The 230,975-nt window shown below is 45.9% G+C and overlaps 5 protein-coding genes and 1 non-coding gene across 33 annotated transcripts, besides 16 other annotated features; 2 read left to right on the plus strand and 4 right to left on the minus strand.

Annotated features, from left to right (window-relative positions):
- Nucleotides 1-19,476: 19,476 nt before the first annotated feature.
- On the minus strand, nt 19,477-19,562 carry MIR4478 (microRNA 4478). The gene has a single exon (NR_039690.1). It is a non-coding gene; the product is annotated as a microRNA 4478 (primary transcript).
- Nucleotides 24,538-25,304: an enhancer, noted in NCBI's record as "H3K4me1 hESC enhancer chr9:124887422-124888188 (GRCh37/hg19 assembly coordinates)". NCBI's record gives its function as "activates a minimal SCP1, AML or CMV promoter by ChIP-STARR-seq in naive H9 embryonic stem cells {active_cell/tissue: H9 hESC(naive)}" and the evidence as "EXISTENCE:reporter gene assay evidence [ECO:0000049][PMID:30033119]".
- Nucleotides 25,305-26,070: an enhancer, noted in NCBI's record as "H3K4me1 hESC enhancer chr9:124888189-124888954 (GRCh37/hg19 assembly coordinates)". NCBI's record gives its function as "activates a minimal SCP1, AML or CMV promoter by ChIP-STARR-seq in naive H9 embryonic stem cells {active_cell/tissue: H9 hESC(naive)}" and the evidence as "EXISTENCE:reporter gene assay evidence [ECO:0000049][PMID:30033119]".
- Nucleotides 26,071-26,837: an enhancer, noted in NCBI's record as "H3K4me1 hESC enhancer chr9:124888955-124889721 (GRCh37/hg19 assembly coordinates)". NCBI's record gives its function as "activates a minimal SCP1, AML or CMV promoter by ChIP-STARR-seq in naive and primed H9 embryonic stem cells {active_cell/tissue: H9 hESC(naive and primed)}" and the evidence as "EXISTENCE:reporter gene assay evidence [ECO:0000049][PMID:30033119]".
- Nucleotides 26,838-27,603: an enhancer, noted in NCBI's record as "H3K4me1 hESC enhancer chr9:124889722-124890487 (GRCh37/hg19 assembly coordinates)". NCBI's record gives its function as "activates a minimal SCP1, AML or CMV promoter by ChIP-STARR-seq in primed H9 embryonic stem cells {active_cell/tissue: H9 hESC(primed)}" and the evidence as "EXISTENCE:reporter gene assay evidence [ECO:0000049][PMID:30033119]".
- NDUFA8 (NADH:ubiquinone oxidoreductase subunit A8) lies at nt 31,861-59,174 on the minus strand. 2 transcript variants are annotated; one of them, NM_001318195.2, is made up of 4 exons: nt 59,022-59,174; nt 51,640-51,803; nt 47,507-47,672; nt 31,861-32,369 (listed from the first exon to the last, which is right to left on the minus strand). In NM_001318195.2, exons 1-4 carry the CDS (start codon nt 59,070-59,072, stop codon nt 32,364-32,366), a joined length of 387 nt encoding a protein of 128 aa, NP_001305124.1. In that variant the 5' UTR covers nt 59,073-59,174; the 3' UTR covers nt 31,861-32,363. The 2 variants fall into 2 exon arrangements, with proteins under 2 accessions (NP_001305124.1, NP_055037.1); NM_014222.3 differs by lacking the exon at nt 31,861-32,369 and adding an exon at nt 43,453-43,773.
- Nucleotides 33,179-33,718: an enhancer, noted in NCBI's record as "H3K4me1 hESC enhancer chr9:124896063-124896602 (GRCh37/hg19 assembly coordinates)". NCBI's record gives its function as "activates a minimal SCP1, AML or CMV promoter by ChIP-STARR-seq in primed H9 embryonic stem cells {active_cell/tissue: H9 hESC(primed)}" and the evidence as "EXISTENCE:reporter gene assay evidence [ECO:0000049][PMID:30033119]".
- Nucleotides 33,834-34,738: an enhancer, noted in NCBI's record as "NANOG-H3K27ac-H3K4me1 hESC enhancer chr9:124896718-124897622 (GRCh37/hg19 assembly coordinates)". NCBI's record gives its function as "activates a minimal SCP1, AML or CMV promoter by ChIP-STARR-seq in naive H9 embryonic stem cells {active_cell/tissue: H9 hESC(naive)}" and the evidence as "EXISTENCE:reporter gene assay evidence [ECO:0000049][PMID:30033119]".
- Nucleotides 59,085-59,379: an enhancer, noted in NCBI's record as "tiled region #3979; HepG2 Activating DNase unmatched - State 1:Tss, and K562 Activating DNase matched - State 1:Tss". NCBI's record gives its function as "activates a minimal TATA promoter and a strong SV40 promoter by Sharpr-MPRA in HepG2 and K562 cells {active_cell/tissue: HepG2 | K562}" and the evidence as "EXISTENCE:reporter gene assay evidence [ECO:0000049][PMID:27701403]".
- MORN5 (MORN repeat containing 5) lies at nt 59,303-99,478 on the plus strand. Of its 2 annotated transcripts, NM_198469.4 has the most exons (5): nt 59,303-59,414; nt 66,163-66,310; nt 69,040-69,151; nt 73,891-74,022; nt 99,280-99,478. In NM_198469.4, the coding sequence occupies exons 1-5, from the start codon at nt 59,368-59,370 to the stop codon at nt 99,324-99,326; spliced, it is 486 nt and encodes a 161-aa protein (NP_940871.2). In that variant the 5' UTR covers nt 59,303-59,367; the 3' UTR covers nt 99,327-99,478. The 2 variants fall into 2 exon arrangements, with proteins under 2 accessions (NP_940871.2, NP_001273757.1); NM_001286828.2 differs by lacking the exon at nt 69,040-69,151.
- Nucleotides 99,254-99,466: a silencer, noted in NCBI's record as "fragment chr9:124962138-124962350 (GRCh37/hg19 assembly coordinates)". NCBI's record gives its function as "represses an EF-1alpha promoter that drives an FKBP-Casp9 reporter gene in an ReSE screen in K562 erythroleukemia cells {active_cell/tissue: K562}" and the evidence as "EXISTENCE:reporter gene assay evidence [ECO:0000049][PMID:32094911]".
- LHX6 (LIM homeobox 6) lies at nt 101,977-128,352 on the minus strand. 9 transcript variants are annotated; one of them, NM_014368.5, is made up of 10 exons: nt 128,052-128,352; nt 126,804-126,875; nt 126,243-126,425; nt 125,771-125,892; nt 116,463-116,683; nt 113,678-113,778; nt 113,369-113,464; nt 113,001-113,175; nt 109,009-109,112; nt 101,977-104,175 (listed from the first exon to the last, which is right to left on the minus strand). In NM_014368.5, exons 1-10 carry the CDS (start codon nt 128,133-128,135, stop codon nt 104,155-104,157), a joined length of 1,179 nt encoding a protein of 392 aa, NP_055183.2. In that variant the 5' UTR covers nt 128,136-128,352; the 3' UTR covers nt 101,977-104,154. The 9 variants fall into 9 exon arrangements, with proteins under 9 accessions (NP_055183.2, NP_954629.2, NP_001229262.1 ...); NM_199160.4 differs by lacking the exon at nt 109,009-109,112; NM_001242333.2 differs by lacking the exons at nt 109,009-109,112; nt 128,052-128,352 and adding an exon at nt 127,702-127,828.
- Nucleotides 113,489-113,638: a silencer, noted in NCBI's record as "silent region_20240". NCBI's record gives its function as "represses an Ori minimal core promoter by ATAC-STARR-seq in GM12878 lymphoblastoid cells {active_cell/tissue: GM12878}" and the evidence as "EXISTENCE:reporter gene assay evidence [ECO:0000049][PMID:35858748]".
- Nucleotides 126,079-126,584: an enhancer, noted in NCBI's record as "H3K27ac-H3K4me1 hESC enhancer chr9:124988963-124989468 (GRCh37/hg19 assembly coordinates)". NCBI's record gives its function as "activates a minimal SCP1, AML or CMV promoter by ChIP-STARR-seq in naive H9 embryonic stem cells {active_cell/tissue: H9 hESC(naive)}" and the evidence as "EXISTENCE:reporter gene assay evidence [ECO:0000049][PMID:30033119]".
- Nucleotides 136,731-136,931: a silencer, noted in NCBI's record as "peak7328 fragment used in MPRA reporter construct". NCBI's record gives its function as "represses an SCP1 promoter by STARR-seq MPRAs in K562 erythroleukemia cells {active_cell/tissue: K562}" and the evidence as "EXISTENCE:reporter gene assay evidence [ECO:0000049][PMID:32103011]".
- Nucleotides 137,017-164,235, minus strand: RBM18 (RNA binding motif protein 18). 3 transcript variants are annotated; one of them, NR_027125.2, is made up of 7 exons: nt 164,110-164,235; nt 160,775-160,903; nt 151,242-151,368; nt 146,913-146,999; nt 144,651-144,736; nt 143,139-143,263; nt 137,017-141,438 (listed from the first exon to the last, which is right to left on the minus strand). NR_027125.2 is itself a non-coding variant. In NM_033117.4 (6 exons), the coding sequence occupies exons 2-6, from the start codon at nt 160,885-160,887 to the stop codon at nt 141,279-141,281; spliced, it is 573 nt and encodes a 190-aa protein (NP_149108.1). In that variant the 5' UTR covers nt 160,888-160,903; nt 164,110-164,235; the 3' UTR covers nt 137,017-141,278. The 3 variants fall into 3 exon arrangements, 1 of the variants encoding a protein (NP_149108.1); NR_027126.2 differs by lacking the exon at nt 143,139-143,263 and adding an exon at nt 153,669-153,762; NM_033117.4 differs by lacking the exon at nt 143,139-143,263.
- Nucleotides 163,417-164,388: an enhancer, noted in NCBI's record as "OCT4-NANOG-H3K27ac-H3K4me1 hESC enhancer chr9:125026301-125027272 (GRCh37/hg19 assembly coordinates)". NCBI's record gives its function as "activates a minimal SCP1, AML or CMV promoter by ChIP-STARR-seq in primed H9 embryonic stem cells {active_cell/tissue: H9 hESC(primed)}" and the evidence as "EXISTENCE:reporter gene assay evidence [ECO:0000049][PMID:30033119]".
- Nucleotides 163,417-165,359: a biological region, named in NCBI's record as "BRD4-independent group 4 enhancer GRCh37_chr9:125026651-125027850".
- Nucleotides 163,767-164,966: an enhancer, noted in NCBI's record as "BRD4-independent group 4 enhancer chr9:125026651-125027850 (GRCh37/hg19 assembly coordinates)". NCBI's record gives its function as "activates an origin of replication core promoter dependent on BRD2, P300/CBP, MED14 and CDK7 cofactors, and independent of BRD4, by STARR-seq in HCT116 cells {active_cell/tissue: HCT116}" and the evidence as "EXISTENCE:reporter gene assay evidence [ECO:0000049][PMID:35650434]".
- MRRF (mitochondrial ribosome recycling factor) lies at nt 164,277-230,732 on the plus strand. 16 transcript variants are annotated; one of them, XR_007061373.1, is made up of 10 exons: nt 164,277-164,333; nt 164,857-165,175; nt 170,259-170,470; nt 179,838-179,993; nt 184,564-184,682; nt 185,175-185,341; nt 185,434-185,561; nt 191,144-191,235; nt 205,183-205,272; nt 212,622-212,716. XR_007061373.1 is itself a non-coding variant. In XM_011519183.3 (8 exons), the coding sequence occupies exons 2-8, from the start codon at nt 165,141-165,143 to the stop codon at nt 222,010-222,012; spliced, it is 852 nt and encodes a 283-aa protein (XP_011517485.1). In that variant the 5' UTR covers nt 164,277-164,668; nt 164,857-165,140; the 3' UTR covers nt 222,013-230,732. The 16 variants fall into 16 exon arrangements, 12 of the variants coding, with proteins under 12 accessions (XP_011517485.1, NP_001333268.1, NP_001333270.1 ...); NR_144421.2 differs by lacking the exons at nt 164,857-165,175; nt 205,183-205,272 and adding an exon at nt 221,935-230,732 and having other exon boundaries at nt 212,622-212,781; XR_007061374.1 differs by lacking the exon at nt 164,857-165,175.
- Nucleotides 164,389-165,359: an enhancer, noted in NCBI's record as "NANOG-H3K27ac-H3K4me1 hESC enhancer chr9:125027273-125028243 (GRCh37/hg19 assembly coordinates)". NCBI's record gives its function as "activates a minimal SCP1, AML or CMV promoter by ChIP-STARR-seq in primed H9 embryonic stem cells {active_cell/tissue: H9 hESC(primed)}" and the evidence as "EXISTENCE:reporter gene assay evidence [ECO:0000049][PMID:30033119]".
- Nucleotides 164,535-164,694: an enhancer, noted in NCBI's record as "active region_28927". NCBI's record gives its function as "activates an Ori minimal core promoter by ATAC-STARR-seq in GM12878 lymphoblastoid cells {active_cell/tissue: GM12878}" and the evidence as "EXISTENCE:reporter gene assay evidence [ECO:0000049][PMID:35858748]".

Raw genomic sequence — 230,975 nt, forward strand, 5'->3', positions numbered from 1 at the left:
CCCCAGCACCCTGGAAGCCCCACCCTAGGGTAATTGCTTTCCTGACTTCTAATAGCATGGATTAGTTTTGTTTAAAATAAGATACATTTTAACTGATTCCAAGTTTTAAGAACCCACGTCATACATTATGTGCTTAGGTGGAGAGGCATAAGGCCAGAGGCTATTTTCAAACACAACAGCAGACAGTGGGACCCACAGTGACCAACAGCCCACTGGGGTGGGGCCCTGCTTCATGGCTTGCAAAATGCCATATGATATCTGTGCACCGAGTACCCCTTTCCACTTCTGCACACCCATGTGTCCATGCTGTGCGTGGAAGTCAAGGAGGGACGTCCCAGAAGAGGGGACAGGGACAAGAGCAGGGCGCCTGGCAGAACCGATCACTCAGGGAAAGGCCCTGACAGGTGAACTAGGGAACGTAAGGGGGTGCTGGGTGTGGGCAGGAGGGGTGTGGTAAAGACATGCAGAGGCTGGCAAGCTCAGGGTCAGAACAAGCCCCTTCACTGCCGGCACAGTGGCTCACACCTATAATCCCAGCACTTTGGGAGGCCGAGACAGGCAGATCACTTGAGGTCAGGAGTTCGAGACCAGCCTGGCCAACATGGCGAAATCCCATCTCTACTAAAAGTACAAAAATTAGCCAGCGTGGTGGTACATGTCTGTAGTCGCAGCTACTCAGTAGACTGAGGCATAAGACTTGCTTGAACCCAGAAGGCAGAGGTTGCAGTAAGTGGAGATCGTGCCACTGCATTCCAGCCTGGGTGACAGAGATCGTGCCACTGCACTCCAGCCTGGTGACAAAAACAAAACAAGCTCCTTCCCATAGCTTCAGGGGTCCCTAGGAGGGTTTTTAGCAGAGGACTGACTGGTCAGATTTCTATTTCAGAAATAAAGCTCTGCACGTTGAGAAATAAAAGTAAGTTAACATTTATTGTCCTAAACCCTTTACGTGGATTATTGAGTTTATGGCTCACAGCAACTAAGGAGGTAGACAGCAGTGGTCTCCCACTTTATAGATCAGGAAGCAGCACAAGGAAAGTAAGTGGGTGCCCAAAGTCACTCAGCTGGAAGTTCTGGAGCTCATATGCCAACCCGGGCCCAGAGCCTGACCCCTAACTTTATTCTACCTTGGAAGAGGGCTTGGGGGCAGAATCGGGGTGAGGAGACCAGTGAGGAGTCTACTGCAGTTAAGCAGCCCAGAGGTGGTGGGGGGCGGCTGTGGGAAGGGGACCGAGATAGGAGGGAACTGGGGCCCTTCCTGCTGCTCAGGCTCATCAGCATTGCCCTTTCCTCAGGCACCAGGAGCTTGGACTGGGCTCCCCTCTCACCAGCCAAATTTCAGAGACTCCCAGTTTCCTCCTCCTCCCTCCTCACTGTCCCCAAAAGACTCATCCTTCCAATGCTTTCACTTTGCCAAGGAAGAAGCTTAGGAGATGGCAGTAAGTCTGGGGTCCCACAGCCCTGGTCTGTACCCTGGGGCTCAACAACTTCATGAAAGGGTCTCTGGAAGCACTGGGGAGCCTGCCCCCTCTAGTTATTATCCTGAGGATGAGTGGAGGTGATCCTGGCTTCCTTCCCCCTGGGCCTCTTCCTCCAGGGCATCCCTGTCCCTGGGAGATTAGCTTGAAGCTGCCATCAGCCTCAAGGATAGCACCCCCTTGTCTTGGGGGGATGAATGGTCACTAGGAGACCTCCAGACTAGCAACACCTCCTGTGGAGCCCCTGCCCTGGGAAGCCTCCTGGAGAAGGCTGATGGAAGACAGAGGTATCTTTGGGCAGCCACACCTGGCACCTGGTGGACAGACATACCTGGAGGGGCAGGCCGGAGGGAGGTGAAGACAGCTTTAGGGAGAAATTGGAGCTGCAGATGGAGGCCTAATCTTGTCTGCTCTGAGAAAGAGCCCTAGGAAAGAAAGGAAGAGAGAGAGGAGTGGCGGGAGGGAAAGATGGAGGAAAGGAAGAAACTTACATTTGCTTAACACTTCCAGTATATTGGGAACTTGATATAAACAAACCTTCACAGCAAGATTATAAGCCTCTGTAGTGTAGAGCAGGAATCAGCAAACTTTTTCTGTAAGGACTATATAATAAATATCTTAGGCTTTGTAGGTTCTGTCACAACCACCCAAGTCTGCCATTATCATGAGAAACCAGCTACAGACACCATGTAAATGAATGAGCTAGCATGGCTGTGTTCCAAACTTTATTTACAAAAACAAGCAGGAGGCTGGGCACGGTGGCTCATGCCTGTAATCCCAGCACTCGGGGAGGCCGAGGTGGGAGGATCTCCTGAGATCAGGAGTTTGAGACCAGACTCACCAACATCGAGAAGCCCCATCTCTACTAAAAATACAAAATTAGCCGGGCATGGTGGCACATGCCTGTAATCCCAGCTACTTGGGAGGCTGAGGCAGGAGAATCACTTGAACTCGGGAGGCGGAGGTTGCGGTGAGCCAAGATCGCGCCATTGCACTGTAGCCTGGGTGACAAAAGCAAAACTCCATCTCAAATAAATAAATAAATAAATAAATAAAAATAAAAATAAGCAGGAAAGATCCTCCACATCATTCACCATCAAGGAAATGCAAATCAAAACCACAGTGAGATAGTGCTTCCCATCCACTAGGATAGTTAGAATCAAAAAGACAGTAAGTGTGAGGATGTAGAGAAACTGCAGCTCTCACACTGCTGGTGGAAATGCAAAATGGTGCTTTGTTAACAGTCTGGCAGTGCCTCAAATGGTTAAGCATACAGTTACCATACGACCCAGTGACTTCATTCCCAGGTGGAATGAAAACCCAAGAAAAGTGAAAACGTGTCCACACAAAAACGTGTACACAGATGTGCATAGCAGCACTATTTATAATAGCCCAAAAGTGGAAACAATCCAAATGTCATCAAGTGATAAATGGATAAATAAAAGGTGGTACATCCATTCAATAATATATTATTTAGCAATAAGAAGGAATGAAGTAGGCCGGGTGCAGTGGCTCACGTCTTTAATCCCAGCACTCTGGGAGGCCGAGTCAGGTGGATCACCTGAGGTCAGGAGTTCCAGACCAGCCTGGCCAACATGGTGAAACCCCATCTCTACCAAAAATAGAAAAATTAGCTGGGCATGGTGGTGCGCACCTATAGTCCCAGCTACTCCAGAAGGTGAGGCCGGAGAATCACTTGAACCCAGGGGTCAGAGGTTGCAGTGAGCCGAGATCACACCACTGCACTCCAGCTTGGACAAGAGAGCGAGACTCTGTCTCAAAAAAATAAAAATAAAAAGGAATGAAATAATAGATAATGTAAGAAATTTATCAGTATATAATGATACTAATTTCCAAATTGAACAGGTTTATTGTGTATCCAGCCCAGTGAATAGAATAGGCACATACCAAGCCATATCATGTTAAATTCTGATAGACTGAGAAGGATAAAATCCTAAATATATCCAGAGAAAGAAAGTAGGAGGGACAGTGAAAACACAAGGAATGGGAAACAGAATGACATGAGATTTCTCAACAACACAGAATCTAGAAGATAGTAGAGCAGTGCCTTCAAAATTATAAGTCAAAGTGATGGAGAATTCTATACCCAACCAAACTATCAAGTATGAAGCTAGAATAATATTTTCAGACATTCTAGGCCTCAAAAATTTATATTCCAAGTACACTTTTGAGGAACAACTGAGAATGTGCTCTCCCAAAATGAGGGAGTAAAACAAGAAAGAGGAAGACTTGGGATTCGGAAAGTAAGATTTATAGCAAACATGGAAATTGTTTTTAAAAAGGAATAAAGTACTGATACATGAACCTTGAAAACATTATGCTAAGTAAAAGGAAGTCAGACACATAAGACTATACATTGGATGATTCCATTCATATAAAAAGTCCAGAATAGACAAATCTACACAGAGAAGGTAGATTAGCGGTTTTCTAGGGTTGGGGGGCATGGGGAAAATGGAGAGTGATGGTTAAGAGGTACAGGGTTGGCCGGGCACGGTGGCTCATGCCTGTAATCCGAGCATTTTGGGAGGCCGAGGCAGGCAGATCATGAGGTCAGGAGATTGAGACCATCCTGGCCAACATGGTGAAACCCCATCTCTACTAAAAATACAAAAAAAAAAAAAAATTAGCTGGACGTGGGGGCACGCACCTGTAGTCCCAGCTACTCAAGAGGCTGAGGCAGGAGAATCGCTTGAACCCAGGAGGTAGAGGCTGCAGTGAGCCGAGATCGTACCACTGCACTCTAGCCTGGGCAACAGAGCGAGACTCTGTCTAAAAAAAAAAAAAAAAATGGAGGTAAAGGGTTTCCTTTTCAGGATGATGAAAATAGATCATGGTGGTGGATACACAGTCTTGACTATACTAAAAACCACAAATTGTATATTTTAAACACATGAATTGTATAGTATGTGAATTATATCTCAATAACACTGTTTAAAAAAAAAAACACGCACTGGGGCACATTTGGTCCATCCACCAAAGTTTGCTGACCCCCGATGTGGAGCAGTCAGACTGCCTGGGTTGGAATCTACGCTCTTCTTTACAACCCTGGGCAAGTTTTATAACTTCTCTGTCCCCTGCTTTCCTCGTCTAAAAAGTGGAGTGGGGCCGGGTGTGTGGTGGCTCATACCTATAATCCCAGCACTTTGGGAGGCCAAGGTGGGAGGTTCACTTGAACCCTGGGGTTCAAGACCAGCCTGGGCAATATAGGGAGGCCTCATCTTAAAAAAAATTGTTGTTAATAAAAATTAAAATTGTAGTGATAACAATAATACCTCAGAATGATGTTGTGCAAAGTTAGTGAGTTGAAATACAGATGGCGCCTGCACAAAAACGCTCTACAAATGCTGGTGATTACTATGGTTTCCATTTTAGAACTGAGGAAACTGAGGCTGAGACAAAGGAAGGCTTTTATTCAGCCACACAGTGAGTAAGTGACAGATTTGAAGTTCAAGCCTCAGTCTGTCCAGTGCTAAGTCTGTGTTTTTTCCATTCCACCACTGTATTATACAGTCACCTCCTGGCCATGTCCTAACCTCACTGAGAGACCGTGGCCTGGCCCTACACCCTCTGGCCTTTCATTTCTCCCATGCCAAATGAAGAGTTTGGCACAGATGCCCCTTGTATTAGTCTGTTTTCACACTGCTATAAAGAACTGCCCAAAGGCCAGGCGTGGTGGCTCACACCTGTAATCCCAGCACTTTGGGAGGCTGAGGCGGGTGGATCACGAGGTCAGGGGTTCGAGACCAGCCTGACCAACATGGTGAAATCCCATCTGTACTAAAAATACAAAAATTAGCTGGGTGCGGTGGCGGGCGCCTGTAATCCCAGCTACTCAGGAGGCTGAGGCAGGAGAATTGCTTGAACCCAGGAGGCGGAGGTTGCGATGAGCCGGGATCGCACCATTGCACTCCAGCCTGATGGACAGAGTGAGACTCCGTCTCAAAAAAAAAAAAAAAAAAAAAAAGGAACTGCCCAAGACTGAGTAATTTATAAAGGAAAGAGTTTTAATTGACTCACAGTTCAGCATGGCTGGGGACGCCTCGGGAAACTTACAATCATGGCGGAAGGCAGAGGGAAAGCAAGCACCTTCTTCATAAGGTGGCAGGAAGGAGAATGAACTCAGGAGGAACTACCAAATACTTATAAAACCATCAGATCTCTTGAGAACTCACTCACTATCATGAGAACAGCAAGGGAGAACTGCCCCCATGATTCAGTTATCTCCACTTGGTCTCTCCCTTGATACGTGGGGATTATGGGGATTACAATTCAAGATGAGATTTTCAGTGGGAACACAGCCAGACTGTATCACCCCTTAAGAGCTCTGTTATCTATACCGACATTTTACAAATCGGTAAAGAAGATGATAGGGAAATGTGGCGTCTTTGGCCAGGCTCCATGCACCAGGCATTCCTGTGCCATCACCACTAAGCCTAGGGGATGATTTCCTGTCTCCCTCACTGGACTCACGTGCCAGCCACTGGAAGAAGAGGAGATGCACCATACTCTATCTGCAGGTAACAAAATAAAGGCCAGGCTTGTGCAGCAGTAAGCTGGAAAGAAAATAACTGACAACACGATACCATCTTAGATTCTCCAAGGACTCTGTGAAGGCAGAGAATAAACATTACATTTCAAACAACTTTTCCTAAAAGGTCAAGAGAAATTGAAAGTAACCGCACTCTCCTAACAACAGCCTTCTCTCTTGGAGAGCTGTCAGGGTTTAAAAATATTTTACAAAGCAATCATCTGCATGCCATCAAGAGAGATGCCTCACTCAGGTCAAGAAGCAGGGGCTGTTGAAATGTGTCAGTGGAATTGTGCTAGGAAAAACCCACCACTGATAGCTCAATTCTAACCTAACTTTGGAAAGCAAGTTAAAAGTAAAAATAAAAATAAACAAAGGAAAATCAATCCAAGTGTTCCCAAGTGGCCCAATTTGAGAAGAAATCCTTTTCCTTCTCGGTTTAAGGGGCGAACCGGATGGACAAGATAAAGGTACATAATGCATGCTCCTGCACCAGTACCTGGCCTTCCAGGTGCCTCAGGCTCAACTGATGCTTCCTTCACTCTGGCCTTCTGTGCCAAGGCCTGTGCTGGGAGCTCCACACAGGGATGAGTAAGACAAGGCCCCCGGGGCCTGGTGATTTTCTCTGTCCACCGAGAGGCCAGGCGCATCCATAAATAACGGCAGAGCTTGAAGTGATATAATAGACAAACAGGGCAGTCAAGTTGGGCCTCTTAGCCAGGGTGACCTTTGAATGGGCATCTGCAGCAGGGAGAGCTCACCAGGCAGATGGGGAGGGGTGGGGAGGCTTTCTAGGCAGGGGGGCTGGCTCGTGCAAAGACAGAAGTGTGAATCAGCCTGGTGCAGGTGGCCAAAAAGAACAGTGTTATGTGGGACATCCATATAAAGCAGTGGATGGGGGAGGCTGCAGAGGCAGGCAGGGCCAGCGAGTGACACAGGGTCTTGCAAGCCTGGAGAGTGAGTGTGAGCAAAAGCCTGTGCTCAGCGGCAGGGCACTGCAGGTTTGGAAGCAGAGCGGGACAGGACTAGATCGAGCTTTTCCATATGTTTCTGGCTACTGAGTAGAGAAAGACTTGGAGGGAGGGAGTCTGGAGGCAGCTGGCCAGAGCCTGAACTAGGCATTCATTCATTCAACACATGTTCATGGAACATCCACTGCGTGCCAGGCACTGCTTCCAGTGTGGGGTAGTTTGGACTGTGGGGATGGACAGAAGGGCACAGACCTAGAGATGTGGGAAGTAAGGTGGGAGGTGAGGAAGGGGTGGAAGTCCAGGGGACTCTCTGGCTGTGGCTTGCCCAACTGATGGATGGATGGTGTTACTGGCTAAAATGAAACCAGAAGGAGAAGCAGGTTTGGGAGACAACAGTGAGCTCAGTCTTGGAGTGTTGGTTTGAGATGTCTGCGGAGCAGTGGAGACCTCTCCAGCCTACATTTGCTTCAGTGCTGTGTGACAATAGCCTGGATGTTGGAGTTGTCAGATATTGTCCCTGTCTTCAACTTTCCCTGGTCTATATTTCTGGAGCCAGAGAAGCTCCAGGGAAATGCCCAGGCGGAGTGGGGAAAACCTGTGGGAATTTGCTTGTTCAGAGGAGACAGGATGGGAGAGAGAGGAAGCCGGGTGTGGCTGAGGAATCTCGGGGAGGAGAGGATCTTTGACAGCCTGTATGCCTCCAAAGGAAGCCACGGAGCAAGGGAACAGACTGACCTTCCAGCTTCGATTTTCTGTCTGTAAATAGGATTGATAAAATTGTTGAGGATTAAACCAGACAGTTCAGGTAAAATTGTTAGCAAGAGACCAGGTCCATAACATCCGATCTCTAAGTGACTGATGTTTTTATTAGTTTGTTGGGCCCTGGATGCAGCTAGGGCCCAAGCCCAGAGGTTTGGGGATGCATATTCAGCTCAAGGCCAGGAAGAATCTTAAAAGGCCAGGTGTCCCGGGAGGGAGCGAGGAGAAAGGGGGAAGGAGTCAGGAAGGCCAGAGCAGATCAGCTGGGCACCCCCCATCCCCAGACCCCACCCCTGGTGAGGGCCTCAGGCTGCATGCTACCACCGATCCTCTCTTCCCCTGAATCTGGGAGCCAGGTACCTGTGCAGGGTGGGGCAGGGAGGTGGCAGGGTGTACTGGCCAGGAGGCAACAGAGGCCGGCAAGAGGAACACAGCTGGAGGGCACTGGCATGCGAGGGAGGAAGCCTGGTGAGGGGACAGCTTGGGCACCCCAGGGGTGAAGGCCCCGTGTTTGCACCAGGAGGAAGAGGTCCAGCGAGGAACTGCATAGCAACCAAGGCCTGTCCCACCTGGCCCTGCCTCAGGCAGGCTGCCCTCAGGCAGGGGGAATTGACTAATCCCCCAGCACCACCACCTTCAGGGATACCCAGTCCCAGAGTCCCAAAAAGATAGGCCAGGTCAGCAACAACCCACCACCACCACCTCAAAAATACAGCCTTTCCAAGAAAACCACCCCAAACCAGTTCAGGACACGTCCCCAACAAGTGAATAGAGACAGCTGGCCACTGGCTTCCTGGGCCTGGCTTTGGCCTGGTCCCCAGGGAAAGGTGCTTGAGGGCTGGGGTTTCTAACCAGCCCCATGCTATTGCCCACCTGTCACTCCCCATGGAGTGTGGGCGGGGCTTGCAGAGGAGCCCTCTGCACGGGGGATACCAGTGACATAGGGGCCTGTGTCTGCTAATGCCTCTCACTTTCTCCACTCCCCTGACCTCATCCCATTTCTGGTTCTAACATGAGGGTCAAATCTATTTGGAGGTCAAGGTGAGGCAGCAGGAGAGACCTTTCAGGTTCCTCCCAGCATCCCAGGCCTCTGTTGCATTCAGCAAGCACAGACTTGAGCCAGGCACTTGGACACAGACAAATCCTCTTGCCCACACTGACCCCCAAGCATCACACTTCCATTCTCCTGGGCTGCCTCCACCAATGTCTGCCTCTGGGAGTCTTATCCATCCTGCAAGGATGGGCTTCAAGGACACCACCTCCAGGAAGCCTACCCTGACTGCACCTCCTTTTCTCTCCCTATGTCTGCCTGAGCCACAATGATGCTCCCTCCTTTGAACTCCTGCATCCCTTTCTCTGACCCTGGTCTTAGGTTTATTCATGGCAGGACAGGCTCCCCCAAGAGGCCATGAGCTCTGAGAGCAGACCCAGTTTGAAGCAACAGGGGATGCTTTTTGAGCACCTCCTGGTCACCGGGTGCTGTGGTAGTGTGACGTGCTCCACCTCATTGACATTGACCCTTCGCTCAGTGCTGTGAGGTGGGCACTGAGACCATCGCCATTCTACCATAGAGAAACTAGGCCACTGCTTGACAAGCCAGTCATGGGAGCAGGGACTGTATCTGCCTCGCCCAGAGAAAATAAGAATGAGCGGGGCCCGGCCAGCTGTTCTGCAGCTCTGCCCAGTGCCATCTGCCCGGAACCCACTCTGCTGCCACCAGCTCTGCTCCACCTGCCCTTCCAAGCTTCAGCCTCTGTTTTCTGAAGGGCCCCTGGCCAGCTAGGAGCCTCCCTCCCAGGGCACGGTATAACCTGGGATTCCTCTCAGCTGGGGTCCTGGACGACTGGGTCTGGGGGTTTCAGGATCACCCGACCTGACCCGTGGCAGCCAAGGTGGCTGGCCAGGCTGCAACCCCCCCACCCCACATCTATGTATGCCCCGCTGCCCGGCCCTGGAGCTGCCACCTGCTTTCAATCTTCAAACGGCTTGTGCTTTGAGGACCCCAAGTTCAGTTGGTCACAACCCTGGCCCCCAGAAATACCTTAAGGTGGCCCATGGGCCCTGGATGATCTGCTCCCCCACCCTCTTCAAACCCCATCCTCACATTCCATTTCCCAGCCATTGCTCCAAGCACCACTTCCTCCCACATGCTGGCTTCTCTCCTCAAGGTCATGACACCCAAAGCTTCCTCTTCCTGGCCAACTCCATCATCCTCCCTGGCCAACTCCATCATCCTCCCTTGCCAACTCCATCATCCTCCCTGGCCAACTCCATCATCCTCCCTGGCCAACTCCATCATCCTCCCTTGCCAACTCCATCATCCTCCCTGGCCAACTCCATCATCCTCCAGGTCTCTGCTCCAAAGTCCCCTCCTCAGGGAGGCCAACCCTGAACCCCAGAGTAGATCTCCCAGCACCCTGGGCCTTCTTGTTGTCCTCATCACACTTGACATGGCATTTGAACAGCCTCCCACATTGGCATGAGAGTGAGCTCCATGAAACAGGGCACTGGTTCCTGCTCCGAGCCCAGCACAGTGCCTGACACACAGTAACCATGCTGAGGACAGGATGTTCAGGCTCCTGGGACACCTGGGAGGGAGGGAGAGAACACTTTTAAGTGAAGGTTGGAAAAAGCAGCCCACAGGACTGGCATCTGAGCTCATACCCAGGTGGGCAAGGCAGGAAGGGCATTCCTGACGAAGGGAGCAGCCTGGGCAAGGGGATGAGGGGGCCCCGTTGTGGTCCCCAGCAGGTGAGAGACCTGAGCCTTGGCTGGGTTCCACGACCTGCCCAAGCTGGCCCAGTTAGCAGCAGGGCCTGAGTTCAAATTCGGTCAGTCTGATTCCACAGGCTACATCTCCCACCCTGGCCCACCTGGCACCCTGGCCCACCGCCGGTGCCATCCTCTGGCTGCAGTCCATAGAATGACTCAGAGGAAAGTGCCTGAGCCCCCATGAAAAAAAAAAAAACGATATTCCAGGCTGAACCCCAGACCACAGCTGCCGAGGAAGCTGAACAGAATTCAGGGAGGGGGAACCTCTGGCCAGTGGGCTGTGGTCCAGGCCTGGCAAAGGGATTGGGGCCCCTGGGTGAGGGCCTCCTCTCTGCTTCCCCATCACAACCCTTCCCTACCCTCCCCCAGCCTCAGTTCTTTCACCTGTTAAATAGGACCAACCATGCCTACCTTGAGTAGTTTTTATCAAGGGAGGAAATGGAAATAAAACACAAAGTGTCCTGCAAATGTCAATTGCTGACACACACATTTTTATTATAATGACTGTTAGGAATACTATTGGTTTCTGATTCCCGCTTCGCATTGTGCTTTGATTGTCAGAGGCATTTCGGATTGTGGGGGAGACCCCTCTTGGCGGCAGCACCCCTAGGCCAGGGGCTACCCTGAGACAGACTCTATCATCCCTACCCTGTCCTTTCTGTCCCAGCCAAGCGGCCCCTCCCCTTGCCCAGGTTTTGGGGTCTCCATCCTTCTTGGCCAGTCCTCCACCCAGTCAACTCAGGAACCTTTGCTGGCTGCCCGCCATGGGCAGGGTTTTCTGCTGGACGAGCCAGAATACCAGGCCCTGTGGTCAGGGAGTTACTGGGAAAGACAGAGGACACCAGGAGAAGAGCCAGGGCCATGCTGGGGGAGGCACCGGGTGCCCAAACAGCACAGAGGCCCCAGTCCGGCCTGTCTCCTGGCCTGGTGTGGGTGGGAGCTGCCACTTGCCAGGGCCCTCCATCTCCCCTGTTCTGATCATCCGCAGCAGCTGTAATTCGGGGCTCAGTCTGGAGTTCTGGGTTGTCCCAGCCTGCTCTCTCTGGATCTTGGGGCCTTCATCACCTCCCCATCCTTCCCCTCCTCCCATCCTGACATGCAGGCTGCTCCTTTGGGGAACTCTCCAGGTGTTCTGCCTGAGGGAATCCCATTAGAACAGCCTTGGGGGAATTCAGTTCCCCTCAATAAACATTTACAAGCATAGTTAGAGTGCGTGTACTGAGAGTCAGCAAAAAGCAAACTTTGATCGTACCCACAGCTGCCCTGGGAGGGCAGAATTATTACTATCCCCAGTTAACAAATGAGGCATTCAACGTTCCATTCAGTCATTCATCTGTCCCCATGTGCTGGAGATGCAGCAGTGACCATGCACTCAGGACCACCGCCCAGAGGGAGCCCAGGGACCCTGAGTGAGTCATTCCTAAAGAGCAGACGAGAGGAAAGGGAACCCTGGGAAGGTGGACTTTGGGGAGGGTCGGAGACCTGGAGGACAAGGGGATGGTAGCCAGATAGAGGTGGGTCAGGATGGAGAAGCAGCACAAGCTAGCAATTTGCCCAACTCCAAGTGAGAGCCACAGCTGGAACTCACTAAGCTCCAGGCCCAGTGCTCTTCCCATAACGTCATGCTGCCATGCTGACCGCCTGTATGGCCATGCCCTGTCCTGGGCACAACATGCCATGAGTGTTACAGTGTGGACATGGCTATGAGAGCCCAGGGAGGGAAGTTTCCCTGGAAAGAGTGGGAAAGGTCTAGGAGTGTTACAGGAAAGGGGCCCCAATCCAGACCCCAAGAGAGGGTTCTTGGCTCTCACGCAAGAAAGAATTCAGGGAGGGTTCGTAAAGTGAAAGCAAGTCTATTAGGAAAGTAAAGGAATAAAGAATGACTACTCCAGAGATAGAGCAGCCCCAAGGGCTGCTGGTTGCCCATTTTTATGGTTATTTCTTGATGATATGCTAAACAAGGGGTGGATTATTCATGCCTCCCTTTTTTAGGCCATATTAGGTAACTTCCTGCCGTTGCCATGGCATTTGTAAACTGTCATGGCGCTGGTGGGAGTGTAGCAGTGAGGAGGACCAGAGGTCACTCTTGTTGCCATCTTGGTTTTGGTGGGTTTCAGCTGGCTTCTTTACTGCAAGCTCTTTTATCAGCAAGGTCTTTATGACCTGTATCTTGTGCCGACCTCCTATCTCATCCTGTAACTTAGAATGCCTTAATCATCTGGGAATACAGCCCAATAGGTCTCAGCCTCATTTCACGTAGCCCCTACTCAAGATGGAGTTGCTCTGGTTCAAACACCTCTGACAGGAGGGCTTCACAGAGGAGGTGACATGGAAGCCGGTCTTTGCAAGATGGGTAGGAGTTTGCCAGATAGAGGAGGGCTGTCCATGCTGAAGGAGTAGGGTATCCAAAAGCTCAGAGATGAGAATGTGATTTGCATTCTGGAGACCTCACTATGGGGAGATGAGTGAAGGAAGGGGGCCTAAGAAGTCAACTCTCAACCCCTGTGGCTCCATCAGGATGTGAAGGAATCAGGCAGAGGAAGGAAGAACTGGAATTGAGGAGAGCTAGGAGCCAGGCTCTGCCGCATGGGGAGGGGACCAGCTGCCAGTAATTGAGGCTCGTTGTTGGCTCCTCCATTCATTCCTGTCTCTCTCAGAAGCTGATTAGCAATTGTTCCTCCAGCTTCTTAAGAGGCCAGGGGATTGCAGGGAGGGAGGGGGCGCCTGGAGAAGCTGCCAGGCTTCCGTGGAAGGATCCAGGCACAATTTGGAAGGCACAGGAGGCCCCTCGACCTCAGACACCTACTCCTAACCCCTCCATGTTCCCCCCCTTTCCAACTAAACCTGGGAAATGGGAGAGGAGAAAAACACCTAAAAATACTGAGACAAACCAAAGCATTCTGAGGCAGAGGCATTTAAATCCATGGGGCAGTGGAGCAATAGAAAAAAAAAATCCTTGGATCACACCTGGCATGGTGGTTCATGCCTATAATCCCAGCACTTTGGGAGGGTGAGGTGGGTGAATTGTTTAAGCCCAGGAGTTCGAGACCAACCTGGGCAATATGGTGAAACCCCTTCTCTACAGAAAATAAAATTAGCCAGGCATGGTGATGTATGCCCGTAGTCCCAGCTACTTAGGAGGCTGAGATGGGAGGATCACATGAGCCTGGGAGGTCGAGGCTGCAGTGAGCCAAGATTGTGCCATTGCACTCCAGCCTGGGTGACAGAGCAAGACCTTGTCTTAAAAAAAAAAAAAAAAAAAAATCCCTGGATTGTCAGCCAGATGTGAGTTTGAGTTTTATCTCAGGATGAACTTGCTGTGTGGCCTCAGGTGAGCAGCCTAACCTCTCTGAGTCTCAAGTTCCTGACCAAGGTTATTTGGAAGGCTTAAGGAGACAAAGTTGGCATAGAGGTTAACAAACAGTAGGTGCTCAATAAATTTGCAGTTGAAAAGACAGGGCATTCAATGGATATCTCCATTTTCAAATCTCAGTGGGGCTGTCCTGGACAGAGAGGGTCCTGATGGGGAAGAGGTACCTAAGGAGGCACAGGCTAGCTCAGCACAACACAGAGAGGAGACAGCAGTCCCCGTCACCACCCACCAACATACTCCCGATGCAGAGGTCCCGGCAGGGTTAGCATCCTTGGCTGGAGGAGTGGCCAAACAGCAGCCCAGTCTCTGCCTCTCTCAGCAGAGTCTCCATCTGCATCCTTGTCTGCATCTCTGTCTGTGTATCTCTGTCTGTGTGCCTCTCCCTCTCTCTACGTCTCTTTCTGTCTTTGTGTCTTTCTGTCTCGGTGTGCTCTAGAATGTTTTGAGCAACTTGTCTTTCTCACTGTGTTGCCCAGTGTGTCTGTGTCTGTCTCTGTCTTTGTTTCCGCCTCAGATTCTGTTTCTCTCTTATTCTTTCTCTTCTCATTATTGTCACCTTCTGTTCAGCCAAAAAAGCAGAGACTGCCTGAGTCTAGTGATTGGAAAACCACCATTTTCTCCAAAATGTTCCAAACCCCTACCCCAGTCCTGGCCATGGTTCCTGGCCTCTGAAGTTTGGGGGAGGATGGACCCCTCGCCCCCTCTGCTGCAGAGGCCAGGTCTTGGTGAGAGCAGAGAGCACTCCATTCTGGATATGACCATTTTCTGCACAGCCACCATGTGCCTGATAGAGAAGCACTCTAGGCTCCTATCCTCCCCTGCTGCGGCCTTGAGTCGTACATCCTATGAACTCAGCTCCCCTCTTCCTGCCCTTGCCCTGGGTCAGGGTTCATCCTCCCAGCCCGATGTGCGGTGCCAGCCTCCTCGCTGCCCTGCTGGCCTGGGGCTGGTGCCTCCCACCCATCCTAGCCTGCTCCATCACAGGATGAGCTTCTGACCTGCTTATTCCTGCTCAAGAACCTCCTGTGGCTCCCACCTCCTTTAAAATAAGCCCACACTTGCTCACTGGAGCCTTCTTCAGCACCTGCCTCTCCAGCTGCCCACCTTCTGTGCAGCCATAATAGACTTCTGCTGCCCCAAACATGCTCCGCCCTCTCCTGGCTCTTGTCTCAGCATTTGCCGTTCCTTCCAGTTGGTGTTTCTGCTCCACTGCCACTTCTTGCCCCTCAAGCCAGCTCCAGTGGCCTCTCCTCAGGAAAACGTGAGTTGTTCTCAGCTCTGTGCTCCCCAAACCCTGGCTGTCCCCTTGCATAACCCCAGTCCCTCAGGCTTGCTTCCTGGTCTGTCTCCATCAGACTGTGAGCTCCCTGTTCCTGGGGCTGCACAGAGGAGGCACTCAGCGCTTGGACAGATAAGCCCACCGAACCCTGCGGGGTCTGTCTGCAGCCCTCCCACCAGCCAGCCCAGGACAGAAGCACCATGCCAGGCCAATTTTCCTCTGCCAGCTCTCTGGGGCTTGTGGCCCAGGCTGCTTACGGGAGGAAGGCATCTTCTCCCTGCCAGCTGTCCAACCAGTGACCCCAGGGCTACCATTTAGCCAGCAGCCCCTTCAGAGCCACTCACGCCCCACACAGAGGCCCTGAGTCAATGGGCCTGCGGGAAAAGCATCACTCTTGCTGTGCAAAGCTCTCTCCACATGACTGGGTTTGAGATACATGGTAGAGGGGGTGGGGTTTGCCAACAATGGGGTAGGTTACCTCATGCATTCCATGAATCTCTGCTTCCTGGTACCTGCTGGTCACTGTAGAAAGGGAAGGGGCTTTAGGGGAAGGTCTGGGGCAGGGTTCCAAAGCTGGGTTTCAATCTTGGCTGACCTTGGGTTGTGTGACCTTCTTTTGGAGCTCTGTTTCTCCATTGTCCCATGAGAACCGGATGGTCTCTCTGATGCTTGCAGCTCTGACATGCTGGGCTGTGAGACCTGGACTCCCCACAGTCTGCCCTCTGGTAACATCAATCCTAAATACCCACCTCCTGCCTCACCGAAGCCCCTGTGTGCAGAAGCGATGCGTGTGAGTGAGGACTTACGCTGAGGATTTGTGACTACCCCAGTCCTGGCCTTCCAGAAGCTGGCACTCAGCCCCAGACAGACAGTGCTGGCCTTGCCCAGGACTCACCCTGGAGGGAGATGACAAGGGCGGTAGAGTGCAAGGTTGGAGCCCCTAGCTTGGGTTCAAACCCTGATTATGTCACTTTTTGGTTGCGTTACCTTAGATCAGGGCTTCTCAACGTCAACACCAGGACATTCTGGGTTAGAAACATCTGTGCTGCAGGGGTGTCCCGTGCACGGGAGGGTATTCAGCAGCATCCCTGCAGCACCCCTGAGATGTGACAACCACAATGTCTCCAGACATTGACAAATGGCCCCCCAGGAGTACAATCACCCTTGTTGAGAACCACTGCCTTGGACAAGTCGCTTATTTTTCTTTGACCTCAGTTTCTCCATCAGTAAAATGGGAATTAATTGTGATAAGGACAAAAGCTAACTTGCAGTGTTTACTGAATGTGAGAAATTGTTCTAAGTGCTACACATGTTTTAAGTTTAAATTCATTGTATCATTGCTGCTGCCCTAAAGGTGGGTATTATTCTCCCCATATTCTGGGGAAGGAAATAAAGACACTCAGAAGCTGAGTAATTCTCCAAGGTCTGACAGCTAAGAAGGCTGCTGTATTAGTCCGTTCTCACGCTGCTATAAAGGACTGCCCGAGACCGGGTAATTTATAAAGGAAAGAGGTTTAATTGACTCACAGTTCAGCATGGCTGGGGAGGCCTCAGGAAACTTACAACGATGATGGAAGGGGAAGCAAACACATCCTTCTTCACATGATGGCAGGAAGGAGAAGTGCTGAGCACAAGGTGGGAAAGTCCCTCCCATCAGATCTCGTGAGAACTCACTCACTATCATGAGAACAGCATGAGGGTAACCACCCCCGTGATTAAATTACCTCCCACCGGGCCCCTCCCACAACATGTGGGGATTATGGGAACTACAATTCAAGATGAGATTTGGTGGGGACACACCCAAACCATATCAGCCGCCTAGCTCAAACCTTAGGCCCATAACCTTAATGGCTGGCCTCCAGGGCTTAAAAAGTTCAGGACTGAATGAGGCAATGCATGTAATGTGCACTGTATCTGGAATTATCTCAGTGCTCAATAAATGGTATTATTAGTCTCAACAAACCTCTGCAACCCAAATGTTGGCCCTTTATGCAGATACAACAGGTTGTATCTCCCGTTGTTTCTGGGTCAGCTAATGGTTATGGCAGTCAGGCACAGTGGCTGATGCCTGTAATCCCAGAGCTTTGGGAGGCCAAGGGTGGAGGACCACTTGAGGCCAGGAGTTCGAGACCAGCCTGGGCAACATAGTGAGACCCCTGTCTCAAAAAAAAAAAAAAAAAAAACCATGGCTATTGAATGACTAGTCTGTGCCAGTTATCACATTTAATCCCATGAGAAATTTCCCCGCCCAGGTTGCAGAGGAGAAAAGAATGACTGAGGGAGGGGAAGGGACTGGCCCAGAGTCACACTGCCAGGCACAAGGCCAGCACCAGGCCATGGGGCTGTCTGCTATAGCACGACCCTCAGCGGGACCTGGGTGCCCAATGTCAGGCTCTCTCTGCCTCTGCAAGAAATGTCAGGGAGAAGATGACCAAGTGGTATTGGACAGAATGGCAGTGATGCTGAGGAAGAAACCAAAGGTGAGGGCCCTCTCCCTTTGTATTAAACGAAACTTTCCAGGCTTAGGCCCTGCAGCCTGTACGGTGTCAAAAAACAATTGTCATAAGTTGTCGACACTTGGAAACATTTAAACTTATGAGGTTTCACATTAAAATCTGTATTACTGCCTTCCTTTACAAATCTGGAAGAAGGAATGCATCTGTATAGGTGGGTAAGAGCAGGGGCTCTGGAGTCAGACTACCTGGGTTCCAATCCTAACTCTGCCACTAGCTTGCTGTGTGTCCTTGGCTGAGTTACTTAACCTCTCTGTGCTCTGCTTCCTTCGTCTGCATAACGGGGATAATAACAGCACTTTCACCAAGATTGTCATGGAGATTAAATAAGAAAGTGCCTATACAGCACTTCTTTAGAACAGCACCAGGCACAAAAGAAGCATGCAAAATGTTAGCTGGTGTTATTTGTAACTTTTTTTTTTTTTTTGAGACAGGGTCTTTCTCTGTCACCCAGACTGGAGTGCAGTGGCACAATCATGGCTCACTGCAGCCTTGACCTCCTGAGCTCAAGTGATCCTCCTGCCTCAGCCTCCCAAGTAGCTGGAACTACAGGCTTGAGCCACCGTGCCTGGCCGTTTGTATCATTATTTACAGTGTTTAGTATTAGGCAGTGCTGCCCCTGGATTCTGTCCCAGGCAGAGCTGAGTAATAGCTGCCCCTTTAGATGAAGTGTGACCTCTTCCATTGTCCACAGCCCACAACCCCAGGGACCAAGGCTGAGGTCCTAAAAAAGCCAACACTGTGTAGGGGCCTGACTCCTGGCTGCTATGTGACTTTGGACAGTCACTCCCTCTGTCTGGGCCAGTGTCCTCACTTATAAACCAGAGGCACAGGGCCCTGAAAACATTATGCTAAGTGAAAGAAGCCAGACACGGAAGGCCACATAATGTCTAATTCCATTCCTACCAAATGCCCAGAATACGAAAATCCATGGAGACGAACAGTGAATTAGTGGTTGCAGAGGCTGACGGAATGGGGAGTGACATCTCATGGCCACAGGGTTTCTTGTGGGGTCACAAAAATGTTCTGGAGCGCCATAGTGGAACCGGTTGCACAACCTTATGAACACAGTCATGCGTTACTTAATGATGGGGATACGACCGGGCACAGTGGCTCATGCCTGTAATCCCAGCACTTTGGAAGGCCGAGGTGGGCGGATCACCTGAGGTCAGTAGTTCGAGATGAGCCTGGCCAACATAGCGAAACCCCATCTCTACTAAAAATACAAAAATTAGCTGGGTGTGGTGGCACGTGATTGTAATCCCAGCTGCTCAGGAAGCTGAGGCAGAAGAATTGTTTGAACCCGGGAGGCGGAGGTTGCAGTGAGCCGAGATCGTGCCACTGCACTCCAGCCTGGACGACAGAGTGAGACTCCATCTCAAAAAAAAAAAAAAAAAAAAGATGGGGATACATTCTGAGAAATGTGTCACCGGGCAATTTTGGTGGGCAAACTTACATGAACCTAGATGGTGTAGCCTACTGCACAACTAGGCCACATGGCATAGCCTATTGCTCCTACACTATAAACCTGTACAGCATGGTACTGTGCTGAATACTGTCAGCAATTGTAATGCAATGCTAAGTATGTGTGTATCTAAATATATCTGGATGGTTTCCCTGCAGGTAACAGCTGGCTCTGATGTCCTAAGGAGACCCCAGCGCCATGACAAACCCAGGGATCTCTGATTGCTCCCAGCCTGAGTCGCTTCATATCCTACATGGGAGGCTGAATCCACAATCCCTCCTGCAGACGTACCCTCTCCTCTCCCTTGTCCCTGCAGAGGCCAGGGCTGCAGGGGATGAGGCTCGCCCCTAGTACTGCATGACCCTGTCTACAGGTTTGGAGGCTCCTCAGCTCAGCCTCGGCCCCTGGGCTCTTGTCTTGCTAAGCCCAGAGACCCAGCTCCCACTGGGCTTGGTGGCTGCTTGAAGTGGATCATGCCTTGCACCTCCCCCTCCTCTCCAGAATCTTCTATGTGTGCCGAGACTCCCAGAACAGGAGACATTTGGCTACATCACCCAAGATGGTGCCCACTTTCCATTGCCATGGGTCTAAGAAAAGGTGAAGTTCCCTCCCCCAGCCCTTCCCTGCCTGCTGAGGGATAGGACATGTGTCCCCATTTGCAGTGGATGCAGGGAGGGCTGGAGAAATGCTCTGTGCTCTGAGTAAGGCATGTTCCCCTGTAAGTGTGCCCATGACAGCTTGTGTATGCATATGTGCATGTATGGATATGCATGTTTGTTGGCAGGGATCTGTGCACATTTGTAGGTCTGCCTTTCTACCCGTCTTGTGTTCTGGACTGTGCACATATCTGCCTTGACAGACTTATCAATGTTCACACACTGGCTACACCTGTACCTTGTCTATATGTGTGGCTGCGTGCGTGAGTCTGCTGGAGCTCAGCACTTGTGTGGCTGAGCTGTTTACACCTGTCTGAATATGAGGGGTGTGTTCACGTGTCCCCTGAACGCACACTAGTGCATGTGTCCCTTCTGTGTGTGTCAAGGCAGGCCGCACGGCCATGAGGACCATAGCCCAGGCCTTGGAAGTTTTCCACGAGCTTAGACTCCAGCACCCACTGCACATGGCAAATGGCACCAGTGACCTGCCGTGGAAGGCACAGATGCCAGAGGGCACCACTACTCCAGCAGGAGCAACACCAACAAGGCCAGCACCAGCCCCACCCATGGCCTCCAGAGATCCTGGAGCCTGGAGGGCCCAGACGAGCTGGCAGCTCCAGGCTCCAGGCTCCTCAAGGTCCCACAGACAGGCCAAAATCCAGACAGCGGGAAGGGACAGCACAAGCCGGAGCCTGGGGACCAGAGGCAGTTTGGGGGTGCTCCATGGGGCCACACCCCAAGCCTGCTCTACATATTCTTCTAGGGCTCCAGAAGTGGGGAAAACCACAGGTGGGGAAGGCTGCCCCACAGGTGTACAGGTACAGGTGTGAGGCTGACATAGGTGGGTGAAGGATCAGAATCAAGAAGAGGAGATACTTCCTGCCTGATGAGTCTCTAGCTGTCCCCTCCAGGGCGCAAAGCCCCAGCACCTCCTTCTCTCCTGTCTTTGGGGCACCCAGCCATGGCCCCAGCCCCTTGGGCTCCAGCAGCAGCAGCAGATACAGGAGGCTGAGGCTCAAGTGAGAGTGGCTAGAGGGCAAGTGAGCTGAGCAGGTGGAGGCCAGACCACCCTTTCCCATCCCAGCTGGCCCGGGCCACAGGTGCCACTCGATGAGGCCTCAGCTAAGCACCGAGACAGTTGCCCTCAGACAGCCCACGCCAGCCAGCTCCCTGCACCAACCGGAAGCTCCTGCGGCACCTGGCACCACCCGAGGCCCGCCTGGGAAAGAGAGGGCCTGAGAGCCAACTCAGCCTGGCACCCGGGAGGCGATGGTCTGGTGAGACTTGGGAAGCTGAAGGTCCTGCCCCAGGTGGAACTCAGAAAGATAAAGAAATGGCAGCTCAGAGATAGGAGGGGACTTGCATAGGCTGCCTGTCCAGGCAGCGGCCAAGCTCTTGTGACTGTAGAGTCCTTTATTACCCTTTCCCACTCCCAAGCCAAAATGCTGGTACCAGGACCCAACTGAGTCAGATCCATCTTCAGTTTCCCCTAGACACCCACCCAGTGGGCTCCAAGAGGCCAAATCCCGGGGACTGGACCCCTAGGACAAGTCGGTGACCCAGGGTTGCCTGCCCTTCTTTGCCCCAATACCAGGACTGCCCTGGGCCTATAACATGCTTTCCTGAATTCTGGATAGGTCTCCCTACCATAGCTCAGAGAGGGTTGCCCACTTGCCCAAGATCACACAGCCGGGGAGCTGGCACCGGACAACTGGCCCGTGGGTGTTCTCCTGTGTCACTGTCCTCGGCTGCCCTGGGCTGGCCCAGCTTCTGAGGGGAAGGGGCCCTCCACAGAGGTACTGTCTCCCCAGGCCACCTCTTGCTCCTGCCCTGGCTTCAGCTTCCCTGCCACCCACCAGCAGTGATCAACTAAAGCCACACTTTGTCAGACATGGAATGAGGCTCCAACCCTGACTCCTTGTCCCCAGCTGAGGCCACCAGCAGCCACCAGCACACCAGCCCCTCTGAAGATCTGATGGCGGCCCAGAGCCAGGAATCAACTGTCGTGACCCTCACATTGCCCCTCCCACCAACTGGCACCAAAGGACTGCAGACCCACAGGGCAGCACTGGGAGGCATCCCAGGATAGGGTGGGGCTGCCTCAGAGACCTGAGGACCAGCAGTGCTGAGGAGACTCTCATGCTCTTTCCCTCCTTGTCTCGATGAGCCCTGAGGCCCAAAGAGGGCACAGGTGCTGACATGTCCCAGAGAGGGCAAACAGTGGCAGGACAAGGAGCCTGCACAAAGAGCCAGAGCTCTGCCCTGGGGGCAGACAGAAGAGGCAGAGGCAGCCCCACCCCCACCCCAGTACTCCCCGTAAGAGGAAGCAGAGGCCACCTTCACAGACGGTCGCTGCAGGCAGGTTTAACCCAAGCTCATGGGATGGTCTGTCCTCACTCAGCTAACCTTGCACACGCCTGTAGGCCTCCTCGGGCTAGCATTCTGTGTTCTCACCACATGCTATACCTGTGCCATTGACCTTACTCACTTAACACACTTATTGTGGTCAGATGGGGGGTGTCACATTGAGCTGGGAAGGCGGTAAGGGGATGCAGAATGAAGGGGATCCCAACAGGGTCCAAGAGAATATGATGTCCAACTGCCCCATTTTGCGGAGAAAGAAACTGAGGCCCAGAGAGCCCAAGGACGCATCACAGATGAAAACAGCATCTGGAAGCCGACTCCTTACAGAAGCCTGAGCCCACGCAGGACCTGCTTTTATGCTGCCCCCTTGTGGTCAGAGGAGGGACTGCCACCCAGAGGCGCCCCCTGCCTTGAGTCCACTGAAATATTTGGTCTCCTTTTCTCCTTCTGAGGTCAGCTCGCCTCAACCCTACCCCAGGGTCTTACTCCCTCCTTGTTTGTAGGTCCGGAGGATCCTCAAGGGCAAAGGGCACCCGAGTGTCCCCACCAAAGGCTGGCCCCCTTGAGCAGAGATACGTGGAGAGGTGACCAGCTTTGCTTTACTGAGCCTGCCTGGCAGCCCCACAGCCATATCCGGGCCCCCTCTTCAGTCCTCATCTCCGTGCCTCCTCTTGTTTTCTACATGACTAATCATGTCCTCTTTCTTGGAACCCCCTCCTTCCTTGGCCCCAGTGATGCCACACTCTCCTGGGTTTCCTCCAGTCTTCCTGGGTGTTCCTTCTCTCTTTTGTGGGCATCTTGTTCCCCTCGGTCCCAGCCTGTTGGTGCCCCCTGAGCCTCTTGTTTTTGCCTGGATTTGGAGCTGGGCCACCTAGCCGGCAAGCAGGTAGACACCTCAGGGCACCATCAGACCAGGAGCATCAAACAAGGAAGATGAGGAGGAAAATGTGTTTCTGTGAACCCATGGATGTGATGATTGCAAACGTTTTTTGTTTTTATTTTTATTTTTGTTTTTTGAGATGGAGTCTCACTCTGTTGCTCAGGCTGGAGTGTAGTGGTGTGATCTCGGCTCACTGCAACCTCTCCCTCCCAGGTTCAAGCAATTCTCCTGCCTCAGCCCCCCGAGTAGCTAGAATTACAGGCATGCGCCACTATGCTCGGCTAACTTTTTGTATTTTTAGTACAGACGGGGTTTCACCATGTTGGCCAGGCTGGTCTCGAACTCTTGACCTCAGGTAATCTGCCCATCTTGGCCTCCCAAAATGCTGGGATTACAGGTGTGAGCCACCGTGCCAGTCCAAGAGTTTTGTAAGGCATGTAAGTGTTACATTTTATAATTTAATTTAGACTCCTTTTTGACTCATGGGGGTGAGGTGAACACCATATCTTTGGTGCTTAGGGCTTCCAAGGACCTTTCCTGGGTGGCCTCAGCTGTGCACTGCCTTCAACCACCTGTCAGTAACCTTCCAACTCCCAAGTGAATATCTCCAGGCCTGATTTCAACTGCCTCCTGGATACCTCTCCAGACATCCCCTTGGCTCTCAGGCTCTAGGCTGATACCTCTCCAGACATCCTCTCCAGACATCCCCTTGGCTCTCAGGCTCTCAGGCTCTCAGAGCCACATCAGACTCATCATCTCTCCCCCAGGCCCCTTTGTCAGCACTGATATGCCCCAAGGTAACTTCATCTTCCGGCTCCATGCCCACCATGGCCAATTCCTCACCAAAGCCTGGCGAGTCCATCTCCTTAATAGCTCTGGGATCTGCGTCGTTCTTGCCACCTCACTCCTGCCCCTGTCCTGGTCCAGGCCACCACATCCCTCCCGTCTGGCCCTCCTGCCTCCTTAGCTGGTGCTCACATGCCCATCTGACCAAGTCGCTTCTTAGCTGGTGCTCCTTAAGCTTCTCCTTAGCTGGTGCTCACATGCCCATCTGACCAAGTCGCTTCCCTGTCTGGGCCTGTCTCCAGATCCCTGTCCCCCAGAATAAAGCCCACACACCTAATACTGGCCTCGAAGACCTCCAAGGGGTGGCCTGGCCACCCTCCACAGCCTCATCTCCCGCCACCCAGGATCTCCCCTGCTGTTTGAGGTGCTGAGATGCTGTCAGAGTTTGATGACTGACAAACAAACCAAACAGGAGAGTGGCTGGGCTGGGGTGAAGTAGGAGAAGACTAGACATACCTCCCAGAGCTCTTCAAGCTGGTGATGACCTATGAAGTTGTCCACTCTGCCACTAAAGACCACCAATCTGCAAGTGGTCCCAGCCCAACTCGTACTCCTCCCATGATAAGGAGCTCCGCCCCCTCACCATCCCTGGACTGGTCCTTCTGTGAGCAAGTTCTGCTCACATGTTCTGCATTACATGCAGATTGGGGTAGGGAACTGGAACTCAAAAGACCCTCGACCCTAGGAACACAAATTCCTTTTCCTCCCTGAAATCCCATCCCTGGGAGTCCCAGTTCTCTGGGTCTGGGCCTGGGCACCCGCATCGTGGCTCAGCTGTGGTTCTAGGAAGCTAGCCAGAGCCTGACAGAGAGATTGCCAAGACAGCCGCCAGAGGGCAGTGCTGCCCCACACACGCCCAGGGGCCAGCCTGCCTTTGTGTCTCAGGCTGCGTGGGTCTTTCAAGGAGAGGCTGCGTGTCTATGTTTGTGTGTATGTGACTGTGGGAGTCTATTACTTTGTGTGTCTCTGGCGGCAGGGTTGGGGGTTGTCTAGGCCAGTTGGTATATGTGGTTGTCCATTTTTGCTCACGTCTGAATACCCCAATTTCCATCCCAGGAAGGGGTGCAGATGCCTGGTTACTCAGTGGGGCCCCAGGCAGGACGGGGAGGAGCACGGCCATCCTCTGAAGAGCCCTCGCCACCATCACCCCCACCATGAGCCTCCAGCCAGACTGGGCCTCAGGTACTTGTCAGTTAAGTCAATGACCCAGTGACAAGGACCAGTTAGTTGTCCTTGTCACTGTCTGGAACCAGGGCCAGTCCTGGTCTGTGGCGTCCAGGTGCTGCAAAGCCCCAGTCCCTCCCTCCCAGCCTCCTCTCCCCTCCTGCCCACCATCACCATACAACAAGGACAGGGAGACTATACCCCCATATCACAGTGGAGGTGTCCGTTTGATCAGCCTTGAGCTGGACACCAGAGCTTCCTGGTGACTCACCGGCAGCCCCCAGGCTGGTCAGGCCCGGGAGAAGGACGCCAGTGTACCCTGCCTGCTGCTGTACCTGCAGGACATGCCTGGACACCAGCGTGCTCTGGGAGGGAGCTGTCCTGTTGCCTGCGGTGGTGGGGACAGGGGAAGGCTGCTCTGAGCTGTACTTGGGATGCGTCTGGGAAGACAGGACGGGCGTGCCAGCAAGAGAACAGCATGTGCAGGGCAGGGAGGTGTGAGGGCGCAGCCTGGGCAGCCAAGGGGCCTGAGCCGCAGGATAAGTGGATCTGGTGGCATGCGGGAGGCGGCAGAGGCAGCGGGCAGGGAGGGGCCTCTCTCCCCAGCAGCTTGGTTGCGGGGACGAGCCAAGCCACCCCATGCTCACAGCCAAGGCAGGGGTCTTGAGACCCGCCTCATACCTCTGTGACCTCCAAGGAGCAGACGGTCCCCGTTACTGCCCCTGCTGTACCCAGGGACCCAGGAACGCAGGGAATGTGAAGCTGGAGGGGGAGGGACAGCGACTGACATTCTAGACCGGTGATGCACCCAGATAGAGGCCTAGAGCGAGGAGAGGAAGTGCGGGGCACAGAATAAGTAGAGAGAGAACAGAGGGAGAAAGAGACACCGGGAGGGGAAGGGAGACAGAGACGGGGAGTCGGAGGAGGGAGCGGAGAGAACCGAGGGAAGGGGTTGCCAGGAGGAGGGGTAGGGAGAACTTTCTTGGCCTCCCTGCTCGCGCCCTCCCGGGCAATCAGGCCGGCAGGAGGCAGGTGGTCCGGGGCAGACAATGGCGCGGAGGAGTGCGGAACCTGGGACTAAATTTGGCGTTGCCTTTGCAGGGCGCGGGGCGCCCGTTCATCTCGATGCAAAGGAGAGACGAAATGAATATGCAGCGCGGGCTGTAATTGGGCCGCCGCGGCCGCCGCCGCCGCCGCCGCACTATAATTTTCCAAACAGGATCTTGCAATCAGGGCCTTATTCATTAGCGCATAAACAATTTTGTTTCTCGGCACTCGAGCCTGTCAATCACGCGGAGAGGGAACATCTTGGCCGGAGGCGCGGGCCACCGTGCGCGCTCCCACGCGCGCCCCCTCGAGCGCCGCCAGGTGGCTTTGTGTCCGGGAGGCCCTTGGGTGCTGGGGTGGAGGGGGCCCGGGGCACGCTTCGGGGTCCACACCCCAGCCCGGCAGATGGGGGTGGGCGGCCTGAGAGAACACAGGTTTGGGGGCCCACCGCCCCGGCTTGCAATTCTGCTTCTGACCTCACCAGCTCTGCCCTTGGGCAACCCCCCTTCTCCTCCCCAGCCTCAGTTTGCCCTCTGTAAGATGTGCTCAGCGCACTCACCCCGCAGAACTAGAGGGGGCATCGGGTGGAATAATGGATGCTTTGGGTGCTGAGGCTGGGGGGTGGGGTGCTGAGGAGGGGGCCTTCTAGCTCCTTTTATTAAAGGAGGGGATCAGAGGCCCACAGAGAGCTTCTCATCCCATCACCACCCCCACCCCTCTAGGACGGCTCCTGCGACTCTGTCTAGGGAGGCCTCAGAGTGGTTCTCTAAGAGCTGGGCTGGGCACAGCCCTGGGCTCACCCACACGCTGGGGTGGGCACGCATGCGTGATCTCCCGTGCTGGCTCCCAGGAGGGCTGTGCACGCGGGGGCACCTATAACTCTACAAGCCCATGTGTGACTGTGCCACAGGCTTTGTGCCTATGTGTGTGTGTGGGGGCGGGGGCGCTGTGACTGTGTGTTCAGCTACTTGGCTGCTGGTGAGATCATGGAGCTGAGTGTGGCTGCCTAGCAGTAGCCAGGTGACAAGGACTGAAGGGGGCTGGTGAACAGAACTGTGGGGTCTTTGGGGCCCAGGTGACCTGGCAAGAACTGCAGAGAGGGCAGGAAGCCCTGAAGGGCTGTGTCTTTCAGGACAGATGACATCTCTGTCTTCTCCGCCTCCTCCCTGGCGACCCCTCCATCAGCCCCATGTCCCCAGCACAGTCATCCAGGGTGCCCAGGCTGGGGAGATAAGCAGCCTGGTTTTGCCCTACTGCCAGGCCTTGCAGTGGGGAGGGTTCACCTTCCCCACCTCTCTGACCCCACCCCCAGCCCCCTCAGTGCCTCCCTGACAGCACCAAGACTCAGCCCCATGCTCCCTCCATCAGGGAAGCCTAAAGGCCTCTGGAATTTCAGGGCCAAATGTTCTAATCAGCTCAGATTTACAGAGATCACAGCAGGTCAGAGCTGGATAGACCCATTGCATGGATGAAGAAACAGAGGCCTAGGACTGGAAACAGGAACGATACAGGCCTGGGACCCCCCCACCCCCAGCAAGTGGGGAGCAGAGCTAGGATCTGAACTCCTGTCTCTGGCCCCAAAGCAGGGGGCAAGGACCTGACTTCCCGAAGACACACACCGCCGACAAGCGTAAGCACCAGCAGACCACGGAGGCCTCCCGCAACCCGCCATGCCCCTCTCCTGCCCCCACCCCGGCATCCTCCTCCTCTGCTGTGCCCAACCCCTGCCCCCTCCACAGTCCCCACTCCACACAGAGACAAAGAATTTGAGGATGTGCTGGCAGCCAACTGACAGGCCATCAGTCTCTACCCAGACACCCTCTTCACAGTTCTAGCCCCAGCCCGGATGCCACCCCACCCGCTAGTCACCCCCAGCACCGGGCCAGGAAGGGAGGCGGCCCGGGAAGGGGCTGTGGGGGAAGGCACGGAGTCCGGAAGCCCAGAGGAACAGTCTTCAACCTGTGAATCCGGCCGCGCCTGGCCCTGCAGCCTCCCCGGCCCGGCAGCCTCCCTGCTCCTGCGTGTCCCAATGCATGATGCACAGCTGACCCCTGCCTGTGAGGGACCCAGGCCATCTGTGAGGCAGTTGCCATGAGTGACTCCTGGTGAACAGCCCATTGGCATCTCCAAGTGCTGGGCAGAGGCCAGAGGCAATGGCTTTGGACGAGGAGACCGAGGTTTAAAACCCAGCTCTGCCACTTTCTGGCTGGTTGACCTCAGGCAAGTCACCAGACTTCTCTGTGCCTCAGTTTCCTCATCTGGAAAGAAGAGCTATTTAACTCACTGGGCACCCAGTCGGTACTTGGTGCTTAGTAAACAATAGGATGAAGGAAAGGAAGGCACAGAGACCCTCCCACCTGCAGGCCAGACTTAAACCCAGACCCTAGACCCCAGAAACGTTCCAGAGCTTTCACGCATGAGGAACCCTTGCCAGGCCCCCACCTGCTGGAGGCAGCCGAGTCAGGGTTTCTAAGCGAAACTCACACGAGTTTGTCATTCTTGAAAAACAGTCCCTTTCCAAGCCCTATTTGACCTTTCCTTAATGGACCACTTGCTTTCAGGGCCCTCATCCTGGGAGGTAGGTTACTCCGCCCATGTAATGGAGACAGAACTGACCCCAGAGGGTCAAAGCCTCTTCCCCAAGGTTCTTCCTCAACTGGGAAGAAAAAGAGTCAGGACTTGAATCCACTCTTTCAAGTACTCCTGTTTCTGCTCCCATTCTTCTGCTGCCTTGGTGGGGATGGGCCTTCCAGTTGGGGACACCTGGGCTGCTCCGAGTCCAGCCTCCAGAGCTGCCAGGTCAGCAGTGTAACCAGTCACTCCACCTCCTGCAGGGTTGCTGGACTGTCATCTAGGAAGAAGATGGTCTAAATTCAAGTTCCTTAGGAAGTCTTGGTTCTGAGGCCCCCGGGGAGCATCAAAGCTCAAGCGGAGAGAAAACTGAGTGGGAGGGGGAGGAACCAGGTCTCTAAGGAGGTGTAGAGACCTAGAGACATGAGTTTCCTTGGGGACATCCCTCTGTAGATCTTACCTCATCCCCAACCTCCTCCCTCTTGGAGGCTTTACTTATATCTCAGTTATCTATGCAACATGGAGCAGGAGAAAGAGCTCAGAGGGTTACCAGCTACGTGACCTCCAGAAAGTCAGAACTTCTCTGAGCCTAAGCTTTCTCATCTATGAGAGAGGAATAGTATCCTAATAAGAACTACTACTCCACGCCAATGCACTAGCACCTAGCATAGCGCCCTGCACATAGTAAGTGTTCATTAAAAGTCTGTTGAGTGAGTGAGTGAGTGAACTGACAAAAGAGAAAGCAGAGGAAAAAGGCCTTCCATCGCCCATGTGGTTGCCTTCTCCCCAACTTCAACCTCAATCAGCTGGTACCCTGGAGGCCCCTCTGCAGACTCAGCCCCTCCCAGTGCCTCATTCCTGGTGGGTGGGACCCAGGGCCCAGGGCTGCCTTGTCCCATGCAGCAGCCACTGGCGCATGTGGCTACTGAGCACATGACATGTGGCAAGTCCAAACTGAGGTGTGCTGTAAGTGTAGGATACACAACAGTTTTTGAAGACATTGTACCCCCTAAAAAAGGAATGTAAAATATCTTATTTAATTTTTATATTGATAACAGGTTGAAATAATATTGTGGACATACGAGGTTCAGTAAAATATGTAGTTAAAACTCACTTCACCCATCTCTGTCTACTTTTGTAATGTGTTACTAGAAAATGTAAAATGACACGTGGCATGCCTCTGTGGCCTGTGCTACATTTCTATTAGACAGCAGAGGTCTGGAACACACTACAGACCCCAGCCCCCCACCCTCCGCCTTTCCTATCCTGGTCCTCTCTCTTCCCATCCAGATGGCAGGGCTGCCAGGCTGGAGCAGTGTGGTGTTTGGGAGAGGGATCCCCTGGACTGGAAGCAGGGACTGAGTTCCAGTCTCTCCCAGTGCACTCAGATCTAGTGCACAGGATGGGGCATCTGCCTCAGTTTCCCCTATCCTGCCCCCAGTTCTGCATCTGGCCTGGTCCTGCCCCATCCCTCCGCACCTCCTGAGACCTGGCCAGGCCATCCTTTATGCTTTTCTCTTGGATCCTGGAATCACCCCATGGTCTCATTCCTGAGCCAGAAAGGCACCTGCATAGGGCCACAGCCACCAACTCAGAAGTCCCTGGGGGCTCAGCCGTGTGTCCACCACTTCCACTTTACCCCAACCAGTCAATTCGCCTTCCACACCTCACTCTCCCCTAGCACTTCTCTCCTTCCCTTAGGCCACTCCTCTAGTCCAGGCCTCATCCATTCATTCAGCAGGTATCTACTGAGCCCCGGTGTACCAGGCACTCTTGTTGGTCCCTGATATGCTTCAGTGAACGAGGCAGGCAAACCCCTCAGCTCTCATGAGCTGGCATCCCAGTGAGGAAAACAGAGAATAAACAAGAAACTGAAGACAAGTATATGGTATGTGTTAGAAGGTGTAAATGCTAATGGGGAAACAGAATAGAGCTGGGTAGGGAAGATCAGCACCACACTGACCTCCTGCTTCTAGGCTGACCTCTGACCCATCCTCCGTGGGCTGCTGGAGGGATCTCAGGTCCAACCATGCTACTTCCCTGCTTCAAAGCCCTCACTGGCTCCCCAGTGCCTCCAGGTGAAGGTCCAAACTTCTCAGCCCGGTATGCAGAGCATCCCCATGATCTGGCCCTGCCAACCTCATCTTCCTGCCAGCAGCTCCCGGCATGCTCTCTAGCACCAGCCTGCCTTTCCCTCTGCCAAGAACACCCTTCTCACATTCCTATGTCAGTAGGCTTGTTCTCACCCTTAAAGGCTCCTCGCACTGTCGGGCAGGTTTGCGCCCACACATGTGGGTCTCCATGTCCTAGACCTGTGTGCATGCTGCAGCTACACGCCTGCCACTGCCACAGCTCTCACACGTGTGTGCACATTCTCTGTGAGCAGGCACGCCGCATTCCCTTGCGTGCTCCTGCTCCTCGGAGAGGCCCAGTCGGGGGCAGGGGCTGCCCAGGTATGTCTGACTTCCTAAAGCCTCAGCGGGAACAGGCGCTGCGATTCAGGAAGTCGCCATGGCAACCGCCGGGCCCTCCTGCCATCTCCTGCAATCAGCGCTGGGACCCGGCCACCCGCTGGGCTTCCTGGAGATTCGTTCCCTATGATTTGAGGCTGGGGGGAAGAGGCATGGGGGAATCTCTTAACCCCCTGGCCCCCACCCTTCCTACCCTGGTCCTCTCTCTTCCCATCCAGGATGGCAGGGCTGCCAGGCTGGAACGGTGTGGTGTTTGGGAGAGGGGCCCCCTGGACTGGAAGCAGGGACTGAGTTCCAGTCCCAAATAACAACTTGTGTGGCCTTGGATAGATCCCTTCCTCTCTCTGAGCCTCCGTTTCCTCACCCATGAGATGCCTCTCTTACAGGGTCTCTGTGGGGTCTGGGGCAATAATGTGGCATGTATTAGATATTCAGCTAATGCTGTCATGGAAACTGAAGGTCTGAAACAATCCATTGCTTTTACCGAGTTTTAGGGCGCTCTCCCATCTGTTAGTCTGCAACAGCCCTTGAGGTGAGCTTTTTCATGTCAATTTGACAGAAGAGCCTAAGGTCAGAGAGGTGGAGAGAAGGAGGTGGTGGGAGAAGGCTGGGGTTGCTGGGGAGCTCCACGGAAAAGACTGGGAAGGATGGTGCTTGGGATGGTTCTTTCTCTGCCAGCACACACAGGTGACCCTGCCTCCCTTCCACTTGCTGACAAGAATCTGGCCTTCATCTCAGGCTGGAGCTGGGGAGGTGGGGGCGCCTCCTAAATCCCAGGTCCCTCCTCAGTAGAAAGAGCCCTGGACTGGAGGCAGGAGGCCTGTGTTCCAATCCTGACTGGCTGTGTGACCTGGGGGAGGGGGACTGGGGCAAGGGGTCACTTGCTGTGTCTGAGCCCCCTAGATTAGAGGATAAGCCAGATGACCCTAAGGGTACATCCTGCTCGCATGGGCTGGGCTGTGGTTTCTAGTCTAGATCAAGACAAGCTTTTGGGACATTGCAATCCTGGGCTACGGTGACCTGTGAGTTTGCCCAATACCATGGCACAGACCTCTCCCACAGACAGATGGGCCTGGCTTCACGCATGCTCTTGGAGAGACTGGAAATAGAAGTGTCGTTGTTCTCCCAGCTCCACCAGGGCTTGAGTTTCTTCACCATGATGCTGCAGTGTCTATTTCTCCATCTCTCTCCAGTCCTTGGGAAAGTCACCCCTAGCGAGGGAAAAGGCACCACGTTTGCCACTAGCCTCGGGCCCCTTTCATGCCCATGGTTCCATCTAATCCTCACAACCACTCTGCAAAGTAGACCTTACTTCCTGCATTTCATGGGTGAGGAAATGAAGGCTCAGAGAATTGGAGTGACTTGCTCAAGGTCACACAGCTAATAAATAAGTGGCCGAGCTGGGAATTGAACCCAGGTCCCTCCGATCCCAGATGCCAGTAGAAAGACCATTCTTGATTTCTGCTTTACCTAATTGCCTGGTGCCCCTCTCAGTGACAGCTCTGCTACCTGGAACTCCTCTCTCTCCTCTTTCTGGGACCCCAGGTACTGTCCATGGCACTGCTTCCTCCTTATCCAGGCAGGAAAGGTGCTTAGACTCAGAAGTACAGAGGCAAAGAGCCCTTCGAGAGGACTCAGACCAGTCCCACTTGACCAGCTCTGCCTCCAGACAGATGAGGAAACTGAGGCCAGGCTTGAGACCTAGAATTAAAGGTGCAATCTCCTATCCAACCATGAGGCATGGTGGAAGGTGAATCTCACCCAACAGGATTCTAGGAGGCAGAGCCTCTCAGAAACAGGGGAATCAGTGGAGAACGCATCAGGGGATGCGTTCTATGGCAGGCAGGTCTGCTGGTCAGGGCTTGAAGTTTTGGAATGGACTGGCAGAGAGGAGAGGGAACAGGCCAGATCTGAGGGTGGGGGTTGGGTGGCTTGGCTGAGCTGAAGGGTCAGGCAGCCTTGGCCAGGCTCCCATCTCCAGCCCCAGGGCGAGCGCGTGAGGTGGAGCTGCGACATTCAAGCAGCTTCCTCCCCTTTGTTGGGAGTGATGTCGCCCATTTCCTGGATGTCCAAGAACCGGCTTCAAACAATAGCGCTGTCAGGAAGCCAGGAAGGGGCTGGTGCCCTGCGCCTGGTCCTACCCCATCCCTCCCCACCTCCTGAGACCCGGCCAGGCCATCCTTTATGCTTATCTCTTTGAGTCTGATGCCTCTGCCACCAGCCAGCTGTGTTTCTGCGGGCAGGCCACCTAACTTCTCTGGGCCTGAGCTCTCCATCTAAAACTTGGGGAACAGATTCTTACCTAGCAGAGCTGGCACATCGATCAAAGGAGGTGATAACAGTAGTAGGGCTGGTGGCCAACACACCACACGTAGATAACTCACGTGGAAACGCTTGGCACGTGGTAGGCTTGAAAAATGTGATTTGACAGTTTTCATGATTCAGAGTCAATTCACCTTTTCCAAATGCCTACTAAGTGTCAAGCATTTCCGCATGTGTTATCTCCGTATGGTAGGTTAAGACTTACGGTTTTGGAATCAGACAAAACTGGGTTTAAATCCCAGTTCTACCACTTACTATATATAGCTGTGTGACCCGCGATAATGAGATAACCTTTCCGAGCATCAGCTTCTTCATCCATAAAACGGGAATAACAGGAACGCCTATTTCATGAAGTCATCGTGAGAAATATGTGGGCCAATAAATGTAGAAAACTTGGTGCAGTGCTCGGCAAACAGCAAGTACCTAATAAGCGTCAGTAATTATCATTTCCACCATGGCCTTCTACAGGCCTATTTCATATCTTTGCTTACACAGCTCCCCTGCCTCTGAGCCCATCCTCTCTAAAAGTTGTGCAGGCATCCAACTCTGCACAACTTTTAATATTGAGTTGCAGCCACACAGGTAGTCCACAGTGAGGGAGTCAGAAGTCTAGGCTCAATCCTAATTTCACTACTATCTGAACCCTTCCGATCTTTGGGCCTCCGTTTCCCCATCTGTGAAGTAAAGGGAATTTATGGTTCTCTGGGGGTCTCACAATTCCGACACTCCATGAGTTAGTTCAGTCCTCTGACACCGGACCATTCCTGACACTGGACTTGGCAATGGGTCAGAGCCCTCACCCGGCACGAGAGGGCGACTGCCTGCTGACGTCACCAGCAGGCTGGAATCCTCCCCAAATGCGGAGAGCTGCACAACGGGTTCAAGCTGTGTCCAGGCTTGGAAGCTGGGTGGATGTTTTTGTCAAGAAACACGGTCTTTTCATTAATGCCATTGTCCACCAATTAGCCCAAGGCTGACTCAACAGGGGGCCCCCGTGCTGGGGGCCTCCATTCAGACAGCCTGTGGCTGGGGCTTTGTGTTCTGCCAGCCCCTCCCTCTTGCCTGGAAAAGCTCTCTGCCTGTCCACCTTGCCTCAAAACCCCCTGCTGGGGGCACTTGTCAGTCTGAGGGGTCCCATTGGCCGCACACCTAGTTGGTGCAAGGCAATGTATAGTCATCTTGTCACGGAATCTACAAAACCACCCCAGAAGGGCAGCACTGTTGTTATTCTCATTTCTCAAAGGAGAAAAATAAACTTCAGAGAAGTGAAGTGTGTTTCTCAAGTCTGACAGAAGACTCAACTGTCTCATGAGTCACCAGACAGAGTGGCTTTTTGGACCATAATATGCTTAGAGCTGCATGGCCTGGGCGAGACACTTCACTCTCCATATTCTCTCCTGTCTCTCCTCATGCTTCCATTACCAATCATCCAATTCACCAACTCGAAACTGATAACTAAGAGGGAAGCAAAGAGCCCGGGTTCTGCAGCCAAACAGCCATGGGTTATTTATTTATTTATTTAGAAACAGGATCTCGCTGTGCTGCCCAGGTTGCAGTGTAGTGGCGTGACCACAGCTCACTGCAGCCTTGAAGTCCTGGGCTCAAGGGATCCTCTCACCTCAGCCTCCCGAGTAGCTGGGACCACAGGCACGTGCTACCATGCCCAGCTAATTTTTTCATTTCTGGAGAGGTGGGGTTTCACCATGTTGCCCAGGCTGGTCTTGAGCTCCTGGGGTCAAGTGACCCTCCCACCTTGGCCTTCCGAAGTGCTGGGATTACAGGTGTGAGCCACCATGCCCGGCCTAGCCCTGGGTTTTAATTCTGCTTCTGCCAGAGATAAAATACACATAGTCCCTGCCTTGAGAAGCTCAAGTCAAGAAAGGGAGGTAAATAGAACAGTAAACAAATAATCGCCATGTAATTTGACATACAAGACAGCTGTACCTCATAGAAATTTCCCATGTCAATAGAGTCACTTTCGTCCTTTTCACAGCTGTTCGGGATCACATTGTGTGGCTCTATTGCAACTTATTTACTGTTCACTACTAATGAACAGAAGCTTTTTCTCTCTCTTTCTCTCTCTCTCTTCACTTTTTACAAGCAATGCCAAATGAACATCCTTGTACACAGCTTAACGTACTTGAATCAGTGCTTCTGTGGTATGAATGTTTACAGGTCAGGAATGGTACACACATTATATTTTGATAGATGTACCAAATTACCTTCCAAACATAATGTATCAATACAACAATTTATACTCCTCCCTGTAGCATAGGAGAGTATGCACTTTCCCACTTCTGGGTCAATACTCAATATTATCAACTTTTTACACATTTGCTGAACTAATTAAATGGCATCTTTTATGGTTTTACTTTGCATTATTCTAATTGCTGTTGAGGTTAAACATCTTTCACATGTTTATTGGCCATTCTGATGCTCTGTTCTGCAAACTGTCAGTTCATAGCGTTCGTAGATTTTTTTTTTTTTCTGAGACGGAGTCTCGCTCTGTCACCCAGGCTGGAGCGCAGTGGTGCAATCTCGGCTCATTGCAACCTTTGCCTCCCGGGTTCAAGTGATTCTCCTGCCTTAGCCTCCTGAGTAGCTGGGATTACAGGCGCCCACCAGCAAGCCTGGCTAATTTTTGTATTTTTAGTAGAGACAGGGTTTCACCATGTTGCCCAGGCTGGTCTCAAACTCCTGACCTCGTGATCCGCCCGTCTCAGCCTCCCAAAGTGCTGGGATTACAGGCGTGAGCCACCGCGCCCGGCTGCCTTTGCAGCTATTTGTATTTGGGTGTTTATCTCCCAACTTTCTGCTTCGGTTCTGTCAACTTTTTGATCCCACTCCTGCCCTTTAGGCTTCTGATGCTCAGGTCTCCTCCAAGGTCCCAAGCACTGCTCCCCACTCTTGTAGTTTAATCTTCCCGATCCATTCCTCCACACAATAGCACTAGCCACAGTTTCAGCCAGCCTGAATGCAGGAGGGCAGAAATTCAGATCGAATTTGGCCCAATCAAAAGGCAGTTCAAGTAGTGGATGATCTCCGAAAGGTTTCTCTTCTAACTTTTAAGATCAAAGCCCTCATAATAATCCTCTAAACAAACTCAGCCTCAAACGGCAACAAAGTTACATGAAACAATTTCTTTTCCTTTCCTTTTTTTTTTTTTTTTTTTTGAGACAGAGTCTCACTCTGTCTCACCCAAGCTGGAGAGCAGTGGAGTGATCTTCACTCATGCAGACTCTGCCTCTTGGGTTCAAGTGATTCTCCTGTCTCAGCCTCTGGGGTAGCTGGGATTACAGGTGTGCACCATCACACCCGGCTAATTTTGTATTTTTAGTAGAGATGGGGTTTCACCATGTTGGCCAGGCTAGTCTCAAACTCCTGAACTCAAGTGATCCACCTGCCCTGGCCTCCCAAAGTGCTGGGATTACAGGCGTGAGCCACCGCGCCTAGCCACATGATTTCTAATGAGGGAAGTGGTTGACAAAATCTTAGAATCTCTTCCATATCTTGTCCTTCAAATGTCAGTGTGGGTGATCTATTTAAAACAGAAGCCCAAAATGCTCTTCTCATTTTAATGAAATTCCCAGAATGAATTGCCCAGGTGATTAGGTCTATTTCAAGAAAACATGAAAACTCCACTGTCTCCCCCAGCAAGCTGGCTAATAGAGAAACTATGTTTCATATATTTCTTGACTTGGAAAAGAGCTTGGATACCTACTTGGTCCAACTCTTTATTTTACAGCTAAAGAAACTGGCTGAAAGGGGAAAGTGGCTTGCCAAGGCCACATAACAAGGTCACAGACGGAGCCCAGCATAGCAGCCCAGCTTGCTTTTCCTCTTTGCCCGGCTGCCCATCACAGTGATATGGAAGAAAAGATGCTAAAGGACTTTCTGGAAAGTTCTTTGGTATGAATTCACCACTAGGATCCTTGGAAACAACCACAGCAGCCCAAGGGTGCTGTGTGTTCAACAATCAAATAAATAAATAAAGCCTTTAAGTCAAACCACTGTCATATGACATAATACCTTAGTTTTGGAGAGCAAGGGAAAGGAACAGTATTATCATTTTCTTTCTAGCATCAACTCTTCCATCAGAGCAGCAGAATTGATTAAAACAAGGCTTCCAGAAAGGGTATGCCTGCTTAATTTGCATTCAACCCTCAAATTAAAGGAATACTGGCATGCAATTTATATTTCTTGCATGCAATTTATATTTCTTGCATGTAATTTATATTTCTTATTACCGCAGCCTAATTTGACCTTTTATGCAACCATCTCCCTTCAGTTCACAGACAGCATTTTTACTGAGACTGTGACACGGATTTCTGGGCTTCTTTTTTTTCCTTTTTGAGAAAACAAAAGCAAAAAGCTTGCAAGTCTCCCATCTTTTCCAATGGCGTTAATCATTAAGGTAAAATCCCGGGCCTCGTTTTGCATAGAAAATGCCCTGGTGTTTATTCTGTATAGACCTGATATACATTGAACGATTAACTAGGCTACTCTCTTTTGCAGAGGTGATGGCTGTGCTGCATTCATTCAACAAACAGTTATCAGGCACTATGTGTCGGCTGCTGTTACATGAAGGAGAAGATACAACTGCAAAGGAGATGCAGTTCTTGCTCTCAAGGAGTGTTATACAAGGCAGGTCATGCGCAGGGTGCTTCTAACACGGAGGAAGAGGTGATTCTCTTGCTGGGGGTGGGGATGTTGACAGCCGCTTCACAAAGGAGACAAAATGTGAGCTGAATCTCCAAGAAAGAGATCACCAAGAAGAGGTGGGGGGGGGGCCATCTGAGCAGAGGACACAGCAAGAGGAAAGGCACAGAGTGGGGCTCAACACGGATGGAGTGTTGGGGGACAGTAGTGGGAGATGAAGCTGGAGCGCTCTGAGTCACACTGTGAGGAGACTGACTGTCACACTGGGGAGGCTGGACTTTACCCAGCAGACTGCAGAGACACCTATGGCAGGAAACGTCCCTATGAGAATAAAGGTGGAAGTATTATAGATAGGCTGTGACCTGCATTAGGCTCTTCCACACAAAACCACATTCCAGGCAGACGAGTTTCCTCTCTGTTCCTGAAGCACAGCGAGCCCTGCCCTGCCTTGGGGTTTTGCTCCTGCCAAAAGGTTTGTTCCTGCAGACTGGGACACTCTTCCATCCACTCTTTCACTGGCTGGCTCCTTTTCACACTCCAGGAGGAAGCTCAAACTGCGCTTGCTCTGAGAGTCCTTCTGTGGCCTGTCTTCTTAAACGTTCCCTCACCCCCTAGCTAGTCACTATTATATTAACCCTGTTTGGTTCCTTCTCAGGATTTATCACAACCTGAAATCATCTTGTTTTTGAATTGCCTGTTTATTGCCTCCACCAATGGAATGGAAGTTCCATGAGGGAAGGGCCCTTGTCTTGTTCACTACCCATGTCTAGAAAGGCAGGCTGCAAAACCAACGTTGATTGAATGAATTAACTACTTAATGTGTTTCCAGAGTTCTAGCTGCAACTACACCCCCTTTTCTCCAACTGAACAAAGTATTTATGAGTATGAATGAGCAAGAGTGATAGTACTTATTACAGCGCCTGTATGTCCAAGCCACACACCACACCAATTTTTATTTTTTCATTTGGAGACAGATTCTCACTCTGTCACCCAGGCTGGAGTGCGGTGGCATGATCTCAGCTCAATGCAACCTCCACCTCCCAAGTTCAAATGATTGTCATGCCTCAACCTCCCCAGTAGCTGGGATTACAGGTACGTACCACTACGCCCAGCTAATTTTTGTATTTTTAGTAGAGAAGGGTTTCCTCATGTTGCCCAGGCTGGTCTCGAACTTCTGACCTCAGGTGATCTGCCTGCCTCAGCCTCCCAAAGTGCTGGGATTACAGGCGTGAGCCACCGCGCCCGGCCCCAGACCAATTAAATCCAAATCTCTGGGGGTGAGATCCAGACATCAGTATTTCGGGATCCCCTTGGGTGATTCCAATGTGTATCCAATGCTGAGATTCTAATACTTTTGAAGGACAAGCACACAGACAATCTTCATTTTGTTTCCCAGATCTACCAGTTTTCATACATGAAGCCTGGGACATCTTACTTAGCTACTCCCTAGTCTCTGGAATCTGTCTTATTTTTTAGAAGTAAATAAATTTGCAAATTTCAATATCTTACTTAAATTACTTGTGACACACATCACAAATAATCAAGACACATAAAGGCATCACAACCTCAAACTGAGACTTCCTAAATAGGAGAAGCAGCTTTTTAAAGCCCAAGTATGTCATGATCCATTTCAGGGCATAAAAAAAATCCTTTATTATATCCAAAGCATTTCAGCTAGGATTTGATATCTACAAAGATGGCAATGTAACCTCAAAGAGTTACTCGCATTTCTACCTACAAGTAATTTTTTGTTTGTGGTTTTACAGCACGTAAAGGGTTTGGAAGTCCTCTGGAAAGGTAAACTTCGTGTACAGTTAATCATTTCCTGGATGTTTGTCATATACTGGGCACTAGGATATAGAAATAGAAATAAGATAGAAGTCCAACTCTTGCAGCACTGAGAACAGGAGAGGTAAGACACAGCCAGGGTCACGACAGGTGTTACTCAAATACAGTCTTATAACAATGCTACCATTTATCAACCCTCTACTATGCATTTTGTGTGTGTAACTCACTATATACTCATAGCCATCCCAGAAGGCAGGTACTATTACTGTCATCTCCTTCCCCTTCTATTTTACAGATGAGGACTATAAGGTACAGAAAGGTTAAGTATCTTCTCTAGGGTCACACAGCCATTAAATGACCAGAGCCTGGATTCAAATCCAGACAGCCCAACTCTAGAGCCCTCATGCCCAACCATCATACTACATTGTGTCACGGGAACAAAGGGGCAGGAAAGACCATTTTTGGCTGTAGGAAGGGGATACTTCCTGGGAAAGACACCATTCGTGTTTGCCTTTAGAGATGGGTAGACTTTCAAGAGGCAGCTACGGGGAAGGACTGTTTCCTGGCAAGGGGATAGCATTCGTGAAGATCTAAAAATTCTTGATGAATAGCATGCTGTAGAGTATAGGCTACATAAGAAGAAGTAAGATAATGATGGGGAAATGGGCTAGGCTAGGGCCAGGTTATGGAGTGTCAGAATGCCAGTAAGGATTTGGGCTTTAGTTAGCAGCCATTCGTGAGCCCCTGAAGGCTTCTGAGTAGCAGAGGCACGTGGAGCAAACTTGAGGATGGACTGGAGAGGGAGATGGCAATGGGAGACCACTTAGGAAGTCATTTAATAATCCAGGCAAGGGGAACAAAAACAGCCTAGGAAAGTGACAGTGAGATAAAACAGGAAGTAGCAAATGAGAGCGATTACAGAAGAAACTCAACAGGACTTGATGTTGGATTGGAACTTGGAGTAAACCGAAGAGTCAAAGATGCATCTCAGGTTATTTGACACTGGGAGGATGGAGACACCATTAACTCAGATAGGGAAGACAGGAACAGGCTTGGCAGAGGAAAGGAGTCAGATAAATTTCCTTTGGGGATATAAGGAATTCATCTCATTATTCTCAAGCCAAACCACCAGGAAGATTTTCTATTATTTGAAGTCCTGTTCAGGAATCCTTCCCACTAACTGCTTTCCAATTGTTCTGTGACCTTTTACCTACTGAAATTGAGACAGGCACTTGTTGTGAGAGACTTAAGAAATTATTATATTTAATTACTTAGACTCTTCTGTCCTAGAAGGCTATGATGTCGTGTAATCCCATCGCGAGTACAGGAAAGCCAAAAGTCAGTTTCTTTGTTCAAGGAATTCAAAGCAAGGTGGGGAGGGGGGAGGCAAGAACTGCTGTCCAACTTGGGCAAAAGTTACATCCTAGAATTGAATTTGAAACCATTAACAGTTCAAGACGCGTTGCTCTGGTTCTAAAGAGGTGAATTAACATTTGGGGAGTGAACAGTGCTAGAAGTTGCAGCAGGTAAATTAGTCATAGATCCTTCTCAGAAAGACGGTATGGTTTATTCCCTCATTACCTGTGTGATCTATGGACCAGTGCCCTTAGCACCAAGAAACAGCTTATTAGAAATCTCAGGACCTACCGCAGACCTACTGAATCAAAATCATTTTACTAGGATCTCCATATACACCCATTTATTTTGAGAGTAGGGGCTTTGGAATCAGATGTATCTGGGTTTAAATCTCAGCTTAGCCACTTACTACTTACTAGCAGGTAGCCTCCTGTACTTGCTTCCTCATGTCTAAAATCAGTATGTCGTTCTACACCTTGGCTTCACATCGGAATAGGCTGGGAGTGCTTTCAAAAATTCCAAGCCCAGGCCACACTACACACCAATTACAACAGAATCTCTGCGGGTAGGATCCAAACATCAGGATTTAAAGGCCTCTCAGGTGATTCCAATGTGCACTCAAAGCTGAGAACCACGCATGGCTTTGAAGAATAGGAGTGTGGCCATTGGAACCAGACAATCTTTACTTGTATCCTGTATCTACCACTTCTTATATATGAGACTGGGGCTTCTTAACCTCTCGCTAAACTTTAACTTCCTTCATCTGTAAAATGAATATGACCTGTAGTACCTCGTTCAAAGGACTCTGGGCATTGAAGGAGGTGAAACATGTAAAGCACTTAGCACAGTGCACAATATTATTATTTATGCAAGGCCCAGCTTCCTTTGCAGAAGGAACCTAGGAAGCAACATGTGGGTTGAAGTATCATATAAACACCAATCTGCAGCCATGCTCATACCTTACCCACCAGAGGGGAATTCCAATTACTTGGCCACCAAAACGTTAGTGGGTTTTGCCTCAGCTATTGAAAAAAATGCAAAAAAAAGTCTTATTTTTCATTAGAGAATCTGAGGCAAAAGTTGGTTGGCAAGTAACTTTTGCAGAACACGTGGGGGTTCTGCTGGAAGCATCCAAAATGCTTCCGGATGTGGGGTCAGCACCAGGTGCAGAAGCGGCCATGGCAGATCACACAGTGCTTTTTCTTTGAACTGTCCTAGCACGTCAGGCAACAGACCCTGCACCTCATCTGCCTGGTGCCTCACAGCAATCTCCCCACTTAGAAAATCTAGAATGAGCTCGAAGGGCCTTTACAAAGACTCTTGTCCAACTGCTTTGCTTTTTAGAGTGCCGCAAAGAGGTAACCAAGGCCCAGGGAGCTGAGAAGACTTATGCGGGGTCATACGCAATTTAAAGCCATAACCAGAAGGCATAAAATGACCCAGTCAGATGTGGAGGAAACAGCCTAGTAGTGAAAAAAGAATTGAATGAAAGGGGAAAAAAGACATAATAGTGCTTTGAACCAAAGAGCTTTATAAACACTTGTGGCTTTAACCTGCCCAGGAGGTAGATAAGCATGTGCCCTTTAGTTTGTCCTCAAACTCAACCTCTTGCAAGAGGTTAAGGAACACACCCAAGGTTGGAATTGACACTCAGACCTCCAGACTTCCTGGCTTTGGAGCTGGAAGTTCAGCCTCCACCTCCCTTGTCTATCAGGAAAAACATCTGGGTTATAATGCTTGAGGATGGGATATCAAGGGGAAGTGGTGGAAGTTCGGTTCTTCAAGAAACTTTGAGCAAGACTGCATGAGACCCTGCTAGGGGCCCCTCCCATTCCGAGTCATGCCTCAAAGAAGTTTCTGCACTTCTATCCTGGAGGCTCCCCTTGTATGACCTTTAGAGAAATCTATTTGCCTAAGACGTTGGATGGAAGGAAAGAGAGCTGAGACTTCAAAATGTGTGAACACAGACACACCCCAAGGAGCTGCCTAAAGTAACAAAGCCTTTCCTTCACATGGCCACTTCTGCCTGTTCTAACAGGGATCCCCAGCCACATGAGCGAGTGCCTAAAGCAAAGCAAGAGGAACAGGCAGGACCACAAGAAGAAAAAAGCAAGGGGAAGTCATCTTTAAAGGCCAAAAGGTCACATAAAACATAATAAAATACAACCGTTTCCTTTAAAAATTTTAATGGACAGGAAATGGTATAGAATAACTGCCAAGTCACATAAGTTAACTTTTTTGTTAATGTTTGTGATCCCGGAAAGAACACACTATCAGTCGATGCAAACCGCATGGGCGTTTTCATCAGTCGTTGTCTGAGCACATGACCGAGTGTGGGCCACGGACCCATCTTTACTTGGTCCAGAAATAAAAGCGGCTGCCATGTGTGGCAGGCTGCAGATCTCCCTCGATCTCAGGGCTGGGATCCGGTCTTGGTCTTGAGTGATAGGGATTCTCCGGTAAAGGTCGATCTGTTTTCACTTTGGTGACCTGGGAAGGGTGAAGAGGGCAAAAGCAAAGTTGAAAGCTAGGGTGGAGGAATCTGTAACCATCAATGCGCCTCCTGGTGTCTCCTCATTGCTCCCGCTGCTACAACTGCTCCCCGACTTAAATTCCCAGCAAATCACATTCAGACGTATTTAATCATTGAACAAACACTCAGGAAAGCCTACTTTATGTCATTCCATGTGGTAGAAACTAGGGATACAGAAGGGAACAAGATACTGTCCTCAAGGGGATCACAGTCTAGTGAGGGAGAAAGCCAGGAATAACAACCAAGATTTCCAAATCACCCTGATGGCTAATGGCAATGATGGAGACAGGAACTGCCTCTATAGGAGCAAGGACTGTGCACATCTAACCCATCCTGAAGGCTGGGGGTCTGGAATATTTTTAAGGAGGTAAGACTTAGCTTAAAGTCTGAGCAGGAGCCAGTCAGAAAGGCAAGGGAGGAAAAGACATTCCAAGGAAAGACTACATATGAAGATAGGCAGGCATGTCTTCAGAATGGCTGAATCAAAGGCTGCATGAAGAATGGAGGGAGATGAAGCATCTCACCAAGAACTTATTGCTAGAAATGATGCTGAGCACATGATTCCATTCCATTTTCACTCTTAGGAGGTCATTCTGCAGGGGCTCACTGAGGCCACCTAGCTAATAGTGGAAGAAATTGTACACAAAGCCAGATATGCCTACTCCAAAGCTTGTGCTTCTTAATACCACACTACAGTGGTGGACAGGCCAGATGATAAAGGGTATTAAATGATATGCAAAGGTGTTTGCGTTTTAACCTGACGGTTAACAGGTGCCACTGAAGCACGGCAGTAACTAAATCCCATCTCTGTAGGCTGGGAAGTGTGAAAGCTAAAGTGGAGAGAGGCAAGACCCAAATTGGGGAGCTGAGCCAATAAGCCAGGAGAGTGGTGAAGTACTAAACTGCAACAGGGAGAGAGATAATTTACACTCACAGTATCCCCTGATGGTCACAAAAATCTCAACTGGAAAGCCAGCAGAAACTGCTGTCATTTTAAAGATAAAGAAATAGGCCCAGAGAAGTAAGAAGACATAAGGCCACAGCTGTCAGCAGTCTTCTGATTATTCTTCTACTGGGCTGAACTCTTAAGTCACCTCATGTAAAATGACCAGATTCATCTTCCTAGATGTATAAATTCAGAAACCTTTTATTGGGAACAGAGCTTTTGTGTATACAATCACCCAATTATTATTATAACCACCTTATGAGGCATTATTATCTCTAGTGCACAGATGAAGACCAGGGAGGTTGGCATGCCTAAGATAAGATACACACTAATGTCAGAGCTAAAGCTGGAACCTAAGTCTTCAAGTCTACTAGTTTCGTTTGTTTGCTTTTGAAAGTTATCCCACCGCCCTGTCATAAGTACAGATGGTTCCTAATGATCCACTAGTGGTTCCTTGGTATTTGCAGCTCCTTTAAGGAATTAAAGACATTTATGAAATTGGCTGGGCACAGTGGCTCATGCCTGTAATCCCCGCACTCTGGGAGGCTGAGGCAGGTGGATCACTTGAGGTCAGAGTTCAAGACCAGCCCAGGCAACATGGTGAAACCCCTTCTCTACTAAAAATACAAAATTTAGCTGGCCATGGTGGCGGGTGCCTGTAATCCCAGCTACTCAAGAGGCTGAGGCAGAATTGCTTGAACCCGGAAGGCACTGGTTGCAGTGAGCAGAGATCGTGGCACTGTACTCCAGCCTGGGTGACAGAGTGAGACTCCACTTCAAAAAGAAAAACAAAAAAAATGTTGCCCAGGCTAGTCCTGAACTCGTGAGCTCAAGCGATCCTCCTGCCTCAGCCTCCCAAAGTGCTAGAATTGCAGGTGTGAGCCATGGCACCTGATCGAGAAATACACTTTTGAAAAGAGTTAAGAGAATTTTTTTTTTATCTCACAGAGTTTTAAAAAATGTTAATACAAAGATTCAAGAATAAATATGCTTTCTTACTAGCATGACTTGTTATTTCTTCTTTCATAAGTCAGAAATGAGAAAAGGTAGTTTTATTTGTTACATGTATAAGTTCTACCACTTTCCAATCTAGAATTATCAACTATTTAAAATAATATGTTCAGTACATCAAAAAGTATCTGAAAATAATCAAGCCAGATATAAAAGACAAAAAAATTGCTAAGTTATTACTCATGACACCAAGCTTATAATCCAACCATTCACAGATGCTATACACAAAGAGAAGGGAACTAGACCGGGTATGGTGACCTGTAATCCCATCACACTGGGAGGCTAAGGTGGGAGGACTGCTTGAGCTCAGGATCTCAAGACCAGACTGGGTAATATAGCAAAATCCTGTCTCTACTAAAATACAAAAATTAGTTGGGCATGGTGGCCTGTGCCTGTAGTCCCAGCTACTTGGGAGGCTGAGGTGGGAGAATCACCTGTGCCCAGGAAGTCAAGGCTGCAGTGAGCTGTGATCGCACCACTGCATTCCAGCCTAGGAGAGAGAGTAAGACCTGAGTTTTTTCCTCCATGCCTTGCTACCTGTGCTGCTCCACAGGGAACAGAGGGAGCTGAGGCTGAAGAAGCAGGGATGGGTCAGATCATAAAGGGCCTGCATGCCATGTTATGGAGAAGATGCTTTATCTCACCAGCAATGGAGAGTCCCCGTACAGTTTTTAAAAACACAGTGACATAAGATTTGTTTTCCACACAGATCACTCTTCTTGTGGAGGTGTAATTTAATCCTCAATTCTTCAATTTCATCTAAAGCCCACATTGATCCACCCTCCTCTCCCAGAAATTCATGTACCCCAGGTTAAGAACTCCTGTCCAAGAATAAGATAACAGCAGCAGGAACAATGAGAGGATTAAAAAAAAAATTCCAGAAGATGCTAATCTAAAGGAAGTGATGACTGCATGGAATCAGTAGGGAATGAAGAATTCAGGTTTCTAGCTCTGATGTTTCAACAGATGGTGGTGTCAAAACTAAGATAGGAAATATAGGAGAAAGAGAAACACTTTTAAAAGTACAAGAATGTAGTTTTAAAAAAAAAATCTTAGATATGTTCCTGAAAAATGTGGCATAAGCCTGATCCTATTTCCCCAGTGAATTCCACAATAACCTCCACAATGTTTTCAACTGACAGTGTTTCACTAATACTTTATCTTTCTCTACTCCCTTCTGTTCTTTAATTAGCTAATTAACTAAAAACAAACCTGCACATGCTAGAAGGCCTAAAGAAATTTTTTTTTTTTTTTTTTTTTTTGAGACGGAGTCTCGCTCTGTTGCCCAGGTTGGAGTGGAGGTAGTGGCACAATCTCCATTCACTGCAAGCTCCACCTCCCGGGTTCACACCATTCTCCTGCCTCAGCCTCCCAAGTAGCTGGGACTACAGGCGCCCACCACCACACCCGGCTAATTTTTTGTATTTTTAGTAGAGACGGGGTTTTACCATGTTAGCGAGGATGGTCTCGATCTCCTGACCTCATGATTTGCCCACCTCGGCCTCCCAAAGTGATGGGATTACAGGCGTGAGCCACCACGCCCAGCCAGAAATATTTCTATTTTTAAAAATTCCTTTCTGGATTGTGTATAATCACTGCCTAATTAATATGTTTGGTAAATCTGGTAAGTTCTTACATCATATCTGTATTTACAGAGACCCTTTGCTGACCACCTCCTGCCTTTATCCCACCCCTGAATCAGAAAGTGAGACCTCCAGCAGAAGCCTTTTTACCTTTGACAGTTCTCCCAGGTCAGGCCGCACCCAGCCCAGTTTGTCCAGCACACACTCGTCAAACTTTGCCTGCTGTTTGCGACAGTGACGAAATAACTGCTGGCCAGTATAATCAATGCAAGTCCAATATTCTGTAAAAGGCTCTGCACAGTGACGTTTTATCTGCCTGGAAAAGAAAGCTGGGTTAGGGGCATCTCTTTGCAAAACAATGAAAAACAGAAAAGTGAGAAAAAAATAGGTACAGATCTCAAATACATAGCCTTGCTTTTTGAAAGGTATGTGAGTACATATTCTTATCTCACTTACAAGACAACTTCAGGATCCTCAAGTTGAGAACAAGTTAGTAAACAAAAAAGATTTCTGAGGTAGAAAACCTAATTTCTTTATATAGTAAGAAGAAAAGAGTGTAGCCTAATGCACGCCTATTTTACTCAGAGAGGAACTCCTTACTTGGGGCCTATTTATTCTTTTCTTTAGATCCAATTCCTCTAAGGGTATCAGCTTAGCAAATTTAGAAGAGGAGGAGGCATAATTAAATAATGGACATGCTGATAGAAGTCAAACGTGACAGACAATGGCAAAGGAAGAGACAGAATTATAAAAAGCAAATACACAAACTAACAAGCAGAAGATCCTGGGATCATTCAGTATAAAGACAAACTGTACTCCACTCCTCAAAAGCTCAAGGTCCTCATTTTATTTACGCATTGAACAAAAATAGATATTAATCCTTGCTATCAAGAACAAAGTTATATTATATTTGGTATTCTCTGCTAAGAAGCAGGGTAGCATATAATTCATTCTGTGGCCATCAAAAATGGCTAGAGAAAATTTAACTTCTGTGTATAAAAAGAATAAGTTTCAGTTTTTTGCAAAATCCTCCTTATCTTATCATTCAACCCTACTAGTATGCATGTTCAAGCAAGAATAAAATATCATCATTTTATGTAAAAGCCATACTTGAGGCAGTGAAATTCAGAACACCTCTTTCTCCCAATGAAATAATAATTTTATTATTTAAGTGCTTACCTGTCATACTCCAGAAATCTAGCTACACTCTCACATGAATCTTGTTTAACATGGATCAGGAAGGAAGGATCTCAGAGATGGCTTAAGGAAGTATACAGTGAAAAATCTGCTTTCCACCCTGCCCAATAAGCCACTCAGTTGCTCTCCTAGAGGTCCACCAATGTCACCAGCTTCTTAGGTTTCCCTTCCGGGTATACTAAGCATAACCTGCACCCACATAACTTCTACTCAAGAATCACTTTGGTAGAAAGCAACCATTTCCAATGGGAGTTTTATATTCCTCCAAAATGCAGCAGCAGCAGACGGGCTGCAAGCCACTACTCTAGTAGCATGGATCCCTGTTCTGGACCCTGTTACCCATACCTAACAATTATCTACTAATGCCTACAACCAGCAACTTCAGCAGTGAGAAATTCCTCTATGGATTCACCTTGGGAATTTGTGAAATCCAAACATTCCCCGCTTAAAATGTACTACCACTGGACCATGGAAAAAATGCTTTGCAAAAGTTCTCTTAGAAAATAAAAATTGTTTAGGCTGGATGCTGTGGCTCATGCCTGTAATCCCAGCACCTTGGGAGGCCAAGGTAGGCGGATCACTTGAGGCCAGGAGTTCAAGACCAGCCTGGCCAACATGGCGAAACCCCATCTCTACTAAACATACAAAAATTAGCCAGGCAGGTGGCACACACCCGTAATCCCAGCTACTCAGGTGGCTGAGGCACGAGAATCGCTTGAACCCAGGAGGCAGAGGTTGCAGCGAACAAAGATCACGCCACAGCACTACAGCCTGGGTGACAGAGTGAGACTCTGTCTCAAAAAAAAAAGAAAAATTGTTTAAATAAACACACACACAGACTCAATCTCGCTGGCAATCAAATCAATGCAAATTGAAACATCCAAAAATATTTGCACCTCCCAAATATTTAAATACTATGCATACCAGAATCCAGCGCTGAGGACAGCATAAATTGATCCAACATTTAAAAAACAAAAGCATTTGCTGGGCACGGTGGCTCACGCTTGTAATCCCAGCACTTTGGGAGGCCAAGGCAGGTGGATCACGAGATCAGGAGATTGAGACCATGGTGAAACCCCGTCTCTACTAAAAATACAAAAAATTAGCTGGGCGTGGTACTGGGTGCCCTATAGTCCTAGCTACTCGGGAGGCTGAGGCAGGAGAATGGCGCGAACCCGGGAGGCGGAGCTTGCAGTAAGCCAAGATCGTGCTACTGCACTCCAGCCTGGGCGACAGAGTGACACCCCATCACAAAAAAAAAAAAAAAAAAAAAAAAAAAGCAATACAGTTCAAGAGCCATAATGATGTTCAAAGCCCTTTATAGAGTAAACTCACTGTTAGGAAATTTATGCCAAGGAATTATTAACTGATGAAAATGATCTATACGCAAAGGTAATCACTGCAGATTTATCCAAAATAATCAAAAACTGAAATCAACAATGATGTTCAATAACAGGAATTGGTCAGGTACGTTATGGTTGGTTTATCCACTGATGGAATAATATATAACCATTAAGAATGATGATCACGGCCAGGTGCGGTGGCTCACACCTGCAATCCCAGCACTTTGGGAGGCCAAGGAGAGCGGATCACTTGAGGTCAGGAGTTCAAGACCAGCCTGGCCAACATGCTGAAACCCCATCTCTACCAAAAATACAAAAAAATTAGCCAGGCATAGTGGCGCAGGCCTGTAGACCCAGCTATTCAGGAGGCTGAGACATGTGACTCGCTTGAAGCCAGGAGGCAGAGGTTGCAGTGAGCCAAGATCACACCATTGCACTCCAGCCTGGGCAACAGAGTGAGACTCCGTCTCAAAAAAAAAAAAAAAAAAAAAAAAGATGATCATGAAGACTATATAGCAACTTCGAAGAGTGTTTCCAATAATATCAAGTGAAAAATGAATTTCTCAATGTATACATACTATGATTATAACCACAAAAATATCTTTGCATAGGGACAGAGACAGCAGAAGCAAGAAAGGAGGAAAGCAGCTACTGTGCTAAGGTATCTATTTTTTTTCTCTAACTTCATTGTAGTGGACATCGGTGGTTTCTGCCTAGCCAGCAGTCATTCCCCATTCTTCCGTAACATCCTTCTAATTTTCCTTTGGGAACAACCCCTCCCTGTCTCTCAGCAATGTGGTTTGGATGAAGCTAAGTCCACTCCCCATCTCAGGCCTGAGCAATCAGAGCTTTTTATCTCCTGAAGCACAAGTGATGCAATGATATGTATACGAAGTCCGCCAGCCAGGACAATTAGACTCAGTCCAGGAGCTTCTGCTCACTTCTGGATAAAGGGCACACTTTGTCTAGGTTTGCTAAGCAAGTATCAACAGAACAGCAACTCGAGTGGCTGGTGGCCATTTTTGGTACAGCAAGGTGAGAGTCTTTCCAAAATGAGGTCAACAGAGAAAACCAGAACTAAGAGATTGTGAAAAGAGGAGAGGCAAAAAGACATCAAGTAGTTGTGAAATTATTTAAGCCCTTGAATCCAGCCCTGCCTGATGCCAGGCCTATTTCTGGACTTCAGAGTTACAAGAGCCAATTTCCTTTGAGTTGACTTTCTCTCCTTTTAAATAGAGTGCTAATATGCTTGTTAAAACATTTTCCTACAATTACACAGCTTAGTTTTTTTTTACTTAAGTATCATGCACAATGACCTACGTAAAACCTAACTCCGCATACAGTTTTCTTTCCATCATACCTGTGTTCTGTAGTAATGACAACAACCTAGTGAATGCCTGCTTAAAAAGGACTGTGATAGGTTGTTTTACGTGCCTTTTCAAATTTTTCACAGCAAAAAGACTTTCCCCTTGCTGTAGCAAAAATGGTCACCAGTCACTTGCTTAGCAAACCTAGATAGGTATTATTTTACAATTTGGAAACTGAGATTCATGGAGATAAAAGAACTTGCCAGATAATAAAAACAAAACCAAAAATAATTATCATCCTTTGAATGTTTTACCTTGGTCTGATTTCAAAGCCTATGTACTTCCTAATAAAATCCAGATTATTAGCTGGCTGTTCACTTATTCATTTAAACCTTTATGCTTCAACCAAGTAGGCACTGATACCAAAGATTTTTACCTAAAGAAGTCCAAAGCACACTTGTTGACCAGTTTGCCTTCCTCTAAACACCGCCTCGGATCTTTCTCTTCCCAGCGGCAGAGCATAAACTCCTTGTTGGGCTTATCACATTGAGCTCCATAGTGATGGGCCGCAGCTTTAAGCACAGCAGAACTAATTTTCACCTAGGAAAGGAAAGATGGGACAAAGGCCACAGACTGTGAACCAGAATACCACTTTCTCAGCTTTACCTCATGCGGGTCAGAATAGAGAACACAAAAGTAGCACTGTTCTGACTTTACCAAGAAAATTAAACACTGTCATAATAATAATTTTTTTTTTTTTTTTTGAGACAGGGTTTCACTCCCATTCCCCAGGCTGGAGTGCAGTGGCGCGATCTCGGCTTACTGCAACTTCGGCCTCCGAGGCTCAAGCGATTCTGCTGCCTCAGCCTCCCAAGTAGCTGGGATTACAGGCATAAGCCACCTCGCCCAGCGATTCTTTAAAATCTATGGTGATTTAGAGAACGCAAAGCTCTTTCACATATATTATTTTCTTCACTTTTACAATAGTCTCATGAAGAGATTAATATTCCCATTTTAGAGCAGAAGAAATGGCACCCCTAATAGAATCTTTATTTATGGTAGAGAGAAAAGGGGTGTAGAGAAGGATGGAGTCTTCTGGGATGCAGGGAGAGGAACCAACTCTGGAGAGCTTTGCTGAGTTTCTGCTGCTGGAATAAAATTAATAGATATATAAGGCTGGGCACAGTGGCTCATACAGGTAATCCCAGCACTTTGGGAGGCCAAAGCAGGCAGATCACTTGAGGCCAGGAACTCAAGAACAGCCTGGCCAACATGGTGAAAGCTTGTCTTTAGTAAAGATACTAGAGATGTATCTGGGCGTGGTGGTGCACACCTGTAATCCCAGCTACTAGGGAGGTTGAGGCATGAGAATTGCTTGAACCCAGGAGGCAGAGGTTGCAGTGAGCCAAGATCATGCTACTGCACTCCAGCCGGGGTGACAGAGCAAGACTCTGTCTCAAAAAAAAAAAAAATTAAATTAAATTAAATTAAATTAAAGGATAAATAAAACTCCCAGAGGACTACGGAGTCACAGAAGATGAGGCTGGAAGAGATCACAAAGAGCATCTAGTCCATCTAGTAATAGTCCATCTAGTAATAGTCCATCTAGTAATAACTAATAATAAAGTACTAAAATCTGCAAATTTTTTAAAAATCAGAGCGTATCCAAGGTTGCCACCCCTTTAACTATGCCCACCAGTTTTGCTCAATAGTATTTTAGTGATATTTTCTTGAGAAGATACACAGTGTAGATATAGCCAGCTCAGAGAGAACTGCAAACTGTCCAGGGCCTACAAACAGCTGCTTAAGCAAGAGACCTGTGGTCCCTTTTCTGTACTACCTTTTCTTATACCAATACCACAATGTTTTAATTACTGTCACTGAAGATAACATTTTGTTATCTGGGAGAACCATCCTCCTCATTCTTCCTTTTCAAAACTTTTTTGGCTATTCTTTCAGATGAACACCTTCCCCCAATAATTTGCATTCAAATTGTATTAAATTTAGTTATATGTTAAATTAGGGAACAATGGGCAGTTTTTATAATACTGGGTGCCTGCTCAAACTTCACATCCTCAGAGAGCCTCTCTCTAATCATCTTATATAAGCTATCATCAGTGGTCACTCATGTGGTCTGGTCTTAGCATTCATGTGCTAAGTCTGATCAATTCTAGACATACTTGTTCTTTCCTCTCTGTAAGCACAGTTTCTGTGTTAAGCACCAATTACACTGGGGTCATTAACATCTTTCTCAATAATTTTAAGAGCCCCTGAGTGGTCTGTGTGTGACTAGAACATAAGCTCCCAGAGGGAAGGGATTTTGTTTTCAACAGAGATCCACTACTGTAAAGATATCAATTCTCCCCAAATTAAGCTATGGTAATTAAATATAATGTTGACTACGGTACACACCAAGCACCCAAAATAGTGTCTAGCACAAGTAGCTGTTGAGCACCCACTCTTTGCTAGAAAATGGGGATACAATAATTAGAAAACAGATATGAATACATCAATCACACCTTCTCATCCACAACACAGTATTTCTCTCCATTTATTCATATTCAAGTCATTCTTGTCCTTTGGTTAAAACTAGTTTCCTTCATTATAGGGACCTTGAACATTTCTTGTTTATTCCTCAGTATTTTAGCACTTTTGATACTATCTAAATAGGATAGTTTTTCTATTAGACTTTCAAACTGTTTACTGCTTGCTTGTATACTGTATTTTCTCTCCAGCCATCTTACTGAACTCTTGTTAGTTCTGACACAAAACTCAAGAAGATTAACAGAAAAACTGCCATTTACAAATAAAAACTGTCTCTTTCCCTTCTGCTACTTTATTTTTTTCTTCTTATTCTCATTTCCTATTTTATTGCTTTAACCAACCCCTTCAGGACAATACAGACGAAGAGCAATGACAGCAGACAACCTTCCCTTTTTCTAAAATTAAAAGCAAGTTTGGTATAATATTTGCTGTTGGTATCTGGAATATAGTTGTTTGGATATTCCTTGTTAAGAAAGCTTCTTTCTAATTCTAATTAGTTTTGCTTTACTGTTGTTTTCTATACCAGAAAAGACTAAAATTTTTAGGCTTCGTTTTCATTAATTTATAAATGTAACATAGAGCATTAACAGATTTTGTAAAACTGATCCAATGTATTTCTAGAATAAAATCTAGTCTGTCACAGTGTATTATGCTTTAATACTCTACTGAATTTGATTTGTAAAATTAAAAATTGTTGTGTGAGAACAGTCTGTAATTTTATTTTATTTTATTATTATTATTTTTTTGAGACCGAGTTTCGCTCTTGTCCAGGCTGGAGGGCAGTGGCGCAATCTCGGCTCACCGCAACCTCTGCCTCCCAGGTTCAAGTGATTCTCCTGCCTCAGCCTTCCTGAGTAGCTGGGATTACAGGCATGCGCCACCACACCCGGCTAATTTTGTATTTTTGGTAGAGACGGGGTTCCTCCATGTTGGTCAGGCTGGTCTCAAACTCCTGACCTCAGATGATCCTCCCGCCTCAGCCTCCCAAAGTGCTGGGATTATAGGCGTGGGCCACCACGCCCAGCTGTAATTTTATTTTTTATGCACTTTATGCAGCTAGGTTATTAATAAAAGGCAAGGAAAGATGACAAGAGTAATTAATCTATACACTATAGAAAGGAGAATAAAGTTATGACTATGTCTATTAATAGTGCAACTGTTATAATTATCAAAGATAAAGTTATGACATAAGTGAAATCTGCCATGATGACTCTAATAAATTTATGTTTAAAATCTGTAAAGTTTTCATATTAAAGTTTTTGAAAATAAAAGAATTTATTTAGGTAAACTGGCACACATTTGCTTGTTTTATTACCTATAAACAGCTAGGAGAATAAAAACTAACACTCAAACTTTTTTAAAAGCTTAATATATTTTAATAATTAAGTCAGTTATATTTACTTGTCATATGCCTTAAAAGAGCTTTAACTGGCTGATTCAATTATTCAAAGGCCCAAAACTATACGGCCCAAAAAGACTGACGCATTATTTATTTCCCTACAAATGTGGAAATCTTATCAAAATGAAGGTATACACATGTTGCTGAGCATATAAAACACCATCCCTGTCACAGGAAAATAAAGGAAGACATTGAGTCTGTTTCGTAATTAATGAAAAAGAGGGATGTGCTAGAGACAACACAGTGAGTCAGTGGCAACCCCAGAACTAGAACACAGAGATTGTGACCTCCAACCAGGCTTCTTCCCATTATATCACCATCACTGAGGTGGATGAGCCTGAGATGTCACCATATCCCCTCACCTGCTTCTTCACTGAGACTGATGAATTCCAACAGAAACAACATCCTTTCACAGCTGTTTACCATGAATACCGTCTCAAATTCATTCAGATCTCTTTGTCTCAAACAACACAGAATTTCAACATCCTTCTCATTTATTCTCACAACAGCCTCATTGCACAGCAGGGCTACACAGTCTGCAGGTGTGGAAACTGAGACAAAGTCACCATCTAGAGCCAATCAACCTTCTAGTCCTGTCCTTGTCTCCTTAAACTACGTCTGTACCTCTTTTTATAGTACTTTATTTATACCATGCCTTGAGTTTTCCTAAATTTATGTAAAACAGAGAATAGTACTTAATAGAACTGTTATGAAGATTAAATGAGTTAATATATATAAAAATAATAAGAACAGTGCCTATCACATCGAAAGCACACCATAAATATTAGCTATTTTTATTTTTACTCAAAATTATCAAATGTGTCCAAGGACTTTCCAGTCCAAAGCTTCTGACTGCTTTTTCAATGGGGATGTGTCATAACTCCTAAGCCAATGAGGTCCAAAATGTATTTAACTCGCTCTCCAAACGGGCTCCTTTTTCTGGCTTCACCAGTACTATTGCCACGCTGCAAATCTGACTTTGATTCTTCAACCTTCCCTACCTCCAATATCTAATCCATTGCTAAGTCTGATCAATTCTAGATATACTTGTTCTTTGCTCTCTGTAAGCACAGTCTCTGTAAGCACCAATTACACTGGGATCATTAACATCTTTCTCAATAATTTTAAGAGCCACTGAGACTAGTCTCCCTGCTTTTCTTTTTCTTTCTTCAATCCATTCTTCACACAGCTGCTACCGTGATCTCCCTAAATGACAATTCTTATTTTACTCTGCTATTATATTAGCAACCAAACTCTCATTCAGCCTTAACAGCAGAATAAAGCCTAAACTTCTTAACGGGTACTGAAAGGCTTCTGGACCCAAACTATCTTTCCACCCTTCTCACCACAACATTTCAAAAAGGGACTGACTATTTACTGTTCTCTCAAAACACTGAACTCCTTTTTGACTCTCTGCATTTTCCCATCTCCTTACTTTTGCTCAGACCCTACCCTCACTTAGAGGGGTCTTCTCTTCATCTCCGCCCATAAATGCCATTCTTCATATGCCATTTAGTCATGTCTTACATTATGTCCAAAAAGTGCTTTCTCTATTCCCTTTATAGTTTCAGAGAATTTTATAGCTGGGATCACCTCATCTTACAAATAACCATGTCTGCAAATGCTAAAATCAAGTAATCAAGGTGACCGGCAGGTAGGCCTAGAATTTAGATACAACTTCAAATCTTTTCCTAAACCACATCTTCCCCCTTTCATAGTATTTAATCACACCTTGTCTTGTATTTTAGTTATTTATGTAATTATTCGTATGTTCATTCAATTGTGTGAAGACTAAAGGCAAATGTATTTCAGATACATCAGTTGTATGAAGTAGAACTTCAGATGTTTGTTGAACCTAATAAAAATTGCAACAAGAAATACAGCAACTCAAGATTAACCCAGCTACATGGGGTGGGGGCAGGGGGGTGGTTCGCCGGGGGGAACAAAAGAGTGGGGGCCACATGGCAGCTCCCCTCTGCCACCTCAGAGTAAATGTCACTTTAATATAATAAAGTCCCTGAACATAGCTAATAATTTCTTCCTCTGAGGAAAATAACAGTTGCCACTCTCACAGGCATCTAAGATTAAATGAAGCATTGCAGGTAGAAGACTTAACATACGGCCAGGCGCGGTGGCTCACGCCTGTAATCCCAGCACTTTGGGAGGCCGAGGCAGGCAGATTACGAGGTCAGGAGATCGAAACCATCCTGGCTAACACGGTGAAACCCCGTCTCTACTAAAAATACACAATATTAGCCGGGTGTGGTGATGAGCGCCTGTAGTCGCAGTTACTCGGGAGGCTGAGGCAGCAGAATCGCTTGAACCCGGGAGGCGGAGGTTGCAGTGGGCCAATATCGCGCCACTGCACTCCAGCCTGGGCAACAGAGCGAGACTCTCAAAAACAACAAAACAAACAAACAAAACACTTAACATAGTGCCGGGTATATCATTGCTGGTACATCATTTCTAGTCTTGGCCTTCCTCTCCTTTAATATAGCCTGTTCTACTATCCAGCCCTGCCATGACACTCCTCTGCCTTAAAACCTTCCACTCTTCCCACCACCTCCCTTACTGGATCAAGTCCAAACTGTTTGGTCTGGCCTTGTAGAAGCTGCTTCCAAGTCCTATCTCAGCCCAAGTTGCCTCTCCAGGCTCAGCACCTGCTGCTTCCCACCACCACCACTAGGGTCACATCAAACTGTACTTGGCTCCCTAAACACACAAGTTCTGCTAGGCCGTCTCATTCTTGTGAGTTTTCACCCATAATATAGTGGAAAAGCATTGGTTTTAAAATCAGACTTGGGTTCACTTCCAGCTCTATTACTTACGAGCTCCGTGACCTTGGGCAAATCATTTCTACTCTCGGGGACTAATTCCTTATTTATAACGCTACGACCAATTGTGTGTGTGTGTGTATATATATATATATGACCAATTGTGTGTGTGTATATATATATGGTATATACATATATATATATACACCAATTGTGTATATATATATATGGTATATATATATACACACCAATTGTGTGTGTGTATATATATGTGTATGTGTGTGTATATATATATATATCCTACCTTATAGTGTTGCTGGGAGGATTCAATGAATTAATGCATGGAAAGTAATTAGCATCCTGCCTGGTATCTAGAAAGGACTTGATCATGTTAGCTATAATTAGTAGGGTATGTTTCTACTTCACTCCTCACAGCACTAACTACATTGTACTGTGACTGCCTCTTTATGTGTCTGTCTCCCTACTGGATTGTAAAGTCCATGAAAGCACGAAGTATATCTCTTCCAGCGTTATGTGTACACGTTAATTACTGAAATGATATCTCTTGAATAAACGAATGCTTTAAATGGGTCCTGTTACCAAACACCTTCCCAAGGCTGTGAGTAGATGCACGCTCCAATATTGTCTCATTTTCCCGCGGCTTCGTCACCCCACTCTATGCACTCTGCACCGGTGATACCACTTTAAGGTAGATGACCGTCTCCCTCGACTGTGAGCCCCTAGGGTTGTATACTCACCTCGCATGCAAGTTTGAGGATTAAGCGACATAAGCTAAGTAAAATGACTGGTTGGTGCTTAATAAAATGTATCACTATTATTCACGGAAGGAGAAATAGGTCGCTGTGGAGGGCGAAAGGGGGAGGATTCTAGAGCCACTGCAAGATGCGACAGGGTGGGGTAGAGAGGGGAGGCGACTCCCAAAGCTGCGGAGGGGACCTCCGGGGGTCGACCTGTATATGCGTTGGAGGACTGGGGAGGGGGGCCCGGGTCCCAGGATCCGCGGAGCCCAAGGGGGGCTAGGCCCAGGCCCGAGAAGCCGCAGCCCCATGTCTCCCTTGCCTGTCCTCCGGATAGCCTCACCTCATCTACTTTCAGCTCCTCTAGAGTGGGCAGCTCCACTATCCCCGGCATGACGGCTGCAGCCCCGACCCCGACGAGAAGCCCTCAGCCGCGTCGCCCCCGTCTCCTTGAACTCCCCTTTCGACCGCCGAGTGCCACACGGCGCCTGCGCATGCGCATCCGGCAACACGCAGGCGTATTGCCCTGCCCAACCACGAGCGAGGGAGCGTGCGCAATACCAAGAACTTTTCAGCCTCCAGCGGGGTGGGGCTTCGATTCGGCTCCGCCCACCCCTCCAGGTTGTCATAGTGATGCCGTATCCACTGAGACTCCGGATCCTAACAGCTGGAAGCTAAAAACAGGCGCCATGGAGTACACAGGGAGCAAATATATCGGGGAATATGTAGATGGGAGGTAAGGGGCTCATTTGATTCACTTACTATACCTTGAATAGCTGTGACTGGAAAAAGACGGCTTTTTGCTTCTGCGAAACACCTTGTGCCAGGCACTTTCACAAACTTGCCCGAGTAATTTTTTCAAGGACCATATCTAATAAGCAGCAAAGCTAAGATGCATTCATTCCATATATACTTATATGTGTGTGTGCATTGACTGTGTGTGTGTGCTATCTGCCAGTTTTAAACATAGGAATAAGAATATTTAAAATGTCAAGATCCTTGCTCTTATGGAGTTTATAATCCAGTTGGAGATGTATTGCCAATAAACAAATAAGTGATAAAATAATTACAGATAATGGTAAATGCTATAAAAACAAACACGAAGATTAGGGAAGAGAGACTGGCTAATCTGAATCTACACGGTCGCTTCCTTCCAGGAGGAGTTCACGATCTAGGGATTATTATAGAGGATTATATACACAAATCACTGTAGTGGACTAGTAGTAAAAAACAATTCAACAGTTTTTTTTTCTTTTCTTTTCCTTCCTTCCTTCCTTCCTTTTTTCCTTCCTTCCTTCCTTCCTACCTTCCTCTCTTTCTTTCTTTCTCTCTCGTTTTTGTTTTATTTTCAGACAAGATCTCGCTCTGTTGCCCTGGCTGGAGTGCAGTGGCCTGTTCACTGCTTACTGCAGCCTCAACCCCCTAGGCTCAAACAATCTTCCCACCTCAGCCTCCCAAGTAGCTGAGACTACCGGTGTGCACCACTACCCCCAGCAAATTTTTCAACGCCTTTTGTAGAGACGGCATCTTGCTATGTTGTCCAAGCTGGTCTCATACTCCTGGGCTCAAGTGATCCTCTTGCATGAGCCACCGTGCCCAGCAATTCAACAATGTTGAGTGGCTACCGAGTACCAGGCCCTGTAATTGACTCTGGGCACAATCCCTGTCTTCAGAAAGTTCATTCAAACATGATGCGACAAGTAGACATAACAGATAACTGCGATTCAGTGTGGTAAGAGCTGTAGTAGAGAGAAGCAGAGGAAACACAGAGGTGGCCACTCTTTTTTGCCAACCACCCTGGATGAAGAAAGTGGAATCTCTGTTTTTATAGCTGAGGAAACCAAGGCTGGACGATATGAAGTGGTTTGCTGAACCAGTGCTAGTTGTCGGGACTGTGAAGCACTCCCACCTTGGGGCTCTGTATTCACAAGTTGGTGGAATTCCAGGGCATTCTGAGTTAATAGGAAAGAGGGATCTGTGGTCTGGACAGGGATAGGAGATAGATTCCTAGAGAGGGTGGTAGGAATGCTATGGGATGCTATCTCTCTAATCATTACATCAATTTTGCAAGGAAGATGTTATTATCTTTCCAGGTAAGAAAGGTGACCCTTACAGGGCTTGAGACACTTATCCTACTCAGCAGGTAAGTGGCAGAGGTGCTTGGTGTGTACTCCCTCTCACTACTCAGTGAGATAGTTCAGGCTGACCTTGCAAATAAAGGAACAGAAGTTAGGAGAAGCAAAATGACTGGCCCACCATTATGGATACACAGCTAGGAAGTAACAGAGTCAGGATTTGAACCCAATCCTCTGTCCAAACCACATTCTTACTTTTCACAAGGCTCTGCTACAGTGAAGGTGGTAGAATTTTGGCAGATAGAGATGGGGTATTGGGCATTTTAGGCACAAAAAGTTGAGAAACTACATTAATTTTCGATGGGCTGTATATGGGTGAGAGAGAAACACACAGACAAGGTAAAAGACGGAAGGCTTTCAACCATTTGCCTTTGGCCTTCTGTGTATTTTCATTGGGTTTGTGTGCTGAATCAGCCATTTCCATGCTTTGGCCCTAGGAATTTGGGCTTTGCTTGAGGTTGTCTGGTACCTCTGTAACCACGATAGGGATTCCCAGACCTGAACAGGGCTTCCCAATTTCCCATAACTAGCAAGAAGTCAGCAGTTTTTCACTTGTTATACTTCTTTTCATAAGTTGGACATGTGTTGTTCTGTACTGATTTTGTATTTTTAACAACAGTTAACTAGAATTCTATTTGGGGCATCTCAAATTTCAGCATGTAATGAGAGGATGAGACAGGTCTGGGCTCAAGTCTGCCATTTGCTTGTTGTACACTTAATTAACCATCCATACCTCAGTTTCCTCATCTGTAAAATGGGAAAGCAATGCACATTCAGCAGCAGTGTTCCAAGGAATATGTAATGATCATATATGGATGTTATTTACAAATGGTAGATACTCAATCAATTTTTTTTAATTTAGGGAGGGGATATTTTCCTCTTGGAGTTTAAATGAATAGAGTAACCTCTCTATACAGTAGGAAGTTGATATTTAACGTTTGGTTTAAAAAGTTTATGTAGACTCTCCATGGCTGATAGGAACATCAAATGGTACGACTGCTTTGGAAAAGTTTGGCAGTTTCTTGAAAAGTTAAACAGCCATTCCACTTATAGGTATTTACCCCAGAAATGAAAGTGTATATATACACAAAGACATGTATACAAGTACTCATAGCAGCCTTATTTATAATAACCAAAACTAGAAACAAACCCAAATGTCATCAACAGGGGAATGAAGAAACTAATTGTGGTATATCCATTCATTGGAATACTACTCAGCAATAAAAAGGAGTGAACTATTGGTACACAGAACAACATGAATGAATCTCAAAAAATTATGTTAAGTGAAAGAAGCCAGACAAAAAAAGAGTAGATACTGTATGATTCCATTTATGTAAAATTCTAGAAAATGCAAATCTATGGTGACAGAAAGTAGATCAGTAGTCACCTAGAGATGAGGATTGTGGGCAGGGGCAAGGAGGAAGTATTACAGAAAGGCATGCAGAAACTTTTGTGGGGAGTAGATATTTTGTCTTGATTGTGATGATGTTTTCCCAGGTGATGTCAAAACGTGTCAAATTGTACACTTTAAACACGTGGCCTATTGTATGTCAATTACACTTCAATGTATCTACTTAAAAAAAAAACCTTAAAAGAGACATGATTTCCCTGTACCACGTGTGAATATTAAAAAAAAAAAGGTTAATGTAGTATCTGTCTGACCTCAATATTATGGTTTCTTTGGAGTAGTCGCACAATTGAGTTCTAGATAACTCCACTCCAAAGCACCACAAGGTAAGTGCCAGAAGAGACCTACAGACACAGGGGAGGAAGGGACGCCCATAGCATTTATGTAGTAACTACTGTGCTCTGGGTGGCTTTGCCTGCATCTTCTCTTCACAGGGACTCTTTGAGATAGATATCATTATCCTATTTTACAGATGGGAAAAGTAAGGCTCGGAGTAAACCTGCCCAAAGTCACCCAGTTAGCATTTGGCAGAGCAGGTATTAAAACCCAGGTCGATCAGACTGTAAAGCCCACAGGCTTCCTACAATAGAGCCCTGCTGCTGTGGCCCTTCAGAGGCCACATACAGTCGGAGCCGTCCTTAAAGGCTTCGTGGAAGAGATAGTATTTGAAATGGGCCTTGAAGGTTGGGTAGGATTTAGGTGGTTGGAGATGCAAGGTGAAGAATTCTTTTTCTAGAAGTTTTTAGGCAGAGGGAACAGCATGAGCAATAGCCCAGAGGGCACGTATGGAGTAGAGCTGGCAGTTCAGTTTGGCAGGAGAGTGGGTTGTGCCCAGAGGAGTTATGCAAAGGGAAGCTGGACAGGCGGTCTGTGCTCTGGCAAAGAAATTTCAATACCGTGCACAATTCTGGTGGTGGAGGAACCACTGATAGATCCTGGTAGGGCCAAGCATCAGGAAATAAAACTTATTTCATCTCTGTAACTCTCCTCATAATGCATATGTGTGGTAGAGACTCAGTAAATGTTGGCTGAATGAATGAATGAATGAATCATAGGTTTTGAGGGGTTTGTTTGAGACAGGGTCTCACTCTGGAGTGCTCTGGCTGGAGTGCAGTGGTGCAGTCTTGGCTCACAGCAATGTCCACCCCACCGGACTCAAGCGATCCTCCCACCTCAGCCTCCCCAGTAGCTGGGACCACAGATATGCGCCACCATGCCCAGCTAATTGATAGGTATTTGAGATCTGGTAATCATATCCTTATTATGGATTGAAGCCTTCACTATAAAGTGGTTTTTTTCTTCTTTTTAACTTACTTTGAATTTAGAAGGCAGGCTTTTCACCTTGAATGAATTTTTTAAAATGGAAGAGAAGGAGGGAGAAAGGAAGGGAAAGAGAGAGAGAGAGTGAAGGAGAAAAAGAAGAAGGGAGGAGAAGGAGAGAAGGAGGGACAGAGAGGAGGGAAGCAGGAAAAGTGAAGATGGGGAGATCAGCTCAGAGCTCACTGCAGTTGTCCCAGTAAGAGGCAGCAGAACCCTGGGCCAAGGCAGAAGCAGTGAAGCTGCAGGAAAGAGAAAAATGTAGGAGAGGTTTGGGGATTTTACTGCCAGGAGTTGGCAGCTGATTGGCTCCAGTCCCGTCCAGAGATGGCTTACAGCCCCAGCCCTGGGCCCAGCTCCTGGCCTTGAACCAGAGGATTCTGATACCATTCATGGAAATAGAGAACTCTAAGGAGGTGCTGCTTAGGGGAGGAGGAGATGAGTTCTGTTTTAGGCGAGTTGGAGATGTCTGTGAGAGGTCTGAACAGTGATGTCCAGTTCAAGGTAAGAAAAGGGGTGGGGTCTAACCTCAGAGAAGGGTGTAGAACTTGAATATGGAGATGGTGCTTAGAAATGATAGATGTGAGCTCAAGCAAAGAGTACAGGAGGGAAGGAGAAGAGGAATTCTCCCTTCCCCCCATGTCTTGCACTAGAATAAAAGTGAAATAGTTTTCAATTTCTTGTTCTATGCCGGGCATTCTGCTATAGTTTCACAACCATCGTCTCACTCAGTTATCTCAACAACTTTGTCATCCACTCTGTTCACTGACTACTCTTTCTGTTTCCTTCATTCTTTACTCAGGAGACGTTTATGAAGCACCTGCTTAATGGTTCTAGGAGCTGAGGATACCAAAGTCTTCCTTTAAAGAAGCTTTTCTTAAATACAGGAGATAAGATACCTAATTACAAAACAAGATAGAAAGTGTTACACATCCCGACAGAGGTATTAGCAAAAGCCTAAAGAAGGTCAGAGTTAGGAGAGGAGCCTTCAGCTTGTTAGGAGGAATGGAGAAGGAATGAATGAAAGCATATTTATTAAGCACTCACTATATATATGTCAGGCCCTTTACTAGGAAAATCGTTATATGTTACCTGGATTAATTGCAGCCATTTCACCCATAAAGAAACTGGTCAGCCCAGTGCAGTGGCTCACACCTGTAATCCCAACATTTTGGGAGGCTGAGGCAGGAGGATCATTTGAGCCCAGAAGTTCTAGATCAGCCTGGGCAACATAGGGAAACCCCGTCTCTACAAAAAAAAAAAAAAAAAAAAAAAAATTAAATAAGCCAGGCGTGGTGGGGCACACCTGTGGTTCCAACTACTTGGGAGGCTGAGGTGGGAGGATCACTTGAGTTCAGGGGATTGAGGCTGCATTGAGCCATGATCACACAGCTGTACTGCAGCCTGGGAGACAGAACAAGATCTGGTCTTGGGAAAAAAACAAAAAACAAAACAAAGAAGCTAGTCAACTGGTCAAGCTGGTGTCCCTGCCTTGTTCTCCTGTATGAGCCTGTCTTCCTCCTGCATAGCACTTATCACACATTGTATAATTACTCAATTTTGTCCCCCACTAGACTGTGAGCCCCCCGAGGACAGGGACCGCATCTGCCTTGATCACTGTTGAATCTGTGTTGTATTCAGCAAGTTGGACCATCAGCATAGTCCCTGACAAAATGTAGGTGCTCTGTAAATACCTGTTTGGAAGGAAAGAAGGAAGGGAAGGAAGGGAGGGAGGCACAAGCAAAGAGGTTTGGGAAAGTATCTGTATTAGTCTGTTCTCATGCTGCTGTAAGGACATAACCAAAGACTGGGTAATCTATAAAGGAAAGAGGCTTAATGGACTCACAGTTCCACATGGCTGGGAAGGCCTCACGATCATGGTGGACGCAAAGGGGGAGCAAGGGCACATCTTACATGGCAGCAGGCAAGAGAGCATGTTCAGGGGAATTGCCCTTTATAAAACCATCAGATCTCATGAGACTTATTCACTATCATGAGAACAGCATGGGAAAAACCCACCCCCATGATTCAGTTACCTCCCACTGAGTCCCTCCCATGACATGTGGGGATTATGGGAGCTACAATTCCCGATGAGATTTGGGTGGGGACACAGCCAAACAATATTAGTATCCAAGATTATATATATATATAATGGTGGTAAGCTTCAAACCCTTACTCCTGTCTCTAAATTTCATATTTTCCCTAATATTCCACTTGTGGCATAATAGGCAAGGATGGGTTGGTCATGGGGGACAGAGAAATCACAGAACTAGCTGCCAGAAAACCTGGGCTCTAGTGTCCACAGTTTTTACTGTGTGTGGTTTTGGGCACATCTCTACGCTCTCTGGGCCTACTAGGGGGGTTTATTTCAGGGAGCAGTGTGAACTCCAAGGTGAGAGTGAGCCTCTAGGTGAAGGGGAGAATGAACAGAGCAAACTCTATTCCCCTCTTTTCGTTTTTGAGCTTTTGAGGGAAACAAAACAAAAATTTTGTTTTCAGCAGAGTACTGCTGGGATGAGAAGGATGAGAATGCTGAGAACGGGGTTCCTGCTCACTCTGTTGCCTGCCAGCTCTGATCCTCCAGCTGTCACACAGGGCTCAGTGATTTCCCTGTGTCTTTACAGGATGGAGGGCAAAGCCAAGTACATCCTCCCTACCGAAACAATATATGTTGGGGAAATGAAGGATGGCATGTTTCACGGCGAGGGAACCCTGTACTTCCCCAGCGGAAGCCAATACGACGCCATTTGGGAAAACGGATTGGCCATAAAGGTGATCAGCTGGGGGGACGGATGCTGTGGAGGAGAGATCCTCACGCAAGAAGAGCCTCACCCTCTGGCACCCCATCCTCCCTGTCTGGTGCCCACCTTGTTCCATTCACTCTTCTCTTTGCTTCTCCCCCACTCCCCCCACTTTTTTTTTTTTTTTTTAGTCTCACTCTGTCACCAGGCTGGAGTGCAGTGGCACAATCTCGGCTCACTGCAACCTCCGCCTCCTGGGTTCAAGCGAGTCTCCTGCCTCAGCCTCCCGAGTAGCTGGGACTACGGGCGTGCACCACCATGCCCAGCTAATTTTTGTATTTTTAGTAGAGATTGGGTTTCACCATGTTTGCCAGGATGGTCTCAGTCTCTTGACCTTGTGATCCACCCGCCTTGGCCTCCCAAAGTGCTGGGATTACAGGTGCGCAGGTGTGAGCCACCGCACCTGACCTTTTTTTTTTTTTTTTTTTTTGAAAACGAGTCTCTGTCGCCCAGGCTGGAGTGCAGTGGTGTGATCTCAGCTCACCACAACCTCTGCCTCCTGGGTTCAAGCTATTCTCTTGCCTAGGCCTCCTGAGTAGCTGGGATTACAGGTATGTGCCACCATGCCCGGCTAATTTCTCCCTGCTTCTGGATCTCCCAGGGCTCTAGAATCCTCTCCCTCTAGATCTGGAAGGATCTGTGGAGAGGCCATGATGAGTTTGCATCTGTTACACCACTTACTGCCTGATCTTAGGCCCACGACTTCACCTCCCTGAGAGTTCTTCACCTATCAACTCGGGACAGTTAGTTGCATTAGTTATGTGTTGGTACTATAACAGGTTACCACAAATTTAGTCTGAAATCAGCACAAATGTATTATCTTACAGTTCTAGAGCTCAAAAGTCTGAAATAAGTCAGCAAGCCTGCATTCCATCCAGAGGCTCTACGGGAAAACCTGTTTCCTTGCCTTTTCCAGCTTCTAGAGGCTGCCTGCATTCCTTGGCTCATGGCCACGCATCACTCCGACCTCTGCTTTCATCATCACGTCACCCTTCGTCCCTCTGCTTTCATCGTCATCTCTTCTTCTCTCACCCTGACCTTACTATTTCCCTCTCATAGGAACCTTGCAATCATATTTGGCACACCCAGATAATCCAAATAATCTTCCCACTTCAGGATCCTTCATTTAATTGCATCTGCAAAATCCCTCTTGCCATGTAAAGTAGCATATTCACAGGTTGCAGCAGACAGGGACATCTTTGGGGGACCATTATTCAGCCTACCACAATAGTACAAGGCACCTCAATATATATATGTGAACACTTTGCTAAGTTCCCAGCACACAAGAGGCACTCAATAAATGTTAGCTCTTATTACCACCATCACTGCTACTATCATTATAACTTACCTAATCCAAGGATTCTTACCCCCTGGTATTTGTGAGTCATGAATAGAATTCAGGGAGTCACTGAAACCTCTTGATTTATATACAGAAGTTTCTGTGTAAAGGGGACTAAGTTTTTCTCCAGGAAAAGCATCTATAGCTTTCATCAGTTTCACTAAGAGCATCTTGGGGCCTGACTCATGACCTAAAAAAGGTTAAGAAAGGCTCCTTGTTTTATAGCTTGGAGAGTCTAAGCCCCAGGAAGGGGATGTGACTTTCCCGAGGTCACACAGTGAATTAATAGTATCATTGGAATTTCCACCCGTGTTTCCTGATGCCCAGGCCAATGCAATTTCTACATCCTGAGGCTTCCTTTAGCAGTAAGGCAGCAAAGGCAGAATGTATGTGTTTGGACAAAGGGCCGTGGCTGATGGCTCTGACCTTTCCAGCTATAATAATAATAAAAGAATAATAACATTTATTGAGTGCTTACTTTGTGTCAGTGTGTCAGTCAGGGTTCTTCAGAGACACAAAACCAATAGGATATATAGAGATGTATGGAAAGAGATTTATATTAGGGATTGGCTCACAAGATTATGGAGGCTAAGAAGCCTCCCAATCTTCCCTCTGCAACCTGGAGGCCCAGGAAAGCTGTTAGTGTAGTTCCAGTCCAAACCCAAGGGCCTCAACCAGGGGGATCAATGGTGTAAGTCCCAGTCAGAGTTCAAAGGCCTGAGAACCAGGAATGCTGATGTCCAAGGGCAAGGAAGATGGATGTCCCAGCACAAGCAGAGACAGGGAATTGGCGCTTCCTCTGCCTTTTTGTTCTATCCAGACCCTCAACGGATTGTATGGTGCCCACCCACTTTGGTGAGGGTGGAACTTCTTTGCTCAGCCCACCGATTAAAATGTGAATCCCTTCTAGAAACGCCCTCATGAACACACCCAGAAATGTTTTACCAGCTATCTGGGCATCCCTTTCACTTAACCCAGTCAAGGTGTCTCACAAAATCAACCATCACAGCCAGGCACTGTGCTAAATGCTTCACGTGTGCTATCTCATTGAATTTTCAATCAACCCTATTTTATGTACACTATCATTAACTTAATTTTACAAATGAGGAAATGAAGGGCCAGAGAGAGTGGGTCGTCTGCCCAAGTTCATCTGCCAAAGTGAGTTCACCCACTTTGAGCGGCAGGGACAGGGCTCGGCACTTATACCCATTCCCTCTTGTCGTCACAACCATAATAATTGTGATAGTTACCACTTCTTTACTGCAGCCATCAGAAAGGCCCCCACTTCCCTTGACATCTGAACCTCTTGGCCAAAAGCCTTCAGCTTCCTCAGATGCACGTGTGTGCTCCTTGTCTTCCAGGGCACATATACGTTCTCAGATGGGCTGCACTATGATGAGAAAAACTGGCATTACTGCGACGGCTATGATCGGAGGTTTTACACAGAGATCCTCAATGGCTTGAAGCCTGCAGGTACCCAGGCACCCACCCTTTCCTTCATACCCAAACTGAGAGGGAAACTAAGACAGTTTCGGATAAGTGGACTGTGTCCTACTAAAGTAACTTAAAGGGGAAGAGGAACTGAGCAGGCGTAGAAGAATGCAAAAGAGCCAGGTCCTGGAGCCAGGAAGGCCAGTCCTCATATCTCAGCTCCACTGTGCTAGCCAGAGGACCATGGGCAAGGGACTTTACCCACTGCGCCTCAGTTTCTCCCCTTCAAAATGGAGTCAATCAGCTGGGCGTGGTGACTATGCCTGTAATCCCAGCACTTTGGGAGGCCAAGGCGGGTGGATCACTTGAGGTCAGGACTTCCAGACCATCCTGGCCAACATGGTGAAACCCCGTCTCTTCTAAAAATACAAAAATTAGCCGGGTGTGGTGGCATGCCTGTAATCCCAGCTACTCAGGAGGCTGAGGCATGAGAATCGTTTGAACTCAGGAGGTGGAGTTTGCAGTGAGCTGACATCACACCACTGCACTCCAGCCTGGGCGACAGAGCGACACTCTGGTCTCAGAAAAAAAAAAAAAAAAATCAAAATGGGGTCAATAGCATCATCTACCTCCCAAGATTGTTGTAAATAAGATAATTCATGTCAGGTGTTTAGAACAGTGCCTTGAATGCATGTGGGTGCACGGTACATGTCAGCTGTTCTTATTCGTGGTACCTACTATAACACTAAAATTATGTAAATATTTTAAAAAGAAAGAGTTAAGGACGAAAGCAGTACTGACAGAGCATGTGCTTTGTGTATCAGGTGCTGGGGGAGGCTCTCTGTAATCCCTGTCTCCCTAATGTCCAGATGACCCTGCCCAGTCAGCCTTCCTAGTCCCATGTCACTCCAGGTTGAGGCTGTGGAGTTCAGACATGGTTCCCTGTGGCAGAGCTCACACTGGTAGCCCAGTCTTCCTCTCTGAGGTCCTCTTTATCATGCTACCTCCCTGCAAAAACCGTGTCTCATCATGGAGGGCTACATTTGGACTATAAGTCTGGATTCAGAGAGTGGCACCTTAAAATTTTGAGACGTGTTCCAGGTCAGGTGAGCCTCAAGACGAGGGGAGGAGAGGGATAGTATTAGGAGAAATACCTAATGTAGATGACAGGTTGATGGGTGCAGCAAACCACCATGGCACGTGTATACCTATGTAACAAACCTGCACATTCTGCACATGTACCCCAGAACTTAAAGTATAATAAAAAATAAATAAGTAATAAAAAAATAAAAAAAGAAAAGTGTAGTTTTTGGCACAGCAGAGATAATATATCCAAAATGACAGATGGGGAAACAACTCTGTATACTATAAAAACAATCCCAACTTAGCTTATGAGAGACCATGAGCTGTGGTTGACAGAGCATAGAGCCAGAAATTGTGGGTTTGAGTCCTAGCATTCTCTCTCTATAGCAGGATGAGCCTGCACAAGTCAACCTCCGTCAGGGCAGAAGCCTCCAGGAAGCACTCAGGCACTGGAGTCAGGCAGACCTGAGCTCAAACCCCCATCTCCTTCCCTTCCCAGCTTCATGACCTTGGGTCAGTTAGTTGACCGGGTGAGCCGCCTTCTCTCCCTTTGCCCTCCTGACACTTACTCTGCTATTTTCCTCCTATCCCCAGGCTTCTTTGCCACTGCCTCCTCAACATCCCCCCACCCCCAGTTATTCACGTTGAGGTTCCCGGGGCTCTCTGGCTTAGGCATTTTCTGTTTTCATTCTATATGCTCTTCCTGAACAAGTTGATACACTTCTAAGCCTTCAACTACCATCAGCTTCTAAATTGAAATCAGAATCCCTGAGCCTAAGATCCCTGCATCAAGCTTCCCTGACACCTGTATTGGTCGTTCTCAACTTGTTTGCACTGAATTCATTGTCACCCCCACCGTGATGGCTGCCTCACTGAATGTCATGCCCATCCACCTAGGTAAGCCTAATCCTCCCTTCCCCTGCCCCCTAAGTGCAATGGTCCTATGGATTTTACCTCTGAAATATAGACTTTATTTGTTTATTCAACAAATATTTATTGAGCACTTCCATGTGCCAGGCAGCATTCTCTTCATACTCTTTGCCACTGCCCTGTTCCAGCCCTCCATCATCTTTCCCCTTGATGACCTGACTCCGGAGATCCCCACTTGGCGCCCTTGAGGTCATTCTCCATTCTGCAGTCACTTCCATCTTTTTTTTTTTTTTTTTTTTTTTTTTGAGACAGAGTCTTGCTCTGTTGCCCAGGCTGGAGTGCAGTGGTATGATCATAGCTCACTGTAACTTTGAACTCCTGGGCTCAAGCGATCCTCCTGCCAAGTGATCTGGCCTCCTAAGTAGCTGGAACTACAGGAATGCGCCACCACTCCTGGTTAATTTTTTTTTTTTTTTTAAGTTTCTTGTAGAGATGGGTGTTGCCATGTTGCCCAGGCTCATCTAGAACTCCTGGCCTCAAGCAACCTTCCCTCCTTAACTTGGGATTACAGGCGTGAGCCACCATGCCCGGCCGCTTACATCTTTTAAAGTGTGAATCTGATTGCCTCCCTCCCGCCCCGCCCCTTGAGTGCTCCCTATACCCTCAAGATAAGGTTTCAAATTCTCAGAAACAGTGACATTCTCTGGCTCCTGCTCATGTCCCAGCCTCATCCTAGGCTACCCACCCTTCTCGGTTTTTCTCTCTCCCCTCTTGCGATACTTGCTTTCTTTCTGTTTCTCAAAGAGACCACACTTTTTCCTGCCATTCTCTCTGCCTGGAATACTTTAACCCTCTTACTTCACCCAAATAACTCCTTCCCGTACTTCAGTTCTCAGCTCAACGTCCTGAAGCTGGGAGCCCCTTCCCTGAATTCCCACACTAGGTAAGGTCTCCCTGTGGCATATCACAGCAGCCATGACCTCCTCCCAGGGCTTGGATCGTGAGTGTTCAGCTCGTCTTCCCAAGCTGTGAGCAACATGAGGGCAGGGCCCTAGCACATTGTCTGGCATACAGTGGGTACTCGTTAAAGAGTTATTGTCAAACAGGGATAATGATACTGACATCACAGTGCAGGGTGAAGTATGTGCTTAGGGGAGTTAAGGCAATGACATTAAGAAATATTTCCTAAGCTCCTACTGTATGTCAGACGCTGGCTGGACCCAGGGAGACCAGAGTTAAGAGGACATCATCTCTCCCTTCAAAGAGCTGCCAGTCTAGCTGCAGCTTGAGAACCTTGCAAATCACTCCTCCCGAATTAGTTATGATGGGAGGCCTGGACTTTGCCATGGGCTCTTCACCCCAATTAAGGCTGTAGGCAAAAAGCCCTCAGCCTTAAGCCTTAGCTCTCACACAATGGCTGGTTATGCTAAAGCTAAGCCTCTGCCAGTCTCGTGGTGGCATTTCCCGAACCTGCCTGGCTCTCCCCGAACATGCCTGGCTCTCCCCTACTTCTCCTGTGACCCTCAGAAGAGCAGCTTGATTCTAAGTAGCTACTTCCTTCCCTTGTCACTCCACACTTTGCCTCTTGGGGCTGGCATTGTTAGGGCAACTCGCCCTGCCTGCAAGGCAGGGTGAGGGTTAAAAGTGCCCCGCGACCTCTTCGAGCATCTGTGAGATGGGCATTGGCATGAGGCTTTGGTGAGAGAATGGCTGTAAAGTGCTTGACATGGAGTAAGTGCTCAGTAGTCATTAGCCAGTACATATGGGGTTAGGTTTAGGATCAGGGTCAGTGTCAGGGTTACGGTTAGGTATGTCATTAAGCAACACAAGAGTACCTACTGTGTGCAAGACACTGAGTTGTGGGCATGGTGCTGTGTGCTCAGTGGGCATCCAGCTCTCAGTCTAGAGAACAAGGAATTACAGGAACTATAGTTAGAAGGAACCTGAGAAGTTATTTATTCCAACCTCTCCCTTTACTTGAGCCATGGCGTTTCAAGATACACATACCTAGCGTGCATGACCTAAAAGGTGCACTCAATCTTCTTTCTCTCCCAGAGGTCTCAGTGTCCCTGGTCCTGTGGCTGCACCTAGGCTGTCTCCTCCCCTGATGTTGGCAGCTGAACATACAGGTTCCAGAGCTGGACTGCTTCCTAGCTGGATAACCTTGGGAAAGTTACTTTAACTTCTCTGAGCCTCAGTTTTCTTATCTGTAAAATGGAGCCACAGAGCTGCTCTCAGGATTAAATAAAAGAGGAGCACAATGCCTGGCACATAATAAACATTCAATGAGTGGCAGCCACCGTGGTAATTTTGGCAAGAGTCAAAGTTCTCCACCACCTGCCCCTTGTCCACCTGATCCATTTCTTTTCTGCTGTTCTCCTTCATACGTGCTCTGCTCTACAAGGTTTCCAGAGTGGGGCTTAAGGATCCATGCCTCTGGCCTCTGCCCACGCTTTGAATGCCACCCCTCTTCTGGATCTGATGCTCTCCTATCCATTTGCCAACTCTGACTTACCCTCAGGGTCTGTCTAACTTCAGAACCTGTGCCCTTTGTCATGGTATCCGAAGAAATGGAGGAGGATGGGGTCAAAGGAAGAAGAAGACAGAGGGTCTCGTTCCCAAGACCCTGTTCCCAAGAGCCATGTTCAGAAAGTTCCTTTGGGGCACCGTTTCTGCTGGGTTTGCTTCTTGCCCTGAGTAGGGGGTATTTAGTTCAACAGGGGAGCCAGATAGTCACATGAGCCACCAGCCACAAGTGGACCTTATGGGAACACTGGGTTTGGATTTGGCCTTCATGGTGAACTAATTGCCCATTATGTTCTTTCAAGGTATGGCTCAACTCACCAATATGGACCCACCTAGAAAAATCCCCAAGGGCTATTACGATTGTGGAGACGGCTTCTATAACCCAGTCACGAGGGTAGTCAAGGACTATAGGAACCGCTTTCTAAGAAACGCAGGTAGGTTTCTTCCGACACTGCAGCACGTTTTCTCTTCACCCACATATGAGTATGTGCATCTGTATGTACAAATGTATGCACACACTTGATGAGAAAGAAGCTTTTGCTGATAGAAGATGAAAGTTGATTACCTGGATGTTTTATTTTTTGGACTTCTCGTGGCTGGCAAATCTGTACATAGTCCTAGAGTGAGGTAAAAGCACATTCGTGGTCTAGCAGTGACGGCACATAAATGTCGCACTGAAAGGATTAAGGTACTTATTTTTGTATGCATTCCTTCGATTTTAATGGGCACCTACTATATGCTAGACACTGTGCTTGGTGTTGGGGGAAAAGCAGAGCAAAGCTGGACACAGCCCCCCTTCCTTGTGGAGCTTGCATTCTAAAAGTGGCAGAGAAGTACTATAAACAGTTAATTGTATCATGGAACAAACACAATGAAGGGAAAAACATGGTCCTGTGGGAAGGGAAAGTAGGGGCCCCAGAGAGGTGGGACGGATGCTGTGGGAGCACAAATAAGGGGTATCAAATCCCGAAGCGGTTAGTCAGAGAAGGTTTCAAGGAGGAAATGACTTCTAAGCTGAGACCTGAAGAATAACTGGGAGTTGACCACAAGGCCTGGGGAGAGGGTTTCCCAGCGAGAGGAAATGGCACAGGCAACGGCCTAGAGGGGAGTGATCCCTTGAGGTGCAAGAAGGTTGGTTCATCCTTTAGCCAGGGGAGTAGGTACCTTGGAGGATCCAGAACCTCAGTTTGGTGAGTCAACACAAGGCTGATCAGACTGAGAAGAACCCATTTACAGTGACCAAACTCACAGGAGATCAATACACAAATAATAGAACATTTTCCTTTAATGCAGTGATTCCTAAACTTATCCTTTTCTGAAGTCACACTCCCACTAGGAATATCAAAAGATACGGACCCTCTTGCCAGAAAAATGTCCAATGCATGCACACACACACACACGTGCACCCACACGCGCACATGCATACACACACACATTTTGCAGATAGTCTTAAGGGGTGAATGGTCCCTCTAAAGACCTAGGTCAAGAAACCTTGCTCTATAATGAGAAAGAAACTGCCAGGTAGACCAGAACATCTGTGCTGGTGAATGAGAGCATCCTCTCCCTATAGGGAAATTTACTCAGTAAGTCAGTGATGACCAGAAAGGTGCCTCATGGGGCTAGAATAAGAGCAAGGAGAGGCCGGGCGCGGTGGCTCATGCCTGTAATCCCAGCACTTTGGGAGGCCGAGGAGGGCGGATCATGAGGTCAGGAGATCGAGACCATCCTGGTTAACACGGTGAAACCCCGTCTCTACTAAAAATGCAAAAAATTAGCCGGGTGCGGTGGCGGGCGCCTGTAGTCCCACCTACTCAGGAGGCAGGATGAGACAGGAGAATGGCGTGAACCCGGGAGGCGGAGCTTGCAGTGAGCCGAGATCGCGCCACTGCACTCCAGCCTGGGCGACAGAGCAAGACTCCGTCTCAAAAAAAAAAAAAAAAAAAAGAGCAAGGAGAATTGTCAGCTGATCCTATGACTGGAATCCTGGAGCTAAGATGCCCGTAACCCACTGGATGCTACTGGAGGAACATGGCAAATGCTCACACTCCAAGTCCCCCAGCTCACATTTCTTCAATGACTTCCCTTTTCCATTTGCACAATGCACTACTATGTAGCACGCTAACTCTGCTGGGTGCTAATAGGTTTACCATGAAGTTTCTTGGTCAAATAAAATAAGGAGATGTTGCCCTAAACAATGCTAACCAGGCTTATTTACTGCAGAACTCCTCAGGGCCTTTAATATGCTAATAAACTTTGTACTTTTCCTTCATGACACTTATTTCAACATAATTAAATGTAATTATTTGCTTAATATCTGTCTCTCCCACTGGACTGTAGGATCCGTGTGAGAAGGAACTCTGCGTTATCTTGTATCAGTAAGTGTTCAGTTAGAAAAATGGAAAGAGGCAGGACGCCGTGGCTCATGCCTGTAATCCCAGCACTTTGGGATGCCAAGACAGGCAGATCACAAGGTCAGGAGTTCGAGACCGCCTGGCCAACATAGTGAAACCCCATCTCTACTAAAAATACAAAAAATTAGCTGGGCGTGGTGGTGGGTGCCTGTAATCCCAGCTACTCAGGAGGCTGAGGCAGGAGAATCACTTGAACCTGGGAGGCGGAGGTTGTAGTGAGCCAAGATAGCGCCACTCCACTCCAGCCCGGGTGATAGTGTGATTCTCCATCTCAAAAAATAAAAAGAAAAATGGAAAGAATTTAGTATCAGGAAATTGATGGCTACCAGGGAACTAGAAAAGCAAAGGAAGACATTGAGGTAACAGAGAAAGTAACTGCAGGATGCAGGTACCCCCTCAAGGACTGGGGACAATAGTAAGAGATTAGGTTGTGAGAACCTAGAAGGTCAACAGAGGGACCCCCCAGGACCTGCAACCCAGATCCCTGAGCAGAGACCAGCTGGGGCTTGCTCCTGGGAGCTCAGAGCAGGGCTTCTGCAGAGCTGGGACCCAGACCTCTGGCGGGGGAGCACTGCCAGTGGAGCCTCTGAAGAGAGAGATGAAGCTGATTCTAGGAGTGTGGAAAAAACTGGAAACTGGAAGTGAAATGACACTGCTGAGATGACACTGGCATGAACAACAAAGACAACAGAAAGGGGCGTATCTTTGTCTGCCTGACAGCCCCTAACAAGGAGCCGGCTGGCAAAACTAATGTAATTCAGACAGTTCCAGTCCCACCATTGCCAAGTTAAGTATGGAAGTCTCAGTTTGGAGCTGAGAGTCAGTAGCTTCTTTTTTTTCATTTTGAGATGGAGTTTCACTCTTGTTGCCCAGCTGGGAGTAAAATGACGCGATCTTGGCTCCCTGCAACCTCTGCCTCCCAGGTTCAAGTGATTCTTCTGCCTCAGCCTCCCAAGTAGCTGGGATTACAGGCACCTGCCACCATGCCCAGCTAATTTTTGTATTTTTAGTAGAGGCGGGGTTTTGCCATGTTGGCCGGGCTGGTCTTGAACTACTGACCTCAGGTGATCCATCCACCTCGGCCTCCCAAAGTGCTGGAATTACCTGACACTGCACCTAACCAGGTGTCAATAGCTTCTCACTGGCCCAGCCACCCCTTTTGTTGCTCAGCATCCACACACATTCTTCTACAGATATTAAGTCTTCTGTACAACATTAACAAATGTATATTTTTTTGTATAACAAGTTTCAATGCATCCTTCATATTAACACAAGGCCCTCTCCCCTTCTCCCACAGAGGGGAGATAGGAAGCCCCAACAGACACTGCACCCATCTTTTGAGTGAGGTTATTCCTTGGCAGTTCTGCCTGAAGAGTTTATAACCTACAAGCTCCTGCCAATAATCCTTCTATAAAATAACAAGGATAAAAGAGGAAACAAAAGAAAAAATTAGTTAATAAAAACAAATATGCTAGCCAGGCATGGTGGCTTGCGCCTGTAACCTCAGCTACTTGGGAAGCTGAGGCAGAAGGATCTCTTGAGCCCAGGAGTTTGAGGGCAACCTGGGCAACACAGCAAGACCTTATCTCTTAAAACAAAACAGACCGAGTGCAGTTGCTCCCACCTGTAAACCTAGCACTTTAGGAGGCAAAGGCAGGCGGATCACCTGAGGTCAGGATTTCAAGACCAGCCTGGCCAACATGGTGAAACCCCATCTCTACTAAAAATACAAAAATTAGCTGGGCATGGTGGTGCATGCCTGTAATCCCAGCTACTCAGGAGGCTGAGGCAGGAGAATTGCTTGAACCCAGGAGGCAGAGGTTGTGGTGAGCCGAGATCCGCCACTGCACTCCAGCCTGGGTGATACAGCGAGACCCCCTCTCAAAACAAAACAAAACAAAATGTGCATATAGATTAATAAATAGAAAGATAGATGACATAGATACAGATAGACATACACATACAAGCAAGGAGAAAAAACTGTATCACTACTATAGTTCTCTTTCTGTAACTGGTCACAAGGCTGTAGTTAATATTCATAAATTCCTTCTTCCATTATTCATCCCAGGTTCCATTTGCCTTGAGCCCACCCTTCCATTGTTCTGGCTTTTTACCAGTAGGGTGATCAAAACCTTCATTCCTGAAGGGTCCAAACCCTTAGTGGTCCTGCCTTTGTTGGTTATTTAGTTGGTTGGGTTAGTTTTTTATGAACTTTTACTGTGGTCAGTGGAAGTACCAAGAGGTGTCCTGGAGAACTGCTGGGTTCCATAGAGCGTTCCCTTTCTCCTAATGGATGGCAGCATTATCTTCTATATCCAGCCTTCTCTCAGGAGCCAGGAGAAACTGGTGGTAACACAGATCATAACAGCATAGAGTTGCTCCCAGAGAACTCAGTAGGGATTACTTTACCCTGGAGGCCAGTAAGCCAGGGAGGTTTCCTGGAAAAAGAAAGATCTACTCGGTAACCTAAAAAAGAACAGACGAATGCAGCAGGGTTGGTAAGAGTGTTAAAGGCAGAGGGGACAGCATGTGCAAAAGGATTACAGTTGGGAGAAGACATGTCATAAATAGGGAGCTCCAAGTAATTCAGGGGCATGAGCTAACAGTATGAAAGGAGACAAAGGGCAAGAGACGAAGCCCGAGAGATGGGCGGGGTGAGGACAAAGGTTATGGTTGTCTTTCACCCTAAGGCAGTGGGGAGCAAGGGAAGGCTTTAGGCAGGTAACATAGTAACTCATTTGTTCTTTAGAAAGACTTCTTTGATTACATATAGAGAAGAGGCCAAAGGAGATCAGATTAGGTAGGAGATCCTTCTGGTAAGATGATGGGAGAGAGGAGCATGTGAAGGGCATGGGCTCAGGGTGATGGGATAGGTGACCTGGGATCCTGGTCCTGGCCCCAGCTCTCAGGCTGCCTGCTGGATGACCCTGGGCCAATGCCTTCCCTCTCTGGGCCCCTTTCTCTTCATCTTTAAAATGAGAGAGTTGAACTGGATAATTTCTAGGGCCCTTCCAACCTTAAGTAAGAGTCTATGATGGAGGAGAAAGGTAGCCAAGGAGTATTTTGGTCCTGATATTATAGGACAGATGAAGTTTGGAGTGTCCTGAAAACCACTAAAAAGGAGTCTCTGTTTGTGGCCACCTAGTCATTACCCCTGACTCACCTCACCCTGTGAGGGACTGATTCAGGCTTCTGTCCCTCTTCTGTTTTCCCCAGGGACCTCTTTCTGCTGCATTCCAATCTACCCCCACAAACAGTGCTTCCTGTTGGCATCCTGAAGGCGCAGGCTGCTGGGCCTCTGGGCCTCAGATGGGTGACTGAGGCCATCCCAGAGTAAACACAGGGGCCTCAGCCACTGCTATTATGAAGCATATACCACCTGGGTGGGTCAGAGCTGGGAATGCTTATTGTACAGCAGGTCACGGGCTGGGCCACCAGCAGAAGAGTCACCTTTGCTGTGAGAATTTAAATCCATCCTTCTATGTATCAAAATTCTTTGAACATCTACTGTGTGCCAGGCTTTGGGGTTCAGGGCAGGCAACATATTCTCTCTAACTATAGCTCTCAAACCTTCGACCCGCAGTAAGGAATGTTTTACATCATGACCCAGGATACACACAGGTGCACACGTGTGATGTATGTATCTTTGTACATGCAACAATCTATGACATTTTCTTCTTTTTTTTTTTTTTTTTTTTTGAGACGGAGTCTCACTCTGTCACCTAGGCTGGAGTGCAGTGGTATGATCTTGGCTCACTGCAACCTCTGCCTCCCAGGTTCAAGTGATTCTCCTGTGTCAGCCTCCCGAGTAGCTGGGACTACAGGCACACACCACCACACCGAGCTAATTTCTGTATTTTTAGTAGAGATGGGGTTTCACCATGTTAGCTGGGCTGGTCTCGAACTCCTGACCTCAGGTGATCCGCCTGCCTCGGCTTCCCAAAGTGCTGGGATTATAGGCATGAGCCACTGCGCTCGGCCCGATATTTTCTATCCTATTTATTTTTTAAGATGCTGGTTGCTAGGCACTAAATTGATTTCACAACCTTTTCAAAGGTGGGACCAGCTGTTGGTGGACCATTGTTCTAGGCAGCCTTCCCTGACCATCTCTTCTGTCCTCCACTCCACTGCTTTGCCTGGGTTGGGCGTCCCTCCTCTGTGCTTTCCAAGCCTACCTCTTAGCACTTAGCCATGGACAGTAGAAGTATCTTTATTAGCCTATCTCCCCCACAAGTCTGGGAGCAGCTTGAGGGCAGGGACCACGTGACTACGTCTGATTCATCACTGTGTTCCCAGCATCTCACATGAGTCCCATGAGTTGGAGCTGATTAAATGTTTGTAAAAGACAAAGCATGCAGGCAGGCAGAGCACCTGCTCCTAGGTCCCTCGTATTGTTCAACTAATCACACCAAATTCAATACCTGGCACATGATAGACAACTTATGATTTTGAATAATAAAAACAATCCATTATATTTTTATGCACATCCAAGTTTTCAAAGCAGTTTAACATCTGTCAGAGGTCTTAACCCAGTGGCTCTCAGGACAAATCTGGTTGCAGTTTTTGTTTGGTTGGTCCAATTCTTGAAGCTGCTTGGGTTCGAGCACCTAGGTGGGGCCATGCACTGCCCAGATCCCTCCCACTCCCTTCTGTGTGACCCTAGCAGCATCAGTCATTTCTGGTACCCGCCTTAAAGCCTTTGAGCTCCGGGTCCTTCCATCTCAGACTTCTCATGCATCCAGTGAGCTGGGAATGGGCTCATCCTGAGATTGGGAAACTAGGTCTTGGAGCGATGAATGACAGACATGTGATAGTGAAGCTGGAACTCAAACCCACTCCCATCTTACCACAGCCCAGTGGTCTCTCCGCTACCCTCTACTGCTGCTTACATTGGGACCATAAAGCCTTAAATGATAGCAACTGTAGACAGTTATTACATATTCTAATCAATACTGCAAACACAAAACAAAAGAGAGACTGAGTTAGGATCTCTTGCCCCACAGAGGCTGGGGAGCTGAGAGAGGTGAGAGAGATGGCGTGGTGTGGTGGTTAAAAGCCTGGGGCCTGGAATCCATGCCTCAGGCTGGCCTCTAGTCCTAGATCTACCACTGACCAGCTCTGTGATCATGAATAGGTTACTTTTCCCCTTGGAGCCTCAGTCTCCTCATCTGTAAAAGGGGCATTGTGGTAGTACCTATTGGAGAAATTATGGTTAGAAAAAAAGATTAAGTATTCAAAATACATAGGACAGCACCTGGCCCAAGACAGGTGTCCTGTGACTGGTACTTGTGGCTGTTATCATTATGATGATTATTGACTCAGGCTGGAGAGAAAGAAGTGAGTTAGAGCCTGGGATTTGTTAAGCTTTCTCTAGGTGCCTGAGAGGAGTCTCTAGGGAGACAGATGTGCCTGGATATGCTGTCTTTCTGCCTCCTCAATGGTTTTGCTTGGAAAATGAGGTGCTGCTGAAACTTTGGGATCTGCAAATGCTTGATTATGGCATTCAGAGCCCCAGCCTAACTTTGAAGGTCTACCTTCCATCCTGCTGTCTCTTCTGCCCCATGTTCTAGTCAAACAGGACTAGCTGGCATTCATTGATAAACACAACCAGCACTTCCTACTGCCTATTCTCACCTCATGTATTGCCCCAGCACAGAATGCCTTTCCCTCTTTTCTCCGCCCATCTCAGTCCTCCTCATCTGTCAATGCTTAGCACATAACAGAAGGCCATGAAGTCTTTGCCTGCAACCCTCAAACAAGGGCATGTGGCTTTGCCTGTGCATCCACAGCTCAGCTGGGAAAGGAAAGCTTATTGTGGAGGATCCTTGCTAGGCTCTGTGCCAAGCACTTTAACAGCTTACCTTGGCCATGTGCAGTGGCTCACGCCTGTAATCCCAGCACTTCGGGAGGCTGAGGCTGGCAGATCACCTGAGGTCAGGAGTTCAAGACCAGCCTGGTCAACATGGTGAAACCCTGTCTCTACTGAAAATACAAAAATTAGCTGGGCATGGTGGCGCACACCTGTAGTCCCAGCTACTCGGGAGGCTGAGGCAGGAGAATTGCTTGAACCTGGGAGGCAGAGGCTGCAGTGAGCTGAGATCGTGCCACTGCACTCCAGCCTGGATGACAGAGCAAGACTCAGTCTCAAAAACCAACAAAAAAACAGCTTACCTCGCATGGTCTTCCCTGCCACCCCAAGTGGGTAATTTGCATGAGACACAGTTTGCAGTTTGCAATGAAGACACTTGGTCTCAGGTTAAAAACTTGCTCGTGTCACACAACTAGTGATACAGTCAGATTCAAGTCCCAATCTTCCCAAAGCCTGTCCTTTTCATTCTTCTTGCCAGCGTCATGGTTCTGGTTTATTCTGTATTCCTCTATCTCCTCTCTAGATAGGGGCATGTCTGATTTATAGTTGTTCCCCCACCAAGCACAGTTCCTGGCACCCAGTGGGAGCTCAGTAAGGTTCCCAAGTGAATGAAAAGGTCCATCTTAGAGCTTTAAGACAAAAACACCACAGTCCTCACAATCAGATGCTACTTCATTTGAAAAAGGGTCCTTTATACACTGTGAGCTAATAAAGAAGCATTTGGAGCTATTTGGGCAAATGGCCTTTACCATGATGGGAAACTGGTAGACTAACTCTAGCCCTTCCCCCTCCTACACGTCCCTGTCATTCCTCTTAGGAAGGATAAGCTAGAGCCTCGCTGGCAGTTTGTATGAGTATCTCTTTCATGGGGCTGTTGCTTGCCTCAGTGTTACTAGTAGTAATCATCTGCAAAATAACTGTACCACTAATCTTTACTCCCTCCTCCCAATTAATGATACCCCATGCGAGTGTCTCAGATGAAAGACACATTATTAATATTCAAAGAAAAAACCCTCGTAACCATTTTAACATATACAACTAACAATGAACTAAATTTGCTTTGTGGAAGACAGAGAGTGAGCATCCCAAATTAGTTTATGTAAAAGCTGAAATTCTTCCCCGAAAGGTCTCAGTACCATCCTCAAAGAATATCCTGATCATCAGAAATGCCGTCAAGATTCCCGCCAACATTATCCCCTTTGTTGTCTGAAATGTCGAATCAAGCACATCTGGCAAATGTCCTAGAGCTCACAAATCTTTCAAACAGCATATAATTCCCAATGGTTAAAGAGATAACGCCACCGCTTAATCGTGCTGCTCTTCAAAATAGCACCAACTTTCCTTCAGTCAGAAACAATGGCTTTGGCTTCTTAAAAATATCACACACCAGTGATTATTTGCAGAGAGGGCCCTTTTGCATTTGAACCTGTGGGTTCCAGACAGAATTTAAAATCAAAACCACAAGCCTCATTTGAATGCACACTCCATTAAATGGACAATGGGAATAAGGGGTGTGAATTGGGGTCTGAAAAGTAACCTGGCTTATGTGACTCGGCTGCCACCACCAGAATCATGAGGAAGATGGCGATGATGGTGGTGGTGAGAGCTAACCATGACTGAGCTTTTGCCATGCACCAGACCCTCAACCAAGGGGTAGGGAGTACTCATGTGGTCCCTGTTTGACAATGAGGAAACAGGCTCAGTGGGGTTAAGGAATTTCCCCAGGAAATTTGGCAGGAGCCCGAATTCACACTCAGGCTCGCCTGCCTCCCCAGGTTTCCCGCTTTCCATTTCTGGCCAGCTCCAAGATCATCTGTTGAAAAAGGCATGGGTGAAAAGCTCCCAGACATGATGTTTATCTGCTCCCCACCCAGCTTTAGAAAAGGGCGAAATTTAAGCCGCACAGTGAACACCTAGAGAAGAAAGATCACTTTTGTCTTCTAAATTTTCTCTGGTGTTTTTTAGACAGTTGAAAACTGGAAACATCCTCAGTGTCCAATAGGAGAGGACTGATTAAATAACATATAGTTTATTCTTACTACAGAATACAATGCAATCATTAAAAATGGCAGCGAAGAACTAGATCTACTGATATACAAAGGTATCCATATTTTATTTCAGGTGATAAAGCAGGATAATAATAATAGCCAGCATTTGCCAACTGCTTACTGTGTTCCAGGCACTGGTCTAAGCCCTTTACATATATTTTATTTTATTTCATTTTATTTAATCTCCACAGTAACCCTGCAAAGTCATTATCCTTGTTATTCCCACTTTACAGATGATGAAACTGAGGCAATGTGAAATGCCTGCCCAAAGTCAAACTGATAGCAAGTGGCAGAGCTGGAATTGGAAGCCAGGTCCAGCTGACTTCAAAGCTAAAGACAATGTTAGAGCTGACTTTGAATGAGAAGTTGGAGTTTACTAGTGCAAGAAAGAAAGAACCGAGGGCCTGCCTAGCAGCCCTATATTTTATAGAGATATAAAAAGTATACATCCAAAGAGTGTAAGGTTGCAGATGACTATTCCCAAGACAGTTCTCTGCCCACTTTCTTGCTCAAACTTTGGCCAATGAACAAGTCTTTCTTTTTTTTTTCTTTGAGACGGAGTCTCGCTCTTTCACTCAGGCTGGGGTGCAGTGGCACAATCTCGGCTCACTGCAAGCTCTGCCTCCTGGGTTCACGCCATTCTCCTGCCTCAGCCTCCCAAGTAGCTGGGACTACAGGCGCCCACCACCATGTTCAGATAATTTTTTGTATTTTTTTTTGAGACAGAGTCTTGCTCTGTCACCCAGGCTGGAGTGCAGTGGTGCGATCTCGGCTCACTGCAAGCTCCGCCTCCCGGGTTCACGCCATTCTCCTGCCTCAGCCTCCCGAGTAGCTGGGACTACAGGCGCCCACCACCATGCCTGGCTAATTTTTTTTTTTGTATTTTTAGTAGAGTCGGGGTTTCACCATGTAGCCAGGATGGTCTCGATCTCCTGACCTCGTGATCTGCCCTCCTTGGCCTCCCAAAGTGCTGGGATTACAGGCGTGAGCCACTGCAACTGGCCAATTTTTTGTATTTTTAGTAGAGATGGGGTTTCACCGTGTTAGCCAGGATGGTCTCGATCTCCTGACCTCGTGATCCGCCCGCCTCGGCCTCCCAAAGTGCTGGGATTACAGGCATGAGCCACTGCGCCTGGCCAATGAACAAGTGTTTCAGTGCCACTGACAAACCAAGACTCCCCTAATCTTGAAGCCACTGCCTTCCCCTGACAGATGAGAAATCTGAGACCCAGAGAGGGCAAATCACATGTCCAACCCCACACAGACTGTCTGTGGTAGAGCCAGGGCTGGTACCCTGGTTTCCCACTGCTGGCCGGAACTCCTTCTGCAAACCCAGGCTACCTTGCCACAGTGCTTTCCTTGCAGTTTCTGCAAAATGGCCGAGTGAGACTCCCCCACAGCCTCCTCCCGCTGTCATCCCTCCAGCGAGACAAAAGGCAATTTACCGAAATGTTATAATCACCTGGAGGCTGGCACGCGGGGACATCCATGCTTTATCTGCGGTGTTGTTAGCAGCACCGTAATGAAGGCTTTGTGGAGGGATAATACGCTGTAACTGCCAAATCAAATGCCCGCACCAATCACACATCCCTGCCAGCAGACGCGCATTTGCTGTAAGCAAAAGGGGTAGGAAAGAAAGTTATGAGTATTGAACGCCTCCATGGTGCCAGGGACTTACCACATCCCAGTTCTTTGAGGAATAGACCATTATTCGTATTTGGCAGATGCAGAAACTGAGGCTCTGGGAGTAAGTTATTTACTGACAATCAAGCAGCTAGTAAAGGGAGGAACCAGGGTATGAACCCAGGTCCCTCTGACACCAGAGGCCATGCTCTGAACTGATGAAATATGCTGTGGCCTTTTCTGAACCATGAACCTGTCTGAGAATCTAGGCCCAGCTACGGACCTCTCCCCAGAGAAATACACTTGAATTCACAAACAGAATTTTGCCTACAGAGGGCGGGATTGGCCACTTGGAAGCCATCCATACAGCCCTGTCAGGACCTTTGCTCTAGGAATAACAGCCTACCCAGCTTGCCGCCTCTCCCTGGACTGCAGGAATTGCCCATTGCCATCCTCTCTCCCCACCCCAGTTCCAAAGGCCCTGGAAATTCCCCTTCCAGCCATGGTGCCCATCAGATTCTGGTAACAATTCCTCCCCTGCCGCCCCCCGACTCCCCCACGGCAGCCTCCTGGAGGCATTCGAAGGACACAGCTTCCCCTTCAGTAGCTGGAGTCAACCTGGACCAGCACTGTAATGGTTTGTTTTGTCTCCTTTAATAGAAGTGAGTGGAAAGCCAGACCCTATGAGGCCGGAGCCTACTCTCTTTCTCAGCCCAAGCTCTGGAACTCAGCACTGTTGACTGAAACCCCTCAGGTCCAGGAGAGGCGGACAGGGTCACAGGCAGGTATTTAGAGCCAGCCAGATCTGCAAGCAGATCCCAACTCTGCCACTCACCAGCTGTGTGACCTTGAGCTAGGCCCTTAACTTCTCTGAGCTTCAGTTTCTTCACCTGAAAAAATGGGGACAGAAATAGACCCCCCTTCCAGGGCTGGGGCCTGAAGTGAGATGACATGCATGAGGTGAGATGACACACTCCAGCAAGAACAGCGGCTGGCCCTAAAGAAGCACCTTTCGGTGCATGTTGACAATCACAGTCGTGATCCTTTTACACCCAGGGTGAAAAGGTGAAAAGCAGGGGCCTCCTTAACTCCACATCCCAAAGGGAGGAGCCAGTGTTACCATGGCAAACTGAAGTCTGGCCTCCTCCCATCTGCTTTTAATTCTAATTTCAAGACTGGACTAGAGGTCTGTGGTTTTCTGATCTCTCTACCCAGCCCCTGGCATTCTGTTACGGACGTGTCCCCATCATCCTCATCGTTTCTTATGCACCTAGAGCCTTAGGCCCCCTAAGCTCCCCCTAGACACAGGCCTTTGTTGAGTCCCTGCATCCACCAGGGTTTCACTTGGGGATCAGACCCAGGGCCTGGCCCCCACCAAAACCAGTGCAGGGCTAGAGGGAACATATACATAAATAGACAGTCACAGGACTGGGGTGGGTGTTCTCTGGATAGAGGCCTGGGCCCTTTAGGGAGCCTAAATGTTCAAGAGACTGTGAAGAAACTCCCACCCCTCGAAATATAGCTTAGGAATCAAAATAACATAAACCAAAAAAAAGCACAGGAAGCAGTCCAACACAATTCTGTATTCCCTACGATGTTTAATTTTAAATATCAAATATGAGATTCTTTCCAGAAAACTGGGAGTATCCCTATTTCAGTGGTGCCAGGAGCTACATTCACAGTGTGCTACACACACAGAGAAGAGCATCAGTGTGTCCCAAGCTATCCAGATGATGTCCTGGAAAAGGTGGAGTTTGGCTAGGCCTAAAAGGATGAGAGGTGGATTCTGCTGCATGGAAGGGAAGGAGCAATATGGGCAAAGGTCCAGAGAGATGCAGGGGTACAGGGTGCTCCAGATGGAGCAGCTGAAAAGGCTTGTGTGTTGGGGAATGGGGAAGGTGTCAAGGAGGCCTCAGACTGGACTTTGATGATTATGGAGGAGTAGGTCTCAGTGAGGCATTCAAGGCAGAGGGACCCAGTGTGGGCTGGAGAGAGCCTTGAATAGCAGGTTAGGGAGTTTAGCTTCAGTCCTTCAGACGGTGAGGAGTAAAGACGGGAGTTGCAGAAAAGTTCCTCAGGGAAGTGGGTAGCGGTCAAGGCTGCAGCTCTGAAGACAGACTTGGCTATCACTCTGCACCCACTCACATGAGCTGGGTAAGCTCGGGAAGACACCTTCACCTCTGAGCCTCAGTAGCCTCCCCTGTAAAAGAGGTAATGACATTGTCTTTCCACGACTGCTGTGAGTATTCAATGAGTTCTGGTCTGTCACAGACTTCTGCAGATTCCTGCCTAACACCCCTGCTGACTGTTGCCACTGCTCTAGTCTTAATTCAGCCTTCAACATTTGCCAACTGGACAACAGGCTCCCGCCTGCCGGGGCCCCTTCGGTCCATCGTCCACTTGCAGCCAGGGATTAGGGGCCAAAAGAAGCAGAGGGTCAACGCAGAGGCTGTGGGGTCAGGCCAACAGAGTGACCTTGGCCATGGCACTTGGTTCCTCTGAACTGCCTTAGGACAGCAGCTAGGCATCATGAACATGTTTAGTGAACATGGATTCAATTATAAGTGCTCAAAAAGAAAAGGGGGCACCAGGAAGCAGGAGGAACAGCAACATCAACAGTGTTGGTGATTTTGCATCCCCTCTCCATTCAGCACACATGCGTTCTGCAGTGAATGTGAGGACACTGCATCAGTCCTCTCCATCCCTGTGTGCCTCCTGTCCGGGGAGCACCTTGCTACAGAGGATGATTCTAGCATTTAAAGATATGTACCTGGACACGGTGGCTCAAATCTGTAATCCTAGCTCTTTGGGAGGCTGAGGTGGGTGGGTCACTTGAGGTCAGGAGTTCAAGACAAGCTTGGCCAACATGGTGAAACCCCGTCTCTACTAAAAATACAAAAATTAGCCCGGTGTGGTGGCGGGTGCCTGTAATCCCAGCTACTTGGGAGGCTGAGACAGGAGAATCACTTGAACCTGGGAAATGGAGGTTGCAGTGAGCCAAGATCACGCCACTGCACTCCAGCCTGGGTGACAGAGCGAGACTCCATCTGGAGGAAAAAAAAAAAAAGATATGTATGTTTTGATCAGTGTCACCCATAAACACTACTCATATGCATCTGGACCTCAACAGCAAGACAAACTCTCTAACAATTGTCAGAAGACTGGCTATGTGGGCCAGGCTTGGTGTGCCTGTAATCCCAGCACCTTGGGAGGCTAAAGTGGGAGGATTGCTTGAAGCCAGGAGTTTAAGACCAGCCTGGACAACAATCCAAGACCCCATATCTACAAAAAAAAGATTTTTTTAAATTAGCCAGGGGTGGTGGCACACCTGGAGTTCAGCTACTGGGAAGCTGAGGTAGGAGGATCTCTTGAACCCAGGAGTTCAGAGGCTGAAGTGAGCCATGATCACACTGTGCACTACAGCTTGGGTGACAGAATGAGACCCCCTGTCTATAAAAATTTTTTTTCTTTTTTTATTTTGAGACAGAGTCTTGCTCTGTCGCCCAGGCTGGAGTGCAGTGGCATGATCTCGGCTCACTGCAAGCTCCACCTCCTGGGTTCACGCCATTCTCCTGCCTCAGCCTCCTGAGTAGCTGGGACCACAGGTGCCCGCCACCACGCCTGGCTAGTTTTTTGTATTTTTAGTAGAGACGGGGTTTCACCATGTTAGACAGGATGGTCTCGATCTCCTGACCTCGTGATCTGCCTGCCTCGGCCTCCCAAAGTGCTAGGATTACAGGCGTGAGCCACCGCACCCGGCCTATAAAAAGTTTTTAAAAATAAGAAGTCTGGCTGTGTGGCACTTAGTGAGATGTCCATCTCCAGCATGGGACCTTCCTAAGAGATTTCCAAGGGTCATTATGACTATGGGAACTTTTCCCCTCACCCATCAACTGAAGCACCTACGGCTCCCACCTGAGACAACACCAGCTGTCCATACACAGAGATGTTAATGAGGATTGCATGATGGCAGGCATGCAAAGTGCCAGGCATGGCCCCTTGCACACGGAAGTGCTTCCTAATATGAGGCAGCTATATTCCTTGCCCTGACTTAGCCCCATCCCAGGGATAGTCCTAAATCCAGCCTTAGGCCTAACTTTGGAGACCCCACCTCAATTATTTCCACATATTAAAACAAAGTGTATCCACATGAAATATAAATCCCACATTAAATATAAAAATTTTGCTGTTGCTTGGTAAACTGCTTTACTACGAGTCTTTAACAATTGGCCATGATTTCCTGAGAGTCATGCATACTGGAGAATTCTCGAAAAATGAGGAAATTGAGCCTACAATTGGATTTCAAGTGTAATAAAATTGTTTTGATTTCTAAATTTAATAATTAAGTCTGAATGCATTAATTATAACATTTATTAATTTCAGTTTTGTAGTTTCTCTTTTTTTCTGTTTAGAGCCAATCATCTTTTTCTAAGCCTTTTACATTTGAATAGGCCTTGAGAAGCTTGTGGGTGCTTGGCCCAGCCCTCCACCCAGCCCAGAAGATGCTCTTCTATGGGGAAAAGCCGGAGCAGGCCCAAGGCCTTCCACCTCCCCGCCCTGTGGCAGGCTTTGCCTAGGCAATGACTCCTCAGTCAATATTGACAATGCTGTGGCCTTGGCCTCTGGCCACCACTGCCAGCAAAGTTCAAAGCCTCTTTCTTGTCAGGAGTGGTGATGGGGATGCCTGGGCATTGCTGCCCTCACTGTGGCACTGCCATGGCCCTGCCCCACCAGCTCACGTAGGCTGCATTTGCACAGAGGGTGTGGCAGGGCGGTGAATGGGACCCATAGGTGCCCACAAGCTGGGGAGCCTGCTTTGCAGTGCACCCCCCATCCCAGCCTGGAGTCCTCTGAGGATGGGCCTAGACCCCCCCAAAAGACGACAGCCCCTATGACAGAAGCTTCCTTCCTCCAGGTCCTGGTCCAGCCCTGTGCTCACTGCCACCCTGGCATTCGGCATAAGCCCTGGGCTGTCTCTGTGGGTTGGAAGTGCCTCTGCTCTCTGCACGTGATGACACACACTGAGACTTTAGGGACTCACATCCTGCCACACTCAGCCAGTCACATGAGCCACACACCATGTGCACGCCTCCCCTCAGCTGCAGCCACTCCCACACTCACGCACACATCTCTTCACGCTTATGCTGGTGTGAGAGCAGTTGGATGGGAATACACACACACCTGTGTCTGTGCACACACTCGCAGCTTCACTGAGCGTAACTCTGGTGCCAGACACACTGAGCCCTTCCCTCTGCCCTGATGGAAGGAATTGGGGCAAATCATTTCTCCCATCAGTTTCCTCATCTTAAGTGGAGACAGCCCCATCTCACTCACTGAGGAGAGGACGAGTGTAGCCCCCACATACACGCGGAGCTGGGCACCTCCTAAGTGCCCGGCCATTGTGAGCTCTGCCACTCTCCCAAGGCAGACGCTTTGTTTCATCTTGGTCTCTTCCCTTCCCTACTCCCCATACCAGCCCCCTCACTCACACAGGATGGAAGCTGCATAGCAGCGGTGACCGCAGGTGTGCGCAGCCCAAAGGCGTGCGAAGAGCAGGCAGAGCCCAGCCTGTGGGTGTGCAGTGACCCCAATCCGCCTGCTTGCCTTCCCTGGGCTCGCCTGCCCTGGCTTGCCCTGCTGGCTTTGAACAAAAATTATTAGCTGAGCTGTGGCCCTTGATCCTAGGGCACTGATCCTCGTGTGAAGACCTCCTCCTCCCGCAGGCTCCCCCTCCATCCTGGCAGGGAACCAGAAGTCCTGGGAGTGTCCTGAGCGAGTCCCTTAAGGACGCTCCCTTACAGGCATCCATTTTGGGAATGAAAGACCTATCACAATGGTGATTGTAGCTTCCATTCCTGGGTGCCCACCAAGGGCCGTTCATCCTGGTCAGTCCTCACTCTGCCCTCTGCAGAAAGTCTGGTGAAACCTGCTACAAAGACGAGGAGGGTGGCTCAGAGATGGGAGTGACGTGTCCAAAATCACCCAGCGAGTCGGTGGCTCAGCATCGGATCCAGGCTTGTTCGGCTCCAGAACTCCTTCTAGTCTTTGCTGTGTTGCCACATGAGCCCTGAAGTCCTACCCTCACAAGTTAACTTCTGGCGTTTCTTTTGGTTTTTGGCATTTCCTGTGCCCCAAGTGCTGTGCTAACCTTTTTTAGGAATGATCTCACTTGGTCCTCATGCAAGCCTTCAAGACAGGCATCTTTGTAGATGAGGAAATGAGACCTAGGGAGGTGTGAGGCCACTCGCTCAAGGTCTGTGGGCTAGTGACAGAATTCCAGTGCCCAAGCTCTTAACCATCATGCCACACTGCCCCCTCCCTGCGAATCCTCTGAAGAGCTGATATTTCCTTGCAGCTGTTCTGAGACTTTCAGGATCTCTTTTTCCCCCAGCTGTGCACTGACCTGCAGGCTGCACTAATGTCACCTGGTGACCTGGGCACAGCTCAGCAGACCCGGCACAGCTGTGCCCTGTACAGGTCAGCTCCTCCCTGCCTTCACTGAGAGGCAAGTCCCAGGCCAGCCAGGCTTTGAGCTTCCTGAGTGGGGTTAGTGCCCAGGTATGACCCCACACAACCCAGCCTCTCCATGTGGTAGGGCTGCCCAATCTATTGCCCCAAATCACAAAAGGAACCAGCAGCTGGCGGTCTTGGACTTGCCCTTGGCGTGCCTGCCTTGCCCTCTCACAAGCTCTGTTTGCCCAGGGTGGGGAAGAAATTCCTCCCCCTTTGTCAAAACCCCACAGGGTAAACCTGTTGCTTTTATGTCCCCAAATTTACATTTCTTTATTCATTATTCACCACGTACTTATGAAATACTTTAAGTGCTAGATCTGTGCTGGGCCCTGACCATCAAAAGTAAATGGTACAGGCTGGAGGGGGTGACTACAACGAACACTGTGACTTCGGCTCAGGGAAGGCTAACATCCGGGCAGGGTCTGTGGGGGTAGGGGACAGCCAAGAGAGTATGAAGCCCAGCCCACACATTCATGGGGCCTTTAAGTATGGATTGTGACCCTGTTCATCAGACAACTCAAAATTCACACCCCCTTTCCTGACCATAGTGCCTCAGCACACTATGAACTTATACATTTTTGGAAGAAATCCTAGAATAATACACTCATATTACATTTGGTTGTTTGTGTTAAAAGCAGCAATTTGTCCGCCGGGCGCCGTGGCTCACACCTATAATCCCAGCACTGTGGGAAGCCAAGGCGGGTGGATCGTGAGGTCAAGAGATCGAGAACATCCTGGCCAACATGGTGAAATCCCATCTCTACTAAAAATACAAAAATTAGCTGGGCGTGGTGGCGCATGCCTGTAGTCCCAGCTACTCAGGAGACTGAGGCAGGAGAATCGCTTGAACCCGGGAGGCGGGGGTTGCAGTGAACCAAGATTGCGCCACTGCACTCCAGCCTGGCGACAGAGCGAGACTCCGTCTCAAAAAAGAAAAAAAAGTAATTTGTCAAATGTAAATGTTTAAACTATACTGTAATTGTTAGCACCTTGCTTAGGCCTGTTTTCAATTTTATATACACTAATACTACAAAATGGAAAGTACCTTGGGTCTCTGTTGTGTTCTGAGAGGCCCTGAACCCAAACCAGGTCCTGAAGGAGGAAGGGTGGTCCCTTGGGAATAGCAAGTGCAAAGGCACAGAGGCACTGGCGAGCATGCACGTGGACTACTGCAGTTCCTCCGGTGGCTGCATTTTACAGTGCGAGGGGAGCTGGGAGGGAAGCGGGGAGGGAAGCAGGCCTGGGAAGCAGGGGAACCTGGCGACCTTGAAGGCCAGGCTGAGGAGTGGAGAGCCTTCTCAGGGAAGTTTTTCACTGGGGTAGCCCATGGTCAGATTTGGGGTGTCTCTTGCAATATGTTTCTTTTCTTCTCTATAAAAAGCCCAGTTATCCCAATGACCTATGAGGGCAGGGCATGCAGGTGGCAGCGAGGTCACTTCCAAAGCTTCAGAACCGGAATAAAGACATCTTTCGGCCCCAAAGATAGACCTAAACCTGAAGTGCACCTGGGTCCTGGCAGCGCTCACTGCTGGTCTCAGTCCCACCTGTCCCTAACACTGGCCACATGGCTGGCCACAGGATTGGGCTTGCCAATTCATTCATTAATTCAAAAGCTATCAACTGAGAACCTACTATGTGCCAGACACTCCCCTAAGCACTGGGATATCATAGTGAACAAGCAGGCAGGGCTCCTGGTCTCACTGGAGCTTACAGTCTGGATAGGGAGACAGACAACATGCACGTAAACAAATACATATGCAGGGAGTGGCTTATGCTATGGAGAAAATAAAATGAAGACAAGATGGGGTGACTGTGAGTGGAGGCGGTTAGATTAGGGTCATTGAGAAGGTGACATTTGAGTTGAGACCTGGATGCCGAGAAGGGGGTGCATAGGGAATATTTGTTGATGGCAATTGACACAAGTCAGAATGAAAAAGGCTTATTCCAGACTTCATCTGGGAGAGTATTTATTAAGCACCTACTGTATGCTGGGTCTAGTGGTCAACAAATCAAACATGGTCCCTGCATTGAGAGCTTACAGTCTAATGGGAGAGAAAAACATTATATAAAAAAATATGCAAGCCGGGCACGGTGGACCACACCTGTAATCCCAACACTTTAAGAGGCCGAGGTGGGCGGATCACCTGAGGTCAGGAGTTTGAAACCAGCCTGGCCAACATGGTGAAACCCCATCTCTACCAAAAATACAAAAATTAGCCAGGTGTGGTGGCACGGGCCTGTGATCCCAGCTACTCGGGAGGCTGAAGCAGGGGAATTGCTTGAACCTGGGAGTTGGAGGCTGCAGTGAGCTGAGATCGCGCCATTGCCCTCCAGCCTGGGTGACAGAGCAAAAACTCCATCTCAAAAAAAAAAAAAAGGCAAATAAGTATAGATTCAAAAATTGTGATCTGAGGGGACCATGAAAGAAAAGGGAGTGAATGACATCAATCTGGATGTCTGGGTCTGTGAAGGGATGTCCACTCCTCTTAGAGAACATGAGGATCTCACCTTTTAGGGAGCACACTGGGTTTTCATGTATTTCTTAAACTGTTTATTTGAAAGCAGTTAAATTAAGAGAATTCTCGCAAAGATAGTACAGAGTTGTCAATGTACCCCACGCTCAATTTCCCTGTTATGACTGTCTTACATTGGATGGTACATCTGTCACAGTTAGTGAACTAATATTGATGTTATGATTCACTAAAGCCCATACTTTTTACAGATGCCTTTTCCTAATGTCCATTTTCTGTTGCAGGATCCCATCCTGTCTCCTTAGGCTCCACTGGGGGATAGCTGTTTCTTAGGCTTTCCTTGGTTTTGGTGACAGTTTTGGGGAGTATCGGTCAGATATTTTGTAGGATGCCCCTCAACTGGAATCTGTCTGATGTTTTTTCTCATGATTAGATTGGAGTTGTGGGTTTGGGAGGAAGATCACAGAAGTAAAGTGTCATTTTCATCCCATCCTATCAAGGGTCCAGACTGTCACCACGACTTACCAATGTTGCTGTTAACATTGATCACCTGGCTGAGGTAGTGTTTGTGAGGTTTCTCCATTATAAAGTTACTTTCCCCTGCTCCCTTTCCATACTGTACTCTTTGAAAGTCACTATGCACAGCCACGCTTCAGAAGTGGGGATTTTTGCTGCAACGCTTTGAGGGCAGAGTACATAAATTACTTGGAATTCTCCTGCACGGATTTGTCTATTCTGATTTTTATGCATTTTTACCAGTATCTTTATGCAAGGTCTTTTTGCTTTTCAGGAGTTCAAGAACCCTGTTGGTATTTCTAGGAACCTAGAAATTTTGTTTTATATTTATTTATTTATTTATTTAGAGACAGGTTCTCAACTCTGTCACCCAGGCAATCACAGCTCACCGCAGCCTCAACCACCCCAGGCTCAGGTGATCGTCTCACATCAACCTCCCGAGTAGCTGGGACCACAGGTGCTTGCCACCATGCCCAGCTAATTTTTCTATTTTTTGCAGAGAGGAGGTTTTGCCATGTTGCCCAGGCTGGATTAAAACTCCCAGGCTCAAGCAGTCTGTCCACCTCAGCCTCCCAAAGTGTTGGGAGTACAGTTATGAGCCACCACGCCCAGCCAAAATATCTTATTTCAATTAACAAAATGCGTGAAATTACCAAGACATTACATTGGAGGGTAGGAAAAAAGCCAATAATTTTTTTTTTTTTTTTTGAGACAGAGTCTTGCTCTGTCACCATGCTGGAGGGCAGTGGCGCAATCTCGGCTCACTGCAACCTCTGCCTCCTGGGTTCAAGTGATTCTCCTGACTCAGTCTCCCATGTAGCTGGGACTATAGGCACCCACCACCACGCCCAGCTAATTTTTGTATTTTTGTAGAGACAGGGTTTCACCATGTTGGCCAGGATGGCCTTGATCTCTTGACCTCGTGATCCACCCACCTCAGCCTCCCAAAGTGCTGGGATTACAGGCGTAAGCCACCGCGCCCGGCAAAAGCCAATAATTATTTTAATTATTTTTCTATTGTCAATACCCATTAGTGAAAGAAGATTTGGGAAATAAAAGCGGAAAGAGAAACTCTCTCATCCCACTGTGCAGGGCTATTATTCACATTTCAATTTATCTTTAATTTTTCTTCTGTGCACAGTTATGACATAGGATATACTATGTGTACTTTTATTTCTTGTCTCTTCTTGCCTTTTTTCTTTTGCTTATTATCACATCAAAAACATTTCCCCCATGTTGCTATACAAACTTCCTAACAATTATTTTCAGTAGCTGCTAAATATCCCCTCAAGTGTCTTATAGTATCCACCTCCCCGAATCTAGCACAATGCCTGGCACATAATTATTTGTTAAATGAATGCATATACAACAAAATAATCATTCCCTCATTTTTAGAAATGTACATTTTCCTTTTTCCTGATTCTAAATAGTTCCGAGACAAATAGATTATCCCTTTAAGAATAGTGTCCCAGAGTGGAATTACCGGGCCAACAGGGACCAAAAATTTTTAAGATAAATGCACCAAACCAGAAATCTTCCTTCTCTCTGCACCACTGGCAGTTGTGCCAAGGGTAATAATTTACAATTGATTAAAGAGTTTGTGGGGTGTTTTTCCCCCATCTTTTTTCTCCCTCCTTTCCCTCTCCCCCTCCTACCAAAAAAGGGGAGAAATTATCTGAGAAGGTGAAGATATTCTCAGACAATCATATTAACATATTCCAACAATCGCAATTTGCAAAATAGTAATCACAACTCCCAGGATCTGGGAGGCATTAATCAAAGCTGCAGGTTTAATTCCATTTTAAATATTGATGAAATGTGCTTCGGCAACCTCACCCTGGCGTGGCAGGGCCAGGGGAGCCGCAGAGAGGCGCAGGGGAGGCGGAGGGAGGGGTTGGTGAGCAGCTGCTGGGAGGGGAGGCATCTGTGATTCAAATTGGTGGCTGTACAGCCAGGTAGAGAGTGAAAGGGGTAGTGAAGAGGGCTGTTAAGTCCATTGCTGTCAATTTTTAACGATCAGGGAGGGGCCTGAGGACTGGTTCAGCACAATACACCCAGTTTGTCTGGTTTCAGGGGTTACTGCTGAAGAGGTTGCAGCTGCACTGATTCGAATAGCCTGGAGACTTCAGAACTGTAATTATCAACCAGGCTGCTCACAGTGTGGCAAAAGTGGGCTCCACCAGCGCTTAACTCCTTGTGTGCTGACACATCATCGCTGCTTTCCCCACCCCTGGATTTCCCAGCCGCAGCAGGGACTCCCAGGCAGCCTCCCCAGAGGAAACTGAGGCTCACTGGCTGCTTGCCAGAGTGTGCCAGGCAGCAAGCCGTTTTCCTTAGGTCTCATGTAAAGAAATGGTGGGCAGGTGGTTAGTGATGTGGAGGCAGCCTCAGCTCCTGGCGTGCTCACATCTGCCCTGGGGTGAGAGGTCAGGCTGCAGAGCCTGGTGAACCTTGGTTGGAATCCACTGGCGATGGACTTAGGACAAGGCTCTCCCCTACCTGACTGGGCTGTTACAAAGATCCAATGAGACACAGTGTCTGCAAAGCACCAAGCACACATAGGCTGTCTGTGAGCCTCCATCTCTCTGCCCCTGGGTCTGGTGCCTTTCACACAAAAGGAAGGCATCCCTGGCAGGGGATCTGATTCAGGCAAGCTTTCCGCCAGCCCTCTGTATTTCAGCTCTCAGGGAGTGCCCTTGTTCCCAAGCATCTGCCATTTGTCACCCAAGGAGGGTGGACACACCCATCCTCCCATCTCTTAGGCAGGAGGCACTGGGCTAGACACAGGGTAAGGAGAGGAGGCAAGAACTCCTCCAGTACTCTGGCCCTCAGGAGAACTGGTTAAAGGCAGGGAGTGGCACCAAGGGAAGGGAGGAGTGGCAGGAAGGTGGAGAGGCAGGAAGGCAGGGAGAAGGCAGCGTGGTGTGAAAAAAGCATGGGCAGCTGGAAGGACGGTGCAGGAAGGATGAGCAGGACTCGTTGACCCTCCTCCTGGAAGGAACGTAACCCCAGAGACATTCTCCACGTATCTGTGAAGGAGTGTGGCCAAGAACGCTTGTCCCAGCATTGTTCCTGGTAGTGGGAGTTGCAGGCAACCTCCGCGTCCACCACCGGCATGGAGAGGAAAATGTGACGGAAGCCAAGCATGGAATATTAGGCAACAGTAAGAAGCAAAGAGCTGGATGTACACACAGCAACAAGAATAGATCTTGAGTGAAAGCTGTGAGACATAATGAAAGCCACAGCACAATGCCATTTCTGTAAATTAAAAACACATTTGTACACAAAACAACAGCACATATTTTACAGAGCAACATGCATTTTGAGGGGTCTCTATCCCACCATTGGTGTAGGTCCCTGCAGTGGTGGAGGAGGGGCCCGGTATGGGTTTGGAGGAGAAAGGAGGAAAAATGAAAATAAAGTAAATCCACGGAGGGGTCTTGCACAGAGAGATGATGGCAGCGTGCTGTGGACTGAATGTGATTCACTCAAGTCTCTTTATTTGAGGTTTAAAAAACAGCACAGGCTTTATAGCTGGACAATCCTAGGTTCTAGTCTGAGCTCTCCCACATACTGACCCTGTGGCTGTGGACAAGTGCCTCGGCCTCTGTGAGCCTCTGTTTGTTCATCTGTAAAACGGTGGTGAAGGCTTGCCCATTGCGTGGTTGGTCACGAAGATTAAACTAAGGAGACACTGCGTTTAGGGCTTTCAGGCACAGCGGCGAGCTCCTGCCCCTCTCCGTTCCCCACTGAAAGGCCTGGAGTAAACAAGAGGGTGTTAGTCCCCTGGAGAAACCATGGGTTCTTGAAAGGGTCAAGAATGGAGAGCCTAGAAAGGAAATGAAGATCTCAGGACTCTGTCTCCTAGCACCACCGGCAAGGCCTAGACCCACTGTCCTGGGGCTGTCGTGCGTGGGCTGTCAGACCAGGCAAGTGCCCGACTGTGAAGCAGCTGCTCTCTGCCTGTCAGGATGAGTCCAGCTTAGGGTGGCCAGACTCCTCATGCTTGCCTCCGCCAGCAGCACCCACAGTTAGAAACCCTTCTGTGTTCAATTTCCCCAAGACCAGCCACTCCGAGGAATTCAGTGTAAATGAAAGGTCTGTTCCTCCCCACACAAAACTACACAGACTGGCCATCGACGGACCATCCCAGTCCCAACGCCCCACCTGGGGAACCCCCCAGGCCAGGAAAGGTCCCAGCGAGCACCAAGCATGACCAGCTCTTCCTCTTTCCTTGCAGATGATGACGAGCATGAGTGGATCACCCGTACCTGTCGAAAGGGCTAGGATGAGATCGTGGGTCACAGGCCCGAGCCGTGAACTCTGTGGCTGCCTCCACCAGAGGTTTCCATCTGCCCTACTAGCATTGGCTGCCCTGGGGGACGGGCTGTAGTTCTAGAACCTGATTTTAACTCAGGAATAAAGACTTTCTGCGGTCAGTGGCCCCAGGTGTATTTTCCTTAAAAGATTGTTCCTCAGTGGGCATCATTTAACCTGGACAAAATTGTGAGCTATAGATATTCCCAGGCCCCACCCTAGACCTCCCAATCAGAATCTCTGGGAATGGGGCCTAGTAATTTGCATTCCCAGCATTTCTCATGCATCTGAACGTTTGAGAACCATCTCTTTATAATAATAGATAGATGTAATTGAGCACTAACCGGCGCAGGTAGTGCGTGTGCATTATCTCTGCTCCTCACAACAGCCTTGCAAGGGGAAGGCTTTTGCAGATGGGGAATCTGAGGTTCAGAGAGACAGAGTGACTTGCTTGGTCTCAGAGGGCAGTAGGACCTGATCACTGTGCCCAGTCCTGCAGCAGTCATGGGTTCTTAGTTTCTGTTTCTGGTTGGGCCAGTGAAGCCCCTTCCTCATCCCTCTTTTCTGCTTATCACTAGAGACAGAAACTAAAAACCATGGCTTCAGGCTGCTGAAAGCCTAAAACAAAACAGAACACAAAAACAACAACAACAAAATAAGGTGGGTTGGACAAGCTTGTTAGGCCCAAGAATGATTACTCAGGCCTGTCTTTCCCTCTTGCCAGCTCCCCCATTTGAACCTCACATCCTAAGCACAGAATCAGCATGGTGCCATAGAAAGAATGTGGCTTTGGAGGCTGGGTGTGATGGCTCACGCCTATAATCCCAGCACTTTGGGAGGCCGAGGCCGGCAGATCACATGAGGCCAGGAGTTCGAGACCAGCCTGGCCGACATGGTGAAACCCCATCTCTACTAAAAATACAAAAATTAGCCGGGCATGGTGGCATGCGTCTGTATTCCCAGCTACTTGGGAGGCAGAGGCATGAGAATTGCTTGAACATGGGAGGTGGAGGTTGCAGTGAGCCAAGATTTCACCACTGTACTCCAGCCTGGGTGACAGAGTGAAACTCTGTCTAAAAAAAAAAAAGAATGTGGCTTTGGCATCATATAAAAAATGGTTATAATAATGCTTTAAAACAATACAGTAGCCGTGTGGTTAAATGAGATAATACAAGTAGGGGACCTGGCGCATAGTAGGTATTCAATATGTGTTTGCTTTAAAGAACAACTTGTTAGTGGTGCATATAATCATTCCTCAAAATCATCCCAGAGGTCACATTTGTCAGCTAAAAATCAGAAGAGGAAGCGACAACATGTTCCAGGGCCACATATGGGCCATATGCATCCTGGATCTTTGTCTAACTGTTCCTCCTTAGAGGTTGCTAGATCCTGTTACCCCCTATGCTCTGTCCCCTGGCTCACCAGGGCTGCCCAGTGGAGGCAGAACAGTGAGTCAGGCTTGGAAGGCAGGAGAGGAAATTGGATCTCAAACTAGGGACCCAGAGGCGTCATGCTGGGGCAGAGCCAGGAGTCAGCGGGAAGGGAGGCCTGGGCTCACTCTCAGCTGCGCTAGGGAGCAGACTTGGGAGGATCACCTCTCCCCAAGACGCCAGTCACCTTGGTAGATAGGGTTGTGCTCCACCGGTGGTTTCCAAACTGTATTTTGAAAACAGAAGGTACATTCATGTAAAGAAACACACAACTAAACTCATATATTTTCAAAGATACACATATATCTAAACACTTGAAAATGGATTGGAAGAGCAGATGTATGAGGAGCAGAAATGGAATCAGGGATGGGAGATTTAAAAACTAGTAGAATAGAGAGAGGGGCCCTGCAGTCAGTGACTCATGTGCACCATGAGCTGAGGTTTCTGAGCAACTCATTTCTGTGCAGGGCCACAGCAGGCCAGGGAAGCCTCTGCATTCTGCAGGGCAGCTGTGCTCTCCACACCAGGAGCTTTGGCTTGAGCAAATGACTCTGCTGCTGAAAGAAATTTGACAACCACCAAAAAGATGCGCTCTCTCACTCCTCAGGTTATGAGGTGGTGGCTCTGGAGCCTGACAAAACCACTATAAGACCCAGTCTTGTGCAGAACCTGGGGCCCTGCTGCCCGTTCCATATTCCCTTAACTTCACCTTATTAAATTCTTCCCCATCTTCCAAACACGCTCCTCTGCACCTCCCTCCCTGCCCCACCCTCTTGCTTACCTATTCTGTGACCTTCTCATCTGATAGGATCCAGCTTTAACACCCACCCCCTTGGCTCCCACAGTATTTGCCAGACTGAGAGCTCCTCCAGGACAAGGTCTGGCTGGGAGCCTTTTCTCAGTGTGCAGAGCCAGCACAGGGCCCAGCAGAGAGTGTATGTTCAGAGACTGGAACAGAGGGCATCAAGCAGCCTGATTTCCTCCAAAGCTTAGATAAGAAGCAGGTGTGACTGAGTACTTACAGAAGAAACCCATCGTCAGGCCTCCACAATCCATTGTTTACTAACTGGGAAATGGTACCCGTTTCCCAGGAAGGAGGATTACACTGTCCAGCAGCCCACATATTCTGGGAGCCAGGGACCTAAGCCCTTCACCAGAGAGCAGGAAAGAAATGGAATCCCATCATGTTCTGGATTTCAGTGCCAGCACTTCTACTTGCATTAACTTTATTACACAAATAAGACATTTACAAAGCACGACATGAAAGGTATGTAACAAAACAGACATTGGTTTTACAAAAAAAGTGCTTACAATTTTTTTTCCGTGTGTGTGTTTTCCCCTTTTTTTGTATTTAAATAAATAGTCTTGATGGCCTGTACGTTCCCAGGCTGCTCTTAACAGGGTAGTGGAGACATGTTTGAACTGTAACATGCTACGGCCACATAATCCACGCAAGGAATAGACCCTGAGGAGAGGCTCAAGGCAGAGTGTGTTGGGTGACCCTGGGTAGGGCTTGGTTGGCCACTTACCACATGGTTGCCACTGGGGCCTTGATGATCAGGAGCAAAAATCAAAGGAAAGATTTGAGCTCCAAGGCCAGGAATTGGGCCCTGGTTGCTCCTGTTAATGTCAGCGCCTAGCACAGGGCTGGGCACAAGTTACCACTGACTGAGTGCTGAGCTGAGCTGTACTCACCACGTTCTGAGTGGTGCCTGCTCTTTGCCCTCAGTCAGCTGTCACTGTCTTTGGAAGGGAGAGGAAGCAGGTTCCCTTCTTAGGCTGCACCTGTGCCTACCCTGCCTGTAGATCCCAGAGCAAGAATGACCTATAGGCTTTCATGTTAAGTGCCAACGTCAAGCATTTGAACTCTGAAACCTTATCCAGACTCAGTGAAATAGAGCTGCCATTGATTAGCAATGTCTGCCATGGGTAAAAACAGAGACAATGGCTGCGTATGTACCATGAACTTGCTTTCCCTGTCTTAGAGTCTCCTTCCAAAAGCAACATAACAGGTTAACCACAGCAGGAAGGCGGACTTGGGCTAAAACATGCTGATTAGCAACCTCTAGTGGAAAATGCATCAGGACACCAGGTAATTCTAGAATTACAGGATAAGCTTGGGACAAATGGGCATCCCCTGAAAACATAAATCATGGTCGTGTGTAGCCTGAGCCCTTTTGTTTGGGGTGGAAGAGTTGTAGCAGGATGGATGTTACGCAGCTGTGTCTGACCTCTGTTCTCAGGGGTGGGTGGGGCTGGCTCCAGGAAGTATTGATTGGGAAGCTCAGAGGCACCAGTTGGAATCCTGAGCTTGGCACACTCACCTAGGCAATGGGCACCCTCTCTCTACTTAGAGATGGATCCAGGGTTAACATTCTGACTGCCATTTCACTGGGCTCTGTTCCCTCTCCCCTATAAGGGATTCCCCTTCCATTGAGAAGACCTGGCCCAAGCACCACTATGAGAGGTCAACAAGTGGCCAACAGGGGTCCCCAACTCTAACCTGTCCAAACATTCAGAAGAGTCATGGCACAGATCGAATACCATCGCTGCTATGTTTCTTACATATATGCTGGATAATTAGGTGGGGGTAGGGTCTCTCCCTGACCCCAGAGTTTTCTCTTTCCTCTCCTTAAAATGGCTAGTGCCTCTTCTGGTCCAATATGTCACCGCCCTCTCCTTGATTTCCAAACCAATGGGGGTCTTTCTTCTCCCCATTCCCTGTCTATCCCCGCTGCCTCCTAGTCTGGGCAGGCCTCCATCTCTGCCCTATTAGGCCTCTCAGGGTTGGTCACTGTCTCTTCTCTTTCTGAATTAACTTGACATAACCAGACAGATGGAAATGATAAAATTAGAACATAGCTTTCCTTTGGGGACATCCCACAAACACTGTAGAGTTTTCCAGACAAAAGCAACAGAGTGGATAACATTGGGGGTTGTCAGCTATTCAGAATTCAGAGATGGTTCCAAGGAAGTAGTAAATAAAGGCCAATGTGGGGGAAAAAAACCTGTAAATGAGAAGGCCGTTGGCATCGCACAATTCAATTCCGCCTTTTGTTATTGTAATCAGCTGAAGTTGAAGAGGACTCCTGTTTAAATGGGAAAAACAGGCTGTTTCCACCCTGATTCCAGATTTCAGGGAGTTCTGCCTTCCAAGAGGAGGACTCTGTGGTGCTCCTGGTGGGTTCTGGTTCTCAGCAGGAGAGGGAAAGGCCAGGCCTCGGGAACCGACCTGGTGGTGGGCAGGATGGCGGACGGGGGTGGATGCGGAGGTGGGTGGACTCCTGGCCGCAGCTTGGACACTGGATCTCAGCGGCTGAGGGGCAGCTGTGGGGCGCCCACGGGCAGATGCGGAAGTGCCGGCAGCGTTAGTACTGAAAAAGGATGACCTGCAAGAGGAGGGCATGGGAGGTGGCTGAGCTGGGGGCCTGCCCCACCCTGCTGCCCCCCAGAGAACCTCAAAGGCACAGAGAAGAAGGGTGGACTCAGGGCCCAGATCTGAGTTTAAATCCTGGCTCTGTCAACTGACTTGCTGTGGGACCTTGGGCAACTCACTGCACCTCTCTGAGCCTGTTTCCTCATCTTTAAAACAAGGATGACAAAATCTCTCTCTGAGAATCAGAGAGATTCAATGAGATACAACAGCAGCAGCAAAAGCCTTCTGGGCATTTCACCCTGCACCTTCTGTGCCTGATTTCACGGAAGCCGCACCATAGCCCCGTGAGGGAGTTCCAACGTTCTGTTTTACAAGGAGGGCACTCAGGCTCAAAGAGGTGGAAGCGAGTGAGCTCGTGGGCACACAGCGAGGAGGAGGACCTGGCACTGGAGGCCAGGCCTGGCTCACAGCAAGCTCTCCCTACCAAAGCACATTGCCTCTACCTTTCCAAGGTCACCGTGACCATAGTGGCTGACTGCTTATTACCCACAGGGCCACGGGCTAAGCACTTCACATGCGCTTAATCTTCACATGCACGAAGCCTAGAAGTGCGTGGCTCAGACACACTGGGTGCCCGATACACAGTGGGAGATCAGGACTGTCTGTCCCTTTCCCCCTCCCACTCCCACCTCTAGCACTTGGTTGACATCTCACTGCTGCTGACACAGCCAGTTCCCTGAAGTTCAGGTCAAGGATCACTGGCTGGCTGGTCAATGGCAATGTGTCATTTCACAGTAAAGTGTGAGGGGCATCTGGTGGGCATGACTACATGGCTGTTCCCTTTTCTGATCAGGAATGTTACTTGCCCAGAACTGGTTATCACAAGGAGGTGATGGAGGAAAGCAATGATGATGATCACCATAATAGTGATCATGATCATAACCAACACCTGGGGGCATTTTCTGTGCACCAGGCTCTGTGCTGGGCTCCTTACACACATTATGCATTTATTCTCTGCAGCAACCCTACGGAGTGGGAACTATTATTATCCCCAGTTTGCAGATGTAGAAACCGCAGCTCAGAGAAACTAATTGCATTCCCAGATCTCACAGGGGAGGTGGCAGAGCTGGGATTCCGAGCTGGCCTAACTCCAGAGTGGCCAGGGTGGGCATTCCTTCCCCACCCTGGCCACTGCTCCACTTTGGCCTCCAGAATGCCTGGCTTTTAGCCCTTATTAGGAAAAGCTCTCTCAAGAGTGGCGACCCTGGTAGGACCCTTCCCCTCCATGGGTCTCAGTCTCCTCCACTGATCAATGACAGCTTAGCCCTGATTTCTAAGAACTTTCCAAGTGTTGGATTTGTGGGATCAGGGGACACAACCAGGAAGAAATGTGGCTCTGGAACCTCACAGGTGTGTGTGGCCAAATGACGATGCGGTGGAGGCAGGGGATGCTCCCCTGAGTGCTCAGAGCACTGTTCTCCTGGCCAGGCCAGTGCTGGTCTAGATGAGTGGGTTCAGGGGCCAGCCCCATGGGGACACTGAGTCTCCTCACAGCTAGGCAGGCTCAGGCCTGGAAGGACTTGGAAGAAAGCCCAGACAATCCTGTGCTGGCCACACACATACCACACCCTGCCGCCCACCAAGCCCCAGGAATTTGAGAGTTATGGACAAGAAAAGTCCCTAGGAGCTGGCGGAAAGGCCTGACAGTGAGAGGACAGAAGGTCATGAAGGAGGGAGAGACACTTTAATGCAGACTTTCTGGGTGCAAAGTTGGGGACACAGCCCAGCAAGGGAAAACTCTGGCTCAGCAGCCAAATCCAGAAGCCAGAAACTGTCTATAGCCAAATCTGACAGCCCCCAGCATGGCTCATCCCCCAGGCTGAATGAGACAGAACCACAAGCTTAGCTGAGCAACCAGGAGGCAAAGGCTCCTCTCCAAGCACTGAGCCCAGCCCTCTGTACCTCCAGGGCCCATCCCTGCCCTCCACATAATGTCCAAGACCCTCTTTCCATGATCCTTTGTTCTGTGGCCCCTGTCGGCTCTCCCCACTTCCCTGGACCTCAGCCACACTGAACGTCCCCCAGGGTCCCCTCCGGCCCAAGCTCCTCCATGCCTCTGGGCCTTTGCACATGCGGTTCTCTTGATGTGGAACACCCTTCTTCTTGTCCCCTGTCTCTCCCCTAGAGCTCACTGCCTCCTCTTCTGGGTCCTCTAAGGTCAAGTTTCTCGCCTACTCCAGCTGCCCATTCCCCTGCAATGTAACTGCCCACACCCTGTGCTAAGCCACAAGCTCCCTGAGGGCAGGGATCATGTCAGCTCACTTCTGCAGTCCCAGAGCCAGGTCTAATAGGATGAATCCCCTCCCACAGGAAGGGACAGCTCTGAGGCAGGTGGCTCTAGGATCCCGGCCAGTTCTGCCCATGCTCACATTGTGATTCTGGATGAGCACTGCTCTGTCTGAGCCTCCGTTTCTGCAAGTGTGAAATGGAGGTCATCGCAATCACCCTCCCAGGGAGACTATGAAGGATGAGGTCGGAGAGAGGGCTGTGTACACAATGAAGTGCTGCACAAAAGGAAGTGATTACTGAGCCGCGCAGACTTCAGAGTCCGACAGACTCGCTGCATCCCTGGACAAGTCATGTCACCTCTCGGAATCTGTTTATCTCTTTACAATGAGAAGGCCATCTCTATGTCCACAAAGTGGCTGGGAGGTGTGAACCAGATGCCATGTGAGAAGTAGCTGCCTTGAACAGAAGGAGCTCAGCAAACGGCAGCTCTTCCTATGGATGTGACAGTCTCAGCGGCGATGGTGTTCCTGGGGCATGCTCACTCACTACAGATTCTGCAGGATTTTACGTTAGGCACTACCATTTATTTACAAATGTATCTGTCCAGGGCTGTCTGTACCTCCACACCATACACATTCTCCTGTGGTGCCCGGCACAGAGAGCTCAGTACATACTAGGTGTACTGAGCTCAATCAGGAGGCTGAGCCAGAGGTACCATCCTAAAGGAGCTGTCCCCACCCCGGCTGCCCGTTAGAATCACACAGGCTGAGTATTACACTCGCAGATCCCTATATCCCACCCCAACAGACTCTCTGAGAGCGAGGCTTAGGAATCTCTGTATATTTACAAGCTGCCCAGGTGATTCCGAGCACACCAAGACCGGGATCTGCTGAACTGGAGGGCTCCTGACTCCAGCCCTAATGCTCTGACCCTCTCCCTCCGAGGGACTGCCACACCCACTGACCTCCAGGGATCCCTGCTTCCTACTGGGTGTCCTCCAACCCAGCAGTCTCTGAAGACTGCTACAGTGATGTTTCTGCAGCAGGCCCTCCAGGACCCCACACTGCCGCAGCATAAAATACAGACTCTTCCACCTGGCAGCCTCAAGGCTCTCGCTTTCCTCCTCTCATCCTCCCAGACATGCCTGCCAACAATGCTGAATGGCTCAGGGTTCCCTGAGAGCTCTGGTGTCTCATGCCTTCCCTGATGCCTCAGCTTTCAGGCCTGGCCTTAGAGGTTGCCTCTTCTGGGAAGTCTTCCCTGCCTCTCTCCTTTGCCCCCTTCCCCCTCCCCAGCTCCCATGGCTTCCCCTGTCACACTGTATTGTAACTGTTGGGATCTGCCTCCCCCTCCAGACTCTGGCCTCCTCAAGGGTAGGGACCACACTTTACTTGTTTCCACTCCTAGCAACAGATTCATGGATGCTGGGCACAGACAAGACATAGGAAATGTCTCCAAATAAACAAGTCAGTGAATTAAAAAATGTAAGGTTCGGCCGGGCACGGTGGCTCACGCCTGTAATCCCAGCACTTTGGGAGGCTGAGGCGGGTGGATCACCTGAGGTCAGCAGTTCAAGACCAGCCTGGCCTACGTGGCGAAACCCCATCTCTACTAAAAATACAAAAAAATTAGCTGGGCATGGTGGTAGGCGCCTGTAATCCCAGCTACTTCGGGAGGCTGAGGCAGGAGAATCACCTGAACCCAGGAGGTGGAGGTTGCAGTGAGCCGAGATTGCGCCATTGCACTCCAGCCTGGGCGATAAGAGTGAAACTCTGTCTAAAAAAAAAAAAAAAAAAAAAAAGCAAGGTTCTCATCCAATCTCTGACTTTGAGCTATCTGGGCCTCAACGTTCCCATTTCTAAAATGAAGGGTTGTCTGACAGCACTGGCTTTCGAGGCTAACTGTGAGGTGTCTTGGAGCTGGGAGGGAGGTAAGTCTCCTCCTCTCTCCATGGTTTCAGAGCAGCTCCATCCACCTTCATCTGCACTATGGACAAGTTTAAACAAAGGGTTGCATTGCTTCAGAAATAATACCTTGAAGCCCTGGAATGGGGACAGCTAAGCACCCTTTTAGAAGTGCAGTCCTAAAGCCTGAGACAACCAGAAATCCTGGCTCCACAGAGGAGGCCCTGCCAGTTGACCAAGGTCACTGGCTGGCCAGCTATCCCTGAACCCCATCAGCTCAGGATATTCACTCCCAACAGACAAGAATGAAAAGGAGAAACCAGTGAGATGATGGGAAGTGGGGTGATGAGTGATATAAGCCCTCCCTGGAACTTAAAGCTTGAGTAAAGGAAATTCACAAATCTAAGACAGAGCAGGGCAAACTGCCAGTGGGGAGCTGCAAGGAGGCCTTCGGAGTGGCCATGCACACAGAACACACTAGCAACCACCGCTCCAGTGACTGCTGTGGGGGTGCGGTGGGGGTCTCAGCAGGCCGGGCAGACAGGGTCTGCCACAGCGCAGCATGGTACCAAATGGTTAACAGAGGATGCTGCCAGAAACCCATCCCCAGCAGGGTGGCTCTGACCCACCAGACCCAACCTGGCTCCATTTACCTTCTCACCCCGGTTGGAGAGCGGCCCATCCATATCGGCTTTGAGGTGGACGGGGGGTGCGGTGTAAGGCAGCCGGCAGTGCACCTGCCCGCACTGTACCTGACCTGTGGACGAGAGGATGCCTTGGAGCTCATCCCCCAGGCTGCACACAGGATCCCACCTGCCCCGTGCTCTCTACAGACTGGAGCCCTGAAACCAGTTTCATCTCTGCCACTTACCTCCTGGGTAGCCCTGGGCAAGGTTTCAGTAGGGTTGGTTGTGATGATCTTTTTTTTTTTTTGAGACGGAGTCTCACCTTGTCGCCCAGGCTGGAGTGCAGTGGCACGATCTTGGCTCACTGCAAGCTCTGCCTCCCAGGTTCAGGCCATTCTCCTGCCTCAGCCTCCCAAGTAGCTGGGACTACAGGTGCCCACCACCACGCCCAGCTAATTTTTTGTATTTTAGCAGAGACGGGGTTTCACCGTGTTAGCCAGGATGGTCTTGATCTGACCTCATGGGGTTTCACCGTGTTAGCCAGGACGGTCTTGATCTCCTGACCTCATGATCTGCCCGCCTCGGCCTCCCAAAGTGCTGGGATTACAGGCATGAGCCACCGTGCCCGGCCAATTGTGATGCTCTTTATAAAGAGCTACGTGAGAGTGAGGTATAACCATCTAGCTCACTGATAAACACTCCTAAATAAATATGTGTTTTCATATTCATGCGCATGCAAGCAAGTCTGTACCCTGCCTATTCAGGCCCTGCAAGCAAGGCTGTGCCCCATCTATTCAGACCCTCCCTCAGTAAGTTCATATCTCTTAGGTATCACCATGACTTTACCCATGCCTCTTAGAGGACTCTGTACTCGTATGTCACCTCTCTCTTTACGACTGCAACCAACACCAACACCTATCTCCTACCCTCCCTGTCTTCCTCCCGGCTTTATTTCCTTAGCACTTATCATCTGACTTAACTGCATTTTTGTTTGAGACAGGGTCTCACTCTGTCACCCAGGCTAGAGGGCAGCGGCATCATCTCTGCTCAGTACAACCTCTGCCTCCTGGGTTCAAGTGATTCTCCCACCTTAGCCTCCTGAGTAGCTGGGACTACTGGCATGTACCATCATGCCCAGCTAATTTTTGTATTTTTTGGTATAGAGGGGGTTTCACCATATTGGCCAGGCTGGTCCTGAACTCCTGACCTCAAGTGATCTGCCCACCTCGGCCTCCCAAAGTGCTGGGATTACAGGTGTGAGCCACCACGCCCAGCCTGACTTACTGCATATTTTTATTATTTATTTGATATTATCTGTCTTTGCCAACTAGAATGCAAAGCTCCACGAGGGCAGGAATTTTTTGTATGTTTTCTAGATTCTAGATCTTTGTGGATTTCCAGCACCTAGAGTGAGGCATGGCATTTAGTAGGTACTCTTAAGTATGTGCTGAATGAATTTCTATACCATATTCCAACATCTAAAACTGTTGGGGAAAGTCCACCTTTGGGTCGGATCCAAATTTCTCATGCTTCAGCCTGTTTATCACTACAGCGGAGAAGTCCATTGCTGGTCTCTTCTTTAGGCTTCATTCTCTTTGGTCACAGGGAAAGGGCATTGTAGAGACACTTACAACTGATATATAAACCGGGACAATTCACTGTGCCCTTCTGAGCCACAGTTCTCCCATTTGTAGAATAAAGGAGTTATATTAAATTGGGAGTTCTTCACCTGGGGTGTTCAAGGAGTCCATATACAACTTCAGATTACTTGGAAAATGTATGTACATCTGCATTTTTCTGGGGTCTGGTTCCAAAGCTTTTATCAGATTCCAAGCTCGAAGCCTCCAGGAAACTCAGTATTCTGTGACTTTAGTTAACCGCAGAGCAAACTCTACAGAAAAACTCATTTTTCTGGGGTCTGGTTCTAACACTTTCATTAGCTTCCCAGCTTAAGGCTTCAGAAAATTCACAACTCCATGACTGTAGTTTACCATAGAGCAAACTGCTGTGGTGACTCTCAGTCAGTCATGCAGCAGGAGGTGCAGGTGCACACACCCCCAACCTCTTCTTCCCCAAGCTGAGTTCCACCACAAGGGTAAGAGGAGAGGGCACCTCAGCCTCTTCTCTAAGCAGCAAAGACAGATCTAAGTTTGGTCAACAGAGTGTATGGACAGAGTCCTGGCAGGGACTCTGGAGGTCATGGCCCCAAGTCCAAAGGGATCATCTAGATTTCTTATTGACTCTACACCAAGTATTAGCAGGTAGCTCAGACCCCTGGTACTTATAGCGCCCCTGATCCTTGGCACCTTTAACAGGCTCTGTGCAGCCTGAATATAGTTATTGTTTAGAAAAGAAAGGGGGAAAATGTCGCTCCTATTGAGCAGATAGTTCAGAAATGGAACTATATAAAGAGACATGGTTTCCAACTGGCAGCCTGGTGCGAAGACAGGGCTCTGCACTCCTAGTTCTGCCAACCAAAACCACTCCCACCATCACAAGAGCAGCCAATACTTATGCGGCACTTGCTGAATGTTGAGGATTTTCAGTTACCTCGTTTGATGCTCAGAACACTGCTTTGAGATACTGTTGTCCTCATTTTTACAGATGAGGGAATGAGTATGCAAGAAAGCTAAGAAACTCACCCACTGTCACACAGCTAGTAAATGGCAGGGCTGGGATGTGAAGCCTGGCAATCTGAAACCAAAGCCCACACTCGATCATTAAGGCATACCGGCTCCCACTAACTTACAGTGGGCCCTTGGTTTCCTCATCTATTCAAGGAGATGGTGGCCTCTGATGTTTAGAGACACAGTCAGTAGAATATATGGCATATGGTCAGTAAGCAGCAGTTCTCTGTCTGATTTCCCTTCTTTTTCCCTCTTACATGGAGCCAGAGAAGGGAGGAATTGTGTCTGTGTGCATCGCAGTCATTTACATTTTTTTGGTCATGCCCAGCTTAGAGGAAACAATTGATGGGAACAACTTCAAAGGGAAAGACAATCTGTGATAGGCACCTGCTCAGCAGCAGATTCACTGAACACTCATCCTCCAGAAATCCCCGGGGCTCCTCCCTCACTCCTCCAGGTTCCCGCTCACAAGTCACTTCACCATGACCCGCTTGCCCCTGCATCTCCGCCACAGTACTCCCTGCCACGGACATGCCTGCTCCCTCCCTGTTACTTTATCATCTCCACCATCTCCCATGCTGGAGTGCAAACCCCAGGAGCACAGAAGCTTTGGTCTACTGTGTTCACTGTCGTATCCCAGTGCAAAGAACACAGAAGGCACTCAAGATATAGCTACTGAATGCATGAATGGTGTCTCACAACCCTGTGAGGCTGGCATTATTGACATCCCAGGTTACAGATGAGGAAACCAGGGCTCAAGGAGGTTAGGTGACTTGCCTAAGGCCTCACAGCCCTGGACACTCCCATCACACTGGCCTTCTGCTCCCCAGAACACACCCATGCCACGATGCTTTCTGGGCCAGGGCCTGCGTGCATTCCGTTCCCCCACTCCAGGTACCTCACTAAATCCTATCCATCCTTTCAGTCTCTGCTTGCTGAAAGGCAGCCCAGCCCCTTCCCTTCCACCCCGCAGCATCTCCAGTCACTCCTACCCAGCACCTTTCCTACAGGAATCATCCCACTTAAAACGACACACTCATCTGCCTATTTTTCCATGCCCACCAGAACGCAGGCTCCACAGAGTAGGTACCTTGTCCAGCCTGTTCTCTCCCCAGTCTCCGGGCACTGGCACATTGTGGGTGCTTTGAAGGCATTTTTTGAATGGCTGCTGAATCGCTTGCCTCTATGAAGGATCCCGCTCCACTGAGGCAGAGCCGAAGATTTGACCCTTCTTCCCCCAACTCCTAGATCCAAATGACTTCGGGTCCCGCTTCTTCACCCACGAGGCTCCCCAAGGCCCTCCACCCCACGCCTCGGCCTCAGCCGCCCACGTGCGCTCCTCCGCGCCCCCTCCCCGCAGGCCCAGCGGCTCCCGGCGCTGCGGTTACTTACTCTCAATGTAGCCGTGCAGGGTGACCATGCGCGCCCGCTCGGGGCTGCTGAACGGGGTGTAGTGGATGTCGTCGGACAGGGCGGAGGGAAGGCGGGACGGGGGCGCCCCCGAGGGCGGCACTGGGTGTTGCGGCGTGTGCTTTTTATGACGCGCCCGGCAGTTTTGAAACCACACCTGGAACGACAGCCTCGGCAGCCTCAGCCTCGAGGAAAAGAGTCGGACGCGCCGCCGGGAGACCCCAGGCGGGACTGCCTCGTCGCCTCCTGGAGAAGGATGGCCACGTGCACGCACCACCCTCCGCGCCGAGCCCAGCTACGAGCTCCGGGGCGTGCCCGCGGTCCCCAGGCCCCGCCCACCCCCGTCCCACCTGGATGACTCTCCGGCTGAGGCCCGTCATGTCCGCCAGCTTCTGCAGCGTCTGAGCGTCGGGGTTGTTGTCCTGCGCGAACTGCGCCTGCATAACCTGCGGGGCGGGGAGGGCGGTGAGGCGCTCGCACGCAGAGACTCCGAGACCCCGGCCCAATCAGCGGCGCCAGTCCACAGGCCACGCCCCAGGCAGCTGCGGCCCCGCCCCGCCACCCGGGTCCGGCCCGAGGGGCGGAGCCAGGAGACATTGTCGGCCCCGCCCACTTTCGGCCCGGCCCCCGCCCCCGCCGCCCACTGCTTGCAGCGGTACCTGCAGCTGTTCCGCGGTGAAGGACGTCCGCGCGCGCTTGGCCGGCTTGGGTTGACTGTCCTGTTCCGAGGGCACTGCCCCCTCCAACGTGAGGCCGTTCCCTGGGGGCGATAGAAGCAGCTGACCACGCGTCCCCATCTCTTCTAGTGGCAGCCTGGAAAGGACGGGGGTGGGGGGAGCTTGTCCCTGGAAGGGTCAGGAGCGGGAGTTGGCTGGGAGCAGGGATCCCAGGGTCCTAGTCCCTGAGCTCAGTCTTTGGGGAAGGGGTTTCTGAGCGTCCGCTTAGTACTGGACACTTCTTACACGACTGGACCACGTCTTACAGCCCTAAGGAGAGGTGGCGTTACCTCATTATACATGGGAGGAAACTGAGGCTCAGAGAGAAGGAAAGCCCCTGCCCTGGCCCTTTCAACTAGAATCCGAAAGCTAGCTGACCCTAATGTCCCAAACTGGGCTCCCTGCTGGCGAAACTGGGGGACACCAAAGGCTAGAGGAGATAGGAAGCAAGCAAGTAACGGAACTATGCTCCTAATTTTATAAAAATAAGCGGAAGGAAAAAAGGTTGTAAGAATATACAACAAGGTGTTGGCAGTGGTTTACTTCCCAGGAATGTGATTATGGAAACTTTTTACTTTCAGTATTCCTGTAACTTTTGAGGTATTTAAAAACAATCATATGTTGCCTTACTTCTGTAAGGTTTAATTTTGTTAACCGGCGTATATGTTAGATATTCTCTTTCCACTCATATTACTTTTACAGTCATACTAAAACACTAACCATATTCCCATTTTATTTTTAATACTTCATTGTTCTGAATATCCTCAAAATCTCAGAAAATTTCCATAAGCACAAAGAAGAAAATAAAAATCACCAGTAATTCCAGCACTCAGAAATAACCATTGTTCACAATTTATTGTAACTTTTTAATTAGGAAAAAATTATGTTGAAGGAAAAAAGCAAACATTGTAACATACATGGAAAAAAATCTGAGAAGATACACATTAAAATATGAAGAAGGCAGCATTTGGAGCAATCGTTATTTTCTTCTTTTTGCTTACCGTCTTTTCTAATTTTTCTACAATGAACGTGTGTGTATCTGTGTGTGTGTTATGTTTAAAAAGTGAAACAGTAGCCAATACTGAGGGCTGATCAGTAAGAGAGATCGGAGGCCCCAGCTTTCAAGTTCCTCAGCATGTTAAGTCTGTGGACAGGTGTGGCTGTGAGAGCTAGGATGTAATTGGCAAGGTTGTAACTACAGGTGGTCCTGGTTGGACCATGTGTGGAAGGAGCCTGTGGTCGCTGATGGACCACAGTGTGGGAAAGCTCTGACTCCTGGGTTTCCATCCCAGCTCTACTGCTGACTTGCTGACCACTGCAGATAATTTCATTGCCCATCACTGCAGATAAGCAGGCAGCAAGTGAAACCCAAGTTCACTAGATGCCCCCTTAGACCCACTTAGTCCTGATCCTGGCAGGAGAAAATGATGGCCCTGGTATGCCCATGGCCAGGAACACTCTTGCGGTCCCTGACTAGTCTCCAGGCTGGGACCTAGAAGTTGAGGCAGGGTGGTTCATACTCCTCCCCAGAAAAACTGGGGGTTGGGCAGACACTCTGTGGTATTAATGTCCCCTAGGAAAGCAGGCAGGGCAAGGATTGGTGTGTTGGTTTTTTAGATGGGAAACTAAAACAGAGGCAGCTACATCCCAGAAGCCTCCTTGGCTTTATGAGATCTGATTAAGGTGCCCTAGAGCTTAGGGCCAAGGTGGTGTGGTATGGTATGATATGGTATGGTATGGTAGTTAAGAGGCTGGGCTTTGGAGCTAGGCAAATCTACTAGTATGTAATTTTTGGCAAATCCTGTTTCTTCTTCTGTAAAATGGGGCCGTGCCACCTACTTCCTAGGGCTGTTGTAAGGATTACATAAAATAATCCCTGTTACAGAGAAGTTAGCAGCTTTCACAGACCCTAACAGGGAAATTAGAGAAAGAGTCCCTGCCTCTGCCCACAGCCAAGCACTGCCCTTTCCCAGCTCCATCCCATCTGTGACCCTGTCCCCAGGATCCGTGGAAGACCTGGATCTTGTTCCTGGGCAATCTGGGGAATCACAATGTCAGAGCCAGAAGAGATTTAGGGATCATTCTAGTCCAGTATCTGTCTTGCACAGATGTAGGGACTGAGGCCCAGAGAGAAAAGGAAACCTCATATGTCAACACAGTATGGGAGAGCCTGGTCTCCAGACTCAGAAACCTGGTCCTTTCCCCTTATAGTTAGAGACCCTGGTCCAGGATGAAAACCCTTCCTCAAACCTCTGGCTTGGAGCTGCTAGGATAGGAAATGGGAGAATGGGAGCCAAGTCATCTCTCCAGGACTGGCCCAAGCCTGGTCCCAGGCAACCGGAGGGGATGAGCCCCCAGGCCAATGAGAGCTGTCCAAAGGTGGAGTAGGCTGCCCGATTATGAGAACCATCTCTAGGGTTCACTGAGTGCCTCCTGGCTTTACAACACATCAGCTAGCTCATCTATCTTTGGGAAGGTGTTCTGTTGTTAACGCCATTTTACTGATAAGGAAACATAGTTACAAAGGAGGGCAGTGACTTCTGACTCCTAAGCAAAAGATCGACCCGGAAGTGCAAGATCTGTTCGCCGCCCCACCCCTACGCTGCCTGCGGGACTATACCGGGAGGGCCCAATCGGTAGAGGAGTGTGGGTGGTTCCTGGGGTGCTGGGGTGGGGTGGGGTGGGAAAGGGCTGGGGGCAGAGGTGCCAGGCGGAGCAGGTTGGGTACCGTTCTCGGCGGCCCTCTTGAGGTTCTCAATCATGGTGTCGTAGTGGATGCGGCAGAGCACCTTCTCCTCGACCAGGCCGAACTCCTCACCAGTGGACAGCTGGCGCTTGCACGAGAAGCAGGCGAAGCAGGCCAGGTGGTAGGCGTTGCCGCGAGCTCTCCGCACCCAGTCGCTGGCGTAGATCTGTCGGCCGCACCGGGCACACTTGGTCCCGAATCGGCTGCAGGTCGAGAGGACAGGCACGGGGTGTCGAGACTCAGACAGGCCAACCTTCCTCCTTCCACCACCCAATGGCCCGCCAGCCCCCAGGCTCCTGGCCTCTAAGTCTTCAACTCAGGCATTAGCCTTAGCTTGGACGCAACAACACTCTACACCTAGTCCCACCTAGGAGATGAACTGGTGGGTGATTTTTATTTTCTTCTTGGTGTTTTTCTGAATTTTCCAAATTTTCTACGATGGTCACTTATATTTGCATATTAATTTGTTTGTTAAAAATACATCACAAGTTAGAAAAAACACAATAATAGTAATAATAAGCAAGTTGTTGAGCACTTACCACTTGCCCAGCAAGATTCTAATTGTTTTACATTGATTATCCCAATTAATCCTCATTTTGCAGGTGAGGAAAATGGGGACTAGAGAGGTAAAGTAACTTGCAGGAGGTCACACCGCTTGCAATGATAGGAACCCTAGCGATCCTGCTCCAGAGATGAATATAAGCTATAGCGCCAGCTGTACAGAAGTGCAGTTTCTTAGATGAACAGACAGATAAGCACTTACTGGCTTTGTGACACTAGGCAAACTGTTTAACTCTGAGTTCTCGTTTTCCTTGTCCTGCACTGAACTAGATGACAACAGCAATGACTACTACTGTTTGTTTAGTGCTTTGCAGTTGGCTAAGTACCCAGCAAGTCCCTCTGGAGCCTGTGACATTCTATTAATAATACCAAATGTTAAAAAGACAAAAATAAAAATAAAAAGCCCAGATCGAATGTCTTCTTGCCCCTCAAGCCTTCCTTGATTCTACGACTTCTCCTTCTCCCTTCTGGTTTTGTAGTCTGGCAATTTGGGTGCAGCTGCCTCCAACACCAGACTGGAAGCCCCTCCAGGAGGCAGCGGAGTCTGGTTTACTCCATCCCAGAAGTCAGCCCAGGGCCTGATCCCGGGCACCAGGGAAAGTGTGTTCTTTAAAGTGGATGACTCACCTGTGACTCTGTCCCAACCCTAGCAGCCTGTTTCCTCTGGTACACCCTCTATTTCAGAGAATGGTGCCACCACTTACCCAGCCCCTGAAGCTTGAAAATCATAATCATGCACTCCTCTCTCTCCTCAACCCCTCATCCAGCCAATCATCGATGCTGTTGGTTCTGTTTCCCAAGTATCTCTGGGATCCATCTCCTTCTCACCATCTCCACTGTTGCCCTCCTAGGCCAGGCTCCCATCATGCAACCCTCACTGTCAACCTCCTCCCCGGTCTCCCTGTTTCCAGTCTCGCCCCTGCCAACCCATCCTCCACAGAGCAGTCAAAGCAAAGTTTCCAGCATGCACATGAAATCCTGTTTCTGCCTTGCTTACAATCCTATGGTGGCTCCACTCTACCCTCAGGATCTGGTCCAAAACCCTTGGGGTTTGCAAAACCCAAGCGACCACATCCTCTTCAGGCCCATCTCCTCCCTAACCTTCAAGATATGCCGCCCCACCATCCAGGCATGTGTCCCAGTCAGCCACAATGGAAGGTCACTCCCAGGTCTTTATGGCCTCCTCTGAAGCACTTTCCCACCCCCAGGCCTTTGCACTGACCTACCCTCCCCCAGAGTCCCACGGCACCCTGCACCGCTCTCTCAGCGCTGACCACACTGGTTTGTAAATGTTTCGTTTCTGGCTCTTCTCTTCCACCCCTTCCACCTTCCCAGAGTTGGGGTCCCGGGGTTGGGTGTGGGGGACCAAGAAGATTTGCCTCTGCGTCCCCAGGGCGGGCACCCCTCCACCCGGGGGAGCATTCGGAATCGCTTGTGTGTGCACGGAGGAAACAGTCCGGCAAAAAGGCTCTGGTTACAGCCTGCCTGCCTTGGCAAATTCAAGCAACTGTCAGTTGAAAAAAACAGCGTTGGGTTGGACTGAGTGCAGGAGCCCAGAGGCTTCTGCCAGTCTCCGCTCGCAGATTCAACCCCAACCCTACTGTCTCCAACGAGGAGCGCGACAGGACCCTTCCGCAGGCGGCGCGGTTCCCTCAGGAGGCGCAGAGCACCTTCGTTGAATCCACCGCTCCCCTAAGCACAGGCGGTTCCGGACCTCGGAAACGCGGCTTCCCCAGCGGAGTGCCCAGCCCAGACCACGGTCTCTGTTCCCCGTCCCGCAGTAAAGGGGAGAGGAAACAGCTTTGCCCAACCCAGCCTACTCCCCCTCGAAGAGCCGACCCCGGGTTCCGCCACCCGGCTGGTGGTATCCGGATTGGGAGCACTTTCTGGCCTCTGAGGGGAGGCTGGCTTCCGATTATTTGTGCTGCGGGAGGAGGGGGAGCCCAGCCGCGCGTAGAGACCTTACTACGGGCCGGGGTCCTGGGCCTCAACGTTGCGCCACCTCGGCTTCGTCGCAACCCGGTGAGGTGGGGACTCTGGCATCCGGTTTTCATAGGAGGAATCGAAGGTTCAGAGCCGGCGAGTGATTTGCCGGAAACTCCACAGGGTATGAGGCTGGGGTTGAGACCCCCTCCAAGGTGCAAAAAGTACCTAGAACCTGCGGAGCAACTGGACTGGCGACGAGGAAAGCTGGAATCCCGCATGGATGAACAGGAAGCGGGGCTGGTCTGGCAGCGCCGCGTCCTCTCTCCGGGCCGCTGATTCTGGAATCTCCAGCGCGGGGCCAAGGGCCCACGCTCCTGGAGAAGGCGGTGAGTGCGTCCTCAGGGAGCGGACAGAGCCGGAGCAGGAAAGGTCATGGCCATCAGAAGCCGGGCAAGAGCGGCTGAGCCTTCTGTGCGCTTGGCTCGTGGGATTCTTTCCCCCTTGGCCAGGGACACGTCAAAGACTCTCCGCGCACCGCGATCTTCCTGTCCCGCGAGTCCCCGACGCCCGAGTCCGTTCTGCGCCTACACAGGTAGGTCAGTCACAGTGTCCTCATACCCTTGGTCCGAGGTAGGCGCCGCTAGTGAACTCTCAGCAACTTTCTCATGCTCCGCGTGTCTCCCGAAATGCTGGAAGCTGTCCCAGCTCTAGGATCCTCCTGTGCTCCTCGTGGCTCAGCTCAGTTTACGAAATCGTCCTCGCGCCAGATCCTTGAGGTGGGGTTAGGGGGGATTATGTAGGTTTGGTTGCATTGCAGACTGCCCTGCAGCGTGTCCCTCACCCAGGACAGGAGTCAGCAGCACGAAGGGCGCGAGGAGGCTTATCGATCCAGGCTCCGACAGAACGACAGACTCCTTCCCAGGCGGGCTGCGAGGCCGGAGCCACTGGATTCCAGACACAGCGAAATCGGCGGCGGAGACAACGAAACTTCAAGAAACAGATGTGCAGGAACTGCCACCAGAGCACCAAAGGGATTAGGGGGTGTGTCCACTGCCACCCCAGCCTTGCTGTGAGGTCCGGGCCTTGCGTCCCTGGATCCCGGCGTGTGAAGGACCTAGGTGCAAAGGATGCGCGGCGCTTTGGGGAGAGGTGTTACTGCTCATCCTGGCAACTGCTAAAAAGAGTAAGGTGGGCGTCGCGCACCGCAGTGCCCTCTACCCCCTGAAAGGAGAGCAGAGATATCTGGGTACTCGTGGTTATATGAAGGGAGCCCTGCGCCCTTGACCAAGTCAGACTCACTTTCCCAGCCTACTATGCTGGATACCTAGTAAGCGCTTGGTAATTATTTGTTGGATGAATGAGCCTCAACGAAAGAGCCCATCTGAGTTTCACCTCGACCCCTTCTCCCACTATTAAGCTACCCCTTTTCTGTACAAGGAAACCAAACCTCAGAGTGGAAACGCCAATGTTAGTTACCAAGCTATTGAGCCGAGAGGCCGAAACTCAAACGGAGGTTCACTTATTTTAGGTTCAAGACCTTCTTGAAGGCTTTAGATCCTGTGAGGCGAACAAGGTGGGTTGGAGGTGGGGCCCTACCTATTCTCTCTGCTCCTTCCCTTCTAGGTAAACCCGTAGGGGAAGAAGCCAGAGGGGGAAAAAAAACCCAGAACCAGCAATTAAGAGGTTAAAACGACCGCTTCTCGGAGGTCCCGGCCCCGAGGCTCCTCCCCCAGCTCCCCTCTCGGCTCCCCCAACATCTGTCCCCCAACAGCTGGCCGCCGCTGGGCCGCTCTCTGCCGCGGTGGGGGGCCGCTTCCCGCTCTGCGCTTCCCCTGGGACCCTCGCTTTGCGGGAGGGGGTAGGCTTCTCCCGCTGGAGCCCGCGACAGAGCTTGGGCTCAAGGCGGAGGGCCAGAGAAGGCTAGGGGCTTGCATGAAGTCGTTTGGGCCTAGCTGGGAAGAGGAACTTTAGCCTCCAGGGCACTCACTGAACCCCCACCCCCATAAACACGAGGGGAAGCAGTTAACCCTTTACTCCCCACTCCCATTGTCAGAAGGCAGGAGGGCCAGGGACCGCAGTGACCTGATATTGACAAAGGTGCTCCATTCACAGGCCTCTGAGGTCACTCCTGCCTAAGTGTTGCAAGATCACCCAGGGAGCCACACATCAGAAAACACAGCGGGCGTGCCAACCAAACTGGGCAGGGACTCTTTGGATCAGCAGAGAGGGGCCCCACGATGCACAGACGGGTGGCTGATATATCTCACCTATAGAAGAGTATGGGGGTGTTTAGGGGCAGGGATGGCGGAGCCAGGCAGCTATAGGGCTTATCTAGTCTCTACCACTTAGCCCTGTGACCTCATCTCTCAGGGCCTCAGTTCCTCGATCCCACCCCCACGCCACCATACTGTGGGATTATGAGAGTATCATACACACAAGGTGGACCTGAGAATTAAATGAGATAAAGCAGGTAAAGGGTTAGCCCAATTCCTGGCTTAGACAAGAACTCCATACGTTATGATGACTGGTGTCCTGTGTCACTGTAAGCAATGGCACTTTCCCAGGACATTAGTCTCCCCAACTATACAGCAGGCATGATGTTCCAGCAGGCTGGGGGAGCCAGGTGGGCACTGCAGATCGGGCCATGCCCTATTGTAGGGCAGCAGCTGCAGGTATGTCTGGGGCTATGGTTGTCGGTAGCAGGGGAAATGTGAATGTCCCGGAAAGGAGCACTATTCTTCCTCCAGAATTTTCTTCCATTTTTGGAAGAAAACAGAAAGAAAAATGGTCTTCACCAAAAGGTGAAGAAATTAAGAGTCCTGTCACATTTTTCTGGTGGTATTTTTTTTTCCTGCTGGGAATCTCAGGGAGTAAGGGGAGGTAGAGATCTGGATAAACGCACAAGGGTTGGTAAGGACCCTGTTTAGAGTGTGAATTGGAGAAACTGAGGCAGAGTCCAGTGGCCTGGCCAAGGACACGCAGCCAATGAGAACCAACCTCTCCCAACAATGCAAATGAGCCAGGAGCAGCACTGGACCTCCATGTCTTCTCTAAGCTTTGCAGACCCTCTCCCTGGTGAACTTGGAGTTCCTTCCTAACCTTTAATTCCCTGAGCCACCAGTGCTAGCTCTGCCAATGGAGACTGAAGGAGGGTCTATAAGATGATGTCAAGGAGGGACAAGGTGGGGGATAGAACCTAGGTGACCCTCTTCCCTGGGGAAAATGCCAGAGGTTAGAGGACCATGGGATCTCCATGCTCCCCCTCCATGGGGCCTTGGCCACTCCCTTCCTCCCCCTTGCCCCGTTGGGAGCTCTTGGCCTCTCTTTGGGCAGAGTGCTCCAGTCCACATCCTACCAGACCCTTGACCCCGGGCTTCAGGAAACAGAAGCCTAGAGAACCTCAGCATGTGACCCCTCCCTGGGCCCCAGCTCCTTAGAGGAAAATTCTGCCTCCCACGCCACCATTCACACTCTCTCCAGGAAGAACTTCCTCATAGCAGCCACCCAGAGCTTGGGCTGCAGTGCAGTGCAGACAATAGTCCTTGCCTGGCACTCGATCGGCTTTTTCTTTCCCTTTTTGTGGGTTTTATTATTTTTGTTACAGGTGGGGCTGCCAGGGATGGGTTATGCCTGCAGGGGGAGAAATGATCAGAAGAGCCACAATTCTACCCTCAACCCAGGGAATGTGAGCTTTTACTGCCTCCATTTTCTTAACCAGAAATCTGGTTTAGTTTTGCTTTCAGGGCTCTTGTCATTGGAAAAAGATTAGTGCTCAGAACCTGCAGCCCAGAAATGGCCCAGTCCCATCCCTCCAGGCAGGCTCTGCTCCTCAAGCTGCGTGGGGAAATGCCATCATGGGCTTGTGCCCAGCATCCACCCTGCCAATGATGACAACAGTGATAATCGAGGCATTCATACCAACCACCATTTAGGGAGCCTTTATAGAGACTTCCCCCCAACAGTGGCCTCTTTGGCAGCTCTGGGAGACAGCCTTGGAAAGGGCGAACTAAGGGCCGAGAGAAGCAGCAACTTGCGAAGGTCACTACTGGCCAGACTGGGCCCAGTCTCCTGCCTCTTCCCACAGTGGCTGCACACCCTACTCTCTACCCCATTGCAGTAGGAAGAGAACTCCAGAATAAGGGGAGGCTCTGAACAGTGGAGTCAGGATCCGTGTTTTGACTAGTTTCAAGGTCTAGTAAAGCACAGTATCCAAGGAGGCTCAGTCCAGCATGGGCATGGGCTAGGGCTGGAGAAGTAGAAAAGAAATTTGGGCAAGTAGTGAATAAGACTGCCAAATCTATTGTTAGGAGAGCCAGGAGAGGTGTCCTAGTGGTGCCTTAGTCTATGGGAGAGACCCAGACACCATTCTGCTGGGTTCCCAAGCTGGCACCTTAAATTTAGTAGCTGATGAATCCAAGGAGCCCCCAAGCATCATCTGGCATGTTTTTTTGTATGTTTGTTTGTTTGTTTTTTGAGACAGAGTCTCTCTCTGTTACCCAGGCTGGAGTGTAGTGACGTGATCTTGGCTCACCACAATGTCCGCCTCCCAGGTTCAAGTGATTCTCTTGCCTCAGCCTCCTGAGTAGCTGGGACTACAGGCACGTGCCACCACACCTGGCTAAGTTTTGTATTTTTAGTAGAGATGGGTTTCACCATGTTGGCCAGGATGGTCTCGATCTCCTGACCTTGTGATCTACCAGCCTTGGCCTCCCAAAGTGCTGCGATTATAGGTGTGAGCCACCACACCCGGCCCATCTGGCATGTTTTATACCAACTGGAGTCAGGCCTAGAGCAGGGAGGTGGCTAGACAGTGACTGTAACCTCCATTTCCTGTCCTGGCCAAACCAATACTCAGATGGGACAGTGAGAGGAGACATCACACTCTGGTTACACACCATTAACCCCTGTCTGACTACACACACACACACACACAGCCGTCCAGATTCACAAATACGTTCTTATCACCCCCTTCATCCCTCAGTGCCTGGGTGGAGGCCCTTAAGCAGGAATGCCCCCTCAGAGGAGAGGGTGGGAGTGGAATGATGGGATTTCAGAATCCCCTCACCTCACCCTCTCACCTCCAGATCCTAGTCCAGATGTAATCCTGTCCTCACCACTTTGCGTGCACGTGCACGCACACACACATGCACACACACAGTCTCAACATTCACATACAGACACCCACTCTTGACACCCACACATGAACTAAAAGACAAACGTTGGTCCATAAAGGAACACACATGCTATCTACATACCCCCAACCCTGCCCAGTGATGCTTTCCCCAGCACTACTGCACAGATCCCAGACAATACAGACACACAGGCACTCCTTGCACACTGAGTCCTAGGCCACTTGGTTGAGCTGCCCCCACCCCACCCCAGCTGCACACTCTTCTACATCCATCCCATAAAGGAAGAGTCCGTCTCTTTAACCATGCTTCTCATGGTTTTCAGAGTACCCTTGCCCCAAATGCTGCCAACCTCCCCCTAGACTCAAGATCTTCTCTTTCCAGATCGCTGGAGGCTCAATGCCAGTGCACAGGAGGAGATCGCCTTCCACCATATTCCCTGACTCCCAGAGGCTCTTTCTAGGGCAGGGGTCTGGCCAGGAAGACTGAAGCCATGACGTCTTCCTGTGCAAGGATAGGAAAGATGTCTGTGGGTTGGAGGGTAGTTATAGGGAAGCAGCTTTCTCCACTTTTTGAGAAAGCACTTGGGAACAAGCATCCCTCTCAGGAAGTGATTCTCCACCATTCTCCTCTGATCCTATAGGCCTGGTGGTCCAAGCCTCAGGCCAGTTGATGCCTCCCACTGGGATCAGCAGACAAGGCCATGACCCTGCAGTGACCTCGACCCCATAATCAGGTCAGGTCCGGGCTTCATGGCTAGAAGCGAGGCCCAGGCGAGTGGCCAAGACGCGGCAGGACAGGAGGATGCGCCTGGCTGCTCTCGGCTGCTGGACGCGGCCTGCAGTAGGGAGAGCGCAGCCCGGGGTAATCCCACTCAGGGCTCCGGGTGCCCAGTTCTCCCACTTCCCATCCTGGCGGCCTAAAGGCAAGGCCTAGACCCTGGAGAGGCCAAAGTCGGGCCAAAACAACAGCGAAGCTGGGACTGGAACAGGCGCTGGGGGCCTGCGCATGACCCCAGGCTCAGAATGCGACACTCCAGTGACGCCGGGGAATGAGTTGAGATGGAGCCGGAGACAGAGGTTGGGGTTCAGGACGAGGCGCTTGGGTATGGGATCGGATCTGAGACGGTTGCGGCGCTGGTGCTTTGGGCTGGACCAGACTCGAACCCAGAGCGGAGCGAGGGTCAGAGCCAGGGCAAGAGTCCGAAGCCCAGCTCAGCGTCCAGCCCGCGAGAGACCCCACCATGAATGACGTCCGAGTAGGGTTGGAACTCGAAGCCCGAACGCACTGGAAATGCAGCCGGACGACGGCTGGGATCCGAGTGGGTCCGGGCCAGAAATGGGGACCTCAGAGCTCCACCGAGGCGCTCGAGGTCAGAACTGAAGCCTGAGACTTAGGCAGGACCCGAGACAGAGCCAGAGACGATACCGAAACCCAATGGACCGCGAGGACCGAAGGCAGATCCGGGGCGCAAACCTGTGCAGGCACTGGCGCGCTGCCTGGAGCTCTGGGTTCGCGCCGCTGAGCGCCGGCAGGTTGGACCAGCGCTGCGCGCCGGAAGTGCACTCGGGACGCCGGGGTTCTGGAGGAGAGACCACACGCCGCAAAAGTGGCCTCCGAATGCGCCCGGGGCCTGCCCTCGGCGACACTGCTGGCTCGGCGGCCGCAGCCTACCTGAAGTAGTCCATCTTGCAGAAGATCTCCTTGTTCTTGATGTAGCAGCTGTTCTGCTGCCTCAGCGACGTGCGACACACGGAGCACTCGAGGCACCGCACGTGCCAGATGAGGTTGTTGACCTGGGGACGGGGCGGGGACGGAGGTCGGCTCAGCGCGGGCCTCTTTCACTCCGGGCCCCAGCCTTCCCGGTCTCATTTACAGTCAGAGGCGCTGAAGCTCAGAAGGTGCATGCGATTCCCCTATTTTTCTCCCGTAATACTGAGACTCAGGGAAATGGAAATAAACTCTTCTTATTTTTCAGACGGAACCCGGGGGCTCAGGCAGACCCTAAGTCTTGCCCAAAGCTTCGCAGTCGGGCAGCAGTGGAGCCAGGATTTGGAAGTAAGAGGACCTGCGGTGCTTCCCTGCAGTCTCCTGCGCTGCGTCCCACGCCCCGACAACACGCACGCAACACCTACCCCTGTCTCACCTTGAGCAGATATCGGTCCAGGATCTCGAGGCCGCAGCTGGAGCAGATGTTCTTGCCTGCAGACGGCACGGAGGAGGCGGCAGAGGGCGGTGAGCAGACAGATGGCGTGCTGGGCGTACATGGGGAGGCCTGACCCTCGTCCTTGTCCAGAGCTCCTGCCAGGGCCTCGGCGTCAGACTGAGCCTGCGGCGGGGGAGAGAAGGAGAGGAGCGCTGATCCGGGCACCCAGAGTTGGGGCTGCCTTGGAGACAAATCTGGGGCCCCCGAGCACCAATTGACAACGAAATCTCCCCAGGACAATGCGCCGTAGACTGAAGGACAGGGATGGAAGGGCCTATTGGAGAGGAAGGGACGGCCCCAACTTTTAACACGCGCATTCTGGGTGCTGGGAGCGGTTAAAGCCAACATTCCCTGCCGGAAAACCGAGGCTCAGAGAGGGGCGGCGCCCGCCGGGAGTCCCCCAGAGCGTGAGCAGCAGTTCGTGGCCGGAAAACCTGGCCAGGTCCCCAGGGCCGGGCCGCTGGAGGACTGGGCACCGCAGGCAGGGCCAAACGGACTCACCATGGCGGGCGGCGCGGTCCCTTCAAGACAGCGGGTGGTCGCTTTGCAGCCGGACCCTGGCTGGGCCATCACCTGGGGGAGGGGGGGAGGGAACGCAGGCGGCGGCGGCTGCTGAACTGGCTCCGCACAGCCTGAGCCCAGCGCCTCCCCGCGCCTGTTATATAAACCGGCGCCGAACAATGAGTCCTAACTTTGTAGTGGGCATTTAAAGCCCTTCCCCACAAAAGCGGTGTCTCTCTAATGAAGCAATTTGAATTTGGATTGGATTTTTTCCCTCTCTCTCCCCCTCTCCCTGCACTTAACCCGTGGCTCTTGAAGTAATCGCTTAGTTCCCTTGCAATCCAAGCCTCTGAGGGGGGAAGAAAAACACGCGCACACACACACAAACTACCTGCAATTAGAAATTGTCGTGAATGCCCAAGATAAGAGGTAGCCAGAGTGTCAATTCCAACTGTCAATCAGTGAGATCCATCAGGCCGCCCAAAGAATTGCAAATTTGATTTTTTAATGGTAGTAATTAAAAATCGAATTTTTTCTCTCTCCACCCGCCCCCCCACCCCACTCCCCTTCCTCGCTCCCTTCTCCTCTCGGCACAAAATGCAAAAAGGAGAAAAGAGAGAAAGAAAGAAAATAAAAAAGAGATGGGTGAGGGGCGGAGGGTGGTTGAAGAAAAGAAAACCCCGAGCGCGGTGAGCACCCGCCCGCCCGCCCGCCTGACACGCGCGGCGAAATTGAAGCAGCTATATTGACACGGATTCAGGCGCCTTTCGAGGGCCAGTCGGAGGGAAACCCGGAGCAAAAAGAGAGCGAGATCGGGGCGAAACGGGACCAAAAAGAGAAAAGAGAGGCGCTCAAGGGGAGGAAAAAGCACCCTCCAGCCCCTCGGCGCGCCGGGTACCGGCCCCGCGTCGGGATTCTCAGCGCTGCGCCGGCACAACCCCCGGCGCATCGGCGCTATCAGCGCCTATTCAGACGGACAATACCGGCCTCGCCTCCTCTTGATTCGCCTGTGTCTTTACTAAATCGCTTTTTGAGAAATTCCTCCAACATTTGCATAATGTGTTCCCGCTTTCCGCGACCCCCCCCCCCCGCTCGCGCGCGCGCTCCCACACTCACAAGCACACACTCACAGGCGCACCCTCGTACCCCTCCTTCCTGCAACCGCCCGCCACCCTGCTCGGCCCGGCTGGGTCCCGGACCCTGCCCGACCCCGGCCCGGGCCGCTCACCCAGTCGTTCGCCGGCTCACCTGGTCGGTGGCGGGGCCGCCCTCGGCCGGCAGCCGGCAGCCCTCGGGCAACGCCGGGGCGGCGTTCTCATGCTTCCAGTACATGGGCCGGGGAACCTCGGGCTCAGCGGGCGCGCAGCGCGGAGAGCTGCGCCGAGGGGGACCACAGCCGCAGTGGGAGCAGAGGCTGCTGCAGGAGCAGGAGGAGAGCCGAGGCGCCGGCCCCGCCGCCCCGGGCCCGGCCTCAGCCCCCGCCCCCGGCCCGCGCGCAGCCCCGGCCTCCCTGGCTGCTGCCGCCGCTGCCTCGGAAGAAGGTCCCGACAAACTTGGAGAGGCCCCCGCCCCCTCCTTCTTCTCCTCCTCCCCCTCTTGGTAGTCCTCCTCCTCCTCTCCCTCCTCCTTGTCCTCCTCCCCCTCCAGCTGCAACGGCGGCCGCCCTGCCGCTGGAGCCCCGCTCGGTTCAAGATGAGTCATGCGTGACCAATCCCCTCCCCGCCAAGGGAGAGCAAGACACACACGACGAGGCAGAGACCCAGAGAGAGAGACACACACACAGACACAGAGACACACAGAAACTCAGAGCTGCCGACAGAGAGACTCGGAGACACGCCAGTACACAAAGGCACCGGCGGGCACACATCCACCCAGCTCTCACTACCGCTCCTCCCTCAAGGGGCACCCATCTTCCTCAGACACTGCCCCACTCACAGGTACAGGAGGGACCCATGGCCATACCATCTGCGGAGATAGATTCCGTAGGAGGTCACACGTTATTACACTGTGTTGATGCAATCCCATGCCTGGTACATTTGTGTACACACTAATGTAAGTGATTACCTGTTCACATCATTTACACGGGCACGAGGCACCACACTTACTCTCACACACCTGCACAGATACCTCTGCTCTATAAGAACCAGACAGTGCACCAGCTCCCAGGGACTGAGGTGAAACGGGAGGGTAGTTTCCCTGAATTCTCTTGGAAGGGATTGCTTGGCACATTCCCCTTCCCTTCAGGATTTGCTTAACCACACAGTCCAATGCCCATCCCTTCTTCTCTAGGGTTCTACTGACAATGAGAATGGTAGGGAAGGCAGGAAGGCCCAGGCATTTAGACAGAAGACACTGCCCCCAGACACACAGACACAGAACCTTCAAACCCAAAGATGGAGCCTTACACACACTAACGCCCTGCAGCATACACAAGTGGACACTTAGAGTCTCAGCCCCCTTCTCCACACACAAACTGAGCCTAAAGAGACACATGTAAACATACATCATCTAAAAACAAATAAGCACACTCAGACATAGATCCAGCCCTACAGACACCATGACAGCCTACCCTCACCACATCACACATGTCATCACCTCCATAATTGCCCTCATTTACAGATGTAAACACCCCCCCACACACAATTGTTCTTCCATTTGTACACACAGCCATACTCAAGAGGGCACAGATTTTCACAGAGCTCCAAACCCATGTATAACCTTATGTCCTCTACTCAGGCACCCTCAAATATGTACTTACATCCTTACAGATGGTGAGACAACTATTGATAGGCATTTATAGGCAGACACATCACACACACTTCTGCAGCCATAGATTCCCAATAGTTATAGTCTCAGTTTGCACACACACAGGCAGGTTCTGACAGGCGCAGGTAGTAGAGGATGCCTGCACACCAACACGATACTAAAGATCCACACCCATATTCCCCAAAGATACAAATATCTGTTCCTTTACTGGCATCAAGGTACACAAAAATAGCCCCAGCCTCAGCTAATGGCATTTCCCGCCCTCTGCATCCCAGTCATTCATTGCTCTCAGACACAGAAATTCAGAGTGAAAAGAGTTTCTCTTTGAACCCTAATCTTTTATACGAAGAGAACAAGTTGCAATGTGAAAGCGGGTGAGGTGTATGCATAGGTACACATGTGTACACACATACACATGCATTCTCAAACATGAATACAGAAGAACAACCCCTCCCTCTCAAATATCTCCTTTGCACATAATAATTTCAGCTACTACTGGGATTATTCCCAGTTATTACAGCTACTAATCTGTGCCAGGCATGATACGAGGCATTTTACAATCGTGATCTCATTTTCTTTTCACAATAATCCCGTGAGGTAGCATCTCTCAGCGTGCTTGTTTTACTGATCAAGAGACTGAGGTTCAGAGAGTTCATGTGATATATCCAAAATGGTGCACATGGCTAATTGCCAGAACCAAGGACTTAAAACCACATTCATCTCACATTAGAGCTCATACTCTTGATTTCTAGGCTGCAGACATGACCATGTTTACTTTCTGCACACACACATGTGCACACACACACACACACACACATACACACACACTCCACATTATCTGTTAAAAGACCTGGATGTGACTCCCAGCCTCACCACTTATAGGCTCAGCCTGTTTTCTCATCGGCAAAATGGGAATAACAATAGGACCTGCTTTACCTCCTTCTCTTCCTCCCCTTTGGGTGGCTGGGGGAATTGAAAGGTTAATAAACGTTATAGAATGCTGCACATATGCCAGATTTGTGAGTGCAGAAGGGCCCCAGGAAAGAAGACCATGAAGATCGTACTGGCTTTGCAAAACTTCTTAGACATGAGCCATGGAAGAGGCTTGAGCTAAAACTAAAGGGCAGGTGAAATTTGGATGGGTTCAGGGAGAAGAAGAAAGTATTTCAGGTAGAGAGAGGACCACAAAGGTTCAGAGGCTGGACAAACAAGCTGCTGCACTCTAATGAGGGGGAATGTGAAGCATGTGCTCCTAGAGTGATAACAATAATAACTATTTATTGAGCATTTATGTGCTAAGCCCTTTGTTGTTTACACGCATTATCCTCTTTAATCCTTGCAACTACCCTACAAAAAGGTTATATTATTATCTTTCTTTTATAGTTGAGGAAACAAGCTTACAGGAGTCCCATCTGAAGCTCTGGCACTCAGATTTTAGAACCCAAACTCTTACCTACTATGCAATTCTGCTCCTGAATTCTGATTAAGTGCTCAGATAATAAAAACTGGAGTAAGAGGCAGTAAAGTCAGTAGTGAAGCACAAAGACTCTAGGGCCAGATGGCCTTGATGCCAACCTTGGCATCTGTTTTCTATTCCCTTTATTACTTTATTACTTGGGTAACCCTGGACAAGTTCTTCAGCCACTCATCAGCCTCAGTTTCCTCATCTGTAAAGTGGGGATAACCGAGTTCAACTCCTATGGTTGTGAAAATTACGCAAATGATCCATGTAATAGGGCTCAGAAATATGCCAGGCACACAGTAAGCAAATGATAAACAGCCATCATTATGGCAATGGACCGGCTGAATCTTGTGGTTGTGATTCTACTAGGTACTACATCAAATTCTTTATGAAGGCAGGGGATGAATCAACCAAAAAAAATCAAATCTTCTCCTGAATAACTTACCTAAGGAAGATGCAGAACCATTATTCGAGCCCAGAACTTGCCTAACTTCAAAGAGGACAGAAGTGAAATTACTTTGGAAAAGAAATCTCTCTTCCAATGACTCCTGACTCCATCTTTTTCCATCAGGAAAAAGAGTCCAGATAGGAGTGACCTTGGCAAAATTAGGATTAGCAAACATAGTACCTTCCATTAGGATACTTGATTTCTTCCTATGACAAACTGTGGGTCACTTTGAGTCACTTAGCTTCTCTGAGCCTCAGTTCCTCACCTGCAAAACGGGGAATAATGATACTGACCTCTCAGAATTGAAGTGACAACTAACTATACATTAAAAACTAATATTTTGGCTGGGTGCAGTGGCTTATGCCTGTAATCCCAGCACTTTGGGAGGCCAAGGTGGGTGGATCACAAGGTCAGGAGATCAAGCCCATCCTGGCCAACATAGTGAAACTCAGTCTCTCCTAAAAATACAAAAATTAGCCGGGTGTGGTGGCAGGTGGCTATAGTCCCAGCTAGTCGGGAGGCTGAGGGCTGAGGCAGGAGAATTGCTTGAACCTGGGAGGCAGAGGCTGCAGTGAGCCGAGATTGCACCACTGCACTCCAGCCTGGCAACAGAGTGACACTCGATCTCAAAAAAAAAAAAAAAAAAAAAAAAAAAGAACTAATATTTTTTAAAGTGTTGTAGATTTATTCATTTATACAACCCTGAAGCTGTATTAAGCACCCTACATGAATAATGGCATCTTCTCACTTTGCAGTTCTTCTCCCGGTCACTAAACAGGATGTGGTCATCTGGTCCTCTGGGGTGAATTTTGCCATCTTCCCCCATTTGAGTCTAGGCCCAAGGGTTCAGTTTGAAAGAGGCTTCATTAGTAACTGGATAATTCTGTGGGAGGCCCCCAGCAATGGTTCGACCCTGCCGGGGAGTAATTCTAGGAAGGTAATGTGAGCTGGGGGAGGCTGGAGACCCAGCTTCACATTTATTTACTTTGACAGCTAAATTGGTGAGCAAGGGGGAAATCAGATGAAAGCCATTTCAGAGTAAATACTAAATACGAAATTTAAACATTCAGATTGTGACAAATGAGAAAGGGACAATGGGAAGAGACACGGCAGCACCCCCCTTCCAAGCCTAGGACCTACCCTCACCCCATCAGCTTCCTAGGTATTTCCTGTTTGAGGAAAGAGCACAGAATGGGGTACAAACTGTATGACCCTAGGCCGGCAATTTACCTCTCCTGGCCTCAGTGTCCTTGTTTGCAAAATGCGCGTGTGAATCAGCGATGTGGAAGTGACGGAGCGAGCCTGGGCGTAAGATAGACCACCAACCCAGCCCAGCCACTTCCTGGCACGCTGAACTTGGAAAAGTCACTTATCTGAAACACATTTTTCTTAATATCAATATCTGGGAACAATATCAATCTCAGAGGAGTCAATAAGATAATCAGTGTGAAAGGGATTTGAGAAGCACAAAACTCCGGGGCCAGATGGCCTTAATGTCAACCTTGTCACTTCCCTTTATTACTTGGGTAATCCTGGAAAAGTTCTTCAGTCACTCATCAGCCTCAGTTTCCTCATCTGTTAAGTGAGGATAACCGAGTTCAACTCCTATGGTTGTGAAAATTACGCAAATGATCCATGTGACAGGACTCAGAAATATGCCTGGCACACAGTAGTCAATCAATAAACATTAGCCGTCATTGTGGCACGGGCTCTCTGAATTTTCTGTTTGTTATTCTACTAGGTACCACATCAAATTCTTTATGAAGGCAGGGGACAAATCAAAGCTTCAAAGTATATGGCAAAGCAATATTGCATACCTCAAAGCATATTGCAAATGTGAACAATTATAGTTACTGGAAGTCCCCTTCCAGGAAGCTCTGACATTCGCTAAGTAAGTTCAGGTCAGCAGACATTTGTGAAGCATTTACTCCATACCAGGTTCCACACTAGGCCCAGGAAATAGAGGAAGCTGTCCTTGTCCCTGCCCTTGAGGAGCCCACAGTCTCTTAAGAGAGAAGAAAGCCAGCAACTCAGTGCAGTGTGACAGGTGCTACAAAGGGTGCTATAGAAGCAAGGAGGAGGGTCACTTAACCTGGCTTATGGGTGGTGGATCAGGAAGGCTTCCTAGAGGAGGTGACGTTTCAGATAAGTCCTGAAGGATGAGTAAGTACAGACAGGCAAGAGCAGAAAGGAGTTGGACCAGGATAAAGAGTGGCGGCCCAGTTAGTGTTTGCTGGGGCAACAAAGGGAGATGAGGCTAGGGAAGTAGACAGGAGCCAGATTGTGGGGAGCTGAGTGTTGACGAGGTTAGATTCATCTTGGAAGCTGGAGTCTACAAGCCTACAGTGACACAGGAAGCAGCATCCTGCAGGAGTTGCACAGCACAGTGGTTAAGGATTCCGGGGTTGGAGCCAGGTGGCCTATATTGATAACCTGACCCTGTTACACACTGGTTGGGGGGCCGAAGGCAAGTCACAAACTCTATGAGCCTTAGTTCCCTCAACCGTAAAATGGGGATTAATAGATAACCCATTGACAAGTGCTGTGATGATACCAGGAGACCATGATGCATCTACGAGTTAAGTTCTTGGCCACCAAGAGACATTGTTATCACTGTTACCACTAAGAAGATGAGGTAATGGTCACACAGAAGGCACTAGCTAAGTGGGGATCCTCAAGGTGCTAGATGTTCCCTCCTCAGAGAATTCTACCCTGACCACATGATTGAAAATAAATCTCCCGTATTAATCTTTTTCCAGCAGAGGGTAGATACAGCTTACACATAGCCTCACAAATAGTCTTCTATAGAATGCCAAGGAATTTCAACTTCAAAATAGGAACTATGAGGGGCTTGTCAGCATGGAGATGACATGGTGAAGTTGGAGATTTGGAAAGATGACTTAAGTAGTTGGTTTGAAGATAGATTTGAAGGGGTAAGTACTTAATTGATTGCAGCAATACTGAACGTTTATTAACTAGTAATCTAAGGGAGAAGGAATGAGGCAGCTGCAGGAACAAGGAGGATGAACAGAAATAAAATAATTAAAAGTTTATTATTTTACTTTATTATGTTGTATATCATCATATACATATCTACAACACATCCAGTTTTCTAATCATCTTTTTTTTTTTTTTCCTTGAGGCAGAGTCTCGTTCTGTCGCCCAGGCTGGAGTGCAGTAGCACCATCTCGGCTCACTGCAACCTCTACCTCCTGGGTTCAAGTGATTCTTATGCCTCAGCCTCCTGAGTAGCTGGATTACTGGCACGTGCCTCCATGTCCAGCTAATTTTTTGCTTTTGCTTTTGTTTATTTGAGACAGAGTTTTGCTCTTCTCGCCCAGGCTGGAGTGCAATGGCGTAATCTCGGCTCACCGCAACTTCCACCTCCTGGGTTCAAGCGATTCTCCTGCCTCAGCCTCCCAAGTAGCTGGGATTGCAGGCATGTGCCACCACGCCCAGCTAATTTTGTATTTTTAGTAGAGATGGGGTTTCTCCATGTTGGTCAGGCTGGTCTCCAACTCCTGACCTCAGGTGATTCGCCTGCCTTGGCCTCCCAAAGTGCTGAGATTACAGGCATGAGCCACCGTGCCCAGCCAATTTTTTGTATTTTTAGTAGAGACGTGGTTTCACTATTTTGCCAGGCTGGTCTCAAACTCCTGGCGTGAAGTGATCTGCCTGCCTTGGCCAAAGTGCTGGGATTACAGGCGTGAGCCACCACGTCTAACCAACTTTACATATTAAGGTTATATATAGAATCATATATATGTAGTATATATGGTATAAATACATACAAATGTATCATATATGATATCATCAGCTATATAACATTTAGGAGACTGGATATAGGGAGTGGGGGAGTGGAAAATGTTCAAGATAACTCTCAGGTTTCTAATAGTTTATTTTATTTTTCCCAGTGACACAGAACATGGGAGCAATTGAGGAAGGGCAAGAGGGATCCATGAGCTCGGTTTTGAGTCAATGTACCAAGGGAATATTCAAGTGGAAGTGCCCAGGAGTGAACGGGACATATGGCTCTGCAGCTCAGAAGAGAGCCTGGATCTAAGAGAAGGAATTTCAGAGATATCAGGGTAGGGATAGCAGCGGAAGCCTTGGAAGTGGAGATTTTACAGCAGCTGGAATTTACCCCATCTATGAGAAGAGAGTTGGCTTGTTTGCTTTCTGGGAGGTAATTTGCCCCTGAAACTCATCTTACTTTTGGTGAGAATCGTTTTTTAAATTATAAAGCACATTATATGTAGTGATAAGTGCTAAAACAGACCCAGGTCGTTAAGACGCAGAAAGGCAATTAACTGCCTTATAGGAATGAGCATGGGTGGGAAAATATCTGTTAGACAAGTGGTGGGGGTGGGCAGAAGGGACTTCCCAGGTAGAAGGCACATCTTGTACAAGGACAGGGGAATCCAGGAGAGTCCATCATGTTTAGGGTGCACAAATAGTTTAGTCTGGTTAGGAGAATGCCTAGTGGGACTGATTTGTAGAAGGCCTCATAAACCTGGCTTATCCTATGGTTCTAGGTATTTGGAAGTATCTTAACTCCTTACTTAGATTAAATCTTAATATCTCTCACTTTGGGGCTTTGTTCTTTGTTCAACGTCCCCCTTAAACCGTTTACGCAGCTTATTAAACATCGTTTGGCCGCTCAGCTCGGGGGGAAATCACCTATGTCACCATGTCCCATTCCCAGCCTGGTTCCCATCCTCTGGTGTCTTGAAGCTGCTGAGTCGTCCCTTTATCACGGTACATCACAGTGCACAGGGCTCCTGCCTCATCATCTTTACACCCTCCACGCATCACACATGGCAAATGCCATCTGTTTCAGGAATGAGTAACCTTCCTTCTGATGAGGTCGCCCACCAGAAAGCTTCTCAAATGGGATAGGCCTGTTTTCAGAAGAGGAACACATAACTTGTTTTTTAAGGTGAAAATTTAAAATTATGCTTCTAGTTTAGAAAAGTCACAGGGCATGTAAAAATTAAATGTCATTCAGCATAATCAGTAATCTTAGCCAAGTTTAAGATTGAATGCAGAGGAAAGAAGACACAGACCTGCGTACTCGGATAAATTCTGACAGATCTGTTTTTTTTGGGTTTTTGTTTTTTTCTTTTTAACCTGGGATTCAAGAGGTCTCTCCAGAGACCACAAGGAAGAGCCTGCTTGAGAATGAAACCAACCCAGAGGAAAACACAATCAAGAGATAGACAGAATCCTAACCATTTCACTGAACACCTGGACTTCTCAGTTACATGAACCAATACATGTTCTACCGCAAGGGAGTTGGAGTAGTGTTTTTGTCACTTGAGCTGGGAGTCCTGACAAATCTGCTTACATAGCTGGGGCTACAAGTCTAAATCTGAAGCCCAAGTTCTTACGGCCTTAGTTTCCTCACAGGGACAATGAGAGGATTTAGCCCACATTGATAGCCTTAAGCAGTACAGTGATGCCACTAGGGCTGGCACAGCCAGTTCTCTATCCCAAAAGATGTGTAAGGGGTCAGAGACATTGACTAAGAAACAATATTCGGTGCACATCATTCTGACATCTGTTGCTTTTATTCTCTGCATTAATACGAGAATTTTAGAAAACACATTTCCAGTCATGGAATATTGTTTAGAGTAGGGTTTGGCAAATTTTTCCTGTAAAGGGACCGATAGTATATATTTCAGGTTTTGTAGGCCACAGTCTTCATTGCCAACTATTCAACTCTTCTATTATATGGGGAAAACAGCCACATGTAAATGCCTGGGCATGGTTGTGTTCTAATAGTTATTAACATACACTGAGATTTGAATTTCGTATCATTTTCATGTCACAATATAGTATATATATTTTGTTTACTTTTTTTCTCAACCACTCGAAAATGAAAAAAAAATCATTCTTAACTTGTAGGCTATACAAAATTAGGAGGCAGAGGCCAGTTTGCTGAACACTGGACTAGATGTTTGCAGGCCTGGGTTCTACCTAAAGCTCTCCCATTAACCAGGTGACCCTGGCCAAATCGCTTTGTCTCTCTGGGTTCCCGTTTTCCCCATCTGGACAATGAGGGGGCTATATGAGATGGTCTCTTAAGGCCCTTTGGCTCTCAAATACCAGAATTCTTGTAGTTTATCCAACAAATATTTATTGAGTATGTATGATGTACAGCCATTGTTTTAAATGCTGAGGGTATAGCAGTGATATACAGTTCCTGCTTACATGAAACTTACATTCCAATAAAAAGAGACAAAAAAAAATTTAGATATAATGTTGGTTAGCGGTAAGTGCTTTTGAGAAAATCGTGAGGAAAGGATTGGAGAGTGACAGGTTGTAATTTTAAGAGGGAGGCCGGGGACTGCCTCTTGATCATTAACATTTGAGCAGAGACATGAGTCAGGTGAGAGAGCGGGCTCTGCGGCTATCTGGAGAAAGAGCGTTCTAAGCTAAGGCAACAGCCAATGTAAATGCCTTGAAGTAGAAGCTCCCTTGTATTCAAAGAATAGCAAGAAGGCCAACGTGGCTGCAGTACACCGCACAAGGGGAGAACAGTAGGCTATAGGGTCAGACACGTAGTGAAGGACAGGTCATTAGGGCCTTACAGATCTTTCAATTTTTTCTAGGCTGTGATGGAAAGCCACAAAGAAGAGAATCACATTTTAAAATAATTTTTTTAAAAATTGCTTTGGCTACTGTGTGGAAAACGGACCCTAAAGAATCAATAGCAGAGGCAGGGAGATAATTAGGAAGGTATTGTAATAGTCCAGGGAAGAGATGATGGTGGCTTTAAGAAAAATGGTGGTAGTGTTGGAGGTGGTGAGATGGCTGGATTCAAGAGGCATTTGGAAGGTAGAGTTGACAGGATTTGTTGAAGAACTAGATAGGAGCTGGAGAGAAAAAGAGAAAACAGGGATAAGCATGCTGGGACTAAATCATATTTTAGGAACAAATGATTACATATAGGAAATGTTTGACATTTAATTTATAAGGCAAGAATTACTCCTGTTCTTTTATGTAGTAGTATAAAAGAATCACAGATATATTTGTTGATTCAGAAACTGTGCATATCTTAATAAACAAGAGACAGAGCTGCAGAATACCTGGTTTCATACAACTTGTGCAACTGATTTTTGACCTGTTTTGTTTTTGTTTTTTTTGAGACGGTGTCTCACTCTGTTGCCCAGGCTGGAGTGCAGTGGCACAATCTCGGCTCACTGGAACCTCTACCTCCTGGGTTCAAGCGATTCTTGTGCCTCAGCTGACATGCTTTGAAAAATCTTTCCTCATGTGATACTCCTCCCCAGTACTAAGATACCAATTATAGAAAATCAACTGGTTAGGATTACATTTTGCATTTGATAAAATAGGAATTGAGATGAAGAAAATAGTTCATACGTCTCTCCTCAGTATTTCCTTCAATTCTTCACTCTTGTATATAAATCAAAATTATAAGTGACATAATTTTAGCAAACCAAAATAACCAGTAAACCAAAGAATAATTTTACTTAAAGTACAGACAACCTCCTAACAAAGAGTTGACCAAGTTAACACCTGAAATTTAAAAACCTTTCATCAGACTGCTTTCAGCATATTTAGGATACATACATTTCTTCTTTTGAAATCTCTACCACGAGAGACTAAACACAGTACGATACTTGCAGAGATTTCCATTAACAACTTCTTTTCAAATAGTGACATTTGCAATGGAAACAGCTGGTCTCTATTCTCATCTCTAACAACAGAGGTAGGCAGGCATAAAGGGTAAAGAGAGTTGCCTCTCAGTTTGACTCTCTAGCCAGAACCCTCTGCAGAGAAGGCACTTAGAAGAAGCACCCCACGTGGACATGCTGGCCAGAGTCCTGAGTGGAAACAAGCCTGTCAGAGAACTGCAGTCTATGCCAGTAAGTGAACGAGAGAAGATATAACCACACGGACACCGTCTTACATTTATTCACACAGAGGGATAAGAATCAGTACAAATAATAAACAGTGCTTTAAATACAAATAAATAGCTCTGGTTTCTAAAGGAAACAACTCTATATATAATTCTAAGTTTTTTCTAAGTTCCTATTAAAAATAGAAGACTATTTTGCACTATGTAAGTTCTAGTCCACCATAATCCTTTGAAGACTTACGGATAAAATGGTGAATTCTATACTCCAAGAAGTCACCAGAAAAATGGGAGATAATGCTCCTACCTCTCTGAACTATCCCCCAAATAGGAGGAGAGTTACTTGCATCATAGACAGACACAGCTAATACATACAGAAAGTATTTGATGTCTAGAGATATTTAAAAAGATTAACCTTGGGAAAAGTAAAAAGAATTTCCTTAAACCAGTTTTATGAATTCTAAAACCTCCCTCTACTGAAGTTTTGATTCAAATGTCTTAAATTCATTTATACTCATGGGAAGATGTTAAGTTCCTATATTGAAAGCTTCCTCTTGCTAACAACGATAGTGATAAACATTCTGTCATCACCAAGAATGGCACCTGGAGTAACAAAGTGATACATACCTGGTAAAGGAGCAAAGGTGCTGCCCAATTAAACAGTATGTCAAACTTGGCATCAAAATGACCAAAATGTGCTGAAGAAACACATCCCTAAATCTGTTGGTTGACTTATCTTTCTCTATTGTTATATTCAGGATGCTTAGAGTGACAAACATATCTAGAGGCAAGTATGTTCTCCAAGTGAAGAATCATTTCCAAGGCATGCAGTCCTTTAAAACTACCTACCACACAGAGTCATTACAGTCTTGGTGCCACAGTGGCATCTGTTCCATTGACTTTCTGTGCCCACTGCATGTCCTCTCCTCGTCCTGCACAAGATAATGCAATCTCTTCCACTTAGACCGCTACACAATTATTAGAAAATTGTATGTTTGATAGTGACCAATATAGCAATGTTTAGGTTTTCAAAGAAATTTTGCTTTTTCTATTTAGACTGACCATGATATAATTCCAAACAGAACATTCTCATGCTATAAAAACAATCCCATGCAATAAATGTAATTTTAAAAGTCCCATGATAATAGCAACATTTGTTATTATAGAAGGCATGGTTATTTAGATTTGAAAAAAATGGTTGCTATAGAATAAAAGTTCAATTTCCAAATAGAACTTGTGTTGTGGTATAAAATGTTAAATTTGATTCTAGTTTTGTCAACACAAACAATTTTAAGATATACACCATGTTTTCCTAGTTGGGATTTTGAAACAATAAGCATAATTCTTAAACAGATTACTACAACATTTGTTCAAAGAATCAGCTCCTTTTTGCCAAGAACTTTCTCTTTTTCAGTCCAGTTGGAGGGATTGCCGTAGTAAATTCTGGAACAACAGTTCTGAACATGATTTAAAATCTGTCTCTCACTTCCCTCCCTGCCTTTTACTTTTTCTTTATGTTGTAAAAGACACACGAGCGTAGAAAAATGCTCAATTTTTTAATAGATGTTAATATTTTTAGTTTCCTGATTTAAATAATATTTTGTGTATTTGCCTTTTGCTCTGGCACACTATAGAATGTTTCTGGAGTTACAAATCCAAACCAACCAGCCAATTAGAGCATCCCAGGGTTCAAATCACAATTTGGGATACAACGCTATTTATTCTGGATGATGCTCAATTCCATACATAGTTTAGGGAAGAAACATCCATAAGAACATCCAAAAACATTATGTTACCAAATGCTAACATGTGATTGTGCTCCGTTGAATAGTACCATTCACATCTACAAAGTACACAGGCAGACGATTTTAGGTGTGGAGACCAATTTGCTTTTGCTGCTACAGTAATTCACAACCATCATCTTCGAGATTTCCATGCTGTTCTAGAATATGGAGTAGTCCTTTTTTTATCTGGTGGCTTAAAGTAGGAATAAACAGGCGCTGCTGGATACTCTGCATCAGGATTTTCCGCCATCATTTTCAGTTTTGCTTCAATGGCTTTTATCTTTGCAGTGACACTGGAAAAATAATAGCAGAGGATCAGAGTGGGCCTAGGTATATTCAGAAAATAGCTGTACAGTTCCTCTCCTTGAGCCTCTTGGGAATATTAGAGACGCAACAAGATACTAAATTACAGACATTTAAACATTTTATATAAAAGCCAGAAATAACTAATTCTCTCATTCTAAGAAACAGATCAAGTCTGAGCCATCTATTAAGTTTTTAACATAAGCCTGGACATTGTTGGGAGTACTTCATATAGTTCTACATTTAATCCTCAGACGCAGACACTGTTAGCACCTTAATGCTTGGCAGAGAGTAGGTACTAAAAATAATTCTTTTAGAATTGAAAACAACATTATAAGATAGGTTATATTCCTTATTTTGCAGATGATGTAACTGAGGCACAGAAAGGTTCATTTGCCCAATGTTACACAGCAAGTAAACGATAGAGCAGAGATTTGAATACAAACTGACTCAAAAGCCCAGGTTTCACCTGAATCACTGAATAAAAATGGAAAAAAAACATTCTGGAAATCCTATACAATCTCTTTTTACTGATGAATGCATGTTAATAAAAACTATCATTTACAAAGTGCTTACAATGAGCCAGGCACAGTGCATTTTACTTATACTGTTTTTTTTTTTTTAGACAGGGTCTTGTTCTGCCACCAAGGCTGTAATACAGTGGTGCCATCATAGCTTACTAAAACCTTGAACTCCTGAGCTCAAGCAACCCTACTGCCTCAGCCTCGTGAGTAGGTAGGGCTACAGGCACACACCACCACATCCATCTGAATTTGTTTTTGTTTTTGTTTTGAGATGGAGTCTCGCTGTGTCGTCAGGCTGGAGTGCAGTGGTGTGATTTCGGCTCACTGCAACCTCCGCCTCCCAGGTTCAAGCAATTCTCTTGCCTCAGCCTCCCAAGTAGCCGGGATTACAGGTAGCAAGCGCCACCACGCCCAGCTAATTTTTGTACTTTTAGTAGAGACAGGGTTTCACCATTTTGGCCAGAATGGTCTCAATCTCTTGACCTCGTGATCCGTCCGCCTTGACCTCCCAAAGTGCTGGGATTACAGGCGTGAGCTACCGCGCCCAGCCCCATCTGATTTTTTTAACTTTTTTTGTAGAGATGGAGTCTCACTATGTTGTCCAGGCTGGTCTTGAACTCCTGGCTTCAAGTAATCCTCCTGCCTCAGCCTCCCTAAATGCTGGGATTACAGGCATGAGCCACTGCACTCGACCTACTTATAATGTTTTTAATCCTTGCAATGGCTCTACATGGGTTATCATGCATGTTTTATAGATACAGAAACAAATGCAGAGGTGGTGATATGATCAAGGTTCACACAGTTAACAAACTGTAGTGAGGATTCAACTCATCACCAAAGCCCTCATTTTTTCTTCTCCATCAAGTTAAGAGCTGAATAGTCCTATATTGTACAGGAAGGGAGAGGAGATCTTAGAGAAGTTGCGAGGAATTTGCTTTTGATTGAGATCATTGCTATCCCTGGATCAGAATGCAGAGCACTCAGGGAGTAGGTATTTTTTGGCCTATGGCTACCTTCATTTTCCATTCTTGATGCGTTAATGGTCTATGGCCAGTGAGAGAAACTTGGAAGGAGTATATACATGGGCTTTTGGAGATCCTCGAAAGGTATACATGGGCGAGAAATTTAAAAACTAAGTTACAAGAAAAAGAACACTGATATATTACCGAGATGCATTCTGGCCCCTCTTCCATTAATGCCACAGCTGGTCACTGATTTTGTATAAGTCACAGGGAAGCAACCTTCTCTCATTAGGCATAGATGTTAATAGAGAGATGTAAGCTGAGGTCCTCTGGATAAAAAAATAGATGGAAAACCCTAGGCTATCTTGTAAACAAGTGGCATATACAAATCATAAGAAACTAAAGACATGTTCATTGTAACATGAAGACCACCAAGCATAAATGCAGTCATCTCTTTCAAATAGGAGTTAGTTAGATTTATGAAAACCTTCATGGAAATCAATCTGTGATCAAGGAGGTTCAAATCTTATGAGGAAAATAACACAGTGGATATATGCTCCCAGTGACTCTACAGAAGTCCCTTAATTCCCTAGAGCACGAAATAAAAAAAAAAAATCATATTAAACTTAAATGAATAACTATAGAATGAATTTAAATTTACCAATTTACCATTCCTGAAAACATTTCAGGAACACCTTCCCTTGGGTTTAATGAGATGCTTGTAAATCTGTTTTGTTTGGTGCAGATAATATACAAGAAAGGCATTTATTTCCCCTGCTTGGTACTCCACCCAAATAGGCATCACTTTCCTGACTTTAGAATTGTTGGTTTCTGATCCTTATGTATCACTGATGCTCCTTCACGTATTTTCTTCCCCTGCCCCGGAACAGGTTTTAGTCCTGCATTTACAGCCTGGGGCTTCTTTGAAGTAGTAACTACAAGACTGAATTTTGAGGTCTAATAGACCTGGCTTTAAATCCTGAGTGTTATTTGCCATCTGTGTGATCTCAGCCATAAGTAAATGACACACTGCAAATAAAGTGTTTAGCACAGTGCCTGCTTCAGCGTAAGCTCAATAAATCCTGGCTATTGTTATTGTTATTGCTAAAATGTCTCCCTAGGCTACAAGGCAAAACAAAACAAAACAAAAAACAAACAAACAAAAAACCCACCTTCTACTTCTGCTCAACCATCCACTTAACTTCCCCTTCCTCTACCCAACCCTTAGTTCTCCTGTTTTAAACTTCAAATAACTAACAATTTGTACAAACTAGAACCAAAACTGTTATGGCTGTTGCAATGGTACATAGAATCAAACATCTGCAAACTAAAATTTTGTATAAGGGAACTTAAGATTGGGGAAAAATTAGTATATAATGACAAATGCCAAAGAGACCCAAGGCCTTATTAAAATGCTTGTTTTTAGGGTAATGACTGACCTGTCTTTGTAATTTTAGTGCCAAGCACAAGGGTTGGTGTGTAGTAGCTACACCCAGTCTTTTTCGAGGGAATGATTCTGTAAATGGGGAGTATATGACCTTAGGTGGATGGAAGGAGAGGAAATGTATACATTCTGGAGACTAACTGAACATCTCTCTTGTCAAGTTAATAAATTCTAAGAGTCTGAAGACTCACTATTTTATGAACGAAGACATGGAATAATGAAATGGCTGAAGCTCCTGAATTACTGTGTCTTTCTATAGTACATCATCTTACCTTAGGTTAGACTGAGTAGGCTCAGTGCTTGAGGATGGCTCGAGACTGATTGGAAGAATCTTATCATTCTTGTTATGATCATATCTCTGAAAATGAGAAATAGAGAAATTACTTCACATGGGCAGAAACCAGCCCTTTACTGTAGTGGATGGGTTCAGAAACTAATACCATCAGTATATCATCAGCTTACTTCTAGACAATTTTAGGACCACTTTACACTTAGAATTAATGAAAAACTTCACATGGTTTTGGCCTAAAAGCTGTAAGTTTAGAAAAAGAAGCTTCCATCCAGCCATCAGTTCCTCCTTATTTGGTAGGAAAAAAATGTCAACTTTCAATATCTCAGATGGTACAAACACACAGGAGGGTGGCCTTCTTATATTCTTAACTGTCACATATCACCTCTTACAATATTTATTTTATTAAAAATACTTTAAACTGGCCAGGCGCGGTGGCTCACGCCTGTAATCCCAGCACTTTGGGAGGCCAAGGTGGGCAGATTGCTTGAGCTCAGGAGTTTGAGACTAGGCTGGGAAACATGGCAAAAACCCTGTCTCTATTTAAAAAAAAAAAACAAAAAACAAAAATTACCCGGGCATGCTGGCACATGCCTGTAGTCCCAACTACTTAGGAGGCTGAGGTAAGAGGATTGCTTGAGCCTGGGAGGCAGAGGTTGCAGTGAGCCAAGATCTTGCCACTGCACTCCAGCCTGGGTGACACAGCCAGACCCTATCTCAAAAAACAAAAAACCTTTAAATTTTGCAAAGTACCAACCAAGCATAATATTCAACTCTTAACAGGCCTGAGTGAAGAATAAAAGTTGTAACAGCTTTCAGTTGTTGATACAGAAAACATTCTACAGTAAAGTAGTAGTTTAATTTGATGCCAGATAATTACATACTTTTTTATTCTTTTAAAATTTTATTAGAAAAAATAAAGACAGGGTCTTACTATGTTGCATAGGCTGGTCTTGAACTCCTGGGCTGAAGCGATCCTCCTGCCTCAGCCTCCCAAAGTGCTGGGATTACAGGCATGAGCCACCATGCCTAGCCAGATAATTACATACTTCTTGTAAAAAGCAAATATAATATTGAAGAGCAATCAAGAGCCTCTGGTCAAAAAAGATTTATAGGAGAAGAGAACCGTGAGGCACAGAGATTTTCAAATGAAAGACAGGAATGGAGGATGATTTCTCTTGCGTGCCTTTTCAATGAGATGCAGAACGAGAAAACGAGTTTGGTAAATGAGACTTGATTTTCCCTTGAGTAAAAAAGCATTTGGTAATTCTCCTTGTTGTTTCTATTTTTAAGGCAATGTGTCCTAGAAATTGAGAAGGCTCTGTGATTACCTGAAATACTCAGAAGGATCTAAAGTATCTGAACTTAGTTTTTCAGCTTGGACATTGAGCTTAAATGTCTTGTTTAGTCTCTGTGACTCTTTACTGGGAAGTTTGTTGGGGAGTGGGGTAGAGAGCCTCTGATCAAAAACCATGCTTAGAGCTAAAGATTTCAGCTCCAACTCAAAACTGTCACAAATCTTTGTGCAGGCAGGTTTTTCAAGTCCCCACTGCAGAAGGAGGCAGATCAACTCTTGGGAACGCTCCAGTCAACACACTTTACCACCTCTGTGCCAGCTGGAACAGAATGCCATTTGTTTTGTTTTTTTTAATGGCTGAAGCTTTTCTAGCGCATTCTCCCAGGAGACTAATTACAGAATGAACAGGGCAGCCTGCTACTTCTCAGGACTTAGACACAATACAGACACTGCAAAGTCCCACGAACCCACACCCTAGTAACTCCCAAGATTTCTGGAGTAAGGAGATGCCAGTGCTTTAAGCACTCACAGAAACTACCCATGTCTCAAGCGTTTAGAATAAACAAATTCAAATCTCCACAGAGTCAAAGGCTGGGAAGAGTCTAATAATGCCTAGAGCAACTGATTTTAAAAATAAATATATATTTTCCTCCAAAGAACCCTCCACCCGAAGAAATGACAGAGGTCTGAGCGTACACATTAGCCACATGAGAAAATCAAAACCAGGATCAGTGGGCATGTGGAGAGAAATAACCAAGGAACTTAATCCCTCCCGAGATGTTTTCAAAAGAAAAATCGGGCAACACACATGGTAGATACAAGTAGGAGACTGAAGTATGGCTGTTTCAGGTGTGAAGAGATTGGGACATAAACGGGTAAGTGGACAACCATCTTTCAGAAGGCTTGTTTAGGATGAGGCTTGATGTCTTTCTAGCCTCTCAGACGTACCTTTACTTGAGCATGTGCCCATCGCACCACCAGCTTCTTGGACAGGGCCAACTTGCCATTGAGACACTGGATGGCTTGCTCTGCTTCCTGTCCAGGAAAGGGACAAATGTTAGTTAAAAACTGAAATGCTTAACTAGCTATATGTATTCTCACAGGGCTTCACTAGCTTTGATGGCTGAGTTTCTAACAAATTGTTTTTGGTAAATAACTGGCAAGGGTTTACAATTTTACAAGGCAGAATTTTAAAAAGGGCATGGTTTTTTTGTTGTTTTTTTTTTTTTTTTGAGATGGAGTCTTGCTCTGTCGCCAGGCTCTGGAGTGCAGTGGTGCAATACCGGCTCACTGCAATCTCCGCCTCCCAGGTTCAAGCGCTTCCCCTGCCTCAGCCTCCCGAATAGCTGGGACTACAGGCATGAACCACCACGCCTGGCTAATTTTTTTGTATTTTTTAGTAGAGACGGGGTTTCACCATGTTGGCCAGGACTGTCTCAATCTCCCAACTTAATGATCCGCCCCCTCGGCTTCCCAAAGTGCTGGGATTACAGGCGTGAGCTACTGCGCCTGGCTAAGGGCGTGAATTTTTTAAAGTCAGACAAAAATTCAAATCCTGGTCTGCCATTTGCTGGCAGTATGCTATTTGGCAGGTCACTTAAGTGTCTCTAGCTTTGTCAACTGTAAAATACAGATAAATAATGTATAATCTTTAATAGATAATATGGATACTTATTCCTCAGTGGTTGTGAGGACTCAAAGAATGTAAAGCATGAAGTATATGATATGCACTTAACATATGTTAGTAATAGTGCTGTTCCTATTAGGTGATAGACATATATGCACTTCCGTTAGGTAGGGTAGCACCTCCTATGTCAAGAAACTGTACTCCCCGCAAGGGCCCTGGAACCATATCCTGGACTAGGGCATACTCCCTGGATTCATAGTGAGGAATAATTGCTTTAAAGGGCATGGGAGTCAAGGAAACTAGGCCGGAAAAAGCAGGAGTGAGTCAAAGAGACCGTTAGCAAGGTATCTGTGTGAGTCAATCTATGCACCTGGTTTTCAGAGCCGAAAGTTCCTTGACCCTTTCCCCATCAGACAGAGGAGTAATACGGTTGAAAGGAATTCCTGAAGCTGGCTAACAGTCACTCTAGGTCATTCCCAGGAAACCTGGCTGTACTTTCCATCCTGCCAAACCTTCTTTGCCCCATTTGCATCCATGAGGCATTCAGCCAAGTGTAACCCATGTTTAGTGAGGGTGAAGAAGCCCTTAAGGAACAGAGGAGGAACAGGATGTCCCAGGGAGCGGGAGAGGCTATAGAAGCCAGTTGGCATTCCAGTCTGGTTTTACTGGTGATTCTCTTGTTCCTCCAGAACCTACCAGTATGACATTTAACAAATATTTACTGAGTTCTCACTGTGTAGTAGGCATTGGATATTCACTAATCATCCTTGCCCCACTACAGCACACAAAGCTAGAGTGACAGGTAAGAAATATTTTATTCCTTTAAGCTTCATTTGGTGAATGAGAACTCATAGAGCACTCTATTAGTTCCAAAGTAGGAGCAGTAATAAGCTGCCAGCAGGGGCATCTTATTTTTAAATGTTTTTTTTAAAATAATTTCCTACCTGTACAAATTATTTCAAAGTTCATATATTTAAAAATATTATTAAATGTCTACTTTTTTTTTATACTTTCATCTATTCTCCCAACTTCCCATAAGGTAAGAAGGATATGTATTTTTAATCTCCATTCTTAGATGGAAAATTGAGGCCAAAAGAAGTTAGGAGACTTGCTCAAAGTTAATAAATAAAAGAGCCAGAAATATAAACTAGGCTTTGTATCCTAACCCAGTGTTTTTAAACCAACATCTATGCCCAACATGATCACTGATTTTAGTTGTCTGCAACAATTCCCAGGCCGGGCATGGTGGCTCACGCCTGTAATTTCAGCACTTTGGGAGGCCGAAGCAGGCTGGTTGCTTGAGCCCAGGAGTTTGATCAGCCTGACAACATGGCGAACCCCCGCTTCTACAAAAAATACAAAAATTAGCTGGGGTAGTGGTGTGTGCCTGTGGTCCCAACTACTTGGGAGGCTGAGGTGGGAGAACTGCTTGAATCCAGGAAGTTGAGGCTGCACTAAGCTGTGATCGTGCCACTATACTCCGGCCTGGATGACAAAGAGAGACCCTGTCTCAAAAAAAAAAACAACAACAAAAAGAATTCTCACCACACTTCATTTTATCATTAAGAAAGAATAAAATATTTAAAAATGCTGACCAGGTGTGGTGGCTCACACCTGGAATCCCAGCACTCTGGGAGGCAGAGAAGGGCAGTTGGCTTGAGCCCAGGAGTTTGAGGCCAGCCTGGGCAACATGGTGAAATGCCATCTCTACAAAACATGCAAAAATTAGCCAGGCATGCTGGCATGTGCCTGTAGTCCCAGCTACTGCAGAGGCTGAGGTGGGAGGATCACTTGAACCCAGAGGTCAAGGGTGCAGTGGGTCATGATTGTGTCACTGCACTCCAGCCTGGGTAACAGAGCAAGACCTTATTTAAAAAAAAAAAAGAATGCTAATTCTATATTCTATATTGCATTATTTCACTTCCCTCAAAATACTTGAACAATTAGAGTAACAATGTATTATTTATTGGCTATCATATGTACAAAAATTAGAGGAAATAAAAAATACCCAGCACTGGCAAGGAGAAATGACACTACCATACAATCTCAGAACATACTGATATATCATTTCTTGAAGACAATCTGGCAGTTTTATTAAGAAAAACTATGCATGGACTTTGATGATGCCATTCCATCTCCCCAAATGTGGCAGATATACATAATTAGAGCTGTAAAAATACTCACTCTTGTGATATTTATACTAGTGAATCAACCCAAATACCAGTGAAACAACCCAAATAGCTAACAATTGGGGACTAGTCAAATATGATATATTCACATTATGTAGTCATCAAAAATGATTAGTTTTTAAATGCAGTCTAAGTCACATACAATAAAATGCCCAAATCTCAAATACAGATTAATGATTTTACTCCCCTCCACACACGTACATACAAACACCAGTGAAACCACAATATCAAGATACAGAATGTCACCCTGATGTGATTAAATGGTAGAAAAATTTTAGTATACTTTGAATGATAAACATGATAATATGATTCCATTTGTGTGTTACAACACTGTGTAACGTGTTTATGTGTGTGTGAATGTGAAGAAACAAAAAGACTGGAAAGATATATGACTAAGTGTTAACAGTGATTATTTCTGGGTATTAGGCCAAGTGATTTACATTTTCTTTCTCAGTTATCTATATTTTCATCTATAATATTCACACATTAATTTTATAATAAAAAAACACTCATACAAATTATTATTATTATTATTACTATTATTATTATTATGAGATGGAGTCTTGCTTTGTCGCCCAGGCTGGATGGAGTATAGTGGTGTGATCATAGCTTGCTGCAGCCTTGAATTCCTGGGCTCAAGTGATCCTCTTGCCTCAGCCTCCCAAGTAGCTAGGACTATAGGTGCACCATCACACATAATTAAAAAAATTTTTTTTAGAGACAGGGTCTCACTATGTTGCCCAGGCTGGTCTCAAACAATCTCCCCATCTCAGCCTCCAGGGTAGTTGTGATTACAGGTGTGAGCCAGGCCTAAATTATTAATATAACGTTAACTATGCAATGTTCTTACATATGATGAATAAATTTATAAGTACTATGCGGCATCTCTACATTTAGTAACAATCAAATTCAATTTCTTTATCAATGCACTTCCACTTCAAGGACTAAATTTTAATACAAGGAGATCCATGTATATATCATGGTTGAAGGTGAATGCGCTCTTCTACATACATTAAAATTTATATGCATTTGTTCTGAGACCTTGAGAAGAAATAACAAAAGAGTCTTTGTGGGTGTCTCATCACAGATAGGTTTCTGTACCACAGGACAAAACTACTGAAAGAAAAGAAGGCTTTGTCAGTTGGCCAGCCAGTAAAGCAACAAACAAAAGAGAATAGGGAGGGGGATGTACATGTGCTCGATGTGGGCATCCCAGTGCATTTGGTCAAAAATGTAGGTGAGTCAGTTGCCTTAAACTTTGGCCAAGGGACAGTGAATTGTGAAAGCCACTAATTCATTTGTTTATTGAGGATCCCTTATAGGACTCAGTGTAAGGCACACAGATGAATCAGACATGGCTCCTGCCTACAGGGAACTGCTATTCTAGTAGGCAAGAGACATGCACAAATAATTATGACAGAGCTTGATAAATATTATAAAATGGGGAGAAAGCTTAATTACCTGCTTAGTTTCAAAGTTAACAAAACAGTAGCCTCGAGGCTGTCCCTCCAAAGCACCTGACTTGTGGAAGAGGAAGTCAAACTGCTTTACCTTGCCAAACTTCTGGAGGAGCTTGAGGAGGTGGTATCTGTGGAGAAAGAAGAGTCCATGAGTATGCTCTGGGAATTCTGTTGGCCACTCAGCCTGAAGTGTGAGATAAAAGCAGGAGATAATTTACCCCAGGGATGAAATCTCTCGCCCCAGCCCCCTGCCTTCCTCTAAACTGCTATGTTAGTTTATTTGGCAAACAGAGTTGTTTGCCTCTATTTGGTATGGGAACTAGAATTGTCATGGCTATGCATCTGTCCAACACAAAAATACCAAACAAAAAAACCACACCTTACAAACAGCTGTCTGGCCTACAAGCACTATTTGTTTTTCTTTTGGAGAAAAGCTCAAAAATAGTGTTGATTTATTTATTTTTAATTCCTTGGCAATGAAATGGCATTTGTGAATAACTATAACTCCATCAGAAACACACACCCATTCTCCAAAAGACAAAGCCTATCCTATCTCAAAAATAAAGTAACAAACATATATGCATTCATGCAAACAAACAAACAAACAAACAGTCCTGGAAGATCTTCCTATTAGATTTTGTAGTTAATTCTTAGACCCAAATTGCACTTGTGAGAAACTCTGCCATTAATCAAACCACAGCTAGTGATACTTCCACAGCACTTGAGAGTTTCAATGACTGATGTGACTGAACATGAGGACAATGTGGAACAACTATGTGACTGAGGCCGGTTTCACAAAGGGCAGGGGAACCTGGCCAGTCCTATAAATCACCCAGCTATGGGTAACTAACCAACCTCAGTTGCCTTAAAACAGTTTATACTCTAGGGTACGGTCAAGTAAAGAATACAGATGGTCAAGGGAGAAATTTATTCCTGGCAGGATGTTCACTCCAAGCTATTGCTTACCACTACTCTGCCCTTCATCCTCTATTAAATTTCTTACTCCAAAACTTACTTGGTTTCTACAGAGCTTTTAAGTTATTCAAACAGATGTGGCCTTAACAGGTTGCTGCGGCCAATCTCAATTCCGACTTCCTGTCATCTGATGTGGGGGTGAGACAAACCAACAGCTCTCCCGTTTCCTTTCCCTTTGGCCTTCCTCCTGGCATCCTCCGTGCTATTCAAATGGAGTCAAGGCTTTCTCTAAACAATGCTGTCCCTGTGATACTAAAAAGGTATCAGCCCACATGCTAAATCTGTTATTACTGGGAATTCTACCCCACAGGGAGTCAGTAAAGTTGTCGTTATAGCCACATTTATATTCACATTGTTTTCTAAGAGAAACTCATCAAAATTTTATTCTTGAGCAAGAATTTCCTTTGGGAGGCAGAAAGATATGAAATGGACCATACACTATACTAAATTTGATACTAATGCACATCAACAAGCAAGTCCAATATCCTGGATCAAGTGTCTGACACAGTGGAACAAGAAAGACATAATACAGGTTTAGTACTGGGACAAATGCAAGGATCCCAAGGCATATTGTGGATATTAATCTGGTCTATTTTGAAAGGTAAAACCACCATGATCCCCTACTTTCTAACTTCCCAACTCCCATCAGGACACCTCAACCACTAGAGAGAATGTAGGAAGTGACTTCAGGGGAAACGAAGACACCTTAAGTGCAAATGTGTGGTTTTACTTGACTTTTTGAACAGGCTTACAGCAAGGGTGAGTCTCTCACACACAAAGATGGGCGAGAAGAGTCTCCCCCAGGGTCTTTAATTCACAGCTGTATCTTCAAATTACTAAGCCTATTCAAATCTTAACACCGTGCCAGTTGCCACAGAATGGGGAGTCAAACCTATTCTTAAAAAAAAAAAAAAAAAAATCTAGGCCAGGCGCAGTGGCTCACGCCTGTAATCTCAGCACTTTGGGAGGCCGAGGTGGGTGGATTGCCTGAGGTCAGGACTTCGAGACCAGCCTGACTAACATGGTGAAACCCTGTCTCTACTAAAAATACAAAAAAATTAGCCAAGCATGGTGGCGCATGCCCGTAGTCCCAGCTACTCAGGAGGCTGAGGCAAGAGAATCACTTGAATCCGGGAGGCAGAGGTTGCAGTGAACCGAGATCGCACCACTGCACTCCAGCCTGGGCGACAGAGCAAGATTCCGTCTCAAAAAAAAAAAAGAAAAAAAACCCACAAAAACACACACACACAAAAAAAACAAAAAAGACAATCTAAGGCTACTGTGGGCTGGTCATCTTTTCATTAGCTCCATTCTGCTTAGAAGCAGGAAGGTAACACGATTGGCATTTCCTAAGAAATGAATTTTAATTTACTCAGAAAAAAAAAAACACACACACCAACAAAAGATTACTCTTTGTAAAGCTAACAAACACATTCTGCCCAAGAAGTGTGACCTTAAGATTCCAGGAACATCTGCTTAGGTTTGTGTCTTTCAACTTCTCCAGGATTTCTTTTCTTGTTTGATAATTTCTTAAAATTATCGGAACACTGAAACAAAAGGAATGAAATGTTTACTATTTTGCTTCCTGGAGATGGGGACTGCAGGCTCTGATAGTGAAAAAAGCCTGAAGGATCTTGCTTTCACATCTGCAAGCACTTTTATCTGCTGCTGAAGTGCGGGAGAGCACACTACTCAGCAGAGGCTTGCTTCACTTAATGAAATGTGCGCCCTGCAGCCTTCAGGAGCTGGAAAATTAGCACACCAGCCCCACACACATATCTGCAACTTAATCAGTGTTTTCTGTAATTGGTCTTTAAGACAGCTTTTCTGCCTAATGGCACAGAAATAATTAATCTATACACATGTTAAAATAGATACCTACAATGTGTCTAGAGCCAAGCAGGCTTATGGGCTATGCAGATGAATAAAACTAGGTTCCTGCCTTCAAGAACCTCACATTCTAGTTAAGACAGAGAGAGATGTAATCAAACAATTACAAAACAATGGGATGCTTGTACACAGAGGGATGAATACGAGCACACAGAATGAAGACCAATGGTACAAGGAAGGTGGTGGTTAAGGAGAGCTTTGTGAAAGGAGTGATATCTGACTGGGTTGTGTCAGTGTGAGTGAGTACTAAAGACAAAGGTGAAAAAGGGTCTGATCCATTGGAGTAGAGTGGGGGTAGCCAGTAAGATGGGGCTGAAAGGTAGGCAGAGGACAGGTTGTGAAGGATGTCGTAGGCTGAGGGAATTTTAATTTCGGGTTGTAGGCAATTGGAAGCCCATGAAATGACATTTAATATTATTTTTGATGCACAATTTGTTGTAGAGAAAATTTTCTTTATAAATGGATATAGAAATTACTATGAGATGGGTCTTTATGTTTTATGATAAGTACATTATTATATGGTCTTATTGTGCTTCCAATTTAAGTAACCAAACAGTGAAGGCTGTTTCATGTAAACCAAGACATAAAAAGAAGTATGGACAATGAGGAGACATAAGGTATGGACTGAGAGAGAAACAGGTTTCTTCGGGGGTGAACACACTGTTCTTGCATGCTCATGCATTTATTTTCCCTTGCATTCCAGCTTACCTAGTTTATCCCTGAAAGTCTGTACCAGGAGGACATTTCCACCTGGATGGCTCTCCACTGCTTTTAACTTTGCTTAACACACCCCAAACTGAATCCCTCCCTGCCACAAACTGATGATCCTTCCAGCTATCCCTCTGGTCAGGGGGAACAAGATCTTTTTATATTCCTCAGGCAAGAAACCTCAGGATCACCTCAACCTTCCACTCCATTTCAATCACTTTCCTCATCTCTCAGACTCACTCATCAGTCTCCAAGTTCACTGTCTCTATCTAGGTGATAATCGATGGCCAGACTGGTTCATGGCGATCTCTCTTAGCTAATCTTCATCTTCAATTTCTGCCCTTCATCCTGCATATCGATGTAAAATTTCTCTACTAACACATCATTGTCTAGCCTGGGCAATATAGTGAGACCTCGTCTCTACAAAAAAATTAGCTGAGTGTGGTGGCACATGCCTGTACTCCCAGCTACTCGGGAGGCTGAGGTGGGAGGATTGCCTGAGCTTGGGAGGCTGAGGTGGGAGGATTGCTTGAGGCTGGGAGGTGGAGGTTGCAGTGAGCTGAGATTGAGCCACTGCACCCCAGCCTGGGCAACAGAGTGAGACTCTGTCTCAAAAAGAAAACAACAACAACAACAACAACAACAACAAAAACCAAACCCACATCACTTTCATGATGTCAGCCTCCTGCTAAACACCCACAATGAGTTTCTTTTTCATGAAATTCAGGCTTGTCTGAATGAATTTTAAAGACCCTGTCTTAACCTGAGAGTATTCTATCTATGCAGCCACTATTTTCATTCCCATCCAGTATTCAAACTTTGCTTAAGTCAGAAAGATCTTCCTCATTTTCTACTTAACACATAACAATCTTTCTTATTAGTACTTATAGGCCTTTATTTACGATTTTCCCTCCACTCAGATTCCTCCTTCTATTAGCGTTTCTATGGGCTTTGTTCTCTTTCATACCTCTATATGCATAATACAGCGGCTACGACTTTGGCATTTTACACAGCACATCTAATACTTGTAAAAGAAAGTCGGTATTATCCCTTTTAGAAAGAAAACCACAGTGTAGAAAATAGATAATGTCTGAGGTCATTAAGTTTTTCAGCTTCTTTGTGGATGGCACTTATAATGATATTCAGAGGTATTGTTTATGCTTACAGTTAGATTGGGTCTCACAACCAAGAAAAAGAAAACCTTACATTTTAAGATTTAAAATAGGATACTTTTGGTTGTGACTGTTCAAAAATTAGAATATTTGTGCAAAAAAACACTAAATTAGGTGGTGGAAATTATCATTACTTCAGTATACTAAGCCAACTCACTTCACTCTTCATTTCCTATATAATAGGGAAAATAATATCTGTTCCACTTCCCTCACAAAGTTTTAAGGGGTTATGTAAGACAGACTCATGCAGTCTAGAGCTAGAAGTAATGCTCAGATCATTTAGCTGAACATTCTTATTCTATAGGTAAGAAATTATTACATATAATATAGTTGACAGGAATCAGAATATAGTGGAAAGAACATAAGTTTGGAATCTGCTAATTCCATAAACAAGAATGCATCATCACTCCCTCAAATCCTAATCTCCAAGATGTATTTAGTCATATAAATATTTCTGGCATCTAACATAGCCCTAAAATGGTCAGTATTTTTTTGCTGTTGTTGAGACAGCGTCTTGCTCTGTCGCCCAGGCTGGAGTGCAGCGGCGCGATCTCGGCTCACTGCAAGCTCCGCCTCCCAGGTTCATGCCATTCTCCTGCCTCAGCCTCCCGAGTAGCTGGGACTACAGGCACCATCCGCCTCCCGGGTTCACGCCATTCTCCTGCCTCAGCCTCCTGAGTAGCTGGGACTACAGGCACCCACCACCATGCCCAGCTAATTTTTTGTATTTCTTTTTTAGTTGAGACAGGGTTTCACTGTGTTAGCCGGGATGGTCTCGATCTCCTGACCTCGTGATCCGCCCGCCTCTGCCTCCCAAAGTGCTGGGATTACAGGCGTTGAACCCCACCGCGCCCAGCCAATGGTCAATATTACAACCACAGAGTGAACATAAACAAACAAGACGAGTAATATTAGAGTGCTAGACAGTCATAAACGCATATTCTGTTGGGAGGAGACTGATAGACATCCTAGTGTAACTTGAGCAGGACTCAGATTAATAACCAACAGGCACACACACATAGAATGACTAGAAATAATCACAGAATAGACTAAAAAACCAGGTGGAAAAGTGGTTATTTAAAAAAAATTGTCATTGTTTTACATATTCATTCATAACAGTAAGTTTATAATGTCTTCTAACAAGCGGTAAAAGAATATTTGAATGGGAGACGTATTCAAATCAGTTTATAAAAGAGATCAGGTGGACAGTAGGGACACATATAAGAAAGAGAGAGGTAAGAAGGGTCTGTTGAATGGGGAAGTGGTAGGAACTAGCAGCAATTTGTGGATAGAAGGTAGGTTTAAACAGGAAAGCTGGAGGATGCTCTGCAAATTTCTGTTAAGAGTCATTAGAAGTTTACAGATTTGGATTCAAGCAATACTTTTTGAGATTGCACCACAAGACAGGTACCATATATTCACATAAGTTACATTATGTAATCCTTCAATGTTTGGGAATTACTGCATTTTATAGTTCATCCAGGCTCACCATTACATGCCCTCAGAGGAACAAGATCCAGAAGTTTTTGTATTTCAAAAACATGGAAGGAAATCATCAATTTCTACAAGATAAGATTTACTTTACTAAAATGTCAGGTTCCTTTTAATTAAGTAAATTAAATGAGGTAATATTAATATTTCATGTTAACCATAAGCTATGATTGGTAGTTCTTTCTTTCTTTCTTTCTTTCTTTTTGAGACAGATTCTTGCTCTGTCGCCAAGGCTGGAGTGCAGTGGTGTGATCTCGGCTCACTGCAACCTCTGCCCTCCGGGTTCAAGTGATTCTCCTGCCTCAGCCTCCTGAGTAGTTAGGACTACAGGCAACCGCCACCACGCCTGGATAATTTTTGTATTTTTAGTAGAAATGGGGTTTCACCACATTGGCTAGGATGGTCTCGATTTCCTAACCTTGTGATTCACCCGCCTCGGCCTCCCAAAGTGCTGGGATTACAGGTGTGAACCACCGTGCTCAGTGGTAGTTATATCTTTAAGCATAAATTTATTACAATTTAATAAACCAGTCTGTTTGACAGATAAAATGTTTTAAGGTAAAGAATCCATAGGATGGCCAGGCATAGTGGCTCACGCCTGTAATCCCAACACTTTGGGAGGCTGATCAGGAGGATTGCTTAAGCCCAGGAGTTTGACAACAGCCTAGGAAACATACTGAGACCCCTGTCTCTACAAAACAAAAACAAAAAACAACAAACTAGCCAGGCATGGTGGCGAGCACCTGTAGTCCCAGCTACCCAGGAGTTCTAGGTTGCCATGAGCTATGATTGTGCCACTGTACTCAAGCCTGGGTGACAGAGCTGTCAAAAAAAAAAAAAAAAAAGAAGAAGAAGAAAAAAGAATCTATAGGAAAAAATAATAAAAATGGTCTTTTGTGATACAGAAGTGGAGAAGCCAGCCACAGGGAAAGCCCAGCACTTCCAGCCAGCATGCTCTGATCTAGTTTATTACTTGATGTCTACCTCTGGCCTGATGTAAAAAGAGCAGAGATATCAGTGGGAAAGTTCTGATTCAATGTTCCTGCCAATGTTCTAATTGAAAAAAACATCCACACACTCCAACTTATGACATAAACTGAGGTGGCAAATGCCCATTTGAACCTTCCCGTCAAGCAGCAGGACACAATTAGAACAAAAGTCTCATTACAGAGAAGTGCAGCCAACACAACCAACGCTGTTTCCACACTTTAGATTTCCATTTAGACAGGCAGAGGTGGGAATGGAAACCACTATGAGCATCCCCTCATAGCCTGGGTTTTGGATGATGGAAAAAATTTCTTTGATGAAGAGACATTAATTGAGAGGTTGGACAGATTCATATACTCACCCTCAAAAGCCATGAACCGTAAAAGAGAACTGAAATAAATGCAATCCACTCTAGGGTCCCTGTGACCAAGATAACATAATATGTGGGCAACACATCTTAAATACCGTCATAATTTCTAAGGGAACTGAATATATTTACATTTGGCTGATATGAGCTTGAGCAGGTTTAAGGAACTTTTTGTTATAATCCTGATTTATAAGGTTATATCCTTTTCTTCTCTTTCCTAATCTTAACTCTCATATATACCTTGTCTCATCTCATACTCAAAGAAGCAGGTTTCCTCATCTCCTCCCTTCACCTTTCGCCCAGGCTGGAGTGCAGTGGCACAATCTCCGTGCACTGCAACCTCCGCCTCCCAGGTTCAAGCAATTTTCGCGCCTCAACCTCCCAAGTAGCTGGGACTACAGGCATGCACCACCATGCCTGGCTAATTTTTTCATTTTTAGTAGAGACGGGGTTTCACCATGTTGGCCAGGCTGGTCTCAAACTCCTGACCTCAAGTGATTCGCCTGCCTCGTCCTCCCAAAGTGCTGGGATTATAGGCGTGAGCCACTGTGCCCGGCCTCCCCTTGTCTTTAACACTATTCTAAAGGGAGTAACTTCTAGGACTGATGATATGCTCAAAACTTGCTTTCTGCCTGGCATGGCGGCTTAAGTCTGTAATCCCAGCACTTTGGGAGGCCAAGGTGGGTGGATCATTTGAGGTAAGGAGTTCGAGATCAGCCTGGTCAACATGGTGAAACCCCATTTCTACTAAAAACACAAAAATCAGCCAGCATGGTGGCGCATGCCTGTAGTCCCAACTACTCGGGAGGCTGAGGCATGAGAATTGCTTAAGCCCAGGAGGTGGAGGTTGCAGTGAGCCAAGATTGTGCAACTACACTCCAGCCTGGGCAACAGAGCAAGACTGTCTTAAAAACAAAAACAAAAACAAACAAACAAACAAAAAAACTGGCTTTCAGCATTGACCTCATACAGGCCAATCCACTCATTGTACTCTGCCACCAACCACCACCCTCCCTCTATCAAATAACTGGCAGAAGGGAAAAACCTCTCAATTTTCTCAGCTAAGAAATTCCTTTTCATCTTAATGGCTGTGATGTAAAAGAGCAGGGAGTCAGGGCAATTCAATCAATTTCGTGAACTCGGGCAAGGTACTTCTGTCTTTCGGGACTTGGTTTCCTCTATGTAGGATAAAAAAGCTGGGTCCCATCAGAGGTTGTCAAGTGTGCTCTATGGAGCCCTGGAAGTTCTACAGAGCCTAAACAGGGATGGCCAAAGAAAGGGTAGTAGTTGACAAAAGATTTTGGTTCCATCTCTTCTCCCTTTTAGTCAGAGCAACTCTGAGCTCTTATTTTATATACAGCTCTGATTATTACTTTTACTCTAAGACAGGGTTCTTCAGATTTAAGAAGTCTGCAAACTGCTTAGCATGGCACTTGGCACTCAAATCATTTAATGAATGAATGAAAACCAAAGGGACATGATTTCTAAGGTTCCTTACAACTCTGACCTTCTATAGTTCTATGGCTGCTTAATATGAATTACAGTCAAGTGGTCTCCTCTGCCTGTTTGCAAAGGTACTGAGACTTCTGCTTGTTCCTTTATTCTGGGTACAAATGTATTCCCAAGGCTGATTCTAGAGAATAATTCCCTAGAGCTACTAGGTACAAGGATTCAAATAGTTGGAAATGGGAGAACGTCTTTGGCAGATAGGAAAAAAACAGGTATATGGATTAAAGGATACCCAAGTCTGTGTCCTTGCAGTAGCAGAGTCCAAATGTAAAAAAAGTGACAAGATAACAGGCTAACAACATCTTATCTCTCCGAAGACACGATGTAAGTAAAAGGGTCTAAGTATATCCCACACCCCTTGAAAATTCTTCTTGACATCATCACCACAAAACATCCCAATATTGTAGGTAAAAAACTAAGGTAACTTAGACTTACTCGGTAATTTTGGGGTCCAGGTTGCCAATCCATAATCGGTGTCCTTCCTGCAGAGAGCCCTCTGAAAGGATGGATGCATTCTCCAGGGGAAGAGTTTTGGTTTCTGCTTCCATCAATGTCTATGAAATACTAAAGGAAATGTGAACATTCAGGCAGGAGGGGAGTAACAATGTGTGAACACAAGACTTCAAATTCAACTCAACAAACATTTATTCAAGGAGGGCATGCCCTCTGGGCAGTCCTTCAAAGGCCTCAGTGATTCCACAACCAGGGCCCCAGAACCAGTTCCCTTGGGACAACTGCTCTGGCAGCCAGGGCACACAAGCTGCCATTTAAGGTGAAAGGGGCGTGGTTCTGTGTGGAGAAACTAAAGTTTTCCTCCTCTGAAGCCAGAGGCTGACTGGGCAGGAGGCCAAAGTCTCTATTACTACATGATACTTCAGTTCAACAACTGTCACCCAAAATAAGCCTTGGAAACCACCAGGAAGAGTCTTAATGGCATTAAAAGGGATGGGTAGGGAAGAGCAGCACTCCATCCCTTTTCCTCATGGAAGAGGCAATATAGCAAAGAGAAGAGGCAATATAGCAAAGAGAAGAGGCAATATAAGAAATCTGTGCGTAGACAGAACTGGGTTTGAAAGCAGGTTGTGTGACTTGATGAACTACCTGAACTTTCTAGGCCTCAGTTTCCTCATTATCTAGAGAGATAATAGTGCTTATTTTATAGAGTTGTTGTGAAGATTAAAGACAGTAAAAAAATCACTAAATACTGTATCTAACAACAGTAAGTAATCAATAAATACTAGCTATTATCATGCTTACTCTTTTGGGACAGACCAGGAAGAAGAGACTAATTTCCTCCTTAGTTATTCAAGTTCCACCATTTGCTAGCTATGTAGCCCTGTGCAAGTTACTTAACAGCTGTTGGCCTCAGTTCCCTCATCTGTAAAATGGGGATAATGCCTCATGAAATTACAGTGCAGATTCACTGAGTTAATACACCTAGAGCATTTAGAACCGTGCATGGCACCTAGGAAGCATTCAATTAATGTTAGCTTAAATTATTACTAGTCTTAGTTCCTGAAATGTCTCATCTCACAGCCAAGGAGAAAAGAGGATTATGATTATGATGGAGACAGCAGTAGAAAGAGCAGAAACCTTGGTGTCAGAAGACATTGTTTCAAATTGTGGCATTTCTTTCTTTCTCTTTTTTTTTGTTTTTGAGACAGACTCTCGCTCTGTTGCCCAGACTCATGGGCGGTGGCACGATCTCGGCTCACTACAACTTCCACTTCCCGGGTTCAAGCAATTCTCATGCCTCAGCCTCCCGAGTAGCTGGGATTACAGGTGCATGCCACTAAGCCTGTCTAATTTTTGTATTTTCTTGTAGAGGCAGGGTTTCACTATGTTGGCCAGGCTGGTCTCCAACTCCTGACCCCAAGTGATCCATCCACGTCGGCCTCTCAAAGTGCTGGGATTACAGGTGTGAGCCACCATGCCCAGCACAAACTGTGGCATTTCCACTGGAAGTTATTTCTTTCTGAGCTTCAGTTTACCCATCTTTAATAAATTTTGCCCTGTTTATAACTTAAGGCTTCGAGGACCAAAAATGAGACGACAGATGTGAAATAAAGCTTTAGGGGCTGGGAGGACAGCAGGCTGTGTCAGAGTTCAGAAGTCCCTGCTAGAGAACACATATCCTATACCCAGAAGTACCTCAGAGGTCAGCACTACAGGAACCATGGAGGCAGTCACAACAACTGCCATTACCTCTTAATCATCTCAGCACACCCTGTAAAGTCTAGCACAGCAGTCCCTAGGTAATTGTTTATTGAATACCCTGCACATGAGGGTATTTTTCTTCCTTTCCCATTCACATCTTTAATCTGTTCAGCAATGTAAGTCAAGCAACTAGGAACTGTTAAACTCTGGGCTATGTACTGAAATAGACAAATGAAAAAGCCACAGCTCTTGTTCTTACCTCCTGGGAGAAAGGTGAAACAGACATAAATTTAATCCCAGGGGAGACACATTTTTGTCTTCCCTCTGCTTTCCTTTCCCCCTACTTTTTAAACAAATCATTCATTCAAAAAATAAATTCACTGCTTCTATTATCTAGGACTTATCCAGTTACTGGAGTCAGAGCAGTGAACAAGCAAGGTCCCTATCCTCTGGATGCTTGTATTTGGAAGGGGAGCAGGACAAAACAAAAGCAAAATAAATAAAGAAGATATAATTAGTGATACATGCCACAAACACAATTAAGCAGGGTGATGTGACAGGGACTCGACGACTATAGATTGAGTGGAGGGAAGGCCTCTCTAAAGGAGATGACATTTGGGACTTGAATGATAGGACATTCTGATTTTCTCATGTCTAAAATCAGGAATAATACCAATAGCTATTAATATTTATTACCACGAAAAGGTACCATGTTTTACTGGTAAGAGTGCAGGCTATGCGGGTCTGGGTTCAAATCCTGACTTTTGCACCTAGTAACTGCACCTTTAGCAAGTCACATGACCTTTCTTTAAGCATCCTCTCGATAGAAAAGCTTTCCTAAACAGAGTTCCTTGTTATTCTATATCATAGCCACTTTTCCATCTTTTTCCTCCTACTAAATGCTAATTCAATGTATTACTTAATGTTTCCTCTTCTATTTCCTTCACTAGAACGTAAGCTCCCACAGCACAGGACCTTGCCAATCTTGATCACGGTTCTATTTCTAGCACTTAAGTACACTGCCTGTCTCACGGTTGGTGCTTAATATTTACTAAATGAAGCAAGCCGCTTCTCCACTCGAAGACTTAGTTTCTTTTTCCTTCCTAGAATGGGTACAATTTGTCGTCTCACGAGGTCGTTGTGAGTCTTAAATAAGACAATTTTGGTGACAGCTCAGAATATGGCTTTTTGAGGAAAGGTAAAGGGTAATAAAAGATCAAGACGGCACGGGACTATCAAAATGCTTTGCGTTTGCAATAGCAACAATCCTTTAGACTACCAGAGTTCACAAAACGCGGTTACATTTGTCTTTCCAGCTGAGCTGCAATAACTCTGGAAGCCAGAAATAGTCATCTGGGGAAAGTGCAATCCAGAGAAGAAGAGACACCTGATCCTAACAGCAAGCGGTGGGGTCATGCCTGGAACCCTGGCTTCCCGATTTCTGGCTGCGAATTCCTACAGGCGAAGGGTCATTACTCGGATTGTTATTTCCGGGCCAGCGACAGGACAATCCGGGGCGGGGCCTGAGATGCAGTCCTGCGAGGGCGGCCTCCTGTAAGACCTCTTAGCGGGCCCATCGCTGAGGTGCAGGGACATGTCGCGGCCGAACTCACCTCGTGGCCTCGGCGTGGTGCTCTCAGCTCATGCCCGGAAACCAGGTCCCGACGCCGCGGTCAGACGGACCTCTAGACGCGTCCGCCTCAATGCCGCCAGCTGCCAGGCCGCCCGTGACGCGTTAAGCCTGCGCCGCCTCCTGGCTTCGTGACGTCACGACGTCCGCGCAGCTGCGGTCGCCGCCGTCGCACGAGTCTTTCCTTAGTAACCTGGGCGATAGCTGGTGAGTGTCCTTGACAGGGCCTCGAGGGGCGCGTGTGGTCTGGGTGCCAGAGACCCTTACTCAGGGACCTCTGGGGGACCTCAGGGGACCAGACTACCGTCCCCGACCCGTTCGAGTCCAGCTTGACCTTTAAGGCTGAGGGCGGGACCTGTGGCATTGGAGCGAGTCTCATGGGGTGGGGGCGGGGCTCCTTTTACCAGCTAGGAATTTAGGGGATGCTGGAGGAACTTACTAAAGAGTAGCCGCACACTTGACGGGAACGTTTGAGTTTCAGAACAATCCCATAGGAGTAGATATTATTATCTCCCATAATGAAGAAACGGAAGCTCACATAGGTAATTTTACCAGGGTCACGCGGTCAGAAAGTGAGGGCGCTTAAATTCAGACCTAGGGCTATCCGACTCCTAAGCCTGGACTTTTAACCACCACTCTGTGCCACCCAGTGGCAAAACAGTTGTCATTTCAGTAGCCCTTCTCCATTTACTTAACCCTGACAAATAGTATTGTCATTTACGTTTTACAGATGAGACGGAAGTCCTGAGAGTTTGACCGATTTAAGGTCACGTGCCTAGGAAGTGCTGGAACCAAGACTCGGAGTTTTCTCTAAGTTTAGTGCCTTTATTTTGTTTTAAACCACACTGTTGCATTTCCCCCCATTTTGGAAAGCTTTATAGTTGGAAAGAATGAAAACCTGATCTGACCCCTTCATTTTATGGTTGAAACAAAATCTACGTAGGAGAAATCACTTGGTACAAGTCACAAGTCAGTGGTAGAGCTGCCGCAAATGCTTTTTGAATACGTGTGATTATGAATCTAAATGGCAGATGGCAGGGAGTGATAAGGTAGGCATACTGGAATCCAGATCTCTTAACTCTTAGGCAAAAGCCCTTTCTCTACCTGTTAAAGTGTCTCATTCCTTCTTTGGCCGTGCCAGGTGCATAATGATTCTGTGTATAGTCAGATACTACAAGTACCTTTCTTTACCTGGTACTGCATTTAGAGAAGAACATCATCTACTATCTCTAAGCAAAAATCTGGCAAACCAGAGACAGTGGAGGCAACGCTGGGAAGCCCAGAACCTACCATAATAGTAAGGGTAGATTCCCATCCGATTCTGGTTTACCCTGGATAAGGAATTTATCTTTCTGGACTTTCACTGATGTATTCATCACATTCACAGTGTCTTCTGTGTTCTGGCAATGTACCAGGTACTGGGGATACAGCAGTGAACAAGAAAATCATAGATTAGTCCTTGTAGTACTTAGAGTCATATGGAGGGAATTAGACAATCAAATAATTACACAAATGTTAGCTTGTATTGTTAAGAATTAAGTGCTATGATGAAGTAAAGGGTGCTATGAAAGCAGACTACAGGACACTTGACCTAGTTGGGCTGTAGGAGATGGCCAAGGAAGCCGTCCTCTGAGGAAGTGATGGTTAAGCTGAAATCTGAAATAAAAACGGAGACAAACAGTTAAAGAGGTGAGGGAAGATCATCAAGGAGATTCAATGGCATGTTTGAAGACCCTGGAGCAGGGGGAGCCCTGGAGAAGTGAAAGATCACTTTTCTTATTTTGCAAAATACGGGTGGTGATTATCACTCTTTAGTTATGAGAACCAGTTAAGATGGTACATGTGAAAGTATTTTATATGCAAGAGCCTGCGTATATGCACACTCATAGAAGTGCTTATGTTATAAGCTAGTATACAGCTGCATTGAAAAGAGTTGCTGGGACAGTAGATAAGCCAGGATTTTGGGTTGGTCATCTAGCCAAAATTAAAATGAACCTTCTGTGAAGAACAGGGAAATCGTTTGAGACCCTCAACTTTGGAAAAAGAATGTGTGCTTCAAGTAGTTTAAAAAAATATTTCAGTCTGTAATCTCAGCACATTGGGAGGCCCAGGCGGGCGGATCACGAGGTCAGGGGGTCGAGACCATCCTGGCTAACACGGTGAAACCCCGTCTACTAAAAATACAAAAATTAGCTGGGTGTGGTGGCGCACGCCTGTAATCCCAGCTATTTGGGAGGTTGAGTTAGGAGAATGGCTTGAACCCTGGAGGCGGAGGTTGCAGTGAGCCAAGATTGCGCCACTGCACTCCAGCCTGGGCGACAGAGTGAGACTCCGTCTCAAAAAAAAAAAAAAAGAAAAAAAATTCAGGCCGGCGCAGTGGCTCACGCCGGTAATCCCAGCACTTTGGGAGGCCGAGGCGGGCAGATCACCTGAGGTAAGGAGTTTGAGACCAGCCTGGCCAACATGGTGAAACCCCATCTCTACTTAAAATATATAAAAGTTAACTGGGTGTGGTGGTGGGTGCCTGTAGTCCCACCTACTCAGGAGGCTGAGGCAGGAGAATCCCCTGAACCTGGAAGGCATAGGTTGCAGTGAGCTGAGAACGTGCCACTGCTCTCCAGCCTGGGCAACAGAGTGAGACTCTGTCTCAAAAAAAAAAAAAAAAAAATTTAATAGTTGGGATGCTATTATAATAGCTACAATTTATTGTGTACCTACTGGATGCCAGGCATTGTACTGTGTGTATGTGTTTTGTTAAGTGACTAGGTCTCACTATATTGCCAAGGCTGGCCTTGGACTCCTGGCCTGAAGTGATCCTCCTTCCTTAGCATCCCAAGTAACTGGGACTATAGGCACCCATCACTGTTCCCAGCCATGCTGAGTGTTCTATATGCATTGTATAGCAGTTAATAACATAGACTCTAGAGCTAGATTGACTGAATTCAAATCTTGGGCAGATTTTTGCTTCTGTTTTCTTATCTGTAAAGTGGGAATAATCATAGTACTTACTTCAGGGTTATCATGAGGCTGAAATGAGTTCATGTGCATAAACCACTTAGAATAGTTTCTGTCACGTAGTCATTGTTATATAAATGTTAGGTATTGTCATTATTGTTATCTTTTAAAGTCTCATTAATATCACTATGATGATGATGTGGAAGCTGTAGCTCAGAGAGGCTAAATGACCTCCCCAAGGTCACACAGCTAGTAAGTGGGGGAATTGAGATTCCAGTTCCAGACTGCGTCCAAAGCTCAGACACTTCCCCACATTGCTTCTATGTATAGGTTAATTTTGTTGGCTCATACTTGGGATCTCAACAAATTTTTCTTCAACTTTAATTCTTTATCTGTGCTGAACTGAATGTTAATTTGTATACCCTTAAGGTAAAGGACCTAAAGGACTGCTTTTATTGAACTTCCACTTTGAAATTTCTTGACTTCTGTGCAATTAAAATCTACGCCTTAAGCATTTCAGCGATGTGGTTTATTTATAGAGTTGTCTTCCGGTTCACGTGTACTGGGTCTGCTTTTGGGTGCTGCGTTTTCTGTCAAAGGTTGTTTATTTCTAACCCATTTTGATTTCCTGTTGCTTTGTGAGTTGGTATTATGACCTGCAACAGGAATACCAGGAAACCTGTCTTAAATGGAGCAGCCAGATTGAGACCCTGTAGACTAAAATAAAATCTACTCATTATTCTACAGCCATATTTGGTTATAAGTATGAGTTAGGCATTGGTTTTATTAGGGAAAAACCTAGATATAGAAACTTCACTCTGAGCCAAACCTCTGTGAACAGTTCTGCTAAAATAGAGCTTGGCTATTAGCTCCATGTCCTTGGACAGTGACTTAATCTCTCTGAACCTCAGTTTCAGCATCTGTAAAATGGGGATTATTATACGTTCTTTGTGGCATTATTGAGAGAATTAAATGAAATAGTATGGTTAAAGCAAACAGTCCAAACTTGACCTCAATTAATAGTAGCTATTGATACTAGTAAAGAAGAAAAATATTCCCTTTTTTCATCAAATCTGGTTTTATAGACTTCATACACTGATCACTAACTTCTAGTATCCCTTACTGTTAAAAATTCCATCGCGAGAAATGATTTGCCTTTGTGCTACTCATTTGCTTTAAAAATAATATCCATCATTAGGCCGGGTGCGGTGGCTCACGCCTGTAATCCTAGCACTTTGGGAGGCCGAGGTGGGTGGATCACGAGGTCAGGAGATCGAGACCAACCTGGCTAACAAGGTGAAACCCCGTCTCTACTAAAAAATACAAAAAATTAGCCGGGCGTGGTGGCAGGCGCCTGTAGTCCCAGCTACTTGGGAGGCTGAGGCAGTAGAATGGCGTGTACCCGGGAGGCGGAGCTTGCAGTGAGCCGAGATCGTGCCACTGCACTCCAGCCTGGGCGACAGAGTGAGACTCTGTCTCAAAAAAAAAAAAAATAATAATAATAATAGCCATCATTCATTAAGCTGCTATATTCCTGGCACTATGTTAGTTGTTTACATGTATTCATTATTAAATTTTATTTTAAGTTCAAGGTTATTTTTATCATTGATGAGGAAAGTGATGCTCAGAAAAGAAGAGTAAATTGCCTAAAGTTGAAATTTACATCCAGGTCTGACTGATTGTAGGCTATTTTGTACATCATTAATAACATACAAGGTTTCTTTATTGTGTCTGACCCTGGCATAAAAGTTTTAGAGGCCGGGCATGGTGGCTCACACCTGTAATCCTAGCACTTTGGGAGGCCAAGGCAGGTGGATTGCCTGAGCCCAGGAGTTCAAGACCAGCCTGGGCAACATGGTGAAACCCTGTCTCTACTAAAAATACAAAAAAATTCGCTGGGCATGGTGGCATGTGCCTGTAATCCCAGCTACTTGGGAGGCTGAGGCATGAGAATTGCTTGAACCTGGGAGTGGAGGTTGCTGTGAGCCAAGATCGTGCCACTGTACTCCATCCTGGGCAACAGAGTGTGACTCAGTCTCAAAAGATAATAAAGATAATATTTTTTTAAAAGTTTGAAAAAAAAGGTGATAGCTATCAACAGGTATTATTTTGGGGGGCTCCTGCTGTTTGCTAAGTACTGTGTCAAGGGCTTTACTTGCATAACCTCATTAATTATTCCTAACCCTAAGAAATGAGTACAATTATTCCCATTTTATAGTTGAAGAAATCAAGGAGCAGAAATATTCAGGAATATTTAGTCAGTAATGGAGCTAGGATTGGCTTCCAGGTCTTCCTGACGGCAAAGCCCATGTTATTCATTCCATTGTGTTGGATCAAAATTTTAGGATGGGATTTAAAAAAAAAAATAAGGTGTGGGACTGTTACTCAAAGGAAACAGCTTCCAGGTATTTGATACTAATTGTTCTTAATTTTTACCTGAGCCATAGCAACATTACTGGCAGAAGCTATCAATGATATATTTGTCAGTTAGCTAGGGCTGTGTTCTATCCTGAGGTAGTTGTAGGCGATGGCATCTTTCCATGGTCAAAGACCTCAGATGTAGAATGCGTAACTTGTGTTAACACAGGAGAGGGTGGCATGTTCCAGAGCTCTAGTTCTATACCATGGAAGACCTCAAACCTCAATCATGCTTTAGACTCACATTAAAGGGCATCCTAATTGGTAATCAGTGCATAAGGAACCAAATAAAATTTTAATTAAATGCTGTCGTGTGAATTTTCCAGTCATTTTATGCCTGTTGAGACGGTTTTCTTATTTAAAGTCCTCTTCTAGTGCTCTGCCTTCCCTCTTTAAACTTTATCAAGATTTTGTGCTTTTTCTCATGTAAGGGTTTAATTAGCATCATTAAAGTTTTAGTCTGCTGCATATTTGCTTAATGGGCATTTTGGTGCAGTGGAAAGAGCTTGGGGTTTGGAGTCCAAAGTGGGGAAGTTCCTTAAATCTCTGTGAGCCTTAGTTTCTTCATTCTGTAAAATGAGGCAAATAATATTTTCTTCTAGGGCTGTTGGGAAAAGGATTAGAGATAATGTATTTAAATTGTCTAGTACTTAGCTCAGTTTATAGGAGTTGCTTGATAATTGGTACGAATTACCTGAAGTTGCAAGCTTTGTACTTAGATCTTTTACTTAGATCTGCTTTTTGTCTTATTCTTTTTAGTGGATGTTTCCAAGGATTGTCTTCAGTCATGGCCTTGGGATTAAAGTGCTTCCGCATGGTCCACCCTACCTTTCGCAATTATCTTGCAGCCTCTATCAGACCCGTTTCAGAAGTTACACTGAAGACAGTGCATGAAAGACAACATGGCCATAGGCAATACATGGCCTATTCAGCTGTACCAGTCCGCCATTTTGCTACCAAGAAAGCCAAAGGTAGAGACATGTGACGTTCTCTCCTACTTCACCCCTTTCTTATAGTTGGCCCTTGAATTATAGCTGGCAGGTATCTCAGATGTACTGAATTTCTCCCCTTGCTAACATGAGGAAATGGTGCCTCAGCTATTTCATTGGATTAGCTTAAAAGGTTACAGTGGCAGAGATGGTGTTATAACCCAGTGCCTGTTTTCTCATTACCATGCTGCCTCATTTGTTTTCTTGGTAGCTCAGAAAATGCCTAATTTCTTTCTTTTAGATTTAGAATTAAAGGTTTAAGTGCCAAGCAAGCCAGAATGCTTGTAGCAGGGATCAATATATTGTCTCCTTATAGGAAGATGCATGTTGGAAGTATAATTAAGACCAGAAGGTGGTTGGGTGAAGTGGGTATTAGAGCCATGGATTTAGATGGATGATCTTAATGGCTTGTGTCATCCAGGAATGAGACTCTGATGTACTGCAGGTCTCAGCTTAAATGCTACTTCCTCTGGGAAGCCTTTCCTGACCTCTTAGACTAGGTCAAGTCCCCTGTTGCCTGCACTCGTGCATTCTGTTATTTTGCCTTTGATGCACTTAGAACAGCAGTGATTAATTAATTAAATGTAAGATTGATTATCGTTTATCTGTCTTCTATGCTGGACCTGATGAAGGTAGGTTCTATATTGTTCTTATTTAGCACCTAACAGGGCCTGGATTTAGTATGTATTGACAAATTTTGTTGAATGAAAGAATGAGTGATAGAAAATTGTCAGTCACACCAGCAATTTGCAGTGGTGGATCAGGGAGTCCTCCCCCAAGAATGGCGCTAGATATATGCTGCTGAATATTTTCCCACTGACTTTCCTTTTCTAATTTCATGCAGACCTTCCCCTTTCTGTAATAGGAAAATTAACAAATTACTGGAAGAACAGTAATGCTTAGAAGAGTTATATTCTGTTAATAGTGTTAATAGTAATAACCTTTGATCTGTATGTAGCATTATATTTTTTAAAGTTTCTATACATTTACTAATTTTATTCTTATAATTATCCATTGAAGGAATTATAATTTTCCATTGAAGAAATCCTTATAATTATCTAGTTAATCCAGATCTCACCATTTTATAAACGAAGAAACTGAGATAGTTTGTGAGAAATTTGCCCATGTTCCTATATAGTTAATGGCAGAACCAGAAACTTGAGTTCCTGATGCCTACAGTACTGCAGTCTTCTAGTGTAATAGACAGTTACAGTGCATAAGCAGCATTTTTTCATATTTTGTGGGCTATTCAGTTTTGTCTTCTTTGATTGCCTCTTTAAAAGTTGGTTTAGCCGAGTGCTGTGGCTCACACCTGTAATCCCAGCTACTCAGGAGGCTGAGGTGAGGGGATTGCTTGAGGCCAGGAGTTTGAGATTAGCCTGGGCAATATAATGAGACCTTGCCTCTTAAAAAAAAAAAAAAATTGCTGGGCCTGGTGGCCTGTACCTGTAATCCCAGCTACTCAGGAGGCTGAAGTGGAAGGATGGCTTGAGGTGAGGAGTTTGAGGCTGCAGAAGTTGGTTGTTTGACTTTTTCTTTTAGATTTATTCGATTCTTTCATATTAGGGATGCTCATTCTTTGTCCATATGTTCCAAGTGTCTTCTTTGCTTTTTACTTTATGATGTTTTTGTTGAACATGGGTTTTAATGTCATATTTTTTAGTCCTTTATTAATTGTGTCTTCTTTAAGAAATACCCGTCTATTGCAAGGTAATTTATTTCTGAATATAATGTGAGGTAATTTTTAAAGTTTCCTTTCCAGATGGATAAGAAGTTGTGTCAAAATCATTTATTGATTAGCCTACTCTTTACTCCCAGATTTGTAATGCCCCGCCCCATTGTGTGAGTTTCTGTATATATATGGCATTGTGTCTGAGCTGTTGATTTTATTGAACTGCTTATCTCTCCCTTCAGTAAATTTCATACTGCCTGACTTAGTGTCATAAAGTCCAATTTACTGGTACAGATCTTTCCCCTCACCACACATATGCTTTTCTTTTTGTTCTTGACTTTCTCCTTTTCTATATGAAATTTATGATCATAGTGTCAAGTTTTCTCCAGACAGCTCTTGCACAAGGCCAGGAGTGGTGGCCCACGCCTATAATCCCAGCACTTTGGGAGGCCAAGGTGGTTGGATTGCTTGAGCTCAGGAGTTCCGACCAGCCTGGGCAACATGGGGAAGCCCTGTCTCTACAAAAATTAGCCAGGTGTGGTGGTGCACCCCTGTGGTCCCAGCTACTTGGGAGGCTGAAGTGGGAGCATTGCTTGAGCCCAGTAGGTCAAGGCTACAGTGAGCCATGATGATGCCACTGCCACTCCAGCCTGGGGGACAGTGAGACCCTGTCTCAAAAAAAAAAAAAAAAAAAGATCTTGTACAGTTATTTAATCAGTTCTTTAATCAGGTTTATTTCTGGGGGAATCCTATCTTTTTTTTTTGTCACTTTTATATGTATTAGTTTTTTGAGTTATATATAAGGAAAAGTGTTTACGTAAATCATAAGTTTGTGCTTCAGTGAATTTTCACAAAGTGAACACAATCATGTACTTATTACCCAAATCAATAAATAGACTGTCACTTGTGTTTTCCAAACTTACCACATGTCCCTTTGAGTTGTTACTGTCTCACTGTAAGGATAGATAACCCACTATATTGACTTTAACACCACAGATTAGTTTTGTCCTTTGTGACGTCAGTATGGATTTTGTGTCTGACTTCTGTGGTAATAATCTATTTGTGAGATATGTCCATGTTGTGCACATAATGGTTGTTTGTGCATTTTTATTTTTTTAATGATATTCTACTGAAAGTATATACCACAATTTAATATCCATCCTACAGTTAACAGACATTTGGGTTGTTTCCAGTTTTGAGCTAAAACAAATAATGCTAGTATAAGCATTCTTGTACATGTGTTGTGGTGCACATATGTCCCTTTCCATTCTTCTCCCCTCCTGTCCTATTGCCCTCCCTTCTCCTCTCCTCCCCTCACTGTCATTGGATTGGCTAGGAACTCTAGTGTAATTTGAATAAATGTGACTGGTGATAATAGGCATCTTTGTTTTAGTCCTGACTTTATAGGAAACACTTCTTATATGTTAACCTTAAGAGTTATGTATGTGGAGAAATCATATTACCTGACTTCAAATTATACCACAGAGCTATAGTAACCAAAACAGCATGGTATGGGCATAAAAACAGACACATAGACTGTGTTAGTCTGTTCTCATGCTGCTATGAAGAAAAACCTGAGACTGGGTAATTTATAAAGGAAAAAGATTTAGGCCAGGCACGATGGCTCACGTCTGTAATCCCAGGACTTTGGGAGGCCAAGGTGGGTGGATCACTTGAGGTCAGTAGTTGGAGACCTGCCTGGCCAACATGGCAAAACCCGGCCCCTTGCGTGTTTGATAGAACTTGCCTGTAAAGTAATATGAATCTGGTGTGTGTGTGTGTGTGTGTGTGTGTGTGTGTGTGTGTGTGTAGGTAGACTTTAAATCATAGAATTGGTTCCTTTAATGATTATGAGACTGCTTAGATTTTTCTCTTGATTTAGTAAGTTATATATTTTAGGAAATTTTTCATTTTTTTGACCTTTCAAAGTTGTTGATATAAAGTTGTTCATAATAGTCTCTTATTAAGATTTCTACTATTTTTATAGTCATGTCCATTTTTTCTTTCTTAATATTATTTATCTGCATCTACTTTCTTCTTTTCTTAATTGTTCTTGACAGAAGTTATAAACCTTTTAAAAGAGTCTTTAATTTTTTGATCTCTCTTTTTTGCAATTTTATGATTTCTGTTCTTTATTATTTACTTTCTCCTGTGTACTTGTTCTGTTTCTATCCTCTGAGTTGGACAATTAGTTCATTAATTTTTGGTCTTTCCTGTTTTCTTTTTTTCTTTGAAAAATTTTATTATAAACATGATGCTTTGATATACATGCAGTGATATGGTTACATACATGCAAATTAACATATCCATTATCTTACATAGTTACCTCCTTTTTTTTTTTTTTGCGAAAGCACATAAAATCTGTCTTAGCAAAAAATCCAGAGTATAATACAATATTACTAACTATAGTCCTCCTATTGTACATTAGATCTCCAGACTTGTTCATCCTACATATCTACTACTTTGTATCCTTTGATTTATATCTCTCCATTTCCTCACCACCACCACCACCCCACCCCGCTGACCCCTGCTAAGTATTATTTTATTCTCTGTGTGTATTCATCTTTTTTGTAGATTCCGCATGTGGTTAGGCATGGTGGCTCATGCTCATAATTCCAGCACTTTGGGAGGCCGAGGCGGGTGGATCACTTGAGCCCAGGAGTTCAAGATCAGTCTGGGCAATGTGGTGAAACCTCTTCTCTACAAAAAAAATACAAAAATTAGCCAGGCATGGTGGCATGCGCCTGTAGTCCCAGCTATTCAGGATGCTGAGATGGGAGAATCACCAGAGCCCAGGGAGGTTGAGGCCTGTAGTGAGCTGAGATCGCACCACTGCACTCCAGTCTGGGTGACAGAGTGAGGCCCTGTCTAAAATACAAACAAGCAAACCCCAACCCTGAGATTCTGCATACAAGTATAATCATGCAGTATTTTTCTGTGTGTGGCTTATTTTGCTTAGTGTAATGTCCTCCGGGTTCATCCATGGCAAATGGCAAGGTCTCGTTTTTTAAGGTTGAATAATATGCCACTTTATACACAAACACACACACCCATACATGCACCCACATCATTTCTCTATCCACAGACACTTTGGTTGTTTTCATATCTTACCATTGTGCATAATACTTTCTTCTTTATTTTTATTTCTTATTGTTTTTTTGAGATGGAGTCTCCCTCTGTCACCCAGACTGGAGTGCAGTGGCATGATCTCAGCTCACTGCAGCCTTGTCCTCCTGGGTTCAAGCAATTCTCCTGCCTCAGCCTCCCAAGTAGCTGGGACTATAGGCACTTGCCACCACGCCCAGCTAATTTTTGTATTTTTTTTTTTAGTAGAGATGGGATTTCGCCATGTTGGCCAGGCTGGTCTCGAACTTTTGACCTTGGGTGATCCGCCCACCTTGGGCTCCCAAAGTGCTGGAATTACAGGCATGAGTCACCACGCCCAGCCTGTTTTGTTTTGTTTTGTTTTTAAAGTATTAAGGTTAGAAGTTTCTGTCTAAATACAACTTTAAATGCTTCCTATAAGGTTGTTTATTTATTTTAGAGATAAGGTCTTGCTTTGTTGCCTAGGCTGGAGTGCAGTGGCACAATCATACCTCACTGTAACCTTGAACTCCTGGGCTCAAGTGATCCTCTCGCCTTGGCCTTCCAGAGCGCTGGGATCACAGGTGTTGAGCCATCGTGTCTGACTTGAGTTTTTGACATTGAATATTTTTATTATGGTCATTTCTCAATATTTAAACATTTCCATTATGCATTTCTTTATAGCCCATGAGTGTTTATTAAGAAGTGTTTAAAGTTTTTCAAACAAATGGTTGTTTTGGGGTTAGCTTAATTCTACTCTGTTCAGAAGGCATGTTCTATATGATATAGATTCTTTTATTTTTGTTGAGATTTGATTTGTGTGTAAAACATGGTTGTTTCATAGAAGGTCCAAGTGTGCTTGAGAATAATGTGTATTCTTTTTTTCTTGGGTGTATTGTATTAGATCAAATTGACTAATTTTATTGATCAACTTTTCTGTTTTTTTATTTGCTTACTTATCGGTTATCAAGGAAGGTATATTGAACTCTCCTAGTATGCTTGTAGATTGATCAGTTTCTCCTTTTTTGTTGTTTTTTGAGACGGGGTCTTGCCCAGGCTGTAGTGCAGCAGTGCAATCACAGCCCACTGCAACCTTAATCTTCTGGGCTCAACTGATTCTCCTACCTCAGCCTCCCAAGTAGCTGGGACTACAGGCACGCACGGCCATGCCTGGTAATTTTTGTATTTTTTGTAGGGACTGGGTTTTGCAATGTTTCCCAGACTGGTCTTGAACTGCTGGGATCAAGCAATCTGCCCACCTCAGCCCCACAAAGTGCTGGGATTACAAGTGTAAGTCACTGCACCCAGCCAGTTTCTTCTTTTAATTGTATTAATTTTGAGGCTATCTTATTGATATATTTAATCTTAGAATTGTTATATATCTTTCTGGTGAATTGTTTCTATTATCATTTTGAAGTTGTCTTCATGATTTCCAATAGTGAATTTTGTCTTAAAATCTTTTTTGTTTGATGATAATGTAGCTACACCAGCCTTCTTTTGACTGATGTTTGCCAGGCTTATAATTTTTCCATCCCTATACATCAAACTTTCTGTGATCTTTTATAATTTTTAAAAACCGTTATGTTATATTCAGCTAGATTTTTAAAAATCTTACTGAGAATCTCCCACTTTTAACTTGTCATTTTGATCCATTTATATTTATTGTAGTCACTGCATATTTGTGTTATTATTTTATTTTGTACTTTCTTTCTTTTTTTTGAGACAGAGTCTCACTCTGTCGTCCAGGCTGGAATGCAGTGGTGCAGTGTCGGCTCACCGCAACCTCCGCCTCTCAGGTTCAAGTGATGCTTGTGCCTCAGCCTCCCGAGTAGCTGGGACTACAGGCATACGCCACCATGCCCAGCTAATTTTTTGTATTTTTAGTAGAGATGGTGTTTTGCCTTGTTGGCTAGGCTGATCTCAAACTCCTGGCCTCAGGTGATCCGCCCGCCTTGGCTTGCCAAAGTGCTAGGATTACAGGCATGAGCCACCACGCCTGGCCTTATTTTGGACTTTCTTTATATCATGTTTTTTCCTTTTTTCTTTTTTTTAAATGCATATTTAAAAATTTTTTTTATTGATACATATTTGTACATACTTATGGGGTATATGTGATGTTTTGTTACATGCATAAATGATTTAAGTTAGGGTATATGGGGTATCCAGCATCTCAAGCTTTTATCATTTTTATGTGTTGGGAACATTTAAAGTTCTTTTAGCTGTGTTGAAATATTCCTTTTTTTCCTTTTTTCTTCTTCTTTTCCCATTAGATTAAATTTCTTTATCCCTCTCTCTCTCTTTTTTAAATTCTGCTGATTTGGAAGATATACTTTTAATTTATTATTGTTTTGATGGTTACCCTTAACTAATTTTTTAACCTTTTTATAGAAATAAAAAAACCCTGTAGGAAAGTGCAGCTGTCATAAATTTCACAAGCTGAAATCACTTACAGCACCCAGATAAAAAAAACAGAACATTCTTAGCATGTCAAAAGTCCCCTTTGTGCTTCTTTCTAGTAAGTACTACCCTTGACCCTTTGCAGATAACTATTATTCTGACTTCTAGTAGCATGGATTCGTTTTCTCTTTTTTTTTACTTTTCAGTTTATATTCTCATATCTGGCCTTTGTACTGTACAGTTTTGTTTTCTTGTGTCTGGCCTCTGTGTTCAACATCATGTTTGTGAGACTCATTTAAATTTTTGTGTGTGTTCATTCTTTCTCATGGTTGCATAGTATTTCATTCATAAATATTACTATTCATTCCAATATTGACAGGCATATCTTTAAATTATTAATGTGCATATTTGGTTTTAAAAGTTCAAAGTTGAAGATATTATTTCAGTTGCTTCTGGCTTCTGTTGTTGCTCTTGGAAAGTGTTCTAAGTTTTAATCCTTCATGGATAATTTGTCTTTTCTCTTGGGCGTTTATAAAGATCTCTTTGTCCTTTGTTTTCTGCAGTCACAACATGTCTAGGTGTGAATTTACTTTTATTGTCCTATTTGAAACTTGTGTTTCTCAATCCGAAGATCCACATCTTTTTTTTTTTTCTTTGATCTGTCGCCCAGGCTGAAGTGCAGTGGCACTGATCTCGGCTCACTGCAACCTCCACCTCCCGGGTTCAAGCGATTCTCCTGCCCCAGCCTCCCGAGTAGCCGGGATTACAGGCACACGCCACCACGCCCAGCTAATTTTTGTAATTTTAGTAGAGATGGAGTTTCACCATTTTGGTCAGGCTGATCTTGAACTCCTGACCTCGTGATCTGCCTGCCTCGGCCCCACAAAGTGCTGGGATTATAGGCATGAGCCACTGCGCCCAGCCCCACATCTTCTATCAGTTCTGAAAAAAAACCTAAGCCATTGGTTTCAAAGCATAATGGTAACATGGGCAAATAAATGTTTTTAAAAATCACTCTGTTGCTTACCAGTTGTTTACTTTGGACGAAACATTTAAATGGCTTGTGCCTTAGATTTCTCATCTGTACCATGGGGACAATACTAATCACTATTCTTCCTACCTCAGAGAGCTATCTTGGATAGCAAGGAGGAGAATGTACTTGAAATTGCATTGCAAGTTATAATATGCCACCCAAATAGTACAGGATTGAGTTCACTGTAGATGTTCAACAAAATTTATTTAATGAATCTCAATAAATATTTGTTGAATGTTTAATGAATAAACAGTGTAAATATTGTTTAAAATTTTATTGTTTTTCTCCTTCCCCATTCCCTATAAAAGAAATGCAAGAATATTTGCATCACTCACAGAAATTATCTATGTATACACCTAGAATGTATATGAAAAATCACTACGATGATTTAGACATAAAATGAAATTATATTCAGCTCCCAATGCTGTTGATTTTCTAAAATATAAGCCATTGTCTCTACCATTGGTAGTGTTTAATGTCTGTAAACTACTATTGTTCCTTTTGTCTGTACTCTACCAGCCATCAGATATTGTGTGCATATCCTTGTCTTAGTGTCCATTTTTAATGAATTAATGTATTTCCTGTCTCTCTAATTAGATTTTGTGGAGATGGGCTAGTGAAAAGTTCATGGGTTTAAAATTAGGCAGATCTGGAACCAGATCTTGACTTTTCCATTTCCTGACCTGTGACATTAGGCAAATAGCTTTACCTTTCTCATCTTCTGTTTACTTTTCTGAAAAGTAAGGGATTAATTTAGTTATGGATTCCCTGCCATGTGTATAGTGTTCTTTTAGGTGTTTGAATGACTTAATTTGTATCCTTGTAGCAACCTTGCAATATAGATGTTACTATTCTTTTACAGGTAGGGAACTTGATACTCAGAAAGATAACTTGCCTAAGGTCATAAAGCTAGTATGCATTATAGCCAGACTTCTAACCTGGGGTGTCTGATTATAAAGTGTGCCCCCTCACTAGTATCTGAGAAGGTGTTTAGCACAGTTGACACTCAGTTAATATAGGCTCTTTTTTAGTGGAGCGATAATGTTTTATAATTTTCTAACACTTGACATTTTTCCCTGTACATAGTAGGTACTTCTTCACCAATTGCTTATTGGCTCTGTTTATGCTGCTGTTGTTTTATTCACTGAATGTTCACTTTTTAGCCAAAGGGAAAGGACAGTCCCAAACCAGAGTGAATATTAATGCTGCCTTGGTTGAGGATATAATCAACTTGGAAGAGGTGAATGAAGAAATGAAGTCTGTGATAGAAGCTCTCAAGGATAATTTCAATAAGACTCTCAATATAAGGACCTCACCAGGTTAGTGACTGAACCAATGTTCTGGGGAGGGATGTAATGGAAAGAGCATGGGTTTGGCAGAGTTGAGTTTTAGTCCCAGCTTTGCCATTTACTAACTGGTGGCCATGGGCAGTTACTTTGCTTTTCTGGTCCTCGGTTTTCTTGTTTGATTCTTAACTTACAGCTTTGGGGTGGTAGTTAAAATAAATGAGGTAACGTATTATGGTTCTAGCATAGTGCCTGGCGCATAGTTAACACTACATTTATTTATCCATGCTGCAAATTTTTGTCTACTTTGGAACTAGGCATTGTGCTAGTGCATAGTAGTAAACAAAAATAGGTATTGTCTTTGCTATCATGGAATTAGACTCTCAGAAAAATGAGATTTTTATTATGAATGTACTATAAACACATCTAGGTATTTAGTCTCATAGTAACTGACATCTTTGGTCCGATTTTTCCAATTTGTCCTGTTTGGCAGTTCTTATCCCTTACTGGGAACCAAATGAATACAGACCTGCCCACGTGAGGCATTTCTATACCCCTGAGCTTGACCAGGAAGATTCCGTTTGGGTTAATAACTTCCTGAAAGTGGCTTTTCTAAGTGGGAAATGTCAGAACTGTCTAGGCCAACTGTTTGCAGATGTGATGGAGAAGTGAGTTGTCAGCTGATGGTGCAAGCAGGCAGGAAAAATCCAGTTGCTGTTAAATTAGGCTTTTGCAAATTGTCATCATCCTAAAGTCAAACCTGGGACCCCTCTCTTAAGGTACCTGTGGGAGCTTGGGCTGCTTCTACTCACATCTTGATTAGGATAGTTCATAAGAAAACTAGAAATATTTCGCTCTTAAGAAAACCAAGTGAAAAATACAGCTCCACTTATAAACACTATCAGAAACATTACCGAGTTCAGAGATGAGATCCAGTGTGAAACTAGAAGACTGTTCCCGTCACTTGTCAACCTTTGGGCTGGGGCATTTCTGCCTTTGCTGACAGTAGAGCGTGCCATTCAATCTCTCTCAACTGTTTATTTTAAACTTGCTTATTATTTTAGGTATGAAACTGATAAAGTGCTCTGTCTCCCCTGTGTTTTCTGGCCTGTTAACATTCTGCAGCCGAAACCAGAGAGCAGTTTGAGAGGAGCTCAGGGAGAAATGTGATACTTAAAATTAGCCAGCAAGCTCCACTCTTGTTGAACTTAAAAAGATGATGGGCCTGGAAAGAGGTTGGGAGTGTAATTTGTTAAATGTTAACCTCTGAGAAAATGAGGGGCAGGAATGAGGCTGAGGGAGATTCTCGCTGGGGACAGATTGAGGGAAAAGGATTTGATGCATTATGTCGATACGGATTTAGGAATGGTAACCACCACAATTGCATTCTGAAAAGCCTGTGTTGGGACTTCTGTGGCAAAGGATCTCATGGCAAATCAGGAAGACTGAATTAAGATCCATTTCAAAAGGCCTCCTGTTGGTATTTCCTCTTTCCTTTCTCTTCAGGATTATGTTTGTTTAACGTTCTGTATAGAATTTGGGGCCATGAAGAGACTGGGTGAAACAGACTAAACTTAACTAGTCTCTTTTGCCAGATTGTTCCGTTTTATCTTTCATTACCATCTGAACCAACAGGTACTTTTCCCCCTACCTTTTCCTCTTTCTCACAGCAATTTCTATCTCCCAGATAACTGACACCTTTTAACAGTTGTCTAGATACAGGTTTATTTGTTTATTCATTGTTGTCCTCTTCCCTTTCATCCGTCCATGCATACATTGATTTATCGTCAAAGCATTATTGAGCACTTTTTCTGTGCTGATTAATATGTGCTGTGGATACAGAGAGAAAATATATTGTCCCCACCTTCCAGAAGCCTAGAACCTGATGTGAAGGGTCAAACAAGTAAACCAACATGTATAAAACTATACAGCAAAGCTGAGTGGTGAAGACCAAATGACTTGGAGTTGGTCAGACCTGGGTTTGAATTCAGGTTCCATTAAGAGCTGTTGTGATCTTGGGCAAGTTACTCTGTATGCCTCAGTGTCCTTGTCTATAAGGTAGAAATAATAATAACTATCTCATAGAGTTAATATGATATTGACAGCAAATACATTATAGAAAGCATTTATCATGATGTCTTGCTTATAGGAAGTATTCAGTAAATATAGGCAATTATTATTATGGAAATGTGCTTGGATGCTGGGGGCTTGTAAAAGGGGTTTATAGTCCAGCCTAGGAGATCAGACAAGATTACTGAGATTAGATGCCACTGTATCTGACTGTTAAGGAATGAGCAGGATTTATCTGAACAGAGAAGAGTGTTCTCAGTAGAAGGAAAAATATATGCAAGGGTCCTGAAGCAAGACAGAACAGAGTTTATTAGAGAATATTAGAGTGTATTAGAGAAATTAAAACACAGAATGTCAAGAAGTAATAATAGTCAGCATTTAGTGGGACACAGTTTAAATGCTTTTCCTACATTCTGTCATTTAGTATTCATAAAAACCCCATGAAATATAAGTACAATTTTTTTTTTTTTTTTTTGGAGTCAGAGTCTTGCACTGTCGCCAGGAGTGGAGTGCAATGGCGCGATCTCGGCTCACTGCAACCTCCTTCTCCCGGGTTCAAGCGATTCTCCTGCCTCAGCCTCCCAACTAGCTGGGATTATAGGTGCCCACCACCATGCCCAGCTAATTTTTTGTATTTTTAGTAGAGACAAGGTTTCACTATGTTGGCCAGGCTGGTCTCAAACTCCTGACCTCGTGATCCACCCGCCTCAGCCTCCCAAAGTGCTGGGATTACAGGCGTGAGCCACTGTACCCGGTGAGATATAAGTACAATTTTTATGTCCCATTTAGAAATCAGGAAACAGGCCAAGAAGGCTGAAGGGGGTCTACCCATGGTCACACAATCAGAAAGTGGCAGAATTGGTATTTGAACTCAGGTAATTGGTCTTCAGAATAACAAAGACTTTTACCATTATACCTCCCGGACTTTTCCAGGTTGAAGCCACTGCTGTCAGCAACCTTCTGTCTTATGATGACATTGAATCTGGTTGAGTATCTCAAATCAGATCTTTGGGCCACAGTATGGTACTGCATTATTCTAACAACATATTGCCAGGACAACTCCAATTTGTTTAAGACTCCATTTCCCCCCTTTTCTCTTTGTGTCTCAGAATGAGCCATCCTTGAGTGGTTCCTACTGTGAATAGTAAGGTTTTTCTTCTAGTTCTCATTTGCATGGGAAATAAGGGAGTTTGAATAATGCCTCTTTTCCATCTGTAACTGTGGCTTTATTGCTTGCCTTCTTGCCATTTTTGAAAATTTTTCCCAGGGTTTTCCAGAATTTAGATGCAGATAAAGATTATATCCAGGATAATAGGAAAATGTTAATAGTTTTGTTGTTGTTGTTGTTGTTGTTGTTGTTGTTGTTGTTTGTTTAATGGGCTAGTTCTAAAGGGGATCTAAGTACCAAAATGAAGGGTCGTATAAGCAAATGGTTCCAAATCTGGCTGTGTCAGAATAATGTGGTGAACCTAAAAAAAAAATTACAAGCTTCCCCAAATCACAGGCTCCGAAGCCTCTGCAGAATCAGGATCTCTCCAGGGTGGGGCCCAGGAATCTAATTTTCAAAGCTCCCTGGTGATTCTGATGCACAGCCGGATTTGAGTTCCATTTGTAAGGGAAAGAGCCTTGACTGAAATCAGAATTAAGCACACCTGAGTTTGGGTCTTGGCTCTTGTTTTTCCTCTTGTTACCCCTATGATCTTGGCCTGTTTATTCTTCCCAAGTCTTATTTCCTCATCTGTAAAGTGGGGGTAATAATGCAGTGTTACAGGGTTGTTGTAAGGACTAAAAGGGATAGTAAGAGGTACAGTCCTCACTCTAATCCTCTAAGGTAGTTATTTTTTGACTGAATTGGAAACCAAGGCACAGAGAAGATAAATAACTCACCTGAGGTTTCATAGCAAGTAAATGACAGAGTTGCTTGTGAGGGTGATCAGCTGTTTCCAGTTTTAGTTCTAAAAGCCCTGTCACAGAAAATTCTTCAGCTCCAGGCAAACCAGGATGGTTGGCCACCCTAGTTGCTGGTGATGAATTCCAACTTAGTTCTGTCAACATTTCAAGCTTTTCTATCACGATACTGCTGTTCCTGTGAAAGCCCCTTGTACACTCTTGTCACATTGATAAGAATCCCTAAATGTTTGTTGAATCTGAATTATTATTATTATTTTGAGACAAGATCTCACTCTGTTGCCTAGGGTGGAGTGCAGTGGCCAGTACGGCTCACTGTAACCTCTACCTCTTGGGTTTGAGCAATCCTCCCACCTCAGCCTCATTGCTGAGTAGCTCATCTTCCAGGCACATGCCACCATACCTGCTAATTAAAAAAAAATGTTTTTGTAGAGATGTGGTCTTGCTGTTTTGCGCAGGTTGGTCTCAAACTACTGCCCTCAAGCATTCCTCCCACTTCACTCCCAAAGCTCTGGGATAACAGGCATGAGCCACTGCATCCAACCTGAATCTGAATTAGATAGGACTTAGATTTGGGGCTACTAAGGTTCTTTGGAATTCTAAAACTCTGTAATTTTTCTTTTAGGATCCCTTGACAAGATTGCTGTGGTAACTGCTGACGGGAAGCTTGCTTTAAACCAGATTAGCCAGATCTCCATGAAGTCGCCACAGCTGATTTTGGTGAATATGGCCAGCTTCCCAGAGGTAAGATGGCCTTGCTAAAATCTCTCTCCGTGGTCTCTTTTGGAATGGAGGAGACTGGGTCATATCAGGAGGAAGTGTTCCTTCAGCTTAGGATGAAACAAGAGAGAAGACATAATAAAGAGAACTTAAGGATAAGGCAAAGCTCTTTTCCTGTTGCCAGATTCCTTTTCTGTTAAACTCAGATGCTACAGAGGCTAGGTAAGTTGTTTGAATACCCAAACGGGTCCCATCTAAGAAAAACAATACTGGAGATGCAGTGATTGGTGCTTGGCCAGCGTGAAAAGGCTCTGGTGAGCTGGAGAGCCTGTACCTTGTGTGAGTGGAATGCCTCTGCCCAGCTCCTGCTGATCATTGCCAGGCACAATGTAGGCCTGGTAATCAGTGTTACCTGATACTACGATTTTTATTTCCAGAAGAAGCTAGTAACACAAATTTTTATGTGACATCTTTATTCTGTAAATGTTGATGACTAATTGAGTTTTTTTTTTAAAGACTATGAAGCAAATAAAACAATACTTTAATGGGCCAAATGTGGCCTGAGGGCCACCAATTTGTGACCTCTGCATTAGTATTTGGAGCAGACCCTCCAGGAAGTCCTTTTATACTAGACTGACCATTGCAGAATATTGCATGGAGCACAGTGCTTCCAAAACTGGAAGGTGGGTTGTATTAGGTCATTGCATCTTTGAAGCTTTATGATTTTAAGTGTAGTTGAAGAAGGTAATTGGGCTTTTTGTTATTGGTCCACTAGGAATTGGCCTGGATTAGGAGTCTTAGAGTACCTGGAATCCGGTCCCATCTCTACCACCAACTGGCTGTTTGACCTTGGGCAAGTTGCTTCACTCTCTGGGCCTCCATTTCCTCATCTGCTAATATAAGGTGAAGGAATCCTCCTGTTCTTATTGTCTATTTCAGTAGTTGTATTCCAAAGTCATAGACCAAGGTTGGACCTGTTGTATTTGACAAACTAGGCTAGAGATAGGAGAAAGGGAAAGCCCTTGCTGTGAACACACTGTTTCAAATCAAAGGGCTCTGATAGCTAATGGGCCAGGCACACCTGTGGGTGTGCTGTTACCACTCCCCTACTCCATTCTCCATACTATAACCAGAATGAGTTTTTGAAAAATATATATTGTGCCAGGCGTGGTGGCTCATGCCTGTAATCCCAGCACTTTGGGAGGTTAAGGTTAGAGGATCACTTGAAGCCAGGAGTTCAAGACCAGCCAGGGCAACATAGTGAAACCCTGGCTCTACAAAAATTTCAAAAATAAAAAAATTAGTGAGGTGTGATGGCACACACCTGTAGTGCTAGCTACTCAGGAAACTGCAGTGGAAGGACCGCTTGAGTCCGGGAGTTTGAAGCTGCAGTGAGCTATGATCATGCCACTGCACTGCAGCCTGGGTGACAGAGCAAGACCTTGTATCTTAAATAAACAAGGAAAAAAAAATATATGTATAAAAGATTTTGTCAGTTGTCATTCCCATGCTTTGCCTTTATTGGTGGCTTCTAGCAATCTTTAAGAAACAGTCCAAAATCCTCACTGTGGCCAAGAAACAGTCCAAAATCTTCATTATGGCCTAGATGGCTTTGCTTGATCTTGCCTCTGTTTTTTCAGTTTTGCCAGTCTTGTGCCACTGTCATCCTTGTACAATGCTTTAGCCACATTGGTCTTTCAGTTCCTCAAACACACCAAACCCTTTGCATCCTTAGAGCCTTTGCATATCCTGTTCCCATTGCATGGAACACTGTTGCATGGCTAATTGCTACTTATATTTTGGATCATGGCTTAAACGTCACTTTCTTAAGGAAGCCTTTCCTGACCTCTCCAATCTAAATTATTCTTCCACACTAAGTTCTCCTATACAGCACAATTCTTTTTCTTTATTGCACTTATTACTAGTGTACATTTGTGTACACATTTATTTTTCATCTCACTTTTACTAGAGTGTAAGCTTGGAATGTAGGAATGTCTAATTTGCTCATTGTGTCCAACACCAAACAGTGCCTGGCACATGGCACCATTTGGTAAATTTTCCTTGAATGGATGAATACCTGTTATTAGGTTGATAAAAGGGAGGCACTCATTTCTGATGTTAGTGAGGAACAGAGAAATTGATGAAAAGGGAACTGTCAACTGTTTCTCTTTCTGGGCCCCTCTGAACCACTGAGGCCTCTCCTCCTTGTTCATCTAATCCCGTAGGCACTGTGGGCCAATTTAGGGAATAGCCTCCTAATTACACAGCTTGAAGACCTCATCAGGCAGATTGCTTTTCAGAGCCAGCCACTTCTTTTATTAAATAGCAAATGGCATTCACAGAAGAAGCACCTGATTGGCCACCAGAGCATCTTATGAAGCAGGAGGAGATATTAACAGCTTAATTTTTTCTTAGGAAGTTGGGGTATATCTTCATTTTTCAACTCAGACATCTTTGCCATTTGTTCAAGTTGAAATTCCATGGGTTTTGAAAAAATCCTTACAAGTATATCAGTAGAGAGGTTCATTTACAGGAACAGAATGAGGAAGTGTGAGTTACATTGTCTTTTGAATTCCTTTATCTCGTCTGTTGTATATATTAAACAAATAGCTCTAACTAAAGATTTCCTTCCTCCAGCTTCGAAGCTGACCGTAGAGTACCCAGGTTCATAGCTTTAAAATGCTGAGCTAATCCTGTGTTTATGTAATTTCTGTTTCACATACAGTTGGCTTTCTTTCCAAACCTGAGCATTTCCGTGTCATGCTGTAGTGACACGATGCAGATTTACATGCATGATCTTTTTGAATGCATTGAAGACAGAAAACTGTGTTGCATTTGTTTAACATGTGTCCTGCTTGATAAATGATACACATAGTTGCTGCCTTCCATAAACTTGCCTGCAGCTAGAGTTAATGATGGGAAAGAAAAGAAGGGAATAAAAACCACAGCATGATTTGAACAAAACAAGCCAAATGAAAAAAAATAAAAATAAAAAACCACGCACAACTCTGCAGGCACCATTATTGCTCTTGCGGAAGGAAGAAAATGAATGTGTATTGATTGTCTGCTTTGTTGCTAGTCTCTTTCTCATGTTTTGTTTCCTATGATCAGTACAGGTACTCTGTAAAATTAGGCATTATTTATTTCATTTTATAGATGAGGAAACTGAGACTCAAAGCAGTAAAATATTTCCACTAGGTTTACACTGTTGTGACAGAGCCAGGATTTGAACATATCTCTGTTGGATGTGAAAAAGCCTGTGCTCCTTTCACCATTCGTTTGTTAATTCAGCACATATTTTTTGAGTCCTTGCAAGTGATTAGTTTCTATTTGAGGTGCTGGGAATTCACTGATTATTAAGACAGACTATGTGTCTACTTTCATAGACTACATTCTAAGGACTTACTGGGATATGAAGAAAATGGAAGGCCAGTAATTGATATGGCACTAGCAGAGTTGACTTGAATTTAAATTCTCAAGGACTTGTTCACCTGTCTACAAAAGTCTTATTTTTTTGTTGTTGTTGCTATTTAGCACAGATTAGCTTAGAATAACAAAGGCAGACACTACTAATTGATCACATCACTCTTCTCTGCCTGACGCCCAGATGAGATTTGTGATTTTTCTCAACACTCTACTCCAAGCAGCCACAACCAGTTAGTTATGTCATCATTTGAGAGCAACCTGTTTGCCCTGTGATACTGTCGAGCATCCTTTCCGTGAAGGGATGATGCATAAGAGATGGAAAGTCTATAGGAATGTATGCCCCTTTAGTCTGAACTAAAGAGTTTTTCAGATGTCATATGAGAACATGACTAATTCCCTGAGGTTCTGTGTCCTACCATGTCAAAGGAAAATACATGTAGAATTCAGTAGGTTTCTTTGTAAAATGAAACTTTGATTCATGATTTTTCTGCATATGAAAAGATACAGAAAAGTTTAAGTATAAAATAAGATTTTGAGCCATTTATACATGAGGTAAAGGAAGTGAGTTTTTCTAATACATCTGAACCAGATCACTAATATATTCAATCAACAAGCTTTTACTGAGCACTTACCATGTACCTGGCACTCTAACTTGTACTGGGAAGATGTAAATATTGAAGCATAGTTCCTGCCCAGCTTGGTGTCAGTAGTCGGTGCCCTAGTGCCTGTAGGGGAAGGTTGTATGGAAACACTTGGGTCAGCTTGTGAAAGGGAGGTAGTGGTGATGGGGTGTTACAGTAGTGATTATCAGTCATTCATGAGAAGCTATAGTAGAGGATTGAAAGACTTAAGAATGGACTACCCCTTCACAATGGAGATTCTCTCTTTATTGTTAACTTTAGAATCTGTTTTTTTTTTTTTAAGGAAGATGGCATTTCTTTTGCAGAGAAAAATTAATTTTATTTCTTTTTTCAGCTCTTTTATTACCTTGAGTATAACCTTTATACCGCAAACATAATTCCAAATTAAATTTGGCTATTTAAGAAAAATATCAGGCAAGGCGTGGTGGCTCATGCTTATAAAATCCCAGTACTCTGGGAGGCTGAGGTGGGTGGATCGCTTGAGCCCAGGAGTTTGAGACCAGCTTGGGCAACATGGTGAGACTCCATCTCTATAAAAAATACAAAAATTAGCCAGGCATGGTGGTGCAGACCTGTAGTCCCAGCTCTTCTTTCTTTTTTTCCTCCTGCAGCTACTTGGGAGGCTGAGGTGGAGAGTCACCTGAGCCTGGGAGGTCAAGGCTGCAGTGAGCCGTGATTATGCCACTGCCCTCAAGCCTGAGTGACAGAGTGAGACCCTGTCTCAAAAAAAAAAAAGAAAAAAGAAAAAGAAAAGAAAAATCAAATCCTTAATGTTATAATTACTGAATGCATTGAGCTTGGGGATCTGGAAAAAAGTAAAGGTAGAGCAGCATCATTGGATTAAATCCCTATTCAGTCTCCTCTTAACTCTGCCAGTAACTGGAAGTTTGATGGATGGGAGTCCTCAAACCATCTCTCTTGGGCTGTCAGGGAAGACCATGTCTACTCTTGGGGGTGTGACCCTATTCTACAAGTTCCTCTTCACATAATGAAGAGACTTGGTTATGTCAGAAATCCCTTCCAGCTCTAATAATCTGTGGCCAGAGGTACTATTTTAAGAATGTACTATTTTAGGTAGTGGCCACAATGTTAGATTCTGTGTACAGCCTCCCAAGAGGATTCTTCATGTGTATGTGGAAGTTCTGGTTTGTCTTTGTGACCTTATAGTAACACCTCAGGTAGCCGTAGCAGTAAGGTTATTTAAAAATGAAATGAATGAGTTTTATGGGCAGAGAACCCAGAAAAGTAAAATAGGTGTATATCAACCGCCATTCATTTAAATTAGAAAGTCTAGGAGGAGCTCAAGTGCAGGAATTGGCCTTTGAATCCAAGTGATGTGGATTGTCTCCGGTCAAGCCTAAAATTCTTTGAAAATGTCAGAGGCTTTGTTTTCATGAGTTCCACATTGTCATGCCAATGAAAGGATCTCTAGGATTGCATACAAGGTATAGTTATAATGTTGCTTGAGTGTGAGGTGAGGCACTTTGGGAAATGGGTGTGCCAGTGTGCCAGCTGGCACATTAGTGAGCAAACTGTCAGAGAAACCCCTGAAGGATGTTGGGCAGGTTAGCAGTACATCAGCTACATGAAGACATCAACTCCACCTTGTTTGAGAGTTTTATGCATTCTTACCTTTATATAATAAATGTATATAATATGTTCATATAACTGCCCTTGCCTGAGTATTACTATGTCCCAGGCACAGAGCAAGATGCATCGCTCATGTTATTTCACTACCTCTCTGAGGTTTAGGGACCACATGGTCTCAGATGATGAAATATAGGTTCAGAGAGGTCAAGCATATGCCCAGGGTCACATGGTTACCAGAGCTGGGATGTGAACTGAGATCTTTCTGACTCCAAAGCCCATGCTTTAAGCTAGTATACCACACTACCTTTGCGGGAGCATATACCAGCAGAGATTCATTGCTCATTCCAAAATATGAGTGAGTTTGGTGTGAGTGCAGATGCGAATGAGTTAAATTTATTTACTCATTCCAAATCGGCACTGGTATATTTTGAGTGTAAAATGTCAACTGGATTTTTTTACGTATGAAATCTTTCATCTGTCTTTACACCAATCTTTGCAGAGACCAGCCCCCCTCCCTTGAGGATTTATTGTGGTTTTGATCTGTGTTGCCTCAAACCATTGAAATCTTTTCAAAGAGGCAGAGCTGTTTTCTTTTTATTTTTTCTTCTTTCTTTTTTTCCTCCTGCAGTACAGTGGTACCAGGAGTGGACATAGTTTGCTATTCAGCTTGATCAAAGCACTCTACACCAATGTAACTTCCTGATCTTACTGGTAACAGAACTAAATGTTTCCATGTTCTGCCAAGATGGGTTGCCAGTTATCGACAGAGGGCTTGCATCTGGTAATAATTATTTACTAATTCTGTTTACCTTTTGATCTGGTTTTCAGTGTACAGCTGCAGCTATCAAGGCTATAAGAGAAAGTGGAATGAATCTGAACCCAGAAGTGGAAGGGACGCTAATTCGGGTACCCATTCCCCAGTAAGTTTGGCTGAAATTCACATATTTTGATGAAACGGGGTGGTTGTCCTTGGAAGGAAACCAACAAATACCCTACTATACCGTTAGGCCAATAACATACCTTACCTGTACCTTTCACCCTGGCAAACATCTTTTGAGATCACTTTACTGATTCAGAAATACTTATTGAGCGCCTGTTATGTACTAGATGTGAGGTTTGCAGCAGTAAGCTTGAGAATTTGTTGTCCTTACATAGTTTACATTCTGGTTGGGAAGGTAGGACAAATAAATAAAGTCATTCCAGATAATGAAATGCTATGAGGAAAGAAAAGACAGTGGGATCCAATAGAGAGTGACTTGGTAAGGATGATGGTGGCAGGGGCACCTGTAGCCTGAGAAGACTCTTTATGCAGGTAACATTTTTGCTAAGAGCTAAATGATGAGAAAGAACCAGCCTAGGGGAGAGCATTTTGGGCAGCGTGAACAGCAAGCAGAAAGGCCTCCAGTTTGAAAAGACCTTGACACTGGTAGTCTCTAACTTATATTCTTTGAAGAGCTATTTTTTTTACATTAGTCCTTGCTAGTCGAAGAATTTTAAGCTGAGAACAGAATATTGTTAATTATATAAATATATAGAACTTAAAGTTTTAAGTGAATAAAAATGTTCATTTTTAAATTTAAAAAAAGAAGAGAAAATATAAGACCTTGACCTTTTTGAGAAAGAAAAAAGCCAGTGTGTGTGAAATGCAGGGAGAGGGTGGTAGGAGAGGAGGTTGGACTAGTCAGTAGAGGCTGATGGTTTAGGCATTATAAGTCATGGTGAGTGGGCTTTATTCTCACTGTGATGGGAAGTCAGTGGAAGGATTTAAGCAGGGGAATGACCTGATCTGATGTTGACTATGTGAGGGTCTCTCTGACTGCTGGTTTAACAAATGGACTATAGGGGTACAAAGTGGACACAAGGGGAACAGTCAGGAGGCACCTGCAGCAGTCCAGGTGAGACACATCTTCTCCGATTCCACAGCAAAAGATTTAAATCCCTATTCCTACACAGTGCCTCATATATAGCAAGGCCCAAATAAGTGTTGAATTAACTCGTTCAGTCTTTCAACAAATATTTATTAAGTACTAATGACATGCCAGATACTTTCTTAGTTGTTGGAATATAGCAGTAAACAAAACAAACAACAAAAAGTCCCTCTCTTCCTCGGGCTTCCCTGATAGTTGCATAGGCACAGTAAATAAGTACGTAATGGAATGTCAAGTGATAGTAAGGACAATGAAGAAAAACAAGCAAAGTAAGGGGATAGGGAGATTTGGGGCTTTTATTATGGATAGGGAGGGTCATGAAGAAAGGGACATTTGAACAAAGACCTAATGAACAAAGCTTCCAGATAACTAAAAGGGAAATGGAGTTGAACACTAGTTGAGTGTCTTTTAGTGCCACACATTATCCTGTATTCCTTTACATATATTACCTCATTTGTCTAATCCCTGTAAAGTAGGTTTTTTCCTAGTTGTGGAAATTTAGGCTCATGTCTTTGAAGCCACACAGCTTGTGCTGAAGCTGGGACCCAAACCCAGGTTTAGTTGATAACAAAGCCTCATGATGTACCCATACCCATGCAGACAACAAGAATCAATCCCAACACGGGAGTCCAGAAACTTTCCACACTGAACTTTTTCCTGCCTCGTGGCCAGAAAATAGCTGTCTTGTTCCATTGTGTTCTCAGTACTCTGTGAGGCTGAAGTAACACTCTGCTTTGAAATCATGTGAATTGGGAACAATATAACCTAACGTTTAAGAAGCAGATAGACCTAGGTTCAAGTCTTTCTGCTTGAACCAGATAGTTCAAGTTTGTTTGGCAAGTTCATTGATTTGCTTAGTGAATGTTCTGAGAATGCGTATGTGCCAGGCTCTGTGCTGGGGATGTATAGACGTGATGTATGCCTTCATGGAGCTCACAGGCTGTGTGCCAGGCCTCTTGTTTGTATTGCCTCCAACTTACTTGTGGAAATTACTAGGGCCCACATTTATAGATGAAAAATGTGAAGTTCAGAGAAATTAAGGGACTTGCCCGAGATCACATGACCAGTAAATGGCAGTCAGGATTTGAAGCCTGAGTTTTTCTGTTACCTTTCTCCTGCATTTTCTGTGTAGATGCATAATTCTGGAAAGTGCTAAATGTACACATGGACGTTAGAAGCAAGATTTACAAGAGTAATAGATAGTAGTCAGCAGGCTTATTTTCTAGTTTTTGCTGTCCTGTTTGTGAAACCTTGGACAGTCACTTAACCTCCCTGAGCCTTGGCTTCCTCACATGTCAGATGAAGGGGTTGTTCTTAGTGGCCTGCCAGGTCGTTTCTGAAGCTCCAAAATACTGTGGGGCTATGAATTTGTGCTACTAAATGCTCATTGCTGATTTGGATTCTTCTTAGGGTGACTCAGTTGTGTATCACATTTTTCTTTCAAAGATCTGGTTGACATAACATGCATTTCTGCAGCCCCGCAAGAGTAAATGATCACTGTCGGTGCATTGTATGTAAGTTTGAAAGATCAGTGAGTTTAACTCGAATTTCCAAAGATAAGAGGATCTGTTACATTATTTTTTACATTATTTTATTTTGGTTAATGGGTGTAATCCAAGAGAAAGTTGATGGACCAAAACCGTCTGCTCCTGCAAACCTCATTTTTTTATATACTTTCTTCCCTTTGACAAGGTGGTGGGGTCATGAGGCCCCTTACTGAATTATAACGTTTGGTAGTTTTCCAGATAAAAAATGAATGATCTGTTCTTTATTATAGAGGCTGTGTTACGTGAGAGGATAAAGGTTGATTTATAAGTAAGAGGATCGAGGTTTTTATTTGGTTTTAGCAGTGACTTCCATATGACTCTGGGCACAGCGCCCTAGTTGCTTGCTGCCTTCTAGTTCCTTATTTGTAAAATAGGTTAGTGCATAATGATAAGCAGAGATGTGGTGAGATTAATAGAGAAAATAAATTAAGTGGTATGATTTCCTTAAACTATATAAACATAAGATATTACTTCAGTAAACTTTTAATTTTCTACATATTATATAATTTTAGGAGAAAAGGATGGAGGGAAGAAGGGAACTAATAGGTCGAGCACCTACTATGTGCCAGGAATGGTTAGGTGCCTTACATATTCAGGAAAGCAGAAAAGTATAATGGTTAAATTTTGCGTTGGTGTCACGTAAGCATGAAATTGAGTTCCAACATTTCCTGCTTTTTAGCTGTGTGACAGTGGCACCTGTCTCTGCCTCTGTGAATCTCAGGCAGCTCATCTGTGAAATGATAATTTACAGGACTTGCCATATATGCTTATTGGGAGATTTCAGTGAGATAATGTACATGAAGCTTTTGATGCTTAGTAAGCACCCAATTAATGCTAGCAAATATGCTATTTCCATCATCCCCTTTCACAAATAGGAGCATCATTCCTTTTTAGGGATGAAGAAAATGAGATTCAGAGAGGTGAGGCATTGGTTCTGGGTCACACAGCTGGTAATTGACAAAGCGGTGAGGAGGAAAATAACACATCATATCTTAAGTTGGGACTTTGAGGGGTAGGGGAAATAGGAAGCATACATTCTTAAGATCAGTTTCCTTTTTTTTTTTTTTTGAGATGGAGTCTTACTGTGTAGCCCAGGCTGGAGTGCAGTGGTGCGATCCCAGCTCACTGCAGCCTGCGCCTCCCAGGTTCAAGCAATTCTCCTGCCTCAGCCTCCCAGGTAGCTGGGATTACAGGCGCCCGCCACCACGTCTGGCTAATTTTTGTATTTTTAGTAGAGACGGGATTTCACCATGTTAGCCAGGCTGGTCTCGAACTCTTGACCTCAAGTGATCTGCCCACTTCGGCCACCCAAAGTGCTGGGATTACAGTTGTAAGCCACTGCGCCTGGCCCCTTAGATCAGTTTCTGATTATAAAAGTTTGAGTTTAGTTCTAGGAAAATTTGCCTCCTCTGATTGATCCTGATTCTTCCACTGCCTAATGATAGTCTATAGGTTTGCTTTTTTGCCTTAACTCTGGATACCCAGAACTAAATTTTATTTTCAATTGAAGCAGATCTCACCTATTACCTCACCCTCATTACATTCCTCTGATTCTTATATTCTTATTTAAATGAGTCTACTGAGTATGTGACTCTTAACTATAATCTGCCTCTGATCTTTTGGGGAAGTAGGTAAAAGATAAATCCTAAATCAGTAACAGGCCAGGCTTGGAGCCTGAGTGGTCCTTATCATCAAGACCTCTTTTTACAGCCTCTGAGACTCAGCTCTGCGTGGCTGTTTGCGAGTTTTTTTTTTATCGTGGCTGTCTCCTCAGGTAAATAACCATTGAGTCTTAGGGGCTCTGGATTATATCTTTTCCCACTGACAATGTGGATAGCTTTTGTTTGCTTCTCTGGCAGTGATTTTTATTTAGATAAGTTAGTCAACTGGATTGGTTTTTTTGGGACATTCCTGTTAATGGAGATATACTGAAATAGTTTCTTCTATTTTTCCAATTCATGTAATTACATTTTAGGTACCATTTATCAACCACCTAAACTAGAGGTATAATGCCTGGAAGTGTTGAGCTGAACACTTTACAATTTCTCCCCAAATTCTTACAACACTATGTGGTGAAGAGACTATTTTAGGCTCATTTGACTGATGAGAGTCCTGAAGCTCATAGAAGTTGATGCCCAATATCAGATAGCTAGTAAGTGGCAGAAGCAGGGTTAGAATTGGGGTCTTTGTCACTGCCTTTCTTCCTGTTCCTGTCTCCTGATAGAAGATTTATCTGGAATATCAGTCTTTTCACTCCTTAATCAGGGGCCCTGAAAAGTTTTGATCAGGGGTTCATTTTGTTCAGGCCAGGTTTCTGCCTCCACCTTATTCACATCATCATTATGCCCCCAAGCAAATAAACAAATAAGAATACACTCCCTTACTCATTGTTTTACCAAATGTCTATGGGAAAACCACACTAAGTAGAATAGTGGTGCTTTGGTTTGAGATTGCTGAGTTCATGCCTGGCTTTAAATAATGCTATAAGGAAACTATGAATTCACCCAGGAAACAAAACTACAGATGATTGACTCATTCCTCACCAAGTTTGCATCTTTCCTTGATTGTCTTCCGATTCCTTCATCAGCGTCTCTGTTGGTTTTATTTTAAATAAAATTACATAAAATATTTAAATGAGGCTAAGCACAGTGGCTTACACCTGTAATCCCAGCACTTTGGGAGGCCGAGGCAGGCAGATCACAAGGTCAGAAGTTCAAGACCAGCCTGACCAACATGATGAAACCCCATCTCTACTAAAAATACAAAAATTAGCTGGGCATGGTGGCGTGCGCCTGTAATCCCAGCTACTCAGGAAGCTGAGGTGAATCGCTTGAACCCGGGAGGTGGAGGTTGCAGTGAGCCGAGATCGTGCCATTGCACCCCAACCTGGGCGACCAAGTGAGACTCCATCTCAAAAAAAAAGAGAAAATGCCTCCATCCTTTTCTCCTTAGGGAACCACTTTTAGTACCTTGATTTTCTAGATTTTTTCCAATGCAAAGTCAAGCATATGTCTGGTATCTCCTTCATTTTTCTTGTAATGATATGGGATTATACTATACATAGTGTTCTGTACCTAAAAAAAAAAACTTAACAGTGTGCCATTGCTCTCTGTTATGAGAATTCTTCCTCACTCTTTTTCTAAAGGTGTACTATTGGCATTTTACACTTACATTAACCAGTTCCCAAGTGTCAAGTATCTTAGTTTAAATTTTTTCTCTTTTGCTAACCATGTCTCAATGATTTTCTAAGGCCTACTTCCTGTTCTGCTGGGAGTGGGAAGTGGTGGCATGGGGACCGTAATTGGGAAAGAAGTGAATGCAGAATGTGGGGGATGCTGTGGCTCTTGCCCTTGATTGAGTGCTTGTTTGCAACATCACTGCATAGTACTGCGCTTCTTAGAGACATGGACATTTCAGGGCCAGAAAACCATCTGCAACACACCCAAGTGACCCCTCTGTTGGTACTTAGACCCAAACTTGATGTGGTTCTTTTAGGAAACCCGATTGGTATTTTAATGCCTCCCCTGGCTCACTGTACGGCAATAATAATATTAAGGAAAGTGACTGTTTACTGAGTGCATACTGTATTCTAGGCTCTATACTCTATGATTGAACTCACTCTGTTCCCTATTTTTTATACATGAGCAAAGTCAGCCCGAGTTGTTAGGTAACTTGCTTGGGTTCATTTAGCTAGTAAAGGTAGAGTTGAGCAGGATTCAAACTTGGGTCTGTTTTACTTGTAAGTCTGTATTCTTGCATCCATGGACTTCTGAGAGTACTTTCTGTTTTTGTTTTGTGTTTGCTTCTTCGTTTTTGTAGCAAAGGACAGCAATTGGCATTTTTAAGTTTAATTATATAATAACCCAAACTATGTGGAACATAATTTACAAAGCTCAAGTCAGGATGCCTAATCTCACAGTGAACTTGTCTGCCACTTTTTGGTTCAAGAGGCAGTCTGGAATACAGGGTATTTATTTATTTTTACTCAACTTTATCAAGGTATAACTTATATGCAATAAAATGAATCAATTTCAAGTATATGTGATGATGGCTTTTGACAGATATATGTGTCCCTGTGACTACTACCCCAATCAACACAGAGTAGTTCAGTCACCCCAAAAAGTTATCCTCTGCCCCTTTGCATGTCGGTCTTCAATCCTCTTCCTCTGGTCCCGGACAACCACTTGTCTGCTTTTATGAGGATATAGAGTTTTTATGCTGAAATGTAAAACTTCTAGGACATTCGTAAATTTACTCAACAGACATTTATTGAATACCTATTATATGCCAAGCATAGTGTTAGACACTGATGATAAAGTAGTGAATAAGCCAGACAAAACCTTTGCCCTTAATGGAACATTTACTGGGGAGATGGTTAACAACACACACATATAGTTTGTATGTGTCGGATGGTCATATTTTTCTCTCTGTAGAGAAAAATAAGGCAGTAAAAGGAAATAAAGCATGCTGTGAAGGTGGGGATAGTGGTGGTTCAATATTAAGTAGATGTTCATGAAGTATTCAGAGGAAGGTGATACTTGCAGAGAATTGAGGGATGTACAAGAACAAACCATGCCTATATCCAGCACTGAGGCAGAGGAAGCAAGAAGTGCAAAGGCCCTGAGGTGGGAGTCTACCTGGGATGTTCAAGGAACAGCAAGAGGGCCATGTGCCTGTAGCAGAGTGAGTGAGGAAAGAGAAATAGAAGATGAGGGCCAGGTGCAGTGGCTCATACCTGTAATCCCAGCATTTTGAGAGGCTGACGTGGGTGGATCACTTGAGGTCAAGAGTTTGAGACCAGCCTGGTCAACATGGTGAAACCCTGTCTCCACTACAAAAATTACCCAGGCATGGTGGCATGTGCCTGTAATCCCAGCTACTCAGAAGGCTGGGATTTTTAGTAGAGATGGGATTTCACCATGTTGGCCAGGCTGGTCTCGAACTCCTGACCTCAAGTGATCCACCCATTTCAGCCTCCCAAAGTGCTGGGATTACAGGCATGAGCCATTGCACCTGGCGGAAGAGAAGATTTTGTCCATGTTTATTTTCAGGTGCTCCTGGACATCTAATTGGAGAGGTCAAGTAGGCTGTTGGATATATGGACCTGAAGTTCAGAGGACAGATGTGGGCTAGAGAGATAAATTTGGGAATCAGGAACTTATAAAGGAGGCCACGAAATTAGATGAGATTACTTTAGAGATTAAATATAGATAATGAAAAGAAGAGGTTTGGGGACTAAGCCTTGGACACTTCAAGGTTTGGGGATCAGAGAGATGAGGAAGAACCAGCAAAGAAGACTGAGAACAGGTGGCCAGTGAGGTAGGAGGAGAACTAGGAAAGTATAGGGTCCTGGAAACCAAGTGAAGAAAGTATCTCAAAGAGGGGAGGGAGTGATGGGGTCAAAGAAGGTAAGATCTGAGATTATTGGACTTAGCAACATAATTTTATTGATCAATTAATCTGTCTCTGTGGTTAGACAGAGATTGATGGGCTTTGGGGTTAGACAGACCTGGCTTCAAATTCCTGTTCTGTCACTGTGGGTATGTCAGCTTGGGTCTTCTGAGAAGCAGATGCCAGGATGGAATTAGATGTGCAGCAGATGTCTGGGAAAGACAAAGGGGAGAGGGAGCAGGAGTAGACCTAGTGCAGGTGTGATACTGGTGGAGAAAGGGAAGGAAGAGGGTTGTGGGGAGGGAGACTCACACTGCAGTGCAGCCAGGCTGATGGGGCGTTCCTGAGCAAAGATTGCCCCTACAGCAGCCCCATTTGGGCATAAGAACCTGGCTTTAGTACCTCTGCCATGTGTGGTCATTGACTGGGAGAAGCACAGTGGATGTGGCCTCAATGTGATCTCAGCAGGAATGTCACAGTGGATCAAGGTGTGGGGGCTGGAAGCTGTCAGGCATCTGTACCCCTCACAGCAGGTTCTCCTGGAGGGTGATCTGAGCAGCATACCTTCATGCCCACTGCAGTGAACTTGGGCAAGTTGCTTAATTTTTTGAAGCTTCAGCCTCCTTATCTGTAAAACTGGAGTAGTATTTATGGTTTTGAAGAGTAATAGGATATTATATGTGAAGCTCATAGTGTGAAGCCTGGCATATCATAGGTACTTAAATTTTAATTCCTTTATCTTAGAGTATTTGTTATTATCTAATCCTCCTGGTTAAGGAGTTCTTGGAAATGTCCTTTTCCTGATTATTTGGGAGTAAAACTAATAAGTAATATTTTATTTCTGTTTGCTGATTTCTCTTTTAATCCTTAATGCCCTCCTTCCTTCTCTTCCTCACTAACCCCCTTCCTGAAGCCCCATGTTCTTTTTTTCCCCTATCTTTTCCTGCATTTTTACAGATGGGAGGAGTTGAGTGATTATATTGGAAGTATCTTGGAATTTAACTTGCTTGGGCATACTGTAGTTTGATTGTTAATAAGCACTTGGTTTGTTCTTTGAATATGAGTTATGTGTGAGCAAGACCTCCTGGAAGGCATATCCCAAATAAGAAAATCTAGTGACTAGTCCTGCCTATGGCATGAGAATTTCTTTACGTTCCTGAAAAAGGCAAGAAGCCTTGGCTGTCCTTGGCACTCTCAGCCCACTGAACCGCTTCCTAAAGCTTCAAGATCGTTAGATAATTGCTATCGTCATTTTCCTCTGGGCATTTTTGGGGATGATAGACTTTATGGCTAGACTAGGCTCTTTCCCCCAGACTTTGTTCCAAGTTGATGATAGGAAGGAGAATGCCACTGAGACCAGGGAGTGTCCTGGATAACAGTAAAAAAGCCTTGAGTTATAGTTCCTCAGCCTAAATTCTTTCTCACGTGTTTATTCCCTCCACCCCGCCGTCCCTCATATGCTGATGTGCAGTTTCTCACGAATGATAACCAGGTTTTTCCAGGGAGAGCAAGCTGGGTAAGGCAGAGCAGGGTGGTCCCCAGGCTGAGGTAAATGTGGAGGGGAAGCTGTGTAGCTAGGGAGAGCTGCAGTTGACAGCTGCAGGAGCCAAGGTGGCAGTCAGAAAAACTCTAAAAAGAAAACCAGTAGAAAGAGCTTTGTGCTTTTAGGCTACTTATTTCAACTCTCTGACCCTTGGTTTCCTCACCTAAAAATGGGATCATAGAATATTTACTTTTGTGAAGATTTGTTGGGAGAAGCTCCTGTGAAGGATAGAGGGGAGAAGAGAACAGGAGTAGACAGGGATAACCTTCGGACAGCAGTATAGGTCTGACACCAGTGAAGAAAGGAAAGAAATTCAGTAAATGAGAGTTAATACTATTTTTTAAGTTGTCATGATCAGGTTAGCCATTGTTACTGAGTATTCTATGACTTTTCTGCATGGTGATTTTTTTTTTTTTCTTTTTGAGATACAGTCTCTCTCTGTTGCCCAGGCTGGAGTGCAGTGGCATGATCTCGGCTCACTGCAACCTCCACCTCCCAGGTTCAAGTGATCCTCCTGCCTCAGCCTCCTGAGTAGCTGGGACTACAGACATGCACCACCACACCCGGCTAATTTTTTTTTTTTTTTGTATTTTTAGTAGAGACGGGGTTTCACCATGTTGCCTAGGCTGCTCTTGAACTCCTGGCCTCACGTGATCCACCTGCCTTGGCCTCCCAAAATGCTGGGATTACAGGCATAAGACCATGCCTGGCCTGCATGGTGATTATTAACTGTTATGGGGGAGTATTGTCTGTCTCTACTGCCGTGAGGCGTGCTGCCTGTCATCAAGCTTTCTACCTAGGATACAAGTATTGTTCAATGTTGAGAACTAGATAGGCATATGGCATTTTTGTCACCTTCATTGAAATATAATTCACCCATTGAAAGTGTACAACTCAATGGTTTTTAGTACTGTATAGTCATAGAGGTGTGCAACCAGTTATAACCACAATCCATTTTAGGACATTTTCTTCATCACCCCAAAAAGACACTCTACCCACCAGCAGTCACTCCTGACTTTGACCGCAGAACCTTCTCCTAGGGATTGCTGTAGGCTATTACTAATCCACTTTTCTATCTCTGTGGGTTTCCTAGTTCTGAATATTTTATGTAAGTGGAGTCACACGATATGTGGTCTTTTGTGACTGGCTTCTTTCTATTTGCATAATGTTTTCAAGGTTCTTTCACGTTGTAGCACGTGTCAGTACTTCATTCTTTCTTATTGCCAAATAATATTCTATTATATGGCTATACCACATTTTATATATCACTTCCTCAGTTGATGGCCATTTGGGTTTTTTCTACTTTGGGGCTGTTAAATGAATACCACTGCTATGAACATTATTGTGCAAGTTTTTTGTGTGAACATGCTTTTAATTCTCTTGGATATAAACCTAGGAGTGGTTTATGACCAGTTAATTGCTGGGTCATATGGTAACTCCATGTTTAACTTTTTGAGGAACTTCCAAACTTCCACAAGGACTGCACATTTTAAATTCCCACTAGCAATATATGAGGATTTCAGTTTCTCCATTCCTTTGCCAACACTTGTTATGATTATCATCCTAGAGGCTGTGGAGTGGTATCTTATTACGGTTTTGATTTGCATTTTCCTGATGACTGATGGTGCTAAGCTCTTTTCATGTGCTTGTTGGCCATTTGTATATCTTCTGTAGAAAAATGTCTATTCAAGTCCTTTGCCCATTTTATAATTGGATTGTTTGTTCTTGTGTTACATGATTTCTTTATATATTCTGGATATTAGACTCTTATCAGATACATGGCTTTCATCTTTTTTAATTGCAAAAATAACATAAGTTTATCCCAAAAATTCAGATCCTACAGAAGTATAACGAAAAGTTCATTTATTGTTCCCCAGTTGTTCTTCCCAGAAGTAACCATTGTCAGTATATCCTTCCAGATTTCAAAAGATGAATATGCAAACCTAAATAAATATATTATATATATATATATATTTAGTTTACATAAGTGGGATGAAATGTCTACAATACCACAACTTGTTTTTTTCCCCCTTTGACTTAATATCTTGTGTACTTTTTAATTTTATCTTTTTGAGACAGGCTTTTACTTTGTCACTCAGGCTCGAGTACAGTGGCACAATCACAATTAGTGGCCCTAACCTCCTGGGCTCAAGCGATCCTCCCACTCAGCCTCCTGAGTAGCTGGGACTACAGGCATGAGCCACCAAGCCTGGCTAATTTTTAAATTTTTTGTAGAGATGAGGTCCCACAGTGTTTCCCAGGTTTTTCTTGAGCTCCTGGGCTCAAGCAATCCTCACCTCAGCTTCCGAAAGTTGTGTACGTATTTTCATGGTGATCGCATTGTTCTTTTGGCTGCCTAGAAATGCCCTTTTGAGATGGATTTAATACAGAGGAGGAAACTAGGGATCCGAAAGTTTAAGTAACTTGCTCATGGTCATAGATTAGTAAGTGAAGGAGCCGTTATTCAAACTTGAATCTGTCTGTTTCCAAAGCCCGGGCTCTTGCCATGTAATCACATTTGCTCCTTGGGCTGCCGACGTGAAACCTACTTCCTTTCAGTGGCCTGCCTGTGCTAGCTGCTATATTGCCTTGTGGATCTTGTTACAGAGTAGTGTCTATAGTTTGTACATTCCAGGAAGTACTGGTAATACCCTTTTCTACATCACACACACACACACAGAGTAGTGTCTGTAGTTTGTACATTCCAGGAAATACTGGTAATACCCTTTTCTAACACACACACACACACACACACACACACACACACACACCCTTTAGGGATATTGAAAGAAAAAAACTCTCAAAGATGAATGCCTCATGACCTGACTTGGGCTGGGGCAGCCACAAACTGCATTTGAGCAACTGCAGCTGCTTCTTTAGCCTTTTTATTCCCACTGCCTGCTTGCCATTGCTGCATTTGCAGAGTCATTCATTCTCCTGGTTTGTTCCAGTACACTGTTTCTTTCTACTTTCCAGGCCTGGGTAAGCCTTCATGCAGTTTTTGAACACCTGTCTTCTGCTCAGTGTTGCTTCCCACCTGGCCTGTGGCTTTTTAGGAGTGCATCTTGCTATTGCAGGTCCCAAGTGTGTGGAATGGGGCTCCTTCCCAGCGTAGATGTACCAATTGAAACACACAAGGATGTTCAGTCAAGAATCGAAAGCGTAGGATAGGCTGAAGAGCAAGTTGCCACCAACACTTATGCAAAAATTGCACCCAAAAGGACAGGCTACTCTTGTCTCTGCCCCTCCTCTCTTCTCCATGCCTTGTATCATGCACCTATTTATGGTACCTACCGGTTGACTACCACAGATCAGATCACTATTCCATTGCATTCCTCCATAAATTCCCTCTCTTCTTTCTCCTTACTGCTCTTGGACGTGTTGGGGAGTAGCATGAATTATATATCTAAGCCGGTCTTAATGTGAGAGTAGTACTGTTATTACCACCACTGGTAAGAATAGTTGCTAGATTTGTCTAGCACCAACAAGAGAGGAAATAGAGCAGAAGGCCTGGAATTTAGGAGTCAGGCTATACTGGACTCAAATCCTGTGTCTGCCAAGAACTTGTTGTGTGACCTTGGGCAGGTTACTTGATCTGTCTGAACCCCCACTTCCCACTTTTTTTTTTTTCCAGACAGGGTCTTGCTTTGTTACCCGGGCTGGGGTGCAGTGGCATGATCATAGCTCACTGCCACTTCGAATTCCTGGGCTCAAGGATCTTCCGGCCTCAGCCTTTCAAGTAGCTGGGAATACAGGCATGCCCCACTATGCCCAGCTAATTTTTTAAAAAAACCTTTGTAGCTGGGCACTCTCTCTCACACTTGTAATCCCAGCATCTTGGGATGCTGAGGCAGGTGGATCACCAGAGGTCAGGAGTTCGAGACCAGCCTGGCCAACATAGCGAAACCCCATCTCTACTAAAAATACAAAAATTAGCCTGGTGTGGTGGCACGTGCCTATAGTCCCAGCTACTCAGGAGGCTGAGGCAGGAGAATCACTTGAACCTGGGAGGCAGAGGTTTGCAGTGAGCCGAGATTATGCCACTACACTCCAGCCTGGGAGACAGACTGAGACTCATCTCAAAAAAAAAAAAAAAAAAAATTGTAACGATGGGGTCTCACCATGTTGTCCAGGCTGTCCACTTTCTAATCTGTAAAATCCAGGTACTAATACCACTAATGTCATAGGAATGTTATGAAGATTTACTGAGCTAATGCATGGAGAATGCATCAGCTCAGAGCTTGATACAGGGAAATGGCTCTGTAGCAGTTATCATTATTATTAGTACTGAAGGGGAGCAGATGACACTGGGGTCAGGTGGCTGGGCAAATATAAGTGGGCCTTGCTGTGATAATAATTTGGTCTCTCCTTATCTTCTTCTCTTGCTTTATTTTCTTCATACACTTTGTGTCACTTTATCTACTTAATTGTTTACTGTGTCTGTCTCTCTTTCACTAGAATGTGAGTGCTTTGAGAGGAGAGAGGAAGAGCTTTGTCAGTTTTGTTCATTGCTGTATTCCTAGGCCCTCAAACAGAGCCTAGCATGTAGTAAGTATGCAATAATGTAATCATTGTTTCTGGAACATTGTGCCAACTGTTGTTCCAGGTGCCATTTATGTATTAGCTAATATACTCGTAACAACTTTTGAGATCAGTATGTTATCTCTATCTTACAGATGAGGTAACTAAGTCACAGAGGAATGGGTTTTTTTGTGCCCAGTGTTACACAGTTAATAAGTAAAAGAACAGGCTGTCTTTCTCCAGAGCCTGGGCTTGTAGCCACTATGCTGTGTTCTCCCCCAGTAGGAAACATCACAATTACTTTTATTAATAATATTATTGATAACTTAAAATAGTTTATTACCTATATATGCAAAGTTCTTCAGCTGTCTTCTCTCATTTGCTCATAACACTGTGGAAAAATCCTGTATGGCCTCCCTCATCCCCCTGCACTTGACAGTTGAGGAAATAACAGATAATGTGTATTGAGTACATCCCATGTACCAGCACATTTATTAGCTTGTTTAATCCTCACAATAATTAAGTTGTTGTAAGAGGGACCGAATGGGAACAGAGGAGAACAGTGAAGTAAATGGTATTATACACATTTGACAGATGGAAAAACTGAGGCAGAGGTGAAATAACTTGCCCAGGGCCACAAAGCTAAAAACTGATAGATCTGGACCTCAAGCCCCAACAGTCTGACTTCAGAGCCCGTTCTCTTAAGTGCTTCACCTGACAACCTTGCGTTCAGAGAGGAAAAATTAAAGTCCACAGGTACTCAACTTGTAAGTGTCAGAGCTGGAATTGGAAATCAGGTTTGCTTTGACCACCAAACTTGTGCTTTTTCGCATGTATGATGGAGCTGAGGCAAGAGTTATGTCTACTCACCCCAAAACTTGGGTTTCCATCCTTCTGTGGCGACAGGGAAAGAGAAGACAAGTGACTTAAGACCACTCAGCTGGGAATGTGGAGCTGTGACCCCGACCTTAACCTCCTTTCTCATTTGGTCAGGCTGGGCTGTATTTCAGAATGGTATGTCTGGTTTAACCAGGCATCAGTCACAGAATGGTCCTTTGAAAGCAGGTGCCCAGTTGTGTCCCCAGAGAGAACCAAAATTACTACTGGTATTAGAAGTCCTTCCAAAATGTATGATTTCCTTGGGCTAAAGGGACACCTACAGAAGATCTAATGTCTTTATGAGACATTAATGTACGTAAAACAGGCTAGTGGGATGAGGCGAGGGTGGTGTCCCTAGAAGCATAGGAAATCTGGCTGGGCTACACAAACAAAAACATTTCCGTCAGGACCGGCAGCCCCAAGGCATGGGGCAGCTCCCACTGGCAAACAGTGAAGCAGGAACGTGGTGCTGCTGATTTCAGGCCCATGCTCCTGTAGGGGGGAGTCCCGGAAGCCCAGGGAGGAGGTGGCAAGGTTTCTGTCAGTGGCAATGTCAGGAATGTATCTTGATAGGCCATTCCTTGAAAGTGCAGCTTCCTTCTCCCTTAGCCTGCTCCCCACAGCTGCTGGAGCAGAATTCCTGTCCCCTGCTTTCCCCATTGCCTTCTGCTCTCCTCTGTTCCCATTCTGTTTCTCTCTGCTCACTATCTGCTCAGTTGCCTAAGCACCAAGTGGCTAAATCCTTTGTGACCATTTTCTCTCTCACCACTCGCATCCTATTCTCCCCAGGAGAGAAGTCCTGGAGATTCTGTAGTAAGAATAATTTACTCAGCTATCCTTTGTTGAGCTCTTACAATGCATACATATTGACAGCACGCCAAGTACTTATCCCCCATTATTTCATTTAATCCTCCCTTCCACCCTCTTTGTAATATTCTTACTCCCATTTTATGTAGGAGAAAACTGAGTTTGGAGAGGCTGAATAGCATACTCAAAATTCTGAAGCTAACAAGTGGCAGAGCTGGGATTTCAGCTTAGGTCTTTTTGGCCCTAAACCGTGTCCTTTCTACATTTTAAAGCCCCCTTCAAGTGTCCAAAGAGCCTTCTGAAGTTGAGTGTCTGTTGCATTAACAACTTTTTTGCTGTCATTACCTGAGCTGAGCCTGGCTTCCTCTGATATGCACCTGGTGTATAGCTTTGTACATGTGTTGCATTCTCATTGAAACAATAGGAAGTATCATTTCAGTCAGTGGGATTCTCTGTTGTGTGAGTTAGCAGTGGGGCATGCCCTCTGCTTATTGTTCATAGGAACATGCTCAAGGAATTTTTCAGGAAGGCCCCCATCCAGGATGTTACTGGAAGATCTGCCTGGTGGAGCTTGTACAAACAAAGTATGACCCTGCCAGCTCAGCCAAAACCCCTGCCTTGTGCTAGAGGCTCTCTGACCCTAGCGGAAAAGGCTTCCTCACCCAGCCAAGAAACTGCAACAGGGTGGGTCCTGAGCTCCCTGTCTACCTGCCTAAAGGCTCCTGGTCAGACTCTTGCCATGTATTTAGATCTGGTTTGTATATTGCTGTCTACACAAACTACAAATCTGATCAAGTTTCTTCTTATTTTAATGTAAAATATGCATTTTTAAAATGTACTGTTTTAGTCTTTTTTTTTTTTTTTTTTTAAGATGGGGTCAGGCCGGATGCGGTGGCTGACGCCTGTAATCCCAGCACTCTGGGAGGCCGAGGCAGGCAGATCACTTAAGATCAGGAGTTCGTGACCAGCCTGGCCAACATGGCGAAACCCCGTCTCTACTAAAAATACAAAAATTATCCAGGCATGGTGGCTTGTGACTGTAATCCCAGCTACTCAGGAGGCTGAGGCAGGAGAATCGCTTGAACCCAGGAGGCGGAGGTGGCAGTGAGCCGAGATCACACCACTGCACTCCAGCCTGGGTGACAGAGCAAGACTCCATCTCCAAAAAAAAAAAAAAAAAAAAAAAGATGGGGTCATGCTGTCTCATCCAGGCTAAAGTACAGTGGCATAATCATGGCTCATTGCAGCCTCAGACTCCTGGGCTCAAGTGATCCTTTCGCCTCAGCCTCCCAAGTAGCCGAGACTACAGGCGCATACCATGACACCTGGCTAATTTTATTGTGTGTTGTAGGGATGGGGTCTCACTGACTTGTCCAGGCTTGTATTTTAGTCATTTTTTAAGTGTACAGTTCAGTGACATTAAGTATATTCACATTGCTGTATAAGCAATCTCTAGAATGCTCTTCATCCTGCAAAGCTCTGTACCTATTAAACAACTCCCCACTTACCTCTTCCCCCAGCCCCTGGTAACTACTATTCTACTTTCCGTCTCTATGAATTTGGCAGCTCTTAAGAACTTCATGTAAGTGGAATCATACAATATGTGTCTCTGTGAGTCTGGCATATTTCACTTAGCATAATGTTTTTTATGCTAACTGTTTTTTATGCTAAGGTTCATCCATGTGATAGCACATATCACATTCTCATTTCTTTTTAAGGCTCAATAATATTATATGCATATACCATATTTTGTTTATTGAGCTGTCAGTGGATCTACTAAGACCTACTAAGACATTGAAGGGCTTACAAAGCCTTGCTCTTGCCAGCCTCTCCACCCTTCTCTTTTGGGATAGTCTTTGCCTTCTTCTTTCTATACTATCACCTTTTTTTCATCCTATAAGAGCTATATTCTTATATATGCTATTCCCTGTGGTGAGAATGATCTTCCACTATCCCCCCAACTCTTAGGCAACTTAAATATCACTTAGCCTCAGTATCTCCACATTTAGTTCCTGGGGTCCCACAAAGAAAGGTTGGTCAGACTCCTTTCCCCACTTAATTATTTTTGTAGAACCTCTATATGTCTTTATGGTGCATATTACCACTGTAATTTATTCATTAATTTGCATGTGTTTGTGTAATGACTGCCTTCCTTGCCAAATGGTAAACTCCTGTGTATTTAATGCTATCTCCCTTTTTTCTGTCATAATGTCTATAATGTAGGTGCCTAGTAAGTAGTTGTTGAATGAAGCTATAGATTGAATGAATGAATCCTGAAAAGAGAAAATTTCAGGGCTACATGCTGAGAGCGTTTGGATTTTAAAATGTCTGTGAGATGTTAAATTACCAGTGAGATCTCAAAAAGTCATCTTGCCATAGCATAGATCTTTGCTCTGTCATTCCTCTGTTGATTAAAAACTTTCATTATTTGAAGATGCTTCAGGGCTTCCAAAAATGTAACCAACAACAGCAGCAGAGACAGTTTACATTTCCTGAGTGTTTATTCTCTATCAGGCCTTGTACTGGATGCTTCCCATGTATTACCTCATCTAAATCTCACAATAACTCTGAAAGGGAGGTTCTGTTTCATTTGTTTGTTTTTAATTTCTGTTTCCAAATGAGAAGAGCAAGGCTCAGACGGTTTAAATAACTTGCATAGGGTCACTCAGCTTGTAAGTGGCAGGCCCAGAAGTGGGGTCGGATCTGAGTTTTGTAGCCTGGGATAGAGCCCACCGCTCCTCCTCATCAACTGAAGTAGTCTCTTTTTATCTGTTTTGCAAATGGGGCCTCTGCCTCAGTTTTCTTTGGAGCCAGGGGTTTGTGGCTAAAGAAGAATTTGAAAACTCCAGGCCTGTAGAGTATATTTGACTGGGATGTACCCTTTTCAGCTTCATGCTGTCCCTCCACTACATCTCCCACTGTGCTTCCCAAAATGCACTTTGCATTCTTCTGCAGCTAACAAGTTACTGTGCATCCATAAGGCGGTTTCCAAATCTCAAGATAGAAGTGTTGTGTTTTCTGTATGCTCCTTCCGCAGTAGATACTAGCAACAGTCATCCTCTTTCTACGTAGTGGCTGACAAGTTTGTCTCCACCACTAGTCTGAGCCTCTGGAAAAGGTGGGCCAGGTCTGCCTCTTCTGGAGCTCCTTGGTCTGGCCCAAGAACTGGCACAGAGCGTAGGAGGCTCAGTCAGTGCTTGATGGGTGAATGCACATCAACTTAAAGTGGGTACTCAGAACTAACCAGCTGAGTTCAGAAGCCTGGAATACAAACTCTAGTGCATACTCACAGAAACCCAGGAATGCAAGGTGGAGATGATCAGATGTATTAATCACATTTGGAAAAGAATGAAAATATTTCCATAATAAAATATGTTTATTTTCTAAAACAGATATGCCCTCATTGTTTCATGAGGAAGTAATTAAACATGTTTGATTAAAACATTCATAAACACTATCATTTATTCAAGGCTACTATATATGCTGCTCTCTTTATTGGTACTTTATCTGTTGTGTCTGCTTCTCCTAATCCTCCTGTAAGGTGTCTTTTTAAATCTTCATTTTAGAGATAAGGAAACTGAGGCTCACAGAGATTAAGTAACTTGCCCAAGGATAGTCAGCTTCTGAGCAATAGATACAGGTATGAACCTAGTCTGTCTGACTTCAAAACCAGTGCCTTGCCATCACCCTAACTGCTTCTGATCTTGTATTTTAGATACCTTTCAGCTCAGTACCCTGAACCAGCACACACATGCCCTTCTCCCCCTCAGCCCTCCCTGTGTCCAGCATGGTTTGTCTTCCTCCCTCCCTTTCTCCCTTCTCACTGCACTCCACTCTCCATTTCCTTGTAGTATCTTTTTGATTATTGCCTCTTTGCATCCTGAAATGGAAATATTTTTGACAATGTCAGTGATTGGACACGATTACATGTGGAAACTGGTGTTAATAGTGTGGTAATGTCACATTTGCATTAATAAATACAAAGTAATACATTTTATTAAGGCCAAATTACCTATATTATGATTTTGTTTTCTTTCTGTAGCCTTTAATTCTTAAGATTTTTTTGAGTCTCATTTTATATTTTTTAATGTATGTTTTTTCCTCCATTTAAAATATAACATTGTAGTGAAAAGAAAAGTTGATCAGATAATTTTTTTTCTTTGATTAAGCATTTTCTAAACAGTGAGATACCTATTTGAAATTATGTGAAATGCAATATTGAAATACTTCAGTATGTTCTTTTTGGAGAAGTTTATGAGGTTTCTTAAAGACTTAGATTCATTTATTTTCTGCCCCTCTTAGTATTTCAGCAGGATTAAGTTCTTGAATCAGTGGATCAAGTTTTAATTTTCCTGTTCCTTCCTTATACTGACATATGCTTTGGCAGAACAAAAAAGAGACCTAAACATGTCAGCATGATTTTTGTTCAATGAATTAAAAACCATAAAAGTAACAAGATCTGATCCAAATCCCTAAACTCCTGACATGGTGGTTTTGTGCTTTTTAGTCCCAAGCTTCATATTACTGACTTTGAAGAGCTTTCTGCCTGGAAGCAGAAGTAATGGCAGCAGTGCATAATTTACTTGAAATAGATTACAAGAGTAAAAAGAATACAGGCCAGAAAGATCGGGGTTTGAATCCCAGTTCTCTCACTCATGCTCATGGGCAAGTCACTTAACATCTGTGAGCCTGTTTCCTCATTTGAAGAGTTGTGAGGATTCAATGAAGTAACACACTTAAAGTACTCATGTGGCATAGAACGGTTTAATAATAGTAGTAATTAGACTCATTGTTGTTTTGAGAATACCTTCAAATAGCTGAATCCAAAAGGATTTACGTAAATACAACTGTTCACTTCAGAGCTTATTCTTTCTCAAAATTCTTTAATTTTTTTTCTCAGCAGAGAAAATGTAAGGTAGATGTTACTAAATCTTTAACAGCTGCTCATCACTATTCCACACTGAACATGTACCCAGAACTTAGGATTGTCCTTCCTTGAGCAAGAACCGTGTTGATTTGAGAGTAAGGAAGCATAAGCATGTCCATTTCAGGACCCAGGGGGCAGAGGAATGCTGTCATACTAAGACCATTGGCTTTTGTGACAGGCCAGCTTGGGTTTGACTGGGTCTGACTTTGTATAAGGTACCAAATTTCTTTGGGCCTCATTTTCTTCATCTGTAAAACGTGGTTCGTGACCTTGCAAGACTGTCTGTGATATGGCTTCCCAGCCTCTTTTCTTGTCACTCCTTTCTTTGTTATCAGTGCTCCAGCCAATTCCTTAAATGAAGCATGGGCTCTTGATGGTTTTGTCCTTTTCAGTCCCAAGCTTCATATTACTGACTGTGAAGAGCTTTCTGCCTGGAAGCAGAAGTAATGGCAGCAGTGCATGATTTACTTGAAATAGATTAGAAGAGTAGCAGAAAGAATACAGGCCAGAAATATTGGGATTTGAATCCCAGTTCTCTCACTGGGAAGTTTGGTACCTTCTACAAAGTCAAACCCAGTTTGCCCATGTTTGGGCAACTTAAAGCCTTTATACATGCGTTTTCCTCCTCCTGGAAATTCCAGGAGTTCAGCCCACAGAGAGGAAAGTTACAAACTGCTGAACTGGTTGACAGAGTGATGTTAAATTCTTGGCCAGCAGTTAATGTATAGAATGATTTTGTTGAATGTCTTTTGTCTTTTATCAGAGTAACCAGAGAGCACAGAGAAATGCTGGTGAAACTGGCCAAACAGAACACCAACAAGGCCAAAGACTCTTTACGGAAGGTTCGCACCAACTCAATGAACAAGCTGAAGAAATCCAAGGATACAGTCTCAGAGGACACCATTAGGCTAATAGAGAAACAGGTACTATTGCCAGCAATGTAGTAGTGTCTGTGTATTCAGCATAAGGAATCATTTGTTCATGTTTGAGGTGAGGACAGTTAAAACAGAATACCTCTGATCTTTCATTCACATTATCACCATTGTCTGAGTCTCTGTTCTGGGCCTAGCCTAATGCCAGATTCAGAGGGATCCATAGAGGAGGATAAGACACTTGTATTGTGTACCAGGTTTTGTGCTGAACACTTTATATTACTTCATTTACCCTCATCACTACAAAACTATGAGGTAGGTAGTAAGGAAACTGAGATTCAGGCAAGTTAAATAACTTGCCCGAAATCACACTGCTGGAAATTGGTAGAAATCGGATCCATACTTAGGCAGACGGATTTCAGAGCCTCTACGCTAATGCTCTCCTGTCTGGTTTTCCGGTTGCTGAGAATTGAGCACTTAGTGTTCTCAGTGTGCTGAGTAGTGGCACTTGAATAAGTCTTAAGCTGCTGGAGTAAAATAGTGAGAGACAAGGGGGAAAAGTGTAACCATATGTACAAAGGTAAGGTGATATAAAAACAATATTCAGTTAAGATCATTGGGGTTTGAACGTAGGATAAGACTAGGGAATGAATAAAGAAAACAGAGTGGCTAGATAATAGAAGGAAGGTCTCGTACACCAGGTTTAGGAGTTTGAACGTTAACATGTACAGACTGTCCCACATTGGCTGTGCATCTATATTAGTCATGTATGGCCACAATAATGGTACATAACTACCCCAAAACTCAGTGATCGACAATATCAAAGCATTATTTCTTGTTCTCATTTCCATGGGCCAGCTGGGGTGTAGCTATTCTAGGCTGGGCTCAGTGGGCTTGGCTCCAGATCTTGGATTGGGTTCAAATCTGCTTTATATCTCTCAATCTTCCAAAGCCAACAGGTTTCCTAGGGCCTCTTTTCATGGTAACAGCAGATGCCAAGATCATAAGCCCAACCACTCAAGTACATTTTAAACACCTGCTCTTGTCACATTTGATTGGCCAAAGCAAGTCACATGGGCCAAGCTCAATATGTTTGGTACAAGGAAATATATATATTTATGGAGGTCTGGGGAAAGAAGTGAATATTTGCTGAACAGCATCTCTCTACCAAAGTACCTTAATCACTTGGGTAGCTTATAAAAATCCAGGTATCTGGGGCCCCATTTCCAGAGATTGAGTCAATGAATCTGGGACAGAGCCAGGAATCTGTATTTTAAATCCTTCTCAGGTGATTCTCATACAGTGACACACTTAAAAGATTTTTTTTAGATGATGGAGAGAGCACATCTATGTTTATGAAAGATGACTATGGTGGCCAGGTAGAAAACAGATTGTAGGGGGCAAGACTGGAGGCAGGGCGATAGGGATGCTGCTGCAGAAATCCAGCCAGGAAGTGATGGTGGCCTGAACCTGAGTGGCACCTGTGGAAAGATGTGGAGATAGAATTAGTAATGTTCAATGTAATATAAAGGGTTTGATAGGCCTTAAAGCCTCCTCATCCACAATAAAGCATTGTTTTAGGGAGATTGAACAGGCATGTGGGCTGGATAGGGAGTGAAGAGAGAAGCGAGAAGCAAGGGACCCCTGGAGAAGTCCATAAGTTGACTAGCTGCTCCCCTTCTCCTCCACCAGCAGTTAAAATGCTAGTTTTACTAGCATTTTACTAGTAGGACAGCCACAACAGTCACCTGGGGGGGGGAATTTTAGGTGGCTTCCTGGGCCCTACTCCTGCATTTTCTGATACAGTAGCTCTGCCTAGGAATGTATATTTTTATTTTACTTACTTTTATTAATTCATTTTTCTTGAGATGGGGTCTCACTATGTTGCCCAGGCTGGTCTTGGGCTCCTGGGCTCAAGCAGTCCTCCTGTAGCTGGGATAACAGATGCGTCCAGCTGGAATGTATAGTTTTAAAAAGCTCTCAGGTAATTGTGTAAAAGCACACATAGAAGATAATGACCTAGAAGCCTGGTAATGTACCTGTGTAATGACACTAGAGTTAGAAAAAGATTGTTCTGCACTTGATGTCCTATGACCTTGGGGAAGTTGCTTGACTCTTTGGAGTCTGTTTTCTGTAAAAAGGGATTGGTAATTTCTGCCTTGAATGGTTTCCTTGGTATGCTAGAAAGCACCATTAGTGTACCTAACACCCAAACCCTCAAAACTCCCCTCTTGCCATCTCTCTGCCCTCCTCCTTCCCTGTATCAGCTAAAAGAAGAGGTTCAGAGATTAGGCGGGCCTTTCCTGTGCACTGACCAGGCCTCATTAATAGTCTGGGCCCTGGCTCCAGCTGGGCCGGCTCCTTGTCTTTCTCCTAGGGGATTTCTTCACTGCTTTCCCTTGTCATTGCTTCTTGGTGGTAAGCCTATGGACCTTCAGGGCCTGCCAGGCACTAGTCACTCAGCAAGCCAGGACATCTGCCTCAGGGACCAGAGCCCACAACTCCTGAAAGAGGAAGAATGATCAGATAGCAAGCATTCTTGATAAAACCCTCTTGACAAAGACCTTGCTGGAAGCCTTCACTCATTAGCACTGGCTTTTCGCCATCCTCTTCAGATTAAATTTTTTTTCTTTAGTGCTTCTTACTGTGATTTTTTTAAGTGAAAATAGCTGTATTCGTTTTGCTGTTAAAACAAGGAAGAAAGTAATTGAAATCTCATCACTCAGATGACTGTTGTTAACATTTTAGTGTAGAACTTCAAGTTATCTCTCGAAACAAGAAAAAGTATCATACAATTTATATGATACGATATATCACAGATATCTTTCTAAACATATTATTATTTAAATGTTTATTTTTATTTATTTTTTATTTTTGTCACCCAGGCTGGAGTGCAGTGGTGCAATCTTGGCTCACTGCAACCTCTACCTCCTGGGTTCAAGCGATTCTCCTGCCTCAGACTCCCGAGTAGCTGGGATTACAGGCACGTGCCACCATGCCCTGCTAATTTTTTTATTTTTAGTAGAGATGAGGTTTCACCATGTTTGCCAGGCTGGTCTTGAACTCCTGACCTCAGATGATCCGCCCACCTCAGCCCCCCAAAGTGCTGGGATTACAGGCATGAGTGCCCAGCTAAATGTTTATTCTTAACCAGGATTGTTAATAACTTAATTTACTGTCATAGAGTTAAAAGTTTGGAACAGTAGAGAGCCTTATATATACTTCATGGTGTTCTTTCTACTGTCAGAAGGCCCCAGACTGGAATTTTTGGTGTGTGTGTGTGTGTACGTGTGCGTGCATGTTTTAAAGATATAAAACAAGGTTATGGCTGATTGTCGCTTCATCAGACAGTTTTAAAATTTTGTTTACTTTTGTTCCTTATTATCAAAGTAATATATGTTCATTGGAGAAAGTTCATCCTCCCCTCCCACATTGGAGAGGCAACCGCTCTTAACATTTTGGAATATTTCTTTTTTCCTTTTTTCTAAAAAAAAAAAAAACTACATAGTTTTAAACATGATTGAGAACATATAGTATATATACAATTTTGTATTCAGCTTTTTATTTTCTGTTTGACCTCAAAGGTATTAGCATTTTTCATGTCTTGAAAAACTCTTTGTAAAACTCTTTCTGATGGCTGCTAAATAGTTGGTGGTGTGCTGTTCACTTTCATAAGCCCTCTTTTTGGACATTTTAGTTTGTTGAAACTTCTTTGTTATAAGGTTGCAGTGAATATATATATATATATATATAAATCTTTGTTGAGATGATTTCCTTAGAATAGACTGGAACGTCCCAAGTGTGGAATTACTGTACAGAGGGATTGCATATTTTTTGTAAGATTCTTGGTACATACTACTGTGTTTTTAGAATATATATGTATTTAATTTGCCTTTTATAACCCCTAACACTTGAACCTAGAATTTTTTATCTGAGCTGAAAATGTTGCTTATCTGGGAACTGTTGCTTTTACTTTCACACTCTACAGAAAAGATTGTTATTCTTTGTATAAATCCATACGACCTTTCTAAAGGATAATATATACTAAAATCCATACATTTCTGATTTAGTGACTTAGGAATTTGCCCAAAATAAATAATCAAGAGCCTTATTTATAGGAATGTTCATTGATATATATAATAGTAGAAAACTGGAAACTGTCTATAAATTTCTGACTGTGGGAAGTAAATTGTTTTACATTCATTAGAATCTACATAGAAAGTTATAAAAATATTTTATAGACATGGTAAATTTTTTTGGAATTTGCTTTTAAAAGGTAGATTATACAGCAGTTTGATTTTAGTTTTATAAAGAAAAGTCACATGCACATGGGGTTGGCAGCTTATACATGTCAAAATATTAAAGGTGGTCATTTCAGATGATGGGATTATAAACAATTTGGATTTTATTTTGAGTGAGATTATCTTTTTTAATTTTCAAAAATCTTTTGAGGTCAGATTTTTTAAAGCTTTATTATAAAAATGCTTCTTCAATTTTTGGTGTATAAGAATGAAATGATAGGCTGGGCGCAGTGGCTCACGCTTATAATCCCAGCACTTTGGGAGGTCCAGGCAGGTAGTTCACAAAGTCAGGAGATCGAGACCGTCCTGGCTAACACGGTGAAACCCTGTCTTTACTAAAAACATAAAAAATTAGCCGGGCATGGTGGTGGGCATCTGTAGTCCCAGCTACTCGGGAGGCTGAGGCAGGAGAATCGCTTGAACCCGGGAGGCAGAGCTGCAGTGAGCCGAAATCGCGCCACTACATTCCAGCCTGGGTGACAGAGCGAGACTCCATCTCAAAAAAAATAAATAAGAATGAAATGATTCATTTGTAGGTTCTATCCCTATAGTCATGTTTGACCCCCAGATTTCCTCACCTGTTCCCCCCACCCCACTACTTCCCAACCCGCATTCCAGGCAAGCTCTGCTGAAGAAGGACCGAGGTCTTCCCGCTCAGGACTCTGACATCTGCCAGCCTGCTGTTTCACCTTTGCTTTGGTTTGCTATAAATGAGCCTGCTGAACATTAAAGCACTTGGCAGAAGCCACCAGTAAATCTGGCCAAGATCCTTTCACTGCTGCCTTTCCCTGAGAAACAGTGCTGCTCTGAAATGAGCAAAGCTGGGTGCTAGCAGAGCTAAAGGAGGGAAAGGCTCCTGGCAGACTGGTGGAAGGCAGGGAGGCTGGTCCAGGCAAGGCAGCGGGTGTTTTGAGCTAGGCCTCAGGAAGGATGGCTGGTAGGCGGGCCTGCCCCAGGAGTGTACTCTGTGCTCCTGCCATTCCCCTTCTCTGTCCCTGCCTTTCATTTTCCTGAATTTGTAAGTAGCAAATGTGATGATGATAATGATGGTGACGATGTTATCATCTCTATGAGGCAGGGTATTATGTTGGCAAGGGTTCTTGCTTTGGAGTGAGACAGGCCTAGATTAAAATCCTGGCTCTTTTACTTCTTAGCTGTTAATGTCAGCAAATGGTGTCATCTTTCTGAGCCTCTGTTTCTTCATCCATAAAGTGGGAGCACAGGATTGATATGAGGACCAAATGAGGCTACATACTTAAAAGTGGCTAGTATGGTTGCTGGTCCTCAGTAATTGTTCGCCCTGTTTCTTTATCCTCTTCTCCCCAGTGTTGTGACTTTAAATGTAGAACTTGGATTGACACTTAATGTCCCTAACACAGCCTGTCTGGAATGAGGCGGGACTAGGCCAGGTGCTGTGGGACCCCTCCAAAAGGGAATAAGAGCCTCAAACTGGCCATTAAGGTGGGTGAGTTCTTGGCTCAGCCACACCACTGAACTTCTTTCTTTCTTTCTTTTTTTTTTTTTTTTTTTTTGAGACAGAGCCTGGCTCTGTCCCCCAGGCTGGAGTGCAGTGGCGCAATCTTGGCTCAGTGCAAGCTCTGCCTCCTGGGTTCACGCTGTTCTCCTGCCCCAGCCTCCCCAGTAGCTGGGACTACAGGCTCCCGCCACCATGCCCGGCTAATTTTTTGTATTTTTAGTAGAGACGGGGTTTCTCCGTGTTAGCCAGGATGGTCTCGATCTCCTGACCTTGTGATCCGCCTGCCTTGGCCTCCCAAAGTGCTGGGATTACAACCACTGACTTTTTATGTGATCTTGGACAGATCAGTTAACATTCTGTGCCTTGATTTACTCCTCTGTAAAATGGGGATAATACCTATTCTACCTGCTTCATAGAGGCTATGTGAGGTTGTTGGATTTGAATGAAGTAACAGAAGATAAAACACTTTTGCATTCCTACTATGCAACTGTCAAGTTAAATAATGTTTATTATATGGTAAAGAGAGATAATAGTCTTTCATATGTTATAGGGATTGTGTGCAATAATGCATGTGAAGTTTTAGGCAAGTGTCTGACATTTGGTAAGAACTCGGTAAGTGGAAGCTGTTGTTGGCCTTGTTGCTATTAATCATTATTTTAAGACGTCTGATAAAGGTGGAAAAGATGAACTTACAGGCAGGCTGTCCCCAAGAACACCTTATGCTTGTACTATGGTAAAATGTTAGTAAATATTTTCATTAATTTTTTTTTTTTTTTTTTTTTTGAGAGAGAGTCTCTGTTGCCCAGGTTGGAGTGCAGTGGCACCATGTCGGCTCACTGCATCCTCCACCTCCTGGGCTCAAGCTATCCTCCCATCTCAGCTTCCTGAGTAGCCGGGACTACAGGCGTGTGCCACCATGCCTGGCTAACTTTTTGTGTTTTTTTAGAGATGGGGTTTCCCCATGTTGCCAGGCTGGTCTCAAACTCCTCGACTCAAGTGATCCTCCCACCTCAGCCTCCCAAAGTGCTAGGATAACAGGTGTGAGCCACCACACCTGCCCTTTTTCATTAATTAATTGGAAAGAAGTCAGGAAGTGATAGTAAAAGTTATAGTAACAAGAAATAGCAAATAACCAGTTTAAAATGTGCATGCATATTAATTTGATAGATGAGGAAACTGAAAGTCAAAGTGGGGAAATGACCTACACATTTTTAACCCACTAATTTCACCCAGAACCCATGTTATCAAATTGTTACCCTAAGTATTACCCTAAGTACTCTCCCTCCTCCCAGTCCCCATCCCTGTCCCCAAACTACCCTCAAAGCCATTTTTCCAGAGGAGGCTTTTAGCCATCATTCCTGGCTGTCCCAGGCTGCCAGCCTGCAGGTGTTGGAGTACTGCTGGGCACCATGCCACACCCCATGCAAGGCAGCCACAGGGGGCAAAAGCATCTCAAGGCTTTGTGGCTAGCTGAGTGAGGAGGGACCAAGCTGTCATTCTGAGTCCAGCCACTCTTGCAGTGTGTCTGGCAGCCCCCAGGTGTTTTGCTTTTCTAGCTGAAAAAATGCACAGCTGTTGCTATGGTGAGAGCCTGGCCACCTCCCTGCCTGGGACCAATTGCACTAAATCCTTTTTAGTTTCTACCCTTTTTAGTGCATTTAGTTCTCAATTCCTAGCCAAGGCCTGTGGTCTGCAAATAAAGATGTCCAACAGCCGCTATGCTGCTGAGCATGCAGATCCTTGGCACCATGCTGCAGCCCTTAAAGCCTCCTGCCTAAGGCTTCCTGCTTTCAGTCTCTTTTCGACATAGGAAGGAGACTGTGGCAGCTACTAAACTGTATTGTGTTTTTTCATTCTTGGAGTACATGTTTATGGCAGAAAATTTGGAAAATATAGAAAAGCACAAAAAACTTTAATAATTATTCACTTAGTGTGTTTTTCCTGAGAACTTGATATGTGTTAGGTCCTAGGCTGGATGTGACAGAGATGGACATAAACAATACATTGCCTGTCTTCCCATCAGTAAAATATAACCACTATTAATATTTTGACAAGTTTCCTTCCAGTTTTTAAAAATACACAATTTTTTGTTTACATATTTTAGAGATCATTTCTACTATGTATATACACAATTTTGTGTCCTGCTTTTCTTCAATTCAAGGATAATGTGAGCGTGTTTCCATGATATGTACTGGAATGTTATTCATATTAACACCCTATCCTTAAGTAGTAGAAAATCTTAACCATTTCATTTTTAATGACTATATGTATTCAACTACTTCCTCATTCTATAACTTTAGATTTTCTAATTTTTGTATTATTAAATATAAAGCTGGGATAAATATCTTCGTGTATAGAACTTCAGAAAATTTTTTCAGATCCTGTTCATGTGATAATTTCCCAGTTGAGAGATTTTGGGGTTAAATGGTATGAACATTTGCATCAATTTGAATTTCTATCAGTGATATACGAGCTTATCCATTTCATCATAGCTTGCTGGCATTGAATATTGTAATTAAAAACCACAGCATCAAATTTTGCTATGATAGCTGAATTGTATCTTATTTTAATTTGCATTTCTTTGATGTCTATTTTCCATGTTTGGTAACCAGATGTACCTCATTTTTTTTCAAGGCTTTTTTTTTTCACTTAACTATTGGGATCTTAATATTCTTCTTATCAATTTGTATGAGGGCTTTATATACAAAGTATTTCAGGTGTAGGAAATTCTAGAGGCTCATTAAGGAACAGATAAGACTAGCTTCTCTATATTGTAGAATAATAGTTAAGAATTTTGGGCTGTGGAATCTGAATGCTGTGGATTAAATTTTGTCATTCCAACTTTCTAGCTATGTGTCCTGAATAAGCGATCTAAATGCCTCAGTTTTCCTATCTGCAAAATGGGGATAATAATAGTATCTATCTTATGGGTTTGCTGTTAGGAGTTAAAAAGAATGTATATATAGGCCTGGTGCGGTGGCTCACGCCTGTAATCCCAGCACTTTGGGAGGCCAAGGCAGGAGGATCACGAGGTCAGGAGATTGAGACCATTCTGGTGAGCACGGTGAAACCCCATCTCTACTAAAAATACAAAAAAAAATTAGCCGGGCGCGGTGGCGGGCACCTGTAGTCCCAGCTACTCGGGAGGCTGAGGCAGGAGAATGGCGTGAACACAGGAGGCGGAGCTTGCAGTGAGCCGAGATTGCACCACTGCACTCCAGCCTGGGCGACAGAGCGAGACTTTGTCTCAAAAAAAAAAAAAGAATGTATATATAAAGTTCTTAGTACAGTGCCTGACTGGTACTTAATGTGAACTTTTGTCACTATTATTATTTCTCACATAACCTTTTCATGTTTCTGGAATATTCATCCCCCTACCCTTTTCCAGCCCCATTAATCAGGCTGTCTCATTTTGTGTTCTTGCAGATCAGCCAAATGGCCGATGACACAGTGGCAGAACTGGACAGGCATCTGGCAGTGAAGACCAAAGAACTCCTTGGATGAAAGTCCACTGGGGCCAGCAATACTCCAGAGCCCAGTTTCTGCTGGATCCCATGGGTGGCACATTGGGACTTCTCTCCCTCCCCCATCTACACAGAAGACTGTCACCATGCTGACAGAAGCCTGTCCTTGTAAGGCCCAGCCTTCCAGGGGAACACTCAGACATGTTCATTCTCTTCCTGCTTCTGCTCTGGGCCGGTGGGTGGCTCTCAGAAAATACTTGCTGCTGGCAAAAGGCCTGTACTCAGGCATTTGCTTTGACTTGATGTTGCCAAGGGACTGAGGCCATTGGCAGGCTTAGTACCACCTGCTCCTCATCTTAGGAGTCTCCTTTTCAAATAATTAGGCTCTGTTCCCATTTTAAAACTCTGATATTGGCCTTCACCTGTGACTGGACACTTTACTAGAGGCCCATTTTCACTAAACAATAAAATCTAAATAAATTGGAAGGAATAACAACCACAAAGGAAAGAATAGAGTTGGTCTGGATTGATGATCACTGAGGATCTGTATGTGAGGCACCCATAACAGTAGTTTTGCCTGTGAGTCGTCTTCACACATGCTGTTTTCTCTGCCTGGCTCTCTCTTCCCCTCCTTACCTGGCCAGTCCTGTTTATCATCAGGCCTTGTCTTGGATATCACGTCCTCTGGGAAGTCTTCTTTTCCCCTCTAACCTAGGACCCTCATTACCGGCTCTCATAGCACAGTCTACTGCTTTGTACGAATTCTAAGTATTCTTGTTGCACTTAATTAGCCTGTATATCCTCAGAACTTTGTGTAATGCCTGGAGCATAGTAGGCAGTCATATGTTGTATCGTGAATAAATTGCACATAGTAGCTACCCAGCAAATGCTGACTTCTTTTCTTTCTAGTCTTAACACTCCCTTTCTATCATTTTCCACTCTTGTACTTGTTCTCAACATTTACTTGGTAGTGACATACCTTTCCTGCAGGGCCTGCCCATTGTTGACAGACAAGTAGTTTATTGTGGCTTATCTTCGGATACTGGGTTATTAGGTTTTTTTCCCTCCAATTATTTTTTATTCATTCATTCATTCCTAATATAGCCATTATGAGTTAGGTATAGTTCTAGGCATTATTTATAATCTTGACAGTAAACTTAAGAGATGTGTATTATCTTCATTTACAAATAGGAAAACTAAGTCTTGACAGTATTAGGTAATTTGCCCAAAGTAACAAAGCAAAGCTGATCAGTGGTAGAAGGTTTTCATGATTCATTGTCAGCGTCATTTACATAGAGGTGAAGTTTCTTGTGCAGGGTTACACACCTAGCAAGTAGCAGAGCTGGCATTCAAATTGAGGCCTGATGTGCTAATGTAAAAGGAAAAAAACAAACTTTTTTTCCTTTTGTACTTTCACACTCAACATGGAACACTTCTGTGACAAGGTGTGTGAGTTTGTTTCCCCCACACACCAAGCAATTCTCCAGCAGACACCAACTGGGTATCCTATAATTCAATTCATTTCTGACATTACCTGGAAATAGTGTCAGATCCCACAGGTTGAGGGCTCCATCTCCCAAGACTGCCAACACTTTTGATGCCAGTCATGAGTCTGGGCCACCCATACTCCTGACTGACCAACTACAAACTAGAGTCCTTGATTTCCTTTGGTTCAGTTAATTTCCTAGGACAGCTCACACAACTCAGGGAAACACGTTCACTGGTTTATTATAAAAGATACAGCTGAACAGCCCAATGAAGGAGGTACACAGGGCAAGGTTGAGGGAGAGGGAGAGGGTGTGGAGCTTCCATGCCTTCTCTGGGCTCACACTCTCTCAGCACCTCACCAATCTGGAAGGAACCACTGTGTCCTGCTGCCTTCATTAGCATTTAGTGAGCACCAATTGTTTGTCAGGTGCTGAACTATGTACTGGCAATACAAAAATGGGAAAGATATGACCCCTGTTTTGGGGGGGTACATAGTGCACTGAACTAAATTGCTGTCTATAATAATCTATTGGGTGGAAAAGTAGGAAGTTCATTCCAGTTCTGCAAGGTGTCTGCTTTCAGAATGGAGCCCACTTTGGTGGTGGCAAGGCCTGGCTGAGTTCTTTCAAAGCAACATCCAACTTCTCTTTGCTCTTTGACTTCCTCCAGATTCTCTCCTGTGCTGGAGGTAATAAGGGTTGCACTTCCCTCTTTACTTACACTGGTGAAACATGCAGTGAGGATTCAAGGTCAAAATTGGGTCAAAGTTAAACTAACACAGTCTCCTGCCCCACTTACCTGTCCTCTAACCCCATCCACCAGCCCTAAGTGGTCATCACATGATCAGAAGTCAGCTGGGGGAAGAGCAGGGATAGATAGAGCAATTAAGGAGCCTCTTTTGGGGTAAGCCACATGACAGGGGCTTTGCAACAGTCTTTCATGAGTGGCCGAAATCCCCCACTCACTGCAAATGTGCTTCTCAAAGATGCAGGATTTTTTAATAAACAGAGGAAATGATAAATTATGTTGTAATTCCACTCCAAAGGCATTTGGTTCTTAACAGCCAAATCCTCTGTAGTCTTTAAATAAACAAAAACTTATTTGGTGAACAGACAGGGAGGAAAATGAAAGATTTTCTGTACTTGGGTTCCACATGTCAACAATTTCTCTCCTGTGTGTATGTTGGCCAAAGCTGTATCATGATAAATGAATAAAGGAAAACCTCGAGCCCAGGGCAGTCAGACAGCTCAGCAAATGGCTTTCAGATGATTACTCAATTTCAGTTGACATTTATCAAAGAGTTTCTCTGTGACTCTGTGTCAGGGCTGTAGTGGTGACAGGGACAAGAATGAGACTACCTGTTTGGATGTGCTGAGAATGAGTAATGCTGGAGCAATTCATTCTCCATCTCTTCTCTCCTACAGCCTCTCTCAAAAAGAAACACTGGGTATGGAAATTCTCACACTTGCCAGAAGAATTAACCACCTCTTCTATTCAGTTTAATGACTTTCAAAGTCCTATGAAATATTCAGGCCAGAGAGAATTTGAGAATTTTTTTCCTGTCTGGTGTGTGTGTGTGTGTGTGTGTGTGTGTGTGTGTGTGTGTGTGTGTGTGTGTGTTGGAAATTACAAAATAAGTTGGAATGCAGAAAGTTAAAAAAAAAATCTCACCAGGCCCTACTCCTTTAAAATTAGGTATATATCTTTCCAGACCTCCTTTCTCTGTGCATATATGTGTGTGTGTGTGTGTGTGTTCGTTTCATTTTGTTTTGCCTTTGAGACAGTGTCTCACTCTGTCGCCCATCATGCAGTGGCACAATCATAGCTCACTGCAGCCTTGAACTCTTTGGCTCATGCAATTCTCCCACCTCAGCCTCCTGAGTAGCTGGGACTGCAGCTATGCACCACCACACCTGGCTTTTTTTTTTTTGCTTTGTTTCCTAGGCTGGTCTCAAACACCTGGCCTCAAGCGGTCCTTCTGCCTCAGCCTCCCAAAGCGCTGGGATTACAAGTGTGAGCCACTCTGCCTGGCCATATATAATTTTTTTTTTTTTTTTTTTGCAATGGAGTCTTGCTCTGTCGCCCACGCTGGAGTGCATTGGCGCAATCTCGGCTCACTGCAACCTCTGCCTCCCTGGTTCAAGCAGTTTTCCCTGCTTCAGCCTCCTGAGTAGCTGGGATTACAGGCGCCCGCCACCACACCCAGCTAATTTTTTATTTTTTTTTAGTAGAGATGGGGTTTCACCATGTTGGCCAGGCTGGTCTTGAACTCCTGACTCAGGTGATCCACCTGTCTCAGCCTCCCAAATTGCTGGGATTACAGGCATGAACCACTGCGCCCGGCCATATAATTTTTTAGAAGGAGAGAGGGGAACTATTCATATTCTGATGTTTGCTTTTTTTTCTTACCCTGTAACAATCATGGTCATCTGTCCATGTGTGTACATAATAGATACAATTTATTATTTCATTGTGATACAGTATTCCATAATATGGGTCTACCATAACTTAATTCACTATTAGCCCATGACACTATTTAAAAATTATTTCACATGCATTGGAGAATGTTTAAAGATGATTTTTTTTTTTAAGAAAAAAGAAAGGCCCCTATTCTAAGATTATCTGATAAGGTCTGCTCTTTCTCCTTCAACCTCAGGCTAACATTTATTGAATGCCTACAGTCGGCCAGGTTCCATGCTAGACCCTTTACACGTGTTCCCACATTGAAACTTCTGATGAATCCTTGTTAATGTAGGTGTTATGATTATCTGTGTTTTTCTGTGAAAAAAACAGGTTCAGAAAGGATATTTAACTTGCCCAAGGTCACACAGGTAGTAAGTGCTAGAATGAAATTTCAAACCCACATCTGACCTTGAAGTAGGTCCTTAATCAGTGTGCTTTGGTTCCCAAGTCTTCGCTGAACACTTACTCAAAAGGGACCTCGCGCTGTTCTGGACCTGGACGGTGATGTGAGAGAAGCAGAAGTCTTGCTTTCATAAAACACATAGCAAGCTGTTCCTAATTAATGACTGCAAGTAAAATAGCATAGTACCTGGCACATTGTAAACACCAAAGAAATGGTAGCTCTTATGGAGACAGTAAAGATTACATATTAATCCCCCACCTGTTTGGCCAACTTCTCTAGAATATGTCAGAGAGCAAGCAAAATGTTCACCAAGCAGTGAATAATGATAATAATAACAACAATAACAGTATTGACAGATCAGTAACTAATATTTGCTTGGTGCTTTTTAGTTTTCAAACTGCTTCTACATTCTTTGTTGCATTGAAACCACTCAGTGAAACTTTGCGGTTAGACAAAGAGTGATCATAAAAGCTTGTATCCTCAAAAGCCACTTTGAGGCTTTCTTTTGCCCTAATAGACGGTCATTTTTCATGATGTGCATTTGAAATGATATGTTCCCTATTTTGGGGGTACAAATTTTGATATGTATGCAGGAAATGTAGCTTATAGAGTATGTTGTTTAGGTTTTCCATTATTTTTTGACCCTTTGATGAGTCTTGGACTGAAAGTGGTGTGTTTCAGACCCCTGCTATTAACATTTCTGTTCCTTCTTGCATTTTCTGCTTTATGAAAATGGATTCTGCTTTGTGAAAGTACTGCTGTGTTGTTTTATACATAGCGCTCCAGACGCTTACATCTTCTTTATTTCATTCAGTGCTCTTAGTCTGAATTTTATCTTGTTGTATATCAGGATTACAGCTCTTGCTTGCTTTTTGTTTACATTTGCTTTCCCCATTTCTTGATTTTTAAGCTTTCAGAATCACTATTTTAGGTGTTTCTTTTTTTTTTTGGAATTGGGTTTTGTTCGATGAACCATTCTGAAACTCCTTTTTTCTTATTTTTATTTTTAATTGTAAAATATACATAAAATTTACTCTCTTAACCATGTTTTTTTTTTAGACAGGGTCTTGCTCTGTCACTCAGGCTGGATTTCAGTGGCATGATCTCAGCTCACTGTAGCCTTGACAACCTGGGCTGAAGCAATCCTCCCACCTCAGCCTCCTGAGTAGCTGGGATTACAGCCACGTGCACCGCCACACCTGGCTAACTTTTAAAATTATTTGTAGAGACAAGGTCTTGGCTATGTTGCCCAGGCTGATCTCAAACTCCTGAGCTCAGGTGATTCTCCTACCTTGGCCTCCCAAAGTGCTGGGATTACAGGCTTGAGCTTCTGTGCCCAGCCTTAACCATTTTAAGTGTACAGTTCAGTAGCATTTAGTACATTTACATTGTTGTACAACCATCCTCCAGAACTCTTTACCATGCAGAACTGACGCTCTATACCCATTACACAACCCCAGTTCCCCCTTCTCAGCCCCCAGCAACCACCATTTATGAATTTATAAATTTGATTAGGAACATCATGTTAAGTGGAATCATACAGGATTTGTCTTTTTGTGACTAGTTTATTTCACTGAAGCATGATGTCCTTAAAGTATATCCATATTGTAGCATGTATCAGAATTTCCTTTCTAAGGCTGAGTAATCTGTTGTATATATGAATAAGTATATATAAAGCTCCTTTTAACAGACACTTAAATTCATTTACATTTATTTATAATAGTGATATGTTTAGTAGAACCCATTTACTTTTTCTTTATTTTCAGTATTAACATAAGTGATTTGGTGTTTTAGCCCTAAGCAGATAAAGGATTAGAGATTAGAATGAGGAAGAGGGTTGCTTCACATAGACGAAGTTCAGTTTTTGTGGAATAAACAAATAAGTGATTATCTCTGTCTGCCTCTTTGTCTCTCTCTCTCTCTCTTTTTTTTTTAATAAGAGATGAGGGGTCTCCCTATGTTGCCCAGGCTGGACTTGAACTCCTGGGTTCAAGTGATCCTGGAACTGCAGATATGCACAGCTGTGCCCGAAGATCCCTTTCTCTTACATTCCTTTCTTCTGGTCTGTGTTTCAGTCCATCCTACGCTGTTAAGTTAGAACAACCTGAAACAGCTTTTATCATGTCACTCTTCTCTCAGAAACCTTCATTGGTTCCCTGTTGCCTGCTGAATTATGTAAACTCTTCACCCTGGCATTCAGTAACTTCTGCAATCTGGGCCTGATGTATTCCTTTAATTGTGATGCATCTCTTACAACTACCCTGATACCACCAGTGCTTAAGCGAAACGGAATTATTAGCTTTTCTGAAAGCTAATAATTTTGTGCTGCTTTCTCTCACCTTCAAGCCTTTTCTTAGGCTATTTTCTTTGCCTAGTGTATGCTCCCTTAAACCACTTCCCCACCAGCAGGCAAAACTTACCTAGTCTTATAAGCCCTTCTTGGTCCCATGTTCTTCCTTACACTAACTCATTCATTCATTATCCATCCCGATGCTTCTCCTGATTCATTCATTCATTATCCATACCGATGCCTCTCCTGATCCCTAAACCTGCCTATGCCTATTAAGCGCTTGGATTTGCCTCAAGCATCTGACGTTCAGCTACCCACCTGCGTTTCCTCTCTCAGGAAAAGCCTCACCATCCACCCAGGTGCCAAGCCAGGACACTGGGAGCCACTTTTGCCTCCCTGTCCCTCTCCCCTCATCCAATAAGTCACCAAGTCCTGTCAATTCTCCCTTCAACAGACCTTTCCTTTCCTTCCTGGGCACACCCTTGAGTGGTGCTCACCAGGGAACAGATGTGGCAAATGTTCCAGGCTGGCCTCACCCGGGTCTCTAGACACTTGGCTCAGAGGCAGAACATGGCTAACCCTAGATAAGCCTTGTGTGAATTCCTGGCAAGAAAGTCCCCTGCTGTCTTAGTCTGTGCATTCTCTGACTAGCACAGTATGTGGCGAGAGCAGGTGTTGAGGAAATGTTTGTCTAATTCTAAGGGGCCTGCCAGGCCTTGATACAAATGGCGTCACATTTACATGAATAACCCAGAGTTTCTCTAATTATCCTCACCTGCCTGCCCAGGACCTTCAACCTCATCTGCTAAGTCGGCCTCAGGCGTTTCTAGACATCTTAAGGGACCGCATGGCATCCAAGGCCACTGGCATCTACTGTACTCCCCTCCCACCGGCGCTTCCCTTTGCTAGCATCTGCAGCCACAAGTGACACTTAAGGGAGATTTACCTCCACTACTGGGAGTGTTAGTGTCTGTGACAAAAGTGCTGGTTGCTGGGCTGAGGGGGTCTGAGCATGCTGGGTGGAAGCCCTGAAGAGGAAGGGAGAAGGTCTCTGCCCACATCCCACATTTGCCGTGCATCCCTGAGTTCCAAAGCAGCCTCGCTAGGCTCTAGAGCCCCTAAATCTCCAAAGACAGCAGCTCCTCCGCGAGCTAGCTGCCCCTGACCGAGGCTCACAGCTTGCCTAGGGGAGGGCAGGGCAAAAGTCCCTGCTATTCTCTTCCTTTCCTGGCTCAGGCCTTGATCCAAATAGCTCCCTTCTTCCAAGACACTACTCCCCAGGCCTCCTCTTCCTGATAATAATAGTGGCTAACAAGTTTTACTAGATTTTAGGCAACTCAAGGAGCTAGCTGTTATTTTGTTCATTCTACAAGTGAGGAAGGAAGCACAGACAGTGGTTAAGTTACATGTCCAGAGACACACAGAGGGCCTAGTGCAGTAGCTCATGCCTGGAATCTCAGCACTTTGGGTGGCTGAGGTGGGCGAGTCACTTGAGGTCAGGAGTTCGGGACCAGCCTGGCCAACGTGGTGAAACCCCATCTCTACTAAAAATAAAAAATTTAGCCAGGTGTGGTGGCGGGCGCCTGTAATCCCAGCTACTTCGGAGGCTGAAGCAGGAGAATCACTTGAACCCAGGAGGCAGAGGTTGCAGTGAGCCAAGATTGCACCACTGCACTGCAGCATGGGCAACAGAGCGAGACTCTGTCTCCACACAGAGGAACACTTGGCATCAGGGAGTCTGTTGTCTGACCCGCAACTAGGCAGCCTCATACATTATTTTCACTAAGAGACCAGTGGGGCTGGAAAGGGACTTGTGAGGTGCTAAGTAGCCAGTGAGAGCTTCTGGGTCCTGTCGCAGTTTTGCCCTTTCTTCCCTCAAAAAAAGGTCTCTCCACTTCTCTGTGGGAAAGGCTTGGGCAAGTTCTCTGGTTTCCAATGAGGCCAGAGAACCTGTGCTGATCCCTAACATCTTCACCCATCGGGGGCAAAATAAGTAAAATAAAAGTAATGTAGCAAATGTTTTTATAAAAGTGTTAATTTAAATTAACGGACTATTACCTATTCTTAGAGCTTTCTCTTTTGTTTTTGGCATTAAAATATCCTTTCTATTATAAAATGATAAGTTGGTGATTCTTTAGAAATCCTTATTTAGAAAAAATAATTGGTCACATTCTGTGGGTTCCTTTCATTCTGTTTTTTAACTTCACAGATGTATGAATCCCAAAGTCTCGGAGCTATGGGACCTCACGCCTACTCCTAGTTCTGATGTCCCCGAGGCTGTCATCCAAGGGAAGCTGGAGCTGTAACTAGGGAGAGAAGCAAGGGAGGGAGGTGGTTTGACCTGTGTGGGTGTCGGGGA

Source organism: Homo sapiens, chromosome 9 (assembly GCF_000001405.40).
Source record: "Homo sapiens chromosome 9, GRCh38.p14 Primary Assembly".
In the NCBI taxonomy this organism is placed as follows: domain Eukaryota; kingdom Metazoa; phylum Chordata; class Mammalia; order Primates; family Hominidae; genus Homo; species Homo sapiens.

Coding starts and splice junctions, on each gene's coding strand:
- LHX6 (NM_014368.5), bottom strand. CDS start 128,135: ATGTACTGGAAGCATGAGAACGCCGCCCCGGCGTTGCCCGAGGGCTGC. Junction 126,426..126,803: donor GGACCGCGCCGCCCGCCATG/GTGAGTCCGTTT, acceptor CCCCCGCCGCAG/GCTCAGTCTGACGCCGAGGC. Junction 109,113..113,000: donor CCTGCACGGCTACATTGAGA/GTAAGTAACCGC, acceptor TCTCGTCCACAG/GTCAGGTACAGTGCGGGCAG.
- RBM18 (NM_033117.4), bottom strand. CDS start 160,887: ATGGAAGCAGAAACCAAAACTCTTCCCCTGGAGAATGCATCCATCCTT. Junction 147,000..151,241: donor TTAACTTTGAAACTAAGCAG/GTAATTAAGCTT, acceptor TTTCCTGGACAG/GAAGCAGAGCAAGCCATCCA. Junction 144,737..146,912: donor GGGCACATGCTCAAGTAAAG/GTACGTCTGAGA, acceptor TCTCATTTTCAG/AGATATGATCATAACAAGAA.
- MORN5 (NM_198469.4), top strand. CDS start 59,368: ATGGAGTACACAGGGAGCAAATATATCGGGGAATATGTAGATGGGAG. Junction 66,311..69,039: donor AAAACGGATTGGCCATAAAG/GTGATCAGCTGG, acceptor CTTGTCTTCCAG/GGCACATATACGTTCTCAGA. Junction 74,023..99,279: donor CCGCTTTCTAAGAAACGCAG/GTAGGTTTCTTC, acceptor CTTTCCTTGCAG/ATGATGACGAGCATGAGTGG.
- NDUFA8 (NM_014222.3), bottom strand. CDS start 59,072: ATGCCGGGGATAGTGGAGCTGCCCACTCTAGAGGAGCTGAAAGTAGAT. Junction 51,804..59,021: donor AGGAGCTGAAAGTAGATGAG/GTGAGGCTATCC, acceptor TTCCTTTCCTAG/GTGAAAATTAGTTCTGCTGT. Junction 43,774..47,506: donor ACCTGGGAGAACTGTCAAAG/GTAAAAAGGCTT, acceptor CACCCTTCCCAG/GTCACCAAAGTGAAAACAGA.
- MRRF (XM_011519183.3), top strand. CDS start 165,141: ATGAATCTAAATGGCAGATGGCAGGGAGTGATAAG. Junction 165,176..170,258: donor AGATGGCAGGGAGTGATAAG/GTAGGCATACTG, acceptor TATTCTTTTTAG/TGGATGTTTCCAAGGATTGT. Junction 179,994..184,563: donor CAATATAAGGACCTCACCAG/GTTAGTGACTGA, acceptor TTTTTCTTTTAG/GATCCCTTGACAAGATTGCT.